This window comes from Phascolarctos cinereus, unplaced genomic scaffold (genome assembly GCF_003287225.1).
Source record: "Phascolarctos cinereus isolate Bilbo 61053 unplaced genomic scaffold, phaCin_HiC Scaffold_2;HRSCAF=192, whole genome shotgun sequence".
In the NCBI taxonomy this organism is placed as follows: domain Eukaryota; kingdom Metazoa; phylum Chordata; class Mammalia; order Diprotodontia; family Phascolarctidae; genus Phascolarctos; species Phascolarctos cinereus.
In genome coordinates this window covers 151,048,159-151,336,516 of record NW_027555625.1, presented here as the reverse complement: position 1 = coordinate 151,336,516, position 288,358 = coordinate 151,048,159, and the positions used below count along the sequence as shown (strand labels likewise).

Genomic DNA, 288,358 nt, shown 5'->3' with positions numbered 1-288,358 from the left:
CTCTTTGAAAAAAACTGCTGGGAAAACTGGAAAAGAGTATGGCAGAAACTAGGCATAGACCCAAATCTCACACCATATACCAAAATAAAGTCAAAATGGGTTCAGGACTTAGATATAAAGGCTGATACCATAAGTAAACTGGGAGAACAAGGAATAGTTTACCTATCAGATCTATGGAGAACAGAAGAATTCATGACCAAACAGGAGATAGAGAACATTATGAAAAGCAAAATGGATAATTTTGATAAAATTGAAAAGTTTTTGCACAAACAAAGCCAATGCAACTAAGATTAGAAGGAAGGTAGAAAATTGGGAAAGAATTTTTACAACCAGTCTTTCTGATAAAGGCCTCATTTCTAAAATATATAGAGAATTAAGACAAATTTATAAGAACACAAGCCATTCCCCAATTGATAAATGGTCAAAGGATATGAACAGACAGTTCTCAGATGAAGAAATTAAAGCCATCTATAGTCATATGAAAAAATGCTCTAAATCGTTATTGATTAGAGAAATGCAAATCAAAACAACTCTGAGGTACCACATCACACCTATCAGATTGGCCAACATGACAAAACAGGAAAATGATAAATGTTGGAGAAGATGTGGGAAAATTGGAACACTAATACATTGTTGGTGGAGTTGTGAAATGATCCAACCATTTTGGAGAACAATTTGGAACTATGCCCAAAGGGCTACAAAAATGTGCATACCCTTTGATCCAGCAATAGCACTTCTAGGGCTATATCCCAAAGAGATCAAACAAATGGGAAAAGGACCCATGTACAAAAATATACATAGCAGCTCTTTTTGTGGTGGCAAAGAATTGGAAATTGAGAGGATGCCCATCAATTGGGGAATGGCTGAGCAAGTTGTGGTATATGAATGTAATGGAATACTATTGTGCTATAAGAAATGATGAACAGGCTGACTTCAGAAAAACCTGGAAAGACTTATATGGTCTGATGCTGAGTGAAGTGAGCAGAACCAAGGGGGACTTTGTACACAACAACAGCCATGTTATGCAATGACTAAGATTGTTAAACTGAACCTTTCTCAGCATTATGAGGATCTAAGACATTTCCAGAGGTCTCGGGTTGGATAATGCTGTCCACATCCAAAGAAAGAACTATGGAAATAGAATCGCTATCACTTATTTTTACCTTCTGTTGAGTTTTGTTTCATCTTTCTGACAGTTCCTCCTATTGGTTTTAATTTTTACTTACAACTTCACTAATGTGAAAATATGTTTAATGGGTATGTAAATGTAAAGCCTATATCGGATTGTGAGCAGTCTTGGTGAGGATGGGGGGGAGGAAAAGGGAGAAAAATTTTCAACTCAAAAGCATATGGAAAAAATTTAAAAATTTAAATTAAAAAAAAAAAGACAGAGGCACATAAAGAGATTTTGTAAGCTCCAAGCATGTTGGGGGACTCAGTTTCTCAACATGTTGCTGATTTCCACTTATCCCTCTAGAGACTTTGGAAACATTTCCCTTCGGTGAAATACAGGCCTCTCTCTTGGTTTGACCTAACATCCCATCAATAAGCTCATTCATTCACCCCATGGATATTTTCAGTTATATTCTAATCCATAAAACTTCTCTAATTTCTGATTTTTTGTTGTTGTTGTTGTTGTTTTGGGTTTTTTTTTTTTTTGCTAGGCAATGGGGTTAAGTGACTTGCCCAGGATCACATAGCTAGTAAGTGTTATGTGTCTGAGGCCGGATTTGAACTCAGGTCCTCCTGAATCCAGGGCCAGTGCTCTATCCACTATGCCACCTGGGTGCCCCTAATTTCTGATTGTTTTAAAGGGCTTTACTGAGTTATTTGTGATCTTTCAGGTAAACAGCATTTGGTGGGAAGAAGCTAAGCTGGTGAGTGTAAGCCAAGGTAGAGCAACCAGGGGGTAACTTTTCTTTAGGACCAGACTCATCCTTAGACCAGCAATATTTAAGGAAAGTAGACATATATAATTCTAGTCCAATATCCCTGGGAAGGAGTAAGTACCTAGCTATAATCCCTCTCCAATTTCCCTCAAGAAGGAAACTTCTATCTCCTTTGTTTGGCAAGAAGAGTGGGACAGATTCCAAAGATAATAATAATAGTTAGCATTTATATAGGTTATAAGGTTTGCAAAGTACTTATCATTTGATCCTTACAACAATCCTATGTGAAAAGTGCTATTGTTACCTCCATTTTACAAATGAAGAAACTAAGACTAAGATTATGTGACTTGCCCAGGATCACCCAGCTAAGTGTCTGAGGCAGGATTTGTACTCAGATTTTCCTGTCTAATATTCAAGTCCATTCAATTTTCAAGTTCAATATTCTGTCAACTGCACCAACTAGGTGCCTCACAGGTACCATCCAAGCTTCCTACAAGCTTAATGCTCATACATTTAAACAATCTGTTTGGAAACAAAAATCTTACGTTCTTATACATCCTGGTGTAGTGGGAAAATTATTGGATTTGGAATCAGAGCGCTTGAGTCCTGGCTCTTCCTGGCCCAGTATGACCTTAGGCCAGTCTCTTATCTGAAACTTATGTGTTATCCAAAGCCTTGTCAGTTAAACAGAGATAACTCTCATTCTACCTACCTCACAGGGCTGTTGTAAGGAAAGCTCTCTGCAAATATTAAGTTATTATAGAAAGGTGAGTCAGTATTGAAGTCAAGCTTATAACCCCAATCTGCTAGTGCTAACAAGCTGGGTAACTTTGGGATGATTTCTTTAACCTCTCTGGGCTTTAGTTTCTCATCTATAAAACTAAACAAGTGGACTAACGGATTACAAATGGTAACTGCTCCTCTGACTTTCTATAATTCCAAATGATTGTCCCCATTAAGGAATAGCCTATAGAAGCCATTCATTTCTCTATTAAAAGTCTCTATTCTTAGCCTATAGCAGTCATTTGTGTCTGTGTTAATATCTGGTAGTCTCCAGTGATGAGCCTGAGACACATTTGTTGATGTTGTTGTTGATTCATTTTTTAATTATGTCTTTATGATCCCGTTTGGGGTTTTCTTGGCAAAGATATTGGAGTGGTTTGCCAATTCCTTCTCCAGCTCATTTTACAGATGGAGAAACTGAGGAGAACAGAGTTAAGTGACTTGCCTGGGGTCATACAGCTAACAAGTGTCTGAGGCCAGATTTGAACTCATTAAGGTGAGTCTTCCTGACTCCAGGTCCTGCACTCTATCCACTGCTCTACCTACCTGCCCCCAAGATACACTTATCTATCATTTTCCATAAAATATCAAGAAGGCCAAAGAAAGATTCACACCATAATGAGTAGATCCTGTTTGAATAACTGAGCTTGTCCAGGACATATTAAGGAATCACTTAGAGAGCTAAGAAAGAATGTGTAATTTGTGATATGCACAACTCGGCGGTACTTGAGAATGTTCAGATCCAGAGATCTCAGCTGAGAGTTGGTATACCTGCCATACTCCACCACTAATTACACATTTTGATCCTAGGAATATTATTTTATCTCTCTAGGTTTAAATTTCTTCATCTGCAAAAAAAAAAAATGGTTTGGAACAAATGACCTCCTGTCCCTTCCAGCTCTCAGAATCTATAAGGGACATGAAGTCAATATAAAGGAGTAGAAAGAAGTAATACAATGACCTCCCCTCACCCCATCCTACCCCAAAAACCCTCCAGATAGACATAGAAAATGTACCAGACCAAATCTCAATGGGAAAATCCAAGAAAAATCCACAGTGAGTTGTATGTCTAGCCAAGGTTGACCCAGGTAGACAAACAAAGAGGTCTGGGGACACTAGGGAAAGGGTCTGCGTACCAGCAACAGCAAAGAGCACTCCAGCCCCCAGAGAGAGCCTGTGCACTAGGTCAAAAGGATGTCTGAGTCCCATACCACGGTACTATGAAGAGAATGGGTGCCATCCCTTTGTCATCCACTACCAGTCTTGTATCATAGATCCAGGGTGGACCAAGAAGGGGGATCTGTACCCAGAGGAGGCATTCGTAAGGAGAGGTCACAGGCTTGGCTATGTACCAGAAGAGGATCAAATTCAGATGTAAGCAACATCAGTGTGTCTCAGACCCCAGGAATAAATCAGGGTCTTAATTCTAGCTTCTAGCCCAGTGTGAAGCCTGCAGAGAAATAGCCAAGTCAGGAATACCAGACCAAAGGGGATCATGCTGTTCTGTCATTCTGAAGAAGCAATGCTTTCCAGCTGGCTGAGAGGTTAAATGCAGCAATCTACTGTTGCTTGGACCCAAATCCATGTCAGGAATTTGTGTAGCTCAGAACAAGAGACAGCTATCAGACTTTGCCCTGGATCAGACCCCTTTGGGAGCTTGTCTCTTATCTGAGCGGTCCCTGTGATCCTGGAATAACTCTCAATACCCCAAGAAAGCAACAACAGGATGAGCCCAGACCTTCCTTACAAAAGAGTATAGAGTCTGGCCCTAACATCAAGTCAGGAAGTAGGCTGGAAGAAAGACCAAATGAAAAAAGAATTCTGTTATAGAAAGCTATTATGGTGACAGGAATATTCTAGACACAAGACCAGAAGAAGCAAACAGCTCCAAAACATCTACAAGCAAAGTCTCAAAGCAAAATATAATTTGGGCATAAATTTAACTAGAATTTCTGGAAGAGATGAAGCAAGAGATTTTTTTAAAAAGTTTTCATATATATGTATATATACATATACATATATATGTATACATACATATACGCATATATGTGTATATATACATATATGTATGTATGTATATGAAATCAGAGTGCTAGAGGAGAAAATTTTTAAAAAGAAATGAGATTCATCAAAGTCTCTGGCTATCTTCAGTCAAGAAGGATGTGTCATTTCCTTCCATAAGGCTTCTTAATCACATATACTAGTAAATCATAGATAAGAATAACAATGACACTAACATTCTGTACCATATCCTACATAAATATAAGCTACTCCTTATAAGCCCCCCCCCCGAGAATATCTCCATTAGATTATCTTATAGGGGTTAAGAGAATCAACTTGGAAATGTATTCTGATGTAGTTAGAGATGGGACGAAAGAAAATTCTTGGTTCATTTTTATATATAGATAGGTCCATTCTGAAAACCAAATATAGCCCCTTAAAATGTAAAAGAAAAGATTTATGCAGGAATTGCAGAAACTAATGATAGGAAGAATTCTTCCAAAATATCTCTCTGTTGTTGACAATGTTCTGTGGAAAAATTAGACAAAAAACAGTCTACCAAGAGTTACAGATGCCTGGATTACTCTGTAGGGAAGAAACATTTGGGGCACTTAATTAACACAGTAATAAACAGGTCATTAAATGAAACCAGGATGCGTTTGGATAGGAAAGTTATCATCATAAATTTAAATCAGTGATATTCATATAAAAATGAGAGGAAAAAAATATGCAAAAAAAAAGATATATCAAGTCTTCAAAGATAGGCTGTGTCAGGTAAGGAATTCTCTGGAAAACCTGTTATTAAGAAGAAGTTAAACAGGCTGACTGCTTATTTTCTAAGAATTTATGAGGGATGATGAAGTTTAAGTGATAAATATATCATTTTCGTCAAATTACTAAAGTTGGCCTATTGATTCAAAAAGCATCAGACTTCCCATTCCCTTTCTGCAAAATCATAGAGATGATACAGCTAATGTCTGGGAGCAAAGGATAATTATAGGTGAAGTTAGATAATTGGAGTATCCTTAGCAGAGAACTGTGAGTCCTGAATGAAGGGACCCAGAATAAGTCATTTTTAATGGGGGGAAAAGGAAAGGTCCAGAGTCTGGATGCGGTGGTATGTCAGGTTCAAAATGTATATATAGTTGAGTAACTTTTGAGATATAATTCCAAATTGTTTTCTAGAATGTCTACACTACTGGTATCAAACTCAAATAGAAACAGACCTAAGCCATACATAAAGTTCCCTGCTGGCAAGATATTTAGAAAACCACATATTAACATCACCTATGTTCTATTGTGTTGTTATTTTGTTAACTTTCCCGATTATATTTTAATCTGGTTCTGGACCCACTTAGGAGTTGGGGAGGCAGGTTGTGAGTTTGACACCTCCAGCCTAGATCAATGCAAAATTGCACAGGAATCAGCCTAGACCTTGGCTCCTAAATCCATGGCTTCCTCTCACTCCCCTACCTAGTTTTTTGATTTACAAGATAAATGAATCAAATTAAATGTGTTTGAAGACCAGCAAGGGAGATTCTAGGTTAGTTCAATCTCTTTAGCTGTTTTCTAAGGACCTATTTCCCAAATCTTGAATGTTAGGACCTCTCTTCAAATTTTCTGTAATTTCTCATTTCAACTTCAAGGTCCCTAACTATAGCTGGAGTTCCAAAAAAGTTATGACTGGTACAAGAGTGTAATAAGAAAGTTTCTCCCCAACAGAGCCATAATTAGGGTCAAAAGAGTTTTGCACCAGGGCACCTACATCAGGAGATTATACTTCCTTCCTTCTGCAGTCTATGTCCACTATACGCATAGGCCACAGTCCTCCGTTGGTTTGTGCCAGGACCATGGCCCTGGTCCCTTGCCCAAATCCACCCTCAGACCATGAAACCCTTTTCCCAGTGCAACAATCACCTCAGGGTCTAGGGAGAGGATCTCCCTGGGGGATAGGCACCCTCCCCTCATGAACAATTATACCTATAGTTGGATTGTTCTCAGCCCTTCTTAGCACAAGTGAAAGAATTATACCTTCCACTCCTGTTGGTGCTTCCAGTATAGGGGAGGAGTAGACTGAATCTCCTATCTCCATCTCTTTTGATTCAAGAAGAGAATAAATTCTAGAGTTTCAAAGGCAAGCATGAATACAAATTTGCAGTAAAGTCAAGTTTATAATTCCCAGCCTCTAAATCTTTTATGTTTGAGGTATGGTATCTTCCTGTCCTTTCCCCAAACTCACATTCAAGTTGTTATTTGATACCAATGGTTTATGCCCTACTGTGAACTTCAGTTACTGTGTTATCCCTACCAAGGATATTTTGGCAAATTAACATTTATTAAATGCCCACGAGGCTCAGATACTAAGGATGGAAAATAACAAAGGAAGATAGTCAAAGTTTTAATAAGATTTATTCCCTACCCTCATGCAGCAAGGGGCTAAGATACCAGTACTACTAGTTATAAAAAATACAATATTATAGAATAATCACCGTAGAGGGCTACAGAAGAATTTGTTACATGAAATACTGTCACTGATGGACAATAAAAGAAATGGTTCTCCTATTTTCAGGAATTTCATGGTTCAGAAGTCAGAACAAGTAGAGGAGAAATTTGGACAGCAGAAGGGAACTTCCCAAAGCTCCTGCAATCATAGCACATGGACAACTGATTAGTCAGTTTGTCCACAAGCATTTATTAAGTGTTTATTATGAGCCAGGCATCAAGCTAAGCTCTAGAGATACGAAGAAAGGAAAAAATAGTCCTTGCCCTCCAGGAGCTTACATTCTGATGGGAGACAAGATGTCAATTACTAGATATATCAAACTATATAAAGAGTAAGTGGAAGGCACTCTGAGGGGGAAGGCATGAGCTATTGAGGAGATGGGGAAAGTCCTCCTGCAAAAGGTGGGATTTGACCTGAGTCTCCAAGGAAGCCAAGGAAGTCAGAGGTGAAAGTCAGGGACAGAGAGTTCCAGGCATGGGGGATAGCCAATGAAAATGGCATGAAGAGAGAAGATGGAATGGCAAACTCCAGGAACTCTAAGTGGGCCATTACTGCTATATTATCTAGTGTCTAGAGTACAGTAAAGTGTAAAAACACTTTAAAAGTAGAAAAGGGCCAGGTTATGAAGAGCTTTAAATATCAAAGACATTTATATTTGATCTTGGTGATAAGGAGCTGCCAGAGCTCTTGGGGTGGCGAGGGTGGAGGGGTGGGAGAGATGGAATATAGTCAAAACTACACTCTGGGAAAATCACTGTGGTAGCTGACTGAAGGATAAATCGAAGTGGGAAGAGACTTGAAGAGGTTGGAACAAAGAGAAGGCTAATAAATAGTCCAAAGACTATGAGAAAAGGGAGCCATATCCTTAGAAGACAGGCTACCCAGGACTGAACTCAGTATAGACTATCTGCGTGGGTCCAGAGCAGAGAGGCCCCTTAACGGAAAAGGGAATGGCTGTAATACTTCAGCTCCTATGGGTCCACTAGGTGTTCCTTGGTGTTAGATTTTAATCTGCATTTCTCTTATTAGTAATTGAAAACACAGCTTAATAGATTTGTGATCTAGTAGGTCTTAATAAGTGGTGCTCACTCATACTTCTCAAAGCAAAGATGATGCCCGCTAAGGATTTCCCATAATTTATCTGGGATTTTCAACTGGTTCCAGAAAGGTACAGGATAAGAAGCAGGTTGGAACAGTTAAGTGGCACAGTGGATAGAGCACCAGGCCTACAAACAGGAAGATCTGAGTTCAAATGTGGCCTCAGATTCTTTCTGGGCAAGTCACTTAATTCTCTTTGCCTCAGTTTCCTTATTTGTAAAATGAACTGGAAAAGGAAATGGCAAACCACAGCAGTGTTTTTGCCAAGAAAACCGCAAATGGGGCCACAAAGAGTTGGATACAACTGAAACAACTGAACAACAAGAAACATGTTGGTTTTAGCATCCAGGTGGAGAGCTGGCGTTTGTAGAAACGAACAAGAGAAACAAATACTATGATTAGGACAAAGGAAATGAAAAACTTAAGACACACTTGCTGAAGGAGGGAGCTCAGAAATGGAATTGAATGTCAAAAAGTTAGACTAATCAGTCTTGAACAGTAGCATGACCACTCCCATTTCTGAGATCACAGCGCCACCTCTGGATAGAGAAATAACTGTATCTTTTATTCTAATCTAATTTCTCTCTTGCCCGTTCCCTTTGAGAAGTGCCTTCTTTGTAGACTCACATTTGCTCTGTGTGCATCACAGGTTATGAACTCTCTTTGCACAGTCTTTATGGTCACTACCTTATAGCCACTTTTTCATTCAAAGGCAAGTAGTTGTGACAATACCACAGAAGAAGTCTAGAGACTTTGTTGCCTATCAACAAAGAATTTTTTTAAAGATTGAAAAAATAAAGATCAATTCCAATAATTTTCTATATAGTACTTTACTAAACTCTTTAAAACAGTGTGTAAACATGCCAATCAGCCTTCATTCAGGGAATCAGCCAAAAGGCTGAGCTAGACAATGTGGGAGCAACAAGGATGGATAAAAAACACAGTTTCTGCTCTCAAAGAGTTTGAAGTCTTGCAGGAAAATAAGACAGCTAGAAATATTTGTAAGCACAAACCAAATATATGACTTGGTGAAGAAATTCCTGTTACAGTGAACATCTTCCCACCCTCACTTCAAGGGATGATTATATAAATTAGGAGCAATTTATCCAAGTACTAAATTGTGTGTCTCAGAAAATAAACTCTAGAGGAATTCAGAGGAGAGTCCTAGGGCCTGATCATATGAGAAAACTTCATGGAGGAAATGGAGACTTACATTGCGCCTTACAAACTGGTTAAGATTTGAAGAGGAGAGAGGAAATATGAAGCAGTAGGCCTCACCCATTTAGAAACTTGTTAAACATTCATTGAGCACTCATGGTGTGCTTGACACCGTGCCAGAGATTCAGCAGAGGTGGTCCTAGCCTAGCTCCTCAAAGACCACAGTGGAAAGAAATAAAGACCAATAGAAGAGATAAAAGGATGGTGGTATCAGTAGTTCATTTTATATTCTTTTCTTTGATTCGGTGGTTTAAGTTTAAAGTCTAGACCCTGACACAAAAATGAGGGAACTCCTTATCTCTTATTTGCAACCAAAATAAGCATATCATCAGGAAAGAGACCTCTTTCCTTCTTTTATTTGCCTACTCAACTCCCCAGCCCTCCTGCATTGCAAGAATTGGTAGAATGACATTTCTACCTAGGGTTTTGTGATGGAGGACTGGTCAATGGAACTCCATTCTCAAAGCATGCACAGGATGACACCCCATCTGCCAGCTCTGTATGAAGAGGCTAAGGAGCCTATTTCTGGAAATATGTGATGAAATGAAATGAAAGGGGCCTATTCCCCCATTTGGAACATATACAGACATCCTGTAACTGGTTCTGTTATCTTACACAGTGAAGGAACAGGGCAAAGGGACTGAGTGTTGGCTGGGTATTGAGTTGGACATAGATTGTATTCAAAAGGCACTAGTCAATAAGAAATGACAAGCAGGAGGATTTCAGAAAAACCTGCAAAGACTTACATGAACTGATACACAGTGAGGTGAGAAGAACCAGGAGGACACTATAACATAGCAAAAGCAATATTATACAACAATCAACTATGATTGACTTAGCTATTCTCAGCAATACAGTGATCCAAGACAATTCCGAAGGACTCATAATGAAAAATACTATCCATCTCCAGAGAAAGAATCGATGGAGTCCGAATGGAAATTGAAGCATACTATTTTTCACTTTATTTTTTTTCATGGGTTTTTTGGGTCTGTGTTTTCTTTCACAATATGAGCAATGTGGAAATATATATTTGCATGATTGTATATGCATAACCTATATCAAGTTGCTTGCCATCTCAGGGAGAGAAGAGGGGATAGAGAAAATTTGGAACTCAAAATTTTTTTTAAACGTTAAAAATTGTTTTTACATGCAATTGGGAAATAGCTAAATAAAATGTGGTGCAGAATGGATCGCATTCATGTTACTATACTTATAAGAACGTTACTATACTTACAAGAAACAATGAATGCGATGAACAGAGAAATATGGGAAGACACATACACTGATGCAAAATGAAGTTAGCACAACCAAGAAAACAATATGCACAATGTTTACAAACGTATAAAGGAAAAAGACAATAAAACAATCAAAACTGAATGCTGTGAAAATATAATGACCAAGCTTGGCCTCAGAAAAGGGATAAGCAAATGCACCTCTCTCCATTCTTTGCAAAAGTGAAGGGGACTGTAAGTGTGATGCATTACATATAAAATTAGGTTTTAATGATGTGTCAGTTAATTTTGTGATTTTTATATGGCATATCTCTGAAAGGGAAGGGGAGAGGAATATATTGGAAAATATAGGTGGTATAAAACCAAATTATATCAATAAACGTTTTTAAAGGTTAATAGAGAGCCTACAAACTTTTATAGTGAATCCTGCCTCTTACCCACATTAACCTCCCTACACTGGTCTCTGTTCTTTAAAGATGTCAGCAGCATATTGATGGCTAGAATTTTTCAGAATTGTAGAATCTCTGAGTTGGAAGAAACCTCAGTCACAATCCAACTGGTCTAACCCATTCCTGACCAAGAATCCCCTCTACAATGTGCATATCCAAGTTATCCAGACTTCATTTGAACACCTCCTATGAAGGCAAAGCACCTTTCTCACGTAACCAGACCACTCATTGTTGGGAAGTTACACCTTTTATTAAACTTAAATTTGTCTCTTTGAAGCTTTTACTTGCTGCTCCTACTTCTAAACCCTGGAACCAAACAAAACAACTCTATTCCCTCTTCTACATTTCATTTTCCTCCAGGATCAATGAAGCAACATCTCATAAGGTTCAATGAGTGGAATGTACCTTACCTTCGTGGAAAGGATTGCTTTTCTCTTCTGCCTTTTAGCCCTCACATCTTGCGATGTACATAATAATAACTGATGAAAACTTGTTCAATTGAATTGAACCAGTGATGATTAAATAATCCACTGAACTGGTGCCTAAAAATCACTGAAGAGGTCTTCAGAGATGGTCATCTACCTGGATCACTTGAAAACTTGCCTTTGTGCTACATTGGCCTTCTCTCCTCCCCTATTCACCAGAAGCTATGAATCTGAGAGATCAGACAATGGGAAAATTCCAATAAACTTGTGTTTCAAGTGTTCTTGCCCTGGGGCTTTAAAATCCCATTTGCTGTAATCATAACATTTCCCACATTAAGTGGATTTTATTTGCCCAGTACTTTAGGACATGATTAACTGAGTAATAAATATTTGTTGAATAACATATTAAGAAAACTTTTGCTTAATTAGCATAATGCAACATATGATTATTGATAAAGTCCAAGATAAAATGTGCATCTTTTTAACATTTTGCCACAAGGTGAATTAAAAATAGCACAGCAAATGAAAAAAAAGAGAAATCACTAAAACCACTTCTCATTATTAAACAATTATGTAATAATTTGAGTAAGGTCTTTGCCACTTACTAGCCAAATGACTTTGTCCAAGTCACTTAACCAGCCACTCTGAATCTCAGTTTCCTTATCTCTAAGAATAGCAGAAATCACCTCAGATTTATCTTTATTCCATCTAAACTATGGCATAATTATCTATTACCTCAGTTTCACTGACTGTTTCATTCATTCAATGAATATTTATTTATTGTTTTAATAGCTAGAAAATAATGACAGCTAACATTTGTGGAGGACTTTAAAGTTTACAAAGTGCTTTACAAAAGTTATCTCATCTTATCCACACAACAACCCTGGGAGATAAGTGGTTTTATTATCCCCATTTTACAGATAAGGAAACAGAGGCCAATAGAGGTTAAATAACTTGCCTATGGTCATATAGCTAATTAGTATCTGATGGTGGATTTGATCTCAACTTTCTCTGACTGCAGGTCTATTGCTCTATCCACTGAGCCACCTAGCTCAGTGGTATCAAACACAAATGGAAATAAGGGCCATTGATCAATATGTAAGGATCCCTGATGGCCACCTCCTGACTTACTTTTTAAATAAAATGTTATTTATACCTTATTGTATTTTTACTTTATTAAACATTTTCCAATTACATTTTAATCTGAGTTAGGCTGAACTCAGGAGCGTCATTGTGCAAGCATTCTGACAATGGGCATATTTAACACCTCTTACTTAGATGTTTCAATACAGTACAAAATATAGTATTTTGATCTATACAGAGAAGTATAATATGTAGTCCCTACCCTTTAGAAAGGTTTCATTGATATGACCTCTGCTGTTATGGATACAATGTCAAAAAGACCAGTCCCAGGCTAGGAGACATTTCTTCATCAGAAATAACAGAGATGTAACTAAGAACCTTGTACCTGGGACAAATCCAGTTGGGGGAAAGTGACAGACAACAGTGTGTCTCAGGTGGAGTCACACCAGCCCATTCTCCAGAAATGGTTACCCATACTCCCATGACACAGTCAGTGGTTTCCAGTAACCCAACCCCCAACCCCAGGAGGACAACCAAGAAGTCATAGTAACAAGATTAATGAGGAGTGCACCCTAGGATATGAGCCAGAAGAAGATCACAAAATAGGGGCATCATGGGTCATAAGACCACCACAAGGAGGAAGTGCATATGTTTCCATGTTAGTGTTCAAGGGCAATACCTTGGTAAGGCCATTCTGATTTTGACTTTGTTCGATAATAACAATTCCTATTCCTAGATTTTTTAAAATTATGTCTTTCACTATAAGGTTTTGATGCTCCAGTCTTTGTTTTCTGTTCTTTCCATAGGTCTGGGTCAATAACATCAACCCTTAAGATCAGCATGTATGCATAACACAATGCCTACTACCAAAAATGTGATTGTGAACTAAAGAAGGACTTTCCCAGAGAAGAAGCCAGAGGTTTCCATGATAAAATGTAAATGCCAGGGCTTCAGTGTTTAAGTGTCTAAGGAAATATCACGGAGACTTCCCAAAGAAGAAATGTACTCTCTGAATGTATATAATCTAAAGGAAATTACATAAAGAGTTTGGGGTTTGGTTTTGTTTTGCTTTTTAAATTTTTTTTCAGAGGGAAAAACTGCCCTTGCCCAAGGTCAGGCTCTTTTTGCTGATTATGTGCTTAGATACATAGTCTCCTATTTGGTTATTCATCCATTTAAGGAACATTTATTGAGCACCTCCTAAGTGCCAGACAAGGCAGCTAGGTGGCCCAGTGGATAAAGTGCCAGGCCTGAAGCTAGATCTGAGTTTAAAACCAGCCTCAGACACTTGGCATAGCGCACAGAGTGTTGGACCTTGAGTTAGGAAGACTCATCTTTGTGATTTCAGTCTGGCCTCAGACACTTACTAGCTGTGTGACCTTGGGTAAGTCACTTAAGCCTGTTTGCCTCAGTTTCCTCATCTGTCAAATGAGCTGGAGAAGGAAATGGCAAACCACTCCAGTACCTTTGCCAAGAAAACCCTAAATAGGGTCATGAAGAGTCAGACACAATTGAAATGACTGAACAATAAAGTGCCAGGCACTAGGGATACTAAGACAAAAGCAAAACATTCCCTGACCTAGTACAATTAAATTTTGTCTGATGAAATGACATATGCTCAAATAAAGTTAGCCGCCTTTCTGGAATACCTTGGTCATTCCACTTTACAATTCAATAAGAACTAATGATTTCCTATTCACTCTAGGATAAAACACAAACTCCTGTTTGACATGGAAAGCACTTCACAATCTATCTCCAGACTCCTCCCTAACTATACACTGCAGCCCTTTATGCACTCTATGCATTTACAGACTGTTTCCTCCCAGGCTAGAATGAATGGGCCATACTTCTTCCCTTCTTAAAGCCACCTATTAGAATCCTTACCTTCCTTTAATGCTAACCTCAAGTCAATGAGTTAATAAACATTTATTAATGTCTATTATGTACTGGGCACTGTACTAAGTGCTATGGATACAAATTAAAAACGAGGCCCTGCCCTCAATGAATGTACAATCTAACTATGGAAGATAACATATAAAAGGAAGCTGAAAAGTGGAGTGAGGGGTGGGGAGAAGAAGGTACCTGGCATGATGATAGCATGGTGGAGTCCAGTCCAAGGAGGAGGAAATGAGGAGTTGCCTGGCCTGGGAGCCCTCTTTAAGGGGAAACTTTGGGAGGAACCATTTGCTCTGCCTCCAGCCCTCTAATCAGAGGGACACAATTACTGAGGGTGCTGGTGAGATATGAGTACCAAAGCTGATGAATCCCAAGGGATGATGAGTTTCCTGGTGATGAAGTTTCCTGGGGCCATGATCACGATAGAGTTCAGTCCAATGAGTAAAACTGGTGAGAAACGAAGTGCCGCATTATACATGAAGTTGCTCTTGATTCTCTCAGCTGCTAATCCACCTCTCTCCCCACCATTTATTTGAATTGTATACATTTGCATTGTACATATTTTATATTTATTTCTTTAGTGAAAGGAATTGATCAGGTCACCTCAATCAATTGATTTTCCCCAATCCAAGTTAATGAAATTGCAGAAAGTAAGGGGCAGAAAATATTAATGTCTTAAAGGAATGTCTGCTTTTTCTTACCTCTTCATGAGAAGTGAAGTGGTTCTTCAGTCTAGCTTGGTGGAATTAAAGGGCAGCTGGTTATTGGCTGGCTAGAGGCTTGGCCATGCCTTTCATGGCCTTTTAAAAAGCAAGTTTAACTCTTTCGGGAATGAATGGAAGCAGATTGAGCTGTGAGGAATGCAGTCTCTGGCAGTTGAGAAAGCATGGAGGAAGAGCCCAGCTCTTCAGAGGGGATCACTCCTCACCTCTTGGAGTTGAGGGGATTTCACTCTTTTCCCCTCCTCTCCCATGGGTCATGGAGTTTTGCTACTCATAAAATGGGAGACACTATGTCCAGAAATCAGTAGGCCCAGGTGGATCATGGGAGCAGAAGAGGAGGAGCAGCATGAGGGCACCACAAGGAGAGGAAGGACACTGGGGCCGTGAAGTATTGGAGTCATGAATTGCCTCGGTCACGTATGATCCCTAAGTTTGTGACTTTCTGCTTTCTTACAGAAGTTGGAATTTTAGCTGAGTCTTGAAGGAAGCCAGGAAAGTTAGGGAGTGCAGATGAGGAGAGAGAGTTTCAGGCATAGTGAAAAATTTAGAGTCAGGATATGGAGTGTGTAGTGCAAGGAACAGTAAAAAGGTCAATGTCACTGGATCATAGAGGATGTGGGGGTGGGGAGGTATAAAGATTAAGAAGATTGGAAAGGTAGAAAGGGATTGGATTATGAAGAGCTTGAAAGACCAAACAGAGGATTTTATATTTGATCCTGGAGGTAAAAGGGAGTCACTGAAGTTGACTAAATGGGACATAACATGGTCAAGCTTGCACTTTTGGAAAATCAATTTGAGAGCTGACAGCTTAATCAAAGACAGTCCCAAGAGCTGAGAGCTAAGTGGAAATGGCAAAGGAGACCAAGAAGGAGCAGCCAGACAAGTAGAAAGAAGAAAAATAGAAAGCAAAAATACACAGAGAGAAAAGAAAATTCTAGAAGGGAGTGGTCAATAGTGTCAAATACTTCAGAGTTCAAAAAAGAATGAGGAAAGAGAAAAGTCCATTGGAGTCAGCAATTAAGAAATCATTGGAAACTCTTTAGGGTACAATTTCATTTGTAATGAGTTGCAGATTGCAAGGAGTTGAGCAATGAGTGACAGAAAAGGAAGTGGTCTCTTTGCCTTCAGTTGTGTAGACTGTAATTTTAACTAGAAACCACAAAAGGAGTGAAACCAGGACCCCAAGAGAAAAGAATGTTGTGCCTCCAAGAAACAAAAGTGAACAAGAGTAATTGGTTAATCAATTTTGGATTAGGAGATGAAAGGATAGATTATTTTGAAAAGTCGTAATATATGGGCTAGAAAATATGGCTAGCAGAATTCAGAAGTGGATGAATGCCTGAACCCAAAAAAGTAGGATCATAGGATCTTTGTCTTACATTTAGAAAGAACACTAGAAGCTATCTAGCCCAAAACTTTCATTTCATAGATGAGAAAACTGAGGGCCAAAAAGGCAAAGCAACTGCATAATGTTATTTGGGTATTAAGTAATGGAGCTAGAAGTATAACCCAGATTCTTCCTTTATTTACATATTCATCTTTCTATTTGTCACTTGGAAGGAGTGGGACCCATGGCACTGTACTATTTGACATTTTTTTCAGAGACTTGGACAAATGTGTAAACATCAGTCGTTGAATTAGAAAATAACACAAAGCTAGGGTAACAAAGTCAGGATTCAATGAGATTTTGACAGGTTCCAACAATGAGGAGAATCTGAGAAGTTGAAATTTAATAGAGAGAAATGTTAACTCTTACTTTTTTTATTGCAAAAAATCAGCTTCACAAACACAAGACAGGGGAGGCACGGCTAGAGAAAATTTCATCAGAAAAGATTTGGAGGATGTAGACTACAATCTCAAGATGATTCAAAAGCATAGAGCAGTAAACAAAAAACCTAATGCAATCTCATGGAGAGTAGAAAGGATTGGGGGTGGGGTGGGGGTGTCACAGGGTGAGAGTCTCACTGAACTCTGCCCTGATCATACCACGTTTAGAGTATTGTGCCCCATTCTGATCACTACGCTTTAGGAAGAATGCTGATAAAAGAAAATGTCTAGGAGAGGACACCAGAGGTGGTAAAGGGTTTCAAGCTTATGCCATATAAGCATTGGTTATGTGAACAGGGGATGTTTACCTTGGAAAAGAGAAAAGGGAAGTGGGGTGTCAGGGGCAGTACACAGGAGTGAATCAGATTCTAGACTTGGAGTCAGAAAGGCATGGGTTCAAATCCTGCCTCACATACCTACTAGCTATGTGATACTGGGCAGGTCACTTAGATTCCTTCACCCCCCCATTTCCTCATTTGTAAAAATGGGAAAATAGTAGCACCTAGCTCACAGGGTTGTTGAGGATTAAATGAGTAATATATGTAAAATACTTTGCAAACCTTAAAAAGTGCTATAGAAATGTTATTGATGGTGGTGGTAGTGGTGGTGGTGTTCAGTTGTGTCCAACTCTTCATGACCCCTTTTGGGGTTTTCTTGCCAAAGATACTAGGGCAAAAGTTTGCCATTTCCTTCTCCACCTCATTTTACAGATGGGGAAATCATAGCAAACAGGGTTAAGGGATTTGCCAGGATCACACAGCTAGTAAGTGTCTGAGGCCAGATTTGAACTCAAAAGATCCACTATAGAAACACTAGCTATTATTATTACCGTTGTTCGCAAGGGTGGAAGATTTCTCTTCCAGTTGTCAGAGGGGAAAAGGGCATCAATCTACAAACATTTGTTAACCAACAAACATTTATTAGAACAATGGCTTCTATGGTTCCTTCCACCTCTTTTTAAAACTCTTTTAAAATTTATTTTATTTTCAATTCACAGAACAAAACAAGCATTTGCATAACACAGTACAATAAAAAAAAAAAGATGATTGCAGAATTTTTTTAAAAGCCACTCCTTTCATCCCTTAATCTAAATAGTATCCTATGATCACAAGCACTGTGCTAAGCCTTGGGGAGAAGACAAAAGGTAAAAAACCAGTCCCCGAACTCAAGGGTTTGCAACACTGAATCTGAATCTGCAGACAGTAACAGTTGAGAGTGAGAGAGAGCGTGGTCCCCAGACAAACTTTTGTGCGGCCTGAGGTCTGTAGGAGGGATGGTAAGAAGAATGTCCCTGCTGAAGAGAATTCCCTAGTCTGGTTCTGCATCACCAGAGCTGGCATACAGGGAGAACAGCATCTCCTGAACAGCAAACTTCTACTCATTTTTCTCTGTGGTCCAGGAAGTGAGAATAGCCTACTTTAGTAAAGAATTTTTCTTGAGATTTTTCTTGAAAATAGGATCAATTTAGAATACTTATCAACACTAGAATTTTTGTATCTTTGTCCCTTAGATTCATAATGGCTCCTAAAGCATATTTTTGTCTCTAACATAGTAGATACAGAGGTGGTCTCAGAGTCGGGAAGACCTGGATTCCAGCCCTGCTTGGCACATAGTAAGCACTTAATTAATTAATTCTAGTTGATTGGTTGATTTATACGTACGCTCAAAATACCAAAGAAATCATTAGTCTAGAGGAAGGGGGACTTGTGTAGAGGAAGAAGGAGCTGTGGGAGGTGGGGGAGGAAAGGGGAGGCAGAGAGAGAAGAAAGAGACATAATATTGCAATAAAAAAAAAATCTTGAGAAGTTAATCTCCAGTGTTTTTGGTTTTGGGTTTTTTTTTTCACTTTGCAATGGGGAAAAGATTAGCATACACAAAACTTCTGTGAAGTTTGGATTCAGTCAGAGGGCCACACTTGAGGACCTAGAGGGCCATCTGTGACCTCAGGGCCGGCCACAGGCTCCCCCACTCCTTCCCCCCCCACTTTACCAATTCTATGTTCTCCCTATATGTATGCCTAGAAATACAGAACAAGAAGACATTTTTTGTTTTATATATATAAACATATATATATATATATATATATATATGTATACATATATATATACACATATATATTTCTTTTTTATCAGATTTTTTAAAGCATGACAAAAATGTTTGTATAGGTCTTAAATACAGTGCCTACTGTGGCTATTAGGAAATATTGCTTTGCCTGGCCAAAAGATAAGGAAAAGAAAGTCACATGGGGAGAGACCCTGCTGGGAGGAAATGCAGCCAGGACTGCGCTAAAAAGTCTCATCTGGCTCCACCTGCTGGGAGCAGCCGGGGAACTACAGGGAGAGAGGATGGTCAGTGACTAGCAGGTCATATAAATCTTTGGAAGAGGTTGCTCGTTAAAATCTTTCTGCTTGTGTTCTGAGGGTGCTAAGTTGTTTTCTTCAATGTTTTAATAAAACTTCCTATGTTTAATCTTATGAACTGCATGAGTTTGCAAGAAGAGTTGGCATCGACATACTGGCTGGTGCCAGGTGGTGATTCTCCTAGATTTTCTATATGGGGTTTTGTCCTCAGATCCTCAGCACCTAGACCAGTGCCTGGCACTCTGTAGATATTTAATAAATGCTTAAGAAATGGACTGAATTTTTTTTGTAAATTCAATTAATTAATTAATTAATTTTGAATTAAATTAAATATGAATTGGGGCAGTTAGGTGGCACAGTAGATAGAGTGCCAGACCTGGAGTCAGGAAGACCTGAGTTCAAATTCAACCTCAGACACTTACTAGCTGTGTGACCCTGGGAAAGTCATTTAACCCTGTTTGCTTCAACTTCCAAATCCGTAAAATGAGCTGGAGAAGGAAATGAGAAACCACTCCAATATCTTTGCCAAGAAAACCCCAAATGGGGTCACAAAGGGTTGGACATGACTGAAACTGAACAACAAACATGAATTAAATTGAATATTTAACTTCTAGAAGAAGCCATCCATTCTTCTAATAGCAAACCATTATTATCAAAAGTGTTGGCTTAGGCTATGAGACAGACCCAGAGATACCTAACGCAGCCTGAGGTAATTCATTTCAAAAAACAACAGTTGTCTTCAAGGAAAAAAAGTCATCTCACCCACACAGAAAGCTATTGAGCCTTGGTTAAAGAAGGACACTGAAATCTTTCAAAAGGGATAAGCACTAGACAGGAAAAATAAAGACATCTACTAGGAAAATCCACAGAGCTTGCATTTCATATGATATGCATATAGAATGCTGGACCTGGAGTTAGGGAGACCCAAGATCAAATCAGTCCTCAGATGTGTACTAGCTGAGCAAGTCACAACCTCTGCTTGCCTCAATTTCCTCATCTGTAAAATGGTAATGTTAATAATTGCAATTACCTCCCAGGAATGTTGTGAGGATCAAATGAGATAATATTTGTAAAATGTTTTGCAAACCTTAAAAATATAAATGCTAAGTATTTTTTTAAAGTTCATCAGTTCAATTTAATGGTTCCTTGAAGCCACTGAATAATCATTACAGGGGTATGGAGAGTTCAAAGGGCATTCGTGTCAAGTTCCTAATTATAGAATGAAGAAGTGAAAAGGGTTGGGGTCAAGTCTAAAGAACAGAGACAGTCCTTTCAGATTGATTGCTAAAAGCACTTGGAAAAGCACAGACCATGTAAGACTGATTCAACTTAGATCAAAAAAAATACAACTGTTTTCTATTTTCAATTCAATTTTTTTAATTCTGAAAAAGAGCATTTTCAACCACAAAGTAGAACAGAAAAAGAGGATTATACATGAAACTATGAATCTCTATTACATATAGCTTGCTTTTTGAAGGCATTTAATAAATTCAATTCATTGCTTTCAAAACTGTCCAGTTTCTGCTATTTCCTTCTGAACTTCCTTGCATTCTCCTCTCTGAATTTTTAAAATACTTCAATGATCCTCTTTTTTTTTTCTTTTTTTTTATAACAACACTAGTTGTTATGGACTAGTTTCCTGTCACCTCCTAATCCCTTCCTCTAAAAAAGAGAGAGAAATAAAACCTTTTGTGAACAATTAATAGAGTCAAATAAAATCAGTCCTCACCTTGCCTTGTACAAAAATACATATTTCAAGAAGCAGAGCCAAGATGACAGAGACAGAAAGAAGTACACTGAGCTCCCCCATCTTCTGACAAATATATGTGTATATATATATATGTGTCTGTGTGTATTTTTTTTTCTCCAACCGCATCTAGAAAATGAACCAGACCAAATCCTAATGAAGAAATCTAAGAAAAAGTCACAGTGAGTCATTTCTCTAGCCCAGGTAGGCATAGAGAGAACAGTCTGGGGTTTCTGGGGAAAGAGTCTGGCCTGGAGTGAACCAGATGGGAAACATTCCAGAACTGGGAAAAGCAGTTCACCAGGGCAAGAGGAAATCCCAGACCCATACCAGTGCACTACCAACCCATGCTGGAGCACTGAGATGGGAACAGGCGCCAAGTGGTAGTTTTTTCACCCACTACCCAGTCGCAGATCCAGGAAGGTCTAAAAAGGGAACCAGCCCTTGGGAGGCATTCCAGAGTAAGAAGCAATCCCAGGATGTGGGCAGTGTATCAAAACAGGAGTAAGTTCAGAAGCAATCAACAGTGTGGCTCAGATCCCAGAAATAAATCAGGATTTCAGCTCTGGCTTTTAATCCATTGAAGCCCACAGAGAAATAACCAGGGCAGGAATGCCAGACAAAAGAGAAGCTTACAGTTCTGCCACTTTGAACCAGCAGAAGTTTCCAGCTAGATGAGAGGAGCTGAATCTAGCAGTAATCTCGCATTGCTCAGATCCAAAAACAGGTCAGGAATTTACTGGGCTCAGACCAGGGGAGAGAGGAAAAAGGAGGGAAACAACAATTGGATTTTGCCCTGGATCAGACCACTTTGAGAGCATGGAAAGCCTGGAGGTCCTCAGCCTGTCCCTGAGATCCTGGAATAGGAACTTTCAATATCTCAAGAAAGCAGAAAAAAAAAAAGACCAGTCCAGAAGTGCCTGAAGACTAGCCCTCATATCAAGTCTGAAGTTCAGAAGCAGGGTGGAAGAATGAACAAACAAAAAAACAAAAAATAATCCTACCACAAAAAGCTATTATGATGACAGGGACATTCAAGAAACAAACCCAAAAGAGAATGACTCCAGAACATAAACAAACAAAAACACAGAAAAACACAACTTGGTCACAAATTCACAAATTCAACTATGCCTAGAAGTGATGAAGCAAGAACTTTTAAAAAAAAAAGTTCAAAAATTTTTTTTCAGAAATAATGTGAGAGTAGTAGAAGAAAAAAATAGAAAAGAAATGAGAGCTATGAAAGAAAGAATTGGAAAGGGAATGAACAGCTTGGCAGAAGAGCTTAAAAAAAAACTTGCTCAAGCAACAAATTCTCTGCAAATTAGAAAAGACCAAATAAAAGTCAAAAACAATTCCATGATACAAAAAGAAACATTTAAACAAAATCAAAAGACTGGATAGAAGAAAATGTAAAGTATCTCATAGCAAAAAGAACTGACCTAGAAAAGAGATGGAGAAAATGTAAGAAGAATCATAGGACTACCTGAATGCTCAGAAGCAGAGAGACAGATTCAGAGAAAGAGCCCAAATATCATATTTCAAGGAATCTTAAAAGAAAACTGCCTGGATCCCTTAGAATTATAAGGCAATAAATAGAAAATAATCAACATTCATCTCCTGAAAGAAACTTCAAAATGAAAATTCTCAGAGACATTATAGCCAAAATTCAGAGCTTCCAGGTCAAAGAAAAATACTGCAAGTGGCCAGAAAGAAAGAACTCGAGTACTGAGGCACCACAGTCAGAATCACACATGATTTAGCAACCACCACTACAAGGAACAGAGAGGTTAGAATACAATAATCCAAAAGGCAAACAATTTAGGCATATAGCCCAAGAATAATTTTCCAGCAAAACTGTGCATAATCCTTCAGGGAGAGAAACTCACCTTTAATGAAATAGAGAGCTTCCAAACATTCCAGATGAAAAGACTGGAGCTGCATAAAAACTTTGAAGTTCAAGCACATGACAGGAGAAGCATAAAAAGGTAAAGGTGAATGAACAATCATAAAGAACTAGACAAGAATATACTGCTTATGGGAAGATAATATGTGTTCCCTCTGAACCTTATTATCAGGGATCATAGAGTATGATTAGAAGAAGCTGAGAGTGATTCTGTTATGTCTCAATGATCTTAAGAGAAGAATGGGAAGAGAAAAGAGGAATATACTATAAATGGAAGAAGGGAAAGGAAATCCAGGGAAAATTATCTCATAATCAGAGTATGGTGCACAGGTGGATATATATAGAAACTAGAAGGGCTGGGGAGGAGGTGAGCAACTAACACTTCAACTTCACTCTCATCTGAGTTGGTCAAAGGAGGGAAGAACATAGACATATGTATACACACACATAGTTGGATACAGAAACATTTTATTGATTTCATTCAAAAAAGAAATCAGAGGAGAATAGGAGAAGATAGAGGGTAAATTAGGGGACAGGATAGTGCCAAGCAAAACAAACTAAGGATGTACAAAAATATTTATAGTGTTTTTAAGATGGCAAACATGGGAATCTGAGGGGGGTGCTCATAAATTAAGAAATAGCCAAACAAGTTACAGTATATAAATGTGGTGCAATATTATTGCTCTGTTTTTAAAAAGCATGAAAAGGATGGTTTCAGAGAAGCGTGGGAAGACTTACATGAACTAATGAAGAATGAAGTAAAGAGACCCAGGAGAACAATTTAGACAATACCAAAATATGGTAAAGACAAACAATTTTGGAAAAAATAGGAGTTTTGATCAATGTAATAACCAACCACAATCCCAGAGATCTAAAGATGAAACATACTATCCACCTCCTGATAGAGATGTAAAGAACTCAGAGTACAGAATGAGGTAAATTTTGGGGGACATAACTAATTCAGAAATTTGTTTTGCCTGACAATACATGTTTATAACAGGGTTTTATTGGTGTTGTTGCCCTCAACTTGGGGTGTGGGGTGATAGGAGAAGTCAGATTTTTGCTGATTAAAAAAAAGAAAATATAATTGAGTATGCATGTATGTATATGTACATATATACATGTGTATGCATGCATATGTGTGTATATAGATATAGATATATAGATATGTAGAGAGATGTATATATATGTGTATACATACATACATTATATATATATACATATATATATATATATATATATATGTGTGTATACATACATACATTTTATATATATATATATACACATATATATATGTGTGTGTGTATATATATATATATATATATATATATATATATATATATATATATATATATATATATATATATATCTCTCATTCTATCCCTCAAGTCCATTACCTCTCTCTGTCAGGAGATGGGTAACATGCTGCATTGTGTAGTGAACCCTCAGTACCAAGACAGAGACAAAAGATGAAATGCTGTCAATGAGGTAAATAAGATGTCACAGTTCAGTTCTAAATAGATCTTGAAAGGCTAGAACAGTGGGCCAAATAGAATGAGATGAAATCTAAGAACACATGTAAAGTTCAGCACTTGGCTTCAAAATATCAATTTCACAATCACAGCAAAAGGGAAATATGATAGATGGATTTCTCTGGAAAAGATATGGAAGCAGTAATGTACTGTAAGTTTAATAAGAATCAATGGTAAATTTACAATGGCAGTAAGTCATTAGTGAAATAAAACTTAAGCTTGGAGGAGAAATCATGGAGAAGCATTTAAAAGGAAAGAAAGAAGGGGTAAGTACCTGTGATAATGAAGGGGTAAGGAACAAAAGCACCGGGGAAGTATAAGAGAATAGAAAGGAGGAAAATACAGAATTAATGATAATAATTATGAATGTAAGTGGGAAGGACTAAGCCATAAAAAGGAAGAGAACAGCAGAATAGATTAGAAATCAAAACTCAATAAGATGTTGTTTATAAGAAAGAAATTTGAAACATAAAGGCTCACACAAAGCTAAAATAAGGGGCTAGAGCAAAATTTACTATCCCTCAGCTGAACTCATAGAAAGCAAGGGTAGTAATTAAACATGACAAAAGACCCTCATGGTGGCTGTCTCACAGCTTATATGCCCTTGGGGGGGGGGGGTAATTCCTGAGGGTGGCAATCAACTCTGGTTAACAATTAATGAGAGTTGGACTTTACAAAGAGAAGTGAGCTCTCTTCAATGTCATTCTTGGCCAGAGAGACTATCCCTATATCCAAACCACCCCCAGCTTTGTGCAATCTAGACAAGATACTATATTCCACACCCAAGCCTGGGCTATATGGGTAGAGTAGCAATACCCAGAATGAGGAGAATGTTAATCCTATCTTCCATCAGCCCTGTCCCTGAGAAAGAAATGAGAGGGGGAAGAAAGCTGGGTCTCCTCAATTTTAATAATTGGCTATTAATATGAGAGAAACAATCATTTTTATCATTCCCCCATTTGATTCTATTGAGAGACACAGCCTCCTCAATGAATCACTAAGATGGCAAACACTTCATAAAGAGTTTCTTTATGAGGCTAATGGGAGGAAACAATGTGAGTGGAAAAGAGAAAGATAACAGGTGCTTTGATGAATCAAAGGGAACAATCCCCTACAATAACATTTTGATGAAATGAAAGGGGGCTATCCCCTTTGATAAATAGACCTTATAGAAAAAGGTACAAAGGGAAAAAGGAAAGAGTAACTAAATTGTGTTTTCCATAAGTCTCATAGCATACACCCTTCTATTCCTCTGGAAACATCTGATGCAGCCCTGTGGTTTGGGCTTGGTCTCAGAGCAGTTCTCTGGTTCAGGTCACTTGCAGAGATCCTCTTCTCTGCTAAAAAAAAAAAATCTCTTACAAAATTGGTCTTAACACAATTTTAAATTTACTTTGCCAATAACTCTGTTATTAGAAAATCAAATTTGGAAACTTTTAAACCAGGGACTATACAATTTTTAGGTTAGCCAAATGTCATCTTGATATATCTAAGAAACTCAGATACAAACAGAAAATTAGAACCTAATTTTTACACTTGGCATTATTCATTCCCCTATTAGAAGAATGAGATTCTGCTAAGGAACTAATAACAGAATACTCTTTATAAGAAGATGGATTGTAATACAAAAATGAATTCATTTAAAAGTTGCCAGATTAACTTCAGTTGTAACAAAAGGTTCTGGGATGGGATATATAAATACATTGAATAGTCAATTTCAAAACAGTACATAACAATAATAAAACATTTTCAAATTCTAGCCATGTTCAAATGACTAACCCCTAACAAAAGTCAATGTCTCTTTAAGGCATTTACAAGATAGACCACAAGCCATTCTTCTCTTGAGATAGCTAATTGTGCTGATAATCTTTTCATTAACACAGAATTAAGTCAGTTATGATATTAACCTCACTAAATAACAGAACCACTTCCTGGTTTCACAAGTCTTTGCATCATTTACCTAATTATCCCCATACCATCATGAGAAATTAAATGACCTTAACTTATACAGGGATATATAATACAAACAGGTGTCAACGCCAAATATTTAATCAGTCAGTTGTTTGGAATATAGAAAGGACTAAAATTCTAGATCAAATAGTTCAAATCTTATGCCTGCATTCTATTACAATAACTCAGATTTTGTTCAGCATTAACCTAAAAGAAAAGATCTCATATTGTGTTTGTGCTGGTCATATGACATGATTATAGAAATTTGCTATAAAAAAAGGATTAGGGACATAGCTCCACAGTAAGAGATTAATGTTTTCCTATCTTCATGTCAACTACAGGCAAAAGTTATATAGATAGCCAATTGCACTGAGCCAGGCTTAAAGCCAGCCAGGTGAGACAATTTCCATTCAATAGGAAATATTAATAATAACACTCAAAGGAAATAATAATGGAGAAATTGAGTCAAAAGAACCTCAGCCCATGCCAAGAGTCATTCTCCCAACCTCTCCCATGAGAACTTCACCTGCAGTTGGATGTAAACCCCATAGGGTTGTTGACATCATGGACATCGGTTTAACAGCATTCTTGGATGATCATACCTAGAGTGAGACTCAGAATATTATCACTTACAGTCCTATAAGGTCTTAAATAACAAGTTCCAATAATCAAAGCTTTGAGTGAATTCATTTCCTAGAGAATGTAAGTGAATTGCATTTAAGTGAATTACATTTCCTAAAAAGTGAATTACATTTCCTAAAGAGCAAACATTGACCATAATCTCACATTGGTAACAGTAAGAGATTCATCATGAAAAAAATCACAATTTATCTTAATACAACTAGTACTCATGGCTAAGTAAATGCTTTTTCATCCCTAAGTTCAACATTACACAAATGATTTTGCTTTGAGATGCTTAATAACAAGCAACAAAAGACTTGGAATAGGGATGTATAATTATAATAATCCCAAATTGTATATAGATAACAGCTTCTATAAAAAGTTGCCTATAGTAAAACATTCAGTTATTAATCATGTTCAAATGAACATAAACATAGATTACTACTCTCAGAATCCCTTTAAAACATCTTTAAGGTGACTCTTAAGTAGTTTATATGCATTTTAGTGTATGCTGTACACACAGGTTTTAATTCCAGATTAAATAACAAGCCTAAGTAAAATTAGGTAACACAAGATAGCTCGTAAGTTACTACTCTCCACTGGAATAACTGACTATACTAAAATCCTATTCCCTAAAACATAAACAAAAGAGGTTCCTGACTTTAACCTCACACCTTAATAGATTCATATCTTTATTTTACAAGCTTCTTTACTTCTAATTATATCCATATCTCTCTGAAAGAATGAGATAGTTCAGGAACTGAATCATATATATATATATATATATATATATGTGTGTGTGTGTGTGTGTGTGTGTGTGTGTGTAAATATATATATATATATATATATATATATATATATATATATATGACAAGTTCAAGCACTAATTTAATTCTTGCTTAGGCCATGGAATGACTACAAATTCAGATGAAAATAGTGAGATCTTTCCTACTTGCAGCTTATTAGAGTAATTCAGATGCCTTAGTATTAACCTAATAACCAATAGATTCGTTATTATAATAACAAGCTTCCACTGTTTGTCTATTCTGATAATAGAAATTTACTATGAGAGTTATAAGCGTGGACATGGTAATAACAGCATCAAAACTGGGTCCTCAAGGCCTACACCACTATAAGTAGCCTAGGATATGGAACTAGGTGGATAGGTATCTTATATGGGAAAATTAATTAAGAAGAGTCCAATCTTAGCCTTCCCAAGTTAACCTCCTTACCTCATTTCCAGGGACAGATACCCACTAGCCTTAGATCTCAGATGTTGCTTCCATTGAGCAGCTGACTGATGACATTTGTTTTTTGCTTAGGCAATCAGGGTTAAGTGACTTGCCCGGAGATACACAGGTAGTAAGTGTCAAATGTCTGAGGCCAGATTTGAACTCAGGTCCTCCTGACTCCAAGGCTGAAGACATTTCCTTAAAGAGTTCATTTAAAGGGGCAGCAGATAGAGAATCAAAAGGACCTGAGTTCAAATCCATTCTCAGGCCAGCCACTTGACAGGTACTAGCTGTGTGACTCTGGGCAAGTCACTTAACCCCAATTGCCTTGCCAAAAAAAAAGTTCTTTTAAGGTGGGTCTAAGAACACAACATATTTAAGAAAGAAACTCCAAAAAGAATATTCAGAGTCCCAAAAAGCTTTGTCCTTACACAATAAAATCAAACTATTGCAATAAATTAGCTTACAAATAAAATTTGGGAAGCCTTCTAAAAAGCACACAAAAGTTTTTTACAAAAGATTTTCTTTTACACAAACATTGCTTCCTAAAAGTATTTCCTTTTCTTAAAAACAGCTTAAAATTGATGCTGATGTTAAAAAGACAATCACTAAACTTTCATGAAGTAAATTAATTGGAAACCCCTAAACTGACAGATATCCCCTAATTGATAATGATCAAAGGATATGAATAGGCAGTTTTCAGATAAAGAAATCAAAGCTATCTATAGGTATATGAAGAAGTGCTCTAAACCATTTTTGATTAGAGTAATGCAAATTAAAACAACTCTGAGATACCACATCATTCCTATCAAATTTCCTAATATGACAAAAAAGGAAAATGATGAATGTTGGTGAGGATGTGGGAATGATGCACTGTTGGTAGAGTTGTGAACTGATCTAATCATTCTGGAGAGCAATTTGGAACTATGCCCGAAAGGCAACCAAACCATGCATACCTTTTGATCCAGCAATACCACTGTATTCCAAAGAGATCATAAAAAAGGAAAAAGGACTTACATATGCAAAAATATTTATAGCAGCCCTTTTCATGATGGCAAAATATTGGAAATTGAGGAGATGCCCATTAATTAAGGAATGGCTGAACAAGCTGTGATATGTGGATGTAATGGAATACTACTGTATAATAAGAAATGAAGAACAGACAGATTTCAAAAAATCCTGGGAAGACTTGTATGAACTGATGCAAAGTGAAATGAGCAGAACCAGTAAAACATTGTACACAGTATCAGCAACATTATGTGATGATAACTATGAATAACTCATCTCTTCTCATCAACACAATGATCCAAGACAAGTACAAAGACCTCAGGAAGGAAAAGGCTATCCATATCCAGATAGAGAATTGATGGACTCTGAATGCTCACTTGCTTTATCCTTTCGTGTGTGTGTGTGTGTGTGTGTGTGTGTGTGTGTGTGTGTTTCTTTCTGATCTGCTTCTTCTTTCACAACTGTGACTAACATGGAAATTTTTTTTACATGATAGCATATCTATAAACTATATCAAACTGCCTACCATTTTCAGAAGAAGGGAAAGGAGAAAGGGAGGAGAGAAAAATTTGGAACTCAAAATCTTGTAAAAATGAATGCTAAAAACGTCTTTGACATGTAACTGGGGAAAAAACTAAAATACATTAAACTTAAACTGACATATATCTCTTATTCAACCTTAAACCAAAATATAAATCCTTAAAATTGGAATTTATTAAAACTAAGACTGGTTTTGAACTAAGATACTTAAATGTCTTTAAGTATCATAAATAAATCCCAAAAGTAAAATAACAAAATAAATCGCTAATCATCACAAAATTCTAAGGACCAATCACTTGTAGTCAAAAGGTGTTTGCAATGGCGGGGGAGTGTTTCATGGTGGTTTGCCAAACAGTGGCATTTAAAAAGTTTAAGAGACATAATTTCTGGGTAATTTAATCATTTTATTAATAATGCCAGCATTTTTAATAAAAGGCCAATATGCACTTGGAAGAGGAGTGCTCCTGAAGGTGGCAATCAAGTTTGATTGGTTAACAAATAATGAGAGGTGTACTTTACAAAGAGAAGCGGGCTCACTCCAATGAGAGGCTTAGAGTGACATCATGTCATTCTTGGCCAGAGAGACTGTCCCTATACCCAGACCACTACCAGCCTTGAGCAATCTAGACAAAGAATCTGTATCCCCCACCCAAGCCAGAGCTAGTTGAGTGGAGTAGCAATACACAGAATGAGGAGAATGTTAATTCTATCTTCTATCAGCCCAGTCCTTGAGAAATTGGACAAGGAAATAGGAGAGGGGGAGAAAAGCTAGGGTCTCCCCAATTTTAATAATTGACTATTAATATGACAGAAAAATAACCATTTCTCTCAATTGTAACCACCATTATTTAGCATAATCCTAGAAATGCTAGCTAAAATAATGACAAGAAAAAGAAACTGATCAAATAAATGTAGGCAAAGAAAGAAGCCATAGCATGATGGTATACTTAGAAAACCCTAAGGAATCAACTTAAAAATAATTGAAGTAATAATTTCAACAAAGTTTCAGGATACAAAATAAATCTACAAAAAAATCAGTATTTCTATATATTACAAATAAATCCCAGCAAAAAGAGATAAAAAGAGAAATTCCATTTAAAATAACTATAGCATACATAAAACAGGTGACAGACCTATAGGAACTATATAGATATAACAGCAAAATAATTGGAGAGCTATTAATTGCTTCTGGATAGACCATGCCAATATAATAAAAGTTATACTAAAAGTAAAATTAATTTACTTATTCATTACCATACCAATCAAACTACTAAAGAATTACTTTATAGAACTGCGAAAATGAAATTCACCCATAAATCAAAAAGCTGATTTCAAAGTATACTACAAAAGAGTAATCATTGAAACAATTCTGGATTTTAAAAAAAAAGACAATCAGTGGGAACAGATTAGGTGCACAACATATAAAAGCAAGTAAACTAACTAGCCTAATGTTTGATAAAACTGGGATAAGGATTCAGTATTCCATAAAAATTGCTGGGAAAACCAGGTAGCAATCTGGCAGAAATCAGGATTAGACCAACACATTACCTAAGCACTGCAATGTCACCCAAACTACCTTGTCCTAGATGGGAAAAATGCCTTGGCATGGAGAACCTGGATGCAGTCACCTTCATATTTGCCAAAGATCCACGTTAAGAGACCACATGAAGTCATCCCACCAAAGGATGGCAGACAGTCAGTTAACAAGAATTTACTAAGCACCTACAACATGCCAGACACTGAGCTAAGTACTAAAGATACGAAGAAAGGCCAAGAAGCACTCCCTGCTCTCAAATAGCTCACATTCTAATGGGTAAGACAACATGCAAACAGCTGTGGACAAACAGAATATAGGCAGGATGGATTAGAGATTATAGCAGAGGAAACATGGTAAGATTAAGGAGGACTGGAAAAGGCTTCTTGCAAAAGATGAGACTTTAGCTGAGATTTCAAGGAAGCTGGGATACAGAGCTGAGGAGAGAAGGAGTGTGGGGGATGGCCAGTGACTTCCCTGGAGTTGTGTGTGAGGAGCAAAGAGGCCAGTGTCACTGGATCACAGGGAATATGAACTTGGGCTGCTAGCCAGTGTATTTCAAAACAATTTAATCCTCCATCTAGAAGTGACAGCAGAAGTCTCTGGATTATTTGGTCATAAATTTATGCTGCTAGTAAGGGTAAAGTGGGGAGAGGAGAGGGGGTGAATGAGGTTTTCATCCACCTAGCCTATGGACATCTAATGTCACTGGGTAGCACACTACATTCTGGGATGGATGGTAATTAATAAAATGTGTAAAATGTATGGTACATGAATTTACTGTGCGCGATTCACCTTATAATGTGTATTAACTGAATGTGTTTTATATGAACAGTACATGCAGTATCTGATATAATTTGCAGTGACCACAAGTTTTTGACTGGGGGTGGGGGAGGGGAAGGACAGGTGGAATATATCTGCCAGAACATTTATCCCTTCTCTCTCTTCTAAAATGAATGGTATTTCCTAAGGAAATTCATGTCCTAGAATTCAGAGAGGCATATCCTCTCTTCCCCACCCACCACGGCCAACTAAGTCAGGACTGTAAGCTAACAGAGACTGCTGGCAATCTTTGGTGAATTAAGAGTATGTCACCCAGTTAACTAAGATATTCTTCAATATTTGAGAGAGAAAATTAGAGGGAACAGGAACATTCCTGTAGATGGAAGACACCCTTCTTAGGTACCCAGTAAGGGTACACATCAAGATTTGCTATCACTGTATCTGAAGCTGGAGTAGGTGATGTGCTCTATTGAAGATGCAAAGCAAGACAGACCCTGTTGCCTGGATAAGCTTTTGGTGAGACAAAAGGAGAAAGACCTCAGGAAGCAAAGGTCTCTTGCCTGGCATTGCACCACTAGAGTGGTGACACAAAGATAATTGTCTCTTGTCATAGGAGAAAACTGAAAATTTCCCACTTTATGGTAGCAAAGAACTGTGCCAGAGAGCAAAAGTTTTGCCTTAAGTAGTTTCGGCGTTTCTTAGACAAAAGACAAAGAGATTTAAGCTGTGAAGAAAAAGAGTTCTGATGAAGAGCAAAGTCTAGCAACCCTCCTTGGAGTGTCAGGGAACTACAGAGGGAGAGGAAATGCTTTTCGATTGAATGAACATTTATTAGGCACCTACTATATGAAAACACTTACATTGTTCTAGGTGCTATAGTAACAAGGTAAAAAAAAAAGACACAGTCCCTCCTCTCTGTGAGAGTAGATACATGTATACATGTGTACAAGTATACAAGGTAGGGAGTAATGAAAACAGGGGGGAAATTCAAAAAGCTTTAAGAAATTTTGAGGATGAAGAGAACATTTCAGCTGGGGCTGATAGTGGGGAATTAGGGAATGCTACATAGAAGAGCTGGAACCTGAGATAATCCTTGATAAAAAGAGAAAGATTCTGAAAGGCAGAGGTGAGAAGGGAATACATTCCAAGATAGCTAGGTAATATAGTGGATAGAGCATTAGCCTGGAATCAGGAACACCAGAGTTCAAATCTAGCCTGAGACACTTACTACTGGGCAAGTCACTTTACCCATGTTTGCCTCAGTTTCCTCATCTGTAAAATGGGGATAATAACAGAATCTAAGTCCCAGGGTTATTGTGAGGATCAAATGAGATAAAATTAGTAAAGTGCTTAGCACAGTGCCTAGCACATGGTAGGTGATATATAAATACTTATTTCCTTCCAAGCATAGAAGATGGCCCTTGGGAACGTATGCAGGAAGGATATGGTATATTAAGTTCACAAGCCAGCTGGAGGCTCAGTTTGTAGGGAACATAGAATGTGTGAAAAGGAGCAATGTGAACTAGTTTTGAAAGGCAAATTGGAATCCAATTTTGGAAGTCTTAAATTGTCAGGCTGAGTAGCAGAAATGTACATAGACCTTTCGGTAAAAGTTGCTCTTTGGAGGGTTCCTTCTTTTCTTTGGGTTCTTTCTATTTGGGGTTCAGGTTCAGGTTTATTTTCTTTAATCTTTTAATAAAGCTTTCTTTCTTTGAGTTTTTGAATCTCTTGCTTATAAAAAAGAGTTCGTGTCAGCATGCCAGGTAGAGCCAAATAATGATTTTCCCAGATTTTCAACCAGGGCAGGAATGGGTGGGGGTGGGAGCTAGGAAGGAGAGGTGGGGAGAATAATAAGTCAGAGAAGTGAGAAATATCAAAAGTCGGGTTGGGTCCATGATATTTGTAAGAGCCTCTGACATAAACTTATTATATACTTCACCAGGCTATAGATTTAGGGCATAGATCATAAAGGTTCCAACTCTTTTATTTTACGGACATGGATCTGAGGCCCAGAGAGAACAAGTTAGTAGATCAATAAACATTTATATAGCACCTACTACATGACAACTGTACTAAGTGCTGGGTATAAGGTAAAAGACAGTCCCTGCTCTCAAGGAGCTTATAGCCCAGTGGAGAAGACAACATGCAAACACTTATGTACAAAAGATCTATACAGAGATACATGGGAAATAATCATCAGAGGAAAGGCACTAGAATTAAGAGGAATCAGGAAAAGCTTCTTGCAGAAAGTGGGATTTTAGCGGGCATACAAAGGAAGCCAGGAAGTAAAAATGCAAGAGAGAGCATTACAGGAATGGAGGAGCCAAGAAATAGAGTGTCTTATTCAAGGAACAGCAAGGAAACACTGAATCAAATATGGGAGGGCTATGTGGTTCAAAAAGTTGGGGAATGGGGAGGGCAGGGTAGAAATAGATTATGAAAGGCTTTGAACACTGTCAGGATCCAAGACCACTACTCTCTTTTTACTCCTATCTTTTTACCATTAGGAGACACCCTGTTTTCCAGAGCTAAGGCCTAGCAAGCAGGCTGTGCCCTGAGCTTGGCATAACAATCCTTCGTGCTCACCCTCTGGATGAACTCTGCTGCAACTAAGTCACAGAACTGATGGTCCCCGACCTCGGACAAGCACCAACAGGCCCAGACATGAAGCCCTGCTATGACTGGACTTTTCGTCACTTGCCTCAGTGTTACTGTTGTGCCTCACCACGGGGGCTACACTTCACTTTTTGATCCTTTTCTAGACACAGATATATAAATCAGGGTTTAGCCCCACTGCTCGGGTCTTGTACTAGAAGAGGCCCTGATACACGTGTCTAATTTCTCTGCCCCAATGGAATAAAAAAAGCTTTTTGTTTTTAACCTGTGTGAGCTCTTTGATATTTCTGGAGTTAACAATGGTGGTAAAACCTCTGTGACTCTTTGGTCATTTGTTACCACAGTTGACAGTTTGATGGCAATATTGGGATCAGAAAGTGAATACTTACCTTCTGCCCTGCCCCCAATGCAAGCCAAAGCATGGTACCTACAGGTGCCCTTTGAGCTCCACTTGATTCACACTTGGAGAATGGCCATGGATTTATATTTAATTCTGTAGGGAAAAGGGTGATGTCCAGGTAGTAAGTAGCAAAGTCAAGATTCAAACCCATCTTCTGACTTCTAATCTGATGCCTTCCACTACATCTTACTCCCTCCTTATGTGATAATCTAAGCTCCCTGAAGAAAAATACAAGCAGTCACCAGTTTATGAACCTTCAACTTATACCCATACATAGAAATACTCTGCTACCTTGCTCCTACCCCTATGATATTCATATTTTTAGGAATCCAAAAATATTCATTGTCTCTTGGAATATATCAGCAGGCACAGAGCTATTCAGTTACCTAACTGTAAAATGTTTCACAATCTGTAAAATTAAAAATTGATTTTACTTCCATTTTGCTAAGATTTAATCAAGGCAGATTTAATATTCCCATTTGAGATTCCTTCTCCTGGTCAACTTCATCCACCACCCACATCCCAGAGAAACTTACCTAAAAGATTAAGCTTTTGTTTTATGATTACCTCCACCTTTGTAACCCCACCCATCACCCACTTTCCAGAGAAACTTGGTCAAATCTCATCAATTTAAAATATGGTAGCAACTCCTATCAACTGCTTCTACTCCCATTTCCTGGAAACCTTTGTCTTGTGAGTCAAATCACATATCTTGGCTGTGATTAAGGGAGTTTCAGAAGGGAAAGTCCAAATGATATTATCTTAATCCTATGTCATTGATAGCCATTCAGAAGAAACATCTAGGTTTCTTGAGATTTTTTTGTCCTTTCATCTTTCTATTTGTTATAAAAGACCCTGTCAGCCCTCACTCAAGGTCTTTGGTCATTGAGAGAGGCCACTGACCAAATTTATTCGTTGTGGCTCAGTCATTCAGTCCCATCTGAGCAGTCGTGACCCTATGGACCGAAGCACATCAATACTGTCCGTGGAGTTTTCTTAGCAAAGAAACTGGAGTGGTTTGCCATTTCCTTCTCCAGTGGATTAAGGCAAACAGAAATTAAGTGATTTGCCCAAAGTCACATAGTGTTTAAGATCAGATTTGAACTCGTGTCTTCCTGACTCCAGGCCCAGTACTATATCCACTGAGTCACTTAGCTAGTAGCCTAACTAATAAACTGATCATGCTCAAAATCTTCTCTCAAAATCTCTAATTTGACAAATCCCCTAAGTTTTTCCCATCCTGTTTTTTCCTAATTCTTCTTTTCCAGTTAGTCTCATTTGCTCTTTAATGTGAAGCTCAGGCTCTGACCCCAATGTGGTCAATGTTCATTATTCTCCCTAAAAGAAGCAGTGGTTTCTCTCCCACCTAAAGTGATACTGAGAGAAGACTGGAATATCTCTAACATGTACTGAGAGCTGAGATGAGCCACACTAATAGGATGAATCGCCCCCAAAAACCTAAATTTCTCTACAGAACTACAACCATACCAATTCTCCCCTCAAAAGAAATATATTTAATTAATTCCAACTAAATTGACACAACTGAATTTATATATTTATCAAATGCATAACTTCTGGAATATCATTACATTCTCAGACCATAACTAATATTCCATTTAGTTTTAATTCCCACCTTGAGGTCATTGAGATAGATCAGGGACTTTTCTTCTATGGGCTGCTTGAAAACCACCCTCAAATATCAGTTCAACCACATCACATTTTTCTTGAAACCCCACCCAAGAAACTCAGTCTAGATTTTAAATTCGACAGTTTCTTTTTGGACTTTAAGATTCACAATCAGCTGGCCACATCCTATCTGTGTTCTTATACCCAACTATAGTCCATTTCATGTCATACATTTTAGACTTATAAACTGATTTCTGGTACCCTCACGACGTTTTCCCTCCCCACCCTCCACCTCTCTGCATCATCATTTTCCTTTAGTTATCTTTATACTCAAAGCTAAGAATAGGGGCCCCTTTTCTCATTTGCAAAATTATCTCTCCCACCCTTAAAGTTTCATTTCAAAAACAACCTGTGGTATGTTTATCAAATCTGTGCAGGACCCAAAACAATGAAAGATAGCTAATTTTTTGAATAATAGAAATAAGGTTCAAAACTGAAAGCATAAACACAAATGAGACTTGTATGTAATGTTAAAGTGACCCAGCAACCAGCCTGACCAGGGAATGAGTATAGAGAGAAAGGATCCTAGGAAGACAGTGGAAAAGGTCAGATAACTTTCATCTCTCCAAATTTCCTCCACAAAAAAAAGGCAGAACATCAGCTCAGAGTGAAAGTAGAGCAGCAGAAATAAACAGGAGTTAGGGTAAAGCAGTTGTCCTCTTAAGACAACTTGAGAAAACCCCAGGAAAAGGCTCTAGGGGTGGTGGTTCAGCCTGAGTGAAGTGCAAGGACCAACTCCACTGAATCAATAAACAGCAAACCCTGGGGGCAGCTGGGTTGGGAGGCAGCCTCAGACACAGGAACTTTCACCTCCTGGACAACGTGGGGGTCTAATGGTTGAGTAGAAGATGGAAGGACATTCCACTGTTGAGGGACACAAAGCACAGCTGTGCTGGCCTGGTGTGGTCTGAGCTGTGGTTGCAGAGAAAGAGCTAGCATACACCTGGTAAGTACAGTAGCAGAGATGCAAGGACCCTGCTGGCTGTGGGCACTTGCAGGAGAGCAGAGTCCCTGTTCCTAGGCAGAGAGGACAGCTGTAGTTTGCAGTCACCAGAGGGATCACAGGGAGCAAGAACATTTTTAGGACAGCATGGCTGGGAGCCCTAACTGTGGCTTAGAGGAGGAGAGGAATCCCTGAGGTTGAGCCCCTGGACATAAAGGGTGATACCATAAGCATAGTAAAAGAGTATGGAGTAGTTTATTTGTCAGATTTATGGATAAGGGAAGAACTTAGGACCAAAGAAGATATAGAGAGCATTACAAAATGTAAAATAGATAATTTTGATTATAAAATTAAAAGGTTTTTGCATAAACAAAACCAATGCAACCAAAATTATAAAGAAAGCAGATAATGGGGTGGGGGGATTTTGTAACAAGTATCTCTGATAAAGACCTCATTTCTCAAATATATAGAGAACTGGGTCAAATTCAGAAAAATACAAGTCATTCCCCAATTGATAAATGGTCAAAGGATATGAACAGGCAGTTTTCAGACAAAGAAGTCAAAGTTATCTACCATTATATAAAAATTATCTAAATCATTATTAATTAGAGAAATGCAAATTAAAACAGCTTTGAGGTACTACCTTCACACCTATCAGATTGGCTAATATGACAAAAAAGGAAAATGTTGGATGTCGGAGGGGATGTGGTAATACTGGGACATTAATGCATTGTTGGTGGAGTCACGGACTGATCCAGCCATTCTGGAGAGTGATTTGGAACTATGCCCAAAGCATTATAAAACTATGCATACCCTTTGATCCAGCAATACCACTGCTAGATCTATATCCCAAAGACATCAAAAGTGGGGAGGGTGGTCGAGAAAGGACCTATTTGTACAAAAATATTTATAGCAGCTCTTTTTGTGGTGGCTAAGAATTGGAAATCAAAGGAATGCCTATCAATTAGGGAATGGCTAAACAACCTGTGGTATATGATTGTAATGGAATATTATTGTGCTATAAGAAATGACAAGCAGGATGATTTCAGAAAACCTGGAAAGACTTCCATGAACTGATGCTTAGTGAAGTGAACAGAACCAGGAGAATGTTGTACATAGTAACAGCAATATCGTTTGATGAAGAACAGTAGTGTGAATTGCAAAATGAAAATTTTTGTTATATTAGAAAGGGTTTGTATAAATAAAACAAATGTAGCCAAGATCAGAAAGAAAGCAGAAAGTTGGAAGAAAATTTTACAGATTCTCAGATCAAGGTCTCATATCTCAAAAATATAAAGAACTTTGTTAACTATATAAGTCATTCCCCATTTGATAAATGGTCAAAGGATATGAACAGGCAGTTTTCTGATGAAGAAATCTAAACAATTTACAGTCATATTTTAAAATGCTCCAAATCATAATTGATTAGAAAAATGCACATTAAAACAACCTTGAGATATCATTTACACTGGCTAAAATGATTGAAGAAGAAAGTGACAAATGTTAGAGGGGATATAGAAATATTGGAACACTAATTCACCAATGGCAGAATTGTGAACTCATCCAACCATTTTCAAGAGCAATCTGGAATTATGCCCAAAAAGTTATTAAACCGCCTATACCTTTTGACCCAACAATATCACTACTAGATCTGTTTCCAAATATGATTAGGGAAAAGGGAAAAGAACTTATATTCTAAAATATTTGTAGCACCTCTTTTAGTGGTGGCAAAGAACTGGAAATTGCAGGGATGCCCATCAATTGGGGGATGATGGAACAAGTTGTGGTATATGGTTGTGATGGACAACTACTGTGCCATAAGAAATGATGAGTTTGATGATCTTAGAAAAACATGGATAAATTTGCACAAAATAATAAAGAGTGAAATTAGAGAAGCAAGAGAACATTGTATATAGTAACAATATTGTTTTAAGAACAACTTTGAGTAACTAAGTCATTTTGACTGCTATAAATACTCAAATTAAGGACATGTGAAGGAAGACACTATCTGCATCCAGAGAAAGAAATAATAAATAAATGTATGTATAAATGGTTTTACATATATATATATATATATATATATATATATACACACACATATATTATGTATGTATGTGTGTATGTGTGTGTACATATATATACATACATATATATTTGTGTCTAATGGTAGCCATCTTTAGGGCAGGGGGAGGGAAGGAAGAAAAATAGGAAAAAAAGAAAAAGAAAATTATAACTTTATTAAATATTAAAAAGGAATGACAAGTTGTACACAATAGATTTGCAGTTTCATGTATAATCATCTTTTTTCTCTTCTATTATGTTATGGAAATGATTGTTTTATTTCTTAAGTTCAGAATAAAATAAATAAAAATTTTTTTAAAATAAAATGTATTCTTTAAAACCACTATTTTTCTCTTAAACTGAAAGCTATTAGCATATATCCTTCTCTATGATGATTTTGTGGAATTTGTTTCTCTTCTATCTCCAAAAAGAAAGGGCACTAGATTCAGAATCTGAAGGTGTGGGTTCAGAAGTTACTTCCTAGCTAGCACTTCAACCTGGGACAAATCAATTTCCTTCTACCTTCACAATGAGGATAACATCTGCTCAGCCTACCTCATAAGGTTGTCATGAGGCTTCAATGAGTTAATTCACTGTAAAGAGCTTTGGCATCTTTAAAGTCTTGCAGAAAGAGGATCTAGTGTTCATTAGCTTTAATTCTTCGTTTAAGAAAAACGGGCAATTTGACTTTGGGGTGTTAACTCAAATGCAAAAGGGGAACATGTAATTCTGTTTAGAAAGAGTAACTGCTGAAAATGATTCAGCAAGTAAATCTCCCCTGGTTCCCTAAAGGAATCAGCTATAGACAACTGATGAGGTTAAAGACTAATTGCAGCAGCTGTGAAAAACTTCAGAGTTAGTGTTTTCCCAGTAGCCAATGAGAGCTCTTGAGCAGCTAGAAATATTTTCTCCACCTACCCTCTTTCCTCCTTCAACACACTCTAAGGTTGTCAGGAGTGAGCAACACATTCCAACTGTCAGACTTCTGAAGTGGAGCTATGAGAGCGGCTTGGAGTTGGCTCAGCTTTTGTCTTTTGACTCTGGCTGACTCAGCCAACATTTCCAGTGGTAAGATGAAAAGATACCCATTCTGAGGACCTCTTCTCTCATGTCTCTCATTTCTTCTCTGACCCACCTGGGCTTTCTTTGTGCAATGGCTACCATCTCGCCTTGTCTACCAGAGAGGCAGATAACTGTGTTTTTGTTTTTGTTTTTTCCCTCTGTGCTCTAATTTAACAAGTTTACTATGTGATGGCTTTTACTGACTGATAAACTTTCAAATTGTTCTCAACTGCATTCTCTCCCTTCTTCTCTATCACAAGAGTCCTAGATATTTCAATATGATACGTTTCCTTTGTGATCTTATATATTTTATTTTATGCATGTAAAGACATTCTGAGAAGGCATACCTAAGCTTCACCAATCAGAAAGAGAGTGTTTTACATGCAAAAAAAGGGTTAAGATCTCTGATCTAGCAAGTTGAGAGGTTTGTTACCATATATTTATAGAGACTGTGTGGTGCTGAGAAAAGAGCACCAAATGTGGAATTAGAAGACCTGGGTTGGAGTCCCAGATCTTCTATTAACTCCCTGTGCAACCTTTGGGGTAAGTCATTTCACTTTGCTATGCCTCAATTTCTTCATCTGTGAAATGGGAATAATGTGTGCATGGTTAAAGCTCAAATATGGCTCTTGAGAGGTAGTGGGTTACCTTTCAGTGGGGATCTTCAGGGAGAGACTAGATGACTACTTGTCAGGATGTGATAGAGGAGATTCTTATTCAAGCCACCTAAAGCTTGGACTAGGATCCTGGGATCATGCATTTAAAGCTGGAAGAAAGTTTAGAGACCCTTTAGTCATTTTACAGAAGTTAAGTGACTTGAACAAGGTCACACAGATAACAAATACTTAATACAGGATTCAAATTCAAGTCTCCAACTCCAAGTTCAATGCTGACCTCTGAAGTCCTAGGATTCTGGGACTATCTACTCCACAAGATCATTGTGAAAAAAAGAAATTTATAAACTGTGAACCTCTCTAGAACTGTGAGCTAGGCCATATTTACAGGAAACCTTTCTATATTAAATCAAGTTTGATTTGAAGATGGCTATGACCAGCTGATACCTACATAAAAGTCAGAACACTGAGTAACCAGTAGGCCAGAGCTCTTAACTTGGGGTTCATTTTATAAAAATATTGTTCAGTCAGTCAATAAATACTTAGTTAAGTATTTACTATGTGCCAAGCACTAGAGGCAAAAGACAGGCCCTGCCCTCAAGGAGCTCACAATGTAACCTGGGAGAGAAGCAAACAAATATGTACAAACAAGCTATATACAGGATATATGGGAAATAATTAAGAAAGGGAAGGCACTAAAATTAAGGAGGGGTTGGGAAAGGTTTCCTGTAGAAAATGAGATTTTAGTTAAAGGAAGCCAGGGAACCCTGTAGGCAAAGCTGATAATTTTATTTCAGCATACTTGGTTCCCTTGTTAATCCTATGCATGTTTTATGCATTTAAAAAATTGTTCTGAAAAGGGGCCCATTGGCTTTACCAGACTGCAGGCAGACCCAAGAGACAAAAAAAAAAAGTTAAGAATCTTCATCCTAAGGGAGATCTGAATAGTTTCTCTTCTTTCTAGAACTCATCAGTTGAGTAGCATCTTTCATCTGGACTGCCAACATTAGCCAATCCTACCAAAGAATCCACCTCTTCCTTCCTTCCCTACCCCACACTCCCCAGCCTTACTGGCTCTGCCAAAGAAAGCACTGAAGGCAAGCTTTCTAAGCTATATGTGCTAGTGAAACAAATGCAGGTTTGGATTACGTGTGCCTTTATGGCCATGCAACAGCTGTGGTTTCCTTTTGAGGTGAAGAGGCTTCAAAAATGCTGTTCTTCTTAACATGCTTGAAATTAGTGTTTCTGGAAACTTAAGGGGAAGCTTGAGAGCCTGTGTTCACAAAGTTTTTCTTCTGCATCATACAGACTGGGATGGCAAAGATCTTAACCTGGTAAAAGCAACCTAGGAGCCAAGAGATTCATGCTTCTTTAGAGATATATAGTTCTCTCTGAAATGTTGATTGTTCTTACCCTCATACTACCTGTTAAATTGTTGTTCAGACACTTTGAGCTATTTTTATATCTGATGGTTTCACCACCACCATCACCATGGCTCCAATACTTTAGCCAAAAGGAAGGGTATTAAAAAGGGTAGATAAGAGAGACTATATCCATCTGGGAAACTACAGTGAATGCAGATATCCAGAAGATTGGACGCATAAAACATATAGAAATCATGGTCCTTTGAGATCTCTCAATCAAATCCAATCATTTTTACAGATGAGAAAACTGAAACTAAGAAAGACAAAATCATTTGCCCAAGGTCACACAGGGCATTAGTTGCATTAGTTGCAGAGATGGGACCAGAATCGGTCACCTCATATACTCTCTGTGGGGTATTGTTACCTGAACAAATTTACCAACCTTTCTACCTCTCGCTGCTACTGGCTTATTTTCTTTTTGATTCTCTCTTCCAGATTCAAGACAAATCTAGGATATGGAAGTTTCAGACTTCATACATTATGAAAATTCTCTCTAATCAGCTCCATAATATCTCTCTCCTTTGGACTAACTTCCCTTCTTTCAATACCAAACTATATGGGCTTGGACACAAATCATTATAAATGACCATATCCTTTAAAGCAATTTAAAATAGCATAGGGAATCGATGTGGTAGCACACACCTCTTGTCTCTGCTGAGAAAGCTGAGGCTAGTGGGTCACTTGAGTTAGGGACTTTTGAACTGCAGGAGAGCTAAGAAATGCTTATCCCACATCTGAATTAAGTCTAGTACCAATACTCTGAACCCTCTAGAATCTGCAAACCACCAGACTTTTTAGAAAAGGATAAACCAGTCCAGGTCAGAAAAATAGAGTAGGTTAAAGCTTCCAATGAGTCAACCAGTGAGTTGTCACTACGTTATCTGCCTGATAGGGAGACCTAGCTTCTAAATAATAATACTAACAACAACAACACCACAAGAATGCAAAAAAGCATTTAAAGAAATAAGTTCAGGGGCAGCTAGGTGGCACAGTGGATAGAGCACCGGCCTTGAAGTCAGGAGGACCTGAGTTCAAATCTGACTTCAGACCAAACACTTGACACTTACTGGCTGTGTGACCCTGGGCAAGTCACTTAACCCCAATTGCCTAAAAAAAAGGAAAAAAAAAGAAAAAGAAATAAGTTCACATTTGTATGCTTAATGACTGAGGAGGTAGGGATCAACATCTTTTCTTCCTCTTCCTCCCTCCTGTCAGAGGGGAAATGGAAAGTGAAATAGTCAGATGTATAAAGATGTCCTGAGGGTTTTACCTGTTAGCTTTTCCCCTAGCCATGGTGGGGCAGCACCCCATAGAAACAGAGGAAAGACAGGCATTATAGACTGAATGCCAAACTTCGTTAACCCCTAGTCTGCCAGCCTATTCAACTGTACCTCTTCTCATTTCTCTCTCTCTCTCCTATATATTTGGAGATACATACTGTCCTATACCATAAGGTCCAAGTCTGCTGCTTTCCCAATTTTATGCCGCAGGGAAAGTGGTCAGTCCCCCAATTCCCTACTAGCACTGTCTTTCCTCACTTCCATCTTTCCATGTGACTTCTCCCCAACTCAGCCATATTCCTTCTCTCCCATTTCCTTTCCAAGGCCAAAAGATCTCAGACTTAGCACTCCAGGTAAAACGTATGCACACCCTTACACAGATATTCATCCCTCCCCAGCCTACCAACTATCTATGACATCTCTGGATGGGAAAAGAGCTATATGTGTGTATGACTGTATGTAGCCTACTCTGGGTGCTATACACATGACTAGTGTGATAAACGGGTCTTTTACCAGTGTCAGAATCATTTTGCCCTAGATCAGAAGGTTGTGTCTTAAGAGATACCAATGGAGATTGAGGCAGGGTGGGGGGAGGAGGTAGTCATCCTATCCTCCAGTTCCATGATTTTCAGCTATTGTTGTTGAGTCATTTTTCAGTCATGTCTGATTCTTCCTGACCCCATTTAGGATTTTCCTGGCAAAGATACTGGAGTGGTTTGCCATTTCCTTCTCTAGCCCGTTCCATGATCACCTCCCTGAAATTATGGCCTGCTGAGCCTGAACAAAATGATACAACTCTATTCTTACCTTTGATATGTTGATAAGCAGTGAAATCAAATCCCTAAGGAGCACATAACATTTAATTTCTAATTCATTGCAAAATAGACTTATTCTTGCTTAGTAGCTGGCACTATTAGTCCTTGTCCCAATTTAGCACTTAACATTCACCTGAGTATTCATCTTTCAAAAATAGACACAGTATGGATTAACTGTTCCACTTTAGCTGGATGAAAACATTTAGGTGAACAAGGAAGGTCAAGCTATCCCCAGTCATTCAAGGGCTTATTATACCAAGCCTTCAGGCTTCTCCTTCTGGTTCCTACTGACTTCCCTCTGTCCATTTTTGCATCTTGTTAGTGACTAGTGATGTATTCTATACAGTAGCTGATTAACAAATGTTTGTTGTACTATGCTGTACCTATTTACCAGAGATATTCTCAGGAGCTCACACTCAGGGCAGATGGAAAGACCTAGAGTTGTAAGGGTGCTGCATCAGGATGCATAACAAGGCAGAGGAGTCATTAGCTTACATCAGCAGGTTAGATGACAGTGCTAAGGGTCTGCACGCCACAAAAGCTGGGCAATAGGTAAGGCCCAGAGGACCTTAGGAGATAGTATCAATAGAGATATAAAGGCCCAGTGGTCTTCTGTCTCACCTGAAAGAAAAGAGTTGGTGACTCATATAGCATCCAATTCAAACAGCCCAGGTGGGTTCTGAGCAGCCTGGGACAGGGGAGAGGTTGTGAAGGGGGAAGGGAAGCAGAAGGGGCCATGGCTAGAAGGGTCTTAGAATCTGGAGCACTAAAAAGTTAAGTTATTTGCCCAGGGTTGCACAGCCGATATGTATGAGGGAGGGCTCCAACCCAGGTCTTCCTGGCTCTCAGACTAGCTCTCTAACAGATATCGTGCTGCTTCTCATGCCTATGTACTTTTGGATAAAAGTAAATAAGCATATACTAGGTAAATGGGGAATAAGGGAATTGGACACCAGAAGCTCAGAGGATCAGGAAAGTCAAGGTAAAAGGTATCTCTAGGGCACGGTTCTGAAGGGCACAAGAGGTTCTTAGAGGTAGAGGAAGGGCACTTTCTGGACATGGGATTCACCCAATACAAAGGCACGGAAAGAGTGTGTGGGAAGAACAAGTCAAGAAAAACAGTCGGACCAGACCGCAGATTGCAGGAGGGGAAGGAACATATAATAAGGACGGAAAGGTGAGTTGGGGCCAAGTTAAGAAGGGCTTTAAAAACTGAACAGAAGCTCTGATAGTTGATCTTAGAAGCAATAGAAGCCAGTGGAGCTTGAGTAAAGGAATGACTTGGTCAGATTCCCACGTAGGAAATTCCCTTTGGCAGCTGTGTGAAGAATAGACTAAAAAGAAGAGAGACTTGAGGTAAGGCTAGTTCTGGCCTCAGGAGGCTTACAGTGTAGTTGGTAGGTTCAGACATCAACACAGATGGCTATCAAAGAAGTGTAAAGTGCAATGTGAGATTTAAGGGGAGAGGTCTTTACTAATTGAGCATAAATCAGAAAGGACTTCAGGAGGAGGTACCACCTGAGATAGGCCATATTTTAAAAGATAGCAGGAGATGAGCAGATAAAGATGGGAAAGATGCCATTCTAGGAACAGGGTCTACCAGGGTGGGGAACCTGCAAGGCCCAGATTTGTCCAGTTTGGGTAAAGCATCAAGGTAGGGAGGGGAGTAATAAGTAAAGCTGGAAAAGTGGGGTGACCGGGTTGGGGGGGCCACAAGGGGAGTGTGAACTTCTTTTGGAGGTTGAGTGAGCCACTGATTATCTTTGAATGAAATGGCCTAACTAATTCTATTCATCAAACAGATTATAGAGAAGAGTGATCACTTAAAGAAGGCTATTTCAGTAGTACAGATAAATGGTCTGAGCTTCTACTAATGGGGTGGTAACAGGAAATGAGAGGAGAGGTCAGGTGTTAAAATCACTGGGACTTAGTAACTGAATGTGAAAGGTGAGGGAAAGAGGAAAGACCAAAAGAACACCAAACTTGTAAACATGGGAGACCCAATAGATGGTGGCATCAGATAAAGAGGGTTGATAAGGGAAAGTGCATGATGTGGAAAAGAGAGCATTTGATTTGGAATCAGAAATCCTGAATCTGAAAGTTACAACCTTAGACAAGTTAATTAATCTCTCTGTACCTCAGTTTCCGAATTTTTAAAATTAAGGGATTAGAGTTCTTTTCAAACTTTAAATCTATGATTCTAGGAGTTCTTTTCAAACTTTAAATCTATGATTTTAGGACTTTGTCCTGTATTTGTCCTATAGAGAGAGACAGAGAAAGATTGAGACAGACAGAAAGAGAGACAGAGATAGATTGACATACATATTTGTATAGACAGATAGAGATAGAGATACCCATCTCTGTCTCTCTATACATTTTTTATGCCTAGTTTGCATGTTGTCTCCCCCATTAGACTCTTAGCTTCTTGAGAATGACTGTTTTTTGCCTTTCCTTCTATTCCGAGTAGTTAGCATTGTCTGAACTACATAGTACGTGTTTAATTAAATGTTTGTTGACTGACTAAATGACCTGCCTTTTACAGGTCAGAGAACCAAGTTACAAAGAATTAAAGCTTCTTGCCTGAGGGCCCAGACCTCAGTGATGGGAAACCAGAGTCAACTAGAGCCCCAGTCTCTTGGTTTCTAGTTCTTTACCCTTTTTATTCCCTGGGCTACCTGCCATTTAGCATAAGTTATTGAGCTTCTACCCAGCCCAACAAGAACTGTACTAGTTCCTATTCATTATCTGAATTGAAAACAGAGGCACAGTTTGAAAAGCTTCTCTACTTAAACTAGAGCTATTGCAACAACCTTGCTTGTGACGCAGAGTCAATTATCATTAAAACCACATTGGGGGCTGGTATTTGTTATAGGAAGAAGGAAAAAAGTGTTCAAGCCCTTCCACAAATGAATCATAGACCTTTGAGATAATGGGGGAGATTGAGTGGCCATCAACCTCCCCACCACCACCACCACCACTACCACCTCCTGTCAGAATGGTTGGTTTATGACAGTTATCTAGTCAGATAATTCAGTCACAGGAATTCCATATTAAGCACACAGAAGTCCAGTGTAGATATACTCACTCTGTCTCCGGTGAACTTTTTTTTTCTCCTACTATTCATATTTATTCACTAGCTTCCTACAATTTGTGGTGTCATACTTTCATATGAAAGAAAGGCAAGGTAGATGGCATCTTCTAGATCATATTAGTCTAACCATAACACTGAGGCCCAAAGAAGTCAAATGATTCACCCAAAGCCACACAACCTAGGGTATAAGGGTGAGAATCCCATGTTTAGAGCCAAGAAACTTGGGTTCAAATCTTAATTTTGTTATTTGCTAGCTGTATGACTTTGCACAAATTGTTCAACCTCTCTAGGCAATAGCTTTTTTTTGTTTGTTTGCTTATATTTTCCATCTATAAAATGGGAGTGATAATCTGTACCTGATAGAGTTGTTGTGAAGATTAAATGAGATAATGGATATAAAGCCCCTAGTATAATGTAAGATACTATAATAAATAGGAGCACTACATGGTGCAGTAGATAGAGCAGTAGGCCTGGAGTCAGGTAGACTCATCTTCCTGAGTTCAAATCTAGACATTCACTAACTTGTGACCCTGGGCAAGACACTTAACCCTGTTTGCCTCAGTTTCCTCATCTATAAAATGAGCTGGAGAAAGAAATGGCAAACCACTCCAGTATCTTTGCCAAGAAAATCCCAAATGAGCTTATAAAGAATGAGACGTGACTGAATTAAACAGCTTTTACTCATGATAGAACTGGTATCCCTAATTCTAGTCCTATACATTTTAATTTGTTCAATCAGAAAATTGGGAATCCTTCAGGTTTCAACTGTTATAGAAGACAAGAACTACATTAGTCAATATCACCTAAGTATTCCTTAGTATACCAAAGCCATCCTTTGTGGCTTAAACTTTGAATCTATGAATTGCTCCTATTCTTTCCCTGAGTCTTTGAACAGGAAAGTATACAAATTAAACTTTGTTCATCTCCTATTACCATTGTTGCTGGGTTTTTTTTTTAAAGACAAACATTTGTTCTTTCCCGACTATTAGAGAATCTAATTTTTCCTGGGGCATCTGGTTAATAAGTTTAAACAATGACCCTTTTGCTGCCACAATGGCCCCCAAGGAAACCTTGAAAAGTGACCCACAACTTTGTGTATTTGTGTGTGTGTGTGTGTGTGTGTGTGTGTGTGTGTGTGTGTGTGTGTGATCACCCAGATCTTTCATAAGCATCTTGAGTAGCAACTCTGACACTGGGCTCAAAATCTTAGCGGGAAAGGTGGAAGGAATATATATTGTTTGTGTTCTTTCTCCCTGACCCTCTTACTAATAAGCAATTTGGTCTCTGATTCTCAAGGTTTAAAATCAAATTCTGGTTTGATTCGATTGATGTTGTCCTGATAGATCTTTAACCATGAGCTATTCCTTTATAGGTTTTCTCTGACATTTAATATCAGAACTGATCATAGCCTGGCTGGGTTCTTTAAACTATCTGGAATTCCTTAGAAGGCTGCGAATCTCAAACATTTTTTCTGGTAACTTCTCTTCTACCTCACTCTAATCCTATCATATTATCTGGTCTTCACAGGGACTTTTCACACTCTCCCACCATATATATATATATATATATGTATATACATACATCATATGTGTATATCCTGTGCGACATGCCTATATACGTGTGTGTGTGTGTGTGTGTGTGTATAATTTGTCTTTCACATCCACCATCAAATGCTTATTCTGGGTATTCAGGTCTAATTTCTGGAGCCCTCTAAACTACCCACTCCATGTTCTCTCTTTCCAATAGCCCTTCTTCCTCCTTCTACCTTTGTTCATCATGTATACATCACACATGCATGCATGCACACATGCACATGTGCGTGTGCTCATGTGTGTGCACGCGCGCACATGCACATATACACGTGTGCGCGCGCGCGCACACACACACACGCTAACATTAGGTTGGAGAGGAAGCCATAAGAGCCAGTGATCATGAAACAGAATTTTTCTCTCTCTCTCTCTCTCTCTCAGAAAAATAAGCAGTGCTACAGCTGGGCTCAAGATGTTTGTAGTGTTAAAGAATGAGAAGGTAAAAGGTAACATTTGGTAGCACTAAAGGCTGAGAATGTGTCGAGACCTTAGGATACTTGAAGACAAGTTGACTTAAGAAATGGAGATTTTGTTATTTAGGCAAGTCAAAGGTCCTCGTAAACCAAGACTAATGGGAAACTTCTATTTTTAATCAACAAGCATGTAATGAGTACAGTGGGAAGCATGGTTGGCCAAAGCAAATTCAACTTTATCTGCACTGCTTTCTTATTGACAATACCAAGGAGTTGAGACTTCATCAGTGGTGGCAGTCTGTCTGCTAGCATGGATTATGAAACTAACACGGATCATGGTTTGATCCATTGTGTTTAACAGTTCCTGTGAGAGAGAAAAAAAAAACCCTGTCTACAACCAAACTGGTAGTCAGTTTCTCTCAGCTTAAGTAGGCTGCTCCCTGGATAAGAGACACAGGCCCATACTGAAAGCCTTTCTAACTCAGTAGGAATTATCAGAACTTGTATATAACTAAAGCTTTCATCAGTCTAGGGTCACCTCCACGCCATGATAAGACACTGGATCATGAGATTAGTCCCATGTACTGACTACTGAAGCACAGTGATAATTCCCAGACAACAACTATATCATTAATTGGTCTATGGCTGAATGTGAGACAAACCGCCAACCTTTTTACGCCAGGCTTATCACAAATTATTTTTTGGGCAATGTATGATGCTAGAAGGCACTTTAGAAGTCATATTCTGCAACTCTCCCATTTTATAGACAAAAATACTGAGACAATGGGGGCAGCTAGATGGTGCAGTGGATAGAGCTCTGGCCTTGGAGTCAGAAGGACCTGAGTTCAAATCCAGTCTCAGACACTTGATACTTACTAGCTGTGTAACCCTGGGCTAGTCACTTAATCCCTATTGCCTCACAAAAACAAACAAACAAAAAAATACTGAGACAAAAAAGTCACCAATTGCATAGATAAATGACCATGAGTTTATCACCAGTGAAGTTTGAGAATCTGCTGTAAAAAAAAAAAATACAATGCTTGCTTTCCCACCGCTTTCCTGCCTCATTCAGGTAGATGTGATTATATGTATATAATCAATCAACCAACAGGCATTTTTTTGCCTATACACAACAACATCCATTGGTGAATTTATTAGATGTAACCTATTTCAATGTTGCAATATACATTGCTGCAGTAGAAAAGCAGGAATAGCATAACAGATAGAGAGGCAGAACTTGATTCAAATCCCATCTGTTACACACATTAGCCAGTTGTTCACCTAGAAGTCACTTAATTCCTTTTTTTTAGCCCATATGTTTTTTTAAGTTAGTTATTTTTAGTTTTCAACATTCACTTCTATAAGATTTTGAGTTTTAAATTTTCTTCCCCTCCCTCCTCTCCCCCCTTCCCAAGATGGTGTGCAATCTGATATAGGCTCTACATATTAAACACATTTCCATATTAGTCACGTTGTAAAGAAAAATTAGAACCAATGGGAGGAACCATGAAAAAGAAGACAAAGACAAAACAACAACAAAAAAAGAGAGCAAGTAATATGCTTTGATCTGCATTCAGACTCCAAAGTTCTTTCTCTGGATGTGGACAGCATTTTCCACCATGAGTCTTTTGGAATTGTCTTAGATCATTGTATTGCTAAGAACAGCTAAGTATCAAAGTTAGTCATTGCACAATGTTGCTATTACTGTGTCCAGTGTTCTCTTGGCTCTGTTCACTTCACTCAACACCAGTTCATGTAAGTCTTTCCAGGTTTTTCTGAAATCTGCCTACTCATCATTTCTTTCTGTGTGTGTGTGTGTGTGTGTGTGTGTGTGTGTGTGTGTGTGTGTGTGTTTTAAATGTTGGAGGCAATGGGGGTTAAGTGATTTACCCAGGGTTCCACAGCTAGCTAGTAAGCATCTGAGGTCACATTTGAACTCAGGTCCTCCTGACTCCAAGGCCAGTGTTCTATCTACTGTGCCACCTAGCTGCCCCTCTTATATTTCTTATAGAACAATAGTATTCTACTACATTCATATACCACAACTTATTCAGCCATTCCCCAATTGATGGGCATCCTCTCAATTTCCAATTCTTGGCCACCACAAAAAAAGCTACTATAAATATTTTTGTACATGTGGGTCCTTTTCCCATTTTTATGATCTCTTTGGGATACAGAGCTAGAAGTGGTATTGCTGGACCAAAGCGTATGCGGTTTTATAGCTCTTTGAGCGTAGTTCCAAATTGCTCTTCAGAATGCCAATGGGCATTTAAGGACCTTCTACATACCTGGCCTTGACTAGGTGGTGAGATACAAATACAAACAACAAGACAATCCTTACTTTCAAAGAACTTACTTTTTGTAAGAGTAACAATATGTATGTATGTAGAATAAATACAAGGTAGTTGGAGAAGGAGGATGCTAACTGTTTAAGGGATCAGGAAAGGCTTAATGTTGAAGGTAGTACTTGAGATGTATCTTGAAGGAAAAGAGGAATTCTCTTTGTCGTAATGGTGAGGAGGGAGTGAGTGCATTCCAGACATCAGGGACAACTAATGAAAAAGCAAGGAGATGAGAGACAGCACTGTGTGTGAAGAACAGAAAGGACAGATTGCACCAGAGTGATGAAAGAGGAGTATGAAGGATGAGGCCAAGCTGAAAAGGGGTTTACATTTTATTCTAGAGGCAACACAGAACCAGTGAAACTTATTGAGCAGGAAAGTAACATGGTCATGTCTGTGTTTATGGGAAATCACCTTGGTAGCTTTATGGAAGATGGATTGGACCAATTTGGAAGCCAATGCCATAGCCTAGGCAAGATGATATAAAGGCCTGAATGAAGGTGGTACCTGAGTGAGTAAATATAAGGATTCAGACTAAAAGATTTTGTAAAGGTAGAAACAGCAAGGTTTGGCCACTAATTTGATATGTGATGAAGGGCTGTGATAAGTAGAAAACAACACCAAGATTGTAAACTTGAGTAAGTAGAAAAAGAATGATGCCCTTAATAGTAATGAGGTAGCATTGAAAGAGAAATATGGTTGGAGGGAAAGATAGTGAGTTCTGTTTTAGACATACTGAGTTTGAAATGTCCAATAGATGTAGGACTGAGGGCAGAGACCAGTATCAGATGCATAAATCTGTAAGTCATCTGTATAGAGAAGATAAGTAAACCCATTGAAATTGATGAAGTTGTCAAGAAAGTGTGTAGAAAGAGAAGACACAAGGACTGAAGACAGAGCCTTGGGGTACTCCCATACTTAAGGTACAGGACCTCTGACTCCAGGGAAAAAAAAACTTCATAATATGGCTCTGTTCCTTCTGGTCTGACTTAGTTTATGTTATCCCCTTCCCATACTTTGTTCCAACCAAAGTGGACTCCTCAATTTGGCATTCCATTTCCTATCTCCATGTCTTTTCACAAGCCATCTTCAATGTTTATAATGTACTTCCTCTTCCCCTCTCTCCTGGCTTCCTTCAAGACTTAGATCAGTTACTTCTCCTATGCAAAAATATTTCTAATCCCCTAGATGTTAGTATTCTCTCTCTCCTAAACTATCTGGAACTGTATTGACTTATTTGTAAAAAAGTTGTGGCCCCTGCTACCACATTGAAGGGAAAGACTCTGCTTGGTTTTGTCCTGTTTCTCTGATGCCTAGGAAGTTCCTTCCGCATACTTTGGATCTGCAATTTCATCAATATTCCCTCTAACAGTGTAGATGAGAGAGGTGTCAAACATGCATGGCCCACAACACTCCAGAAATCCTGAACCAGTTTAAAAAATAATTGGGAAATATTTAACAAAGTAAATAAAAACACAAATAGTACATAGATAATGTTAACATGTGGTTTTCTAAGTCAATATGTGGCCAACAGGGCTCCTTACATACAGCTTAGTGGCCTATTTGAATTTGATAGCACTGCTATATTGACATGCATATATATACATATGCATATATATGTATTTATGTGTATGCATGTACGTGTGTGTGTTATAACACATCCACATCTTCTCATTTCCTTGACCCTTATTCATTTCTGTATAGAAACCCTTCATGGAGAGGTCTACCAGACATTCTGGGGGCCCTCCTCTAGGTCTTTATATATTTCATAGCTACCATTAGAACACCTAGGCCATTCATCATTTATTCCCCACTTTTCTATGGGACTAGCCCATCTTTTTATGGTCCTAAGTTTCCCAGACATCATTTATATCTCTCTCCTCTGCTTCTTTATCAGTAACATATTCTGGCCTACTCATGTCCACCATGCAGCTCTTCATGCATGTCCACCACAAAGTGAACTTCATTTTCAACTATTCAGAGACTCTAATACTCCATTATTTGCAACCACAAAGCATCACCAGAAGAAAAAAAATATTAACGATATGAGTCTTTTTGTTTCAGGGAAAAGCTTGGGAACATGAAAAGCACTGCATATTTTTCTAAAGGCAAACCATTCTACTTTTCCCCTTGGAATCAATTCTGGACCCATCCCATTATCCACTGGCAATGTCTGTCCAAGATATATGTACTAATGGATGAGCTCTATGGGGCTATCACTCCAACAGTATATAAGAATTAGGAATATAATAGGCATCCTTCATCCATTTGGTTTTTCCTCTAAGGATAGTTGGTCAAACTGTTTTGAATGACTTAAATGTTATTTAGGAGGTTCTGCAGTGTTCTTTTGCTCAATGACATCAGCAGAATGTCATCTGTAAACAGACACACCCAAAGGACCATACCAACCCTCTTTGATTTGGCCTCTGTGTGATGACGGTGGCAAACAACTTTTACAAGCATGCATCTCCTTGTTTTACGCCTCATTTGATATTAAGATCCAGAGGGTCATCAAACAAAGTAATCTCTCTTGTTGAATCTGTCAAGGAATCCTGTATGACTTTTACATATGTATGGAAATTGCATTGTTGAAGGGAAACTTTAAGATGATATTTTGCTCTACCTTCATCAAGGCTGGTCTCAATGCACCTGTAAATTATTTTCATAAAGAATTTTTAGAGATGAGAAAGTAGGCATATGAGTTATCAGCTAATGATATCAGCTAAGATTTTTTCCAAGCATTGGGCATCCTCCTTTTACTCTTCTATCTTAGGACTAGATCCCTCAACACTCTATAACTTAGAACTTCACTCAAGGTCTTTGCTCCAGTTCAGCTACTCTTCTTTTTTTTCTTTTATTTCTGCTTCCTTATTAAACACATCAGGGCTTATGACAAGAGTACAAAAGTGACTGTACTGTCAGAGATGGAGAGAAGCAATATTGACAATTATTTCTACATTTTTTTATCCATTTTTCTTCCAATTTCATCCCTTAATGACCCTCATGATGATTTGGCTTGGGTTGGGTCTCTTGCCAAGCTTTCTGAAAACTTGCTTTTTCTTTGACTGCTCATAGTGATGAAGTACTGCTCATAATAATCCAACTTCCTACATAAGATTTTACAAACAGTTTTGTATCTTAAACTAGTGTTGCCCTTGACTGCTATATCTCTCTGCTTGACAAAGATCAAGTGTTTGCTGACTGACTCTAGGGCCCAGGGGTGCATAAGCTACGGCCTGGAGGACACATGTGGCCCTCTAGGTCCTTCAAGTGCAGCCCTATGACTGAATCCAAACTTCACAGAATAAATCCCCTTAGTAAAAGCATTTGTTCTGTAAAACTTGGACTCAGTCAAAAGCCACAACCAAGGACCTAGAAGGCCACATGTAGCATCAAGGCTGAAGGTTCCCCACTCCTGCTCTAGGTTCTTTTTGGTGTCTTACTTCTCCTAAACTTGCTTAGGAAATGATGACTGTACATGTTACCCATTTCTTATTTTCTATTGTCATCAATACACACAATATGACAGATATTTTGCTTCAATTCAACAGAAATGTTGCTTCAATTGTTCTCCATATAACCTCGTTTTTATTTCTTCTGGCATGGTATTAGAAGCACCTCGCAAATAGTAAATGCTTAATAATAAATTGAAATTTAGAGAGGCACAAAGTCACCATGAAAACAGTGATAATCTCGCTATAGGAATGAGAGATCAAAGAGACAGAAGAAAACATCTAGTCCATCATCTTTTACAGATAAGGAGCCTGGGGCACAGAGAGAAGTCCAGGATCACACAGGTAGCAGAGATAGGGTTTGACTCCTTGAACTAGTCTTCTTTCCATTATATCATACTGCTTCTTCATCTTGGGGTATTCTACCAGCACCTCAAATATAAATATCTAAAACCTAACTTAACATCTTTCTTCCATATAGCTGTTTTTCCTTACAATTTTTCTAGTTCCATTAATGACACTGCTGTCTTCCTAAACCCCCACCCCCACTCCCACTCCCGCCAGATATGTTGCCCATATGGGAGGATATTCCTGATCAGGTATAGGTGGGACTAGATGATAATCTCTGGGGTCCCTTCTAATTCTGAGATATTGAACTGAGAAAGAACTTCCCTGACACAATACAAAATTACTTACTTTCTTCTTTTACCTCTACACATATGCGTGAGCAGCATAAAATATAAAAAAGGACAAAGATGCCTGAGTCTGCAAGGAAGTTACCAGTTGTCAAATATCTCTGGTGGGGAGAGGTGGTTAAGAAAGTGGCATAATAAGAGGAGATTCTGTCATCATTTCCTTTCATATGAATGGTTTCACAAGCTAGCGATCTAACTTCTAAGTGGGGGCTTTCCACCCACCCCATAGGCAATATTGAAAAGTCTCTAAAGAAGACCCTCTACTTCCCCCACCCTCAGAGCCGAGCACCTTCCTTTGTGAACTTAACACATATCTTGACTGACTGAAACCACACATTGGTACTCAAAGGCCTGCATTCAGGGTGGGTGTTAGGGAGTGCAGGGTTGAAACCAATATTTTTCCTTTCTATAGATGTTGATAAGGCTATGACAACCATAAAAACAACCAAAACAAATCCTTTTCTTGTGTTACGCCACCATTGAAAGAGCTTTATGTATCTAATGCTAAAAATTATAAAATCTACTTAGAGGGTACAGAGGGCTTGCTTAGGACCTCAGGATTGTCCAAATTTTCCCTTTTCAGCATGTTAGGCTTGATATCTAATTGAGGAAGGAGGATTAATAGTCTTGAATCCACATCACATCAAGACCACTTCAAGGTACTAAAAATGTTTAGCTTGGAGAAAAGATGAGAAGCAACACAGTGGGTGTTTTCAAGTACTCAAAGAGTCTTCACATGCAATCTTTGAATATTGTAACTGATCAAGGGTGTCGAGTTAAGAAGCATTTATTAAGCACCTACTATGTGCCAGATCCCATACTAAATGCTGAGGATACAAAGACAAAAAAAAAAAACCCTAGTCCTTGCTTTCAAGACCCTTATAGTCTAATGGAGGAGACAACAGGCAAGTAATAGATATAAACAAAATATATACAGAATAAACTGGAAATAATCTCAGAGGGAGGACATAAACATTAAGGAGAACTAAGAAAGACTTCCTGTAGAAGGTATAAAGGAAAGGAAAAAAGAAGAAAGTAAGTCCGATTCTTTCCATGGCTAATTCTGAATTTGTGAGCTTCTCAGAGAGACTAAGCCCACTACCACTGTTTTAGCTGGACATTGAAAAGCAGTCACCTGTAACTTCCCATAACCCAGAGGATCATCCCCCACAGATGGCGATTACCCATTAGGGATCATAGACTCAGATTCTGAGATAGAAGAGACCTTTAAAGGTCGTCAAATCCAACCCCCTCTTTTTACAAAGAAGGAAACTGAAAAGGTTCTGTGTCTTGCCAAGGTCTTCTAGATAAAAAGCAGTATAGTTGGAATTTGAAGTCAGGTCTTTTGACTACATATAGTGCTATTTCCACTAGGCCACACTGCCTCCCTGGAGTTGTCTTCCTGGCAAAACAAAGCATTTTGATTGTGGCATGACTTACTTACTGACTTAACTCTGAACTCTTCTGAATTAGTTTCTAGACTCTAAAGCAATAAGCAGGTGAACAGCATCCAGGTCCCTTTGTCCAATACTTCATATATTAAAGTGCCTTTTATTTCTCAAAGGCAAAACAGGGTCTCTAAATGAATTTCTCTCTGTAATGATATGAACATTGGCTTTAGAGTGATTGAATCACGCAATTTGAGAGTAGGAAAGGACTTCAGCAGCTCTTTTAGTCCAACCCCCACACCAAAAGAATCCCCCAATAATATACCCAATACATGAGTCAGATAACCTGAGACTGAACATTTTGTCACTGTCTGTATATGATTATGGGCTTCAGTTTCCTCATTTACAAAATGAGAGCATTAGGTTGAACCCTGTCTCTTTCCAACTTTAAATTCTGTAACCCTATTCCTTATTTTCTGACCACCCAGCTTCCCTGCTCCCAAAGCTCTCTATCCTTTCTGAAGCCAGTTTCTTTGTGTCTCTCCTGTTTATTCCAACCTGCCTAGAATGGTGAGGAGCCCAAATTTTCTGATCTCATTATCCTTTCTGATGAAATGTTTGAGTGTCATTATTCTCTCCTTTCACGCAAATCCCTGCCTCTTTATTCCTTTGGTTATTATTGTTGTTGTTAATAATAATAACAACTTATTGTTATTATAACAATATATTAAAACTAGCATTATGTAGCAAAGTGCTTTACATATATTATCTCATTTGATCCTCACCACAACCCTGTAAGGTAGCTGCTATTACAGATATCCACATCATGACTTTCCCCATTGCATTTTCAATACATTGCAGGTCGGCATAAGAAATTAAATGGGAATTTTGCGGGAGTTTTGCTGAAGCTGTAGATGACACATAGAATTTTGGGGAGTTTTGCTGAAGCTATGGATGACAGATGAAGACCAGCAGGTGACACAGAAATGCATAAAAAAAAAAAATATATATATATATATATATATATAGTATTGTATAATATCAACATATTTTATCTTTTAATACCATAATAATTCAGACTTCTTCTCTGGTATGGAGGGCCAGAAAAATTTACATGGATTTTCCAGACTGCAGGGGCACCATGCCCCTAACCCCCACAATATGAAAGAGATAACTGTATTATCTCTACTTTATAAATTAGGAAACTGAAGCAGATAGAGACAAAGAGATTTGCCCAGGGTCACACAGCTAGTAAGTTCTGAGGCAAGATTTGAACTCAGGTCATCCTGACTCCAACACTCTATCCAATGTGCCACCCAGATACCAAATAGTCTTCAATCATACCCATGGCCCCCAAAAAATGTCATTCTTGAACCAAACTGATGACGATCTTCTCTAACTTGTCTAGACTAGTTCTTGAACAATAGATATACCCTCTATTACAAGGTCCTTCCCAGTTTGTTAGGACCTGTCGAACTTACATTCCAGTGGTATAGCTTTCAAGAACTCAGGGTCACCTCCATGTTACAATGAGATATCAGGTCATAAGATCTGGAAGTATAGGAGCACTTAGAGATTTCCTTAGAGTCCAATGCCTTTATCTTCCTTAAATGAAAAAACTGAGACCCAGAGAATTTAAGTAACTTGTTCATAATCACACAGCTAGTGTCAGAGCTGATAGCGAAACCCAGTTTCAACCGTTGGTCCAGTGTTCTTTCCATAACAAAACACTGTCTCCCTGAGTAGACTATTACCAGGATGAGAGACCATGAGATGGTACCTACTGCTTTCTTACCCAGAGAATCAATAGGAAAATGAAGTTTCTATCTTAAAGTCTCTCATAACCTACATTTCTAAGCTTCTAATACATTACTGCACTTCTAATACTCTAAGGTCCAATCAAACTGGCCTCCTCACTGTTCCTCACAAGCAACCCTCCATCTCCTATCTCCTCACTTTTATACTTTCTGTCCCCCATTCCCAAAATGCACTTCATACCTCCAACTCTCAGAATTCCTTGTTTCCTTCAAAACTCTGATTAAGCAACATACGTATACATACATATATATACAATAGGTAGACTTTCCTGATCTCCTTGTATTAATTGTGTATGTACTCAAGTGTTTTTGTTGTCCTCCTAAAAGGACGCATGCTTTTTGATCAATTTGCTGAAACTCTAGAGGCTAAGAGCCTCTTCCACAATGGTGGTGCTTCTGGAGACCCCACCTTTGATATAACCTGAATTTATGACTGTAAAAGAAATGTGGGTAAATAACAGCCAAAAGTGAGTTCTCTAAATTCAGCTGCAGATGCAATCTGCTTCCATTGTTCCTTCAAACATGGCCCTGATGAGGAAAAAGATCATTGGCCATCTAACTCTTAAAACGATTCTCACCCTTCTTGCTCCCTCTTCCTTATTCTGTATCTCTTTGCCTCCTTTTCCTCCCACCCCCAAAAACAAATCAAACCTTACCTAGAAGAGGAAAAAAAGAGCCAAAGGAGTTGACTCATTCAACAAATATTTACTGAGCATCTTAATTGGGCATACTCTGTCCAGGGATGTCTATCAGCACATTCATGCCTCTCCACCCTATACAACTCTTATCACTATTCTTTCATGTTTATCCCCATCTGAAGAATTAGGGGAAAGTGAAGAAATCTATGAGCACATAGGATAGACACACTGCTTTCCCTTTGTAGTGCAGACACCTACTTTTTTGCAAAACAACATGGTAGACCCAGGGTGGGCTATAAATTTGTAGAAGTCTAATGAATAATGTTAAGAAGCTTGGTCATATAGGGGAGGTAACATGTGCCACATAAGTGGTACAAACTAAGTGCTAGAGAAGAAAGGAATTATTTTTGATTGGAAAAGAAATTGGTTGCGTTTCAACTGGATCTTGAAGGAGGGTTATTTCAAGAGGCAGTTAGTGCTAGCGAAGTTGTTGGGTGTTTGGGGAGGAGAGTATTGTTGAGGAAGGAAGAAAGGCCATCCTAGACAAAGAAAATAACAGGTAAAGCAAAGATGGCTTACTGCATTTGGGATGTGAGTATCAATCTACATTGAACGAAACCTTCAGCTTTTTGTGGGAAAGTAGTAGGAAACAAGACTTGGAAATATGGGTTAGAGTCAGATTGTGGAATACCTTAAATATGAACCATATTTAGCTGGTTTTAACAAAAGCTACACAATTAGTACAGTGCCTTTGCAATACTAATTACTGGTAATATTAATCTGGTAGAGGAGCAGATCTAGAAGTCATTAATACATCCTAGACTAAGTTTAAAAAGTGCATTTCCCTGGTCTTCCACCTGATAATCTGGCTTCAGACACCTAATAGCTGTGGAACTCTGGGTAAGTCACTTAACTTCTGTTTGCCTCAGTTTCCTCAACTGTAAAATGGGGATAATAATAGCACTTACCTCGCCAGGTTGCTATGAGGATCAAATAAGATAATATTTGTCATTAAAAAAAAGGGGGAAAAAGCCCTTAAAGTACCTACACAGAGTAGGCACTATATAAATGTTTATTCCCATTTTCCCTTCCCTGCCAAACAGTGAAAGTATGTTCACAATTTCAGTTCTTCAAAACAGGTAAAAAGTTACTAAGATGTCCAAATTCTTCAACCCAGAAACCTTACCACTAAGAACATATTCCAAGGAGATAAAAAAGAAAAAAAGAAAAGGTCCTACATAAGCCACATTTTTTTCATAGCAGCATTTTTTGGGGATTGGAAAGTAGATGCCCATTGATTAGCCACTCCCCAAATAAATTGTGGCACATAAACATATTGAAATATTATTGTGCTATAAGAAATGATATGAAGAACTTACATAAGACATCCATAAACTAATGAAGGATGAAGTAAGAACCAGGAAAATATACATAGTAACTACAATCTAAGCGAAAAACAGCAACAAAAAGAAGGCCCTACAGTCCTTTCTCTCCTCATAAAGTCCTCATGAAGCTTCTCCCCCACCCCACTTTCCAGGAACAGCATCTCTGCTTAGTTAGGCTCCCAAGGGCTGGTCCTCTTCACAATTTGACTCTCAATTACCAAAGAGAGTTCTCCTGAGTTAATTATCTCTTCCTTTCTTTGCTGCTTGAACACTATCCCTGAGTCCATGTCTGTCTAAAGGGTGTGTTTCTGTTCTGTGCTGAATGTGGTGTCCCCCATTAGTCAGATGTCTCCACTTCAAACTGTCATGGCCAATTGTGGGATGAGTAGGGGAGGAGAGAGTGGGGGAAGAGAAAAATGCCCTTCCAACTCTACTACCCTCTGCTGTTGACACAGGGATCTCCTCCACAAAACTGCTGCTGGCCTAGACTACTGAACTCTCAAACTGCCACTCCTAGAAACACCATCTCTCAGGATCACTGTTCAGACACCTATGCTCAGAGAAAGAAACACAGGGCAGAAAAGGCAGATAGAAGCTCAAGCTCACCTAACCAAGTCCCTCTGCTCTAGCAGCCACATTTTGGCAGAGGCCATTTCTGGTGAAGGGTGGGAGGTGGAGGTAGAGAAGGGAAGGAGGAAGGAGAGAGAAGAGGCTAACTCTCCTTTAAAATTGATCTAGTACCCTACTATCTACTACCCCTGCTGTGCAGGTGGGGATAGGGGAAGCCAAGAGACCATCTAGAGCATTCTTCATCATCCCAAAGTTCCAACTCCTTCAGAGCTGAACACAGTGTTCCAGGACAGATGCTTAGCACTCCATAGGGGTGCATTCAGAGGAGATGGAGTGAAGGGGAAAACCTTTTTACCCCTCTTACATGCAAACCAATATTAAAGTGGTTTTTTTTATGTCTTAGGTGATGAATGCCTACCTTGCCTACCCCTATACCTGGCTGTTCCAAAGCATACAGGATGGATTAGAAAGGAGAAATGCTGGAAGCCAAGAGGTCAATTATGTAATTACTGCAATAGTTCAGGTAAAAATTATTAATGATTTGAACAAGGAAAGTGGTTGTGGGAATGGAAAGAAACTACCGACTCCCCCTGGAGTTGAACCCAAGGAGTCAGTAGCTAAGGCCTTCCCTTATCCCAAGGGAAGCCTATGTATTTCGTCTCTATTTACAGGTTTTAGATAAGCTTTTGAATAGAGCAGAGGTTATTCCTATAACTAGCAGGTGCTTAGCAAGGAAAAGTAGTGTCAAAACTACAGTAGGTGACTGGGGAAAGAAAGGGTGTGTGTGTGTGTGTGTGTGTGTGTGTGTATACAAATTTGTAATTCTTGAGACAATAATTAAAACAGACAAGTTTGTCTGAGGTTCTTCAAGTGGTCAGGAAATGATTAACAGGTTTAGTTGCCTTTTTTTTCTCTAAGGCCCTATGTTGCCATGTGTGGTGAAAATTCAATTCATCCCAACTACCAGTTGTTGGAGATCTCCCTTAGGACTGACTCACCTGCTATTGCATAGTTGTGGGAGGAAAGAGGTGGAGTTCGGGGACAAGAGAGAGAAAATCACGTTGTGATATCAGTTATAGACAGAGGGGTCCTTTCCATTACAAATAATGTGGTTGGCTGGCTACGTGTTTTTTTCTCTTTTAGGCCTTGATGCTGGAGAGAAACCTGGATTTCCCAAATTTATAAAACCCAGTGACCCTGGCGTTCAAAAAGCAGCCAGGTTTGCAGTTGAAAGGTTTAACAACTGCACAAATGACCTCTTCTTATTCAAAGAACTTCACATAGATAAAGCAATGGTGCAGGTGAGTGCTTTGACTGAAGATCTGTCCTGGATTCTCCTCCTCAATCCCTTAGGAAAAACCTAAGGAAAAAGAAAATTCAGGATTTTTAGCTTTGTTTACCCAGAAACTGCAAATAGCCAGAATTTGGCCAACAATCTGATCCTCTCCCTCCAAAAAAGCCCCTAAGAAGCCAAAATGTATAGAATGTCATTTTCTAAAACTGTTAGTTTTTATTAAGAGAACCCAATGATCCTTGGGGCAGCTAGGTGGTGCAGTGGATAAATCACTGAGCTTAAAGTCCCAAGAACCTGAATTCAAATCTTGCCTCAGACACTTACTAGCTGTGTGACCCTGGACGAGTCACTTAACTCTGTTTGCCTCAATTTCCTCATCTGTAGGAAATGGCAAACCACTCTAGTATCTTTGCCACAAAAACCCCAAATGGGGTCACAAAGAATTGGAAACAGTTAAAAAACAATGAAACTGGAGCACTGACCCTCACTAACAGCCTATTTATTCGTAGTAGAGAGAATACTAGAATTAAAATCAGATGGACCTAGGTTCAAGTCCCAAATCTGCTAATTACTATCTGTGTGACTGTAGGCAAATCAATTAGCTTTCCTGGGCCTCAGTTAGCTTTCCTCTCCTATAAAATGAGGGAGTCAAGCTAGATGACCCTCAAAGTCCTTTCCAGCTTTTAATCTATGATTCTACTTTAGATACACTTCCAACAAACTTGGTTGGAGGGAATGTTGTATCCTAGGAAAGAATGTGCTCATGAAGTCAAGAACCCAGGATAACATTTGGCCTTTTGATACTTATTTGCCATGTGGTTATGTGCAAGTTCCATCATCTGTAAAACAGGGATAAAAGCTATAGGAGCTACCTCCCAGGAAGATGTGGCTAAAAGAAAACTTATAGCACATCCCAAAACTTACTATGTACTATCATTTGTGATCATATACAGGATGTCCCAAACCATGGCAAATTAGAAGCAGCAAAACAGGAGATCTAAGAAGGAATAATGATTTAGCTAAATGCTATTAAACTGGCTCCAAAGTATGGCTGGCATTAAGAAAGAAAAGCTATATAAAAAAAAAACCAACAGACAAAAGGGTTTAAGAACCTGGGTAATCTGGAGCTACTTCATATGGGAGAAAACAGCTTACCTCAGTATCTATATAGGTACATCCCTTTTTTTTTTTAACAATTTTATACAAGTGTAGATGTTCATAATGGCTCTAAATTGGGAAAAAGTTAAATTATGTCCAGCATACTACAAGAAGGGAGGGAAGTAACAGAATTCTTAGATTCTCATCCAAAATGGTTCAAATCAGTTATCTAGAAAATCCATCTTTATGGAACACCTCCTTTCCAAAAGATGCCAAATAAATTGTCTTCTATTATTTCTGGCACTACATTCATGGAATTTTGGTTGGTTTTTTAGGATAGTGTATATATGTGTGTGTATATATGTGTGTGTGTGTGTGTGTGTGTGTGTGTGTGTGTGTGTGTGTGTGTGTGTGTGTGTGTATACACACATATATATATATTTATAACCTTGTGTTTCTTTGTTTTGGAAGGAATTATTTCAAACATAGTATTCCAGGTCCTTAATTCTCAGATTAAGAAAACATAAATGCCATCCCACTACCTTTTTCAGTGGATGTCTAGTATTATTCCCCACCCACCCACTCACCCTGGAACAAGGTTTACAGAATTGCAAATTATCTTGCTCCACCCTCAAACCTCCAAAATCTTTTTTCTTTTCAAATCATGGCAAATGTACAAACTTCTTTTAGAATTTAACATCATTTAGAGAAGGAGTGAAAAGTCAGAAGAATTAAGGGAAGGCAACATAACCCAGGCTAAACTAATTTCTTTTATCTCTTCTTAAAGGCATTTGGCTGTAGCTAGGCAAGATCTATTGAGATGGCTCCCCGAAGTTATTTAATCCCTCAAAAATTCTTCACTTTAAGTACTATCTGAATCTTCTGCAAAAATGTCTCATGTTTTATAAGGGAAATTCAAAAGTAGAGGTGAGGATCACCACCACTTTTCCCGCATGTATATTAATGCCATGGGCTACCATCTCCACATATATTTAGGAGAATTAAAAGACCAGCTATGATTGATATAAAGATTAAAAGTGAAAAAACACAAATAAGGTATTCCAGGGCAGTGGCTGCTTTGGGTATCCAACAAACCGGTCTGATTCTTGGACAATTATATGTTTTCTATACCCTGAGGATTAAATGACCAGTTATAGTGAACTCCCAAGTGAAGCCTACATCACAAAAGTTGACTGTTTCACCACAGTAGAAAAGTAAGGGGAAATACTGAAGGCATAGTTCTGTGGCAGAAAAACAGCAACTAAACAGTATAAGTTTAGTTGGAATGAGGATTACACAGAGATGAAAGACTGTTTAAAGTAGAAACTCAACATGTCTAAAACAGACTTCCTTATATTTACTCCCTCCAAACCCACATCTTTTCTAAATTTTCCTAATTTTATCAAGGGTACCACACCCAAGGTTTGCAGCTGTAACACCCTTCAGCACTCATATATCCAAACAGTTGCTCACTCATCATTTTTACCTCTAAATTCCTTGCATTTGTCCCTTTCTCTCTCTTCACCCAGCTACAACATTATTTCAGGAAAAATAGTTGACTAATGGTGGCCCTGCCTCATCTCCCTATTCCAATCCATCCTCCACTTGGTTGTCAAAGTGATTTTTCTAAGGCAAAAGTCTAACCATGTCACCCCTTTACTTGATAAATTTATTGGTATCCCAAATCCATAGAATTAAATATAAACTCCTTTGTTTGGCATTTAAAACTCTTTGCAACCCATCTCCAATCTGCCTTTTTAACTGTATTACATATTACTCCCTTCCACTCATGCTGCAGTTTAGCCAAAGTGGCCTTTTTGCTGCTCCAGATATAGAACTCCCATGTCCTAATTCTATTCCCCACACCCATGTAATATACTCCCTCCTTACCTCCACTTCTTGGAATACTTTTTTTTTCTTCAAGATTCAGATCAAGTGCCTCCTTCTATATGAGGTCATTCCTGATTTCCCCATCTATTAGTACCTTCCCCACCCAATGTCACTTTGTACCTGTTCTGTGTATGTTATTCTTCAGTCACATCAGTCATGTCCAACTCTTCATGACTACATTTGGAGTTTTCTTGGCAAAGACAGTAGTTTGCCATTTCCTTCTCCAGTTCATTTTACAGATGAGGAAACTGAGGCAAGCAAGTTAAGTGACTGGTCCAGGGTCACACAACTAAAAAGTGTCTGCAGCGCTTCTCTCCCCATTCAAGTGTTAGATCCTTAAGAACAGTTTGTTTTGTCTGACATAGGCACTTAGTAAGTGCTTGCTTGATAGAGTTATGAGGGGTAGGGTATCTAAAATAGAAAGTATCCACAGAACCTAGGCAAGAATGGTTAAAGGCTGGAGAATTGGCAAGCTATGATACTTTTCATCTATCATGAGATGGGGTTAAACCTCTGATTTCATTGGTATAAGGAACTCCAGATGAGGAAACTCCCTCTATCAAAGCAGACCAGTTCTGAAAGTGATGGTTTCAGAGAATTGCCTGGGGCACTAAATTATTAAGTGACTTTCCCAGTCACATAGCCAGAATGTGTCAGAGGCAGGAGTTGAACTCAGGGCCTCTGATTCCAAACTCTCCACAGTTTTCCACTGTACCACACTGCCTCTCAACTGGATTTACCTGATGGTCTGGGTAACTGCATGTGAATTCACAGCCATTGATTGCGTGGCTAAAATACCACGGTGTAACACAAAGGTCAGAGCCCAGTGCATACACAGTTGCCTTCCTCAAGGTGTTCCCTCTGAATGTCATTTAGCTGCTCAAGCCCCTAACTCCCTTCACAATGCAAACCTTGGACAGGGCATCTAACCTCTCATCAGTGATTCTAAGTAACACCTAAAGGATAATCCTAAATCCGTTTTACCACAAATAATCCAAGAACCTATTCTTATTCAATTTAGCTCGTGAAAGGATTGAAATATATGATTGATATGCATATAAGCCGAACAATTTGCAAGAAGAATGAACATTACAACTTGGACAGCTGTGACTTTCAAACAGATAGAACTTTAAAGCAGGTAGGGCACTTGATCTTCCTAACTTTCTAACTTTTCCTCTTCACAGAGTCCCTTGCATGCAGTATACTCCTTGATCATTTTCAGGGTGTATCATAAAATTACCATGTCACATTGTCTTTGACTTGACATGGTTTCAGCAACCACCCTTAATGTGGGAAGGCACTTAAAATTAAAAGGAAACTCTCCATTGTTTTTGGTGAATTGCAAGCACTGCTACTTATTTCCTTTCAATCTAATAAATATCTTCTCCCTTCTACATAAAAAATTGAGCTGGGAAAAGAACAACTAGAAATCACTTCAAGTGATTTGGTATGGGGCTGTGCCTGAGGTATTTGTGTGCTAATTAAAATATATGCTGTTGGGCTTAGAAATACCATATGCCTCACACATTTTCTATCTGCTTACAGACATTCACTTGCTATACTGAAGTCTGGGTCATTTCCTGGCTCCAAAAGACTGAGATACTTGTTCTCCATTGTCAGTGATTTCTTGCTTCTCCTCAACCAAAGGGTAGATGGCGTTTTGGTTTTCAGCTCAACCTTCACTTTCTGCCTATCACAGACAGTTTGTATTCTTTGAATGTATTTGTGCCTTAAAGCCTACTAGAACTTTAATGAACTGATGCTGAGTGAAGTGAGCAGAACCAAGAGAACACCGTACACACTAAGAGCAACACTGTGATGATCAACTTAGCTCTTCTCAGCCATACAATGATCCAAGACAGTTCCAAAAGGCTCATGATGGAAAATGCCATCCACATCTAGAGAAAAAACTCTGGAGTCTGAATGCAGATTGAAACATAGTTTTCACTTTTTTTGGTTTTTTTGTTTTTACTTTCTGGTGGTTTTTCCATTTTGTTCTGATTCTTTTTTTCACATGACTAATGTGAAAATATGTTTAACATGATTGCACATGTATAACCCATATCAGATTGCTTGCTGTCTTGGGGAGGGAAGGAGGGAGGAAAATATGGAACTCAAAATCTTATAAAAATGAATGTTGATAACTAACTTTATACATAATTTGAAAAAATAAAATACTATTTCCAAAAACAACAAAAAAAGAGCCCATTAGAATTGATAGGCACCAAAGCTTATGTCCTAGTAATAGCTAAAATAGAAATAAAAAATAAATTGTACTACTACAGTGTACTTCAGGGCACTGCCTCAGCATGAGACAGTAAGAATACTAAACGGAAGTCTTCTCATACCAGAATGGCATATATGTGCTTTAACAAGTATGCTACAACTCTGATTCATTCAAAAGTTTCAACAGACTTGTAGGTAAAAGCCAAAGGACTTAGCATCAGATTAAAATGATTAGAGAAAAAAAACTATCTGCTGCTTGATAATTTTATGAGAATAAAATAAGCACTGACTTTAAAATGACTTGTCTTACATGGGCTAGTACAATAAACTTGTGAGATAGCATTCATAACATGGTTTGTTTCCTCAAGGAGTTTTGATTCAAAGGGGGAGATAAAATGTTTATTAATATCTGAACGCCAAGACAACATATACGCTGAAGGTTCTCAAAGAAAAATGGAAAAAAAAATGTGACCCAAAAGGTCTAGCTTTAAAGGAGTGAACCTTAAGTTGATAGTAAGAGCACAAGAAATTCCAGGTAGAAGAAAGCACACAGAATTTCACAAAGTACTGCGTTCCTTACCTTCTTTGCTCTGACATAAAACTGAGGTTGGATATGATGGTATAGTTCAGGGGTGGGGAACCTGCGGCCTCAAGGCCACATGTGGCCTTCTAGGTCCTCAGGTGTAGCCTTTTGATAGAGTCCAAGTTTTACAGAACAAATCCTTTTATTAAGGTGATTTATTCTGTGAAGATTAGATTCAGTCAAAGGGCTACACCTGAGGACCTAGAGGGCCACATGTGACCTCCAGGCTTAAGGTTCCCCACCCTAGAGTTAGTTTGAGCTCCTCCTGACTTCCCTAAGGTTCTTTTTCAGACCATCCACCAAGACAAGTTATAGCTACAAAGTCAAGATAAAACTCTTGCTGCTTTTCATTTTTAAAATATATACATATGTATGTATATGCATACATACATATGTATATATGTATGTATATGCATACATAATATGTATATATGTATGTATATGCATACATAGATATGTATATATGTATGTGCATATACATGTATATGTGTGTGTGTGCGTGTGTGTGTACACACACACACGCACACACACACACCCCTTATTCTTTATATAAGCCCCCATGAGAGCTTAGCAGCAATATGACAATCATTCAGCTGATTTCTGCAATGAGGCCAACAAAACTGGATGAGGCAACACTGAATAGAGGATTAAGGGATGGGTTAGGAGCCAAGAAGACCTCAGTTCACATCATCTATAAAATTAGGGGATTACACAAGATTGCTTCTAATGTCTACTTTTCAGCTCCTAGTCTATGATATAATTTAGCTATGGAGTTAGTATCAACACTGATTTTGACTAACTATAATTGATAAATTTCCATTTCTTTCTTCCATGTAGAAACATGGCTATATTTTAAGTTGGACAGGATGTGACCACGTGCCCTTAACCAAATGCTTTTTAAAATTGTTTCTAAGTCCCCTAGAAGCAACATTTATTTATAGGGTATAAATCATTTACTTACAATCACAAGTTTCTTTTATATGTTGATGAAATCAATATGTACACTTAAAAACTGGAAGAGACCTTGGAGATCATCTAATTCAATGTCTTCATTTCAGAGATGAGCAAAATTAGGCCAAGAAAGCAAACGATCAAGTAAGTAACTTGCCTAGAGTCATATAGCTAGTAAAAGTCTGAAGCAGCCTTATCCCCAAACGGGAGATTTGCAACAGAGTAATAGTGTAGGAAACAAAACACCTATAAGCAGATGGCGTCGATTATTGTAAATAGCAGCAAATAAAGTGAACCAGCCATTACCAGAAAATCATAATTTGCCAAACCAAACTTTATACTCATTTTATTTCCACTCATTTACTAGCTACTGTTATACAGTTATTTTAATACATAAGAGCCTATCTAATCCACTGAAGTTCCTAGAATCTAACTACCAGAACAATTAACCTGGAATATTGTCTTTCATTAAAGACCTCAAAGTGACTAATATCAAAGCAAAACATCTTATGCAACCCCCTACAATTCTCTCCTCCACTCCCAATGTCCCCATTAAACCAACATTTTATTAAAGTCCAAGTGATCAACACATGTCCCCAATATCCGCGTATGTACACACATACAAACACACACACACACACACACACACACACACACTTATAAAAGTTATATGTCTTTGGTGTTAGTATGTCACAAGCTGCTCTCAAGAGGACAAAATTGTTCTTCCCTATGTTCCATAAAACTCCTAGTAGCCCCTATTACAATATTGAGGTGGCCACAAATGATAAATAAATATTAATTTTAATTCTCTATCTACATGGCAAAATACAGCTAACACTTGGAAAATATAAAAATGCCATAATAAAATAAGACAAGAGATCATGTCTAAGTGATTATTCCAATGCCCTTTGACTTTATTGGATGACAGGATTTTAGGAGATGGTATAATACTAGAACACTACCAGAAGCTACCCAGTCTTAATATTTTAAATTATCTTACTATCAACAGGAGTGTATAACATTTCAAATAACTTCTAGAGGGCACAACAATTGGGTGGTATAACCATCACAACACAGAGTTGAAACACTCCAATCAAAATTGATTGATCATTTAGGACACAGATACTTAAGGACTGGCTTCCTCTACCCTGAGGGAACAGCTAAGATTAGCTTAGCTTAACTGTGAAGAATTGTGTAGAAAGCCAAGGACCAGTTTATTCACTTGGTTTGCCTCATCCAAAATGGCTGTTTAAAAAAAATTAGTAACGAGAATAAAATATACAGATAAAAATTTATAGCAGGCACAGAGAAGAAAACCCCCAGAAAGTGACTGTTCTTTTTCCCTACTCTCAGAAGCTAATCTGGTTCTAGCCCAGTCCAGGATGGGGGAAACTAGACTAAGGAGAACACTGCATCATTCTCAATTTCAAGATCCCTAAAATTGTCTGATGTCAATCCAAGGTTTGGAAATGTGCTCCCCCATTTGGTCCCAAATCAAACTAAAACTTAATATTAGCCAAATCTGCTCTTCTTTCTGTTGATGCCTAATAAGGTAGTGGTGACAGCATGTCCCTAAAAATTGAAATATAATTACGACATCTATCTAACCATGCCTCACAAAATCATAGAATATTAGAGATGGGAGAGACTTTAGAGACTTACGTAATCAAATCTCCTCATTTTTACATATAAGGGAACTGAGGTTCCGAGAAGAAAAGTGACTTGCAAAAAGTTATACAGCTAGTTAGTGGCAATGATGAGACTAGAACCCAGACCCCCTGACCTCTAATCCATTGCTCTTTTGACAATACTACACTGACTGGTCCTCATCAAGCATGTTTATAAAATACAAAGCCCAAATGTCTATCCTTTGGTACACTGCTGGAAGATGATATTGCCAGCTTTCCACCAGAGAAATGGTATTCTGACATTTAATTAAAATTAGAGATACCCACGGTCTTTTTCAATCATTCAACACATGATGATTACAATAAAAGCAAAGGCTCAATTTCAATTAATTCATTATGCCAGTTTTTCCACAAAGAGTTCATACTAAAGTAATAGGCACTTGTTCTAATATATGCCCATATCCTACATAATCCTTTCTAAAATGAAAGTACAAATATAAAGATAATATGGGAAACCCGAAAGGAATCCAAAGGAGATCAACCAGAAAGCAATTGAAGGTTTAGAAAAGAGACATTATGGGGAAATGCTAAAGGAAAAAAGGTTTATTTCTCCTAGAAACAAGAAAATATTTGGAGGCAGGGAAGGAAGAGAATTAATCACAATGTTAAAGTATGTATGAAGAGATTGTATGTGAATGATGGCAAGCAGCTGTTCTTGCAAAATGGAGATGCCAAAAAGCATTATGCTTAACCTGCAGTAGAAGGGATTTAAGTGTTTGGGAAAACTTATAAGTACCATAGTTGTGAAATGCTAGCATGCGTTACCAAGATATGAAGCCCTTTGTGGAGATTTTTCATGCAATAACAACAATTGACAATTATACAGAACATTTTAAAGTTGGTGAAACCCTTTGAATACATTCTCATTCTTCACAACAACCCTGTGAGATAGGTTCTATAGGTATTATCCTCATTTACAGATGAGGAAGCTGAGGCTCAGCATGACTAAGTAACTTGCCCATTGTCACACACTTCATAAGTGTGAGAATTGGGATTTGAACCCAAGGCTTTTTGACTCCAAGTCTAGCACTCCATCCACTATGCCCCCACTACCTCTTCTTTCGTTTTTTGTCCTCCATTCTCAAAGAGTACCATGACATCAGGAAGGTGATCAGGAACTTGCAAGTGAATTGGATTTAAGTGAGGGAGGGCTGTGCACAGCCACCAGCCTCACTCTCTTCTCCAGAGTCATCTGGGTCCAGTGACAAGATATAGATCAGGACGCCTGAAGATGGCCCTGGATGCAGTGGGAGACCTTGGCCTTTTTAAGCTAAGGTCTTTCCCAGGTCTCAGTTTGTCTGAGGCAATGCCCATTCCATGGTCAAGATTAGGCAAGAAATGAAGATAAGAATAGTCTCTTTTACCTAGTCAAAAAAAAAAATCAATATGGGAGGGGAAGACCTTCAGGGTTTAAATTAAAGGGACAGCTGTTTTCTAAGAAGGGGCAAAAAAGCTAATGGCCTTCATATTCCCCTACCTCTGTAAAAAGAAAAAAAAAATCAGGGAGGAGGCCTGAATTGCCAGAAAGAGAAGAAGCAATTTTCCCTGGTATAAACAAGGTAAATTGAAAATTGCTTGATAAGAGATTACAATGCATGTAGACATATACAAAATTCATGTGTATATAATAAAAACACTTGTGACTCTCCTAATTTATAAACTTGGATATGACTCTTGGGAAAATCCTACTGAAGATCATGAAACTAGATCACTTTTTAGAGTCCTTATAAAACTATAACACTGCTAGTACACATTTTGATGTTACTCAGTTTGATGGTTAATGGGGGGTAAAGGGCTTGAAATGAGCTTAACTAAATCTCATAGCTTTAATTCAGGAAGCAGGATCAATTGCTGACTTTTTCACCAGCAGCATTCGCTCAACTGTTTCTGCACTTGGTTGGTACATCTATTCTAAAACAGGTACTATCTCAAAACTGAAGTCTCTGACTCATAGAAAATTATCTGGCCACTACACCCAATTTCGTCTTCATAAGAGACTCAAGCACTGCATTACATTAGAGCATAAATAATTGTAAGGTTACAAGAAAAACAAATCTTTCTGGTACAATATATACATACAAATAGTCATATTCAAACCTACTAAAAAGTTTTTGGCTTTTTCCACTAATTCCAAATTTCTAAATAAAGCACAGGAACCAGCATCTTCAGCATGAAAGCCAGACTGCAAAGCCATATCTGCTGCAAAACTGAGACTCCTTTTCAAAAAATGGTGAATACCAGCATCCATAGGCTTATTAATATTCGAAAATTAAGGCCTGAAAAGCACAGCTCTTCATCATCTATCTAGGATGCTAGTAACTGACAAAGGTAAAAGTAATTTGCTACACTAAAAGATCAGCCCTCAAGCATAAATAAGATAGTGATTCAACATACCACTATTAAATGGTTGTTTCATGATTTTTTTTAAAAGGCTTGTGATTTCATGATGCACAAGAACTGTTAATTGTTTTATACAGAAACCGTCACAGAAGAAATGCTAAATAAGTGAAATAAACATTCCTCTATGCACTGAACACTCAAAAAAGTTCAATAGTCAATATTAATTATGTGCTACACTATAGAGCTTCATGGAGTAAAGATAGGATTTTACCTGCCTCAATTTCCCATCAGCTTTCCTTACATAAAGAAGAAGTACATGAGTAATTCAACACAATGGGTTAACATTATAACCCTACATTCTAGTCACCTAAGGGTATATTCGATATAAGAGCAGACCAGTTTAAAAAGAAAAAAAAACAGGCAATGATATAATTAGTACTTATAATTAGTACTTATTTATCGTTGTGCAGTCATTTTCAGCCGTGTCTCACTCTTCATAACCCCATCTGGGGTTTTTAGCAAGATACTTGAGTGGTTTACCATTTCCTTCTACAGCAGGGTTATGTGACTTGCCCAGGGTCACACAGCTAATAAGTGTCTAAGGCCAGATTTCAAAGCAGGAAGATGAGTCTTCCTGACTCCAGTTCTGGAACTCTTATCTACTGCACCACCTAGCTGCCCAATTAGCATAAATTGTTTGTTGTTTAGTTGTTTTTCTGTAGTATCCACTCAATTAGTACATATAGTCTAAGCTCAAAACACAGTTATTTAAGTTATCAAACCTGAACACCACATTCTATTTAAGATTTATCTATTTAAGATAGTATCTTTCCCCAAAGCACTTCAGCAATTTCCCTAATACGTATTTATAGATTGAAGGGGTTGGGGAAAAAAAAGAAAAGAAAAGCAACATAGTTAGCTATAGGGCCACAAAGGATTAAGTCCATGGCAAGGAAAGGCAAATTAATTCAAGTAAATTCTTCTAAACTGGGCTGCCTCTCAAAGATACCACAATTTGCCATAGAAGACAGTACTCTCTTCAAGTAGCACTGTAACTATTAATTCCATACTAAATCTAACATTTCCCTCCTAAATAAAAACATGTTAACTGAAAACTGGCCTCCCGATAATAACATGCAGAACTTAATTTTCAGACACTGTTATAATAATTATACTATATAATAAAATAATTTTCTGGGTGACACAGTCAAAAAAGTCAAATAGCAGAAAAGCAAATTTAATATATTCATTATTACATGGTTCTTATTCCTGTAGTTCGCCACTAACGTAAGAGACAACTATTTGTCAAGGTGGTAAGCAATGCAAACATGACATTGGAACATAGTGGTTTTAACCATGTCTGCAGTTCTAGATGGAAACAATGTGAAAGGCAAAAAAATCATGTTCTTCTAAAGAAATCACTGTTGGATTGAATCTATTAGGTAACATCATTCTACTATAATAGGTAGTTTTTAGAAAGACATTAGTATTGACTCTCAGTGTTATTGAAATAAGCTGAGTTTCACCAGAGAACTTTCTTGCAGCACCTAACCTTTAAATAGTTGAAAGGGACTGAGGTATGCTAAAAGCCTTTAGTGCCCCTCAAGAGGCAAAGCTTTGACTGCCTAAAAGCCTAGCCAGAAAAATCACTTCAATCGTGCAGGGGTGCCTCTTGGATTGTTGCAATCAGTGTTCAAGCATAAATCTTTATAATGTAACTCCTACTTCCCATAGCTTTTTTCTGCATATATCAAAGCATCCCTTCACAATGTAGTTATTAATCCTATTTCACAGGTAGCAAAGCTAAGGATGGAAGAACAGAACTAGTAGCAGAAATAAGTTCCTTAAACTGTTTAAGTATATAAAAGAATTCAAAGTTCTCTGGAGAACTGTTACAAAAGCAGATAATTCTTAGATGACAGAATTCTGTTACCTGAACTTCCAAAGCCATCATCTTATGCACTCACCTTTAAAAGAAGTAAACCAAGATGAAAAGATCCTACCATGGAAAGCTAACAGATGAGCAGAGTGCTGTGGTATCCCCCTGCTACACTGTAAAGGGATGACATTGAATATTCGAAGATGTATTTCCATGACTATGGGTAAAGGAACACCTCAGGTACTTAGACCACTAAAATATTTGAGCAGGACACTCCTAGAGCAGTAGCATTAGATTTCTTTGTGATTGGTTAAAGGAGATCAAGGTTAAGTTTGCAAAGAAAAGGAGATTTGAAGGAGCCCAAGTAAAGGTGTCCATCTTGTTCATGCACTTCACTAATGTAGGCAGCAACCAGTCCATTGGGATCATGTAAACTTCTTTGGTAGGCTCCATTGTCTCCAAGTTCCAAGACGAGGCTGTATCGAGGCACAAACTTCGACACTGTTTCTGGACTTAATAGCTAGAAAGGAAGCATATTGGAAGAAGACTTATTTTCTGATTGAGTGTGTGGCTTATCTGATTTCACACAATCAGTTCTTAACAGCTCAACTGTAATTATGGTGGACGTAACAGATCTTAAGATCAGTCAAAATGAAAAATACAAAATTATAAACTGGACAAAATGTAATAAAAAAACAATTCAATAATTTCTATGAGCTGGATCCATAAACAAATAAGATAGGATTAGTTTACAGTGATCTATGGCAACACATATGAATAAGAACAGTATAACTTAATAATAACATCCTAAACCTGAATTAATAACAAATATTAAAATATAAACAAGTATAAAAATAAACATTTTCATCTATTTCTGCTTTAAAGACAGAAGGCATATTAAGTTGGAAGAGATTCCACACCAGGCTTGTAATAAGGTAATGGCAAATCTCAAATATCATCACCAAATTATAGTGGAAGAAATTTGTCTCAGTGGAGGGAGTACTCAACCCTAACAAAATTACAGAACCTTGACATATTGACAAAGTTTCCAGAACCACTGCTGAGATAACTGAAAACCATAATATTATGTTGCGTGAGGAATTCACCCTCTGTAGTAAGTAAAACATTATAAATTGTTTCAATGGAAACTGCCACTTTTAGTGTATTGGTACCCTGCAACTTTGAAATAAAAGAAAAGGTTCCCTTTGGCCTACAACTCCTGTTCCTAAAGCAGCAGAAGTCTTAAGGACTCTGAAAAGGCCAGCATTCTAAAAACTGACAGGACTGATTGTTGGGAAAGTAGAAATGAAGACTGCAAGCAAAGTTTACTGATTATCTGTACTAGGTGCTGCTGCTAGAGCATATAAGATACAGTGCCTAGCATAGTGGGTAGGTTCTCAATAAATAATTGTTGGCAAATTGCCTCTCAGAAGCTTAAGTAACCAGAAATGTCTTTTTTTTTAAATAAAGTTAAAATTAAAAAGTAGATATTCTTCCAGTGGGTATCATTTTTTTTCTAATTAGTACTCTATAACAAATTATAATCCCCAAAAATGTGATTACTTAGTACAACGCTATAAGCAAAAATATGTTTCATTTTAATGTGCACATTACCATATATACATGTATAAAATTACTGGTTATTTTCCATTATGCTCTATTTTGCCAAGTAAACAGATATTTTAAATGCATTTTAAGAGTGGGAATGATACACTATTTAGGCCAGCACAAGGAAATATAATGAAGAGGAGCTGTCCTTTATAGAATCACAGATGCACATACTGAATGCAATATTTCACATTATTTCATAATACCACGTAATTACAATGAAAGCCTTATCATATACAAAGGGTGCAGAGAAAAGAGAACATTAAATTCTAAAATAGTACTTAACATCTGAATCAGAGCATTTGAGGTTTCCAAAGTGCTTTCGCACATTATCTTAACTGTGACCACAACCTTGGAAGGTAGGGAGGACAGATATCATCCCTATTTTATAGAAAAGGAAACAGAAACACAAAGATTACATACTTGACTTGCTCAAAATCACAGAACAAGGCAATGGCAAAGCTAAGACTAGAACACATATCTGCAGGATTCCTAATTTAAATGTTTTTTTTTCCTATTACAGTTTTTCATCCTGAGTTTCTCTAGTTGAAGAAAATATCAAACTTAAGTGCCAATATTGGGCCCACAAACAAAGCAGCAGTCTTCTTGGAATTAACCAAATGGTAAATAATTTTTAGAATATCCTTATTATAAATGTGATTCAAATTTAGCACAGCTAATAAAATCTGGCAGATTGCAAAAATTTTAGACTGATAATTGAATTCAATAAAAAACTGAAGTGTCACAGAATGAGTCACATACAGATATTTTGTGCATATCTTGTACTCTTGGAGGGCAGCTGGGTGGCACAGTGCATAGAGTGCCAGGCCTGGAGTCAGGAAAACTCATCCTTATGAGTTCAAATCTGGCCGTGTGTGACCCTGGGCAAATCACTTACCCCTGTTTGCCTCAGTTTCCTCATCTGTAAAATGATCTGGAGAAGGAAATGGTAAACCACTCCAGTATCTTTGCCAAGAACACCCCAAATGGGATCATGAAAAGCTGGACACAACTGAGCAACAAAATACTCTTGGAATTCACCATCTCATGAGACTAGATACTGCTTGGCACAACAGGTGACAGAACTGGAGCTACAAGCTGTCTTAGACTTCTATCTAGTTCAATCCCATAATCTTATAGAAGACAGAACTGAGGCCCCAAGAAATGAAGTGATTTGCGGGTAGTCATACAGGTGATAAATAGTGCAGCCGAGATTCAAATCCAAGCTCTCTAGCTCCAAATCGATCTTCTTTCCACTCGGTAGAAATTGTAGAAGTAGAACTAGACTAAGACTCAAATATCTATGGACACTTCCAGCCCTAAAACTAATGTGTTCAGTTCTAGGCAAATCACTTAACTTACATACGCTTCAGTTTTCTCATTTGTAAAATGGAAATGTCAATACCCTATCTATATCACATACATGTTGGGAGAATCAAAGCAAAAAAAAAAAGAACCAAGTACAATAATGAGCACATTAATGTTGTGCAAAGTATAAGGTATGATACAAATATGAGGTACTGCTACTATTTTGCACCACATGAGGGCTCTTGTAAGGTAACTATGCTCATCAGCTGATGAGGGGGAGGGTCTTTTGCCAAGTCTAACTTCAATACGTACCAATAAACCATCAGAGAGTGGGTATAGTTCCACAGGTCATGATGCTGCTACTTGTTAAAGGAGATTAGGAATCCCACCATAGTAAGAGTCAACATGTTAGAGGAGGCTAATGCTTCTACTATTTGCAGCACTAAGCAGTAAAAGAACGGAAGGATGGGGGGAACAGAAGAATCCAATCTAATCAACATTTATTAAGCACCTACTATGTGTAAGGCATTTTAGATCAAGTTTGAAGGCCCAGTCTTAGGTTTTGAAAACTAAAGTTCTAGGTATCCACCTCTTAGATTGTAAGGGTACCTAAACTAAATGAAAAATAATGGAGTTAGCAGAACTATCACAAGAATGGCTGCCTCATGTCAGAAGTAAGAAACTGGAGATTTCTATTATAATGCCAACAATTTTACCAAATTAAGCATAAAATAAAATCTCTGTCCAGAGCATGAGCATATGAATACACTCTATAATTATACAATGCTTTCCCCCTATGGATTTCAATTTTGTCATCAGTCTGAAAATAACTTAAATGAGGAAACTGAGGAAGGCTATCTCATGTTTTAAACTGTGCTACTTTATCGTTTCTGAAACCAAATTGCTGTATTTTTTACCAATTATTTTTTAATTTATTCCAATCTTACACATATTTTCCTATTTCTTTCACATGTTCACTTAAATTAATAAATTGACAAAGAATTATAGAACTATAAAAAAAATAGAACTTTTAGTGCTCAAATGGACCTTTAAGATCACGATTGCATATTTTTCCATTTGTTCACAGAACTAAAGATCTTAGTTACCTTAAAAATTAATCTTTTAATCCATGGTTTTTCTGATAAGAAATCCATCATAGAAAACCCAGAATTATGTCGAACAGTTGACATGGCGACCCAGTATCCTCCAGAGCTGCTTGGTCGAATATTATCTGGAAAACCAGGCATGTTCTCCACAAACATGTCTGCCCCACCTTTCATAAGCCCAGACACGTAGAATCTGAAAGAAAAAAGAAAAAAACCAATGATAGAAATCAAGAAGCTTTATCCCAACCTGACTCTCAGGATAGGAATCTAAGCTTATAGAAAACTGGAAGAACATTTAAATTGCATTTTTAAAAGCCTTGTAGATATAAGCTACATTGGTACAGTGAAAAGAGTGCTGGATTCAGAGTCAAAGAACCAGAGTTCAAATCCTGGGTTCATTGCTTTCTACTCGTATGACCTTGGACAAGTCACTTAACTTCTTGGACCATAGTTTCACACCTGTAAAATAAGGTGGTTGGACTAGATGGCTACTAAGGTCCCAATCAGTTCTATAGATATCTATGTTTCTTTGATTTAAAAAAAACACCTTTCCAACTATACATAACAACATATTAGAAGAAATGTAGTTACCATAAACCATGAAAGTAAAAGAGCACAAAGGAAGGAATCAGGGAAAGAACTGAAATGGCAGGCCAGAAAGAAGATCTGTAATGAAGTAACATTAACCTGAGTAGGATCTTACAGGAACAAATTTTCAACATATATATAAGAAATTTTTGTTGTTATTCAGTTGTTTCAGTCATGTCTGACTCCTTGTGACTTCACTTGGGGTTTTCTTGGCAAAGATAATGGAGTAGTTTGCCACTTCCTTTTCTAGCTTACTTTACAGATGAGGAAACTGAGTCAAACAGGGTTAAGTAACTTGTCCAAGGCCACACAGCTACGAAGTTTCTAAGGCTGGATTTGAACTCAGGTCTTTCTGACTTCAGGCCCAGCACTCTATCCACTGAGCCATCTAACTACCATATATATAAAAAATAGGGAATAGAAAATAAAAGTGGCCCTGGATAGTATGGGTAAAAAAAAAAGTGATCTCATTTTTTTTATTTAGTACTAAAATATTATCAGTAAGTATTTGATAGAAACATACTGACAGAAGAAAAATTATAATAAGTAATCCTCGTTGTCCCATCCCACAAGTATCACATACCTTCTTATTCTTGCCATGGTAGTTTCTGCCACCAAAACAAAATCTTCAGCAGGAGACAGCTGGACTCCATTAGGGAACCTTAATCCCTCCATTAAAACCTTTACTTCTCTGGTTACAGTATCATATTCTAGCAATCTGGAAAAATAGCAATAAATGAATCGGCAATAAATAAACATTCCATTCAATAACATAACAAGGATAAATGGTATTTGGTGATGTTTTTAAGTATCCTGCTCCCCCTACTGGGCACTTTAGGATGTTGCTTTGATATTGAAATTCATTCACATCTCAAGGTGAGCTGTATTCAAATGGCTCATTTATTTCCAGACTAGCATCAAAGATGTAAGTTTAGAGCTAAGAGACTGCTACCAAACCCAGTACCAAACCCAGAAGAGCTTCGATAGGTTCCCTAGCTACCTTGGGAGATTTTTTTTCCAAGCCAAGAGAGATCCAAGGTTTCCAGATCAAATCAGATACAAATTTAAGAAGATACTTAATAAATGCTTGTTGAACTTCTCTACCATCATTACAAAAGTGCCATCACAAAATAGTTCAGAGTGTTCAATTTCTTCAGTAAATCAGAAACATATCTTCTCCCCTCATCTAAATAGGATGTTGTCAGTATTTCCCAGTCCTCATTAGAGGTTTTTTTATACTATCCATTCTACATCTTGTCACTGTAGTCTACCAAACTCCACCCTCAAAATAGAAAGAGACAGACAGAGATTGTTGTTGAAATTTCTGTTGTTTCCCTGGAATAAACCCAAATCATCTGATTCTCAGGAGCTCTTGAGCGCAAGGAGCACCTGAAAATCAAGGTAGGCTTTTTGGGTCTACCCTACTCCAGAAGATTCCTGAACCTGGTCTGAATACAAATTAGCATCAATGCCATATAAAAAACCTTTAACTCTAGAACTTCACAGAAGCCCAGTTACAAGGTTAATGAGAAAGTCACTTTTGTTCTACTATGTCAGGGGGTGGTTGAGACTTCTGTAATTTGTAGCTTCGGTTCAGCAGTTAACTGCCACTATCATCTGATGAGATTTGCATTTCTATAATAAACCTTGGTTTCACTCACCAAAAGGGTATTTATTCATTATCTCACTTGTTGCATCAAAAGCCTGCTTAGAATATTCACAGGATTTTTAGAATCTTTTTGCACTACAAATGTCTTTTTGCACATTAAATGAAAAATAATCCCAATGTGTAAGGGAAAATACATAGAGGGAAGTCTCTAATGGGAACATTTCAGGATCACATGAATCTCAGCATGTTTCTGAGACTCCACAAAGCAAAGAGAGACAGGCTGCAGAGCAGAAATGAAACAAGTGGATCCTATGAGTAAAGATCCAATTGCTGTATAGGCCTATTCTCATATGGCTCTCTTCAATTTGACTCAAAGAGATTTTTTGCCATTCCCTTCTCACATCAGATATGATTCTTATTGAAGATTTTCTCCCTCATTTTCTCACTCATTGTTGCAAAATGAGATCCTAATTACTGGAATGTACATGTAGAACTTGCTTTTCTTATTCCTTTTTTAAGTGTTTTAGTTCCAATTACATGTTTTACTTAAAAAAAATTTTTTTAAGGTTCCTGTGTTTGATTTTGCAGAACAAGATGTGGTTTTAAAAGCTTTTCTTAAACAAGATGTCTCCCATTCAAATGTTTAGATTACATAAGATTCCTTGACAGATACAACGTTTGACAGATGCAATTGTACAATAATCCTCCAAATACCAAATAAGGAATAAAGGAGGGCAATATAGAGCCATCAAAAGTGTTCATCATATTCACAGAAGATGACCAATTTAAAATATGAATATTAAGGAAATTACTTATATATGATGATATTCTCCCAACTCTGCTTTTTGCAGACGGTGCTGCATTAATTACATTAAGTGCTCAATACTACACAAAGCTTTTTCAACAAAAAATCCCCTAAAACTCAAAAGAGATCTACTTAACAATCCAGGTGGGAAAACCAAATAAATGACAAATGCACATTACCCAGGCAACAAGATACAGCTGGCTAGGCAGCCCACTGATGTGGCCCATCCCTGCAAATATCTTGGCACTGCAGATGGACAATAAGCTAAGTCCAGAATTGAATAAGAATATGAGAAGTATATGGATCACATTTATGAAACTTTGCAGCACCTTTAATGATTCCAAGTTGCCCCCAAGCCCAAAAACCCACCTTTTTAAGATCGTCTGCCTTGCTTTATGAATGATTCACAGGATACCACATCTTTAAAAATCAGACTTGCAGGGGACCAAAAAGGCAATGGGAAGATGTATGGCGGAGAGTGGGAGGGCGGGGTATAAGAAGGCTGCAACACATGGACAACAGTGACTTCCAAGGAGTGGAATGATTAGAAAGTGAGGTAGACCAGGCATGTGACAAAGATGAGGGATAAGAAACAGATAGCTCAAATTAATCAATTAACACCAACAATAATTTCACAGGATGAAATGTGGATGGGTTGTAATCTGTACAGCTGGAAAAATAACCACTTTGAGAAAATCATGCATCCACTGAAGTATTGTGTTCATATGATTATGTTTCCACTCTATTTTTCTCCTATGTAAGGAACTTTGCTATATTCATGAATAAGTATTGATAAACCTGACCTCTTCTTCTTGGGAATCTATATACAACTGATCAAAGTTGCTAGTGAAGTAAATCTTGCATAACATCCCGAGATAACAAAACTAGGTAAAAACAAAAAAAAAGGAATGCATAAAAGAATCTACAACTTAAGCATATAAATGGCTCTGTAGGATTCTTGTATAATCTCACTTCCCAAGAGAATTCAAATCTCATGCTATTAACTAGCTCTGAAAATTAGTCATAATGGAACTGGTTCCCAATTCAGTGTCATTACAGAAGTATCTTTGCACTAGGATTAATTAAACAATTAAAGGCAACAATCTTGTGTGTCTGACTTTGTGTCCCCTCCCTCTTCAACAAACTTTTTTTTTAAACTAGCTGTCACACAGATATGAAATTTTAAGCAAAGAATTACAGTATAGCCCAACACTATGACTGTCCGTTTTCTTCATACCCAATAATTTCATACCTTCCCTATGTCTACCTTATAGGAGACAGGCTAAAACAGACAAACTTGACAGGGACAGCCAGTATGCTTGTGGTGGTCTTGGATGATTATGCCCATATTAGTGCTACAAAAAGGTCACATATTTGTTTTTAACTTATCACCACATAAGCCTTCATCAAGGCTAAGGATTCCAGATAGTGGACAATGAATACTTCCAACTGAACAAATTAAATAATTGTAAGTAAGACTATAAAACACAGTGTACATTGAGATCTGCTCCCCAAAAAGGAAACTAATATAGTGTTTCACCAACAACGATGTGAAAATTTTATTCAGAAACATCAATCACAGAAAAAAAATGCCTATTTTAATTTTATCCCTTCAAAGGAAAGGTAAGACTTTCTTATTTCATTGTCTTTTTTCCATAATTACTACCTATTAACAAAACTTTCTATTAGGGACCCGTCTCAAAAGCTGAAATGCATTCCTCACAAATGTTTCAAAGGAGTTATGAACGGGACCAACCTTCTGAAAAGTAATATGGAAATAAACCTATAATATAAAATTATTAAAATGTTCATACCCTTTAACCCAGAGATCTCACTAATAGGTGAACAATACAGACTCATCTTCCCCAGGGAAGTCAAATACAAAAAGAAAGTCTCATTTGTACAGGAAAATCTCCATAGAATCACTTTGTGTGGTAGAAAAGAACTGAAAACCAAGGAGATGCCCATCAACTAAAGAACAGCCAAATAAATTATGGTACATGAATATACTGGAATATTATTGGACTGTAAGAAAGGACATATGGGAATACACATAAATTAAAGTGAAACAAGCAGAATCAGGAAAACAACTTATGCAATGACTTCAACAGTGTAAATGGATTTATTTTTTAATGAAACTGAATGCTATTGATCATTATAATGACCAAGCTTGGCTCTAGAAAAGAGAAAATTCCTGAGAAGTGAGGGCCACAGGTACGATGCATTGTGTTTTAAACTGTCATCAGATTCAGTTGATGGATTGCTTTTTTTTTTCCTTCTTTCTTTTTTATTCTTTGTTACAAGGGAAAGTTTACCTGGTAGGGGAAGTACACATTTAGAAATGATGGTGATGCAGAAACAATAGATGTCATCAATGTTTTTAATGCTCCAGAGGTTCTTTTAAAAGTTATAAATTGCACTTGTTACCCTCCTTGACTTCGTCTATAATTGAGTAGAAATGCAGGAATAAACACTTACCGTCCATCATCTGTACCCTCCATAACCAAGAGCAGATAATCTCGTCTTTGCCATTTACTGCTAGAATCCGTAAAATAAATTTTCCTCCCATCCTGAGTAATTGTCAGATCATTCACAAATGACATTTTCTTTCCCTCAATGGGTATTTGGGAAGACAAAAGATGTTTCACTCTACCTGAATAGAAAAAAAAAACTGGTTTCATTTTAAACTTGATTTTTCCAAGAACCTAAATGTCAAAAAAGATAATTTTTAAAACATAAACCTAATTATCCTCAAAAAGAAAAACTAGAATAAAATTTTATGTCACGTAAATCAGAAGACTAGAAATTCCAAAGATTTTTAAAAGTTTTTCTTCCTTAGGTATATCAAAATATAATAATATTCTTAGGCCATAAATTCACCAAAAGCACATATCCTACTTCCTCTAAGGCAAGGGTTCTTAATCTTGCATCTATGGACACCCAAGGGATGTAAAAATAGATTTCAGGGAATCTGTACATCTTTATTTCAATATAACTTATTTCCTTTGTAACCCTATTTTATATATATTTAAAAGCATTATTATGAGGGTCAAATTGCCAAAGGAGTCCAAGATACACACAAAAAGGTGAGGTACTTTTTTCTATTTATGAAAAAAATATATAATATCAGTGATCATAGAAGTTTTAAAAAATCAACAGTTTAAATTTGAGAAAGAAAATATTAAAAAGCCTTCATGTCTGATTCTAAAATTCAGGGCAAGCCTAAAATTTTGATAAATACACTTTTTTTTAGCTTAAGGTCTATATTTTAGTTAATTAAGGGAGGAAAAATAAACACTGACATACACAAAGATATATGGAGAGAGATGTAGACACACCTGCAGAGTCACAGAGAGAGACATAATGACAAAGTGATACCAAGAAATAAAAACATTCATGAAATAAGGACCATCTTGTGAACTTTCAGATTATTGAAGCTAAAAACCTTTATTCAACAAGCTGTTTTCACAAATGTAGGCTCTTTTGGTACTTGCCCTTCCAGTTAGATAAAATTTTACTAATAACCACAGAATCTGGGGGCAGCTGAGTGGCACAGTGGATAGAGCACCGGCCCTGAAGTCAGGAGGACCTGAGTTCAAATCCGGCCTCAGACCAAACACTTCACACTTATTAGTTGTGTGACCCTGGGCAAGTCACTTAACCCCAATTGCCTAAAAATTTAAAAAATTTAAAAAAAAAAAGAACCACAGAATCTACCCTAATGTTGGTAGTACAGATGCCATGTGCAATGTCTTGCATACAAAAATAAATAATTTAAGCTCCTCAAAGGCAAACCTGTTTTAGTCTTTGTCACCCTCCCACTCTCATTCCACTACAGACACACATACACACCCTGAGAAAAAATGTGGCACAGTAGAGATGCACCCTTGAAGCCAAGAAGAACAGGGTTCATTCAAGTCCTAACTCTGAAATACATTGGTTTGATGACCATGGACAAGGCACCTAACTTCTCAGTGCTTTAGGCAACACTCTAAGTCTATAAATTGCAGAGAAAATGCCATCCTACACTAGCAGAGGGATTTGCCTCAGCTGGGAGGCTATACTAATGAAATCATATATCTAGTCCTCATCCCTATCCCTTTATTTCTTCAGCATCTAGTAAAGAACCTTGCACGTAGTGTGTACTTTGTTAGATAAGCTCACAAAAATCATTTATTTCTATATTCCATCACTAAGAACAAAAGAAACTGAAAAAGAAATTAATTTCATCAATATCTTAGGGGTACTAACTTAGAATCAGACTTAGAACTTGAAGGGACCTTAGAGATCACCTAGTCCAAACCCTTATTTTACAGATGAGCAAACTGAGGCCCAGAAATTTTAAGCAGCTTGCCCAAGATTACGTAATCTTGGGACAATTAATATGGAACAAATCTAGGGTGTGACCACTCTTCCAGTTCCAAATTGCAGCAAGCTTCCCACTACACCAAGTTGTCTCTTACTAACCAAGACATACAAAGAACCTATCCATTGAATAAGATGATTTTGATAGAATTCAAGGGCGAACTGAATTTATGACTAGATTGCCTAAAATAGTAAAATGGCAGTACTTCTCAAACTAACCTAGAGATTTAATACAATACAAAAATACAATATACAAAATAGTGACATGTTGGTCTACAGAATTAGACAAAGTCAAAATAAAATTAGTATTGAAAAACACAGACGAGAATGTTGAGAACTATGGGAAGAAAAATTGACAAAGGAGAAATAATAAAGCTGGATATTAAAATGTAAAATATAAAACAATTTTTAAAAAATTATCTGGCACTGGAAAAAGAATACAGAGAACCCATTAATTGAACCCAATTACTGCTAGATAAATTCCTTGATTAAACACTAGGGAATAAAATCACTATTCATTAAAGACTTCCAGAAAAAAGAGTCGACAAAAAATGGGTTAGTAAACTCTAACTGGATCCATAATCTAAGTATTTTTAAATCTTTTTTTAAAATTGAAAAAAATAGAAGCAATTGTCTCAATATAGGGAGGAGGGACTTTTTAATCAACAAGAAAAAATTACTGGAAAAAATTAATGGGCTTGATTATACAATGAAAAAGGATTTTGCACAGTTTAAAAAAAACCTTCTAAAATTAAAAGAAAAAAATTGATTGTTAAAACTAATAGCAGTAAAATCTGATATCTAGAATGTATAAAAAAATTAATACATAAAGACAAGAGTAATAATATTACCCTTCTAATTACTAATAGTAATACTACTAATAATAGTCAAATAGAATGAGTACACAACTTATGAAAAAAAGAAATATAAATTGGTAATAACTATGTGAAAAAGCGCTCAAAATTCCCAAAATAATCAGAGGAATGGAAAATTAAGACAACCTGAACATACAAACCCATAACTCACTAGAATGGTAATTTTTTTCAAATCCAATTTTGGTTAGCCTATGGAGAAACACTATTTGTAAAACTATATATTACTTCAAACATTGTGTAAAGCAACATGGCAATATGCAATTAGGACCTCAGAAGAGATCATACCTTTCAACCCAATGATCTTATTGCTAGAACTCTATCCCCAAAACACCATGAAAGGACCTAGATGTATAAAAACATTCACAGCTACTCTATTTAGAATAATTTTTTTACAAAACCACTGGAAACAACCTATATGACCAATATACCAATATTTAGAGAACAGCTGAAAAAATCATGGAAATTATGGAGCGATAAAAACCAATAAATATGAAGCACATAAAGAATAAATGTCTACATGAGATGCAGAGGAAAAAAAATCAACAAAACCAGAACCTTATATACAGTAACTAAACTATATTTTTTAAAAAGGAAAGAAGGAAAACAGAGCCAAAAGGGGTACAACTTCAGGGCACTCCATTAAAGGGACATAGAACAAAATTATGCTCTTTACTCTTCTGTTAATTCATTTGGTTCCGCCTTATTAAAGGCTAAGCATTTGGGATTTGTCATTTTTTACACGTTTGTTTTGTTGTTGACTATTAAGATTATTATTAAGTTTATAATTTTAAAAATAAAATACCAAAATTAATTCTTGTAGGTTAATGATTTATGTATATTCAAGTGAATGAGAAAATATTACAGAACTATTTGTTGTGATTACAAAGTTAGTTCAAAACAAAGTTTGAAGTTTCTAAAATAATTCTAATATAAAGGGTCACAGCATACCTGTACTAGGATCCACTTCAAATATTCCCTGGTAAGCATCTGCCACAAAAAGTGTACTATTAGGCCCAACTCGTATGCCAAGAGGTCTCCCACAAGTAGGCTCATCTTCTCTGGTTTCTATGAAGACAAATGGAAAGTAACACTAACTCCCGATCCAGAGTTCTACCCACAGCAGATTAATTATCTTCCATAGTATCTTCATGACTACTCTTTTTCTACACATAATACCAATAAAAGACTAATTATGGTATACAGTTAAGGTTGCACCTGTTTAATGTTGCCTTGCCAGCTCAGTCATGATCTCTGTATAGACTTTTTGAAAAGGTGAGAATGTGCTTAGCAATAACCACCACTATCTAGCTTCATCTTTGCCTTAGGATTTTCAGACTTTTCTCAGTTAATAAAATAAATCAGCAACAGCCTCCAAAAGCTACCATTTATCTTAATGACTCATATCATCACCTGAATCAAAAGAACTTTCTTTCTACTAATCAGAAAACACAAAACTAATCTTTCAAACGTCAGTCTATGAATCTATTTTTTTTCTTTTTGTAAAGCTATTTTATCAAACCTATGACAACCAGTATTTAAGTATTCAACTTCTATTTCCAAAAGCTGAATCATTTTGGGACATTTCCCATTTCAAACAGACTTTCAACTCTATACAGATTAACAGCTATAGTGTCATCCCAAAAAATGACAAAGGATTTAGGTGGCAACACTGAAGTCTACCAACTGATTGACAACGAGGTTCACAGAAGAATGCAAATGAACAATGCAGTAGAGGATAAATATTTTCATTTCTTAGGACTGTACTTTGGGAAAACCAAAGTAAAGAGAAGTTAGGCAGCATGGCTAAAATTATTCCAGTCATCATTAGGTCATATAGGTAGTCCCACGTAAGCTGTTAGTAGAACCCAACAGTCTCTCAACTTCCTGACCACTGCACTTTCCATTGGTAAACCATTCCTCCTTGAAAGTTTATCTGATTTCTAACTTCTAGTAGTTATATGGAAGAACTCGGTGTCTCTCCAGATTTCAAGAAATATATGAGAACTCTTCATTGACTTACTGCAAGGGCCTTTACCAAGTCTGGCAATTGTGATTACTTCTCCATTTTCAAGTTTTACAATGCGACCATCAGCAGTGCCAGTAAACAAAACATCTGGAAAAAGATAGGGAGGAGAGGTTATTTGAGTACCTTATCTATAGACTGGACTGGATATCCCATAGGCATCTCAAATTCAACATATCCAAAACATAATTCATTATCTTTCACCAAAAAATGTTCTCTTTCCAATTTTCCTAAAGGGTACCACCATCCTCCCAAGTCACCCAGGTTCACAATCTTCATGCTTTCCTCAAATCCTTATATACGCTTGCCCTACATATCCAATCTGTTGTCAGATCTTGTCATTTTTACCTTCACAACATCTCTCATATGTTCCCTTTTCTCCACTTACACAACCACTATTCGAACAGGCCCCCATCACCTCTTACCTGGACTATTGCAATAGTCTCTAACTGGACTCCTGGCTTTGAGTCTCACCCCACTTCATACTATCCTCTACTGCAATGTTAAACTGATATTCCTAAAGTACAAGTTTGACCATGTCATCTGCCCTACTTAATAAAGTCCAGTGGCTCCCTATTATCTCCAAGATCAAAAATAAAATGCTGTTTGGAACTGTATTTTTTACCTTTCTTTGTGTCCCCTGCGAATAGCCTGGAACACAATAAGCATTTAATAAATGTTTATAGACTGAGTGACCAATGAAATCACAAGTCTGAAACAGTTTATTAAGAATAACCTCTCCATTAATGGTAACATCTCCATCCATCCAAAAAAATAAGGTAGTGAAACCTTATGTGGCCTCTACTCATGGAATATTCCAGGATCAGTCATTAAATATTGTTCTTCTTCCTGCCATGGTCCTATTTGTTCCCTACTCTGCCCAGGCAGGGACTAGGAAGGTTATCAGTGAATCACCAAAACATCTACATTTCTAATATCAGAAAACACAGCTAATTTAACTGCCTATTTTTAATAGTACCTTGGTAATAATTAGGAAAATAACCATAATGGTAATAGTAGGGAGAAATATATTTTGGAACTGAGAGAAAAGATAAGAACTGAGGTTTCTGAAGCAGGAGCTAATGATAACAACAGCAATAATAATAATTTAAAGCTGGCCAATTTCCATCTGAGTTTTTATTTTTTATTTGCTTTTTACACAAAGAATGAAAACAAAATAAATTTTCTAAATTTTAAATGTAGTCATTTCTAAAAGAAAATTAAAAGTTCTATTTAATAAAATACTTTACAAGAATACCACAGTAACAAATAGTTTTATGCTTCCACAAAGAAAAATGTCCAACACCTATAATTGTTTTTCTCCAGCTAAAATGTCGCACAGCTCTGAACAAAATATGGCCAAGAATTTGGGGATGAAAACTACCCAAAGTGGTCAATCAGGAAAGGAAGAGCACAAAAACAGCCTAATAATTAAAACCTGTCTGTAACTATTTCAATGACAACAAAACTGAGATTTTTAGAGTGATAAACATTGTACATTAAGCAATGCAAAGTAATTTACCAAAATGAACTGCTCACTACTCTTCATATTGCTGTAGGGTGTACAGTCCTTTTTATTGGTCCATTATTTATTCCTATTCCTTACTCTCACTTTTTATACCGAATAGATATAAAGAATCTAAGCTACATCACGATCAACAACCGCTAGTTTATCATCACTGAGGTAAAACCAATCTTGCTCAGCTAAACTCTTGTGCAACTTGTCCATGTCCAACACAAGGCTACTTTCCAGTGAATCTTTCCAGATTGAGTGAAGAAGTCCTACCAAAGATAGTTAATGCACTAATTGGGAATTGTCTCCTCATTGTAACAAAATGAATTAAGAGGAAGGCAAACTGGAGCTAGACAACAGTTATCCTTCCAGTTTTACAAATAAATTAAACTTTCATAAGTAGACCACTAATGTTATTTTCCATTTTGTATTTCAATAAATATATTTCAACAAAAATATATGTGTACACATACCCACACACACACATTAAAAATATATCACAATACCCAGTGCAAGTGACCTTCAAATTAATTACTATTAAAAAGTGGCTTTTCATTTTAATTGGCTAGGCTTAAAACTAAAAACAAGTTGTCCAACTAATTGTATAAATATTCTAAGGCTAATAAGCAATATAGATTTTTACTTGGAAAGTTGGGAAGTCAACAACATTTGGAACTGCCACAGAACACACTCCTTCCGAGAAATAAAAGACAAGTAAAAATATTTCTCAGCAGAACAAGAAAATCAGAACAGTTTAAAGGTCATGGATGAGCTTAATGGTTTGACATGCTTACCACCAATATTTGCTATGGACTCCGGACCAATAAGCTGGTTTTCAAATAACTTTTCTGCCTGTTGCAACTTCACATTTGGTCGCAGAACTCCAAGTAGGAAAGGAGGCTCTTTGAAACTATAAAGAAATGAAATTTAATTTATTCAAGTAGACAATAAATACAGCAGCAAAATATTTACTGAGAGTGTACTATGGGCATAGGACTATATTATTTGATGTAGGAGATACAAAAACTACCATATTAGTATTGCCAATCATAGCTCTATTAATGGAGAGGATGTGTTCCTTAGACACATTTGGTTGTCATAAACTTAACAGAAGTAACCAGAAGCATTAGGAGTTGCTTCAGGAAGTAAAAAAACAAAGTTATAGATGAAAATATCATTTAAAACAAAAATATAAAGTATTAACATTCAGACCAAAACCATTTTATGAATGGTTCAGTAATCATCTGTTAATTCAACATGTCTCTTCAAACCCTCAATTCCTAAATAAAGGAACAAATACTTCCACCCTGCCTTCTTCTCCCCATTCACTCTAGCCACCTCAATTTTCTCTCTCTAGGCCCAATCTATCCCTGAGAACTTTTACTAATTCTTTCCACCATGTCTTCTAGAACACCTGCTTTACTGTACTACTCTCCATTCCCTATCACTTCTTCTTATACTTCTCTATATTCTCAAATAGACTTTCCCTAATGACATCTCAACTTTGCAATGGTGGCCACTTTTCCCATTCCTTCCAACCTATAAAGCAAGAGAGAAAGGCACACTTCTTACTCTCTACTTTCAATTCTAGTCTTTTGTTGTGCCACCACTATTTAATAGTCTCCTTTGAAGCCATGCCAACTATTTATACCATCCTGTCCCTATCTTATTTGATATCATCTGCTGACTCCAGAGTCAGCAGACTTCTACCTTCCTTAATAAAAAGCAGTTTGGCAAAAACTAGGCAGAGACCAGCATATATAAGATAAGATTAAAATGGATAAATGATTTCGACAATAAAGAATGACATCATAAATAAATTAGGGAAGCATGGAAAAACGTACCTGTCAGATCTATGGATAGTGAAAGAGTTTATGACCAAACAGGAAACAGAAGAAGTAAAATAGATTATTTTGATTATATGACATCAAAAAGTTTTCACACAAACAAAACTAATAGAGCCAAAATTAGAAGGAAAACAGGAATTTGGAGAAAAAATATTACAGCAAGTTTCTCTGATAAAAGTTTCATTTTTCAATTATCTTATTGTTTATATATCATGGGTATCATGATACATTTTAATATGTATGTGTACACATATGTTTTTATTGAAATATATTTACTGAAATACAAGATGAAAAATAATTTAAAATCATTTCTTAATTAGAGAAACGTAAATTAAAACAAATCTGAGGTACCGCATTATACCTCTCAGATTGGCTGACATGACAGAAAAAAGGAAATGAGAAAAACTGGAGGGGATGTAGAAGAATAGGTACACTGATACATTGTTGGTGGAGTTGTGAACTGGTCAAACCATTCTGGAGAATAATTTGAGACTATGCCCAAAGGGCTATAAAATTGTGCCTACCCTTTGACTAAGCAATACTGCTACTAAGTCCTGAATCCCAAAGAGATCAAAGAAAATTGAAACGGACCCATAGATACAAAAATATTTATAGCAGCTCTTTTTGTGATGGCAAAGAATTGGAAATTGAGGGGATGCCCATCAATTGGGGAATGGATGAATAAATTATGGTATAAGATTATAATGGAATACTAATGTGCTATAAGAAATGATAAGGGGGGAGAGGTAGCTAGGTGGTACAGTGGATAGAGCTCCAGCCTTGGAGTCAGAAGGACCTGAGTTCAAATGTGATCTCAGACACTTGACTCTTACTAGCTGTGTGACCCCGGGCATGTCACTTAACCCTGATTGCCTCACTAAAAAGCAAAAAATAAAAATAAAAAAGAAATGATAAAGGGAATAATTTCAGAAAAACCTGGAAGATTTATATGAACTCATGCAAAGTGAAATGAACAGAACCAGGATAACACTGTACATAGTAACAACAATATTTTAACAAGAATAAACTATGAAAGACTTAGCTACTTTGATCAATACAATAATCCACAAAACTTCCAAAGGACTCATGATGAAAAACACTATCTACCTCCAGAGAAAAAACTGATGAACTCTGAAAGCAGACTGAAGCTTATAGTTTTTCACTTTCTTTACTTGCTTTTTTTTAGCAACATGACTAATAATAATAATAATAATAAAAAACAGTACTCATCTTCCTTGACCATTCCACAATATCTGACACCGATAAATATCACCCCACAATACCTTTCTCTCCCCTGGCTTAAGGGACACTGCCCTCTCATAGTTTATTTCCAAAGTCTCTGACTAGTCATTCTCTAAGTTCTCATCCCCCAACCAAACTTCTTTTCCATCTCTACAGACTTGATGATTGCACTTACTCCCACAGTTTTAACCATTAATCTCTGAGCTAGAATTATCTAAGAAGATAATTCACAAATCTCTATCTATAGAACTAACCTTTCTCCCAAATCCTAGTCTGCTCTCTCCAACTATATGTAGAACATATCCACCCGGATGTCCTGACAACACTTTAAGCTCAACATTTCTAAAATCAAATTTATTATCCTCCCTCCACCCCAACTTCCCTACTTCTCTTAATGATTCTGCCATCCTCCCAGGCATCCAAGTTTGAAATTTTAGAATCACCTTTTACTTCTCCCTTTCATTCCTTATATCCAATCAAATGCCAAGTCCTATAGATTCCACCTTCACAAAATTTCTTATATCCATCTCCATCATTCCAATCCAATTGCTGTTCAGGCCTTCATTATTTTTTCCTGGAATGTTTTGGTAGACTTCTAAATGATATTCCTGCTTCCACTTTCTCCCCACTCTATTTACTCTACAACTTGATGATTGAATAAAGCTTCTAATGTGACCTCTGACCACATCACTATCCTAATCAAAAGCATTCAATAACTCCACTGACTATCAAAGTCTATACTCTTTAGTCTAGCAATTTATGGAGTCCTAGCTCCAACCTACCATCCCAACTTTATCTCATAAACCCCTCCTTGACATACTTTATAATGCTGCCAATATGAACTATTCATGGTTCAAATTTTTTTCTCATTTATTGCTCTCTTTCATCTGCTATAAACCCTATCTGCTAAAATTTTACCCATCCTCAAGTCCTAACTAAAATCCTACCCTTTTAAGAAGCTTTCGCTGATCTTCCACATATAGAAGTCATCTCTTCCTCCTTCAGATAACTGACATTCCTTTGTTTATAACTCTCCAAGGTACTTAGTCTATCACACTTATTTGTGTAAAAGTATTATCTATCTTACTAGACATCCTACTAGATTGTAAGGTCTCTGAAGGTGGGACCAAATGTTTTAATAAGATTTCTAACTAAGGAGACCTTTGAAATTATTTTATCCAACCTCTTCAATTTACTGATGAGGAAAGTTGAGGTTCACAGAGATTTAATGATTTGGCCAAAGTAGAAAATAGCACCTCCCATTAACTACCACACTGTCTTGCTCATATCAGGCAGTTATTGTGTGTTGAAATGAATTTAATTACTCTGCGACACATAAAAAGCTTCTCTGAACACCTATAAAGAAAATGTTCCAATGATACCCATTTAAATGAAGCTTAAAAGCAGGACTGCTGCACATAGGCAATACTGTTTCAAAGTTGATATAACATGAACTGTCCAATATATTATAATTACTATAAATGAAAATACAAATTTTTATTGACTCTCTACCAACTGCTTTAACTAATAATCTCATTCTCTCTTGTTCTTCCCCTAAATTTACCTTAATAAGTCCTTGTTATCCTTATTTTTCTGTTGACTCTTTAGCCCTAATTACATATACCTATAGCATAGAGAAAATATAAAATAGAAACTGCAACAAAATTTCAAACATTTTTCTAAGGTTAAATTAAAAATTATTTTAAAATCTGTCCTAAAACATCTCATTGTTTTATTACTATTAGTTCACATCTATTTAGCATATGAAGTAGGGATTATATGTAATAACAGTGTTTTGCTGATTAACAGAAAATTGTTATATATATTCTTTTACACACATTCATTTCTACTGCATAGGAATATGCTTAGAGATATCCCTTCAAAAATCAGCTATCTATAGAAAAGTTATGGTCAGAGGTAGCCTTATCAAATACCATAAGCAATACCAACCATTAATTTATCTGAAATACTTTTGCCATCTACATGAAGAAAAACCACCAGCCTAAGAGTATTATTTTAAATTTTCTAAAAGAGGCAAAAGAATCTTAAGAGTTGAAAAGGGTCTTCAAATTCATCTAATTCATCCTCCCACCTCATGCAACACTTTCCCCTATAACTGAAGAGATAGTCTTCTATAACATAGAACATAAAATAGAACTTACTACCTAAAAAAGAAAACTATTCTATTGTTGGGACAGCCTAAATCATCAGAAAGTTTTCCTTACACTCTACACAGAAATCTGCCTTTCTATGACTTTTCTACTTACTGGTCTTAGTTCTGACCTCTGGAATAACATACACAGAATCAACCTACTCCTTCCAGATGACAGCTCTTGAAATATATGATGACTGCCACCATGCTCCACCTCCACCCCCAATACTCCCAAATCTTCTCTTTTTCTGGTCAAACATCCCCAGTTTCTTTGATCGTTTCTCATATAACATAATCCCCACCACCACCACCACCACCACCACCACCACCACTCTATTCTGGACACATTTCAGTTTGTCGTACCCAAAACTGAAAATACTACTCAAGAAATAACCTGGCTATCAAAGGAATAGTTCAACTACAGTAAAGCACAGTTGAACTATTTGCTTTTGGCATTATACGTCTATTGGCTAAATCTAGGTTGTATTAGCATTTTTACCAAATGACTAAGAAAAAGTAGAACACTAATCACATGTAAAAATATTACATGGATGTGTAGTAGACTTTAAATAAGACAAGTTAATTTCTTTTGTGTATAACTTTATTCCTACTTAAGAACAAAGTCTGTTGTTCAAATTTAAGCTATTTAAGTTCTGCCATTATAGATTGATACATTCTATATAGTACCCTAAATCACTTTTGGCACTCAGGAATTTAAAAAGAAATCATCTAAACACCAAAAAATATGTTCTGTCTCATAATAACTTACCATTAATTATAGATTTGCTTCATCATTCCCTTTCACTCTAAAGGAATAATGGCTTCATTATATTATCCTTAGAAAATCATCATGGGGAATTATGAATACAACTCACCTGAGTGGCTGAGGATCAATGGGGCAATTCAGCAGAGTTATGGCCCCAAGCAAGGGAATGGTAAGGGACACTGCTAGCATCATAAAAGTCATCTGGAAAACTCTACTGCTATAAGTGCTGCAAAAAATAAAATACATAAACACAATCAACAGAACATAAAAACAGCATTACAGATCTCTTTAAACACTATTTCATTGCTACTGAGAGATCAGGAGCAGAAGAGCCTCTCACCTCATTTCATCACAAGTGGCTATTTGCTTTTGCTGCTTGTGTTAAAGTTTAATACTACTGCCCCTCCCCTTCCAGTATGCTTTGCCTTTTTCCAGAAAACATGTTGGTTTTTTGTTTCTTCCAAGTGCTGGAAGCACTAAATTGCCTGGTATATGCCAGACAGTTGTTGGCTTTAGCTTTATTGCTTTGGAAAAAAGAATGTGGGGAAAGGGTCAAATAAGAAAAAGAAAAGGGGAGAGAAGGGAACAAGCACTTATTAAGGACCTACCATGTGCCAGGCACTATGCTACATGCTTTAATCCTGGGAGGTAGGTGCTATTATGATCCTCATATTACAACTGAGAAAACTGAGACAGACAGCTACCAAGAAGCGAAAGTTGCATTTGAATTCATGTCTTCCTAACTCCAGGCCTACCACTTTATCCACCTCTCCACCTACTCACCATTAAAAACCTGAGTTCTAAATGCTCCAAGACAAAGGACCTGCTCAAGTTATTATGTCCATGCCTACAGTTTCAACTGCTCCAAATCATACTATTTTCATAGCCTTACCAATACACCCCACAGTAGTGAGAATAAAAACAAATAAAAAGAAATTAGGTGATTCTGCTCGACTACATGGGAAAAAAGGGAAAACTGATTAGTCTTATCATTCCAGATTCCTGGTCCCATTTGCACACCAAAGCAGATTTGAAAGTAAAGACTAACATACCTATTTTAAGGATGAAATTTGTTATCATAGTGGTAGACTATAAGTGTAGGACACTCCACATATTGTCAGCTTTTTTTCAATATGTTGATTTTGTTGGACTTTTTTTTCCTCTTTTTTATTGTATCATATAGGCAATAGCTCTCTAGGATGAGGAAATGAGAAGGATACATCGGGAAATACAGGTGAAAACAAAAACATTTGAAATACTCTAAAATTTCTCAAATCTGGCTCATAAGCACAACATTCTATATGCTAAATACCTGAGAGGCTATCTGTGTCTAAAGCAGCACTGGTGGTTTAGCTGTGTTCATGCTAACACATAACTTCCTAATTGGTCTCTCAAGGCTCTCTCCTTTCCAATCCATCTTCCACAAAGTTACCAAAATGATTTTCTTAAGGGTGAGTCTAACTTGCCCTTAAGTATGTCAATCATCCTGCTCAATAAACTCCAATGACTCCATTGCTTCTAGGATCAAATACAAGCTCCTCTGCTTAGCTTTCAGAGATCTTCATGACCTGTCAACATACCTCTTCAAACTTATTATATATTATTCCCCTTCCCAAAGTCTGTGGTCTACTCAGACTGGCCTCCTTGCTGTTCTTTACATGTATGGACTACATCTCCCCTTTCCATGCCTCTATCCCAGCTATCTGTCTTTCCCCCGTCCCTAGAAAGCACTCCCACCTCACCTCACCTCTTCCTCATAAAATCTTTTGTTTCCTTGAAGACTGTTGAAGAAACATTTTCTACACAAGAGAATCTTAACCTGGGGTGAATTTTTTTTTTTTGCTTTTTGGTGAGGCCATTGGGGTTAAGTGACTTGCCCACGGTCACACAGCTAATATGTGTCAAGAGACTGAGATCACATTTGAACTCAGGTCCTCCCAACTCCAAGGCCAGAGTTCTATCCACTTCACCACCTAGCTGCCCTCTGGGATGAATTTTTTAAAAAAATGTTTAGATAACTATTTCAATATAATTGATTTCTTTTGCAATCCTTTGTATTTCATTTGATACATTTAAAAACATTATTCTGAGAAAGTATCCATAGGTTTCACCAGACTGCCAAAGGGGTCCATGACTCTAAAATAGTTAAGAATCCTGTTCTATAAAAGGCCTTCCTCACTCCCTCCCAGTTGCTAGTGCTCTTCTCCCACTCACCTCCATCAAAAAAAAAAACTTGCCACGAGTACGGTTTGTGTATTTTTGTATACATATATGTTATATATATATTATATTATATGTATATACACATATATATATATTTATATGTGTGTATGTATATATTGTCTCTCCCATATAAGGGCCTTAGGGTAGAGACTTTCATTTTTGCCTCTATTCCTAGCCAGACAACATTTTATAATTCTATTCAGATGGGGGAGATGGGGGCAAATTGAGTTAATTCAAGAAATATATTTAAATAAAAGCTACTGGAATCCTTTTTACTAAATACAAATATCAAACACAATAAAGTAAAGCAAAGCAGAAATATAAAGTCCCAATTTTTTTATAGTGTGACCCTAACAAAAAGTAGTTAATATACTCTAAATTCAAGAGTGGAAGCATTAATTTGCTTATTTTGAAGACTGAACACAAGGATGTTTTCTAGAATATACTCATCATTATATGGTCCCACTGGAATTTTTCAGATGTTAAAACTAAAGCTGATGCAACAGACTGAACAATACCAAGTGTTGAAAGACATCCCCAGGCAATAATTGCGAAAATCTAATCCCTCACAAGGAAATCTTTCACCACCCTGTCTTAACCTTTAACAAATTCACAAACAGATCACTTCATGTTTCATTGGGAAGAAAAGGGAGATTCACTGTTTCTATGTGCAGTGGAAGCCCTATACATTCCCTATAGAATAAGAGAAGCCATGATATACAGCACATATGGAGATGGGCTTCAATACATATGTTAAGGTTTATTTTCCTCAGGCGAATTCCCAGATCACTAATAAAATTACCTCTATTAACCATATTGCACTTATCTTAGGAAAAATTTGGTTTTAACCAGAAGGTGCTGGAGCCAGCTGAAACTGGTACAAAAGCCAAATGTTAAAATTTTGTAAACCATTTACATCTCAGAAATTGGCAAACACTACAAATCAGAGTTTGATTTATTGTACCATTAATTGTTCAGATTTAAGAAAGTGACAAAGAAAATGTTAATAATGCAGATTATACTTAAAAGTGTGTCATGAATACATTTTTTTTGAGAGTCAATTGTTAAACATTCACCAACACCATTTGGTTCATTTAACCCTCAGAAGAATACATTAAAGCATTTTGCTTAATGTTATTTGGTTACCATCTCATACAACATGCTGATTACAATCAATACAAAAAATTGTTGTCAATAGTGTTAAGTTAGCCAATACCAACAATGGTTATCTTAACCAGTCAAAGCATTTTTTAATAATAGCCAGCCATTATGCTATCAAACACAGGATTTTAACCATAACCTATCCATAAAATCATGGACTCTATAAATGGAAAAGGTCTTGGAGATCATTTAGTCCAACCCCCTTCACTATATAGGAATTTCACTGTAATAACCCTCTCTAGATCACAAAAAAAAAAACCTCATTCCATTTTGTACATCTTCAGTTGTTGGAAATTTCTTTCCGATACTGAGCCAAAATCTGCCACCTTGTAACTGATACCTATTTCTGCCCTGCGAAAGAACACACAACAAATCCAACTCTTGTTCTGTATATTGCCTTCAAATATGGGAAGATAGTTATCACAGCTCCTTCTTCCTCCCTGCCAAAGTTTTCTCTTTTCCAAGCTAAATAACTCTACTTCCTTCAAACTTTCCTAATACCACATGGTTCCCAGATCTTTTAACATGTTAATTAACCACATCTGGATAGGTTCCAATTTGTCAATCAATTCCCCCTCTTAAAATGTAGCTTCCAGAATTGAATAACAGAGCTATTCCCTGACAAATACATAGAAGAGGATTGTTAACTTCCTGGGTTTATAAGTTATGCATTTATTAACAAAGCCTAAAATTGTATTAGCTTTTTTTGGCAGCTGAGTCACACCATTGGCTCATATTGGGCTTACAAATGTTCTCCATCTTGTAGTATGCAGTTGATTTGTTGAAACTAAAGACTATATAATTTTTACTAACAAAACGGTTGAATCATTTCATAACGTTTTTCCTTCCTAACTTGTGCAAACATGTCCAGGCCAGGAAAACTGTTACCTTGCCTTTTAGGTACCTCATGAGATTAGAGAAAACATGCTGTCTTCAATCTCTGGAGAAAATTTCAGCCTCAAGCAGTCCCTGTATCCCTTACTAAAAAAAAATATAAACTAAATAGTTCATATACTCACTAAGAGTAAGTAAACAATCATGATGATGTAATTGGATCTGCCAATTATTAAGTGCTCAGCCCTGATCTATAAGATTTTCTGTGGATTTATACAAAGAGTTCTTCAGGCCAAATTAAAAGGCTTTTCCAGGTCCTCTGACAGTGGCAGCATGGTCAGAAATGGTACCGTACTCAGAATTAAGAAGATCTAGGTTGGCTGGAGTCCCACTTCTGACCAGGGGCAATACACAACTGAGTTTCAATATCCACTTCTATAAATTGTAAATAATATCTATAGATATTTCATCACACAAAGTTGTTATAAGGATCAAATAAGAGTATGTATATAAAGCACTAAGTAAACTTTAAAGTACTATATAAATGTCAACTATTATCATTACTATCCCAACACTGAATTGAACAGAAACACTTTTTGCCATCCTCTTATGGACTAAGAAATATGGTTTTATTTGACTAGAGAAGACCTGTGTAGCATCACAGAAACTCTAGGGGGAAAACTGAATAAACCTGACAGTTTTCCTGGATCAGGACAATTAACTATAACAAAGATCAAGGTAATCACTGGAGTTAGAACTACCTGTAAATATCAAATAGCAAGAAAACCTAGAAATGATTTACAATTTAAATTTACCACCATGTTTCTTAAATTACATTAAACTTAGGACCAGACCAGAAAACATATTATTTTCATTTTATGGATAAGAAATTTTAGAGGAAAAAAATTAAGTGATTCAGTTTCACTCAACAAGTGGCCATGCTTGAAAGAAAACCCTGGTCTCTTGACTCATCTCAGTGTTCTGGACTATTCATTCCACACTGCTCATTTAGAAAGCTAATAAAAATAACAGTAACAAAAACAACAAAACCTATTTGAGATAGAGGGTGGGGTAGGAAGAAGATATTTAGGAAATTGACTTGAAGGGAAGGTAGAAAGCTATTGAATTTTTAACTTAATATTCAACAACTTGATTCATCCTTCACTTCTCTCCTCAATAATAATAAAAGGTTGCTGCATACTATTACATAGTTGCATTCTCTTCCTAGATTCAACTGTGTTTCAAATAAGAATGGTTTCACAGTGTACACAATTTTTATTGTCAATTAAGTTTGTAAAGCACTTGGGTATAAAAGATACAGGGTAATAACAAGCTATCATTTATATGCCAGCAAACTTCTCTTTCTGATTTTCCACATTGAATTAAAGACACATTCCACATTGAATTAAAGGGATTAAAAACCAGATCATTCTCCTTCACAGATATTTAAAGCTATAAGAGCAAACATAATAATTTAAAGCTACAACAGCAAATAAAATAGCTTCATATATGGGCTTACCTAACACTGTTCAACTTCTATGTCCATTAAAGAAAACCTTTACTAAATTGTTTCCTTGAATTTTCATTAAGATTTTTTTTTCATTCCACCACTTACTGAGTAAACCATGGGCAAATCGCTTAGCCTGTTAAACTTAGGATACACCTCATCTGTAAAACTGATATAATAATATTTCAGCAACAATCTGGGGTCTCACGCAGTTCTAAGATCTATAATTCTCCTACTGTGTTCTTTTGAATACATACTTTTATGGATTCATATAATTGATTCTGTTTAGCACATCTTACATCCCAACAAAAGCCTATTCTTAAGTGTCAATATGTTCCTATTGCTACTCTTTTCCTTGATTTTGGACATTGCTTTCCTTCTTTATCTCATTTTGTTATTTTATAGCACTTGACTTCCGAGATAACTAAAGAAAATAATCAGAAAAAAATGAAAAGCCCCCTAAAATTAACTATTTAGGATAAAAATCTCAGACAAAAGCATTAGTAATGTGAATGAGAGAATCTAAACAGTCATGATGTTATGTATATATTAAAAGAATCTCTCTAAAAAGGAAGATAAACAGACAATAAGTATGCAGCCCTTAACTGATTTTTTCCTGTGAACTCATGGCCCTCACTAATGTGTCCTCATCTAGGTGTTACATTAGAGAAGATCAAGACTGATGCATAAAAACTTATACAGTCTATGTATTTATGAATAAGGAAAGGAGAAAAATACAAGAACAGAGTGACAACAATGAGTGACAAAAAAAAAAGTTAGGAAATCTATCAAAGCAACTCAGTCACTACAAAGTACATTTATGATGAGGTTAAAGGATATGATTCCATTCATTCAGTTTAAACAAATATAAAGAATAAATCCCAAAAGAGAAATGTAAGAATAATTTAATTAACTCTACAATAAAAATGTAACCTTCCCCTCCCTCCATTCCCTTTCTGCCCCAGTGACAGGAGTATGAAGAGAGATCTCAGAATTAGGTTTAGCCCTGCCACTGCAGTTCTCCAAGCAATAAAAGATACCTGATAAAAAAAAAATTTAAATGTGTATTTCTTTCATCTTTCTATTTTAAATGTGTATGAGTGAATCTTTTTTACATTTGTTGCTATAGATTATTGAGTTCATTGGGATTTCCTATGGAGAAGCCACTGGTTTATGAGAAAGAGAACTGATTTAGCATTAAAAGATATAACTTACTAGCTATGTGAGTTTAGGCAAATCACACAATTTCATGGAGCCTGTTCCTCAGTTACAAAATGGGTATTGTGTTTGCCCTGATTATCTAACAGTTGGTGAGGATTAAATGAGACAATGGAAGTGAAAGCCTTGTTAAACTGTAAAGAGCTATGACAGTGTATTAGGGCAGCTAATGGATAAATGCCAGGCCTGGAGTCAAAAAGACCTGAGTTCAAATGTAGCCTCAGACACCTTCAGCAAGTCACTTAGCCCTGTTTGCCTCAGTTTCCTCATTTGTAAAACGAGCTAGAGAAGGAACTGGCAAACCACTCCAGTATCTTTGCCAAGAAAACCTCAAATGGGGTCACGACAGTTGGACACACATGAACAATAACAATTTATTATTATTGTCATTTTCTATAACTACACTAACAGGCTAGCAATAAATGCTAGTAAAGATGGTAAATGATAAGCAATATAGGTTAATGGTAAAAAATATCACTAGGATATACTGAATACATACTTTGAGGGTCTCAAACAAGCCCTATCACTGGATCTCTAGTCAAAGGACCCAGGTTCTAATACTAGTTTTTCCTTGAGCAATGTCACTTCATATCTCTGAACCTCAGTTTTCCTTATAAATGTGCAAATTGGACCAGATTATCTTTCCTTTCCAGTTCTAAATCATGTGATTATACATCACAAAGTACAGGATTCTTATAATATCACATACTTTAACATTTACAAAGCACTTTCCTTAAAAACCTCTAAGACACAGTGTGCAAGTATTATTATGCTCCTTTTACAAATGAAGGAACTGAGGCTCAGAGAGGTTGCATGATTTATCCAATAACTTATTACTAGTAACTGTATGATCTGGAATTCAATGCAGGTCTTCTGACTCTTGAGAAAAATTCTTATACCACTACACCATATTCACTGTTCTCTTCACAAGTCAAGGGTCATTACAAGGTATTCTCCCAAACCTTGATTTTCTAGAATCATAGCCATGAGGATATCACTCACTAACCTCTCCCATCTGCTAAAAAATGCCTATCCCTAAAATGCTTTCCTAAACAGTGTGTATAAGAGCCTACTCAGACAGTCCTTCTTGCATTTAGTTCATTGTGTGCTATATCACATCTATATACCTGGGTTGATATCTATATACCCACAAGGGCTTGTGGAGATTTCACTTCATTAAATTGTGATGCAGTTTTAGATAAAAGCTCTAAATTTAAAAAAACAACATTGGGATCAAGTGCCTACCTAAGTTCTCTTAAAGGTGGGATCAGAAGAGCCCTAGCCAAGGGCAGAGCTTGCCTTCATTCTTTTTTACCTTTCTCTGCAGCATTCTGATGCCATTCTCAATCTCCTTGACCTTTCTGCAGCACTTTGACATTTCTGATTGCTCCCTCCTCTGGATACACTCTCTTCTCTTGGCTTCCATAACAATTCACTCATAGTTTTTCCTCTTACCTCTCTGAACACTCCTTCCTTCTCCTTTGTTGGATCTTCATCTTTCTTCTGCCCTTTAACTCCTGAGTGTCTCCTGAAGGTTCTATTCTTGGCCTTTTCTTCTCTCTTTCTACAACATCTCTCTTGGCAATTTCTTCTCCACTACCACAGTATCAGTTATCACTCCTATGCAGATGATTCAAACCAATACCTCCACCCTTAAACCCTCCCTAGAGCTTTAATCCCATCTTATAACTGCCTAGTGGTTATACTGCCTGTGCCTAAAACGCCTGTCCAAAACTGAATTTATCTTGCACCCCCCAAAAAAAACTGCCCCTAACATTTCTATTTCTCCTGATGACACCATCATCCCCACTGTCACCCAGGCTTCTAATAGGATTCACATTGGCTAACCTTCCTTTCAGTTGTAAGGTCTTACAAACTTCACCTTCAATTCAATTCAGCAAGCACTATCAAAAGTCAAAATGAAGGGCCAGGTACTGTGCTAGACCCTACAGACGCAAAGACAAAGATGAAACAGCTCCTGCCCTCAAAGAGCTCATTTTCTACTGGGTGATATAATGGATATATAGATAAGCAAATATAAAATATATACAAAATAAATACACAAAGAAACTTCAGAATAGAGAGGATAAGTTCAGAAAAAACCTACTAAAAGGGGTGGTACTTGATCTAATCCTTGAAGGAGGTTAGGGATTCTAAAAGGCAGAACTGAGGAACATGTACTTTCCAGGCACAAGAGGTGGCCTCTGCAACATCCTTTGAATCCACTCCCTATTTTTTTCATTGTTCACCACAACATCTCAATTTTAGGCCTTCAACTCTTCTTAACTAAGCTGTTGTACAACCCTTCTAACTAGTCTTCCTGACTCTAAGATATCCACTCTTCAATCTGCCCTTCAAAATTACTGCAATTATTTTTATCAATACAGTGATATAATCACATCATTCTTCTCTTCAAAAACCTGAGTACCTTCCCAAAGCCTAGTAAAACAGTATAAACTGCTGATTTTGGCATTTATAGATATTCACAATCTGGTTGCAACCTACATTTCCAAACTTATTCATATTACTTCTATCTGCTTTGTTTCAGTCAAAACAGACTATTTCTCACTCCATTTTTACACTGTCCTTTTCTACCTCCATGCCCACAATTGTATGTGGCCCAAATCCAAACTTGGGATGGACTTCTACACACACATTATTATCTCTACCTGCTGAAATCAAGGCCCAATTGAGGTTGAAGCAACTCCAATCTGTGACTCACACCATCTTCCACCCAAATCCCCTCAAAAGGTGATCTCTCAAAATTCAGAAGAGGACACAGACAAGCAGGGCAGTGTTATCATTAAATATAATGTATACTTTTAAAAAAACTCAAATTATACATAACAAAGATTCAAGGTCTTATATAAAATCCTCTTTTTCTGTCCTTTGCATATGTAAATGTTCGTGTCTGGTTTATGTTTGTTAAGATCATAATAATTTTTTAAAAAGAAAAACTTTTTTTAAGTCATCTCTGCCTCCTCAAATTTCTCATAGCATTTTGCCAGGGCTCTCCTTTGCCCCCTCCTTCATTTATTGCTGTATGTGTACTTCCACACCTAATTAGATTCAACTCACCAAACACATATCAAGAACCTATGTGATAAAAAATAAAATGGAAAAAAAAGAACCTAAGTGCTTAATAAATTTTAAAACTGAATTCTCACTACCACGCCAGAAGTGACCTGTTTCTCCTCAAATTTTTGTAGCAATTTCCTCTTTCCATACTTATTTTTGTGCGTGTGTTCCTCACTCATCATTACCCCCATTAATTTGTAAAGTCATTTAACGCAAAGCCTAGGTCTTCTTTATATTTGATAATTAATGCTCATCGGATTGAATTGAAAATTAAGTGTTTAAAGGCACAAGAGAGAGAAAAGCCTGGGGACAGGTGTGTCTAGCCAGAGGCCCAGTGAGTGAGACCAGGTGATAGCAAGGCCAAAGGACCAAGAGGCGGATAAGAAGGAGGAGGAGTAACTGGGTGACAGAATCCACATTCAGGGGCTGCTAAATTCCTGGGAAGCTGGAGCTTCAGGAAAAGAAAGAGGGACGAACCGAGCAGGCGCATTCTGCGCTGACACACGCAAGCACATGCATGCATGCACATGCACACACATGCATGCACATGCACACACATACACATATACACATACATACTCATGCATGCAAACACAAGCCTCCAAGCCTGGACTTGGGACCACAGAGCCCACCCCATCCAACGTCCGGGCCAGGAAGGGGAGTCAGGGGAGCCGGAGGACACTGGGCCGAGGCGGCTCGACCTCTACCTGCCCTGCTTGGCCTCCTGCGCCTGGCTGTCCTCAGTGATGACCTGAGCCCGCACGGGCCGGCGCTGCCGCAGCCCTTCCGCCTCATTCATGGCGCTGATACCCCTGTCTCCCGACGCCCAGACTGAAGCGACCGGTTGCGGTTCCCTCCTCAAAGAAGAGCAGTCCGGAGCCCGGCGGCGGCCCCGCCCCGCTGGGACGGCCAGCTCCGCCCCGGCCCCGCCTCTTCACCTGGCCCTCCCTCGTCTCCCGGAGGGTCTGGGCTCCGCCCCGACATACCAACAGCCGTCACTGTTGGTTCGGCCCCTGGCGCGGAAAGATGACATAGAACGGCCGAGGGCCGTCGCGTGCCGACTGGCGCCGGGAGATGACGTCAAGGGCGGGACTACGGCCGCGACGCCGTGGGTGGGTGCAGTGTCTGCCTTCCAGTTCCGTCGTCTTCTTCCCGGTCTCCTCTCAGGGCGAGGACGGAGAGTAGAGGCAGAAGACCCGTAGGCGAGGCTGGCGGAGATGCGGGGCGAGGGGCGGGCCGAGGACCCTCGGCCGCCCCGGGGCTCCCTGCGCCTGAACGTGTCTAATCCGGTCCCGAAGCTGAAAGTGACAGACCAGGCCATCTCGCAGTTAACAGTAGAGTAGAAGGGAAACGAAAGATGATGAAACGTGCTTGGATCGAGCCTCTTGAGGCTCTTCTAGTATCGGGGATCTAGAGTTGGAAGGGATCGTGCAGGAATATAGTCCAGCCTCCTCGTTTTCCCGGGAGGAACTGAGGCCTGGGGAGATCGCTGCTGCCTCAAGTTCATCGTACCGGTAGAGGAAGGGAGTTTAGGCCCACGGAGCTTGTTAACTTGCCCTAAGCCAGTAGAAGGAGCTGGATTTGAACCTAAGCCCTCTGACATCAAATCCAATACGTTTTCTCTTGTAACATTGCTGGTTTGGAGATAAGGCAACGAAGTAGGTTTACTATGAGGAACGTCTTGTCAATCAGCAAGCATTTTAGTAAGCTCTTTCATATGGGGCCAGGCACTTTGCTAAACGCTGAAAATACAAAGAAAGGCAAAAAAAAAAAGGGGGGGTTCCTGCCCTCAAGTAGCTCAGATTCTAATGGAGGAGAAAAAGACTATATATGAGATAGATGCACAGTAGAAGGAGGGTAATCTCCACTGGAAGGCAGGAGCAGTTGGGGGGTGGGGAGGGAGAGGGGAGTGACCCGGAAAGGCCTCCTACAAAAGATGGAATTTGAACTGAGTCTGGAGGGAAGCCAGTAAAGACGCGGACTAGGAGGGTGAATTGTCTGGCTTGAGTGAGTGAAAAAAGGTGGAGTTGCCAGATTGTAGAATATGAGAGGGGAGTAAAGGAAAAAGACTGAAAGCTGGAAAAGACAAGGTTTTTTAAAAAGTCTTTAAATGCCCAGCAAAACACTGCAGTCGACAGGATTGAATGTGAAGGCAGAAGATGTTTTCAAATCCCAGCTCTGTCACCTACTACCTATGTGACTCTGGGCAAGTTCCTTAACTTCTCTGAGCCTCAGTTTTCTCATATGTAGAAGAAAGAAAAAAAAGAGGGAGGGTGAGAATTAGGGTGGGGAGTGAAGGGTTGCATTAGAAGATCTCTGGTCTCTTCTAGCCCCAGATTCTTTATTTTTAGAGTTTTCGTGTCTGTATTTTATAGTTTTGCAAAATGTTTTTTCATCAGCTTGTTCATTTAAATTAATTATCCCCATTTTACAGATGAAGAAACTGAGACTCTAACCCTGACTCCAAATGCACACTTGGGCACTTGAGCTCAAGTTTTGAAATTCCAAGTCCAGTGTTCCTTCTACTATATATGATGTTGCCTCTCCAGATAACAGAAACTGTGTTGGATGTCCAGAAGATTAATTATGCATCATGTTACTAAGCAAAAGGCTAAGCATATAACTACAAATTAAAGCTTTCCTTCCTGAAGTGAGAGAACTTTGTTCACATTCCTCACAACTCTCTGAGTTGAATGGTACAAGTTGTAGCCCCATTTTACAGATGAGAAAACTGAACCTCAGAGAGGCTAAATAACTCATATTTTTAGTCTGTTTTAGATGGATTCGTGATTTTAGGAATAATTGCACTAGATCTGTATCTGTGGACTAGATATGGTTCTAAATGTCGAGTACTTATACTTGGAACCCAAGTTTTCTATAACCAATGTGTTCTCTGCTATACTACACTGTGTCTGAATCTTTATAGCAGAGCTTTCATAAAAGATTTTCAAAATCCTTTAGAAGATAACTGTACAAGTACATACTATTACTGAGAATACTTTGGAGGTAAAATACAAAGAAATGTAATGATGTATGTCAAGTGTTATACTACTAGTCACATACTTTTGTTATTACTGTTTCCTCGAATACTCGTGTCCTTCATGATCCAATTTGGGGTTTTCTTCTTCTCCAGCTCATTTTACAGATGAGGAAGCTGAGGCAAACAGGGTTAAATGACTTGCCCAAGGTCACACAGCTAATGTTTGGGGCCAGATTTGAACACAGGAAGATGAGTCTTTCTGACTCCAGGCCCATCGCTCTATCCACTGTGTTACCTAGCTGCCCTAGCCACATAGTAGACAAACCCTAAGGATTTGTGTGAGTTACATAGAGGCTTAGTGATTTTCACAGTGCCTCACAGCTCTCAATATGAACCCAAGTCTTCTGACTGCAAGCCCAGCACTACCATTTGTTGACCCTGTTATTATTTATTACTACATCAATAGGTTTGGCCATGTAATAAGACAGGACTTAATGGAAAGACTAATATTGGGAAAGATTAAAGGCAAAAGGAGAATGGGACGGCATAGGTGGATAGTGTCATGGAAGCAATGAGTATAAGCTTGGACAGACTTCAGGAGATAGTAGAGAAAAGGACCTGGCATGGGGTCACAAAGAGTTGGACATGACTGATGTGAGGAAAATACAAATAGTAATCTAAACTGAACTAGATCCTAAAAATGAAATAATTGAATCTTTTAGCTTTCCTTGTATAATTACCTTTAAAACTACTAGGTGGTGCTAGTATTCCATATAAACAATGTCAAATGACAGCAACAGAACTGAAGAATTCATTTATCTACTTCGGCAAGGGTAGCCCATATATGATTCAGGCCTATAACTTTATTTCAGTGAATATATGTTTTGTGAAATGTAAGTCAGCCTTGCCAACATATTTGTAAAGAATTTGGTCTGTTCAGTACATCTGATACCCGTGATCCAAGGCAATAATAATAAAAGTAGCATAGGATGCTTTACTTTTAAGTATTCCTTTGGTAGATTGAGTCCCTTAGATTCTAACACAAGTACTTAAATCCTTTGGGGAAAATATAATGAATAAATGGAAAAGTGTTTATCAAGAGTGCACTTACAATGTGCCAAGCTATAATAGTAACTCATTTTTATGCAGTGCTTCATGTTTTATGAAGCACTTTTCTGGAACAGCCTATTGAGGTAGCAGTACAAGTATTATCATCCCCATCTTAGAAATTCCAGTTCAATTCAACAAGCGTTTACTAAGCAACTTACTTTGTGTTAAGCACTGTGCCAGGCCCGGAGCTTACTTTCTACTAGAAGGGAAAGCATATATACAAATAACAAAATACAAAATGCATACAAATTAAATGTGGGGGTGAGTAGTGTAATAACTGGGGGAATCAAGAAGGTCTCTTCTAGGAGATGGCACAGCCCAAGTGAGACTGGAAGGTAGCTAGAGACACCAAGAGGCAGAGGTGAAGGATAGCATCCAGGCATGGAGAGTGGGAATGAGGGGAGGGGAACCCGGCAGTGCAAAGACTCATGTAAGAGATAAAATGTTCTGTACGGGAATAGCAAACAGACCAGTTTGACTGGAAAATAGATTACATGAGAGATTATATTCAATGGAAGATAGATACTATTTTCCAGTGAACATCTCACTAAATTCCAGTGGCTCCTTATCATTTGCAGGATCACATATAAAATATTCTGGCATTTAAAGACCTTTCCAATCTATACTTTACTCCCTTTCTCCCACACTGCTCCAGCGACACTAGCCTCCTTGCTGTTCCTCACATAAGACATTCCATCTCCAGATTCTGAGCATTATTGCTAACTGTCCCCTATGCCTAGAATGCTCTCCTTCCTCATCTTCACTACCTTTCTTCTGCCTACCTTCAAATCCCAACTAAAATCTCACATTCTACAAGAAGCCTGGCAGAGCATGGGGGGAGAAAGGGACAATGGGTGGAGTAATAAATGACTTTGAATGCCAAACACAGGATATTATATTTGATCCTGGAGGTGATAGAGAGATACTGGAGTTTAATTGAGTACTTTACCGAGTGACATGGTCAGACTTAATGCTTTAGAAAGATAACTGACAATTTAGTGGAGGATGGGCTAGAGTAGGGAAAGATTTGTAGCAAAGAAACCAACCAGGAGGCTATTAAAATAGTCTGTCCAGGTGTGAGATGATAATGGCCTGCACCAGGGTGATGGCAGTGTCAGAAGAGAAGGGGCATATGTGAGTGTTGTTTCTAATATGAAATCAACAGGCCTTGGCAAGTTTGAATAGGGAGAGGGGGAACAGTATAAAAGAGAGTGAAACTCAAGGGTAATACCTGGGTCTCGAGCCTTGGTGACTGGAAGGATGGTGGGGTCACGAGCAGTTATAAGGAAGTTTAGAAGAAGGATCGGTTTTGGCGGAAAGACAGTGAGCTCAGTTTTGGACATGTTGAGCTTTAAATGTCTATGGAACATGCAGTTCTAGATGTCCATTAGTGAGTTGGAGATTTGAGACGAGGTCAGCAGAGAGGATAGTACTGGATAAATAAATTTTAGAATCATCCTCATGGAGATGATAATTGAATCCAGGGGAGCTGATCTCATCATTTCATCAGGTGAAATATAAAGAGAGAAGAAAAGAGGACCCAGGACAGAGCCCTATATGATACCTGTGGTTAGTAGGCATGACTTGGATAAAAGTCCAGCAAAGAACACTTAAGAATGAGTGGTCAGATAGGTAAGAGAAGAACCAGGAGAGAGTAAGATCCCAAAAACCTCGAGAGAAGAGAGTATCCAGGTGAAGGGGGTGTTCAGTAATGTCAAAGGCTACAGAGAGGATATGTTAGTAACTTCGGAGAGAAGAGTTTCTGTTGAGAGTTTGAAAATGGAGCCACCTATTGCAGTCAACCTCAAGGAGTTTAGCCACAAAAGGAAAGAGATAAGGGAGACATTGTCTTATTGGTAGGTGGTGCAGAAGCAGCTAATAGAGAAAGTGGAGATGCTAGAAGTAGCTATCTGCTGGAGATGAGATAAAATGGGATCACTTGTGCGTATGAAGAAGTTTGCCTTGGCAAGGAGAAGAGGGGTTGAAGAGGGAGCAAATGGAAGGATGCATCTGAATGATAGCAGATAAAATGGAAGAGAGAGGAGTGATTTCAGCCAAATGGCCTGTTTTGTTTTGTTTTTTTCAGGAAAATGTGAGGCAGGATTCTCATCTGAGGAGGTGGAAGAGGGGACCTCCGGGAGACTTGAGGAAAGATGAAAAGTTTTGGAAGAGCCATTTTGTTGAGTGGGATAGTGAGTTCATTAAGGAAGTAACAAAGGATTGTCAGGAGGCAGTAAGGACCTAGCTGAGGTTATATAATAGGAATTTATAGTGGACCCAGTCTTTTACAACACACTTTTCTCACAACCACCCTATCAGGAGAGTAGAATGAATGTTGTTATTCCCTCATTACACATAAAGAAACAGGTTCAGAGGTTGACTTGTCCATGGTCACATAGTTAATAGACTTTAGCTGGAAATACTCAGAAATCCCAACTTTTAAGTGCAGACTGAAACAACTGAAAACAACATAATGTTTTTTTCACCACACTATGCAGCCTTTTCACAATTAATTATCCTTCCTGGGGAATCTTCATCCCAAACTAGATTAAGCAGTTTGAAGTGCCTTTTACTATTCCAGGTGGTTACTCAATCTGAGTGTACAAAGGAGTAAAATATATCTATTGAGCACTGATAGGAAGTTGAATAGTGAGTAGAGATCTGGCCAGGGAGTCAGGAAGACTTGGGTTCAAGTGATATCTCTAGCATACTGGCTATGACCCCTGAGAAGTCACTTAGGTATTTAATCTCAGTGCCCAATGCAACTCTCCAAAAATTGCAGAATAGGCCAGTTAAGCTTTAGTAGAGGGAGTTTCATTTCCATGAGTTCCCTACAATAAAATCACAATCCAGGCCAAAAACAAAAACACACTGAAAACCAAACCCATTTAATATCATTAGACTTTTCATATGTCTTGATCTTTTTACATAACTTTGTTAGTCCTGGAGGAAAGATAATAGATTTGATGGCTTAAGCCTTAAGAATTGGAAGCTAGGTGTCACAGTGGAATGCTAAGTCTGGAGTCAGGAAGGTTACTCTTTGTGAATTCAAATCTGGCCTCAGACATTTACTAGCTCTTGTGACCCTGGGCAAATCACTTAACCCTGTTTGCCTCAGTTCCTCAATCTGGAAAATGAGCTGGAGAGGAAATGGCAAACCATTCCAGTATCTTTGCCAAGAATACCCTGATGGGATTGGATGTGACTAAAAAACTATTGAACAACAACAACAAAAAGCCTTAAGAATAGCAAATCCACAAATACCAGAGGTCTGCTTTGTTTGTAATACACAAAGTGAAACAGCATTCTAGCCCACTTTTTTGGAGAGCTTTAGTTTCATTCCACTCTTAAACAGAATAAAAATCTCAAGATTGCTCTTTAGGCAGGAAAATCACTTCGTTTATTTTTGTCTTCATTCCTCCCCAGCTCCAAGCCCTCTACCAGACATTTCTAGGAAATCAGTCACACCAAACAGAATGGAACAGCCTAACTTACTCAGGAGGACCGTTGCCATTCCCAAATGGTCCAATAGAACCACAATTCACATGTAATCTATTGACCTTGTGTTTAAAAAAATTAATTTGAAGATAAGCAGAAAGCTTGAAAATCCCTTTTGCCATTTTAAGTTCAAATAGGAAACAAATGTCAAAATATTCAAATAATTTCTGGTCAGAGTTCCCTAGAGTAAATAGATTTTATTCTTAAGGGTAGTGGATATAAGGGCCAAATACTTTTTATGCTGATTACTTAAGTTACCTGTACAGATAGGAAATAGAAAAGGGCAATCTTCAAATAAGTTTCAAATTGAAGTGTTAAGGAGAAAGTTTGAAACAGCCAGGAGAGCTGTGCAGAAAATAAGATCTCAATAAATCATTAGTCAATGGAATGAAATCCTTTGTAATATGAGTATCAAGGTCACATGTCAGAATCCTGCTTTTAGTACTCTGAATCTGAAATTTTAAAACTTTCATACTACCACTTTTTAAATACTTTTATTTCTTAAATGCAAATGCACCATGCTATTGAATCTCCAGGGTTGAATTAAGCAACAATCACAATTCTCCAAGTAATGGGGAGGGTGGTAACTATTAAAGAAATCACACGTCAGAAATAATTGAATTAAATTTAGTGAAATAGAGGGTAATTGTCCCCATAATTAATGACTGCTTTTATAATGAGCGTATTATGTATAATTACAGGCTTCAATTTAAAATTCTTGATTAAGAAGTAATCATCCGTTCGTCACTTTGTTCACATCTTAAGGAGGCTCTCTATGTATCCATGGTATACCTCTCACCCATAATAAATAAAAACTTCCTTAAGTAAAATCAATGGATTCTTGGACTCAGTACATGGAAAGTTGCAGGTGTGAAGCTCTAGGGGTATCAGCCCACAGGGTTTATACTAAGGAATGAAGAAGTAATGATGAAGGCTTAATCAGAGGGATAATATTTTAGAAGTCTCTGAAGCAAAGGAGGAGTTATTCAGGTATCCAAATAGAATTAGTGTCCTTTGAAATTCACTAACTAAACAAGGATATGTCCTAAGTGCACCATCTAAGATAAACATGAACTCGTGAATACTTGATGATTCTTTCCTAGCTGTGTCATCCTGTTGCATAATACAGTGTGGTGCTGTTTTATAAATATTGTGCCTCCTAGTGAACAAATGTATAATTGAGGTGAGACTAAATATAATAAAGTTGATTACTTCATCTTGTTTCTGATACCACATCCTCAAGTTTCCTTGGAAATTATAAAGGAATTTTATGTATTGTCAAAAAAAAATCAGGCCCACCCAGTCATGAACTATATATTTGTTGTCCAAGGACCAGCCTCACTAAATTTAGAGGTTTATCACCAGGTTAAATAGAAGAAGTTTTTGGTCATAGAAGCTTTTAAAAATCACCTGCAAAGCTATAGAGGGGTTGCAATCTGTTGGTGGAGGAGTACTCATTAATAAAATAACAAGTTCTTGAAGTATTTTAACTTCCTTGAAGTATTAAAATAATGTAAAAAAGATGCATTGCCAAATATACAAAAGGAATATTTGAATCTTGAAATTCTTTGTGCTCAACATACTCAGTTAAAAGTGCTAAGAAGCTCTCAAGCCAACGCTGTTTACTAAGTAATTCCGTAGTAACCAGCAGAGCATTAGAAAGTCGCCAGCTAAAATAATTTACAAATAAATACAAAATCATAGGCAAATAAATCTTAGAATTGGAAGGAAGCCTGAAGGTCACCAACTCTACCCTTTCCCATTCAAGAATTCCCTTTGCAATATATGAGCCATAAGATCCTATACTTGAATACTTTTAGATCCATAGAGCTCACTACCAAATGAGATAACCCATACTTTCTCCTGTAATTTCTGCATATTGATTCTAGTTTAACTCTGGAACCATACAGAATGAATAATCCCTTTTAGACATGAAAGTCCTTAGAAAACAGGTTTTATGTTCCCCAAGTTTCACCCATTTCTCATATGGCATGGGTTCGTAGCCTTCCCTACATCTTCATGACTTCATATTTTGCCATTATCCCTTTTAAAGTGTGGAGCCCGTCATGGAACATAGTTTTGCAAATGTGTTCTGACCAACCTAGAATACAACAGTAGACATTAACAGGTATACAATATCTGAAATGAGTGAAACAGTATGTCTTAATGACAAAGTGTAGGGTTTTTTTTACTCCCATGTTACAATATTAATCCACATTGTTAGAACTCAACTAAAACTCCTTGTCTTTTTCATATAAGCTGCTGTTAAGTCAGACTTGTCTCCATTCTATGTTCCATTCCATACACAGTTGAATTTTTTAACCAAAGGGCATTTGTATACTTATCATCTTTAATCTTATTAGATTTAGTCTGTGGTTCCAATAAGTCAATATCTTTTTGGATCTTGATTCAAAAATTCCAAATCAACAAATACTTAACTTTGGGATGTTTTTTGTAGGGAAGTAGCTGTTATCAAAATGAAATTGTGTCAAAAAATAAATAAAAAAATTTAAAAAACCAAATATTTAAGCAACCATTAATAATAGGTACTTAAATACCCTGTACTGGGTACTGGGGGTGCAAAGACCAAAAAAAATAGTCCTTTCCCTAAAAGAGTTTACATTCTACTGGAGAAATACAACATGTGCATAAGTCATATATACAGAGTACATTCAAAGGTAATTTCAAAAGGGAGAGGGCACTGAGGGGAATCAGGAAAGGCCTTGTGTAAGAGAAGGTACCTAAGATGTGCTTTGGAGGAAATTTAGGGATTCTATAAGGTAAGGTGAGAAGGAAATCCTTTCCAGGTATCAGAAAACAACACCTGTACTAAGGAAGATAGGAGATGGAGTATCATTAATAAGGATCAGCTAGCAGGTAAATGTTACTGAAATGGAGATTGCATGAAAAGGGATCATCTGAAATAAAACCAGAAAGGCAGGCCCAGGTCATAGTGTGGAGTGCTTTAAATGCCAGCTTAAGAGATCTAAGCAACAGGGAGTCACTGAACATTTTTGAATAGGAGAGTGAAGTGGTTGATGAGCGGGGTTGTTTGGGGTTTTTTTGGGGAATATTAATTTTACAGCTGTCAAAAGTCATTGAGCATTTATTAAGTGTTGCTTACTATATGTATCAGGTAGTATGGGGGGAACAGATTGGAGAGAAGAGAATGGAAGGAGCAGGGAACAAATTAGAAGGCTATTTAAGTAGTTCTGGGAAAGGTAATGAGATGTAAGAGATGTTGTGAGGGTAGAATATATCAGTTGACAACTCATATATGGGATGAGGAAATAGTCAAGGATGATGTCAAGTTTTTAAACACAAGTGACTGGAGGCATGGTGGTGCCTTCAGTGGAAATGGGCATCCTAGGAGGAGAAATATTGATTCTGATTTGGATGTGTTGAATTTGAGATGATATTGTGTGACATTTATATAGTACTTTAACGTTTACAAAACAACATATACATATTCATTTGATTTTCTCAACAACAATGAGAAGTAGGCCTTACAAGGAAGATTATACCCGTTTTATAGGCAAGAAGATAAGTGACTTGCGTTTGGTTACACAGCTAATAAGTGTCTGAGAAGAGATTTGAACTCATATCTTCCCAAATCTAAGTGCCACAAACTAACCATTATACCGTACTTACCTGTCAAAGATGCTACAAGTCATAAAGGTAAGCTATCTAGCAAGTAGCTGATAAAGTAGAATTAAAGTTCAGGAAAGAGATTAAAGCTATATATAGAGAAATGGGAGTTATCTTTATAGAAATAATCATTGAACCAATGGTAAAATCCCTAAGGAAGAAGAGTATAAAAAGAGGACATGTTAAATATCTTTTCCAGCATTGTGTCATCTGTAAATTTGTTAGGCATGCCACTGTGTTTTCATCCAAAATAAAAATATTGAAATAGTGAATGACTCATGAGACAAAAAGCTTTTCATCTTGAGTTTCAAGGTTTTAGCTCTCAGGATTCTTTTGAGTAATATAGGCTATTGCTAATACTCAAACACTTTTTATTACATTTTCTGTACAGTGAAAAATAAGAAATCTGTGTGTCTACCTACAATATTTTCTAGAAATAATTTCAAGTCCAACTAGTATTCCTAGAACAGGAAATTATAGGGTTAATTACTTGGCTTATTCCTCGTGCCTCTCCAGGCCTGTGATGTAGGAAGATTTCCCTCTGCCATTCAAGATTTAGCTGCTGCTTGGCACAATAAAATCGCCACCTATGAAGAATTACACCCCAACCGTGAAGCAGAGAGCTGACCTCGCCTGTCTTCTACCAAAGGTACTCCTTTACTTGAAAAGCTTTAAGCCTCTTCCCCCCAGGATTTAAGGGTCATTGACACAGATGCTGTGCCAACTTCTCTCTGAGTTTTCCAGTGCCCCCACACCATTTCTTTCTATTTCAGATTGATACTTTTTAAGGTTAAAAAATTTTAATATGCAAGTAAGCAAAATTAACAGGGCACAACTAAAATGTGTAATGTGATCATCCTGTAATATTTTACTTTATAGGTTTGCTAAAACTAATCCATATATTTCTCCCTTTTTTTCTGTTTCCCACTCTTTTTAAAAACTCACCGGCTTTCATTTCCATCTCCTCTCTATATCATCTTATTCTGTCTTGTCTTTTTTCTCTCCTGAAAGTTATAGTTGAAACTCTTATTGGCTCAAACTTGGTGCCACAGGTAAATAAACATTTATTAAGCATGTGCTTGGCACTGTACCCTGAAATACAGTGATTAGAAGAAAAAAACCCAACCATCCCTGCTAACCTGAAAACACTTATGATCTAATAAACAGACTACACGCAAATGAGTGTGATGCAAAATGCAGTGTAATAGGGCAAAGAAAACTTCTCTAAGAAAATGTGAGGGATTGATAACTTTAAGCTGGGGCAATCATGGGAAAATAGGATGCTAGCTCTAGAGCTGAAGGTTATATGACCCAACCTTTTTATTTTGCAGATAAGCAAACAGACACAGAGAAGTGACTTCCCATAGACCACATTGGTAGTGAGCATGCACGTAAGTCAAGAAGTAAATCACTGGTGAAAGCTTCATGGAAATGACATCTGAGGTGGGTCACAAAGGCAACAAATCAGTGCAAAGAAATGCACAGAGGAAGGAGATCACAGAAAGAGTGGAGAGATCACAGAAAGAGTGGAGAGATCACAGAAAGAGTTGAGGGAACACAGCTAGCAGCCTGGTTTGTCTGGAGCACAGAATGGAAGAAATGGAACAGTACGGGATAAAGCAGTAATTGTGAGTTGGAAGCAGGTTGTGGATAGCTGTAAATGCCAGCTTAAGGAGGTAAGGTACTATTGCTTGCCAAGACGAGATTTCAGAGGGTTCCCTTCAGCCTTCCTGGTCCACTAAGAAACCAACTCAGAGCAGCACCTGATTTAACTAATATTCTTTGAAAGCATTCCCTGACATTTTATCAACCTTTAGAGTTTCATGATATGTCTGGTACTATGCTTGGCCTTTGTGCCCGAAGAGGATGACATCTATGTCAAGGTACAGCATGTCCAACTGTGCCTGATGAGACCAACACAAGCTCAGAAGGCTCTACCATAGGTCCATATGAACGTTTGGAATGGAGATGTCTCTAAATTCACATGTCTCATATCTCTTTTGACCTCCTACAGTTCTGCTTTGCTGGTAGAGCACAACAGCCTCTTTAATGCTGAGCCTGCCTCTGACAGTGTCTCCCATGTCTCACAATCAGTTCCATTGTTCTTCAGAGAGACCTTGAGAATGTCCTTGTTATCACTTCTGGTAGTGTTTACTACTGTTGTACTTTTAAAATTCTTTTCTCTGCTTTTTATAGTTTCTCTCTTGCTGACAGCTATTACTTTTCTCTACTGTCAGTGTACCTGTAACTGTCTCCTCAAACCTCCTAATTTGTTGTTTTTTCTCCATCAGTTTGGAAAATAGATCACAGGATCAAAAATTTAGAGCTAGAGATGACCTTGAAGGTCATCTAACCCAACTTTTTTTTTTTCCCAGATGGGAAAGCTGAGGTCCAAAGAGTTTAAATGGCTTGCCCAAATTCATAGATGCAAGAAGGAGTAGGATTTGAACCCGGAATCTGACTCCAAGTGCAGCATGCTTTCCACTATGCCACACAAACCATTTTAAATTGTGAACAAAGGAAGAGTAAAAGGCTCTGAGTGAGGGCTTCTTGTATGAGTAAATGAACTTCATTACACAAATATAGTGAGATTCATTTTGTTGACTCGCAGCCCATTGTTTTCGCTCCACTTTAATGACCATTTATTATTTCTGGTTCTCAGTTGTGTTCCAGATAGATGAGGTTGCCAGAAAAATGTAGACTGCCTGTACATCTCTCCCCTATATGATAGCAATTTTGAAAAGATTTCCTTTCTTTTATTCTTAGTGAATTATGTCTATACTTCGATTTGTCCTTCGTATCACATTGAGCAGAACAGAATGACTTTCTTTTATCAGTGTCATTATCACAGTAAACTGGGAACAAAATAGTGTTTTATTTTAATTCATTTGCAGGTAAATTCTTCTAAGTCCATGGACCCTACAGATCTCATTTTGAAGTCTATATCATAGGGGTCAGGGGTCAGAAGCTATTTACAGGAAGCATGGGGAACCAAGCAAGATAATAAATAGAGCCTTGGCTAATATATAAAAGAAATTAAAATATTAAGTATATTGCTCTCTAAGTGATTGTGTTTTAAGTGCCATAATAATGTGACATAGCTAATATTTAATGTCTATATTAGCTGGCTAATGTCAGCTACATTAATAACATTCCAAAAGTTCACTATTAAGTCAACAATTGTTTAGCCCACTAATGTCAATACCAGCTGTTTGGTTAACATTAAAACACTTTTATAAAACAGACCTCTGTTGGGATTTTTTTTGTTTTGTTTTTAATTTCTGATCAGAGCTTTTGAACTGCCCCTGTTTTCCATACCTCCCCCTGAACAGTGATGTCGAGCCAAAAACATTTTTCAAAAACACAACAGCTTCTTCCAAGAACTTTAGTGCTTATTGTAATAGGTCATTTGAATTTTCGTTAGTTACTTTTGGCAGTGCCACAGTTTAGAGCATTGATGACCTATAGCCAAGAAGCATTCTGAGGAAAAGAAAAATTCATCCAGAACAATGCCCAAAAAATAAAATAAAAAGACTGGCCAGAACTTAAGGGCTAACAAATTTATATCCAGGCTTTTAGGAAATTAATTTTGTTCAGTGTGTATAGTGAGACATAGTCCTGATAGGCAAAATGAAATCATTCTATATGTTTGAAAGGCACAATACATAATTAATTTGATTGTATTGATTAATCAATCTATTTTCAAAAACTCTCTCTAAAATTCTTCAGAGGTTAGGAGTAAGTGTGCCCATTCTATTCATACTCTGCAAGAGCTGAAATGAATTTTTTTTATAACTAGCTATCTACTCTATAATGATGTTACAAAGACTGTATACAAATAAATCCATACATTAAACTTCTCTGTTTGTATGCTGTTCTCAAATAAGAAAGTACAAAAATAAAGACTCTACAGCTATTATACCTAGGACCACCTGGGAAAAAATATTATTGCTTCTAATTTTGAATCTTCTGAGAAGGCACGTTTTAACATTTCTCCTGTTGTGTCTCAAGGGACTACTGATATTTGAGGATGATAAATAAGTTCCTTTCACCATCAGCCCACTCCCCTAAAACTCAAACTAGGTTACATTTTCATGAAAATGGGTATATCTTAACTTTGGTCTTGCCTCTTGTTCATTGCATTTCTAGTTCCTCTTCCAGGAAAACAAAAGGGGGGAAAACACTACAACTGGCCTTATGTATGATCACTAGATTCTGTGATGATTAGAGAGAATTCTTTCCTGATTTGGAAATAACCAATTTCAGGAATATGTCCTGAGAAAAGACAATAAGGAACTGTTGTATTTGGTTTTGGCCAAACACGTTTTTTGGAACTTCGAGGCTGATGCACAGCTCTTCTCTATTAAGAGGCAGATAGCTTGGCTTTGTGTTTCTGATAGGCTTTCTGAATTTCAGAAATCACTGAAGGATCCTCCAGAGTGGTAATATCTCCCAGATCCTGAGTACTGTCAGTGACTATTTTCCTTAAGAGCCGCCTCATGACTTTTCCAGATCGAGTTTTTGGAAGACGTTTTACCACCTAATAAGAAAAAAAAGGGGGGGGGGACCATTATTAGAATTTGGAAATGATGCCCTGACCATTAATTAGAAGCTGAGAATGGATATATACCGAGGTCTGATTGAGTGATAAAACAAAAAGGTATTTGCTCTGGGTCACCCTACCACCTCAGATGAAAAAGCAATTTTTACAATAGGTTGATTTTTGTAATTCATCCAATAGAGAGATTCCTGAAGTAGTAGTTCGCTCACCTTATAGGATAATACTTTCTAGTCAGAGTTCTTCCAGGTTTCTGTATCAGCCTACAGTTTAAAACTAATCTTGGCTAGTAGAAAGTGAGCCCATTATTAAAAACAACTCAGAGATAAGAACTACCAAATCTTTGGAGGCAACTTAAGGACAATGTATTATTCCATGAAGCACTTCCTTAACTGGGCAGCACAAATTTCATTCAGATGATTTTTCCCCACACTCACATTCATAATCGACTATTATTTATAAATATTTCTTTTTTCCTTTAATTTCCCTTGCTGATATGGAAATAGTTGTCCACACCATATAAGCTCCATTCATGGTAAATAAAAACATCATGTTTAAATATGCTTCTCTTGGCATCCTACCTTCTTTCCCTAACATTCTCTTTATCTTATGTGTAAAGAGGTCACTTGGAATAATGGATATAACTAGACACCAATGCTTCCACTTAACTTTTTTATAAAGCAACATGGTGTTAACAGGGTAAGAGTGGTACTCAAGGCCAACAGATATTATATAACTCAAGAGGGTAAGCTTAACAGGGCTCTCCTATACCTTCTACATTCTTCCCTAATTAAAATTTTTCAACCTTTGCAAATTAAATCAGGGTGCCTGAGGCTCGCCAATCTGCATTCCCCAAATCTAAATATATCTCAAAAGACTTAAGGCTTCATGGTTCCAGGCAGGTCCAGCAGCAGAATTGTCTTTACAGAGTGCCTTACCCAGAATCTCTGATCTCATTGTGATGGGAAGCTTCCAATGGGAATCAGCAAGTCTTCCAAAATTTATGTTCTTAGAAAGTTGCCTGGGACACTGAGGACTTGAATGACTCGCCCACATGTCGTAGACAGTATGAGTCAGAAGTGGGATGCTTACTCAGTACCTTACATCTCCCCTTTCCCCCTTCCCAAAGTCTTGGGCAATATGTCAAGTATTTGCAATGTTGCCCTCTTCACATTCCCTAGAGATTCCCCAATTCAACATGCCTTTGTGTGGACCCAAATCTTCCATAACTGAATGTCCTTGGTGGTCCAACATAGGACAGTTATAATGTCCCTCAAGTCTTACATCTGCTTTAATACTTAGAAAATTCTAAAAAGCTGCTGTTCTGAACACCCAATGAAAATAAAAGAAGCTCCCATCCCCCAAAAGTAAGCCATCTTGTACAGAGCAGCTGCTGACCTATATGAGTAAAAGGGAATTTCCTCACCAGGACTTCCTATACCAATGAAATCAGAATCAAATCAAATCAAAATGCTGCCCTGTAACTGTGAGAACCTAGATAATGAATACTCTGATAAGAAGCACCTCTCGTATTAACATCAATGGAGAGCCATGGTGATCCTAAATGGCTGCATTATATTACCAATGATAACTTACTTACAAGTGGCATAAAACATCCATCGAAAGATACAATATTGAAAAAGAGAGGTGGGCCTGTCATAATGAGAGCAAAGTATAACAAATGGACATATCAAGTATTGTACTGGTACCTAAAGAATGTTTAAAAGCCTAGGAGGAGAGCCTCTGGAGGGCTTGTGGAAACAAGGATAAGAGAAACATAGGATGAAAAAATGAATATGGGTTGCAGCCTGTACCATTGGAGGAAGTGCCCATATCATTGAGATCATGAAGCCACTGGAATATAATATAATGTCATATATTATTGGAATTTACTGGAATATGACTATACACACACACACACACATATAATAAAAAGCAACGATTCTTTACTGAGCTAGGACAAAAAAAAATGTGCAGTTAGTAAACTGTTTATAACCTTGAGCCCCACTCACCAGAAATTGATCAGGCACTGCATATTTGGCTATCTTGGTGGCGATAATTGATTTGAGCTCATTCATTATGATGTCTGAATTATCTATATTATCTCTCAGTACGACAAAAGCACATGCAGCTAAAAGAGAAGGAAAAAATGGAATGTTAGAATACAAATCACCTTCTAAGAACCATTTCTTTTGTTATATATATGTAAGTTACTATTTAACCAATAATTTTCACCAAATTCATTGACAACGTAATTGAGTATTAATTGGTAATTTAATAATCCTAGCAAAAACACCACCACCATAATGCAAAGGTACCTACACTGCTACATTTCTCCCAAATTCAAAGATGTGCCCTGTACTGGAAACCTTTTATTACTTTGGAATACCAACTAAACAATTTATCACCTAGAATTACAGATTTTTCAAAGATGGAGTCCTCAGTGGCTATCTAATGCAACTCATACCCAAAAAAGGAATCCCCCCTGTAAAATGTCTGGCAGGTCATCATTCGGCCTCTACCTGAAGACCTCTGATGAGTGGAAACATCACCCAAGGCAAAATATTCCACTTTGGGACAGTTCCAATTTTTAGGGAGCTTTTCCTGAAATCAAGCCTAAATTTTACTTCTAGTTTTTCCCTGTAGGCCAAAGAGAACAAGACCAACCCTTCTTCCATATGACAACCCTTCACATACTTGGAAACAGGTATCCTTTAAAGTCTTATCTTCTCCACACCACCTAATATCAGTTCTTTCAAACACTTCTTCTACTACATGAATTCTATACCCTTCACATTCTTTGGACACTATCAGATGAATCTTCTTAAAGCCAAACCCCAATCATATTAGTCACCTGCTCAAAAATTTTCAGTGATTTCCTCATTGTCTACAAAATAGTCCTAATTCCTAGCCCACCATTCAGTGACTTCCATGAACTGGCTCCAACTTATCTTTCTAGTGTTATCCCTCACTATACTCCTTCATGCATCCTCTGCTCCAACCAAACTAGATTCATTGCCATTTGCCCCAAAATAGTTTGTGCTTCCTCATCTTTTTTGTGTTGGGTTTTTGTTTTTGTTTTTTGTTGGGTTTTTTTTTTTTGGCCAGGCAATGAGGTTAAGTGATTTGCCCAGTAAGTATTATGTGTCTGAGGCCAAATTTGAACTCAAGTCCTCCTGAATCCAGGGCCAGTGCTTTATCCACTGTGCCACCTAGCTGCCCCTTCCTTGTCTTTTTATAAACATTCCTTTATCTTTCTATCTCCATGTACAAAAATCCAATTATTCCCTCATGTCAAACTCAAATGCTACATTCTCCATGAAGTTCTCTCTTCTCCACCGTGGGAAGTAACCTTTCCTTTTTCTCTATGCCCACAGTACTTAGTTTATCCTTTTATGGTGCTATCTCTTTCCACCATGTATATGTGTTTCTATGCTTTATTTCCCATAACTGTACTAAAGTCCTACTCATATGCCTCATCATGGAATAAAGGTAAACCCAGCTTTTCAAAGCCTTTGCTGGCAAAGCCTAACTTCTAACCAGTCCTATCAAGCTGGGGAAGTCTCTAGGACAAACCTTTATTTGAGAATTAACCTAATGAAGATTAGAGAAGTTTGCCACCAAAATAGGCCACAAGCTAATGAATTTTTCAGCCAAAATAATTTTCAATGACAACCTTTGAAATTGTAGAGAACTTACAGCTTAGACAGATGAAGTATCTGCATCAGTGAAATAATGGATCCTATTATCCTAAATTATAAATTGAAAGCTGACACTATGATTGATCTTTGTAACTCCTCTTCCCTGAACACATATAATGCCTACAGCAGTACTTTGCAGGTAACAGTCACTCAATAAATGCTTATTGAATCGAATGAAGTAAAAATGAAACATCACAGGGAAGTTTCTTAAGATGCATTTTAGGGACTTGTTTTCTTCAGCATACTTTTTTTCCAATTGGCCAATTGCATTTTTTAAGGACTTGTTTTCTACAGTTAATTTTTGTCCTTCCTTTTCCAAGCTATTGACTCTTGCATTCCTCTCATTTCTTTTCACAATTTTTCTTCTACCTCTCTAATTTGACGTTTAAAATCCTTCTTGAGCTCTCCTAAGAAGGATTTTTGGGCTTCAGACCAGTTCATATTCCCTTTTGAGGTTCCAGATGTGGGTTTGTTGACAATGTTGTCCTCTTCAGAATTTCCGCCTTGATCTTCACTGTTCCCATAATAAGAATCTATCATACTTTTCTTTTTGCTCATGGCCTTTAAAGAGATTGCGCTCTCCTGCTAGGGAGCAGGGGGCACTGACCCAAGCTTCTTGTGTTGGGAGCCCAGGGCCTAGTCACTGGTTTTGTGTGCTGGGGCCTCCAATGCTGGCAGTTGGAGGCTTTAGGATTCTGTCAGCTATAGGGTTCTTGCAACACTGGAACTCGAGGGATAGGATTGGGTAGTGTGGCCCCTGGAGGTTGGCTGCCCACCCGGGCCTTTTTTTCCTTTTACTTTCTTCAGCTCCTTTCAGATGGATGTTGCAGGATATTTCTCCACCTGGGGCCCCTTGGAGTGCTTCCCAGAGTTTTGCTGAGGCACTGGGAGACTTGGTTGCTGTAGAATGCCAAGGCATCTGGTGGTTTTCTGAGCTGGTTTCTACCAGTTCACTGCCCTCACTGAGGCACTCAGGGGTCCTGGTCTTGGTCCTGCCTGTTCCACCACTTGGGTTTCAGGATCTCCTCCTGGTATGCTGAGGTGGGGCTTTCCACTAGCTTGCTGGGATGCCTCCCATTCTGTACTGCTCCCCTTCCCCCCGGGGAAGAGGGGCCTTTCCCGTTAATCCCTCAAGCTACCTGACTGCTGCACCCTGTCTTTCTTCTGGTTCAGATGTTCCAGGGTTTTTCCTGAGGTGATATTTTCTGGGCTATCAGAGGTTAGTAAGGGAGAGTAAGAGTGACTTACTTCTTACTCCTCCATCTTGGCTCCTGGAAGTCCAAACCCTTAAGATGCATTTTAGAAAACAATCTTACGTACTATGAATTATTCTCAAATACTATTGTGGCTTTCTGTAATATCGCTGCATATTCATATGACATTTTGATAACTATATATAAGAAGGTACCCATTTTAAAACTATCTCAAAAGCAGTTTGGCTTAGCATTCACTCCCAGAATGCTTTGGAAGCTATCTGTGTTTTGAAATATATGGTGAACAAATATTACCTGTGTAACAGTTGGAACTAATTTTAACAGGAAGGCCCTAATCACAGGTATTTGGAATGTTCGTCTATAGAATATTCAACATTTTTATTTTTCTCAAAAGAAATATGACAAAACTTTCTAGAATTTATTCTTCTAATCCTTCAACTCTGGTTGAATTGTATGGGCAAGTAGAGACATGAATGCTTATTTGTTGCAGTAGGCCAGAACCGAATTTTTCTCTCTGATGTTTAACAGCTTGGGTTGATTTAAAGGGAGAGAAGGGAAGGAGTTATTCTAAAAAATATGGATGAGGGTAGTCCAGAAGCTAGGCAGAGTACAGGGACCATCACAGAGGGTACAACCTGTAAAGATGATATTATACTAGATATCAGCAAGCAGTGATCCTGAGGGGAAAAGGATCTTTTGGGTCCTAGTTTGCAAAAGCATTAAGGATTGGAGAGAAATTGAGGAAAGAGTCATTAAGGGTCAATGACAGAAATGGAGAAAGCACTTTGCTCACATACCCAGGAATCCAGTAGATTCCTTGTCTTTCTTCCCAGTTACCTGTACTGAAAATATCTGTGGTTAGGTAGGGCCAGAACTAAATTTCTGGTAGATGAACCTGTCCTCAAACCCTTCTCCTTATTTCCTTCCCCTTTGGGCTTAGCTACTGACAAGTCACCAAAGCAAATGCTCAGGTCCTGAAAGGGGTATTCATTCATTCTAACAAACATTTATTCATCCTCTTCTCTCTTTAGAATAGTATGAAAGGTATTGGGAGATACAGCTTACAGTCTAATAGAGGGTAAAGATTCAAATAAAATACAAAATAAGTGCTATGTGAAGTCCAAAGGAGAAGGAAGATAATTTCTTTCTGTGAGAAGACAAGGGATAGGGGAGATTTATCCCAAAACAAAGCGGAACAGTCACAGAGAACCATGCTTTCTTTAGCTCAAAGAAAAATCATAAATAATATTGTAAATCAAGATAGTGATTTGGATCTAGATTCTAGAATCAACATAATGAAAGCCAGATAAGGAATTCTTTTTATTTTCAAGATCTCTTAGCTATTCGGCAGCCAAAATTTAATCTCTGTACACTGAGAAATCATATATAGATAAATCTCATATGTATGTAAATGTTTTCCTTGGCACAAGTACCACAATATTCTTACTTCAGGCTAGGCGCTGAGAAATCTTGCCAGTTTTTTAAGGTCCTTACAGGGGCTGCATTGCCTCATATGAATGTCAGCTTCCTGGAGCTTACATCATAATTGATGTAGTTATAGGGCAAAGGAGTTAAGAAACCACCAAGGCCTGTAATATCACAATTTTTAATCAGCTAATCTATAATCATTTATGAAGTGCCTACTATATTACCAGACATTGTGCTAGGTTCTAAGTTTTACAGACAAAAGAATGAAATGATTGCTACTGGCTTCTTTCAAAGGAGACAATATGTACATAGATAAGAACACACAAAATAAATACATAGTAGTTAGGGAGGGCACTAGCAGTTGGAATCAGGAAAGGCTTTGTAGAGAAGGGGAGCTTTGTTCTGAAGAAAATGAGAGATTCTATGAGGTGGACATGAGGGGGGAGCATATTCTATAACTGTGGATTGTGACCGCATAGGGGGTCACGACCAGGGTAAAAGTTTAAGAAGCCCTGTAAATCTACACATGTGAGGTAGCCAGTGCAATGGTGCAGAGAAGGGGGGTTGGGGGAAGATGGAGTGCCATGTATGAAGAACAGAAGAGAATGCCTGTTTGGCTGTGCTATAGAGTATGAGAAAAGAAGTAACATATAATGAAGGCAGAAAAACAGGTTGAGACCTAGTTGAAAAAGGCCTTTTTTAAAAAAGTACTCAGATTTTATCCTAAAGGCAATAATTTATTGCAGTTCGTTGAGTGAGGGAGTAATATACTAGTTATTGTCAGGTTTCCTGATAAGCATTGGGCAACAAGGGAGCAATGTGTAAGATTTCTTGAGTAAGGATGAAAAAAAGAGTCTCTACTGATCTCATCTCCCACAAGAAGTCGTGGCTGGTTACCCCACAAAAAAGTGATCTCTTAAACCTACAATAGCATTTGTTAGGTATAGCATTTATGTATGATACTTATTGTACACTATATTTTGGTTCTGGGCCTAGTAGGCATTCAATAAAAATTTTCTGAATGAAATAAAAAAGAATGCCAGCCTCATGTTCCAAAAGTTGACTGTCGAGGCAGGAATCTCTTGCTTTGTCCGTGTTTGGATCTGGGTCACAGTTCTGGGTAGCGGTGCTGGGGTGAGGAGGAACAGTGGCGTGGTGGAGCTTGGAGTGGCTGTGGAGAGGAACCCTTCCTCACAGTTACAGGACAGAAAGGAATACTTGTGGTCACAGGCCAGGAAAGCAGTAAACACCTCGCCCCTTATCATACCACCTTGGAAGAACTGAAAATTTACAGGTCCCTACAAGTAGCTCTGAAAACAGCTGTACAAATCCCTGAAGCTTGGTACAGTACGTTCTCCCCATTGAAAGTAGACTCTTACCTTAACAAAGAGGTTAAAACTCAAGTAATTGGCTGGGATCATGAGCAAGCAGCGCAAAAACAGTCAGACCATAAATCTTACTTTGGTGAAAAAGAAGATCAAAATATACAACCAGAAGAAGACAACAAAGTCAAAGTTCCTACATCCAAAGCCTCCAAGAAAAATATGAATCAGTCCCAGGCCTTGGAAGAGCTCAAAAGGGATTTTGAGAAGCAAGTAAGGGAAGTAGAGGAAAAACTGAGAGTGATGCAAGAAAATCATGAAAAACAAGTCAACAGCTTGCTAAAGGAGACCCAAAAAAATACTGAAGAAAATAACTTAAAAAATAGCCTAACCCAAATGGCAAAAGAGGTCCAAAAAGCCAATGAGGAGAAGAATGCCCTAAAAAGAAAATTGGCCAAATGGAAAAGGAAGTCCAAAAGCTTACTGAAGAAAATACTTCCTTAAAAATTAGAATAGAGCAATTGGAAGCTAGTGACTTTATGAGAAATCAAGACACAGTAAACAAATCCAAAAGAATGAAAAATTAGAAAACAATGTGAAATATCTCATTGGAAAAACAACTGACCTGGAAAATAGATCCAGGAGAGAAATTTAAAAATTATTGGACTATCTGAAAGCCATGATCAAAAAAGAGCCTAGACATCATCTTTCAAGAAATTATCAAGGAAAACTGCCCTGATATTTAGAACCAGAGGGCAAAATAGAAATTGAAAGAATCCACAGATCTCCTCCTGAAAGAGATCCCCAAAGGAAAACTCCTAGGAATATTATAGCCAAATTCCAGAGTTCCCAGGTCAAGGAGAAAATATTACAAGCTGCCAGAAGGAAACAATTCAAGTACTGTGGAAACACAATCAGGATAACACAAGATTTAGCAGCTTCTACATTAAAGGACCAGGGCATGGAATATAATATTCCAGAGGGCAAAGGAGATAGGATTACAACCAAGAATCACCTACCCAGCAAAACTGAGTATAATCCTTCAGGGGAAAAAATGGTCATTCAGTGAAATAGAGGACTTTCAAGCATTCTTGATGAAAAGACCAGAGCTGAATAGAAAATTTGACTTTCAAATACAGGACTCAAGTGGAACATGAAGAGGTAAACAGGAAAGAGAAATCATAAGAGACTTATTAAGATTGAACTGTTTACATTCCTGCATGGAAAGATGATATTTATAACTCATGAGACCTTTGTCAGTATTAGGGTAGTTGGAGGAAAAAAATTATATGTATGTATATGTAGATAGATAGATAGAGAGGCACAGGGTGAGTTGAAGATTAAGGGGTCATATCTGGAGAATAAAATTAAGGGATGAGAGAGGATTATACTCGAGAAGAAGAAAGGGAGAGGTAGAATGGGGTAAATTATCTCACAAAAAAAAACAGAAAAGAAATCTCTTACAGTGGAGGGGAAACAGGGGAAGGTGAGAGGGAATGAGTGAATCTTATTCTCATAGGATTTGGCTTAAGGAGGGAATAACATACACATTCAATTGGGTATGGAAATCTGTCTTACCCTACAGGAAAATAGGGGGAGAAGGGGACAAGAGAGCAGGGGGATGATAGAGAGGAGGGCAGATTGGGAAAGGGGGTAATCAGAAGTAAATACTTCTGAGGAGGGACAGGGTCAAAAGAAAGAATAGAATAAATGGGAGGGCAGGATAGGATTAAGGGAAATAGAGTTAGTTTTTCACAACATGTCTACTATGGACGTGTTTTGCATAACTGCACATGTACAACCTATATTGAGTTGCTTGCCTTTTCAATGAGGGTGGGTGGGGAGGGAGGAAGAGAGAAAATTTGCAACCTAAAGTTTTAAAAACATATGTTTAAAAAAATGTTTTCACATGCTACTGGGAAATAAGAAATACAGGAAATGGGGTACAGAAGTCTATCCTGCCCTACAGGAAAATAGAAGGGGAAGGGGATAAGAGAAGGGGAGAGAGACAGAGGAGAGGACAGACTAGGGGAAGGGATATTCAGAATGCATGCCATCTTGGGGTGGGGGGAAGGGGGAGATGGGGTGAAAATATGGAATTCAAAAACTTGTGTGAGTGAATGTTGAAAACTAAAAATAAATAAATTTATATTTTAAAAAAGTTGACTATCCTAACACATTGTAAGAGGAAACAAAGCTGGAGAACAATAGAAATTTTCTTGGCAGCCAAACCAGGCTCAAGAATAGAAAAGAGAGACACAAGATTATAAAGCAACAAGCAACTACTAACTACCTGGGCCAGATTAGAAAATTTCTTCTGTAAGTAAAATTTAAGCCCAAAACATATGAATAACCAAACATATCATTGGAAAAGATCTTTAACAGGTTTTTGCTTAAAGAAAATTCAGAGATACTATAAAATGATAGCTATTATGATTAGGGAACAGCAAGAGGAAGAAGAGAAAACCAGAGAGGAGATAAGGCAGGGGTGGGGAACCTGTGGCCTCGAGGCCACATGTGGCTTTCTAGGTCTTTAAGTGCAGCCTTTTGACTGAATCCAAATTTTACAGAACAATTTAGGATTTGTTCTGTAAAATTTGGATTCAGTCAAAAGGCCACAGTTAAAGACCTACAGGCCGCAGGTTCCCCACCCCTGACATAGGGCATACTGAGCAACTTGACATCCCTTGGTGGGCATTGTTTTTTATCTTCACTATTTTATCCGTGGTCAAATTAGCACATGTCAGCAAACTCACGGGAGATCATTGGGATATTTTAAATTCTTGAAGGAAACAGTAATACAGACTTTTGGGTATTTGGCCTTTCTTTTGGAACCATAAACCAAGAAATTTTTGGAACTTTACCATAGGACAGAATGGGAAATAGACTTTGGGAGGAGAAGTGTCATGGACTCCTTTCGTGAGCATTCAGAGGACATGAGAAGGGCATAACTTCCCCTCCAATGATCCTCAAAAGACATTCATTTCTCTAGTAATGCCATCCTCCAATAATACACATTTATACTCAGTCAGTTTCAGAAATGTCTTACTACATAGAAAGCCTGCCTTTTATTTCAAATGATAAGTTGCCTGTACATTTTTTTAGAGAGAAAAGAACTGTATTATACTCTTCTTGTGACACCTAGGGACCTCTATTTTCAATGTTCTTCCCTAATTTGTATATGAAATTAGAATCATTTGTAAATTATCTCTTTTTTAACACTCACCTTCTCCCTTTATGTCATGAGGATAGCCAATCACTGCTGTTTCAGGCACAGCAGGATGGTTAGCCTGATAATACAGAGAGATAAGAAAAACAGAACATATGAGACTAGGTAAGTAACCAAACTCAGTAGATTAATTACATCCCCAAATTTGATGTATACCAATACACCTACCTCCCACCCCCTATTACAAGGTATAAAGAAATGAGGTGCTATGCGGTGTTTGCAGAAGGGGCAGTTAGAGAAATGAGAACTTTTCTTTGTGAATTACCATTGCATCTTCAATCTCTGCAGTTCCGAGCCGATGACCACTGATGTTTATGACATCATCCATCCGTCCAGTTATCTGGTAATATCCATCCTCAGTTCTATAAGCACCATCTCCAGAGAAATAATAACCTGGTATGATAAAAAGAGTTTTGTATCAGTAAATGCAAACTTGACCTTGGCCCTGAGAAAGGTCCTACCAGAGTTAATATCCTTCCAGTGACCCAATCCAGTGACTTCTTTCTGTTTAAAAACAAAAATTCCAATGGTCAAACTGAATCATCTCTGGAATCGTTAGTCTAGAAAATATGGTAAATGACTTAGAAATTAAAGGCTAAGATCAAAACAGCCAAAAAAATGAAATGCATAGAAAAGTATAACAGAAGGGGACATGGAAGCAAGAGTTCACATTTGCTAGTATTTTGTTTTAAGTTAGTATACACATTTTAAAAACAAATTATAAATAACTGAGCTTGTTATTTAATGCGTGGTCATTTTTCTCATAAGAATTAAAACTGGAAAGGACCTTAGAGATTATCTGGTTTAACCTCCTTACTACAAGGATGAGGAAACTAAAGCTCAGACGATGGAAATAACTTGCCCTTGGTCAATGGCACAGCTGGAAGTGGAACTCAGGTCTCCTGACTCCCTAGTCCAGTGTTTTTTCTACTGCACTTCTTTGCCATCTTCTCCCCACTCTCCCAGTGAAAATCTTGAGACTTCTGTCTAGAATGCCATGTTCTTTCACAACCCAGTTTATGAAGGGTGGGGTTTTTAAAAGTCATTCTTATAGGATTTAGAGCTATTTATCCCAGAGAAAACAGAGGCCCAGAGATTTAAATGATTTGCTCAAAGTTACACAGTTAATAAAGTAGCAATCTTTTCCTTATTGGAAAAAAGGCCAAGAATTCCTCCAGCCCCTAGTTAGTATAAACAAGGAATTCATATGATTTCACCTTAACTCACCCACAATAGGTGGTGTAGTGGATAGAATGCTAGATCTGGAGTCAGGAAAACTCATCTTCCTGAGTTCAAATCCGGCCTCAGACGCTTACTAGCTTGTGTGACCCTAAGCAAACCGCTCCAGTATCTCTGCCAAGAAAACCCCAAAAAGGGTCACAGAGAGTTGGACGTTGACTGATAAAAATGGCCAAACAACACTTACAATGATGTATAATAGTATTTAGGTCAGGACTCTAATGTGTCTTATTTATTTGAATATTTTATTGAGTGCTCTCCACACTGAAGATACATTCTAATGCCTCACCATGATATGAAAAATGTCTTGCTTTTTGAAGGCTATGCTAGCAGACTATAAGGTCCAGCAGGTCCTAACAAGCAAGAAATGCTTCAAGTACAGTCCCAGAGATGAACCTGTCCAAAGACCAGCCTAAGTAGTAAGCCTGGAGAAGTTCTGTCCCTAGGTTGACTTCAAGAGGATGGATTTTTCAGCCACAGGAACTGTTTACTAAGTTACAGGATGTTGCAATCTACATTCCATTATTGGAGTGCCTCCAGTGATAAAATGACAGATCTTGGGAATATTGAAATGTTTCAATGTTTGTTTGTTTAAAGGTGACTAAGAAAATAAGGCTCAATTAATATTCCTGAAATATTCTAAGATCCTTGAATGAAAAACATAAAATAAACATTATTCCTTCTAAAAGAAATAGGAAGTAGTACGTATTGTCTTTTCAGTTTTAAGCCCCGTAACATAAGATGAAAATTTCCTGCCTTAATTTATATTTTCCATAATTATTTCCTGGCTCTTTCCTTTAGAAGCTTAGGTTTGGCTCATTGACACTTTCTGAAAAACAAGAAACCAATATTTTGCTGAGCTGAGATTTTGTCACATCCCTAAACTATACCAAGTTATTCACTTACACACTCTTACCTGGAAAAACTTTGAAGTATTCATCAACAAATCTCTGATGATCTCCATATATTGTCCTTGCCATGCCAGGCCAAGCCTGAGTAATACACAGAGCACCAGAGACATCGTCACCTTCTAGAACTTTTCCCTAAAAATCAAAAGATCCAAAAAAGAAAAAAACACACAAAAAGGCTCATCAGAAAACAGATCCTGGTAGAGATTTGAAGAGCTAAAGAAGAAGCTTGCCATCAGTATTATTTTCTTGGTTGTTTGATATGAGGCAGAGAATGAAAAGCACCTGCCCCCAAAAGAATTCCTTTTGACTCTTCATTTCTGGTAGGAACCTCTCCCCCAGACTGGAAATTATTATCAAGTGCACTATCAAATGCATTATGCCAGGCATTATGTGAAACAAGTTAAAGAAATATGGTCTTTACCCTTTAGAAGACTTAAATCTAAGGCAGATGACAATGTCATTTACCTAAAAGAACATTGAGGGGCATATCATTACTAAATACTATTATAACATACATTATATATTAACAGAAGGACAAGAGCTTGTTGTGGGTGTGAAATATTATGGTGAAATCACATGAATTCCATATTAATACTAACTAGGGGCTGGAGGAATTCTCAGCCTCTTTTCTAATACAGAAAGGATTGGACTTGGCTGGCTAGAGCAGGGGGAAATTGTAGAAGAGGATATTTCACTGAAGTACAATTTCTGATTGTTAGGTTATAGCAACATTTGCCTCGAAAGGCTATGCATGGAAGACAAAGGGGACTTGAAGCTGCCAATAATTGTCTATTATTTGTTGGACTTTTAAAAAAGCTACAAGACATTCTCTTGATGTTAGTGATCTCACGTTGGGTGAGCAGGGTGGTAAGAGATCTAGCAACTCAGTGTTTGAGTTGGAATGTGTAGTTCATCTAAAAAAATTATCTGGAAGTTATAGTAGAATACAAATTTAATATGAACCTTGGGTTATGAAGTGTGGGGAGAATAGGTGTTGGGAAGAAAAGGCTAGTGGGTCCCACTTGTTCTCACGCCCTGAGATTGTGTGCAGCTCTGGTGCCTGCCCTTTCTCCCGTGCCTCACCCCCCCCCCCGTGTACCATAATAAGTATTTAGGGATGAAAGAGATTGTACAGGTGCCAGAGATCTAAATATCAGAGTTCTAAGCCCCTAATTAGTATTTCACAATGAGAAAACAGGGCAGCTGGCAGAGCACAAGTAGATTCAGACCTTGAGGCTTGAGCAAGATCGGTATGAACATGAGGAGGTCTGTAACATGAATGAGATTTGAGTGGAACTTAAACTCACCTCTTCATCCACTAAAATTGGAGTAATTCCAAAAAAGGGTCTCATAGGCATACCAGGGACGATCTCAGCCCCCTCCTCAGAAGGCCGAGGAGCAATACAAATGCCTCCTGTTTCTATACAAAGAATATGCAAGTAAGGAAAATTGTACGTTTAGCATAGGGAACAAGTGATATTTTGTCCTTATCTAGAATTGATTCTAAGGGGCTCAAAGAATGTTATATACACTATCTCATTTATCCATTCTTCAGACTTCTGAGTATGTGGCATTATCCCTATTTTATAGATTCATGGTGATTACACAACTGCAAAGTCAGGTTTAGGATTTGAATTTTCTGGATTTATATGTTTAAGAAAGAAAACTAACCAGACTATATACTGGGAAAATTAAGAGATATCAGAAAGCAAATAAAATTTTGTGGTACGATGGCCCAGATGACTCCTAATTATATGAGTTTTTGTGAATTTTATGAGTTTTTCTGATGACTCTATGGTTCCTGCATTTGTCAGAGAAAAGTTAAATTCATTAAGGGGCAAGGCAGCATTTTAAAATTTGTATATGTCTTCCTGTGACATAATACAGAATTAAATGATGCCTTTTATTCAATAGCAAGTGCAATACACATAAGCATGTGACATACATACACACACGTGTGTATAAGCAAGAATATAATATACAATTTCTCACCCTGTCTCATTTTTGTATTGCTTTGCAGAATCTGTATGAAGTGTTTTGCAAAACTAAATTACTCTGATTACATAGAATTAGAATGCCCCTGCAATTCTGAACTTGATGAGATTATTGTCCATTCAAACCGTGTTTCTTCACCAGTCTGGCTTCATCTCTGCTCAGATGAACTTTATAGCACATTGGTGATTTCCACTAGCTGCATTCAGCAGGTTAGAATGGTCTTCTGCAATAGATGCCCTAACACTGATTCAAATACATAAAAGCGAAACTATGTTCGTTAAAGGTGAAAAAGTGAATAACAAAACTTTTCCCACTGGAGTTAAAGATTTAGTATCATAGATTTCTAAAAAAAAAAAAATAGGACCATCCTTATAAAATCCACCTGGGTACATAAAATAGCACCTAAAAAACCTTACTATTTGGAGAGACTAAAGTAAGGACGCTTCTTCTGTGAGCACTAAACTCACTGCTTTCTCTATCAAACTAATCTTAGCAATATCATGGCACACTGCTAGTCATAATGCTGTGTTACCTGTTTGCCACCAGGTGTCTACTACTGTGCACCTTCTGTCTCCCACCACCTTGTGAAGCCATTCCCAGGCCTCCTGGTTAATTGGTTCTCCCACTGAAACCAAAACAATAAAAAAGAATGATTTGAAAATTCCAAAATTTGGGTTTCAAGGAGATTAATTGGATTCTGTATCATTTTTTATTGATCCTATTTACAATTAACTGTTGTTGTCCTGTAACTGCCTAAGTTATGATTCTTTTCTCTAAACTTAGCTCAGAAATTCAGCTGCTCTGTTAGGAGTTAAGTTTAGAAACTCAATTCTGCTCATCACTGTTCTGTTCTTGCCTTAAGAAAATCTGTTACAGGGGATTTAGGTGGATACCAGGGAGTGTGGTCTTTTATCTTTACACCACCAAGCTATCCTTCAAGGATGTCTGGTTTACTTGTCCAAAGAAGTCTGGCCCAGTCACTATCTTTTAACTTCGCAGGTAGACTCAAACAATGAACACATCTTAGTCTCAGGAGGGAAGGAAGGGGTTGTTGCTAGCCTCTCGATTCCCAACTTCCAACCAATCGTATTTTTCCCCTTGCCTCAGGTATGTAACTAGTCATGTTGTCCTCAACCCCATGATGTCACCTACCCTGTTCTATTATTTGTTTGAACCTTGTGAAAACAAGTTAAGTCTTCAGTTCAGGGTCTTTGGCCTGAGTCAAAGACCCTTACTGTTGATAGAGATCTAAATGTCAGAGTTAGATTTGTGCCCCACTAATAAAATGTTATCTTGCTTGGAGAAAATTGCTTCAGTTTACCTTTGTTGAATTTTACTTGCAACAGTTTTGAGTTTGGGTCACTTGCCTTTCCCCACAGGCAAGATAAAATGAAGTTAATCTGCTAAATGTCAAAAATCTAAAAATATGGTCCTCATCTTTGGCCCTGCACTCAAGCCCCTGGCAGGACTATCTAGCTGGCCCAAAAGAAGGTGGGCTGAAGATACCCTGTCATGATCTACAGCTTAGTGACTAGAGGCTCAGGATTAATGACCAACTGCAGGGGACAGTCCAGAGGCAGAGGGAGATGGCAACAGAGGTTGGAAGATCAAGCCATGGGAAAATACAGGAACAGAGACTAAGGCGCAGGCCACATTAAAAAAAAAAAAAAGACAGGACTGTGGACGGGATGAAGTGGAGAATCAGAGTGGAAGCCAAAAGTTAGGGACCAGAAGCAATCGGGTCCTTGATTTTGGGCTTCCATTCTCATCCTGACACAGAAAAAGAAAATACGTTCCCCTGAGCCAAGGTGGTTGTGAGGAGGGGATGCTACAGTTGTGAAATATTACATGCACTTTCTAATGAGGTAACTACAAACATGTATAGATGATTCCTACTTCATAAGAGTTTTCATTAAAAAGCAGAATATTTAAGTAAAACTAATAATATAATGGTCAAAATAAAACGCATGTTGTTACAAAAAAGTCTTACAAATGGGTCACCCCTAAAGGAGCCATAATTCAAAGGCTTTAGTGTATTCTAATAATGCAGTTACCTTCTACATGAAGCCTTTGCTGATTCCCCAAACTGCTAGTGCCTGCCCTTCCTAACTACCTGTTATTTTACTGCTTTATGCTTATTTGTATTTATTCTTTTTATAGTATATGGCATCTAGGTGGCATTGTCAATAGAGCACTGAGCTTGGAATCAGGAAGGCTCTTCTTCCAGAGTTCAAATCCGGCCTCAGACACTTACTAACTGTATGATCCTGGGCAAGTCTCTTAACCCTGTTTACCTCAGTTTCTTCATCTATAAAACGAGCTGCAGAAAGAAATGACAAACCACTCCAGTATCCTTGCCAAGAAAACCCAAAAATGGGGTCACAGCATCAGATACAACTGAACAACAACATTCTTTTTATATTTATTCTACATTAATTATGCAGCAGAGATTAAATTATCCCATATGAGCCTTCACAAGGATTGTGTACCTGGAGTTCTGGGGATTCAAGTGACATGGTGGCTCAGCATTTGGATGCATTGGAGATGACAAATTCCCTAAGTGCTTCCAACCATGTGGTGGCTCAGCACTGAAGGACATGGTCACTTTGAAATGATGAAGCAACCCTCTCATCGGCTGCTGACCCAGATAAGCCAATACTGAATGGACCTCATAAAAGGAGAAACAGATTCCTACATGATCTCTTACTTTGACTCTCCCATGTAGAAAACAGTGTGTTTTTCTCTAGGCTCCCCATAAAGAAGGTGGGAGAGAGGATGGAACTCATTCCTTAACTTTGCTGTCATTCCCACATAAGAGCATAGACTCAGCTAGTCAAGCTTACATATGGAGCTCTGGCTAGTCTCCACTTTGTGTTTCCTTTCCTCAGCAAATGATGGAGCTTCTTCCTCCAGGTGGGTGTGTCCAGGCTTGTCCCACCAAGTGAGTTTGAGAGATTCAGAGGTCCTGTACCCAATGAGTGAAGCTAATTGCTGATGAGGTAAGCTTTTCCATCAGACAAGTCAGTCACCAATAAGAGGGAAAGTCCAAACCCTGACCTGGCTTGCCAAAAGACATGGACTTTCAGGGATACAGTGCAGATCTGAGGTAAAATGTAAAATGCAGCAGAAATATAAATAATCAGCATTCCTGCAAACTGCTTTAGGTTTAGATAGATTTAAGTATCAACCTCCTGACCAGGTATAACAATATTATCACTGCCTCTTGTTTAGTTTAAATATGATTGCCAATCCACACTTGTGAGAGTCATTTGTGCCTTAGTTTATCTTTTGTGTATAGGAAATAAACACATGTCTCATACTTGATTCATATTGTACATTTGAGTACCTTTCTACTCTCTCCTTTTGGAGAAGCTCTAAATGTAAGTCTAAGCTAAATCAATTTCAAAGGAGTAGAGATGGGGTTAACAAGCCAGAGTGTCAGAAAATGGAGCCTTCTCATTAAAGATCATATACCACCCTGGACTGAACCACATCCAGACCTCATTCCTGTGTGCACAGCAGAGGGGCCCTCGTAGGGAAAGGGGATGAGTACAATGTCTCAGCCCTATAGGCCCAGCAGTTTGTTCCTTAACATTAAACTTACATATGTATTTGTTGTCTCTCCCATTAGAATGTAAGCATTTTGAGAGTAAGGTTTGTAAAATTCCCTGAGGGAGAAACAAAAAAGCATATTGTGCCAAATGAATCAAACTACCAGCTGACTAGAGGCACAGGTGGCATGATGGCTGGATCACTGGCCTTGGAGTCAGGAGTCCCTGAGTTTAAAACCAGCCTCCAACACTTACTAGCTATGTGACCCTGGGAAGTCACTTAGTTTCCTCAGCTGTAAAACGGGGGTAACATCTGCCTCACAGGGTTGTGAGGATCAAATGAGATAATATTTGTAAAGTGATTAGCACAGTGCCTGGCACATAGTAGGTGCTATGTAAATACTTATTTTCCCTAGTCTCTCCTCTCTTTTTCCACCCCCTATCCAGTAATCTCAACCACCACTTTCCTATAAGTCAGAACCCTACCCCAAAGCCTTGGGAATAACAATGCCCCCAGACCACCATTCCTGCTTCTAGCCCAGCCCCCGCAGCCATCATCTGGGAAAGCAGGTCCTATGGAAAAGGGCCTAGCCATCTCCACCAGTCTATTAGGCAAGCAGGCCAACCTAGCTGAAACAGGAAGGCCTCTCAAGACAGAGATAAGAGGTGTATTAGCAAGGCAAGTCTAACTATCATCATCACCGCTATCTTCCTTCATACTCTATTCAAGATAGCCCAGGGCCCAAACCCAAGAGCCTTGGGAAGAGCAGTTCCCCCAAGACCCCCAGTCCTACCAATCCCCACAGCAATCTTTGGGGGAAGAAATCACTGCGGAGAAGGAGCCCATCTTCCTCACCACCATCAAAGCCAACTGCTTACCAACTAGCTACCAACTACCACCTACAGGCAGATAAACCCAAAAGCCCTGGTAGTGACAGCACCTTCCTTCCCAACCCCAACCCCAACCCCAGTTCATTGGTCCTGCTTCCAGTTCATCCTCCATAGCCTAGGAAGCAACTCGTGTGGAGATGTCTGAAAACTGCTGTGAGGATGACGCAGCAACAGCGACTCAAGATAGAGAGGAAAAAGTTTTTGTCACCAAAGTCCTTGGCTCTGTCCAAATGATGCAACATCAGAACCTTATAGGATTTTATTGGTGCAAATGATTTAAAGACAATGCCGATGCACCATAAGGATATTGGGTCTTGCAGCTGAAACGTTCCCTGTGTGTGGTCTTGTCTCCCTCATTGGAGAGTGAGCTCATTGAGAGCAAGGACTGTCTTTCTCCTCTATTTATCTACCTAGCATTTAGCATAGTTCTTAATTTTCTTCACTCATTCATTTATTCATTCTTTGTTTTGAATTCCTAGTGCCCAGCACATAGCATGTTGATTAATGATGATATCAACCACGAGGCAAGAACAATGTAACCCTATGTTCTCCAAAAACACATGATATTTTTTCTAAGCATAACATTTAAGCATACCTATTAAAATGTGTTCCCTCTTCATGAAATGATTGTAATCCAAATTACAAAATCTGCATTTTCTGATGCTTTTCCAATTATACTGTATTTTACAAATTTCCTAAGTGTATTAATAAGAAAAACCATACCCCAAATTTCTTCTAACATAAGGAAATATGTGTCTTACCTGATCCCAAGGTTCTTAAGGAAGATCTGTCATACTTCTTAACCCAAGCATCTCCATAATTCAGTAGTACCCGTATAGCAGTAGGAGCACCATAGAATTGATTAATTTTCAGTCTCTGTACTGTCTCCCAATATCGACCTGCAAAATGTTCCCAAATTCATTGTCATTCCCACAGGTCACAGAATGGTACTGATAATTCTAAACATGTCTAAACGACAAAACAGTAACTACCAACTATATGGTGTTTTCAGAAGTCTTTTTTTTGTTTGTTTAATGGTGATTTAACATATCCTCAGAGCAAAGCTACAAATCTTAGACTATATTGTTATTTTCCTGTTGTCCGAGAACACTAAGTCCCCTATGGATAACATTTTTAGGAAACAAACTTCTTTTGATACTAAATAACCATAACTAGTTGAAAAAACAGAGTTTGAATGAATGTTCCATTGAGAACAATGATAGCTATCTTATATTTTAATAAAACAGTTATAAATAAGAATAATCTCCCTCTAAGGATTTTGGTGATTCTCCCATAAAGTACACTATATTGCCTTAAATTATTTGTTGATATATGGGCAGAATTTTCCGTAAGATCTGAAGGAACAAATATGCACTTACAAGATAGGCTTTCTAGCTGCCCCTGAGACAGGAAAAAAATTATAATCATCACTATAGATATAATCCTGATTTAAGAAAACTCAGAATATGAATATCCAGATTTTCCACTCAACAAAAGGATCCACCACAGTGATTCTTTGAATAGCCACATTTCAAGTATGGTTTACAGATTTATGAAGTATAGTTTACAATTTACAAAAATGAAATGTATCCACAACTTTTCACAAACACAGTTATCAGGTAAAACTCTTGAATTATCTTTGTTACAAAAATACGAACAATTGGCTTTTGTATCATCTTTCTCCTGAAGTGGGGAAGTATATTAATGTTGTAGTTCACCAAATATAACGTTTTGTTCTAGCAGTGACTTGAGCAACCAGTTATGTAAGAAGATATTTAAATGGCTAGTTAGTATTTATTTGGTTCTTTATCAAGAGCAGTGTTAAGAGCGCTGAGCATCGAGTCATAAAATCCTATGTTCAGATCCAGACTCTGCAAATTGCTATTTGGTCCTAATCAACTCTGAGCCTCTAACAGTTTCTGAGCATCTAATGGTTTCCTTATCTGTAAAACGGAACTGATAATAATACCTATTCTGCAGACCTCACAAGGTGACTGAGAGGATCAAATGAGATGATGGACGTGACCTTTGTAACTATAAAATGCTGTCCACACCTAAGTTTCATTATTCTTATTATTTCCCTTCAGTCATGGTTCACTGAACTGCCCCCTTTATTTGTTGGCTGGAGAGGGATGGAAAGGAACAGGCTGTTTCTACTCTACTGCTCTTACAATTGAAATAGTAGTTTTCTTTCACAGTTTTCCCAACCCCCACGGTGCCTCCAAATGCTTCTGACCTCTCTTTGCAGTTCCTAAAACCTCACTGCTTTTCCTCATCCCTCAGCTGCTTCTCAGGAGACTGTTGATTCCCTCCCATTGAATGTCCTTGAGCAAATGCAAGCTATCCCCTTGTAAGACATGTACAGGGAATTATTTCTCAGGTATTTGTCGGACCACATATCCTCTGAGGTCTCTTCTGATAATGGAATTCTGTGGGCTTCTACAATCTGATTCCAGAAGGAGACATGGAGATCTCACCTGCATCGGGATAAACTGGAGTGCTCTCAAACAGGACGCTTGTGGCTCCATTGCAGAGTGGACCATACACAACATAACTATGACCTGTAATCCATCCAATGTCTGCCACACAGCCAAATACATCTCCTTGCCTGATATCAAACACGTGCTGGAAAAAGGACAGATGTCAGAAGATGAGCATTATCATTATAATGATGAGGAAATGGTCCTTTGGACGCAGGGAACAATCATTTCTCATATCCTGTGTTTGTAAAGTACAAATAGAAAGAAAAAGAAAAGAGGAAAGCCAGGTCAATAAAGCAATTCAAATTAGAATGATTACAGAGACATTGGATAAATGTGTGTGTTAGTAGTAAAAATGGTGGTGGTGGTGGTGGTGGTGGTGGTGGTAGTGGTGGTGATGGTAATAGTGTTAATGGGGGTGGCGCTAGGAGTAATCATGGTGGTAGAATGACATTTACTTGAGAGGCATCTGTCACGAGGGTTAGGGGTAGACCATCTGTGGCCAAGAAGGAGAAGCTAACAGGCCTAAAACAGACTAAAAATCTGAACTCCAATGTCATGCTCTAATGAACTGAAATATCTAATTCAGACTGTAAGACGTTCAAGTTATGCTGAAGTCTCAGAATTATAGACGTAACATAGAAGTCATTACATCCAACCCCTCATTTTTACATTAGAGGAAACTGAGGCCCATGAGGTTACATGACTTGCCCAAGGCCACATAACTACTGAGAATCTAAGGCAAGGTTTGAACCCAGATTTTTCTGACTCCAAATTCATTTACAGATGAGAAAACTGAGCCTCAGGGATATTAGATCACTTGTTTGTGGGCACACAGGATGAGTGTCAGGACTAGAACTCAGATCTTTCTGGCTCTTAGTCTAGTGTCTTTTCCAGCATACCACACTGCTTCACGTCAGCAGCACGTCCTCTCGTTTGAACACTATTTCCTGAAGAACTTTCTACCACTCGCAACATCCTCTGCATGGGCTGCAACCCTTCACCAGCTAGAGTGATAGTATTTTCATAGCGAAATTTAGGGAAAAGGAAGATCGAGAGATGTTAACAGCAGGGACAGAGGTAGGGGTAGGGCTTGAGGGGAACAAGAGGACAGAAAAAGCCTATTACAATCGTTCCCAAAAGCAAAGGAAAGGGAATGCTGATTTTTTTCCATCTTCCTCCCTTCTGCTAGGTTATATGTTATCATACAGAGAAGCAGTGTGGTATGCTGGAAAAGACACTAGACTAAGAGCCAGAAAGATCTGAGTTCTCGTCCTGACACTCATCCTGTGATCTAATCTCCCTGAGGCTCAGTTTTCTCATCTGTAAAAAGAAAATAAGGGTAGCTAGATGATGCAGTGGCTAGAGCTCCAGCCTTGGAGTCAGGAGGACCTGAGTTCAAATCTGGCCTCAGACACTTGACACTTACTAGCTGTGTGACCCTGGGCAAGTCACTTAACCCCAATTGCCTCACCAAAAAAAAAAAAAAGACAGAGAGAGAATAATAAGATTTAGACTACCTACCTTGTATACTTGTTGTTAAGTAGAACTCTTTTATGAAAATGAAACACATTATGTAGAATATGAGTTACAATTGCTGCAGAAAGGAACCATTTAATACTGAGAGACAGAGCCCACCTTGAAGCCAGGAAGACCTGGATTCAAATCCCTCTTCTGATCGTACTGGCTCTGGATGAATCACTTACCCTCTCAATACTCTCAACAACCCCCTAAAATTTAAAAGTGCCAACCTGTATTAGAAGAGGGAGTTTCTTCACTTGGAAGTTCTCTATACAAACGAAATCAAAGGCACAGTTTGTATGTTACCTTTATTATTATCTCAGCTTTACCCTTTGTGTAGAAGGTAGACATTAGAGTTTGGTTTATTCAGGCTACTTCCTAACAGTTAATGCTGTACATGAAAAGAAGGAATAGGGCACTACAACATCCCCTCCATCCCAACCCACTGACTCCTCTTTCCGAAGAGCTTTATTAAGCACTTACACTGTATTTTAGGAGGCGACGTGGAAGATGACAAGAAGAGATGAGATCTACTAGAAAAAAAAGAATGGAAGTTTAACTGAGAGGGAACCTGGGAAACCAACAGTTGCTCCAAGCAAAGCCCCTAAATGGAGTTACAGGGATGAAGTGTGGGATATAAAGGGAGCCCTCACAGTGCTCTGGCATAGTCTCTTGAGCCAAATGGAAAATCATAATGCTTTTGAGTGTTTTCATCTCACAGCATCATATGTATGTATGTGTATATGTGTCTGTGTGTGTGTGTGTGAACATCATTGACTGCTGATTATCTGTGGACAGGAAGTGATGGCCTCTCCTACTCTCAGCATCCCTCCAACTGGCACTTTCCTTATAATGAGACTGCCCTAGGAGCCAAAAAGAGCCCAGTGCACACTGTCTGAGGGACAGGCCTAAAGTTTTCATTCAGAAAATGCCCCATAAACTCCTTGCGCTTAAGTGATCCCCATCTCCTTTATCCCTCTTCCATTATAGAGGTAGCTAAGTGTCTCAGTAGACTGAGCATGGGACTTCGAGTCAGGAAGACCTGAGTTTGAATCCTACCTCGGACACTAGCTGTGGGACCCTGAGAAAACCACTTAACCTCTTTCGATCTCAATTTTGTCATCTGGAAGACAAGGATGATAATAATAGTGCTATCTTACAGGTTTGTTATGAGGCTCAAGTAAGTTAACATATGGAAAACACTTTGGAAACCTTATAATGCTAGCTATTATTATTATTTATTTGTCTTCTGCCCAGGTGACAAATCTAGCCCAGGTGTGATGGTAACATAAGAGAATTTGGGGCAAAAAAAGAACCAGTAGCCATTGGATTTAGCTCTTCCAAATGTTCCTTTCAAATGTAAAAAGAGCACCCCACCCCAAGTACAGTCTAAAAGAGAGGAAGACAATATGCTTCTCTTACTCTGGCCACCATTCTCCATGATTCTGTCCTTTGCAACTAAGTACACTCAGTATCAGGAACACTCAGAGTCAGCATGTCTTCATGGAACTCATAAAACACACCCCACTGGCTTTTATTTCATGATAATATTAGCTTCAAATAAAACAATTTGCAAACATGACTTGTGCTCTTCACATCCTTATTTGCCATGTAAACGTGAGCCAATGAGAAAGCAAGCGCATGAGCAAAGGGCCAGCCAATTTTCCAAGCACGTTATGTTCCATGATCATTTCCAGAAGGCAGTTAATGACCTCAGTAAAAGTATTAGCGATAAATGAAATCAAAGTAGAAGACAGAAACAGCTGGGGAGTTGTTAAACTAATACAAGCTTTGCTAGTGCAGTGGAGAATGGGATCATTTCAGAGCCTTGAGGATAATGACTAAGCAGTTCACTGGAGGTCTTTTCTGCCCGCGGCCCAAGGAATGCAGAGAAAGCAGGTGTTCTCGGTCAATGAAGTGATTACGGATGACAAGCGGCGCTGGTAAAGTCTGCGAACTCTTTCCTGACGTTGCTCTCACTGATTCTTCTCTCTAGCAGGTTAAGCTAGCGCCGCATCTTGCCAGATGGAAAACAAAAGCCCCAGAAGCTGGCAGAAACAATCGAAGAGTCAGCCTTGTATGTTATATGTATTTTTTTAGGTCTGTGTTAGTATCCCTGGAGTCTCCAGATACAAATACAAAATACCAAAACTCAATCCTGGCACCTAGGAGGAAACTCTCCAGACAGAAAGCACAATCAGATTTACTGTGGTCAAGATTTCTTTAATGCTTGTACTTGAAGGGATGGGAAGTGTTTTAAAACTTTATTATCTATGCAAAAGTAAAGTCTAGGGGGCTGACAAAATCGTGATACCTAATATGTTCCAGAGGTATATAGGGTTTTCAAAGGAAAAAGATTTTCATATCACTTCAGGGTATACATTCCCACACCTTTGTCACGGGACCTAGGATTGCTTACTGCGTCTGCAGATGATCCCAAGAAAAACCCTGTACTAGGCTCTCCTTTGGAGTACATGACCTTTTTCACAGAAGGAACTGATGACCTAATCCCTTCTCCCACACCCTAACCTTTGACACCAATTGTTGCACTAGTCGATTGGCCCAATGATTTTATCTGGAAAAGGTCAAGACCTGGACAGAGATCCAACAAAACCTCGACTGCTCTATCAACAGCACACAGACCATGTCGGACTTGGGGTCAACGCTCCTGAGTTTGGATCTGAATTCTGCCACTACCTGTGCAACCTTGGTTCACAAGTCTGGGTCTCCCTTCTCTGATCTACTAAGTGAAGAGGACAATAGCAGCGCTTTGAAAATATAAAACAGAGAAGAATGGCAAGCCACCCATGGCTGCTCTGGAAATGAATGAAGTATATGTGGTTGTGGGAACAAAGGAACCCTAGGAAAAAAAACATTCCGAGATGAAGGGAGAAAATAGTGACTCCAACAGAGATGGGAGACAGGGACAGAGAGGGGAAGTGGGTCCAGCAATGAAGAGAAAAACAAAGCCCGTGATAGGGGACTGGAGAGAAAACCTGAGCGTGAGAGATGGAGGTGAATGAGAATAATTGCCATGGCATAGGATTTCTTCCTTCATTTCCCTACCGTTAAAACTGTTTGGGGAGGGGAGAGGGAATCCTGCTGCTTAAATTGAGGAGGCCAAGATTCGTATCTTGCCCCTAATTATGTGACCACAGGCAAATCACTTAACCTCTTAGTGTCCAAGACAATTAAGTCTAAATCTGCATAGTAGAAGGAATTTCCACACAAGGAGTTCTCCACACCAAGATATCACAGATATGTACCAACCTCCTCCCTCCCCCCCAAAAAGATACCCTACGTGGGGAATATGGCTTCCCACTTAATAATGGTAAAGGATACTGTAATAACTCCCCCACATCAAAAGAAATATAGAATTTTAAGTTTTTAAAATAAACAGACTTTATTAAACTCTCTGTATTGTTTTGCAAAATGATACAAGTCCAACTCTAGTATGGAATGTAATTACTATATTACATGTAATTACAGTAGTTACTATGTGCTACATTTAAGTTTTTCAAAAGAGCTGATCAATTCGATTTTGTTTAAGAATCCTGCAATGCTAAATATAAAGGTGACCTGAGCAATCACCTAGTGTAAGCTCTTCCTCTTGCAAATGAGGGAGTTGAGGCTCAAGAGTGGTCATAGAACTAGTGACAAAGCTGGACTTAATGTCTGGATTCTAACCCCTTCTACATGGTGCACCACGTTGCCTTTACCAACGTGACTTTAGAAAAGCATTGTGGGATTTGTGGGATAATGGGAAAAGTCTTGGCCAAATACTTGAGTTTATGTCCTGGGCATAGACAAGTCTTTGAACCTCAGTCTCTTCACCTATAAAAATGGAGACAATACCTCTCCTGCCTATGTTACCGAGTTGTTAGGAGGACCAAATGAGAAGCATGCCTGAAAGCCCTTAGCAAACTACAAAGTGCTACATCCAAAGATGTCACCAGCATTATTATTGCAGTATCTTTAAAACAATCCATCACGCCACACTTTCCTATGCCCTTATCACATTCCTCAATCTCAAAGTGATGAAGCATCTGATTCGAGTATATACCACCATCACAATCTGGTTTCTAAGTATCAGGATCTTGGAGCCAGTCTTAATTCACACCACTGGTTTAGTACCATCGAAAGGACAAGCAACTAGGAATCAGAACATAAGAGTCCTACTTCCAGATCTCTTACTAACTAGATGTATGACCTTGGGCATGTCATTTTACTTCCTCAAAACTGCTTCCTCATCTGTCATACGGGGAGCGTAATGCCTTCTCTACCTCATAGGGAAGACTAGGTGGTACAGTAATTAGAATACTGGACCTGTACTCAAGAAAATTTGAGTTCAAATCCAACCTCAGACACTACCTATGTGATCCTGGCCAAGTCACTTCATCTCTGTTTGCCTCAGTTTCCTCAACTGTAAAATAGAGATAATAACATCACTTACCTCCCAGGGTTACTGGGGAGATAATACTTGTAAAGTGCCTAGCACATCACAGGTGTTTAATAAATGCTTGTTACCTTCCTTCCTTCTTGTTGTGAGGACAAGGTGAGAAAATATATGAAGGTGTTACATTTACTTTGAAACGCCTGAGAGATAATGAGGTATAGCAGACAGTCAGCTACTCTTATATTCAGGAATTCTGATTAGCAATGTGACCATGTAACCTGTCAGTGCCACAGTCAGGCACTAAGACGTTCATCAATTTCAGACAACTCAGATATGTGCATCGGTAGGTGGAATTTACACTCCAAGAAGGGTATGGAACATGGCTGGGGGGTAGGGGTAGGCAGAGATTATTTAACAGTTATATCAGTTCTTGATCTGCAGCTGAGTATTCACGAACTTAACTCAGTTCTATCCATCGTGTCAGGTTATAAAAGAATGAGCAGCAGCAAACAACATTTTAGCCACGAAAATCAGTGATTATTGCCTTCTTTTTCAATACATAATAGGACTGCAATCAATACCTTGTGTGTCACAGCAGCATAAAGCAAATAACCAGCCTGGGTGTGGACGATCCCTTTTGGCTTGCCTGTGCTCCCAGAAGTATACAGCATAAAAAGTGTGTCCTCACTGTCCATGATTTCAGGAGCACACACAGCATTCTCCTTGGCCATCTCCTGACAAGACAGAGAAAACAAAAGGAATTACACAAGTAAGTTACCAGCTTCTGCCCTAGACCTGGCATCTGCCATCTTGGCTTCTTTGCAATTGGCATGTCATTAGTGATCAAAGTTCTCAGCAGGGCTCAAGGAGTGGGAAGAGCCTTGGAGTCAGGAGAGATCTGGGTGGAATTCCTTCCTCTTCCCCATAGTAATTGTATGACCATAAGCAAGTTATTTAATTTACCTGAGGCTCAGTTTCCTCATCTGTAACATGGAGTTAATAATAACTGCAGTTGTTGTCAACAAACGTGATAGCATCTTGTACACCTTAAAGTGGTGTATAAACACCAGTGAGAGGCAATGTGCCATAGTGGAAAAATTTTTGGAGTTGGTGTCAGGAAAAGTGGGTTCAAATCCTGCTTTGGACACTTAATTATGTGACCTTAGGCAAGTCACTGCACCTCTCAGCACCTGTTTCTTCATCTATGAAATGAGAATAATAGTTTCACTGCCACCTCAAAGGATTGTTCTGAGGAAAGAGAGAGCATTGTGAATGTTAAAGCACTATATAAATGCAAGTTGTTGTTACCAAAAAAATTACAGAAGAAATCAATCCACTATTCCACGTGATGCCTTGATGCCTCTCATTCCCACTGTCTGAATGACTCTCCCCTTGCACCAATCCATGTCTTTCCTTGACCCTTTATAAATGAGCTTAGAACTCATCTCTACCAATAAGCATCTCAGTTACTTCTTTATCTCGTGCCTACTCAGCACTCATGCATTTAGCAAATGTTATCTATGTGTTTGTATAATGGCATTTAAAAAGGTTCAAGAGACGTAATTTATGGGTAATTTAATCATTTTATTAATAATGCCAGCATTTTAATAAAAGGATGTTATTTGGCTATCTCTCTTAGACCAAAGACCCCTAATCACAGTGGGGTTATAGTTAAATGCCCCTGAAAAGATAGGTGTTCCTGAGGATGGCAATCAACTCTGATTGGTTAACAATTAATGAGAAAATGAATATTACAATGAGGGGCTGGGCTATGTTATAATGAGGATCTTGGGATTATGTGACTTGGATCACCCAAATCTTGGTCAAAGAGACTTACTCGTTTCCATGACCTGTCTGACAAAAGGTTAGAGCCACATTGTCCCAAACCTGTCTGAGCAAACACAATGAGCAGAAATGCAGCCATTGGCCCAAACTTAGAATTTCTTTTACTGCCTGACTAGCTCTTAGCCTATGTCTTTTGGAAAAATTTTCCACATGAGTTGATTTCTGGATGAGGAAGTAGAAAAGGGAAAAAATCTTGGTCCTAATACAATAATTAGTTATTAATACCAGAGAGAAATAATCATTTCTCACAGTATGTTGTGTTGAAAGCATTGCTTCATATTTTTCATATGTTCAAGTTGTCTCTGCAGCCAGATTGTCAGCCCCTTGAGGGCAAGGCCTGGACCTTCTACATTTTGGGGGTTTTTTTAGCTCTCACCTCAGTGTTCTTCAAGTCTTTAGCCACTCAATACAATGTTGCTAACTGACTTACACCTTCCAAATATAACTCAAGATTAGAACAATGAATTCAGAAGCTCCCAAGATGTTTACTCTATCTGACATATTCCGTGAGTTTGAAGTACAATATAATACCCTCCAATAACTCTAAGTTTCTCCAGAGTTCAATTTTATCAAAATATGGTAGGATGTTGGGGGAAAAAATGCTGTGCTTAGTTTTTTCGTTGCCAAAGTGTCATAGAAATTCAGCAAAGTGGAACAAAGATGTCACAAATAAAATTTTTCCACTTGAATTTCTTAAGCTATCAAGTATGAACACATATTACTCCTACACCTTAATTTAGTGCCCTTGGGCAGCACTCAGTTGGCTGCCTATCCAGCTACATGCAATATGCATTTTCATACACTTTGATTTTCCAATGTGTCTGACCAGACAGGGCTATAACTTTTTAATAACTAGATGTCATTCAGGCAATCCAAAATTGTTGTAGGACTCATTGCAATCAGTGTAATGTTATCCAAAAACAGGAGTATGTAGAGGACCTGAATTAAATAGTCAGTAACATATACCTTCCAAAAACCATGTAGCCACAGAATTTCCACCAACAAAAAGACCATCAATCACCTCCTCCTTCCCAAATGTCCTTGGGAACACAGTGCCTTTCTTGATAACCTCTAGCCTTTTTCAAAATAAGTTATTAAAATGGCAACACATTCTGCTGACCAATCTTCTTCAGTTTTAAAACTGCTACTTTCACAGAGGCAGTGACAGTGCACAGAGCTGCAATGAGAGCCCTGGCCAGGACTGAGTTCTCATTGACCAGTCCTTCTATTACAGAGGTCTATTTGCAGGTAAATCAGCACTGATACATGGATTTAGGATCATAGACTTAGAGCCACAAATAACCTCAGAGGTCATCTGGTCCAACTCTTTTCTTACACAGATAAGGAAATGTAAACCCAGTGAGGTTAAGTAAATTGCCCTAAGTTATACAGAGAGGCCAGTGGAAAAACAAAGATTTGAATTCAAGTCTTCCAACTCCAAATCCAGTATTCTTTCCACTGTACCACAATTGCACAGGAGAGGTAAAGTTCTGCTTAGGGATTACAATTCTTATGAATTTCCCTGTAGCCAGATGCCTTCATCCAGATTCCCCAGTGAAAACACAAAACCCTCATGTTAGAGTAACATTAAGCTGTGATCAATTAATACTTTATTGGGAATCAATTGCTGGGAGAGAAGAAAAAAACAATAATCCAGAAAGCCTGACATTGCATGAACTTACTTCTTCAAGAGGAACATCCAGCTTCCCCATGTGGATTTTGTTGTCTGTTCTCTGAGCTACTAAGACATGTTTAACAGTTGGACAGTTCTTCACAGCTTCATCCACTATCTTCTTCAGCTCAATGATCCGTCCTCCTCGGACTCCCTGGTTGTAGGTGATGACCACTTTGCATTTGGCTAATTAAAAAGATAAATTTGAGGTGGATCTATTATATTTCCATTCTGCCACCCAGCTTGTGTTTCTAATTCATCACTGCAAATCACGATGCTATAAGCCTACTGTAGAGAATGTCTTTCAGTAATGAGTCTGTCTCATTTGCAAGCTTTCTACCCAAAGTAGGGGGTAGCTAGGTGATACAGTGGATAGAGTGCCAGGCTTGGTGTCAGGAAGAATCATTTTCCTGAGTTCAAATATGGTCTCAGATACTTATTAGCTGTGTAACTCTGAGCAAGTCACCCCAAACCTGTTTGCTTCAGTTTCCTCATCTATAAAATGAGCTGGAGAAGAAAATGGCAAGCCACTCCAATATCTTCACCTAGAAAATGTCATATGGGGTCACAAAGAGATGGACACAACTCAACAACAGCAACCCAATGTAAATATTCCAAAGGTATAGTGTATAGGGTAACCTTGTCAAACTTGAAAACATCAGAGAGGAGAGAAGTACTAGTTCTTATCTACATGTCTTTTAGACTAGAGGTTCTTAACCTTTTCTGTGTCTTAGACCCCTTTGGAAGTCTAGTGAAGACTCCTTTTCAGAACCATATTATTTATTTAAATTCATAACCAAAGGAAATGCTTAATTTTAGTTAGTGAAAATGGTGATCAAATTTTTCCCATCCAAGTTCACAGACTCCTTGAAATATATCCACAGATCTCTTGGGGGGTCTAAAGACCCCAGGTTAAGAACTTCTGCCTTAGACCAAATATTTCAATAGTTCATATCAACTCTCTAGATCAACCCTTGCTCAGCTTTGGGTGTTTTGTCTCTTTTCAAAGATTGGTAATAGCGCTGTCAATGCAAGATATTTAAAATGCCCTTCCATTTATTCTGAATTTAGAAGATATCATCCCAAGAGATGTGGGCTAAAGAGCCCAGCTCTGAGAAGAGTTCACCTTTGTAGATGCCTCCTATTCTTCTCATCCACAAAAGCCACTCTGGTTCTTGCAAAGATGACAAGAGTCTTCGACAGGGTCAGCAAACTAAAGCCTACCAGATTTAGCCTGCAGGCCCTTAGTCTAGGGGATTTCTGCTTGAATGAATCAACCTTAAGAGTTGTGGCCAGATCCACTGGGCCACTCCTAGTCCCAAGTCTCGAGGGAAATCAGAGAGCTTGATTCCAAGGCTAACTCTAGAGTTCAAGCTTACTGTACATTGGACTCAAGAGGATCTCAATCCAAAATGGACCTCTGGCCTACCTAAAAGCAAATAAGAACTCTCAACTATCTTCCTAACCTAGAGCCAATTTAGACCTCCCAGAGTTACTTTAGAAACCTACAACCTACTATCAAGGAACTAGAGAGGTCACCTGATCCAACCTTCTTCTTATATAGATAAGGAAATATAAACCCAATTAGATTAAGTGAATTGCCCAGTAATATAGGTAAGCCAGTGGATTTGAACCCAAGCCTTCTGAATGCTATCAATAAACAATAACTAGAAACATAACTCTTTAGAACTAAAAGAGGCTGTAGAGTTTATTTTACATACAGGGAAAGTGAGATCTATAATGGTTAAGTGACTTACCCAAGGATACACAGCAAGTTAGTGGCAGAGCTAACATTGAAACCTTAGTCTCCTAACCCACCATCCATTGCTTTTTGCCCTGTACTGTGTTGCCTTCCTAAGTCAGCCCTTTATGAGAAAGGGATAACATTTACCCAGAATTTACCGAAGCATATTTTTCTCGATGCAAGCTAAAAAGAAAATGACCATCATGCTGTAAATACATTAATGTGAAAAGCATCATTTATCATGCATTGCTCATTTATTTGTTCAATAAGTATTTATTAAATAGCCTAGAACACTGTGCTAGACTCTGGGGAAGGAATAGATAGATATAAAGATTAATTAAAACATGATCACAAAACCAAAAAGAATCTCAAATATTACCTAAACAGGAATCCTTTCTATAACTTCCCTGACAAATGTATTCCTATCCTCAAATCTAGTAAAGAGGATTTTTTTTCATAACCAGACCTGTAACTTCATCTGTAAACCCCGGTGAGGAACTTTCTCTACCTTTTCTCTGCAACTTAGACTCTTAAGAGAATTGCCTGAGCCACAGAGAAGGTAAATGATTTGCCCAGAATACCATAGCCAGTATGTGTCATAAGTGGGACTCCAAGGCCAGCTCTCTATCCACTATCCCAGAATGCTTCTCAGAACCTGGGGTGGGGGTGGGGATTAGAAGCAGAACATTAGACAATTAAGATCAGTACTCATCAAGCACTCTTAAAATATACAACATAGGCACTTAGTACATATTATACATATATTATTTTTATATACACATATATCATATTATTATTATATTATACACATGACTTTCAGTCTGCTGTCCATTGAGAATAAAAGTAGGTTCTTGGTACAAATCCCATGCTTCCCTTCACTCTTCAAAGCACTGCCCTTCATAGTAATTTGCAGTTACGTTTACTTTGATGCTGATGGGTTTCAGCCCGTTCTTTGATGAGACAGCCACTTAAGGTGACAGCACTGAGATCTCTTGACGTAAACCTGAAGCTGATGAACACTGTACAGACTTTTCTATCGTATCATTCCCTTAGATGTAATGTTAAGGTCAGCAGCAATCTAAACTCTATCAAGTCCTATAGAAATAGGAGCAAGAAATGGGCATATAATGAGGAGGTCTATTGAACAGGTGGCAATAGGCTTGTATGATGCAGTCTCTCACATGGGAAAGGCTGGGGAACTTGCTTCTAAAGAGCCCTGAGGACTTGAGGAATACAGAAACAGGGGCCAACAATAAAGGTGTTGTTTGGGGTTCTTACAAAAGAAAACTAACCCTGGTATGCCCAGGGCCAATGTGCGAAGAGATCAATTTGGCCAGCCAATAGGACAAAGGCAGAATCTTGGGAGCTTTTTGCATCCTAAATGCTTTTAATCTAGAGCCTTCTCAGGGACAGTCATCCTCTCACCAAATTTCAATGAGAATCTGTTTTGGTCTCCTGCACTACTATATCATCCCTGCCTGCTCCTCTATTTAGTGTGTGACTAGAATAACATTTTGGTGATGATCAGACTCTGAGGAAGCCACTGTAGAGACCCTGAACTGGGATAGAAAACTCAGGAAGAGGTGAGGAGTTGCTGCCTGAATGCTGCAAATCTTCAGTCTTTGTAAAAAGCAGAAGAAAAGCTACAATTCTCAACAATTGCTAGAAAGTAGGCCAGATGGAACTCACAGCCAGGCAGATCACATGAGGACTTTCAGAAAGATACATTATAAAATTTCTCCTTTTGTCCCATATGATCATCATCTCTCATATTCATTCAGCTTTCATATCCACTGCCTTATTTCATCCTTTAACAACCCTGTAAAGTGGAAGGGGAGGAATTATTGTCCCCATTTTATAGATGAGGTGTCTGAGACCTAGGAGAATTAAATGCCCAGGTCATCCAGCCATCTAATTAGTGGTAGAGCCAGAACTAAAACCCAGGTGCCTCACTGATTTTGAAAGGTACACTTTCAAACTATGAGGGAAGAGCTAGACAGGCTGAATCAGAGAAGAGTCAGAACTACGGGGACCGTTGAGTCTCCCCACCCCTCACATCCCCAGAGACATGCTTACCATCATTAATCCTTCCAGCTAAGGACTCAGCACTAAAACCAGCAAAGATCACTGTGTGAACTGCCCCAATTCGGGCACAGGCCAGCATGGCTGCCACAGCCACTGGAGTCACGGGCATGTAAATAGCCACCCTGTCTCCTCGACGTACTCCATGTTTCTTTAATGTGTTGGCCAGGCGGCATGTGGTCTCCAGAAGTTCCCTGCGGCACAGGGAAGAGGTTGACATTGGTAACTATGAAGAAGAGACATAAAATAAATTTGGCAGGCTAACTAGAATCCCCATGGGCCAACTTCACAAAGTGATTATCATTTATTTTGGATTTGAGAATGACCTATTCTTGGGATACTCAGGCAAAAGTTGCTTTGAATTGGTGTCCAGTACAAGAGTTAGAGTTAGTCTGGGCAACTGGATTCTCTCAAAGAGTATCTTCTTATTTGTGAACTTTGCAGATACACATCCCCTTCTAACAGAGAAGAGTTTAGGTTGTAATTTTTTAAAAAGGAAAGAGACAGCTTCTACTTTCTGTGTCATTCTGCAACATAGGTTACTGTCTAGTAGCTTGTGAAAAGAACAGACATGATCCTTACCCCAAATGCCAACCCCACTACAAACACTTTATTCTCAAGCCATATTAGGTATGTTCCTTGGTACAAAGGGGACAGGGAGGGAACAAAGGATCATAGCTTTCGAGCTGGAAGAAATGTAGAAGTCATCCAGTCCAGCTCCCTCATTTCACAGATGAGGCAACTGCAGCCTAGAGAGAATTAAGGAATTTGCTTACAGTCATACAGGTAGTCAGTGGCAGTGTTGGGATTTGAACCCACGTCCCCTGGCTCCAAATCCAGGGCTCTTTTACGTGACGCCATGCTGGAGACATTGTTTAATTCAGTGACTGAAGGGGGAAGGATTAGGAGTCATCTAATGAATTAGTAGTATAAGCATGCACAAAAGAGTGGGAGAATGTAGGGAGAACACACTCATCCCCCTTTTTCTCCCCTCCTCCATTAATAATGCCTCTTTGTGCTAGATACCAAACTGATTTCACTGAATTTCACAGGAGATAAGTGTTAAAGAGTGGAAGGGAAAGAATTTTTTAAAAGACAGTAAGCAGGAAGAAGCCCTGTGGGCTTACAAGTATACCCAAATACCCCATTGTTCGCAGCTCCTCACTGCTAAAGTATTTTGGGAGTGGTTCCTGGGGACATTGACCTCAGTGAGACATAAACATGTCATTCAGCCAAAGGTTAAGAGCTAGTTAGTGTACCATGTGTATTTACATAGTTCTTACTATGCATCTGCTATTTGAAAAAAAGAATATTGAAAAATACATAGCTGATTAAGTCTATGAGATGAGTATCGATGAAGATGCTGACACTTTTCAAAAGGAAATACTGTGTGCATAATAAAAAGAAGGGGAAACGTTTTCTCCTCTCTAGCAGCAACCACAAAGAAACGTTATTTCTTATAGGCCAATTGGAAAGGAAGCTAGATAAGATTTACATTTCACCCCACTGCTAAGGCTGGTTCTACATTATATAGAATGCTCACTGTGACTCTGCTATAGTTCTTTCCAATGGATTATTTTCAAAAATTGTTTCTCCCCAAAGCTTTCAGAATAAGGGCAAAAGCCTTGCTAGAAGCCCAACTTCTACTAGAAGAATTGTACCTTTTCCCCATACCAGCCACTGTAGTGCTCAATATGCCATAGTCACTCCATCTTAGCAGAGCTATAAGCAGGAGGCTGCCAAGAGGCTTACAGAGGGAAGTGGGTATACTTCTCCAAATGAGCTATGCCATGCAGGGACAGTGGAGGATCCTAGGAGAAACTCTGCAGGGAGGATGCCCATGCCATCACTCATTAGCCAGGACCTACTTTTTGTTGTGTCAGTGCAACTAAACCCAACCAGGGCAGAAAGCGTAAATACATCCTGGTCTGGAGACCTAAACCATGGAGTATGCCCAGGATGATCAGCAATGAGGATACGTGCCCGACCCAGGGAGCCCAGGGAGCTCTGTTTCTTCTTCTTTCCCTAATGACAATTGAATTCATCCCAAATGAAGGAATTCTCAGGTTTAGCTCTGCAGGTTAGAGTGAAATAGTATGATAGAGGAACAGAGATGAGGAATTTGAGAATTAATGAAAAGCTGGAAGGAGTTTGATTTAACTCCCTGTATCAGAGGGAATCTGGTTAAAATTCAGTTTGAACCTCACTTAACTCTTGTACATGCTACAACAAAAGTGATTGGGCTCTTTAGTGAGGCAGTCAGAGGAGCAGTAAGGGTCGATCAAGCAATTTGGAATAGATGAGTATATACCTACTCATAAGCAGCTACAAAATCAGTGTAGTGCCCATCAATTGGGGAATAGCTGAACAAGTTGTGGTCTATGAATGTAATGGAATACTATTGTGCTATAAGAAATGATGAGCAGGCGGACTTCAGAAAAACCTGGAAAGACTTGGATGGTCTGATGCTGAGTGAAGTGAGCAGAACCAGGAGAACGTGGTATACAATAACAGCCACATAGTGCAATGACTAATATTGATAGACTCAACCCTTCTCAGCAATACAAGGATCTAAGACATCTCCAAAGGCCTCATAATGGAAAATGCTATCCACATCCAAAGAAAGAACTGTGGAGTTTGAATGCATATCAAAGCATACTATTTGCTATTTTTTTCTTCTGTTGCATTTTGTTTCCTCTTTCTGGTGGTTCCTCCTATTGGTTCTAATTCTTCCTTACAACATCACTAATGTGAAAATATGTTTAATAGGAATGTATATGTATAGCCTATCTCAGATTGTGCACCATCTTGGGAAGGGAGGTGGGGAGGGAGGGGGAGAAAAATTTAAAACTCAAAAACTTATGGAAGTGATTGTTAATAAAGCAAAATAAATTCATTAATAAAAAATTAGTGTAGTGTATGACCATCTGCATAGTTTCATCACGATTTCGGTCCTTTTTGAGAATGAAGGACAACAACCAACCAACCAGTTCAGTGATTAGAAATACATTCGCCTTCATATCAATTCCCCCTCTTGGTGTGGAGGCATTTTATAAAATGAGTTAACAAATGGGGCACAATAGTTGTATTTAACTATCTGAAGGGCTGTCAAGGGGAAGAGAGGTTGCTCATTTTGTTTGGCCTCAGAAAGCATAATTAGGAGGAATGGGGTTGAATGCAGAGGCAGGTTTCAGTCAAACTCATCCGCCATCTGGGGATGGTCATTTGGTCAAATGAATGGTAGCATATCCTGGTGGTGGGCTGGGAAGTAACCATGGGAAAAGGAGACGCTTGAGGGCACACACCAGGAAAGAAGTACAGCTTTCCAGGGAGGAAATAACCTTAGGGCAAAGCCCCAGCTGTCCCATACTAGTTATGGCTCTGATGCCATATTTTTTGCATTCATTCACTCTTTACTTTTCGGTATCATGACAGATTCTGCAAGGCATATCTGTCTACCTTAGCCTTTTTGGAAGAAGAGCACTCTATCACTTAAACCCATTGCCTAAAATAACAACAACAACAAAAAAAAGTCCAAGGGGCAGCTAGGTGGCGCAGTGGATAGAGCACCAGCCCTGAAGTCAGGAGGACCTGAGTTCAAATCCGGCCTCAGACCAAACACTTGACACTTACTAGCTGTGTGACCCTGGGCAAATCACTTAACCCCAATTGCCTAAAAGCAGGGAAAAAAAAAAGAAGAGCACTCTATAATGGATAGTAACATTTCTGAAAGGCTAAGGCCACAGACCATAATCAAGCGTCCCCAGAATGGAAAGAGTTGGTTTGAACGTACACCAGCAACAGGAAGTGTCTTGTCACCTGAGGAGCAGTCTAGCTAAATACTTAGCTGGTACTTAGTACAACCTTCCCTGGTTGATAGTAAGTGCCAGAAGATCAGCTACTTCATGATGAATTTTCTGGCCAGGGCAGTTAGCCCACACACATATACACATATACACATGTACACATACACACACACACATATCTGCAGTAATTAAATGTACTTGAAATACACGGGATGCACATTTTTTTCTGTGTGTGTCTAAACGCAACATTTGTGGTTCTGAAGGAGAAGTTATGAAAACATGCCCTCAGATGCAAATTGGGTCCTTGTTCCCTAATCAGCTGCCTACCAGCCACAAATAGCTGTTTCATAATAACAGATGGCTACCAAATAGAAAAATCATACATGTATTCTCTCCCCAGTGGATTCATGATCTATATTAGATCAACAGACAAACAGGAAACAGAAGGCAGCTGTATTATAGGAAAGGACAGGCAGCAACTTGGTTTTCCAACTTACACAGGCCCAAGCTAATCCTAAGCGTTTCTATGTTTATTTAGTTGTTTAACTTATAGAGTTAAGTCAGACCTGATTTTTCAGGGTGATTTTGAAACAAATAAATTTGAATTAACCTTTTTCCTCTTCTTTCTCTGATGATAGGTTCAGTGAGTTATTTTAAATTCTTTTATGTATTTTCCCCTTTTAAAAAAATCTGAAACGTATATGTTTTGCTGTAGATATTATTTTTTAAAAAGACTTCTTTCAGGAAATTTGAGTCTAGTAGGCATGTGGCTTCTTCAGGGAATTTCATAAAGATTTGAAATGAGGAAAAAGGCAGGCTGTAATCCCAGTTTTTATCAGGTTGAGCTAAAGCCATCCCACTATCTTTCAGGAGACTTAACTAAGAGGACTTTGTCTATAAATAAATGATAGGGTGATTACTCCTTATGTGACCTCAGACAAGTGATTTTACCTCTGTGGACCCCGGTTTCTTCCTTCAAATAAAGGGGTTGGACTAGAAAGCCTCTGTGGGTTCTCCAACTGAGTTCTACAGTATGCTCCAATTCTTAGAGATAAAACAGGACTCAGTCCTGAGGGGGACAGCTAGGTGGCTCAGCAGATAGCCCACCTGGCCTAGAGTCAGGAAGACTAGCTGTATGACCTTGGGCAAGTCACTTGACCCTGTTGGCCTCAGGTTCCTCATCAGTAAAATGAGCCTGAGAAGGAAATGGCAAACTGCTCTACTATCTCTGCCAAAAAAAAAAAAAACCCAAACGGGGTCAGGGAGAGTTTGAAACAGCTGAACAACAGCAACAAATAGTCCTGGGGTGACTGGTCATGTGCTCCAAACCAACCAACACCACTTCCTTTTATGGACAGGCAATCCTGCCTCTCAGGATCTCCGATTGGTTTCCTTTTCTCCCTCATTTCAAACACTGACTCTCAGTGAGGCCTCAACAGTCTGTGAAGACCAGAGAAAGAACTGCTCACTTCTCAATGAAATGGGCTTAGCCTGGCTTCACAGCTGATCTCTTCTGAGTGGGTCATCACCTACAGGGTGTGATTTGAAAGGCCATAGAAAAGTTCCTAACCCTCCAGATCTCAAGATATCACTGAGAGGGACCTTGGAGACCTCTGGTCCACCCCCTTCACATTACAAATGAGGAAACTAAGGCCTGGGGAAATGAGGTGATTTAGAATCACAGGATTATCAGTCAGGAAGTAGTTGGGCCAGGGGCAGCTAGGTGGTGAAGTAGATAGAGCACTGACCCTGAAGTCAGGAGGACCTAAGTTCAAAGCTCACCTCAGACACTTGACACTCACTAGCTATGTCACCCTGGGCAAGTCACTTAATCCCAATTGCTTCAGACACACACAAAAAAAAGTAGTTGGACCATAAGAGGCCATTTAGTCCAATTCATTCATTTTTTTCATATGGGGAAACTGAGACCCAAAGAGGTTAGATGACTTGCCCAAGGACACACAAGTAGCAAGTGCCTGAGGCAGAGTTGGACTCCTGGTCCTCTGATTCCCAAAGCCAATGCTCTTTCTACCATTCCACTCTGCTTCTCATGCTGCCACAGAACTGCAATTCCACCATTAGATAGTTATTCTTTTAGGTTGCCTTTTTTTCTGGATCAGAAGTCAAAGAGGCTATGTCCTGGCTCTGTCACTTGCTGTGTAACCCAGATACATCCCTTCACATCTCTGGGCATCAGTTTCCTCATCTGTAAAATGAAGCGGTTAAATTAGATGACCTCCAAGGTCCCTTCTAGCTCTGATGAGGTATGATTCCCTCATTCTAAGCTGATAATACCTCAGGTTGATTAATTGCATCCCCTGAGGAGAAGAACCTAGGAACAGTAGGAATACTGGGCTTCTGTGGAAGGGGTGGTACAGAAAGGGGATCTGTGTCCACTAAAAACAAACTGAGTAACAGATGACATTTCTGTTCCTGCCCCTCTTCATCCCCCATGTCTCCAGGCATTTGTGTGAGCTATGGGTCCATATTATCAGTATACACATTGCATCCCCTTATCTCTAGGCACATACCCACTGACCCCCTCCCCCCAGTCACTCTAGCTATAACAGACGCCAGAGCAATGAGTTAGGAGGGAGAAGCAGAGAATTTTCAAACATCCCTAGTTTCATGAAACAAGTTGCTCTGTTCAATCAATTGTTCTAGTGACTAGTGGGTTGCTTTGTTCTGCCAACAGAGTCTAACTTGTATCTCTTAGATATTCTCAGCAATGACATGGCCCTAGCTAATGGAAAATCAGCTGCTGCTGACACCTACTCTCCATTCCTCACGGTCACCAGTTCTGTTGCTGTTCCTGAACTCTGTCAGCAAATAAATACCAAAGCCTAGCTTCAGGGAGGAGGAAGAAGGAAAGACCTTTGTCTCTTATTTCTCAAATTATGGTTTTTGGGGGGCTTTTTTAAAATAGTCAGAAAGATTTGCCCAAAGCCATGCTCACCCACTGGAAGCTCTAAGAAAACAAGGAACAACATTGTCTTCTAAGGTTTCATATGCCTTCCCCCATAGGGGAGATATCAATATTTGTCAAATAAATCCAATTCTGAGATTCCCATAAGATCCAGGTTTTTTCATCCTGGGATGAGGTCCTAACCAAGTTAATGGATACTTTCTCATATGATGCAAGCCCTTTTTCCCAATCATTCCATTAACTGGAATTTCTAGAAAAGGGATGCAAATTTGAAGGTAACCAAGTCTGGCATTTTGGATCCCAAGTTACTTCCAAGCCAGATCTTATTTCTCCTTTAACTCTTGTTAGCACTGGAAGGAGGAGGAAAACAATTATCCTCCTCCTCCTCAAGTCTTTCATGGTGATAAAAACAAACATCACTGCTCCTAATATCCTGCCAAAAATGAGGCATCAGAATTTTAAAAAGTAATAGGTGTGAGATTCTATACTTTATAAACCCTGACTAGTGTGACAATAAGACTTCTGAAGAACGCAAATCATGCTACCTAAGCAATCTTATTTCTCCTTCCTAGGACTTCATGAAGCTGGCAGCAGGAAAATATTAACCTTATTTTTTATGAATAAGTTAGGTAACACATTGGATACAGCACTGGACCAGAGTCTCTAAGACTTGAGTTCGAAACCAACCTCAGATACTTACTGGCTGTGTGACCCTGTGCAGGTCACTTAACTACTGTCTGCCTCAGTTTCCTTAACTGTAAAATGGGAGTCATAACAGAATCTACCCCACAGGGTGGTTGTAAAGATCAAATAAGATAAAATTTGTAAAGTCTTTAGCACAGTGTCTGGTATGTTTGTTGCTGTTCAGTCCTTCAGTTGTGTCTGACTCCTTGTGACCCCATGGACTGATACTGTCCACAGGGTTTTCTTGGCAAAGATACCAGAGTGGTTTGCCATTTTCTTTTCCAGTGCATTAAGGCAAACAGAGGTTAAGTGACTTGCCCAGAGAGCATCTGAGGCCAAACTTGAACTCATGTCTTCCTGACTCCAACACTCCACCACATCACCTAGCTCCATCTACTGGGCCACCTACCTAGCTGCCCCAACCTGGTCCATAGCAAGTACTTAGTAAATACATGTTCCTTTTCCTCCCTTATAAAATGGACAGAGGCAGTGTTTGGCTTTGTGACCCTTGGCAAATCACTTTCTGTTTAGGTGCTCTAAGGAATTCTTTCTAATATTATAAGTTGCAGAGAAGGTATTAGCTTACAATGGTAGAAGGAGTTACCTCATCTAGGGGTTCCCTATATCAATGAAATCTCAGGTTCCATCCCTATCCCTGTGGTCACTGGACTAGAAGTTTTCTTTAATAACCAAATTCTAAGAGCGTATGGAAGTGGAAAAAATAAGCAGATAATTTGGGCAAATGGAATAAACAGGTCCCTCGAAAAAATAGAGACCTAGATCCCCTGGGACTCAATGTCTGATGTACAGTTCTGGGGACCTAGTACTGGTTGTACCTCACCTTTCACAAGAGAAGATCTGCTGTCAGACTAGTTCATAGGATCTCCTTAGGTTTAGGCTACACTGACTTGGGCTGGTGTTATTCTAGTCACCAAATTTCCTGTTTATTTCAAAGGAAACAAAATGTGAGGTGTGGACTGAATGACTTCTAAGGTCCCTTCCATCCTTAATTATTATTATTATTCCATCCACTCTACCTTTTGCCATCACCGTCTGGAATGAGTTGGAATGGACCAGATTGGACTAATTGGATGAGATTGGAGTAGACTGAACCAAAATTGGATTGGACTTGATTGGATCAGCCTGGACTGGGTTGGATTGGAGTGGACTGGGCTAGATAGGACAGGACTAGATTGTTTTGGTCCTGACTAGATTAGACTAGATCCAACTAATTGGATTGGACTGAACTGAACTGAACTGGACTACGTTGAACCAGACTGAACTTTATTAAATTTGCCTGGACCAGATTAGATAGGACTAAACTGAACTGAATTGGACTACATTGGACCAGGATGAACTATATTAAACTTACCTGGACCAAACTGAACACAACTGGACTGAATTGGACCAGACTGGACTAGATTAGACCAAATTAGACTCAAGTGGACTGAATTACATTAAATTGTACTGTATTGGACTTCCACTTCTGGGAGCCAAGATGGAGAAGTAAAAAGGTAGTCACTCTCATTCTCCTCTACCAACCTCTGAAAACCCAGAAAATATCACCCCAGAAAAAAACCCTGGGACACCTGAACAAGAAGAAAGATGTGGAGCAGCAGCACAGCAGCCCAGCAAACGGGTCTCCCAGTGCCTCAGCAAAAATAAGCGAAGCAACACTACAAAAGGCCCCAGATGGATAAGTACCTTACAGCATTCATCTGAAAAGAGCTGAATTTTTTGCCCAAAAGTCTTCCTAAAGTCCCAGCCTTGCTGATTCCAGCCCAACACCAGGTAAGCTGTCAGAACCTCCAACTGTCAACCAGGAAGAGATCCTGAAGCCCAGGTGGTAGAGCAGGCAAACACCAACACCTGGACCTCTGAGTGCCTCAGTGGGGGGGGGGGGAAAACCAGCTCAGAAAACCACCAGGTGCCTCGGCACTCTACCACAAAGGAATCTTCCAGTGCATTAGCAGAAATGAGGGAGGCAGCATTGCAAGGGGCCCCAGGCAGATAAACACCCTGCAGCACACATTTAAAAGGAGCTGAAGAAAGCTAAAGGAAAGGAAAAGCAGGCAACCTAGAATTGCCTGAAAGTTCCAGCCTTGCTGATTCCAGCCCAACACGAGGTAAGCTGCCAGAACCCTACAGCCTCCAATTGCCAACATAAGAGGCCCCAGCATACAAAGCCAGTGAGCAAGACCTAGGCTTCCAACACAAAGCTTGGGTCAGAGCCCTCTGTTCCCCAGCAGGAGAGCTCAATCTCTTTAAAGGCCAGGGAATAAAGAAACCATGAGTAAAAAGAAACTTACCATAGATTCATATTATGAGAAGAGTGAAGATCAAGACAGAAATTCTGAAGAGGACAACATTGTCAACAAACCCACATCTGCAACATCAAAAGGGAATATGAACTGGTCTGAAGCCCAAAAAGCCTTCTTAGAAGAGCTCAAGAAGGATTTTAAAAGTCTAATGAGAGAGGTAGAAGAGTCCTTAAAAAATACAATTGGCCAATTGGAAAAAAAGTACACTGAAGAAAACAAATCCCTTAAAAATACAATTGGCCAATTGAAGAAGGAAGTACAAAAATAACAGAAGAAAACAATCTGTTAAAAACTAGAATTGGACAAATGGAAACTAATGACTCTATGAGAGAGCAAGAATCAGTCAAACAGAAACAAAAAAAATGAAAAAATGATGAAAACGTAAAATACCATCGGTAAAACAACCGACCTGGAAAATTGATCCAGGAGAGACAATTTAAAAATCATTGGACTACCTGAAAATCATGATGAAAAAAAGAGCCTGGACAGTATCTTTCAGGAAATCATAAAGGAAAACTGCCCTGAAGTCCTAGAACCAGAAGGTAAAATAACCATAGAAAGAATACACAGCTCACCACCTGAAAGAGATCCCAAATTGACAACACCAAGGAATATAATAGCAAAATTCCAAAATTACCAGATGAAAGAGAAGGTGCTGCAAGCAGCCAGAAAGAAACAATTTAAATATCATGGAACCACACTCAGGATTACACAGGACCTTGCAGCTTCTATGTTAAAAGACCACAGGGCATGGAACATGATATTCCACAAGGCAAAGGAGCTTGAATGGCAGCCAAGGATCAACTACTCTGCAAAAATGAGCATGATTTTTCAAGGGAGAAGATGGATATTCAATGAAATAGGGGACTTCCAAACCCTCCTCATAAAAAGACCAGTGCTCAACAAAAAATTTGATCTAAGTCCAAGCTTCAAGAAAGACATAAAAGGGAGGGGGGATGGAAGGGAGGGAAGAAGCAGTGGGGGTGAAGGGAAGGTGGGGAGGGGGAAAATAGAAGGGAGGAGAGACTGAAGGGGCGGTGGTCAAAAGCAAAGTACTGGTGGGGGGGAAGGGAGAGAGGAGAAAGAAAAGCATAAACGGGGGAAAAGGATGGAGAAAAAGACACAAATAGTAATCATAACTGTGAAAGTTGAATCGTTCTTTTTTTTCTCTTCTGTTGAGTTTTGTTTCCTCTTTCTGATGGTTCCTCCTATTGGTTTAATTTTTACTTACAACTTCACTAATGTGAAAATATGTTTAATAGGAATGTAAACATATAGCCTATATCAGATTGTGCACCGTTTTGGGGAGTGAGGTGGGGAGGAAGGGGGAGAAAAATTTTAAACTCAAAAGCATATGGAAGTTATTGCTGATAAATCAAAATAAATTAATAAAATATGCAAATATGTTTTTTTTAAATTATACTGGATTAAGATGGACTAGACTATACTGCATCGGAGTAGAGCAGTTAGATTGTACTAGACTGGACTGAACTGGACAGGACTGAATTAAACTGAATTGCACTGGACTAGATTAGACTGAACTGGACCAGATCGGAACAGATTAGACTGGATTGTACTGAAATGGAATGTACTGAACCAGAATGGAATAGGTTAGACTGGATTAGAGCAAACTACACTGAATCGGACCTAAATGGATTGGACTAGACTGAGCTGAATCAGATTGGACGTGATTGGGTTGGACTACTCTGCAGTAGACTGGCCTAGACTAGTCCGCAATGAAGTAGATTGGATGATTCTGTAGTATATTGGACTAAACTGGGCCAGGCTGGACCAGACTAGACTGGATTGTACTGGAATGGAACATAAAGGATCACATTAGACTGAACTGCACTAGAATAGGTTTAAATGGATTAGATTGGCCCAGAGAGGACTGAACTAGATTTGACTGATTGGACTAGATTGGATTGGATTGGACTAGACTGAGCTGGAATGAATTGAACCAGAATGAACCAGATTAGACTCGATTGAACTGGTCTGGACCATATTAGGCCAGACTAAACTGGACTGCGTTGACCTGAATTATACTGGCCTGGATCGGACTGAGTTGGACCAGATTGGACTGGATTGAACTGGATTGGATAGAAATTTAATTGAACTGAAACAGAACAGATTGGATTATATTATTCTGACCTGGACTGGATTGGGCCTAATTAGACTGAACTGGACTTCACTGAATTGGCATGTACTAGAACAGATTAAACCAGACTGGCCAAAATTAGACTAAATTGGACTAGATTACACTGTATTGGACAAGACTGGGCCAGTCTGGATTGGACTGCACTGGATTGGCCTAGATTAGACTAGTCTGATTAGAATGGAAAGTCTGCTCTATACCAGATTAAATTGGTCTAAACCAGATAGGTGGACCAAACTGGACTGAATTTCACTGTTCTAGACCAGATTAGACTAGATTGGACAAGTCTGGACTAGATTGGACCAGTCTTTACTGGACCAGATTATATCAGTCTGTACTGGATTGGACCTGTTGGTCCAACAGATTAGAGTAGTCTGGACCAGATTGTACTAGCCTGGATTGGTTTGGGCTAGACCCAGCTGATTTGGACTGAACTGGACTGAATTGGACTAGATTAGACCAGACCAAACTGGATTTGGTTTGCCAGTCCAGTCTGGACTGGACTAGATTGGATTAGTTTAGGCTAGACTGGATTAGACCAGACTTGAATGGACTAGATGAGATTGGATTGGATTCTATTAGACTGGACTGAACTAAATCAGACTGGACTGGATGCTGTTTATTTCAATTATGTGTTTTCTCTAAAACTGTGTTTCAAAAAAGTTGTTCTAGTTAGAAAGAGTATCTAAACTTCCAAATGCTAGGGTGGGGGGTGGGGTAGAAGGTGGAATTGTTTCTCCAATTTTAAGGACCTCTGTTTTGTGCTTTCATTCAAAAGTCCTTTAAAGACAGATTAAGTCTGGAGGAAATTTTATCTTCTTTTTCCTTTTAATATCTATTCCTTATTTCCATTCCTGATTTTTTTTCCCAAACTGGTTGAAGATAATTGAAAGATGTGATAATTCCTTGCTGGGAATGCAAGGAATATGCATTGATGTGAGATGAAGAGGAGGAGAGAAGAGGGAATCTCATGACAAGTGGCCTCAATTTTTTTAATAACATATAAGGCAAGGTCCTCAGATGAGAGGGTGAGGGGACAGGACATCATGGGAGGCTTGAAGAGAGGAAAAGGTTTGGAACAATTTCTAGGGAAAGTATAATAGAGACTCGATTAGGGAGAAGAAGGAGCATTATTCTTGTGCACTGAGAGCCCAGTTAAGATTAGAAAACATAAATTACCTCTCTTTCCCCTAGCAGTTTATGCACTTGTATTGACTTCTGGGTCCTAGTCATTTAATCCTATTCTAGGGTCTATTTTTCTATTTCCATTAAAAAATACCAGGTAGGAAAGAAAACTAAACCAATTCTTTGCTTTCCCTTCTGTATTTTGTCTATTTTTGAAGAAAAGTATTTTGGTGAACTTCTTTTGGTGAAATAACAATGATAATGATAACAACAACAGATGAAGGTATAGGAGAATGCTTCTTCCAAAGGGAACCTTTTAATCCCATATAAATTTTTCACCCCCTGGTGGATAAGTTTGGACAATTTGCTTCCTAGGGCTTCTTAGAAAGGATCTGGTTCTAAACATGGAATCAAAACAGAGGATCCACCCCTGAGTAACCCTATTTATATTCCTCCTTGGCCCTCAGTGTATTTCAAGGGCTGTACTTGTTGTGTAAGGACAACAGGGTTTCCTCTGGTGTAGAAGGAATTCTTGCAATTTTGAACAGACTAGCTGGGCCTGTAAGGTCTTTTCCAATTCTGTGATCCTGCAGTTTTCAGAAGGAAAAACATTCCCCACCTCCTCCCACTACTCTCCTTTAAAAACAGAAACATGAGCATGCAGCAGACCAAAGGCAGAGGAGTGACTGTGTGCGTCTCTCAGAGGCCACGTGTGCCAGTTAGATAGTACTGGGGCAGCTGCTGCAACCTCTCTGTAGGACAGTGATAGAAGCCTTCTAATCCTGTTGTTACCTCCTGGATGTCACTGATGTTCATGTTTCTTCAGCAGGGAGTCTATTTGAAATTGACTCTACAATGTACTTGAAGAACATTACACTTGGACCTAGTTCAAGTGGGCTGGCTTAGGGGATGTGTGAAACAAAACCATGCTCTTATTTCAGAAGTGATAATGCCTTATGTGACTGGGTATGGGTCAGAAAAAAGTTCAAGGCCCCTTGTCTTCAGGCCCTCTCCAATCTGGTTCTAGTCTACCTTTCCAATCTGATTTTATACTACTCTACTTTGTGACTTCCACATCCTAGCCAAATTGGGCTACTCACTTTTCCCTTATCTTTACCAGCCTACTACTAACTTCTTGCGTCTGCATGGACCATCACCTGTGCCTCAATGAGAATCCCCATGTTCCTTTACTTGTTGAAATGTTTCCCTTCCATTAAGACCATTAAGCTCAAATACCAACCTCTTCACCCTGACCCATTCAGCTGTATTTCCTCCTTTCTTGGGTATCTCGTGCCACTCAACAGAGTTGAGTTGTTCCCTGCAATGCACTAATCAAATTCCAATGTGTGAATATGTGTGTGTGTGTGTGTGTGTGTGTGTGTGTGTGTGTGTACATGTTATCCAAATTTCTCAAGGGCCTTTATTGTATATTTTATCTTTATTTTTGTAGCGGTAGCAGGAAGACTTGAGTTCAAATTGGATTCAATTCTCACACATACTGGTTTAGTCATTCCAGGCAAGAAACTTAATCTCTCAGTGCTCCAGGCAACTTTCCAAGAGTGTAAGTTGCAAGAGAAGGTCCCTACCTTCACTGGGAGAAGGAGATGCCTCATCCGTAGGGCCCTATACCAGTAAAATTACAGGTCCATTGCAGTCATTCATTCCCAGTAGAGAGCACAGTGCCTTGCATATAATATAGAGCTTATATATATATATGTATGTATATAAACATATATATATATATGTATGTATGTATGTATATGACATACATACATACATATATATGCATGTGTGTGTGTGTGTGTGTGTGTGTGTACAGAGAGAGAGAAAGACATAGATAAGGGAGGAGAGACAGAGATAGAGACAGATGAAACTGGTACTCAGTTCTTTCTGGCTTTGAGACTTGCTCTCAATCCCACTCTCTCTCTGAAATAGGAGAAGTTATTCCTAACATCTTAAAATAATACACTTAGTGGAAAATTACCCATAACTAATGGTTGCATTTTATAGATTGGTGGGTTGCTGTGGGGTTTTTTTTTTGGGGGGGGGTTGTCAGCACTTGTTAAAAGAGAAAAAAAATAATTGTAGAAGCAATTTGTCATATTTTGGGAACAGTATAAAAAGATTGTCCACTAATGGAAAAACCCTTAGCTATAAACCAATACATAAATTTTCACAGGAATTTGGTTCCAAATGTTGAAGTGGGGAAGATGGTAGGGCTTAAATCCACATGAGGCTTAAATCCATATTCCTTTTTGTGCATTCTTTTTTGGCAGGCTTGAGTTAAGATTTTTGTTTTGTATTTTTAAATTTCAGACTTTTAAAACAGCCAAAGAAAAGAGTTCCTATTCTCTGGGCAGCATCTCTAAAAAGTATCCATCAATGCATCCCAGGAAACACTAACTAAGGACCTGTTGCATACAGAGAACTGTGCTAGGAACCCACATGAGAGGAAAGGAAGGTGCCTGCTTTCACAGAATTTAAGGAAAAGCACCTCAGGTTTAGAAATGGAGCTGTGGCAGGTTGGCCAATTCTCTCCCAGAGTATCACTGGAGGGGAATGCACTTTCTCCCCTGGTTGACTATTCCTTGCTCAGATCTTGGCTACCACTCCTAGGGTTCCAATATTATGACTCTTTGGAGGACACACTTTTCCTCCTCAATCCAGTTCCTGTGTCTTTCTCATTCTTCTGTGGGGTTGAGGAATTTAAGAACTGTTGGCCATGCTCTGGAGGTTCAGTTTGGGCCCTCTGAGAGATGGGCCATTACCTCTTCCTGTGCAACTGTACCGGATAGTGCTTTGGGACACCCAGGCTCCTCCCTACCACACAACCAATTGAACCTAAGCACAATTCCCAAATAGGATTCTGTTCAGTTTCAACCCTCTTGCTCACACTTTTGGTGTAAACAGCAATACGGGTTTAAATTTAGAAGTCAGAAAGTTAGAAAAGAGCCTATTATACTTTATTACAAGATAAATTACCACTTGCTTTGGTAGTAACAATTTGTCTCAGTGTAGTGCCTCCTGAGACCAAAGCTTATGGCCGAAGCTGCAAACCCTGCTGAAAAAAAGAGTCTAGCAGAGGGAAGCCTCAGCTGACCTCTCTTAGCCTGAGCTTGGGCAGATATGAACCTGGGTCTGCGGGAATGTTAGGGGATTCTTTCTTCTGCTGCTTCAGGCTTAAAGGCAAGGCTGGGAATAACAAACTGTGACTCACTCATAACTCGGCTGCCAAGTGAATTACTGGCAAAGCATTTGGTTGCTGTGCTGTGTGTGTTTCTCCATCTAAAGCAGCCTGGAGGGGGTAAGGAAAGGGGAAGGGGGGAAACAACCACCCAAAAAATCATCTTTGGACTTGCATACATTCTTCTGCCTCTGCATTGGGCCTCTGATGATTTCTCAACACTCTTTCATGTCTCCAATCTCACTTTCCCCTGGCTCCCTAGAAGTGTTCCAGGGGAAGACAAAGCTGCAACTGACACGTGCAAAGGGAGATTCCCATGAAAACCTAGTGAAAGGGAGTCAAGAGTTCATCACTCCTCTCAAAGGCTGGTTGTCTGCTGCTGTCCTTGGAGGCCAGCTCCTAATTCCTTTGGCACATACTAATTTTCATAGCCAACTTGTTACTTTACATCAGAGGGGTAGGTGGAGTGGAGCTAAGATGAACAAACCAATGATTGACACCTAAATAAACTAAACAGGGATTAAGTGTGGGCCTGCTGGGCAAGGCCCTGTGCTACACAAGAGGAGCCCTAGGATATGTTCATAAAAATGACAGTCCTTGATCCCCCTCTGTGATTAGCAAGGTCTCAATTTCTTGAAATTACATGTCATTATATTAATACAGACAGAGAGGCAGGATGTCGTGGTGGCTAGAGAGATTCTCTGGGAGCCTAAGAGACCTGGATTCAAGTCTTGCCTCGGTCACATATTTCTGTTTGACCCTGGACAAGGGTCATTACTTAATTTCTAAGTGCTCTAGGCAGCCTTCAAAGACTATAAGCTGTAGAGAAGGTGCTGCTGACCACCACTGATAGAGAGATTTCTTCACCTGGGAGTTCCCTATGCCAATGAAATCAGGTCTAGTTCCTATCCCCTTACCTTGTACATACACTGTATTAACTTGTTTCCATACGTATCCCAAACCCTCAGTAGAATGTAAGCTCCTCAAGGAGGAGTCAAGATACCTTGGCATCTTAAGCCCCTAGAACAGTGACTCATAAACTTTGCTTAAACTGAATTGAATTTCCTTCAGTATGTTTACATTCTGATGGTGGCCATAAGGGGTCATCATTCATTTATTTAGCAACAGTAATGATAATAAATCATTTATAAAATACTTAAAGGTTTATAGTAGCATCCTCCTCATAGTAGTCATGGCCAGTGCAAATGTCCCCATTTTTACAACTGGAGAAACCAAGGCCCAGAAAGATGGAATTATTTGCCCATGGACACTTTACCAGTCAATCTCAGGGAAATGAGAGTACCTGCTGGAGAAGAACAGCTGCCTTGGCCACCACTGGTCAAAAGTCAGTGTGTTTGTGGTAGAAAGAACTCTGCCCTCTGAAGTCAGAGGATTTGAGTCCTCATTTTGACTCTGTCTTGGACAAAACACTTTACTTAGCTAGATCTCCATTTCCTTCTCAGTGAAATGAGGGGATTGATTGGCTGAGATAACTTCCCAGTCCAAACCTATGTTCCCAGGTTGGCCTAGATGAGAGGTCCTCAAAGTGTGGTTATCCTGGGGATCCCTAACACCCTTTCAAGGGGTCTTTGAGATCACAACTAATTTTATAACATACAAAAACATTTTAGTTTATGGCATAGTAAATATTAGTAAATCTAACCTACATAAACAAAACTTCTTTAGGTGGGGAGGGGGGGAGTGAATTGTCAATAATTTTTAAGAGTATAAAGCGGTGCTAAGACCAAAATGTTAAAGAACCTTCAGATGAAAAACGCTCTAAAGTCTCTCTGAACTCTAAATCCTATAATGCTGGCAACACAGGTGTGCTAAGTCCTTGAAATCTATGGAAGAGAAGGTCTAAGTGAATGAATAATATGCCCCCAGGGGTTCTGCCAGGACAGGAGAATTCCATTCTTCTTAAGTTCTCTGTGCAGTGACCCGTTCTCTCTAGATCACATCAAGCTCCCGGTCTGTTAAGTCTCCATACATACTATTATAAAGTGCAAAGAACACACCTCCCCACACATAGATTAGGTCTCCCATGGTATGGTACTTATTCCTAAGGTCCCTATTCCATAAGCCTAAAAACCATATGGTTCCTTGTCACACTCTACCAGTGAAGAAGAAATCACTTCCATCTATACCTCTATTAATTGTCTCCTACTTATCCTATATGTAGCTTACTTTGTATGTATTTGTTTTCACCTTGCCTTCCCCATTAGACTGTGAGCTCCTCCATGGCAAGAATGGTCATTTCCCTCTTTCTGTATCCCCAGCTTTTGGCACAGTGCCTGGCACACAGTCGGCATTTAATAAATGTTTATTAATTGAATGATTGAAGAAATTTGCTTTGGCTCTGTTTTGTATGCTCTTCGACTTCTCTGTTATTAGCTGATGTTAGCATCTTTTTTAAAAAAATCTACATAGCATGCTCTAGAAGGGAATATCAAAGAACTGGATTCCTCAAAGTTGACTTGAGAGCTACCACAATGGCTGGAGATCCTCCAAATCTTTCCAATGCGTAGGTCTGACCATATATCTCTACTTAAAAATCTTCAGTAACTCCCCATGGCCTCCAAATAAAGTCCAAATTCTGTAGCCTGTCATTCAAGGCACTTCATAATCTTGATCCAACCCACCTTCACTGGGAATGTCCTGCCCACTTGCCATCTTCTTCCTCCCCCATCACCCCCTGAACCCAGAACTCATCTAGGCTACCATATTGTATATATGGCACCAATGAGATAGGAGTCACCAACTCTATTCCTTCTAGTAAGATTGAAGATCACTAGGCCTTATCATTTGGCCTGCTACTGCCTCCCAAATTCCTGCTGACCTTACCACTTGCCTTGCCTTTATGTCCTGCAGAACCATGACACTGTTATCTGACCCACTACAGTAACCTGGACTTTGCCATCCATCCAGACATCACACTCTTAGGACTTCCAGGCTTCTTCATCAGCAGTGTAGCTGAATGCTCTTTTATGTGTTGTCTCCCCCAATTAGAGTAAGAGCTTGAAAGCAAGAGCTATCTCAATTTTTCTGTTTGTATCCTCAGCACTTAGCACAGTGCTTGGCCAAGAGAATAAATATTTAATAAGTGCTTTCTAATTCATTCATTCCTCCATTGTGTCACTCTACCTCCTTTCAGGGATCCAATATTTCTGATAAACTGAACTACTCATGATTCTCTAAGCACGTCCTATACTTTCTCATCTCCATGCCTGTGTACCAACTGCTTCCCATGCCGAGAATGCCCTCTCATCTCTGCTGATTGAAACTGCACCCATCCTTCAAGGTCCATTTCAAATTCTACCATTTCTTTAAAGCTTTCCTTAATCTTTCCTAGCAAAAAACTGTTCTCCTTTCTCTAAAACATCAGAGAACATTAAGAGAGATATGTGTGATGCAGAAATAACCACAGTCAACAAGCTTGCCCAAGGTTACAGACAGTTACTCTGTCAGCGTATATCTTTTCATTGTTGGAGCATCACTCCACAAAAATACAAGTGTTTTTAACTTGAGGTGGTTAAGGAAGCAGAGGCTCCCTATTCTCAAAAAACCTGGACAGTTTTGCTTCTCAAACATACTTTCTGTTGTCTCATGCATTTGTTTAAACTATTCCTTATGCCCAGAACATCCTTACTTATTCTTTTGGTCTGTTGAATTCTTGCCCATCCTTTAATACCCAATTCACTCAATACCATCTTCATGAAGCCTTCTCTCATTCCCTCACTTGGCAAAGACCTTCCTCAGGATCTCACAGTTTGTTAGAATCACTAGAATCCAACTGTTCTATAATATTGTGCTTCATAGAGGTCTGTGCATGCTGGCATCTTAACCCCTATTAGGGAATAAGCTTGTCAAGGGAAAAGGCCTGTGTCTTAATAACTTAATCTTATCTGGCATACCTCATTCAGTGCAGTGCTCTGTACCTATTCATTATACTTGTACTTTGCCTCTGTTGTATATTTATCATTTATACTTGTACTCATTTGAGTACATATATTCTCTCCCATACCACCAGATTACAAGAACCTTGAGGGCAGAGAGTTTTCATTTTCTTTTCTTTTTTTTTACTATTAATTTAGAGTGTATTTTATAGAGGTTATTTAGTTTTCAAATCTTTTGTTCGTACTTTTTGGCTATTTGTCTATTTCTTTTTTTATAGATAATTTGTGTGTGTGAGAGAGAGAGAGGCAATTGGGGGTTAAGTGATTTGCCCAGAGTCACACAGCTAATAAGTTTTACGTGTCTGAGGGCGGAGTTGAACTCAGGTCCTCCTGACTCCAGGGCCAGTGCTCTATCCACGGAGCCACCTAGCTGCCCCTGAGAGTTTTCTTTATATCTTCCACAGAGACTAACATAATGCCTTGCTCATTGTTGGTGATAAATGTTTGTCACATGAATGAATGAGTGAATGAATGAATAAACAAATGAATGCATTGTAAGGGTTGTATGTGGAAGAGGGAGAGGTGTTGCTACACAATATACGTTGGTGTAAGGGGAAGGTGGGAGGAGGAGGGTGTCAAGAGGTATTTGAAATGAAGCTCAGGTCATGTTCAGTTCCAGCTTCCACCCTTCCCACTCCCACTGCTGAGTCCTTTTCCTCCTATTTGGCCCATCCAAAATTTTCACTCCCTTAATAGTAAAGTTAATACTATTAAATATATATATATATATATATATATATATATATAGCTTTATAATAAAGAGTTCTGGTCTTTAGAGCCTGAAAACCTGAGAATGAGCCTCAGTTCTGCCATCTGCCAGCTGTGCAATTTAGTAGACCAAGGGTAGAGTCACCAATTCTCTGATCCTCAGTTTACTCATCTATAAAATAGGAATCATAATATTTGCATGTCTTAACTCAGTGTTATAAAAAGTGCCTTATAAACCTACATCACCACACAAATATCACATAGTATGATTTTCATGCCAATTGTGGAGGGTCAAAACACCGAAGAGAAATATTTTACTTACTTTCTTAGACTTAATAAAGCCCAAGGACGTCTTTCTCAATTTAGCAAAATATATAAATTCCCCAGATGGAAACTGGCTTTTTTTCAAAGTAACACCACAACTAAGTATGTTGATGGTCATGGGAAATCATTTTGATATGTTTTTTTCCCCCAGTGACGATGGTAGGTTTGTGCTGACATCCTCGTGACCAATGGTATGCTAACTAAATAGCCTTCCACATGGTTTCCATTCCCGTTGACATCATCTTAGCTTAGGACTTTTTTGGACTGCTGCAAGAGCTGGCTATTTATTTACTATGAAGTTCCTAGTGCCTCTCTGTTAGGGTGGATAAGATTATAAGTTTACTCCTATACTCTTTGAGGATTCCTAAGACAGAATCTATGGTATAAGAGTCTCACTGTTAAAACAAAAAAAAAAAAGCCAATAAAGGAACAGCACCTCAGTGGGTGATACAAGGCTTGAGGAGGAAGATATGTTTGAAAATATTATTTATATAGAGAATATTTAAATTGTGCAAAATTCTGCATGCCTTGCAGAGGTTACTACCATAAAAGTATGTAATAAATGCTCACATGCACATGTGTAAATAGAATACAGACAATGCAACAGCAAAGTCCATACTACATATGTATGCGTCTGTAATATCTACATTAATACCTTCTATTTAAATAATACCTCTACTTCTAAAGTATGATCTCACCTTTTCATCACTTGAATTTGACATATGGGGGATTATAAACTAAAAGAGGATGGCATGGTGAAACTTGGAATCAAGGGAGCTAGATTCCAGGCCAACTATGGCAGTTACCAGCTGCGTAGCCTCAGGTAAACTGCTTGGTGTTTCTGAGCCTTGGGATTTTCATCTTTAAAATGGCTATAACATATCACCTGCCTCGCATGGTTATGAGATTTAATGTCATTGTTATGAGATTAAAATGACATAAATGTATATAAGCATATTCTATGAATACTTGCACAAGGAAAGAAGGAAGGAAACAAGTATTTATTTGTTGGTCAGTTGTTTCACTCATGTCCGACTCTTTGTGACCCCATTTGGGGGTTTCTCAGCAGAGATACTGGAGTGGTTTGCCATTTCCTTCTCCAGCTCATTTTACAGATGAGGGAACTGAGGCAAACAGGGGTAAGTGACTTGCCCAGGGTCACACAACTAATATGTTGTCTGAGGTCAGATTTGAATTCAGGAAGACGAGTCTTCCTGACTCCAAACCCAGCGCTCTATCTACTGAGCCACCTAGAAGTATTTATTAAGTACCTAGAATATGCCAGACACTGTGCTAACCTTAGCACTTTACGAATTTTATCTCATTTGTACAAGAAAAGTGGAATAAAGGATGTCAATAGAAAAATGTGTGACATGAAAGGAAGGTGGGAATTATGGTTAGGGGGAGAATTCTTAACCAAACCAAGCATAGTCATGATCATAAAAGGAGAAATAGAAATGAATGATCTTTTGCACAAAAATAAGGTAATGCGAATAGGTTAGGAAGAAAAACCATCAAGTGAAGGGGGAAAGTCTTTGTACCAAACATCTCTGGTAAGATTCTGATATCCAAGATATAGAGATAGAGGTATAGATACAGATATAGATAAGGAACTAATATAAACATATAAGACCTAGAGCTATTTCCCAGTGGATAAATAATCAAAAGATATGAACAAATAGTTCTCAAAAGGAAAAAAGGGTGGGTTGGTCATATGATGAGAGTAGGGGATTTCCAGAGGACAGCCTTTGTGCTCCAATGGTATGCATACAATGTCAAGAATACGAAAGGAGGGTCCCCTGCACTTTTGAGTGTACAACAACCAGCATGGGTTGAAAGGGTATGGATGGGCTGTGATCTGAATCGTTGAAAGGAGTAGTCATGTGAGTGAGAGCACAGATCCATCTGAGTACCATCCTGTCCACACTCATACACCTTAACAAGCGGTAACCCTGGGTGTAGAACACAACTCTCTTCCCTCCTAGCTTGGGTGTTTTTTTTTTCATTCCAGTATGTGTGACCTCATGCGTACTAATACAGAAAGGATCTATGTGATAATTCCATTCAGGAAGAGAGCTATCATCTATGGTTTGCCTTCTAAGTCCTAGAGGGTTGTCTAAGGTACAGAAATATTGCAAGACCCGACCAGGGTGTTGTAGCTGACAGGTTATCAGTGTCAAGATTTAGACTCACGTTTTCTTGACTGAGCCCAATGCTCTTATCCATTATGTCATACAAGTGTGAACTGAGTCACAGGAAGGGCAAAGATCATACCATCCAAGGCTCCTAACTAAGGTGGCATGTCCTTCACTGTTCCTGAACATGAAAAGAGGCTTAGATGCCCATCCTGGGCATGTACTCCTTGTCACCTCTGTTTCCCTCTGTCAGTAACATTAGAAGCTATTAACATAGAGGGAATGAAAGCTAAGGTCAGTTTCTCAGGGTCAGTGGGGTAGCCAGGGTTTACTGACCCTGCCAATTCCTCTTAGGCCTCACCTCCATGGGGAAGTAGCTCCTGTTTGGGCAGCTGGATTGAACAGTCTTTCCCAGGAGCAGACTATACTGGCAGTTCATTTTTGGCAGGACAATCAGTACCAATACCTAGCTGGACTTCCTGAAATAGAAACCACGGCAAAAACCTGAAATGATCCGGGGCAATCATTAACCCAGATCCCATGCTGGACAATTGGTAATTTAGATGGCCTGTAAACATACTATTCAAACTTTCTTTTCCATCATCAAACAATGAGCAGAGATGGGTATTCACCTAGGATTGACACTACCTCACAGTCTACAATCAACTTGAAAAGATGCCAGTTAAAGGATATGTGTGTGTGTGTGTGTGTGTGTGTGTGTGTGTGTGTGTTTGTGCATGTGTAACAGTTTTGGACAGTGAAGAATTTGCTTCTGCTTAGGATTGTATGCCTCCAGAATAGAGCAGCCTAGTATGCCAAATAGTTTAAATTACTCTTAAGCTTATGCATATCACATGTCATTCTGAAGAGCCTTTCAGGTTTTCTGAGAGCCACATTACTCAATACCACCCAGACAAGCAAAATAAAATTAGTGAACATAGCTTAACATTAACTAGGTTTTTGTACAGCAGGGGACACCTCAAATGAGACAGTAAAGGTACAGAGTCATTCAACATATCAATCCCTGAGAAAGCAGACCAGAATCTGACCCTCAGAGTTTGGAAAGGCACCTCAGTGGTCAAGTACAACCTGTAACAGAACAAGAATCCTACAATACCCCCAGCAAGGGACCATTCAGCTCCACCTGAAGATCTGTCCCTCACTACCCATGTGACTTAGGGCACATAACTTTTCTGGGCTTCAGCTGCTCACCTGTATAATGAGGGACTTAGATGTTGGACCTTGGACTAGAAGACCTCTAAAGCCCCTTCCAGATCTAACAGCCCATGATTCTAAGAATTGCAGCAAAGGGCAATCTACTATATAGGAAGGCACCTACTATCCAACCACTAGAGAGCTCTAATTGTTAGGAAGGTAACATTGGTGTGAGTACTGTGATTCAAAATGAAATTACTTTTCAGGAGCATGGAATAAGAGAATACAACAGACATTGATCATATTCCAGAAATCAGTGACATTTATTTCTGGTTTGATTAAACCACGCTATTAAACACCTGCCTCCAAAGTTGTAGCTCAACTCTGAGCCACCTTGACCTGTGATACCCAGAGCTCATAAATTAGCATGGGTGTGGGACAGAAGCAGACAGTGTGGCAGCAGTGAGTAGAGTGCTGTAACAAGAGACAAAAAGACCTGGATTTAAAACCCCCCCCTTTCACTTTTACTAGCTTTGTATCCATGAGTAAATCACATAACTTCTCGGACCTTTATTTTCCTCATTTGTGAAATGAGGGTAGGGTAATATGTACCTCATAGGGATATTGTGAGGTACAAATGATATAATGTATATAATGTGCTCTGGGTGTTTTAAAGCACTATGCAAATGTCAGGCTGTGGATTGTTGATTTTTTTTTTGGTAGGGGGAGACCTGTGATTTCAATATACAGACTTCCCAGTGTGGAAACTCTCTCCACCAATATAAATTAGCTACTCATCTGTAATGTACAGTCATAGAGAGTTGCCCAGGAATTATCATCACCTTCCAGCCCTGAAAAAAAAAGCCTCAACAACACAACTTAACAAATTTACATACTATGTATATGGCATAAAGTAAAAAAAAAAAAAAGAAACTAGCCTGATCTAAAAGCAAAAGAGGCTTCAGGGAAATAAGAAATGTATAGACTACCAATTTAGATTATGACCCCTTTCACCAACCCTAGAAGAACACATCTAGTAGCAGATAGGAGGAACATCTATTTAAACAAATAGAGAGATAAGGCCATGGGCCAATACTAGTCTGTGTACCGATGGTCAGAAATGCTGTTACAGCAAAAATAATATCTGCTATCTGTATATTTTACATACTACTGAAGATTAATAAATCATAATCAATAATAGAAAGAAAATCAGTGGGAAATCACACAAATTTTGGATGGTTTGGTCTGTGATTAAAATCTGAACAAAAATCAGTCAATTAGCATCCATATATACTGGAGATTCCCAACTAAATGAATTTCCAAGGCTTATAACATTTAGAAAGGGAGCAGTGGCACCTGAAGTGAGAAGAGAACCTATAATGATGAAGATTAAGTCATTTGTATATTTTGTGCATCAGTAGAAATAAAATGTGAAAGAAAGAGTAGGAAGAAATTTTCTGTAGATAGCCTTAAATTCAGGCTAAGTAGTATGGTCCTACCCAACAGATAATGAAGAGTCATAAAGGTTTTAAATTAGAGGAGCAAACATAATCAAGACAGTGGTGGTAGGGGGAATGGGGAGGAAGGTGGGGAGAAGTTTTAAAAACCTGGGCATCTTTCCCTTACTTTCTCAGCCCGTATTCCATCCCCAATCCTCTTTAGGGTTTTTTTTTTGGGGGGGGGGTTGGAAGGGTTGTTAAACATGGATTTTCAGCCACAAGCTTTTGCCAAATTGGGAAGGGGAGGTGGGGAGGAACTTATTGGGCCTGGCTTTTTGTTTTTTTCAAAATTGGTTCACATTGAAAAATGACAAGAGAGAATGCATCGTACCTATATGTGATTTTCACTTCTGTACCAGGTTCATCCCTCTCCCAGATCAATGCAATTCTGTCCGGGAACTTCTGCACATGTTGATCCAAGCAGTTTACTGTGTGAAAATTTATAAAAGAGTTACATGCGTTACTTTTTTTGTTTTTGGTATTAATAAATCAGCAGAGTGGCTTGTTTGAGTCGGCATACTTAGCACTCTAGAGGAATGATGGCCAACTATTGTTACTAAAGTTTTTTACCCACCTGATGAAAGCAAAGGATTACGGAAAGGATGTGGTCAAAACTTGGAAAGGATGATGAGTTCAAGAAATTAAAAACCCATAAAGGACATTACCCACTTCTATTCTCAAATGGATAAGACGAATGCATGCCAGGAAACACTTGAAAGTGGATTGCTTTAGGTACTGAGTAAGAAAAAATCATGTCTGATACTCTAATGCAAACAGGACATGACTATTTTCATAACATTGTCTTCGAGGGGAAAGGAGGGAATCTAGAATAAAAACCCAAAACAAATCAAGGCTCTAATAAAATTAATAGGCCCCACACTAAGAAATGATACAGTCACTGGGAAAATCCATCCTTTTGGCTTCTGGGTACTTGTCGCCCAGCTGTCAGGTCCACATAACCTACCCTTACCAAACAAAGGAAGAGTCCTTTCATTTCTTTTACTGCAAGCCAAAAGGATTAGGAGGTTCCTGTTTTTTTGCACATTGTGTTAAACACCTGCTCCTCTCTTCCGTCATTTTCTAGATGAACTAGAATACTTAGTCTTGGTTAATGCCAGCAGCCCCTCCCTTCAAACAACTTAATCCTGTGATTCAATTAACTCCTTTCTGTTGAGATTGGTAACTGTATTTGAGATGACCATTGGAAAGCCACTGCTATCCATAATACCTGGGGAACCGCTGCTTCCTACAGTCCTGTTTGTATATACTCCCTGAAAGAAAGTTATTCCCAGTGCTTTAGAAACAGGTAAATGCAATTTAGGAATATGTCCATACAATGCAAGATCAATGGTCTATTCAAACCAGCTGCTTCTCTCTGACATTAGGGCAAGGAAAGTTTTTAGGGGAGATTATATTAACTATCCTTCTTAAAGATTAGGAGTATGCTATGAGTATTTCAAACATCACTTTAATTACCTATCATGAATATGTAATGCATTAACTTTTCTAACCCCTTCTTGAGCTTATTGGAGCTGAGGATCTAAGGGAGTTGAAGAAGGGATGCTTCTTCTAACCCATTTCCCATGGTAAAAAAGAGCACTACAATACCCAGACAAGTAAGAGGCTAGAGGTTGTGAAAAGATCAGCTGCTCATCGAAGAGCAAGGCCAGGGAATCCAGCAGATCAACTCAGTCACTCTTTGTCCGGAGAAGGGTTCAGTAGTTGAATGACATGCCAACCCGGCCCAGCTAAGCAATTTGCCTAGATCTGCTAGCTAAGCAGCAGATCAAGATACATCTATCATTGACAACTCATCAAGGCAAACCTTCTCAAGGATCCTCTGGAGAAACTGTTCTGGGGCAGTGAGATGGAAGTGTGTGTCCCCTATGCATTGCCTCACCACCACTTTACTATAAGTTTTACCCACTCTTCCCCAGCACAACTGTGTATTTGCAGAACAGTGCACTCCAAGTTGAGAAGGAAGAATGCTTTGTAATGCTTTGGCAGCTAGGTGGTACAGTAGATAGAGCATTGGCCCTGGAAGAAGGAAGACCTGAGTTCAAATATGACATTGGACATTTGCTAGTTGTGTGACCCTGGGCAAGTCACAACTGTTTGCCTCAGTTCCCTCATCTGTAAAATGGGGAGAATAATAGCACCTGCCTCCCAAGGTGGTTGTTGTGATGATATAATAATCATAAAGTGTTCACCACAGTGCCTGGCACATGGTAAGCACTATATAAATGTTAGCTACTATTGGTTTTGTTATTATTATTACTATTATTATTATTATTGAAACTACTATTCTTACTCTGCCATTTGATTTGGTTCCCCTCACCCATTGCAGTGGTTCGGTGGAAAAGAAAAAGGATGCCAACTACACCATTCCTTTCTTCTTATTTTTCATTATTTCCTCAAGATAGATCTAAAAGAAATTCAAGTGTGAAAGTTTCCAAGGTGGAAGAGATAGTGCATCAACCAGTAATCCATGGCCTACAGAATTCAACCCAAAGTCTTTAGACTTTAGAATATGAATTCAAGGTCTTCTAAAATCTCTCTGACTTCATTTTCCACTACTTTTAAACATTACTCTCTGTCCCCCAAATATGCCAGGTACATATAAAAGCATGAAGTTCTCAGACTTGGAAAAGACAGCAGGCATCATCTACTCCAACTCAAACCTGAAGAAGAAAATCCCCACTATAACATTTCTGACATGAGGTCATCAAGTCTTGGCTTAAGACTTCTACCAGTGGGGAACTCACTACCTCCCAAAGTAGCCCATTCTATTTCAGAGTAGTTTTGATTGTTAAGAATCGTGTTTCCCCTCCTATCAGTTCTGAATCTGCAGCTTCCACTAAGTTGCTTCTAGTTTTTCTCTTTTGGGACAAGCAAAATAATTCTAATATATCTTGTACAAGGCAACCCTTCAAGTACTCGAGACAGTTATCATATGCCTCCTAAGCTTTTTCTTCTCTAGGCTAATCATCTCCAGTTCTTTCAACTGATCGTCATCATTATAACATAAATATGTTTCTATAGTACTTCAATGTTTACAAAGTAGTTTCCTCACAGCAATCATCCAAGGTTATGGTACTTTCACTACTATGGCAGAAGTAACAATCCTGCTCTCTTTTGGACCCATGCCAGTAGTTCCTGTTGCACAAGTAGAAATTTGCTACATATTACCTTTAAGAAGCGAGTCAAGGGATGGCCTCTTTAATCTAAAAAAAAAATCTAACTGGGAGGGGAAGACTCTCAGGGTTGCTTGCCAAAAGAGAAACAGTTACTGTTTATATTCACTCTGAGCCCTAAAAGGACCCAGATTGCTCTGGAGGAGAAAGTGAGGGTGGTGACTTTGCCCAGCCCTCCCTCACTCAAATTCAATTCAACTGCAAATCCTGTCATCATCTCTCTGCTGTCATGGTCTTCTTCCAGAAGGACAAACCACACAACAATACAACATATTACCTAAGAAAACTGGAAGATTCCTACAACACAGACTAATTTTCTCCCTAAAAAACATTAGGCATAAGTCCCTAGCTCGAAACTCCTCAGGCTTAGTAGACTTTCCATTGCCAAGAGAAATCAACATGGAATCAACAAACCTTTCTGATTGTTCTGTTTTGGATAATGTGGAAACAAGAAGCTTTGCCCATACAAACCAATGCTCTGTCTTTGCTGAATATCCTTCCCAAGCTATCAGTGAATAAAATTCCTTTTATTAAGTGTCAAACAGTCTATGAATATCTCATTTCATTCTAATCCCAAGCCCAAACATACATAATTAAGTCAGGCCTAGCCTAGAACCAACCTCATATCTCAGAACATTGTTTCAAATCTTTGTATCCTGGTCACCCTCATCTAGACACTTCATCTCTTGTAAATACTTTGCCTAAAATCCAGCAACCACAATTGAATACAATATTCCAGATATGTTTTAATCAGAACAGAGGATAGCAAGACCATCATTTCCTCTGTTCTGGAAAATAATGATACCATACTAGCTGACACAGTCTATCTTTATAATGTCTAATACCTCATTAGGCCTTTTAGTTGTCATTTCACATTGTTGAACAACGTTGAATTTAAAAGTCACTAAAACCCCAGAGTCCTTTTCTCACCAAATCTTTGACCTACGCAATTGATATTTTAAACTCAGGTATATAACTCTACAAAATTTATCCCTATTAAATATCACTTTATTAGACAAATCTCAATGACCTAATTAAGGGTCATAGAAAAAAAATAAATATAAGAATCTGAGGGCTTGTGGTAGTTTGGTTCTGTTTTCAGGGTCTAAGAAGATAGAAACAGGAGAGATAAGGGCTATACTAGGAAAGAAAGGAGGAAAATAAGCAGAGAAATCACTTGTCATGTAATAGGAGTGCAAAAGATAAAGAGTATTTGAACATGGAGAAAGGAGTGGGGGAAATGGGTATCTCATGAACCTCTTTTTTATCTGAACTGGATAAAGCAAAATTGAACACAATTTTACTCACATACACACAGGCATAGAAATACTTTAAACTCAGAAGGGAAATAGGAGGGAACCAGGACTAGGAAGGAGGAGAAAGAAATTTAAGAATAAGAGTAGGATATAGCAAAACAAATTCCATTGTTAGAGAGAGCACAAGGTCAAAAGGCAATTAAAAGGAAAGAAAGAAAAAAATGAAAACCTGGGATCGGGGTAGGGTAAAGGGAAGAGAAGAGAAAAGGGAAGTGAAAGCAAAAACCAACTGCTCTCTCATGATTATGTGTTTAGCAAATTCCATTTCTTTTACTGCCTTTTTATTTGCAAAGATGGGGTGGGAGAGGAAAAAGTACAAGAGGAGAGGATGGAGGGAAATATTAATAATCATAACCATGAACATGAGTAGGATGAACTCACCCAAAAAGCAGAAGAGGATTGCAGAATAGACAACAATATTTACAAGAAACATACTTGAAACATAAAGTTAAAATGAAGGGCTAGAGGAAAATCTAGTATGTTTCAGCTCAGATTAAGCCACAGTAAATATACATAATAAAATAGATAAGCAGGGAAACTACATTATACTTAAAGGCATAATAGATACCAATATCAATACTTTATTAGACAAAGCCATAACTAGGGTGGGGTAGCCTGGGCTTTAGAGGCCCCCAGATGGCTCAATGGGTAGAGCACTGAGTCAGGAAGACCTGAGTTCAAATCTGGCCTCAGAAACTTACTAGCTGTGTGACCCTGGGCAAGTCACTTAACTTCTGTTTACCTCAGTTTCCTCATCTGTAAAAATAAGACAGAGAAGGAAATGGCAAATCATTTCAGTATCTTTGCCAAGAAAATCCCATGAGCAGTATTAGTATGCTATGGCCCACAAGGTTGTGAAGAGTCAGACAGGACAGAAGAACAACAACTTGGCCTTTGCCCCAGGCAAAGGTAGCCCCAGGCTACTTAAATTTAAAGAGTATTGACAGTACTTGTACTCCTTTAGCAACAGAAGTTACCAAATGGCCTCATTCTGTCTAGTAGATGATGGCCATTCTTGCAATGAGGTCTTCCTTGATCTAAACATTCTCTGCTCCTTCCTCCTCCAATAGCAGCCTCACATTGAACCACTCCAGAGGTCGGTGTTCCAGAGTCTCTATCTTTGCCATGCACTCAGTGGGTATATCCTAAAGCCTTCCTCTCAACAGGATCTTGTCTGCCCTGCTGTATTATGTCTAAAGTCCTTCCTTATCCCATCCCACAACTTCTTGGACCTTTTTCCCCCAGGCACAAGAATCACCATTGTGACTCTATTATTAGATTCAACCTATCATTCTAGCTTGTCAGGATCTCTCTGGATCTTGATTCTATAACTCAAAATCTCTGTTTTATTTACTTTCTCCTGCCTGGAATGGCTTCTCCCCTCATTTTTTGCTTATAAAAGTTTTAGGGGGTTTTTTAATCCTTCAGGGATGAACTCACATTGCACATCTTTCAGTAAGGCTTTCCCTGATAATTTTCAAGCCTTACTAAACTCTTCTTCCTCTGAATTCCTCTGGCATTTATGATCTATAAAACAAATTTGATATTTGTCATATGCTCCCTTGTGGGGTCAATTATCTTTTTACATCTCTAGCTTGTCTCCCCAACTGGACTACAAGATCCTCAAGGGCAGGTTCGTGTGTCTCAGAATTCTCTGCATCTCCACCCCAGTATAGCACAGGACTCTTAATATAGTAGGCCTTTAACAAACATTTGCTGTTAATCATGATGGTGAACAGCAAGCACCATGTGCTTTCAATCACATAGCTAGAGGTCAGGGAAAAGCCTGTACCCTCAACTCTACAAGGTTTCCCTCCTTCATCTGGGGGCTCTGATACCATCTATTCTCACTTATTCCGGGCCTCTATTCCCTGAGGAAACCAGGTCTCAGGCCTGCATTTGTTTAGTAGCCCAAACAATGGTAGGGGGCACAGAGTTCCTGATTTTAGCAGGACATTCTGTGGGGAGAAGGGACAAGCATAACTTTAATGTGTGGCAAAGGAGAGTAATAAGTGTAGGCTGCAGGTTAATTTGCTGAGTGATAACATTCCAGTCAGAAAGTCATGCGTCATATATACACACATAGGCTTACTGGTTTCAGACCCAAATTGGAAACAATTACACTTTCAGAGTCTAAAATAGGGCAAAGTAACAAAATGAGGGGCTGGTTCTATACTTCTACATATAGAGGTACCAGCCATGTCTCATCACCTAACAATGGATATATCAAAGGACTCTGCTCTGGATTGTCTTCTGTCTCCCTCTTCTCTTTCCTCCTATTTCTCCTTTGTCTCCCATTTCTTCCCCACTCCTCAATGTGAATATAAGTTCCTTGAGGCCTAGCATATTATATTATATGCCTGATGGTCAATTTGTTGATTGATTGATAATCTCAGCTCCCATGGGATCAATTATCACGCAGATAATTGCCAGACTTAACTATCCATCCCTGATCTCTTATCTAAGCTATGGTCCTATCACTACCTAATGGGCATTTCCCATCAGATGTCCCATAGACATCTAAAATCCAACATGTCCAAAACATAACCTATTATCTTTAAAAAAAAAAAACTTGCCCCTTTTCAGAACTTCCTTTTTATTATCCATAGCCCCATTATCCTCCTAGTCTTTCCAGGTGAGTCAGCCTTGTCTCTCAATTCTCACTCACCCTCAATATCTATTTGATTTGACTAAGTCTCATCAATTTTACTTCCATGTCTGTCACATCTCATCTTCTTTATTCATATGACTACCACCTCATCATCTCTTTCATAGCCTATTGTGGTAGTTTCCTAAGGAATTTCCCTGGATCAAACTTACCGACTTTCCAATTCATCCTACAAGTAGTTGCCAAAGTGAGCTTCCTAAAGCACATCTCAGATCATGTCACTGCCCTGCTCAGAAAAATCCAAGGGTTTCCTATCGCTTCTAGGACAATATAATACACTCAAAGCTTCTCAGTGGCAGCTAGGTGATAAAGGGCTAGGCCTAGAGTCAGGAAGACCTGATCTCAAATATGACCTCAGACACTTAGCTGTGTGATCCTGGGTAATTCACTTAACTTCTGTCTGACTCAGTTTCCTCAACTGTAAAATGGGGATAATAATAGCACCTACCTGACAGGGTTGGCAGGAACATGGTAGATGTTTAATAAATATGTATTGTCTTCCTTTATAATCTGACTCCAGACTATGTGTTACATCTTTTCATTCCCTCTACAATCCAGCCAAACTGTATTCTTCTCCAACATTAAATCTCCCACCTCCGTTCCTTTGCACCCACACCTCAGTCTCTTAGAATCCCCAGCTTCCTTCAAAGCCCAGAACAAGTACTACATCTTTTTCTGATCCTCCAAGTTTCTAGAACCTCCCCGCTACCCCCCCATAAAAAAAATTACTTATATTTAGTTTGTCTATATATTGCATTTACTTACATGTCTATACACTGTTTCCCCTTAGTTGAATTTAAGCACTTCGAGGGTGAAAACTAGTTAATTCTTCTCCTTGTATCTCCAGAACCTTGTACAGTTCCTGGTACATAGTATGTACTTAATGATTGACTAACTGATTGCCTGTCCCTGCTGTTAAGGAATAGCATGTCCTCCCTAAACTATAGCGTTTAGGGTTGATAAAGGAAAAAGAAATACAGTAAGTGAGTCACTCTCCCCTTGGCCAAGGAGAAGATTCTGCACATTTCTCAGTGGAGAGCATTTCACAGACATGGGCCCCAGGAAATATCAAGGAAAGCATTTTCTATCTCACAATCATCTACACAGTGCTGTGAACACATTGGCCTTCAAATAATTATTCAGTGCTGTTGATGAAGGAAAGAAACATGTTTCCAGCAGCAGCAGGGAGAATAGCTTTTGAGGCAACCAAATGAAAAGTATTTATAGCATTAACAAAGAAAGCACATTCTCCTCCCATCAGACTGGGCAGTAGGAAAGGAAAAGCCTGCTTCCAAGAATCGTTGGGCAGGAGAACAACTGCTATTATTAAAGATCCGGCTGAGTCCTCTCTCCCAAACCACAATGACCTCTTGCTGTGCCCCACATGATGTCCCACCTCCCTTCCTTACCTTAGCACTAGCACACATCCCCATGCCACTGTAATCTCTGTCCCAAAGCCCATCCATATGGGGCTCTCTCCTTATTGGTGGAGATGAAGGCCCTGCACTCCGTGACAGAAAGCACCCCCTCCTCACTTCTGCCAAAGCTCCCTCAGCTCAGATGCTACCTTCTGCCTGCAGCCTTTCTGATCCTTCCAGGCTTTATTAGTGTTCTCCCCACAAATTCCTTTGTATGTAATTTGTATATACTTTGTTTCTACCTATCTATGCGCACGTTCCATCAGTGCACACGTCCAGTAGCACCCTCCCCCATACGCCCAGCAGAATGTAAGCTACTTGCAGACTTGTCTTTATGTCCCCAGCGCTTATCAGGGGACCTTACATATAGTGGGCGCTTAATAAATGCTTATTGAATTGAACCCTTTTTATACTAACATACATGCACACCAACATACCAAGTGCTACTACCCTAAGTTCTCATCATCCCATGTCCCAATTCTCTCACTTATAATGGTGAATAGAGCACTGGACATGGAGTCAGACAGATGTGATTTCAGGTCTCAGGGGAGGTACGAACTAACTGTGTGATCCAAGGTAAGTCATTTAACTTTCCTGTGCTTCAGGTCCTCATCTGTAGAATGAGAAAGTAGAATGGATGACCTCTGAAGTCCCTTTAGCACCAAATCTATGGGCCTATTCTCTTTCCAGCTATACTTTCTTACCTCCCAGCACCCAGAACAGTGGCAGCCTAGTGTGTATGTTGAAATGTTATGGTTGATTATTAGTAATATTAAAGATTAATAATACCACCAACATAAAACTTCAGTAAATCAAATGAGCATTTAAATGCACAGGAGAGTTTATTTAGAAAAATTATTTTGCGATGTGAATAATTACTCCTTAATATCTTTTGCATAATTCTAGATCAACATATATAAGATTTAAAGTGGGGATGTATCATTACTATCAATAATAATAATAAAATATCCCCATTATAATAATAATAGCTTACCTATAGAAACATACAAGTTTACACAAAAGAAAACCTAGAGGTGATGATTTGCTTCACAAAAGAATGCCTTTAAATGCCCTTAAAGGCTAGCCCTCCCCCAGGCATTTAAAATAGTATTGGATTTAGTAGCATTTTATTTAAATGCAATATTTTGAGAATATTTTTTTACTTTATTTTTAATTTATGAAATAAAACAATCATTTCCATAACAAAGTATAATTTTAAAAAGATGATTTCACATGAAACTGAAAACCTGTTACGTATAACTTGCTATATATTTTAAATAAATAATCAAGTTATCATGTAAATTTCTTTTTTTTCCTTTTTTTCTTCCCTCTCCCCCAAATATATTTTTATATGAAGCAAGGCACCCCTGTAACCACTAGGAGAGAAATTCAGTGTTAGTGTCTAGTCATCTTCTAAGGCAGGGGTTCTTAATTTGTGGTCCATAGACCCCCTCAGCCTATGATAGGGGGTCCATGAGGAAAAAATTAAATTTTTATTTTCATTAACCTCTCACTGAAACTTAGCATTTCCTTTCATTATGAATTTTAAAAACAACATTATTCTGAGACAGTGTTCAAAGACTTCACCAGGCTGCCAAAGGAATCCAACACACACACACACACACACACACACACACACACACACACACACAATGAACCCCTGCTCTAAGGTCTGAGCCTGTACCCCTGATTCATTGAAATACTGTAGGCAGGCCCTGAACAAAACCTGGAGCCCAAGAATTAAATGACTTGCTGCCTTGCATGAATGGGCCTAACTGTATTACTGATGGATGCATCATGAAGATGAGATAAAAGCAGTTCAATAGTTTTTGTTCTGGCAAAGAAGGAGTCTCAGAGCATACATACCCTGACTCTGAGTTCAGCTGAAAACAAATTCTCAGCAACCTGGCTAAAAATAGTAAATATATACAAACTTGGTTTTTGAATATATAAAATGTACATATAAAATATAATCAGATGGAGAACTGGACCAGAGAGTTTAGAACATATGAAAGCCTAGTCAAGTATTTTTAAAATGATATTCATCTCCATGTTTTTGTTTTTGCCATTTCCTGATGTCTCTGGCATAGATTTATAGACCACACCACGAAGACATCTGTTGCAATATCTGTAGTACAACAAAAGCTAGATTTGAGAAACAGAAAAATTGACTTCCCAGCATGCCCCTGCAAGCAACTCAAAACACAGAAATAAGATCATAAATGTAAAAGATCATACAAACCTCTGCTTTCCAGAGACGAGGCATATGGTTTTCATTCACAGCTCTGATTCTCACTACCATCCACCCCATGTGATCTCATTTAAGGCTTCCAGTCTCCTTGGCTAGCCCTGACTGGTATAATCCCATCCTTAAATGCACCCTCTAGAGCAGTGAAATTGGCAAGAGGCCAGAGTGATTTCAGAGCCTTATTGGCACTGGACAAATACACATACTTCTCACACCACCCCCTGCTACTGATCTGTAACAGGCTAATCAGGCAAAGGCCAATTTGGGCTCATTCTATTAGAGATCAAGTGAAACATTGCTCTCTCCCACACTTTTACAAAGACACCCCTACTCCAGAGCTTTCCCAAAGGCCAAAAGCTAAGCTGTAACGTAGTCCCCAACTTTCCCAGCACTCCCCAGCTCTAGAACCATGTTTTACTTGCTTGTTTTCTTTTTTTCTTTCTTTCCTAGGCAAACCCAGGCTCTTGTTAACTGGTTCTGTGAGAACACAGAGCTAAAATAGTGTTTCAAGGTATGTTTATGTACAAGCTGTAAGCAAAAATATAAAATAAAATAAAATAAAATTTGGTCATAGCAAGCCGACTTAGTGAGTAAGTAAGCAGACATAGTAAGCAGGGGAGTTATCCCCACCAAGTTTCAAGTGTTAGCTCAACTCATCACTGATAATCTAATTTATGTCTTGGGTTATAGACTGAATGGGGTTTTACAACATTGTTATTACAAAACAGCGTTAATTGGAGGAATGATATTTGGGGTATGCCAGTAGCTACTTTCAAAAGAACTGCCCCTCCTTCTACCTTTTCATCCAAATAGATTTTTGGGGAAGATTGCAGAGCAAAAAGTGTCAAAGAAGCCAGGTTCCTCAAAATCTCTTTAAAATACAAATAGGAACACCAAAAAAAAGTTTATAAAAAATCTTTTTTAAAAAGTTTACATAAAAAAAAAAGTCTTTTAAAAAAGAGGAGAATTTTCCCAAAAGACAGTAAGAAGATGCAATATTTGGTAGAAAGAGCAAGAGAAACAAAGGAAAGGCACCAGAAAAATTCTAGGTCAGAGGCTTCATAGGGAATAGTACAGAAATCCTAAGAAATGTGCTCAAGTGGAGAAGACACAGTCAAAAAATTACAAGATTCAACCTTGCCTTGTTGTAGTTGTGATTATATCTATCTGTCTGTCTAGATGTAGATGTCTCACAAAGGGGATAATGGGAATTCCAGAACCAGTACTTGCTTTGGAAAAAGTAAAGATCAGGCTGAGTCAGCCTGAAAAGGACTCTAGATTCAAAGGAGGTTTGAAAAAAGAATCATCTGTCAGTCTCAGAACATTCTAAGTTGTTCCCAAAGAATAGTGTATGCAGCATTTTGATCTGGTGTATTTCTCCTTCATGATCCAGTTTATAACCCAGCCTGGTGGGCAGGAAGGGTCTTAGTCACAAGGAACAAATATGGCTAAAGAAAGCAGGGAACAGTCAGACCTCTGAGTTCATAATTGTGTTAAAAAGCTAGCTTCCTGAAAACAAAGACCAGCTCACCAAGTGGCTAGATCTGCTGTCATTTTCTGGGTGATTTGGGTTTTGCCCCTATATCTGATCATGAAGAACTGGAAATGGCACTGAAGCAGGAAAAATTATAAAGAGCTGATGGACCTAAGTACATATGAAAGAAATCTATCTATAGTTAACATAATTTTAAAGGCATGCAGAAATTGATCATCAGGTTCTCAAAGACAGAAAGATTCTAAACAAATGGGAAAAAATGTAGATGGTGCTTTTAACAACAACAAAAGAAAATCAGTAAATGCCAACCCAGGTGCCTGATTTTTCAACTCCAGAGTAGTATCTCATATTTTTATGATATCTTACATTTAATAATAATAATAGCTAGCATTTATATAGCACCTAGTATGTGCCAGGCACTTTACAAATATTATTTCATTTGATCTTCACAAAAGTTTTGGGAGGTGGGTGCTGTTATCCACATATTACAGTTGAAAACACTAAGGCAAACACGTTAAGTGACTTGCCTAAGATCATATAGCTAGTTAGTGTCTGAAGCCATATTTGAACTCAGGTCTATTCTGAGTCCAGGCCCAAGCCTCCATCCATTGTATCCCCTAGCTACCTAACTTTACAAAGCATTTTCCTCACAATAACTTTGGGAGTTAGATAATGCAAATAAGTGTATTTCATAAATGAGAAAACTGTAACTTGGAATGTTTTTTGTAGCTTTCCCACAGTCACATGAGTCAAAAATGTCAGAGCCAGGACTGAATCTCAAGTCTTCTGACTCCACAATCAACTGCATCTCCCATGCTTTGATCTGCATATCCCCAGCACTGAATCAAGTGCCTTTCACATTGTGGACATTTAATAAATGCTTGTTGAATGCAACCAATCCACTGATATGTTTACCTTGGATGGGTTGAAAACAACCATGTTGGCCCAGAATGAAGAATATTAAGAAGGGCATAGCTTCCAAGAATAGAGAGAAGATTGTCCCACTATACTCAATCCTCATTGGACTTCATATGAAGTATCATTTTGAGTTCTAGGAGCCATAGATTGGAGAGGAGAAGAGAAGACAGAGGAAAAGTTCAGTTAGGAGAAAACCACAACAGAGTAAGTGTGTGGGGTAGTAATGAGAGCTTGGACTAAGGTAATAAAAATAGGAATATCATTGAAGTGATGGATGTGAATGATATTGCAGAGGCAAAATAGGACTTGTCAACTGATTTGATGTTAGAGGTAAAAGAGTGGAAAGCGTTAAAGATTATACTGGGTTAAACAGAAGTTTGGGCAAATATTAGTGTCCCTCACTAACAGAAACTGTGAAATTAGAAGAAGGAGAAGATTTTGGGGGGGGAGGATAAAAAAAAGCACAGTTGTAGATGTGATAAGTTTATTCAATTCCACAAATGTTGAATGGGCAAGACACTACTCTAGAGGAAATAAGGATAAATATATCCTAGACTCTGATCTTAGGGAACTTACAGTCCAGTGAGGAGAGTCATGTACACAGGTCACCATGATATAAAGGATAAAGGAATAAATGTGAACCAAAGATGTAGGCAAAGTGTCATGAAAAATTTGAAAAGGATAAGATCACTTTCTGCTTGGACTTTGTAAGCTGAACCTTAAGGGAAGGAAAGCATTTAAACAAAAATTCCAAAAATGTAGGGGGGAAGGTGGTATGGGAAGTCCAGTTCAGGTATAGGTGGGTAGTATGAGCAAATACAGGAGGAGAGGAAAGAGAAAGATGACTGAGTTTAGAGACAGTAATCCTGTTTGAGTAAAACTGTAACTCAAACATGTGAACAGTTAAGCCTGAACATTTAAGTTAGAAACTAAATGTGGGCTAAACTAAAATAGGATCAGGAATTTATGCTTATTAGGAGGCAAAAGGGAGCTACTGAAATTTTTTGAGTAAATGATTTACATGATCAGAACAGTACATTAGGCAACATGATGAAGGCATGATCAGAGAGAGAATAAACTAGCAGCAAAAAGAGCGGTTAGAAGCCAAATAATCGAGGCAATGAGAGATGAGGTAAATCAGATGACCTAGGGATGGAGGAGAGGGAGCCAATGAAAGAGATTGATAATTGAGTCTACAGGACTTGTCAACTGATTGAATGTAGAGTGAGAGAGAAGAAAAAAATATTGAATGACTACAGGATAAGTCTGGGTGACTAGACAGAGGGACTAGTTATATGAACATAACAGAGAAATTGGGGGGAAAGCCAAATTTGAAAACAAGATGAGTTCAGTTTTGGAGATGTTGAGTTTGAAGTGCCAGATGGCCATCCTAGTGGAGATGTCCTTTAGAGTTAGGCAACTTGTGATTCAGATATGGAGCTGAGAAGACAGCTGACATAGGTTTAGACACAGATTTAGGAGTCGTCTGTGTAGAAATGATGGTAAGAGCTGTGGGAACAATGATAGAAGAAGAACTGGTAAAGAGTAAGGACAACAGAAGCAAGGAGAGATCATTGGGGAGCACAAATATTAATAGATGTGAAAGAGGAGCAAGGAAACAAAGAAGGGACCATTAGAAAGGTAACAGGAGAAACAAGCAACTGATCTAGCTCAGCTTCCAACCTCTATGCAAGAATATATCTAGAGATAAGCATCTGTCCTCTTACGTTGTTAGAAAGCAAGAGAGCAAGAATATCCAGAAGAACAGGATGGTCAAGGACATTACATGCTACAGAGACTAAGGATAGGGACAGGAAAAACAATCACTGGATTTGGCAATATCATTCATTTGGTATTTATGGGGAATCATAGGATCTGGACCTGGAAGGGCCCTTAGGGATCATCTTGTCCAAAGTTACTTAGTTAAGGCAGAGCCAAGATTCAAACTCAGATTCTCTTATTATAGATCCAATGCTTTTTCCAGTATACTGCACTTACTTGAATTTTGAGTTCTTTTTTCATGTGTGTATCTTCTCTCCCTGGCTGAATGATATGTTCCCTGATGGTTTGGAACATGTCTTCTATGATTTTCTATTCCCCTATAAAATGCCTAGTGCTATACCTGGTACATTCTAAGGGCTGAGCCAGTATTTGTGGATTGACTGATCCAACTGATTTCAGTGTTTGAAACCTGCAAGTAAAGGGTTTTGACTCTTTATTACTGAAGACCCAGCACCGGTGTCAAATCTTAGATGTTATTGGCCTTGAAAATGAAGTACATATACCTCTTAGGAGGGTGAAAAGCACAGACGACCTTACGCTGAGGATAAATAATCAGAGTTTCCTAGAAGGCTGAGGAACCTCGTCTCGGCAAATAAAGCACTGTCTGAGCAAGCAGATATTTTTTTTCTAAGTTTGCTGTGCTCATTGGCCAAGATTTTCTTCCTCATCTTCACCTCTTCTTTGGGCTCTACAAGGAAGCATGTATTATTTGTTTACGTGGGCAGAGTTAATACTTAGGCAACTTCGCCGGAGACCAATAGCTCCCTGGGGCCTGAGTGATGCGTCCCGGTGCTGTGGGAGAGCCTGTAAGGCAAGCCAGCTACGAGACTACAGGAGTTGTTTCGTTTTCACTAAGGAGTTTTATTCTGAGTTTATTTACTAACTCTCATCCCAGGGGCGAAATAAAAAAGAATGGGAGGAGAGGGAACTGTCTAGATCCTGAGGGAACAGAGTCAAGAGCTCTTCCTAGCTCGAATTTATAACACAGACACAATAGGGATACAATAGGCGTGGAGATGGGGGTGAGGGGTAGGGGAGAGGATGGAACCAGGGTGGAATGTAACACCCTATTCGAGTCCGCAGGTCCCAGCTAGCTGCCCAGTGCAAACTGATCGCCTACCAGCCAACCCAGCGTGTAAGGGTAAATACAAGGCTACCGCTCGAAGGAAGGGAAAAGCGTCCTCCGAAAGTCTTCCAGCCTAGGGCTTTAACCTGTCATCCTAAACAGCAGCTGGGAGGACTTGCTCTCTCAATCCGCCTCACGAAGCTGGCAGGAAAGCAGCATTCCGGGGTGAGGTGGGGGTGGGGAGGGGGCCCGCAAGTGCTCTGAAGAGGTGACAATAGTCAGGAGCTGTCAGAGTCCTGACTGGTCAAAGTATTGAAGACAAGTTTCTTGTGCCAGAGATTCTTAGGGTCTTTGTGGGAGGATCTATGGTTTGCAGTGGGAAGGGGATACTAGAAGGTGACGTGGCTCCTGACTTTGCTAGAGACTGCTAGGAATAAATGAGGTAAAAGTGGAGAGGAAGCCAGAGGAATTGGGGGTGGGTTGCATGGGGAGGTTGGCTAGGGGACCTGGGAGTCATGAATTTGTTGGGACAGGTTGCTGAGTGGCCAAATTACTGAGGGACTTGTGTCCGTGTTCTAAGGGTTGCTAGGAGGCAGGTGACCAAGGTTGCTAGGGCAAAGTGTAGGAATGGGCTGGTAATGGACTGGTCGTGGGTTCAAGGAAAAAGTAAACTGTGGGGGAAACGGGGAGAAGGAATAGTCCCCGTTACCTCACCCCATACCTCAAATGCCAACACCCCCCCATCCCAAGCCTTACCCGACACGTTTAACTGGCCTCCCAGGAACCAGCTGATCTTGCCCTGGTTGAAATCACAGTCCTCGACTGTGTGGTAAGGGGTGTCCCACACCAGCGTGTCCCGGGCAAGGCGCCCCCAAAATACTTGGGGCTCTCTGACAGCCTGCTCGCACAGCTTCGCGTAAGTGTTGAGGCTCCGTAACACCGCTGGGGCGGCGCTGCTGGCCCTTTTCCGGGCAGCCCAGAGGCCCGGGCTGCCGCCGCCCAAGAACCGGCGATGCAGCTGCAGGGGCAGCCCCTGCCCCCAGCTTCGCGACCCCCTGTTCCCCGGGAGCACCCAGAGGCTCCCGCACAGATTGCGGAGCAGTCTGCGGCCCCCGCCGCTGCCGCAGGCGCACAGGCTCAAAGCAGTCATAGCGCTTACCCACCCCCAGACCCGGCTTCCCTGGAGCCCCCTCGGATTCTGGCACAGCACCCCAAGACGGCTGCAAACTAGAAGAACTCAGCGAGGCGCGGACCAGAGCCAATAACGGGCTCCTCCCACTCTTCTCAGTCCCGCCCAACTGCCAGTTCTTCGGAGAAGGGCGGGGTAGGGGGAAGGGAGGGACGGAAGGGCCGGGGGTGGGGAAGGGGGAGGAGAGATAGAGTGTGAGAAAGAGAAAGAAGACGCTTAGCTCCCTATTCCTCCTGTGGTGGTGAGCTGGAGGGAGCCTTGTAGTGACTCTCTCCTTCCTTCCTCTTGGATCTCACCTCCTTGTCAGATCCCTTCCTCTTCTGGAGTCCGCCTCCCCGAGTTCAGTTATCTTTACACCCCCCCCACCCCTTTCCTGCTGTCATCTTGGGGGAAGGAGGGAATTAGGGGAGGCTATGATTACAGGAAAAGGAGGATTTGGGGCTTCGAGAGCATCGAGGTTCTAAGAGGCAGTCCTCGGTACCTGGTTTTTGGAGGAGATGAAGGCAGCTTTGTGGAATGTAAAGTTGAAGTTTTGCTTTGGTTTCATTTTGTAGGTTGTTCTTGAGCCTAGCAAAACAAGGCTGTCATCTGGATCTCATACAATCTTAGATGTGGGAGAGACCATAGGAATCCTTGAGTCCAAAATGGAAGTTTACAAAGATGATGACTTGTTTAAGGTCACAAAGCTATGGAGGTCCAGAGAACTTGTTGGTTATCATGTTTCAAGGTCACAAAACTGATAAAGTAAATGAGAGAGTCAGACTTTGAATCCACGTCTACCTAGCTCTTGATCCAGTGCTTTTTTCACTATATCTATCTTTAAGGGGAAGACGGTGGGGTTGGAGAGACAGAGACAGATAGATAGATAGAGAGAGAGAGAGAGAGAGAGAGAGAGAGAGAGAGAGAGAGACAGAGAGACAGAGACAGAGAGACAGAGAGAGACAGAGAGACAGAGAGGATGCTTATTGTCCTCACTCCCCTGGGGGGGGTGCCTACTTCCAGTTTCCCCTCTTCAATCCATCCTCTGCTCAGCTGCCACCTTAAGTCTCCAAATGCACAGGCATCACTTTTCTGTCCAAAAACTTTCAATGGCTTTCTAAGCCTCAAGCTTAACCCTTCACAACTTCTCACCAACCTACTCCTTCTGCCTTAGTTAATAGTATTCCCCCTGACATACTCAGTACTCCATCTCCTGTTTCTTTGTCCCTCCTACCTAGAATGCATTCCTTCTTCCCTCCCTAAAAGATTCCTTCTGTTACTTCAAGGCTCAACTCAGGTGCCATCTCCTCTTAGAAGCCTTCCCTGATGCCTCCCCATTTGTTAATGCTCTTTCTCTTTCTGAAATTCCCTTGTATTTACTTATCTGTGTTTCTTAAATCTCCCCAGTACAATGGTAAGCTCCTCAAGGACTTTGGTTTTTGTTTTTAAATCCTAGGGCCCAGCACCTCACATTGCATAACTAGGATGTGAAATAAATGTTTATGGAAATGTTGAACATTGATGATGTGGAGAAATGTACCTGGTCAAGCAAACAACCAAATGTAAATACTTTACATACAATTTTTTTTTCAGATTGAAAATTCTCTGAATATTTCCCCTACTGTTCTACCTTGCCACCAAAGTACTGCAAGCTAAATATAGCCACAAATGCATGTGGCCAGCATAAAGTGGTACAGACCAAATAATCAGAGTACTCACCAGGTAGTCAGCATTCTTGGAAGTAATCTTTCTAACAAAAAGAGTTGTTCAAACATGGACAAGGTGGGGAGTTCCATGAAGTGTACAAGCAAAGGCTGAGTGACCACCTATCAGGGATGTTGTGAAGGAGATTTTGGCAAGGGTGGAAGGCTGGACAAGATGCCCTTTCAAGCCCTTTCCAACTCTAAGCTTCTCTTATTCAAAGAAATGATTCCTGGCCTTCAATTCAAGAATAAACTGTCAAATGAATCAGAGTATGGAGGACACTGAGATTCTAACCCAGTTCCTTACAATGATTTGTTTGTCTTAGGTAAATCATTTCATCTTTCCTGGCTTCAGTTTTCCCATAAACTCTTTAAAAAGGAGAAAAGATAAGAGCAGAAAACCAATTTGTCATTCATTACCTTATAACATTTTAGGGAGACTGCCCTTAACTCAGTGGTTGTTGGTGCAAGGCCCAAAAATGAGAAATAGAAATTTGGCTGAGGACATATTACATAGTTCCCAATCCCCTCTATCTTGATTTCCTCTATAGACCTTACTCCCTTACTCTAATCTAGGAGGGCAGCGTTGGGGAAAGCAATAGGAAAGGAACCCTAACTACAAATGCTTCTACTCATATTATTAAGGATTCCATCTTGTCCCAGTTTCATAATAGTCTCTACTCTGTTTGATTCACCTATAAAAATATAAAATCTGAAAACTATAAGGAATCGTGAATTCTTCTAATCAAGGGGTCTAAACCTCTACCATGGAACCCATTGGCTGTCTGGTGAAGCCTATGGACTTCTTCTCAGAATAATGTTTTTAATTGTGTAAAATAAAGCATGTAATTTTACAAAGGAAAACAATTATATTGAAATACAGTTATCAAAAAAAAATTTAAGCTCAACGACCCCAGATTAAGAACCTCGGATCTATCTCACCCTCCTGCCTCCAGGCAGAAATATACCTCTAGATAAAGTCTGTTCCCATTCCAGATCAAGAGGGGACTAAAAGGAAAGAAAGAATAAGAACCTATAGGAACAGGTGCCAACTGAGGGGAATGTGCAGGGACACAATGCAATATTTGGAAAGATTAGGCAAGAATCTAATTATAGACACCAGGCTGAGCAGTATTATTTTATTCTAGGACCTTCTGAAAGTTTCTAAACAAAGGAGGGACATAGGCATACCTGTGCAGCAATGAGGTGAATTTGGCAGCTGTGAAGAAGATGAAGCAGAGAGGGGAGAAACTGGCAGCATGGACCTTGCTCTAATACCACCTGAATGACCTCAGGCCTCAGCTATAACCTCCCTGGGCCTCAGTTTCCTCATTTATAAAATAAAGGGGTTAGACTAGATAACCCTTAAGGTCCCTGTCAGCTCTGGATTTATGACCTTATGAGCCACTAAGTTGGGGCTTAAGTTATTACAGACAGATGTTTTAGGAGGCCATTGCAATTGTTCCAGGTGGAGGGAATGTATTGAGATAGTGGCTATGTGAGACAGAGAAGTGGACAAATGTGAGAGAAGATTTGACAGCTGATAAGTGTGATGGAGAGAAGACTAAAGGACGGCTTTACTCTTTGCAAACCTGGGTGCTAGAAAGATGAGAAATAAATGAATGGTGCCTAAATGTCAGAGGAGAAGAAAAAAGAACAGCTGAGCTTTCCCCCATACCTCCTCCACAAAGATCTAATAAATGCATCAGACTGAGTCCTAATTGGGAAATCCAAAGGAAAAAATCCACAATGAGTCGTTTTTCTAGCCTGAATCAGCATAGGGAGACAGATAAAGTTGTTGGTGGACCCTGGGGACAAGGCATCAGGACTGTGCCAAAGAGCAAGGAGAGGTCCTAAAGTCATAATGGGGCATTGTGCTCTTGTACAGGATGTGGGCACAGGTGCCAACTGACAGCTCTGTCACTCATTCCCCAGGTCCTGATCACAAATCCAGGATGGACTAAAAAAAGGACCTGTATCTATTGGTGGGATTCCAGGGTAAAGAGCAGCCTCGTGCCCTAGTCTATGTACTAAGCAAGGAAAAAGATCAGTAGCAATTAGTAACTGTGTGGCTATGACCCTGGAGAAGAGCACAGTCTCAGAGCCAGCCTCAAGGTCAGTCTGAAGCCTACAGGGGCATAACCAGGGCCAGAATCTCAGAGCCTCCCAATTTACTGATAGGGACTGAGTCCAGCAGCAATCTACTGGATCTACCAACCAGAGGAAAAACAAAAGGAGTGTTATGTAGATCCAAACCCAGGGCAAGAATTTGCAGAGGCCAAGCCAGAAAAGCGGTGATCAGCCTTTGCGCTGGAGTACAGCACTTTGGAAGCAGTGAAAGCCTACAGGTCCTCAGCCAGAGCTGTTCCTGAGATCCTGGATATATATAACACCCAATATCCCAAGAAAATAGAAGCAGGTCCCAAGAGGACAAAAGCTCAACCAAGACATTCCCCTCAGAAGGGTATATAGAACCTGGCCCTAACATCAATTCTAAAGGTAGGAAGGAGGCTAGAAGAACGAATAAACACAAAAAGAATGTCACCATAAAAATCTGCTATGATGACAGGGATGCTCAAGATACAAACCCAGGAAAAGATAATGACTCCCAAACATCTACAAGCAAAGCCCAAACAAAAACAAACCTTGGGCACAAGTCTGACTAGAATTACTAGAAGAAATATCAAGAGTTTGTTTGTTTTTTAATTAACTTAAAAACCAAATGAGAGTGCTAGATAAAAATATGGGGAAAGAAATGAGAGCTTTGAAAGAAAGATTTGGAAAAAAGAATTAAAAGTCTGGAACAAAAGGTACAAAACTTTACCCAAGGGGGAAAAAAACTCTGAAAATTAGAATGATCAAATAGAAGCTCATGACTCCATGAAACTTCAAGAAATAGTAAAGCAAAATCAAAAGACTGAAAAGGATAAGATAGAGAAATTCCAACTAAAATAACTATAGAAAGTATAAAATATTTGGGAATCTACCTGCCAGCACATACACAGGAGCCATATGAATACAACTACAAAACATTTTTTACATAAATAAAGACATCTAAATAACTGGAGAAATATTAATTGCTCATTGGTAGGCCAAGCCAATACAATAAAAATTATGCTACTAAGTAATCTAAATTAATTTCCTTATTCAATGCCAGATCAATCACATTACTAAAGGATTTACATATGTTATATAACTAGAAAAAATAAGAACAAAATTCATTTGGAGATACAAAAGGTCAAGAATCACAAGGAAATCAACGAAAAGAAGCAGGAAGGAAGGGGCCTAGCAGTCCCAGATCTCAAACTATACTACAAAGCATTAATCATAAAAACAATCTGGGACTAGTTAAAAAATAGAGAGGTTGATCAGTGAAAGAGATTAACTACATGACATTAAAAAAAATTAGCACAATAGCCTAGTGTTTGATAAATCCAAAGATCCCAACTATTAGGGCAAGAACTCACTATTCAACAAAAATTATTGGAAAAACTGGAAAGTGGTTTGGCAGTACCTAGATTTAGACCAACATTTCACTCATACCATGTACCAAGATAAGCTCCAACTAAGTTCATGACTTAAAGGAGGACATCATAAGCAAAATAGAAAAGATGAAATTGCATTATAGAAGAAGAGTTCGTAGCCAAATGAGATGAAGAAGATCACAGAAGGGAAAATATACAATTCTGATTACACAATGTTAGAAAGCTTTTGTACAAGCAAAACGCAGCTAAAATTTGAAGAGAACAGGCAATGGGGGTGGGGAATCTTTGTAGCAAGTTACTCTGATAAACATCTCATTTCTGAGATTTGTAGGAAACTGGTAGAAATTTATAAGAATGAGAACTATTTCCCAATTGATAAATGTTGAAAAGATATGAGCAGGCAGTTTTCAGAGGAAGAAATCCAAGCTATCAGTAGGCATATGAAAAAATACTCTAAATCACTGATAATTAAAAATTTTTAAATTAAAAGAATGCTACAGTTCTATCACATGCCCATCAGCTTGGCAAAATTAAAAACAAAAAGAAAATGACAAATGCTAGAGGGACTATGGGAAAGCAGGTACGTTATTGGTGGATCTATGAAATGGTTCAGCCATTCTGTAAAGCAATTTGGAACTGTGCCCCAAAAGCTATTAAACCATGTAGATCTTTTGATTCAGCAATATGACTTCTATGCCCCAAAAGAAATTAAAGAAGAAAAGGACACATATATAGAATATTATTTTTAGCTGCACTTTTTGTGGTGACAAAGAACTGGAAACTCAGGAGGTACCCATCAATTGGGTAATAGCTAAACAAGCTATGGTATATGAATATGATGGAATCCTATTGTGCTATAGTGAATGAAGAAGCAGACAACCTCAGAAAAACATGAGAAGATTTTTGAGTAAACTGATAAAGTGGAGTAAACAGAACTGGAAAAACAATTTATATAATAACAACAATATTATAAATACAACTTTGAAAGATTTGGGGACTCATGCCCGCAATGAGCAGTTACAATTCCATAGCACTCATGATGAAATATGCTGCTCATTTCCTGAAGAGAGGTACCAGACTCAGACTATAGATCAATACACTTTTTTTTTCAACATGGGGATTTGTTTTGCTTGACTACACATGTTTGTAACAAGGCATTTTGTTTTTCTTTCTTTCTCAGAGGGCTATGGGAAGGAGAGAAAGAAGAACATTTGAAAACTGTAAAAATTAATTTTTAAAAAGAAAAATAGGTTAAGTGTGAAAGCAGGATGGATTTGGAGGGAAATATAATGAATTCTGCTTCAAACATGTTAATTTTGATGCAAAATGAAGGGTATGAGGAAACGGGAGGGGGGATGGTTGGGGGGGGGCTTTTTCTTGCTAAAGTTGTTACATATTTCCCCACCTTAGTATTAAAACATAATCAACAAGAAAGATGTTAAAAAGTGGAAGTGTTTTGAAGTAGTTTGTTGGGCAATTTAATTTGGGGAAATATTAGTTCCCATATGCAATGAAAATCCACAGGAGGGGGGATGATTTCCCTCAGGGAGGGCCTCTTGTAAAAGAATCTTAGAACTCTGAAATTGGAAGAGAACTTAGACATTAATTCAACCCCTTTCTGGAGGGAGAGGTTTGGGGAAGATCCAGATCTGTGATTTCACCAACATAAGAAATTCTCCAAGTGGAAGCTCCCTCCACAGGCGCAGGTCATTGACTCATTTTCAGCTTCTGGTCTCAGAGGATTGTCCTAGGCACTGAGAAATTAAATGTCTCAACCATGGTCACAGCTACTGTGCCAGAAGCAATGCCCAAATTTCCCTAAAGTCACTGTGCCAGGAAAGACAAGGAAACTGACTCAGAGAGACAAAGAGATTTGTCTAAGCTCACCTAAAGGGTTAGTTTAAAGAAATAAAAAACCTAGGACAAGTTCCTAGATGTCCTGGCTCCTAGCCCAAAACTTCTCTCCACTCAATAAACTGCAAAATTTGACATGAGCAAAATTTGACATGAACTTGTGTTACCTCCAGATGAAGATAAGTGACTGAGTAGATATGGAAGATATTTTTAACCCTGGAGTAGGTCTATGCTTTCTACAACCTATGAATTAATTAACCATTACCTAACCATTTCTGTCCCAACTGAACCACACTCTGGGCACGAGAGGCCCAAACCTACTCCCTCCAAGCTGCTATACCTATTCTATATTTCACAGATTTTTTGTCAATGTCGCCTGGAACCATGATAACTGGAGCTATTGAAATTATAGATGGAACAGGACTAGACTGCTTCCACTTATCCCAATGAGGAAACTCCCCAAAGCCAAAGGAAGAAGAGTTTCTAAGACAGTGGCAAGCAGTTTGCAGATGTGACTGTCTACTTTTTCTCCCTACTGTACTGCTTGGAAAAGTTCACATTAGCTTCCAGAAAATGACCAGAACCTTTCAAGACACAAAACACATGTAACAACAGACCACTTACTGGTCTAAAGGACTAAGGGAACCATTTTTCACAAAAAGGCCCGAGGTCTGGACTGGCTCAGACTGATGGGAATGGGACCTGGACCCCTGAAAAGCCTTTGAACTTTCCCATACGTTTCAGCAGCCCAGATCTCTGGCATCCACCTGAGGCCCATCCCGGTGCAATCCTTTCAACTGTCCTTTCATTGTGGCCCTCAGACTCAGCCCAGCCTTTCTTTGTGTGGACCTGGCCCACACCAGGCCGCTTGCCACTCCTTAGTCTTATCCCGATCCTCCCACAGTCTTTCTGTGTAAAAATATCAATCTTATCCCCATTAAACTGCACAGATTCTCAAAATCTGGCCTGCTTATATTGGCAACACAATAAACCTTGTCCCTGACTGAAAAAAAAAAAGGCTTGAGTGGTTGAATTCTTTCAAGGTGGACCCACCCCCTACCCTTGCATTTTGGAGTTCCTAGCACCCCTAGGCTGCAACAAAACCATGCTCAGTCCCAGGGGAGATTAGTCTCTCAAGAGAAGGGTCAGACTTTTTCTTGTTGTCTTTGGCTCATACCAAAGACCCCGGGGAAAGCATTTAAAGCTTAAGTATGACCTAAATTTAGGATCTCCCTAAAGTGAATCAACAAGAGTCCCTTCTAGAAAAGTATTCAATGTAGTTTATAAAATATACATCAATGTATCAATATAGAATAATACAATATAGATCAGGTATGGGATAGCTATTGATTTCCTCTGTACATGAAAAATCCAGGAAACACAAACACAAGGTGACAAAGACTTAAAACATGAAACAATAACAGATAATTTCTATTATATTACTCTAGGAGGTTGACACTTGAAACATTAAACGTTTAGTGGGACTGTGAACAACCATTTCACCTTCACTTCAACTCTGTACTATCTGAACAATTCCCTCAAGGTCCATATCTTCTGGCAAGCTGGGACTCATTTGAGTCCAGTGTCCTGAAGGTGCTCATCTTCTCTGAGATGAGTATTAACTACACGAAACTCTTTCTGCCAGTCATCTGTAAACAGGAATTCCTAAAATACTCTCCCAAAAAGAATGTCTCTCATGATCACTGTGTTCAGTCATCTGTACTGAGAGAAAACACACATACACACACACACACACACACACACGCACACACGCACACACACGTAGGCAAGGAAGCCAAGTGCCAAAGATTCAGACTGAGTATAACCAAGGCAGGATATGTACTGACTACTGCGTAACATCAGCTCAGTAGTTGCTAAAGTTGGGAGAAGAGTTTTTTGAGAATGGGGGAAACACAGGCATATTTGTAGGCAGTAGGGAAGAAGCAAGTAGACAAGGAGAGATTGAAAATGAGTGAGAGAGTGGGTTTGACAGAAAGGGTCAATCTGTTGGAGGACATGGGGTGGTATAGTGAAATTGCAGTCCACTAAAACCCACAAATCTTCTCAGATAATCACGTCTAACTATGCTTTCTGCATCTTGCACTTGTTTAACTGATATTTTTAACCTAGGTATACAATTTTACTTTCTTACATATATTACATTCTACTTTATTAGGTTCAGCCCAATGACCTCTCAATATTTTGGGGGGGATCTTGACCCTATCATCCACTACATCCCTCTCAGCTTTGAGACATATGCAAATGTTATATGTATACTGTCCACACAAACTCACAGGGCCTTCTTCAGCTCTCCAGTGGCTGTCCCTAGGAACAAAAGCAGCCAGGCACCTCCAACCTCAAACGGAGGGACTCTTTCAGTGCACTTCACCCACCCTGCCACATTCCTAACAAGAATTCCCAGACCTTATCTCTGATGCTCCTATCTTTTGTAAGGTAGGCTTCGCAGGGAGGGAAAGTGAAGGGAACAATCATTTCTTAAGCACCTACTATATGCCAGGCATTATTTTAAGCCCTTTAACTCATTTTATGTTCTAGGCCATCATAGGATACAACATCACTACCTGCCATGAAGTTAGCCCTCAAGGGAGAAACTCAGTCAGTAATCACTTGCATTCCTCAGGGCTTCTCTATAAGTGCTGATACTCTGTTTGCACTCATTGCTGAATAGTTTGCATAGTCCTACCCCCTTAAACTTTTCTCATCTATGTGATTATGAACCTCTCGTTGCCATACTCAAGTCCCATTCCCCTTCACTACCTGCCTGCCTCTTTTCTCCCATCTACCTCAACTCCACCCTGCATCATCACTCCAGATCGTTGCACTTATACTCTCTCCTAATGTCCCCTCTGAATGGCATAGTCTATAATTGGCAAACTTCCTTCCATCCCAAACCTTTTTATTGCTCACTCTGTTCTTCTCCCAGTGCTCACTAAGATCTAGCTCTCCTTCTGACAAGGCATTCCTGGCCACCCTTTGTACTTTCATTGATATGCCCTGATTCACTCACTGGTCACTGGATGGGAGTTGGATTTGTTTTTACTTCCCATTGCCATATTCAAATATTATTTCTATAACCATCATTCAACATTTCCTCCTTTGAGGTTTATGTTATAGAAGAAATTTATCACCCAATCCAGACCCTTATGGCCATTATCTATTGACCCCAAAATCATGCTCCTTCCATTCTCAATGAATTCAATGCCTAACTTACAGTCCTTTTGTCCACCTCAAATCCTGCCCTACATTAAGGGGCTTCCAATAGCCTAACTTCCTAGTTCATTATACTCAATTTCCATAACCTATTCCTTCTTGTCACTTTAACTACACATCCTAGATCTTGTCACCACCCCCAATGGTTTTATATCAATGTTCATGAACTCCAAAATTTATTTATATGATCATAATATGTTGTCATACCATCTTTACCTTTCCCTATGCCTTACAACCCCTAACTCTGTTCTTTGTCCTCGCTGTGATCTCCACTCCCTCTATCCTTTGCCAGCCCCATTATCCCTTCACAGACTATGCTCTCCTCCTTTCCCTATCCTTTCTCTTGGTGAACCAGCTGACATCTACACCGGAAGTATCAAACACAAAACCTGCTGCTGCATGCAGCCTGAAGTACTCCCAAGTGTATCCCAAATCAAATTAAAATGTAATTGGTAAATATTTAGCAAAATAAATAAAAATGAAATAAAGCAGAGATAACATTACATTTTAAAACTGTCAATACATGACCTGTAGAATTCCTTATGTATGCTTTAGTGGCCCCCATTGCTATCTGAATTGGTCAGAACTGCTCTATGCTGTCCTCTATTCTTGAATCCTTTGACCCCATATCCTATCGTGACACACCAATCCTGGATTACTCCCACAGTCCACCTCCTTCACTCCTATTCTTGTGCTTCTAACGGAACTAGAGAAAAATCACAAAACTGCTCAATGGGTCCACTACAAACTTACGTAATCTCAACTGGGTCTTCACTGAAACAAGACAATCATTCTACTCCTCCCCAATTTATTCACTATCCCACTTACCACTATGGTTATTCTAAAACTTTTTTATCCCTCCTCCAACTTCCTACCACATCTCCTGCTCTCATCCTCTCTGCTGAGGACCTTGACTCTACTGGAAAAAAAAATTGAGGTCATTTCTCAAGAGCTTCCTCTTTTCCCCTCCTCATACCACATAACTTGGACATTTTCCCCTATTTCCTCCCTGTCTCTGATCAAGAAGTAGTGCCTTTTCAAGGCAAACCCTTTTACATAGCATCTTTGATGCCACCTCCCCCATCTTTTCCGGTAGATTTCCCCCACTAACATTCCTACTCCTTCTCAGTCTCCAGTGCTGGATCTTTACCCATGTCATGACTATTAACCATGGTTGTCCCCCAAGGCTCTCTTCTCCCTCTATAGCTATCTCCCTTGGTGATTTCATCAGTTCCTATGAGATCAATTATTATCTTTATGCACATGATTTCCAGATCTATATATCCATCCAAGTCTCTCTCCTGAGCTCTAGTCCTGTGTTTCCAACTGTCTTTTGGACATCTCAAACAAAATGTCTGGTAGACATGTCAAATTTAACATGTCTAAAACAAAACTCATTATCTTTTCCCCTAACACCTATCCTTCTTCTTAATTCCCTATTTCTGTCAAAAGGACTACCATCCTTTTAGTCAGGTATCCAAATTCAGCATCATCCTTGACTCTTCAGTATCTCACTTATATTGAATAATATGACAAACAAAATGACAAATCATGATGATTTTACCTCCTCATTTCTCACATCTATATCCACAAAGCTATCATCTCTTACCCCTAATCTTATATTGAATAATATGACAAATAAAATGACAAATCATGATGATTTTACCTCCTCATTTCTCACATCTATATCCACAAAGCTATCATCTCTTACCCCTAATCACCTCTATCTTGTGCTACTAACTGTTGCAGTAACCTCCTAATTGGTCTCCTAGCCTCCAGGCTCTTTCTTCTCCAGTCTTTTACCAACACAGCTGCTATATTGGTATTCCTAAACAAACAAACAAACAAACAAACAAAAACCCACTTCCATTGGCTTGCTGTTGCCTCTTGGATAAAATGCAAATGCTTCTCCTTGTGATATAAAACTCTTCCCACTCTGGCTCCAATATCTCAGATTTACTTCATATGGTGTCATCATTTTATTTCTCTTCATTTGTCTTCTCCCTTTTTCTTCTTTCTCCTTCTCTTTCCCTATGCCATTCTTTCTCCCTTCTCTCTCTATTACCTTCCTCAGATATCTATCTTTCAAAAACCAAGAATTGCCCCAGACTATGAAATAAAACTATGAAATAAAATTTGTCTTCCAAAATTCCTGCCTTCACTTTTAATGTTCCCCCACTTCTAATGTCCCACAATTCTTTTTCCAACAGTGCCCAGCATCCTATTACCTTAGACCTTCAATCCCTAACCTGTTCTACTCTTCTACTCATTCATCCCTAACTACCTACACTGCTATATTCCTTCTGCTACTCAGTAATATTTACCAGCACTTCACCCTCTCCAGTCTGCAACTAATCTAATCAATTAGTCCATGCTAATTTGCTGATAAGAGTCTCTGGGCAACAGATACATTTTTTACTATGACCTTTGAAGTGCCTACACCTTCACTGATTCAAAAACAACTCAAAGAGTGAGAATTTCAAATCAGATAGAATACGAAAACTGCACACATCAGGAAAGGACAGGTAGGGGAAAGTGTTCCCTTCAGTCATACACATTTGCCCACTCCTGTCTGAGCTTGATGAGCCAATGAGTAGGTAAAACTCATCTAACAAATTATATCTAACTAGGCCCAGCCCACAGTTCACTTCCATCTACCCAGACTTCTTAGAACATTTTCCATCTGCCATGGCATTATATGTACGCTATCTAACTCTTGTGCTGAGAACAGTAATCAAACCTAAATCAATACTATCATCACTTCTGGAAGGGTATGACTGTTGACCGTCCTATGGCTCTACTCCCATTCCTGTTACTCCTCAGATAAAAATTCCTTTTCTTGGTCACAGTTCCCATATATGGGTTATGTCCTCTGCATTTCACAAAGTCCTTGAAACCTTCTCACCCTGGAACTTTCGTTCCAAACCTCTGTGGTCTTCTTGCCCTGGAAGATCTCTCTGCCCCTGTGACCTCTGATTGGAAAGTACCCAGGCCAGCCATGTTCCCTCCCTTGTTCCTCTCCAAGCTCTGCTCTTACTCTGTGGACTTCTTTTTCCATTCTGCCTCTGAGCTAGTGCCTTCTGCCTCCTCCTCCTTTTTATGTGTTGCCTTCCTCTACTATAATGTAATCTCATTGAGGGCAGGGACTATCTTTTTGCTTATATTTGTATTCCCAGCACTTAGTATAATACCTAGCACACAGTAAGTTTTTAATAAATACTTGCTGACTTCACTTGACTCTAAGATCCCTTTCACCTCTAAATTTGTGATCCTATTAAAAATATTCTCTATTCCCCACTTCCTACAAAAAAAATATTGTTCTTTGAGTGAAACCCCTAGTCTGTCTTTTACTTATATATCTAAGCATGTATCCCAAAATGGAAAAGAACGAGAAACATTGTAGTCAGATAAAGTCACAATCTGAGAAATTATGATTTCATGCTCACCACATATGACATTCAAGATTAAAATACCAACAACAATGCCTTGGGCTTGCCTCGTGCTTTCTCCCAAAGGCCTAAACTTATTGTTCAGCAATTGGGAATGGCTAAACCACTGACATTTAAAATCAAATTTGCCCTCACCATTTCTATATGATGATGTATATGTATGTGTGTATGTATGTATACACACATATATATGTTGAATATTAATATATATTTTATATACTCACTTTTTATAGATGGAAAATAAAGAAGGCAGGTAAATTGACCCAAGCTCACATGACAGAGATGGAATCCAGATCTCCAGATTACCAATGCCGTCATTTCCACACTAATCTCCATGGCCTTGAGAGTCAAGGTCAGTACTCCATTAACTGTACACCATTCTGTTCCTCAAGATCAATTTCCTATCTAATCAATCAATCCACAAGCATTTATTTAGCACTTATTATGTTTAAGGCATAGTTCTAGGCACTGGGAATACAAGAACTAAGAAAGAAACTGTCCATCCCTTTTCTCAAGAAGCATACATTCTAATGAGAGAGACAAGTATGTAGGCACATATGTATATGTATGTATATATGTATATTTATATACATACATACATATATGTATGTATGTGTGTATACAGCACAAACAAGTGAATACATACAAATAAATCCAAAGTGATTACATGTAAGGTAATTCGGGAGCAAGGACACCAGCAACTGAGAGAATCAGGAAAGGCTTCATGCAGAAGATGATGATTTAGTTGCTTATCAAAGAGGGATTCTATAAAGTAGAGGTGAAGAGCAAGTATATTCTGGGCATGTAAGATGGCTAGAATAATAATAATAATATTATAATAATAAGCATTTATATAGCAATAAAAGGTTTCCAAAATATTTCATATACTTTTTCTCATTAGATTCTCACAACCCTGTGATATAGGTGATATTATTATCCTTATTTTCTAGATAGAGAAACTGAGACTCAGACAGGTTAGGTGACTTGCCCAGAGTCACACATCTAGTAAGTATCTAATGCAAGATTTGAACCAAAGTCTTCCTGATTCTTAGTCTGACAGCCCAGAGATGGCATATGGAGTGCTAGTATGAGGAACAGTGAGAAGTCCAGTTTGGTTTGCATTGCAGAGTTCAGGATGGTGAGTAAAGTCCAATGAGGCTGGAAAGAGAGTGTGAGACCCAGTTGTGTAGGACTTTGAAGGCTTAACAGAGGAGTAAACATTTTATCTCAGAACCAAGTCACTCAAGTTGATTGAGTGGAGGAGTGCTATGGTCAGATTTTCAATTAAGGAAAATTGCTTTTGCAGCCATTAGTAGAATTGACCAGAATAGTAAGAGACTTGAGTAGGTGAGACCAATCAGGAAGCTTTTGCAATGACCTAAGTGAAAGTGCCAGCCTGAAATAAGGTGTCAACTATGGGAGTAGAAAGAAGGAGTCACACACTAGAGATGTTGTAGAGTAGAAATGGTAAGATTTAGCAACTGATCACATATGTGATCAGAGGGAGTGAGAAGTGAAGGATAATGCCAAGATTATGAAAGTTAGAGGATTGGAAAGATGGTGGTGGCTTCAGAAAAAATAGGGAAGTTTGGAAGGGGGAACAGTTTGAGGGGAAAGATAGTTTAGTTCTGGGCATGCTGAGTTTGAGATGTCTCCAAGATACTCATTCTTTGTTTCTTTTGGCTAGGCAATGAGGTGAAGTGACTTGCCCAGGGTCACACAGTTAGTAAGTGTTATATGTCTGAGACCAGATTTGAACTCAGTCCTCCTGAATCCAGGGCCAGTTCTCTATCCACTGTGCCACCTAGCTGCCCCCCAGGATACCCATTCTTAAATATCCAATGGGCCACTGATGATACAGGAATGAAGATCAAGGGAGAGACTGGGGCTGGATATGAAGATTGGTGGGTTATATGCATAGAGATGACAGGGAGCTGATGAGGTTGCTGAGAGAAAATGTAGACAAAGAAGAGGAGCCAGTTCTAAAATGTTTATAGCAGCTCTCTTTTTGGTGGCAAAGAACTGGAAATTTCAAGGATGCCCATCAGTTGGAAAATGGCCTGAACTAGTTGTGGTATACGAGCATGATGGAATACTATTGTGCTATAAGAAATAATGAGCTCGATGATCTTAGAAAAATATGGATAGATTTGCATGAAATAACAAGGAGTGAAATGAGCAGAACCAAGAGAATATTGTATATAGTATCAGCAATACTGTTTTAAGAACAACTTTGAACAAATAAGTCATTTTGACTGTTATAAATACCCAAATTAACTACAAAGGACATATAAAAGAAGATACTATCTGCATGCAGAGAAAGAACTGATAAATAGTAGTATGTATAAAATGATTTTACATATATATGTATGTATACACTTATACATACATCATTTAAAAATAAGTACATACTATACATACTAAATATACTAAAAATACTTAAAAAGAATAGCAAGTTGTACATAATAGATTGCAGTTTCATGGGCATTTTTAATTATGTTATGAAAATGCTTGTTTTATTCCATAAATCAAAAATTTTTTTTTAATTTTAAAAGAAGGGCCAGGATAGAACTTGGGGGAATACTCACATTTTAGGGACATGATATAGATGATGAGGCAACAAAGTGAATAGAGAAGGAGCAGACAGGTAAAAGAAGTAGAATGTCATCAAAATCCAGAAAGGAGAGAGGGTCCAGGAGGAGAAATTGGTCAACAGAATCAAATGCAGCAGATAGGTTGAGAAGGATAAAGACTGAGAAAAGATCAGCAGATTTGTCAATTAAGACATTTTGGTGGCTTTAGAGAGAACAGTTTCAATTAAGTTATAAGAAAGCCAGACTACAAAGGGTTGAAGAGTGGGTGAAGAAAGAGACAGTGGAGGCAGCATAGATGGCTTTTTTAAAAATAGATTTTTATTAATATCTTTTGGTTTTCTTTGCCTAGATTTTTCCCTGTATCTCCCCCTCCCCACCCCAAGAGAGTTATCCCTTATAGTAAAAGATTTTTTAAATGAATATGAGGAAGAAGATAACATTCAACAAAGCCAAATAATACATCAAGGGGAAAACTGATATAATATACAGTGTTCTGCACCCAAGGAACACCCTTTTCCCCCACTTCTTCAAAGGAGCAAGAGAAAGTTAAGACAGCTTTTTCCAGCACCACTGGCAAGTGATTACTTCAGCAGTCATTGTAAGAAATACCAGTTACTCACTCATTCTAATAATCTGTTTAATGTCAAGACTATTCTCAATTCATATTAAGCTAATCAACTCTTCATTTCATTAAGCGATGAGTCATCATAAAAGAGTGAAAATAGGCTTGAATAAAGAACCAGAAGACCTGTTATCTAGTCCAGTCTTTGCTAGCCAGTATAGGACATTGGATAATGATCTACAAGGTCACAGAATTGAGAACCTGCAGAGAAGGGAAAGGAGCTCTGATATCACAGAGTCCATTTCCTCACCAAATCATAAAACTTCTCTGGGCCTTGGCTTCCTTATCTCTAAAGTGAGGCATCAGAACAGAATGACCTCTAAGGTCCTTTCCTGATCCAAACTTCTATACAATGTATTCTATTCATCAGAATCCAGCAAAAACAATAGCAATTTCTTTCTGGGTTCCCAAATTCAAATTCCTGCTTTTTTCCATCTTCCTTCTCTTTTCTGGAGCATCACATGATTACCGTTGAACTTCCCCTCTGCCGCAAAAAAAAAAAACTGTTTTCCTATTCTTTGTCTGTTCTTAGCTTCTGGTGAGGATAGGTCTAAATGTTTGACCATTTTTAATATCTAAAAACTTAAATTCCCAGTTTTGTCCCCATCTCTACTCCAGGCAAAGAGATAGGAATTCCTATTTGGAAAAAGGGGAAAGTGCTTCTGATGGTTGTAACATCCTTCTTCTCCAGGATTTTGCTTGGAGCATCAACCTCTGTCTTTGAAACCTAAACCCAAATAAACAGGAAGCAAAAGGGTTCTCTGCTCCAAGCCTAAGAAGCTTGTGTCTCTCAGAAGGCAGAGAGGAGGCTCAAGTGCTATGTGAAGCTCTCTATACTAGGCAGGAGAATTATACCGAGAATAAAATCATCTTACACTTAAGCTGAAATCATAGAGCTTGGCATTGGCTGTCATGTTTTGTGATTCATCATAGTAAAATTTTCTTTATTTGCAATGTGGCAGACAACCACATAGCATTTTACTCATAGCAACCTTAAGGGGTAGGTCTTATATTATTACTCTCTTGTATTACAGATAAGGAAACTCATAAAGGTTAAGTGACTTGCCCAAGGTCAGCCAGTTGGTAAGAGTTAAAGCTGGCAATTTTGCTTGCTGTCAGCAAGCAAATCTTCTAACTCCCAGTCCAGCATTCTTTCCACTACACCATACCTCTCAAGTAGTAGAGGAGGTAATTCTAAACCCAAAGGTCTGTTCCACTCCTAAATCCATTATTTTTGTTGTTGTTGAGGTAATCAGAGTTAAGTGACTTGCCCAAGGTCACACTGCTAGTAAGTGACTGAGGCTGGATTTAAACTCAGGTCCTCCTAAATCCAGGGTAGGTGCTCTATTCACTGTGCCACCTAGCTGCCCCTCCTTAACCCATTCTTAAAAGCAAGATAACTGTGTCCTGTGTCCTAAGGCTTGTTGTTCAGTCATTTCAGTCACTCTTTGTGACCCCATTTTGGGGGTTTTCTTGGTAAAGATACCAGAGTGGTTTTGCCAGTTCTTTCTCCAGTTCATTTTACAAATAAGGAGACTGAGGGAAACAGGGTTAAATGATTTCCCCGGGGTCACACAGCTAGCAAGTGTCTGAGGACAGATTTGAACTCAGGAAGATGAGTTTTCCTGACTCCAGGCCTGGCACTCTATTCACTGCACCACCTAGCTGCCCCTAAAGATATATTGTCTTAAGACAGCTAAGCAAGTTATTGGAAGTTTTGCCATATTACTAGGCATATTACCCATGCTGGGAAAATGGCAATTGTTGAAGTAAATCAGAAAGCACTTGACTTCTTAGATCCTTGCAGTTTCCCTTTTCTGACTGGTCTCTAACTCTTCCATCTTTCTCAAATGACGACTTTCTTCTTTAACAGGAGCAAGTAAGCAGATTTCTGACGACCTCCACTTCACAGTAGCTCCTGCCAAACTCTTCTGTCTGATAAATTCTCTCTCCCTCAGGGAGACTTAGGCTGTGGACCTCTGTTTTTGCTGTTTCCTCAATATATTGCACTTTAAAGTAGGGGCTTAGTTTGCTAATCTAGTGGTGGCCATCCTTGGTTTATTCAATTAGAGAAGATCTCCAGCTTTTCAAGGCTTACATTTCACAGCTCCAGTCATTCAAAGCTGTGTAATCAACACCTCAACTTCATTCAGCCCTGCCTTTCCCACTCGCTTGGCACTTCCTGCAGGCACCACACCGTGCTGCTGATAAATGACTCAGGGAAACGGCCAGAAGGGGAGAAAAGAAAGTGGCACCAGTTAGCTGGTGTTAAAAAATTTAATTTAATTTTAAAACCCTAGGGTTCATAGCTATTCAAAAAGCCCATAAACATTCCTAGATTGGAAATTCTGGCTTTCTAGTCATTTACAACTAGGACTTTTGGGATATCTTCAAATATCCCTGGACATCTAGTGGATGAACCACCCAAATTATCCCTGCCTCCCCCCCAAAAAAAAAACCTATTCTAAACTCTGACAGCAAGCAAAATTGCCAGTATAGTAAGAATCACAGGATCTGAGTTGGAAGGGTCCCTCAATGGCCATCTCATCCAGCCCATTCCCCAAAAGAATCCTCATTATAATGAACCCAAGCGGTTATTATATGGGCTCAGCCCATTCCACTTTGGGGTAGCTCTAATTGTTTGAATGCTTTTCCTTACATCAAGCCCAAATTTTCTTTTTTGTGACTTCTACCAATTGCCTTTCATATTATACATTTGTATTATCTATTCCTATCATAGGATCGTACATTTAGAGCTGCCAAGAACTTTAGAAGTCATCTAGTCCAACACCTTCATTTTACAGCTGAAAAAATGGATATTCCTCTAATTTAAATGGGCCAAAAACAACTAATGCCTCTAATATCTCTTCCACATAACAGCCCTTAACATTTTTGAAGAGAGCTATCAAGTAACCTGGACTCTCCTCTTTCCCAAGCTAAATACCCTCCATTCCTTCAAGTGAGTCTCATCAGGCATGACCTCCAGGCTCTTCACTGCCCTGGTCATCTTCCCTGGAATTCACTCCAGCTCATCAAAGTCCTTTCTAAAATTTGCTGGTCAGATCTGAACACAGTACTTTAGAATTTGTCTCATCAGGGAAGAGTATATCATGACTTTTTGTTGCTGTTGTTCAGTCATTTCTGAATCTTTGTGACCCCATTTTTGAGGTTTTCTTGGAAAAGATACTGAGTGTTTTTGCCATTTCTTTCTCCAGCTCATTTTACGGATGAGGCAGAGTTAAGTGACTTGCCCAGGGTCACACAGCTAGTAAGTGTCTGAAGCCAGATTTGAACTCAGGGAGATGAGTCTTCCTTCGTCTAGGCCTGGCACTCTATCCACTGCACCAACCTAGCTGCCACAAGGTGCTATTATTATCATTCACATTTTATAGATGAGGAAAATGGGGCTGAAAGAGGTTGCGCAGGGTCACGCAGCTAGTAAACATCTGAGACCAGATTTGAACTCGGGTCTTCCTGATTCCAGGGCCAGCATTCTATCCAGGGTGCCACCTAATTTAGGCATCAATAACATTTGTTCTAATTAGATTCATCCCAGTGTCCTGAACTGCCAAGATATGTTGGAATCTTGACTGTCATTCAATGTCTTAGAAATCCCATCCAGCTTTGTGTCATCTTAAAATTTAATAATCATGCTATGTCTTTAACCAAAAAAAAAAAAGGAAAAAAAATAAGTTAGCACAGATTGTTGAGGTACTCCAGTGGAGACCTCCTGCCAAGTTGCTATTGAACCATTAATGGCTACTCTTTGAATCAGGTCATTCAACCATTTCCAAATCCACTCATCTATCCCACATGTATGTATCTTTTCTCCAAGAATAACGTGAGATACTTCATCAAACATTTTTTAAAAATTAGAGAAACTGTATCTACAGCATTTCCCTGATCTACTAGTTTAGCAAACCTATCAAAAAGGGAAATAAGATTAAAACAGTGTGCCTTGTTCTTGCTGAAGCCCTTCTGGCTCATGATTACCATTTCTCTCCCTAACTGTTCACTAACCATCTTTTTTAATCAAACATTCTAGAATTTTGCCAGGGATCAAAGTCAAGCTCATTGGCCTATGGTTAGCAGATTCTGTTTTCTTCCCTTTAAAAAAAAATAATTTATACAGCATTTACCATTCTCTTGTCTCATTGTATTTCTCCCACTCTGACAGTCTTTCAAATCACTGATAGTGGTTCACCAATCACATCTGCATGTTTTTCTTGCTACCAAAGAAGATAGTTTATCTGGGCTAGGTGACTTGAATGCATTAAAGACAGCTGAGTAATCTCTTACTTTATTGTTATTATGTTTGGCACATAGTAAGTGCTTAATAAACATTTGTTGACTTGACTTGTTGACTTGACTCCCTCCATTGATTGTCACCCAATGTTCTCTACTGTGCTTCCCTCCTCTGGTTCTCAGATTTCCTCACATAAGTATATCTCCTTAACAGTAATGTTTTCTTTCCAGTCCCTTTCTTTTGAATAAGGCAAACCAACACAGAGCTCAGTCATGACTACAAACCTCATTGATATCTATGAGGCTCAATTTACTTCCTTGTGCTAGGAACTCTAGTTCTTTTTATCATAAGAGCATAGGTGCAGTGGTGAAGGGACCTCAGAGGTCATGTAAACAAACACCCTTATTTTACAGATAAGGAAACTGAAGTCCACAAGTGACTCGCCCAAGGTCACTCTGACAAAAAGCTAAGTTTTCCCCTAGCAGGGAGTCATAAATCACTACTTACTAGTCTCTTCTTCTGATCCTTTCTCAGTGGTCACTCTCACTAGTGAATCTATTGTATCATTCTTTGGAGAAAAAGCAGTTACTTCGTCCTCAAAACACACAGCTCCCTCCTCTAGAGGGACAGTCTCAAATTTGTTTGTTTGTTTGTTTGTTTTTAGCTTCAAATGCACTTATTCAAATGTTCGTTATTCCCTTCCCCTGGTCAAGTTTTCTCTCTGCCATTTCAAAATCTTTCTCAATCTTTTTTTCAAAATTCATGCCCTGTTTCTCTGTGTGTGTGTGTGGGGGGGGAGTGTGTGTGTGTGAGTGTGTGTGTGTGTGTGTGTGTGTGTGTGTGTGTGTGTGTGTGTTCCTAAAGAACATTTCATTGTCCTAATAACCTGGAGTATAGAGAGATAGTTCTCAAGCCTCTTCACTTTCTCTTCTTCGAGGAGAGATGAGACTGAATACGATCCAAGACAGCAGTGACCAGGCTGCAGCAGAAACATAACCATCACAGATTTAATGCAGTCACTGCAAAAATTTTCCAGGCTCTCTCTACAACTTGGAATACTCTGACTAGTCTTTCTTATTGTTTGTACGTGTTTACAACTCATTTCTTAGGGCCTCCTAATACCTTGTTGCCTTTTTCAATCACCTTTTTACACTCTCGCCCTTTTATCACCTCTTAACAACTTGAAAACCACACCCAAACTGCCTTTTCTTTCTTTTTATCTACATAGCTTGACAGCCACACCTAGCTTTTCTCACAAAGCAACTCTTTTGTTTTCTGGAAGCTGTAAAGTGCAGTAGAAAGAACCCTGGGTTTTGGAGTCAGAAGATTCCAAATTCCACTTCTGATACTTATTGCACATTGAACCAAGGTCAGGGCATTTTAACATCTCTGGATCTCCATTTCCTTATCTGTGAAGTGAAGGAGGAGATACTAGCTGGCCTCTGAGGTCCCATTTTAGATCTGTGCCAGGACTTTTTCTTGCTTTCCTTGCCTCATCAACTATCAACTACCTGAAATTGTTTTCTTTGGGAATTTGTGTCCAACTTTTCCTCCTCCAGATTAAGCCCTTTCCCCTCTTCTAGTTTGAATTGTGCTCCAACTTTTCCTCAAGATTTTTGAGCCTAGTAGATAAAGAGCTGGTCTCAGGGTCAGGAAAACCTCCATTCAAGCCCATCACTGACAACCTACTAGCCAGATATCCTGGAAAACATCTCAAACTCAACGTGCCCAAAACTAAACTACCAGCTCTGTGACATTGGACAGGCCTTTGACTAACACCCCAAGCAATTCTCTAAGACTATCTGCAAAGACGGTGGTGATCTGCATTTGGAAAAAGTAGTTTCCATATTTGGGAGTTCCCTATAGCAATGAAACCACAGGTCAGGAGAATAAACAGTAACAGTACTGTAATAAAACAACTTGGAAAAACTTTAAGAACTCTGATCAATACAATGACCATTCGTGATTCTACATTGTTGTTGTTTGTCCTTCATTCTTGAAGAGTACCAATGACATTAGGAGAGTGATATCTTGGCTTGCAAGGAAACTGGATTTAAGTGAGGCAGAGTTGTGCAAAGTCATCAGCATCATTATCTCCTCCGGAGTCAGGAGTCATAGTCTAGGAGTCCAGTGAAAAGACATAGGTCAGGAAAACTGGTGATGTCCCTGGATACCCATAATTCTAGAGGGTGTATGATGAAACATACTATCCATTATAGAGAAATGATGGATTTAGGGTCCAGAATGAGAGAGAGAGACAAACAGAGAAAGAGAATATTATGTATTTTTGTTGTTCAATCATTTCAATCACGTCCAATTCTCTATAACTCTATTTTGGGGTTTTCCTGGCCAAGATACTAAAGTTGTTTGTCATTTCCTTCTCCAGCTTGTTTTACAGATGAGGAACTGAGGCAAACAGAGTTAAGTGACTTGCCCAGGGTCATACAGCTAGTGTAATACAGGATATTATTACGTTATTTACTATCTTAGAAACAGGCCCCTTCAAGTATGAAAAACAGGAATTCTTGCTCCATTCTGCCCCAGGTCTCTCTGCCCCAACAATCTAGATAATGATGGAATGTACTCTTTCATGATACAGCACAGCATGTACATTCTACGCAGATGAACAGAAAAACTTGCACCATAATTACTATAGGCAAATCATAGTTTATACCAGAGATCAGGTGACCTGGTCTGGTTCGTGTGATCTCTGACCTGTAACATTCCTGCTTGTTCTGGCTTTTGTAACACTGCTTATGCAATCGTATCTTGCACCCTTTGAAGAAACCCCTTATAAGCCCTTGCTATACCCCTGATCAGGGCTGATTGATTTGGGACTTCCCCTTGCAGCCGTGCACTTCAATAAACCTCCACATTAAATTTTCTGATTGGGTCTCTGTCTCGCATCTGTTAGGGCACAACACTAGTAAGTATATGAGGCCAGATTTGAACTCATGAAGATGTGTCTTCCTGATTCTAAGCCCAGTGCTCTATCCACTGTACCTCCTAGCTGCCCTGGTGTATATATGTATATCTACCTATTTCTTATATATAGTATGTAATATCTGTAATTCATGTGTGTATGTATATACATGTGTGTCTATATGTGTGTGTGTGTGTGTGTGTGTGTATGTACACAGCCATTGAGGGGACTGGTTTTGTTTGACTACACATATTTGTTAAAGGAAATTTGTTTGTGTTTTCTTTTTTTCTAATGGGGTAGGAGGTGGGAGGGAAAGAAAATAGATCTCTGCTAATTTTTTTTAAGTAGAGGGAGGGCATTACAGATGTGAGACGTGTATACTTTCAGATGGAATCACTGTATTATTAATTTATTTAACAGCTTTATCTTGTTATGAGACCTTTCACAAAAGTGGAGAGGGATCTATAAATCTTTGTAATGTGAAAACAAAGCATGTGAATAAAACTTGTCACTCCATTAATATAAAGTTAATATAGGTTAGTTTCAGTTTCCCAAGTGAAGAGCTGAGCAGGACCTTAGAGGCCTTTAAATCTAATTCCTTTATCTTACAGATGAGAAAAGTGAGGCACAGAGAAGTCACACAGCTAGCAAGCATCTGGGGTAGACTTCGAACTTGAGTCTTCCTGACTGCAAGTCTGTCACTCAATCCACTACACCACTTAGTTGAAAATGTATCAAAGAAGGATATATATGGCCTAAAAAGAAGTTGAGCCAACTGTATCATGACAGTGACAGATTACAGGTAGTCAGCCAGAGTGCTTCACGTAAAAGACCCAGAGGCAGCCCTCCAGTGAAATGAATACTGAATTCAGTCCTCAGTGGGGGATTTATGGAAGAATTGTGCCTCTTACTTTGCTGAGAAAAATTGTGGACATTTTTTGTGAGCTACCTCTTCTCCCTTTCTTTTCATCTCAAAACTTCTTTTCTTCATCTCCCATTCTTTTCCCCTTTCCTCTATTCTCAAAGTAATAGTCTTCCTCCTTACCAAGACCAACCCCAATCCATGTGTACTTGATCCTATCACTATCTGTCTTCTCCAGAAGATTATATCCTCAATCACCCCCTCTCTGTATTGAGGCTTCAACCTTTCCCTATCAACTGGTTCCTTCCTTGCTGCCTTCAAAAATGCCCCTCTACCCTATCCTTTAAAAGTTTTAACTAGGTCCTACTTTTCCTTCAGGCTATTATCCTATTTATATCTCTCAGTTCTCAGTCAAACTCCTTGAAAAAGGTGTCAACAGTCACTGCCCCCACTTCTTCTCCTCCAACTCAGTCTCTTACCCTTGCAATCTGGCTTCTGACTGTATCATTCAACTACAGCTAGAAACTAGTCTGGCCAAAATTCCTAACCATCTCTTAACTGCCAAATTTGATGGTCATTTCTCAGTCCTCAAATCTGCATCTGGAATTTAACACTGTTGACCACCTTCTCCTGGATACTCTTTCCTCTTTATGTTTTTTTGACACTAGTCTTACCTTGTTCTCCTCTTACCTATCTGACAAACCCTTCTCCATGTTCTTTACTGGCTCATCATCTATATGAATCCTAAAAGTGGGGGTTGTGTAGGTATTCCTCCCTTCATACCACTGGTTCTTTTTTTTTAAGCAATTGGGGTTAAGCCCAAGGTCACACAACTAGTAAGTGTCTGAGGCCAGATTTGAACTCTGTCCTCCTGATAGGGTTGGCACTCTATCTGCAGTGCCACCTAGCTGCCCCTACACCACTGATTCTTAAGCTGGGATCAGTGAGGGTCCATGAGTTCAGATGGGATAAAATATATCTTTATTTCAATTTAATTAGTTTCTTTTGTAACCCTTTTAATTTTACTTTATGCATTTAAAAACATTATTAGAAGAATCTATAGGCTTGACCACACTACCAAAAGTGTTCATGATACACACAAAAAGTTAAGAACTCCATTTCTGCACTCTCTCAGTAACCTCATCAGAACCTGTTGGTTTAAACGTCATCTCTAATGCAAACAACTCAGAGATCTATATATCTATCCCTGATCTCTACTCTGACCTTCATTCACACATTACCAACTGCCTGTTAAACATTTCAAACTGGATGTCCTGGAAACATCTCAAATATCACATATCTAAAACTGAATTGATCTTTTCCCTCAAACCCAACCCACTTCCAAACTTCTCCATTTCTGTAGAAGGCATCACCATCCTTCTGGTCTTCCAAGTTCATAACCTCAGTCTTGTCTTCTGCTTATCATTCTCTCTTACTCCCACATATCCAGTCAACTGCCCAGTCTTATAATTTCTACCTCCACAACATCACTCATATCTGAACCCTTCTCTCTACTTAGAAAACTACCACCTTAGTTCAGCAGTCACATCTTGTCTAAATTATTGCAAAACCCTCTGATTGGTCTCCCTGCCTCAAGTCTCTCACCACCCTAAGACTATCCTACACCCTGATGCTAAAGTAATTTTCCTTAAGTACAAGTCTAACCATGTGACTGTTCTACTCAATCAACCCAGTGGCTTCCTGTTGCCTGAAGGGTAAAATATTGATGCCTCTGTTTAACTCTACCTGGTCCCAGCTTAACTTTCTAGATTCACTGGATATTATTCCCCCTCCCACACTTGGTGACCAAGACAAACTCTCCTTCATTCTGGTCTTCATAGACGACTTTCTGTCTCCCATATCTGTGCCTTTCCACTTGTCATGCCCCGGAATGTACTGCTTCCTCACTCTGTGCCTCATAAAGTCCTTTTCTTCCTTGAACACAGCTCAACCACCACCTTCTACATGAAGTCTTTTCTGATCTTCCCAAATGCTAGTGCCCTCCCTCCCAAAGTGCCTTGTATTTAACTACTTTGTATTTGTGCACTTTGTTCTTATTGTATATATTTTTATATATGTACTTGTTTTCTTCCCTGTTAGTAAGTTCCTTAAGGGTAGAGATTTTTTTGTTATATTTGTATTCTTAGCACATAGTGCCTAGCACAGAGTAGGTGCTTAATAAATGTTTGTTGATTGATCAATCAATGGATTGAAGGACCTAGGCAATAATCACACAGGATGAAAAGGCATGAATGAGTTACTATCAGAACAAGTGCAAAGAGTAGATCATTGATTAGATTAGATCATGGACCAATCAAAACAGTTAAGTAGATAGAGTCAAATGTATTGGAGGAATTATATCAGCTCTTTTCCAGTATCTGTAACTCCTCTTCAGTGGACTTAATTATTGGTTATTAGAGCTATCTTATTGAGGTTTTAATAGATTTAATTTATATCTTTTGTTTTTCTATCACCTAGATTTCTCTCTATACTCCTGCTACTCCTCAGTCCCAGAGAGCTATCACTTACAACAAATTTTTTAGAAAGAAAGAAAGAAAGAAAGAAAGAAAGAAAGAAAGAAAGAAAGAAAGGAAGGAAGGAAGGAAGGAAGAAGGAAGGAAGGAAGGAAGGAAGGAAGAAGGAAGGAAGGAAGGAAGGAAGGAAGGAAGGAAGGAAGAAAGAAAGAAAGAAGAAAGAAAGAAAGAAAAGAAAGAAAGAAAGAAAGAAAGAAAGAAAGAAAGAAAGAAAGAAAGAAAGAAAGAAAGAAAGAAAGAAAAAAGAGGAGGAATCAGCAAAACCAATCAGTACAGGGAAAAAACCTGACATGACAGGCAACGTTCCACATCAGTAGACCCACACCCCCTATCTCTACAAAGGAGCTATTGAAAGTGTCTTCTCATGCTTCTCCTTTGGAGACAAATTTATTCTTTATAATTTTGCAATATTCACTTTTGATTGTTTTGTGGCTGTCATTCTTTCCATTTACATTGTTGTAAACTTTCCTAACATATTGGTCTATATAGCAAGACTGCACTTTTATATGTTGAACATATACTTTACAGTATTTAATGAAGCCTTGCTACAAGTATGCTATGTGACATTATACAATTAAAGTGTATAATCCATTTTTGCTCACTTGAAAGGCCATACCGTAACATTACCAAAATAGGTTATTGTGGAGTTTTACAATTACAGTCTTTTTTTGGTCAAATGAACAACAGGTCATTTATCATACCTATGATTTATTTGAGGCCAAATTTGTAGGAATACAACCATAAATTGTAATAATTACATCTGAGAATTTACAATGATGGGCTTTACTGGAAAATCATTGTAACAAAAACTAGAGACTGGCTACCTAGAGCTCAGCTCAAGTGCCATATCCTCCATGAGGACTTCCTTACCTTTCCCTCTTCAAAATATATATGTTTTTTCTATGTACAAGTTGTATCACCCCATCCTAAAAAAAAAAAATGTAAGCTGCTTGAGGACAAGTATAATTTTGTGCTTGTCTCTGTGTCCCCAGAGCCTAAAAAAAAATCAAATAGTAAGCTTTTAATAAATGTTGCTAAATTGAATTATGACCTTTCATCTTTCTCCAGGTCAATCCTTTATAGTTCCATCTTCCATTCCCAAGGTCCAAGATTATTGCCAGGTCTATTGCTGACTATCTTGTGTTATGGCATCTTGGGGAAAACATTCATCTGCTTTGGAAAGAGACAGTTTTTTAATAGATAACAAAGTTCTCTCTATTGCCATCAGACAATAGGGTCCAGAATAGTCACTGTTAGGTTTAAAAGAAAATCAAACTGTACCTAATAAAGACTCACAGTTTAATGTGGAATCCTCTTTTTCTATCCAATTGTGTACATGTAAATGCCCATTTTTATGGGTGTTTCAATTCTGAATAAATAAAGTAAATTATTTTCCAAAAGATATCACCAAGAAAATAATTAATCAGGAGATAGGATGGACTGATCATGTAACAAGAAAGAGGGATGGCATATTGAGGGGCTGAATGCTATATTAATAGCCACATGATATCAAAAGATCTAAATGAAGTCTTGAAAAGATTTTAAAAATCTAAATGGAGGCACAGAAGAGAAACTACCATGCAAGATGGTTCTTTAATGGAAGATCTATGGAAAGATATGTACAAGAATCATACAGGCTGAGAAAGCATGGATGGAGTATGATCTACTTTGATGTAGGGAGGATCCCCACAGATCCATAATAATATTAAAAATATAACTGATATTTATATAGTGCTTCATGACTCTATAATCTTTTATTCTTGCCCAGGGTTTCATAACTGATAAAATTTTTAGATATAGCTTCCCCCACATCTCTTTGAGGTATTATAAGGATTATTATCCCTACTTTCCAGATGGAAAAACTGAGGTTGAGAGACAGTGACTTATCCATAACAATACAGATATTTAGTGGTAAAGCTAGGATTTGAGACCTGAGGTCTTTTGACTCCTGGTCCCATATTCTTTCCATTATGCCACACTGCCTAAATGATGTTGCATTTTTTTATCCTAGGTAGGACTATTTGAACCATTTATACCAATGATTATTGTATTACAATTCTTTGATGTATATATTTTCCTTCTGCCAATGTAAATCACAACCCATTTTATACGGTAAATTTTATATGAATCTTGTCAATGGCCTTCTGAACGTTCTTCATCTAGGGCATGATGGAGTCTTTCCTTTAGGTCTTTTCATATTTCGTGGATGCCAGGGAAGTACTTGGTCTATCTGTTTCTTATTTCTCCCACTTGATACATGGTCGACCTGTCTCCTTTCCAATCGTGCATATGTTTGTTAAATCTGGGAGTTGGGCTAGATGGATTATAAAGTGCTTTCCAACTCTAAATCTGGCATAAGATATTCTTGATGATATCTTTATCTTTCATAGAAGTTGTTGGTATTGATAGGTGCTTACCCCGACCATAGTCTTTTCATTGTCCTTGTAGAGTTGCTGATAATTTTGGCTTTTTGGAACTGCTGGTGATCCTAGACCAACAGCCATCCCCAGAAAACTATTGGAATGAATAGATGGAATTTTGTGTCAGAGAACAGCTTGGAATTGGCTGGATCATTCTGCATTTTCCCCAAAGCAATGTAGCCTGACCTCTTCCTATGATTCACCTCTGGGCCTAGTTCATTTTTCAGTGCTGTTTGTTGTTGTTGTTGTTGTTATTGTTGTCATTGTTTAGTTGCGCCCAACTCTGTGAATTCATTTAGGGTTTTCTTGGCAAACATACTGGAGTGGTTTGCCATTTTCTTCTTCAGTTCATTTTATAGATGAGGAAACTGAGACAACCAGGACTAAGTGACTTGCCAAGGGTCACACAGCTAGTAAGGCCAGATTTGAACTCAGGAAGATGAGTCTTCCTGACTCCAGGCCCTCTATCTACTGTGCTAACTAGCATTGCTCAGTGTAGCGCAGTAGAAAAGATGCTGGATGAAACAGTCAACTATTTTTTCAAGTTGGAATTATGCTTTTAAAATGTTACTAAACTGCATATCTTCTTTGGTCTACTACTAGTCATACAGCTCCAAGAGGTCAAAGATATACATACATACATGCAAATATATATACATATATATGTTTATGTGGAGAGAGAGAGATATCTCATATATAGTATAAGAAATATGTTATATATATATATAAACATTTTAAAAAAGCATTTTTAAAAATCATTGCAATATCAATGGACTGGAAAGAAATTGAGTGCTTATCAAATAGGGATGGATAAACAGATTATGATGTATGAATGTAATGGGCTATTTTTGCTCTGTAAGAAATGGGAAAACATGAAAAATTCAAAGAAATGGGAAGAATTCTAGGAGCTGAGGCAGACAGAACTAAGCAGAAACAGAACAATAATTTACATTATGACAACAATAAGGTAAAGGAAAATAACATTGAAAGATTTCAGAACTCTGATCAATGGAGTGACCCAAATCATGACCCAAAAGGACTTACAGAGGAGCCAGCGTCTCCCCTCTTGGTAGATAGTGCCTGACTTCAGGTGCAAGATGAGGATACATTTTCAGAATGATCATGTGCTAATTTGTTTTGATTCACTGTATTTATTTCTGTAGCAAATACCTCCTTCCCAAAGGCATTATCCTAACCTATACCCTCATTCAATATGTTGGTTCCTCAAATGGGTGATTGCTAATCTTCCTCAGAGTTCTATGAGGTAACCCTCAAAGGCTGTGTTTTTCCATACTGTTTCTCACAGGCTCCATGTGTACGTTTCCAATTGGTTATTAGTTAGTATCTTCTATCAGCTTTTGGATAAGGGATTACTAAGATAATACATAGTAAAAAAAAAAAAGTTCAAAACATCACTCCCCACAAAGATCTAGCGTGCACTCTTCCACAAATACGCACAAGAATCCAGAGGAAGAGTGGAAACAAACTTATAATATGTGGCAAAGGGGTTATTCCCAACTCTGAGTTATTGGAAGTCTTTATCTCTTTGTAGAATCTTCATGAAGTTGCACTTAGATTCTGAACTCCAAGGGTCAGTACTTTTTCAGAATCTAAAGTCCCTGGCACCTCTCTATTCGAGGAGCGTTACCCTGAACCTACTACTTCTCTCAGATGGCTGTCTTTCTGCATCTGTGTGTGTCTGTTTATCCTCATTTTTTATCTCTGCTTCTGGCTGGGTGTCTGGTCTGCTATTGCTGATCCCTTTTCCATGGCGATATGGTCAGTGGAGAGTTGTAAAACTCCCTTTGGACTCACTTCCCCACTCCCACTCCCAGCTTGACCTCTGATACAGATGCAAAACTATCTCCTAAGCCTGGGAGCTCTACCATTCAACTGGCCTAACTCTGAACCAAACAATTATTGAACATGCTCCTGCTATTTAAAGCCTTCTGGGGCATAGACAACTGTTTGGTTAGCAGGTCAAGCTGTCCTCTTCTCGATTCAATTTAAAAGAAGTTTACATCTGATAAAGGGATCACTGGGTGAAGACTATTATTTACACATTGTTTAAACCAAATCCTCTTCGTTGGTTGGTTGGTTGAGGTAAGTTGCTGAACCCCCTACCTTATTTTGTTACAAGGGAGCATTGTAAGCAACCAAATACATTGGAGTAGGGCAGGGGTAGGGGGAGGTGGGGATAGTTATTGGGAAATGACAGTGATGTGTAAATTTGCAGTATTTAAGTTACCTTTTGGCAGGGGAATGGTAGAGTCAGTTCTAATAGCTTTTAGATTGTTAAATTTTCAGTGTGAGCATTTATACCTCAGAAATCCACAGCTGCTACAAAATCAGGACTTGATTTATTGTTTTAATTGTCTAAATTTCTTTTAAAGTGTTAAGAATGCAGATTAAGCTTTAAAATGTGTCTGACTACATTTTTTTCCCACAGAGAATCTGGTTGTTAAACACTTACCAGCATACCCCTACCTATGTGTATTGTGAGCAAAATTGTCTGTGTCACAACAAACCAGAACCAGAACCAATACCCCAAAACCAAAACCATAACCCAAACCTGGTACCATAAATTTAAGAATCATCGAAGGTTTGGATGGTTCACCAGCCAGGGAGTCCCACCCGCAGGGGCAGGCACTCCCCAAAGGCACAAAAAGACAAAGCTTATCTAAGTTTCGATTTAGGCAGAGGTGAATTGGGAATGAGGTACTTTAGGATTTCACATAGCTGTTGCTAGGGTTAGAAGGGAAGGAAGAGGTATCTTGTGATTGAATAAATCCCTTCTTGGGGCTAGTAACAGGAAAGGCTCTTTTTCAGGTTAGCTATCTCTTACAAGAGATAGAATTGTTCTTGCTGTAAGGAAAGTTGAACACAGGATTGGGATTGCAGTACAAACAGGGTCAGGGGCAAGATAGAGGAAATATAGACAAAATGGAGTTGCTTTAGCTTTCTTGGCTACACAGTTCCTACTTTCAAAAGTCTTATAGTCTATCTAATAGACTATACCAACTTCACTTCTGTAAATATTCCTTGAACAAGGTTCTAATATTTTTCATTTACTCAGGTAAATGGTAGATACAATAATTAATTTAATGCTACAAACTATAAGTTCCATAACTGTAGAAGCCATATCCCTTCACAGTACCTAACACAGAGCTTTGCACATAATGCATAAATGTTTGTTGAATGAATGAATGAAGAGTAAGTGGGGAGACAGCACCCACACTGACAAAATCCTACACCCACTGAAATATCTCAAAGAAGAATTTAAACGAATTCAATTTCTTCAATCATCTTTCATTCTGTGCTGACAAATTTTTTAAGATTGAACAACACTGACACCTTGTGTAGGAATATTGAAATTCAAATAAAAGGCAATTTCTAGTTCATCTGAGGAATTACCTCTGTAACTTCTATAATATCTCCATCTGGCCAGTCTTCCATGGAAGTCACAATGGGCACCTTTGAAAACACAACCATCAAAGAACACACAATAACAAAAATTCTAGATGGCAAGGTAGATAGAGCGTTCGACCTAGAATCAGGAAGAGCTAAGTTCAAATCCAGTCTCAGACTTTTTGGCTTCATAACTCCAGATAAGCCACTAACATCTATTTGCCTCAATTCTTCTCATCTGTAAAATGAAGATAATAATAGCACCTACCTCCTAATGCTGTTATAAGGACAAAATAAGATATTAATTGCAAAGTGCTTTGTAAATTTTAAAGCACTAAATAAATGCTAGCTATTGTTATTATTCACAATGGAAGTATGTGGTGGCCCTTGGCCTCTTGAACTAATCAATGCATGTTTGATGAAGGTGTGGGCTAATATAAAGTATACAAAGCACTGTGCCTGCCCTCAAGAAGTTTGCCACCTAATTTTAGATAGAGTTTAGATAGCCATTAGATAGAGGCAACAACATATACAATGGTGTATATGACAAGAGTCAAATAAGCTGTATAAAAGATTGGTAGAAAATGAGGTCACCAGGTTCAGGAGAGCCAAGGAAGTCTTCATAGAAGAGGTAAGGTTTTTGTCTGGACTTTGAAGCACAGGTAGGATTTGAATAGGCAAAAAGGAATGAAGGGAGTATCCTGGGAAAAGCAAATGTTAATGTTTAATCCTAATAAGACAAGGGTCCTGCCCTTCCTTCAGTCCTCTTGATAATAAATTTGGGGAAGGTGTACTTAATTTATTTATTCTTTTTGGTGGGAAGGTAATTGGGGTTGCCTAGGGTCACACAGCTAGTAATTATCTGGGGTTGGGTTTCCACTCAGGTCCAGTGCTCTATCCACTGCACCACTAGCTGCCCCAGTGGAGGTGTGCTTTGTTTTGTTTTGTTTTTTTCCTGACTCCAGGAAGGAAACAATATATTATTATTATGTTGTATAAAATTAGATAACATGCTATATTATACATAATACATATATCATGGCATATTTATATGATGCTATTATAATATAATGCAACATGCCACAAACGATATAATCTTATATAATACACAGTATAATATAATACATTGTGTTATATTACATATATTATAATATATCATATGATATTTTTATATTACACATATTACAACAATATTATATGTGTAATATTAGATATAACACATGCAACATATAACCAAAGATATTTATAAGTAGATGAGACATTACATTGTGTGATGCAATGTCACAAAGACATATGTGTATATGTAATATCACATACACCTATAAACACATATTTGTGTGTTACATGTGTTATATGTCAGATTGGACTGTCTTATACATATAATATGCTATATGACATAACATATTGTGATATTTATAACACAAAATATTATTCTTTTCCCCAAAGGGCAGATTCAAAGCTATTATCTGGATACATGTTTTCCAAGTTGGAATCAAGATGGCTGGATTTTTTTCTGTGATCATACAGGGTACTGTGGTTCAAGGTGGAATCAACAATATCCTAAATGATTCCTATCATAGAGGAAGATTGAACTTCTGGAAGTAAGTTTCCATTTGTCCACTGGGAATGCATGTATGTTTCTGTGTATTTTCGGGATTAATCTTCAATAAAAATACAATAGAATTTGTAAACAGAATCAAGGCTGCGATGGTAGAATTTAAAAATAGAATCAAAGGTGGCATGCAATCCAACAGCAAGCCCTTATGAAGCATCTACTATGCTAGATCTTGTGCTTTGCATAGGAGAAACAAAAATATGAAAAGATTAAAAGAGGCTACCCTCAAGGAGCTTACATTCTAATGGGGGAAACATTCTACATAGAAGTAGAAAATGACAAATAAGCTTCTAGAGCTTAGATGACATGCTTTGGATCCCATATTTCAGTGTGGCTTAGTGTAGAGGAAAGAAAGTCACCCTTGGAATCAGGATGGATTTAAATTCAAAAACCACTTCTTATATTTGTTAGCTATGTGACCATGGGCTTGTCACTTGACTTCTTTTACCTTTAATTTTCCCAAATATGAGAATGATACAATACCATTAGTGTCTTGCAAGAGGCAGCATGATGTAGCAATTATAGGGTTGGCCATGGTGCTATGAACATCTGAGTTCAAATTCTGCCTTTAAGCCATTCTAGTTTGTGACCCTGGGGACATCATTTAACTTCTCCATGGCCCAGGCAATAGAAGGTGTGCTTTAGAAATGACAGAGCCCTTTGAATGTACAGTTTGAATCTTATTACACTGAATTCTATTTTAACCAAATTTTTACAACAATACTATAATTACTATAAAAAAAATACCTCCCAGACAATGGTTCCTAGTTGTTGTTGTTGTTCAGTCATTTCCAACTCTTTGTGACCTCTTTTTGGGGTTTTCTTGGCAAAAATACTGGAGTGGTTTGCCATTTCCTTCTCTAGCTCATTTTACAGATATGGAAAGAGACCAAAAAAAATTAAGTGACTTGCCCAGGGTCATGCAGCTAGTAAGTGTCTGAGGAAAGATTTGAACTCAGGAAGACAAGTCTATCCACTGAGCCATTTAGCTGCCTAATGATTCCTAGTAATATAGGTCAAATCCATTGTAAGGAACGTATGGAATAGAATTGCCAAAGCCAGTCATTGCCCATTTATTTCCATTAACATTTGATTTTTAACTCTTTTTCCAACAGAAGAAAGGGGGGAGCCCCTCAGATTTCATTGTGGTGACATTTAAGGCCATCAATAACTTGTAGATCTAATTATACATTGCTATGAACAAGTGAGTCAGTCAATAAGCATTTATTAAGTGTTTACTGGGCACTGAGGATTAAAAAAAAAAAAGACAAAATCATGGTCCCTGCTCTCAAGGAGCTTGAATTCTAATGGGGAAGGGTAGGAGGTGGACAGAGCTCTAGGACCTAAAGTCAAGAAGAGCTGAGTTCAAATATTGTATCAGATACTGACTAGCTGTGTGACTCTGTGCAAGTCACAACTTCTCTCATCCTCAGTTTCTTCATCTGTAAGATGGGGATAATAATAACATCTGCCTTACAGGTTTATTGTGAGCATCAAATGATGTAATGAGGAAAACATCTTGTAAACATTAAAGTATTATATAAATGCTTTGTTACTGTTGAGTCATTTCAGTCATATCTAACACTTCATGGCCCTTTGGGGGGTTTTCTTGGCAAAGATACTGGAGTGGTTTGCCATTTCCTTCTCCAGCTCATTTTTCAGATGAGGAAACTGAGGCAAACAGGGTTAAATGAGTTGCCCAGGGTCACATAGCTGTCTGAGCATTTGAGATTAGATTTGAACTCAGGTCTTCCTGACTCTGGGCCCAGTGCTCTATCCATGGTACCACCTAGCTGCCCCATATAAATGCTACCTATTATAAAATCACTGAGGGTCTAAAACTTTGGGTACAGGTTCCTTGACACATGGAGGAACACATTACTGTGCCCTCCTAACAGAATCATAAATACCAATGGGTACAAGGCACTAAATTCACACACACACACACACACACACACACACACACACACACACACACACACCTGATAGCTTCTAATTTTAACTAGTTCCTATTACCTATTAGGTACTAAGCTCTGTTGCTTGTTTTTTTTTAATAGCTGCTAAGGTACTGTAAGTGCCCTCTAAATGTGTCTCCCTAAGCTAATGCCCAGTCACCCCACCCTAATTATGGCTTTTTCTCCTAGATACCATGAGAAGAATTAGTCAAAGAACTGCTGAAACATTTTAAATTATATGAACAAAAGGCTATGTGCAGTACAGCATTATGTGAACTCCAATCCAATAAGAACTGGATGATTCAATTCCATTAAGCTGTATTAAGTATTAAATTAAATATAAAATATTAAATTAAAGTATAGTGTATTAAATCAATTCCATTAAAATGCCTTTGGAATGCGTGATACAGAAAACATTTCATGATAGGAAAAAAGCATCATGGAGTTTTTTACATCCTTGTTTCATGTAAACCAATTAGTGCTAAAAAGGGTGCCAATAAATTGGAGAATGGCCAAACAAATTACAGTACATAATGGAATGTTCTTGTTCCATAAGAAATAGTGAAAGACACAATTTCAGAGAAACTAGGAAAGAATTATATGAACTGATGCAGAATAAAGTAAGCAGGACCAGGAGAACAATTTATACCATAACAACAGCATTATAAAGAACAACTTTAAAAAACTTAAGAATTATGATCAATGTAGTGACCAACCAAAATTCCATAGGATCAATGATGAAACATACTACCCACCTCCTAAAAGAGAGATGATTAACTAAAATTGTTTTAATGTTGCATGGCCAATGTGGGAATTTGTTTTTGCTTAACTATTCACATTTGTTATGAAAGTTTTGTTTATCTTCTATTTTCAATGGGTGGGGGAGGTTGAGAGGGAAAAATAAATCCTTGCTAATTAAAGAAATCAAACTTCAGAAGAAAAAATCCATTAGTGTTTTAGATCTGGAAAGTGCTCTACAGATATTCAGTTAAATTTGGTGATGTAGTACAATCCCATCTGTGGCCCATCAGGCTCAGTATAAAGCCTTTGACACCAGAGGGCACCCTTGCCAAAATCTTATCATTTATTTCATTTAATCCGACCACCTTTCCATCAGCTCTAGAGCCTGGGGAAAATGCCATTTCAAAGGAGTATTTACTGAATAGCTCTGGAAATTCAAATCATAGACTCCATTATTCTAATGCATATTGATGTGCTCCATTTTGCTATGTGTGGTTCAGAAGCTGAGCATGAGGGACTAGCCAAAAGGGGAGGGGGGAAAAGCCTCCAGGTGTGGTGGACTTCCATCAACATTTCAAAACTATAAGATATAAAGTATTTGGATCCTCACGTCTGCAAATCAAATGCCCCTGAAAAGTATTTCCTGACATTTCTAGAATGTTTATCACATTCTAATATGCTACTAACTGAGAACATTGACTTGTGTTACTTAGAGGCAGGTAGGCAGGCTCCAGCTAGTTAACAACTTGTATATTGATAACTAGAATTCTCATTTATACAGTATGGCACTTTAGGATTTAGAAAGTATTTTCCTTGCACAACTCTGTGAAATATTACATGTGCACTTTGTTCAGTTCTTCAAGAATTCAATGCAATCCAATTAAACGAAATAAGGACCTACTATGTATGAGCGTCAAGTCCATTGGTGTCCTTATGATGGTAAGAGAATGCAAAGGAGCCACACATCTTCTGTCCCTATCCAGAAGGGAGGGAGAACTCCACCCCCCATGACAAACATGGTAATGTGTGGATAAAAGTAGAATAGGCAGATATGGATGAGCTGAGATCTGATTCATTGGAAGGAACACACATTAATCCAATCACAGACTCATTTGCATACCAATCAATAGTAATAATTAAGTACCTATTATGTTTAAGAACTAAATTAAGGATTGTTGTTCAGTCCTTTCAGTCATGTCTGACTCTTTGTGACCCCATTTGGGGTTTTCTTGGCAAAGATATTAGAGTAGTTTGTCATTTCCTTCTCCAGCTCACTTCACAGGTGAGGGAACTGAGACAAACAGGGTTAAGTGACTTGCCCAGGGTCACACAGCTAGTAAGTGTCTGAGGCTGGATTTAAACTCAACTCTTCCTTGACTCCAGGGCATGTGCTCTATCCACTTCATCACCTAGATATTGGGGAAACAAATCCAAAAACAATACAGCCTCTGTCCCCCTCCCCCCCATGGGGCTTGCTTATATCCAATTAAAGTATGGTTTTTGATTATGTGCAAGCCACTGTGCTCGGTGCCAGGGATAAAAGGAAAAGATCCCTTCAAGGACCTTATACTCCACTAGGAGATACAGCATGCACAAAGATAAATATATACAAGGAAGGGCAGAACAAATTAACAGAACACCAAATAAACATTATAAATTAGCCAATCTCAGAAAAGGGATTTGAATTATCAATAAAGGAACTATCAAAGTAAAAAATTCCTGGTCCAGATGGATTTGCAGGAGAATGACAGCAAACTTCTCAAAAAAAAAAAACAACTAATACCTATACTATGCAAATTATTCTCAAAAGTTGAAAAAGAAAGCACTCTCCCAAATTTCTTTTATGAAATGAATATATGCTCCCAGTCATAAATGATAACAGAAATGCACATCAACACAACCCTGAGGTTCTCCTTAAGTCCAGCAAATTGGAAAAGATTGAAAAAAATGAACAGAAATGTTGGGGGAGTTGTGGAAAGACAGCATAATAGCACATTATTTGCAGAGTTGTGAATTTGGTATAACCAATCTGGAAAGCAATCAGGAATTTTGCAAACAAAGTGACCTTTTAACCTAGAGATTCAAATGTTTAAGTATATGCTCCAAGAAGGCTAATGATAAAAAAAAAGTCACAAAATATTTATAGTAGCACTTTTTTTGTAGAGGTAAAGAACTGGGAACAAAGCAGATGATCATTTATTGGGAAATGATTAAACAAGTTGTGGTACATGAATGTAATGAAATATTACTATGCTGTTAGAAACAACAAACATGATGAATACAGAGAAGTATAGAAAGGTTTATATGAACTGATGCAAAGTAAAGTAAAGAGAGACAGGAAAATGAGACTCATAATTACTATCAAAAATTCGAAAGGAAAGAACAATAATGCAATCAAAATTGAATGATTCAGAGTTATAATGGTCAAGTTTGTCTCTAAAGAAGAGCCATGAAAATACACTTCTCCCTGCTTCTTTACTGAAATGGGGATGGAAGAAGTATGTGGGATACTGCATATCATAGCAGACTTTCTTGATATATTGTTTAGTTTTCCGGACCTTCTTTTTCTTCCCTTCTACAACCTTAATCATAAGGGAGGCTCTCTGAGTGGGGGTGAAGGGAGGAAAATCATGGGGAAATACAGGTAATATAAAAAAGATATCTATGCAAATGAATTTTTTAAAAAAACAACTGGGGGAATCTCAAAAAGACTTATCTTTAGGAAGTGAGACCTGAGCTGATTCTTGAAGGATGTCAAAGATTCTAAAAATGAGAGGCAAGGAAGATGTTCGTTTCAGGTAAAAAAAAAAACAGCCTATGTAAGGCACAGAGATAGAAGATGGCATGTCAAATTTTGGAAACTGCTGTGTGGCATTTTGACAGGAAAATAAGGGAGAGCGATACGAAATAACTAGAACACTAGACAGGAACCAGACTGTGGCTCACCTGAGGCATTTATATGTTATGCTATCTACAATAGAGAGCTAATGAAGATTTTTAAGCAAAAGAGTTATATGGTCAGACTAATGTTTTAGAAATATTATTTTGGCAACTGTGTGGTTGGTAGGTTAGAAGGGAGACATTGGACACAGGGAGACCAATGAGGCTATTATGGTAGTCTAAGCAAGTGACCAAACTGGGTGGTAGCTGTATGGGTATTGAGAAAACACTAGATGTAAGAAATTCTGAGGAGGTAGGATAAGATGACAACTGACTGGATGTAGATGGTTGAAGCAAAGAAGGAAGAGTCAAGAATGGTCCTAAGGGTTTGACCCTGGAAGACTATGAGGAGAGTGGTATCCTCAACTGAAATAAGAAGCTTTGGATGATTTCAGGGGAAAGATAATGAATTATGTTTTAGACACATTGCATTTAAGATGCCTAAGGAACATATGGGTAGAAATGTCCTAACAGACAACAGTAAATGAAGGACCAGAGTTCAAGAAAGATTAGGGCTGACAACTTTAATCAGTCTTGGGAGACTCCCATGAACCCATGGGAGATGGAACCACTGAGGGGGAGTACAGAGAGAAAATACGTGCATGCAGAACTTAGGAATTCCTATGATGAGAGTACAGGAGGTGGATGATAATCCAGTGAAGGAGACTGAGAATGAAATGTGAGATTTCAAGGAGTCTTCCCTCCACTGACTGAGATCCAACTCCTCTAAGACCTTCACAGATAGTTTTTATGAGTTTCTGCCACTGAAAATTTCCATCACCTTGTGGCCAATCTGGACAAGCCTCTCCAAGCTTAGGGAGACTGATCTTCAGACAGTCAATATATAGTTAATTATTTGGGCCTCCAATCAAACCCATTACAGCTTGGTAAGATAATAAGTATAACCTGGAGTTCAAACCTGGAGCACTTGAATAAGACTTTCCCTATTCTTGGAGAGAATGATGACTCGCTGTTGTGTACCTTTCTGAGAAATGGAGCTGGTATGAGAGCTTCAAAAAGGGAAAACCTTCTTTTCTACTTCAGGAAATGATACATGTGGTTCCAGACTCTCTTCAAGGACTCAAAGAGAAAGAGAACAGACTTTGGAAGGCAGACACCAAGGGAAATCCAGATCTTTAAAATATCCCTGATTTACAACTAGAGACTTCCAGGAATTTCTCCTTGGGTGACATCAGTGATTCTCTTTGGATTGAACAGAGATATCTTAGTAGAACAGCTCATTTATTCTAGGTATTGTCTGGTTCCAATCTGTATAATTTCTCTGATTTCTGGTTGCTATCTCCTTGGATAAATGGATTTACTTGCTACTCATTATTTTTTATGATCTTTTGTGTAACTAGCATTTAGTGGTAAGGGATCAAGACTTCAATGTAAAATTGCAGAAATCTTTCCTCTTTAAAGGATAGTGACCAGAAAAATGGCTCAAACCTGAGAAAAAAATTATTCCTCCAAATTAGCAATATGGGGGGAGGGGAGATAGATCTAATTATAGGTGTGTAAATGTGTTTTATATATGTGTGTATGTAGGTATGTATAATTTATATGTGTTTGTAAATATAAAATTCTAATCTGGTACTCTCTGAGGAAAGGAGAATAGTCAGGCTCATGGCCCCCTTCTCCTGCTCTCCTTTAGGTAAAAATCAATCTCCCTTGGAGAAGTGTGGGCAAGATTTCCAAGATATCTATCAAAACCTCTGAGTTGCATTTAGAGAAACCCATGTAGATATACATACAGCCTATATGGGCCACACACACATCCTACATGTGGATCATAGATTGAAAGCTGGAAGGCCCTCAGAGGCAGTCTAATCCAACCCCTTCATTTCACAGGTATGGAATCTGAGGGCCAAGGAAGTTAGATGACTTGCCTAAGGTCACATTAGTCAAAATATCAGAGAAAGTTAGGGTTTTTACTCAGGACCTCTGTTTCCAGAGCTAATGCATTCTGCCATACCAGCCTTGTGCATTTATGATAGAAAGAACCAGAAATCACCCTCATAAGACAATGAGGCATCAGAGTAGAACTTTAATGGAGGAGTTCAAGAATCATTATCCCTGCTTTATAAATGAGGAAACTGAGGTGCAGATAGGTTAAGCAATTTACCCAGTATCACATGATCAATAAATGTCAGAACTGGAGTTATAACAGGTTTTCTGACTCCAAGACCATCATATTTTCCATTATGTAACTCTATCTCTCTAATCTATATTAGGAATCCTTCCAAATTGGCCTTACTGGGATTTTAATTTTTTTAAATCATTCTAGATTTTTCCAGCTAAATTTTATCTGGCAAATAATTTATTTCAAAAATTGGAAATGATTCAGTGCTGCTGTTAATACATGGTCAAGTTCCAATTTCTACATCCCCATGGCCTGAATGACCTTGTGAATGGATTAAAGAGGGAAATGTGTGAAAAATCTGATTTGTTCCTCTTTATTAAGCAGGCATTTGATACTGAATCCAATAGTCTCTATGAAGGCAGACTTTTTCAGAGCACCAATGAGAACTATTTAGGACAGTTCAGTCTCTGCTACAAAACTTACAACTCAGATATTCTAAGGGAAAAAAATGAAACAGAAAACAAAGTAGACTTTTGGGACTTCTCGTTGCCCTTTCAAAGGGCTCTTGTCTTGTCTCGTCTTTGTTTCAGACTAAAAGATATAAGGAAAAGAAAGAAGCTTACAAACTGCCTCCTGGTCACTTCTCCAGACTTACAAAGACTTAGTCTGAGGCCATGTCAGACAATAAACCAAAACCAATCCAAGGAAGACAACAGTATGGTTGATCTAGCAATGTTAAGGATTGAATTATATCCCCAAATGTCTGAACAGGCAGGTTACCTCTACTCAGTCAGCAACCCATATATAAGCTATATCTGTACAAGGCTCAACTTCGCTAGAAAGAACAACCTAAGTATATACTGTATATATGTGTGTGTGTGTGTGTGTGTGTGTGTGTGTATACACATATATATATACATATATATAATATTGCTGATATGTAGATATACAGTGTATATGTATGTAAAAATCTACGTGTATGTATGTGCATATACACATTTTTACACATACACGTACATGCGCATACACACATATGTATATAAAGAGAGAAAGAAAGAAAGAGGAGAGAGAGAGAGAAAGAAAGAGAAAGATTGTTGGCCTTGGAGTCAAGAAGACCTGAGTTCAAACCCAGTTTCAGATATTTACTTATCTATGTGACTCTGGGCATGTCATTTTAACCTCTCAGCTTCATTTGCCTTATTTGTAAAATGGAGATAATAATATCACCACCCTCACAAGGCTGGCATGCGTATAAAATGATATAATATTGCATTTTTCAAACCTCAAAGTACTATATAAAAGCTAGTTATTATTGTTATTATTATTATGTAAACAAAGGAGGCACATTGATATGACCATCTCTATCTACAATGCAACATTTTAGCTGGAGAGTAATCAGGAGAAGTCATCCAGTAGGGTGATTAACCCGTAAATTATATTATATGAGAATCAGTTGGAAGAAATGGGCTTTGTAGCCTGGAGAGGAGAATACTTAATCAGAAACATGCTAACAACTATCCTCACATATTTGAAAGACTATCATAGAGAATCCAGATTACTGGTTCTGCTTTCATGGCCCCAGAGGACAGAATCAGGAGCAATGGATGGAAGTAGGAGAGAGGTTAAGTTGAAACTTATTGTAAAGAAAAACTTAATATCAATTTGCATTATCCAAAAGGCAAAATAGGCTGTAGGGGGAGGGCATGGATACTGAGGGGATTTCCCCCTCACTGGAGGTCTTGAAGAAGAGATGAGCCCCCATTAGACTATGCACTTCTTCAGAGCAGGACCCATCTTTTGCCTTTCCTTTTATCCTGTCTGCTTGGCACAGTGCCTGACACGTTGTTGTTGTTGTTGTTGTTGTTGTTGACCCCATTTGGGGTTTTCTTGGCAAAGATACTGAAGTGGTTTGCCATTGCCTTCTCCAGCTCAGGAAACTGAGGCAAACAGGGTAAAGTGACTTGCCCAGGGTCACACAACTAGTAAATGTCTGAGGCTGGATTTGAATGAATAAATACTTGTTGACTGATATATTTACTAGATGAACATCCATTGGGTTTCTTATAGATGGGGTTCTTGTTTAGATAGCAGTTGGACAGCTGACATCTAAGGTCCCTTCTAACTTTGTAGTTCCATCGTAGCTTAAATCTGCATAAAGTATCCCCATTGAAATCATGAACATTTTTTTGACTGCCTAGCCCTTATGAGACTGCACAACTGCTGAGGATGTTCACTATAGGCTTTGAAATCAGTCTGAAGTCATGGAACACTTTCAGTTCATGTAGGAAGAGAATATTGCTCAGGGTTGGTAAAATGCTTAGTGGTCTAAAACTGTCTACAATGCTATGGTAAAAAAAAAATATGTGGATGAAAGGGGGAAAAAACAAATGGAGACATTTGGCCCATGTGGTGATCATTAGAAAATGTCTTCCTGGTTTGACTGAATTATCATTTTTCATAGTATAACTCATTCTCACTTCTGAAAAAGAGTAGCTATGACCAAGACAGAGAAGGGTTTTTTTTGTTTTCATTAGGAGGCCAAGAGTTATGGCAAGGAACCTCCATCAAGCTGTAGAATATATAATTATCAGTGCACTGATTGATTCAACATTTTAAAAGCACTTATGGCATGGGAAGTACAAATAAAAATGATGGTCCCATCCCTTAAATAGCTTAAATTGTACAGGAGTGGAAAAGGCAATGATATGAAAGTGGGAGGTGATAAAGGCAAAGGGGAGGTTCAGACAAAGTACTCCAAGAATATTTGAAAAGAAAGAACACTTTCTACTTGAGGGATGAGGGAAAGTTTCACAGAGTAGGTGGCAGTAAAGATTTGCCTTGAAGGACAATATAATCCAAAAACAAAATCCTACTTGTGTTGTCTGGAAGAGTATGCAGAAAGTGAAGAAAGACTTTAGCTGATGGAAAGAGCTTTGAATTCAGATCAGAGCAGCCACATTTGATCTCAGCTTTACTAATTAATTATTGATGCTGTGAAATTTGTATATGAAATTGTTTCTTCCATTAGAACATAAACTCATTGTGAGGAGGGGTTGCTTCATTCTTTGTACTTGTATTCCCAGTGCCTTTCACATAGGTACTTAATACTCATTGGCTGATAAACTGTGTGAGTGACTTCTGCCAAGTTACGTAACTTCTCTGGGCTTCAGTTTTCTCAACTCTAAAATGAAAGAGCTGACTGACTCTAACTTCCAGCTCTCAATCCTATTAAGTTTCCCATGCCTTGTCTATGAGATCTTACTGATTTGGCAAGTGTCACATTAAATGTCACCCTGAGACACATTGCACTGTTTCAAAGGTGAAATTTTTATTAAAGTTAAAATGTTTGAAGTAAAACCAACTGTAGGATTCATCTATCCAATAGTAAGTTGGACCAGACAGGATGAGCCCCATTCTCCAACCACATGGGTGAATAAGTCCTCAGCCATGTATCTTAAGATTCTGCCCTAGGGATAAGGGAGACCCATACCCTGTAGAAAGACACGAGCTGCGATTCTTCCTTTCAAAAGGAATAAAGACAAGGAACATATTGGAAAGTAAGAGGACATCCCTCTTCCCCCTAGAAAATTCTCCACCCTCCCATGTAATACTACAGAGAGATTTCTCCTGAGATTCATTCAATCAATTCAATTAACAGATATTTATTAAGTATCTGCTGTGTACTAGGCACCATGCTGGGTATCATGATGGATGCAAGAATGTACAAGACACTATCTTTGACCTAAAAGAGCTTGCAATCTAATAAGGGAGATGGGGTATATACAGAAGAGGAGTCTGGTTCAAATGCTTCATTCAGTAGCTGCGTGACCATGAGCAATACTTTTCACTAATCCTTATATGTAAAATTGAAATGGGGCACCTAGGTGTCCAAGCAGATAAAGTGTCAGGCCTGGAATCAGGAACACTCAGCTTCCTGAGTTACATTGTACAGGAGTGGGAAAGGCAATGATATGAAAGAGGGAGGTGATAAAGGCAAAGGGGAGGTTCAGACAAAGTACTCCAAGAATATTTGAAAAGAAAGAACACTTTCTACTTGAGGGATGAGGGAAAGTTTCACAGAGTACGTGGCAGTAAAGATTTGCCTTGAAGGACAATATAATCAAAAAAAAATCCTACCTGTGTTGTCTGGAAGAGTATGCAGAAAGTGAAGAAAGACTTTAGCTGGTGGAAAGAGCTTTGAATTCAGATCAGAGCAGCCACTTACTTTAGACACTTACCAACTGTGTGTCCCTGGGCAAGTCACTTAATCCTGCTTGCCTGAGTTTCCTCATCTGTAAAATAAGCTGGAAAGGGGGGGGGGGGGTGGAGCCAAGATGATGGCATGAAAGCAGTGACTTGCTTGAGCTCTCCCCCAAACCCCTCCAAATACCCATAAAAAATGGCTCTAAACAAATTCTAAAGCAGCAGAACCCACAAAAAGACAGAGTAAAACAAATTTCCAGCACAAGACAGCTTGGATGGTTAATTGGAAAGACATATCGCACAGGGGAGAGGAGCACAGTTTGGCATGGGCGCGCAGGCCACAGTGAACCTGGAGCAGGCCTCAGAGGAATGAATCACAGGCAGCTGTGGTGGTTTCCAGACTCCTCAAACCACAAACACCAAAGACAACTTAGGAGGTCAGTGGGAAAAGTCTGTTTCTGCAGTGGTGAGAGAGGAGCTAGGTCAGAGCCAGCTCCAGAGCGCAGAGGGCAGAGCACAGAGCACTGGTGCCAGGGAGATGGCTGTGTTATGAGCTTCTGGCCCACAGACTGAGGGGGAATCAAGTGGCTGATCAGGAGGGGACTGCAGGGATCTCTTTGCTGGTGCTGAGGCAGGAATCTCTTGCTTTGCCCAGGCTTGGATCTGGGTCACGGTTCTGGGTGGCAGTCCTGGGGTGAGGAGGAGCTATGGCATGGTGGAGCTTGTAGTGGCGGTGCAGAGAAAACCCTCCTCACAAATTCCAAGAGACAAAAGACTGCTTGTGGCCAGTCACTCAAAGACCAGAGCACAGGCCAGGAAAAGAGTAAACACCTCGACCCTTATCATACCACCTTGGAAGAACTGAAAATTTACAGGTCCATACAAGTATCTCTGAAAACAGCTGTAGAAACCCCCAAGCTTGGGACAGTAAATTCTCCACATTGGAAGCAGACTCTTACCTTAACAGTTTAAAACTCATGTAGTTGGCTGGGATCATGAGCAAACCTCGCAAAAAGAGTCAGACTATATTATATTACTTTGGTGACAAAGAAGATCAAAACATACAACCAGAAGAAGACAACAAAGTCAAAGCTCCCACATCCAAAGCCTCCAAGAAAAATATGAATCCGTCCCAGGCCTTGGAAGAGCTCAAAAGGGATTTTGAGAAGCAAGTAAGAGAAGTAGAGGAAAAACTGGGAAGAGAAACGAAAGTGATGCAAAAAAATCATGAAAAACAAGTCAACAGCTTGCTAAAGGAGACACAAAAAAATACTGAAGAAAATAACACCTTAAAAAATAGCCTAACCCAAATGGGAAAAGAGGCCCAAAAAGCCAATGAGGAGAAGAATGCCCTAAAAAGCAAAATTGGCCAAATGGAAAAGGAAGTCCAAAAGATTACTGAAGAAAATACTTCCTTAAAAATTAGAATAGAGCAATTGGAAGATAGTGACTTTATGAGAAATCAAGACACAGTAGAACAAATCCAAAAGAATGAAAAATTAGAAAACAATGTGAAATATCTCATTGGAAAAACAACTGACCTGGAAAATAGATCCAGGAGAGAGAATTTAAAAATTATTGGACTATCTGAAAGCCATGATCAAAAAAAGAGCCTAGACATCATCTTTCAAGAAATTATCAAGGAAAACTGCCCTGATATTTTAGAACCAGAGGGCAAAATAGAAATTGAAAAAATCCATCGATTTCCCCCTGAAAGAGATCCCCAAAGAAAACTCCTAGGAATATTGTAGCCAAATTCCAGAGTTCCCAGGTCAAGGAAAAATATTACAAGCTGCCAGAAGAAACAATTCAAGTATGTGGAAACACAATCAGGATAACACAAGATTTAGCAGCTTCTACATTACGGGACCGGAGGGCATGGAATATAATATTCTGGAGGGCAAAGGAGATAGGATTACAACCAAGAATCACCTACCCAGCAAAACTGAGTATAATCCTTCAGGGGAAAAAATGGTCATTCAGTGAAATAAAGGACTTTCAAGCATTCTTGATGAAAAGACCAGAGCTGAATAGAATATTTGACTTTCAAATACAAGACTCAAGTGGAACATGAAGAGGTAAACAGGAAAGAGAAATCATAAGAGACTTATTAAGGCTGAACTGTTTACATTCCTGCATGGAAAGATGATATTTATAACTCATGAGACCTTTGTCAGTATTAGGGTAGTGGGAGGGGAAAAAATTATATAGATAGATAGATGATAGATAGATAGATAGATAGATAGATAGATAGATAGATAGATAGATAGATAGATAGATAGATAGATGAGGGCACAGGGTGAGTTGAAGATGAAGGGGTCATATCTGGAGAATAAAATTAAGGGGTTAGAGAGGATTATACTAGGAGAAGGAGAAAGGGAGAGGTAGAATGGGGTAAATTATCTCGCACAAAACAGACAAGAAAAGGTTCTTACAGTGGACGGGAAACAGGGGAAGGTGAGAGGAAATGAGGGAATCTTATTCTCATAGGATTTGGCTTAAGGAGGGAATAACACACACACTCAATTGGGTATGGAAATCTGTCTTACCCTACAGGAAAATAGGGGAGGAAGGGGACAAGAGAGCAGGGGGATGATAGAGAGAAGGGCAGATTGGGAAAGGGGTAATCAGAAGGAAGTACTTCTGAGGAGGGACAGGGTCAAAAGAAAGAATAGAATAGATGGGGGGCAGGATAGGATTAGGGGAAATAGAGTTCGTTTTTCACAACATGTCTACTATGGAAGTGTTTTGCATAACTGCACAAGTATGGCCTGTGTTGAGTTGCTTGCCTTTTCAATGAGAGTGGGTGGGGTGGGAGGAAGGGAGAAAATTTGGAACCTGGAGTTTTAGAAACAAATGTTTAAAAAATGTTTCCACATGCAGCTGGGAAATAAGAAATACAGGAAATGAGGTACAGAAATCTATCCTGCCCTTCAGGAAAGTGGAAGGGGAAGGGGGGGGGAGATAGAAGGGAGGGCTGACTCGGGGAAGGGGTATTCAGAATGCATGCCATCTTAGGATGGGGGAGGGCAAGATGGGGTGAAAATTTGGAATTCAAAATCTTGTGCAAGTAAATGTTGAAAACTAAAAATAAATAAATTTTTACAGAAAAAAAAATGCTTTTGGGGGGAAAAAAATAAAATAAAATAAGCTGTAAAAGGAAATGGCAAATCATTCCAGTACCTTTGCCAAGATAACCCCAAATGAGATCACAAAGAGTCAGACATGACTGAAAATTGACCGAACAACAAAAATTAAAATAATATGTTACTTAAATCCAATGGCTAAGTGCTCAGCCTGGAGTCAGAAAGACCTAAGTTCAAAGCCAGCCTCAGACACTTAGTAGCTGTATGACCCTGGGCAAGTCACTTAACCCTGTTTGCCTCATACTTACCTTACAAAGTTCTTGTGAGGAACAAAGGAGATATTAGGGAAAAAAAACTTAGCACAATCCCAGGCACATAGTAGGAACTATATAAATGCTTGTTCTACCTCCACCCCACCTCACAGGGAAGCACTTTATACATCCAAAAGCTTTATAGAAATACTAGTTATTACCATTTTACAGGAATAACTCCAGTGAAAGATGCTGAGTGGTATATAAACTACCATAAGGAATTCAGAGATGGGGAGGCTCACTCTAGATAATTCTGCTGTTGTTCAGTTGTTTCAGTCTTGTTCAGACTGTCTGTGACCCCATTTGGGGTTTTCTTGGCAAAGATACTGTAGTGGTTTGCCATTCCCTTCTCCAGCTCATTCTACAGATGAGGAAATTGTCACTTGCCCAAGGTCACACAGCTAGTAAGTGTCAGAGGTCACATTTGAACTCGGGAAGACGAGTCTTCCAAACTCCAGGCCAAGGGCTCTGTGCACCTTGGCGCCACCTAGTGCCCAGTTTAGATAATCAAGGGAAGCTTTATAGAAGTGGCAATTCAGCTTGGCCTTGAAGAATATGTAGGATTTCAACGGCAGAGACCATGGGATAATAGATTTTTAAGTTGGAAGGGAATATAAAAGCTGTCTAGTTCAATACTTTCATTTTACAGATTAGGAAATCATCTCAGAGAGAGTTAAGATCTGCCCAGTGTCACACAGAGGACAGAGCCAGAATTGAAACCCAGGTCCCCTCACTCCAGGTTCAATGTCCTTTCCCCTACCACATGATAAGGCAGCATGAAAACACAGATAATATATTCAATCTACTGAAATATATGCATTGAAAAGCAAAATCACACAAAATGTTTATTTATGTGTACATAATAAATAAATGATAAAGAAAATACAGGAAAAGGAAACATTCAGAAATTCCAAATAACTAAAGTGCTTTTAAACATAAATATAAAAAGACCAAGAATAGATCTGATCTTATAATAACTGCTTTACAGATATTGAAGAATTTTAAAATATTTCCTATGCCATTTCACAAAATATTCTACTTTCAGGAGAAAAGGGAGATGGAGAATATGGCTGTATTTATACAACTTGGAATTGTCTAAATTCTGTTATGTCAAATCCCATTCAAAAGTTTACAAAATTATTGCATATCAGCCAGGAAATAAAAATGTGGTCCAAAGCCACATTCATAGTGAAATGAGGAGAATATCCTGTAGTCTATAAGGCTATGTTGATTTTGTCTCCGTTTAAAGACCTATACTCCTTTAAAGATTCAGAATGGCTATTTTGGACCAAATCTCCTGGCATACAATGTGTTCGACTGAGTTAAGTGCCCGCTATCAATAAGATGCCTGAGAAACTCTATACCATTTCCTGTTACCAGTTCTCTGAAGATCAAGCAAAATCTTCCTCCATTTTAATCAACTCAAGTGCTTTTACTGAATGAACTCTTTCTATTCTAAAAGTAATTGGAAGTTTTTCTAAATTACTAATTTGTCCTTAGCAGCTTTGAAGCTTAGAAAGAAAGTTTTATTGACCTATCTGATCCTGACTCCATAAATAGAAACAAGTCAATATACTTCATCTTGGGTGATTTTTAACATGTGAAAAATTCTAATGCTAGATATGTAATGTCCACAAGTGCCTTGGGAAGGCCCACTGGAAGTTATTTTCCTTCTGAGACGCCCTCATTCCTCATTCCCATTGTTCATTGCCTTTCTTGTTAGTGCGATGGTCTTTACTAACATGATCCCAGGATCCAAGGCCTTCAGTGTGCTTTCTTTTTCTCCTGCTTTGCTGTCCTGGAGAGATCAATAGCAATGTCTTCTGAGCTGTCCATGAGGTTGACTTTTTCAGAGCTCAGCTGGGGCTCTCCGCACTTTGATTTCATATCTTCCTCTGGGTGTTCATAACTCCAGTTTTCTGATAACTTTTCTTCACCTCCTGATTTCCTTGTCACATCCATGGATTTTTTGTGCATCCCTTAGAAAAAGAGTAGAGTCTTACAGCTAGAAGGAAACTTAGAAATTTTCCAGTCTAAACAGATCGTTTTAGAGGAAGAAACTGGGGCCCAAATATTTTTAAAAGTCATCAGTGTTATCATTTACATCAACATCTTCATAAAATGAACTAAAATGATCCTACTCAATAAGGTAGGGACAGGCCTTATCAGGGCTGGCTTAGAAGTAGATGATCACCCATCCAGCATAATTTAAGGGGCTTTAGGATGGCTTTTCTGACCCTAAAAACTACTTACTTCAAAATCTGAAATTCTACCACTAGAGATTCATTCCCATGTACTCTTTAATTTCCCAGTTTCTTGATTCAACACCTTTATTTAATTTCCCTGTCCCCAGGCCTTTCATCTTTGGTAAGATGTTAGCTGAAAAATGTTTGATAAAGCAAAAAAGGTTAGCCTTCCCAGGGGGTCCTTTGCATTTCAATGAGGGATTTCTAAGGTTCAAAAAACTATGAAAATTCAGAATCATGAGATATTTAAAGACTGAAACAAATCTGAGAGATCATATAATCCAACCCCCTCTTTTTTTTTTAGATGAAGAAACCTAGATCAGAAAGGTGACTTTTTCTAAAGTCACAAAGGTAGATGGCTGTTGATACGGGGCTAGACAGTGAGCCTCCTGACCATATAATAGGCTATTTTAAGTCATTCATAAAACATATTAATTTATAATTTTATTTGAGTTTTATATACTTATTAAATTTCCTATTACATAGATGTATTTTACCAAACATACATAATGAGAAAATCTGGATTTTCCCAAAAGAGATGATTATTCACTTTATACAAAGTGCTTTACCACAGAACTCCTTTAAATAGTAAGCTTCTTTAGTGCACTTAAAATGATAAGGTTTTATAAATTCAATTTACCTACATCTGTCATATAAAGTACATAGCTCTTTTAAGTCTGAAAAAATAAATTATTAAGTTTACCACACAAATTAACATCAAGAATGTGTCTATATAATTAAAGAAATTAAAATGATTCAAGGCCAAGAAATCCTTACAATTAAACAATTTTAAATGCAGAAGAGCCATATTGCATTACCTTAGGTAAATTACTCTACTTCTTTGGGCTGTTTCTTTATCTATAAAATGAGTGGGTTGGACTAAGTATTCTCTAAACTGGCTTCTTTTTTTAAGCTAGGTCTTTTCCAGGTGCCAGTTTGTCAGAGGCAACACCCATTCAATAATTAAAGGCTAGGTAAGAATGGAGGCCAAAGATGGCCTCATTTACCTTCACAAAAGAATCAGTCTGGGAAAGAAGACCCTCAGCTGGACTCTAATGACTCCGGAGGAGAGAATGAGGCTGATGACTTTGCATAGCCCTGCCTCACTCAAATCCAGTTCACTTGCAAGTCAAGACATCACCCTCCTGATGTCATTGGTCCTCTTTGAGAAGGACAAACAACAACAATGACAAAAATGACTCCTAGTTCTAAAATTTTAGGATTATTTCACAAGATACTTTGATTAAATTCAGTGGATTGTTCCTTAACGCTTCACTATCAATCCAGCTATCATGTTATAAATGCATACAATTTGCAGGGCAATTGTTAAACATACACATTATTTTTCTTTTATAAATCCTACCTAACATTCTTTTAGCAATATCAGCTATTCAATATGTACCAAATTCTTTCTTACCGAGTAACCATGGAGCACAGGAGCCCACCAACCCACTCTTGGCAGAGTTGATGATTGATTCAGGGAGTGGTATGGAATGTCTCACCATGGCACCATAGAGACCATACTCTGCCATGACACTGCTCCTGCCCCAACATTTTTCTCTCTTCCTCCACTTGGCTCTTCTATTTTGAAACCAAACCTAGTTTGGTATTAGAAAGGAACAAATAAAGAATTCCAGGAAGGAGACAAAGGAGGGGAAAAACACATGAAGATGAATGAAAAGCTATTTTATCTGGAGATGGAGTGCTTCTTGAAATGAAGTAAAATAACCCCAGCTTACTTAAAGTGGATTAAATAACTAAGGAATTTTTCAGAACAGATATCCAAAATAACAATTCTGTCGGAGAAGTAATTGCCAATTAAAGTGGTGGACAGTTTCACTGGAATTTGTGTATATCCTCAGCAAAAAAAAAAAGGGGGGGTTGGAAAAGGGTTGATAATATAAAATATATTTTTCCAATATGTTAACATTTTTAAAGAATAATTCATGATTTTCCAGTTTTATTTAACTTTGGTTTTGTTGTTCTTATTGGTTTGGAAGACTTTCTTGGGAAAAGGAACATAAAAATCTCACATATAATTTGACTGCTGCTAATGCTGCACATTGAAAATTTTTCTTCTTTTTTTTTTAAAAATCTAATTGAGGATTCCAAAGGAGCATCTCACTGGTCTGGGCATTCTGTCAATCAGATAAAGGCACCCTTAACTGGGTTCAAACTTGAAGAACTACAATAGTAAAGACTCCAGGATGTCATTTATAAAGGAAAAAGAGATCAGTATCTGACATTAAACTATACCTGTGTGGTTGTATCTATCTTTAGAACATATTAAAAAGTGGAAATGAGTTATATTTGTGTGGGTATTTAAGGACACATCTCTGTATTTTAATCTGAGAAAGGGGAACATAAACTCAAATACCTGTATTCTATCTTCTGGAAGCTCAGTTTTTAGAGCTAACATTTCCCTGGCATACACATCTGGATAATGTGCCTCATTGAAAGCCTTTTCCAATTCTTCCAGTTGGTGAGCAGTGAAAACTGTCCTGCAGGAAACATGCATATGGGAATGTAGGTGTGGGAGAAAACTTAGCTTTTCTACCTATGTAGTGTTCTTTCCTCCTTCACCCCTTCCATATTCCCCTCCATTAAAAAGCAAGTAAATCATCTACCAGTCCTTCTCTACTCCCACTGAAGTCTTTTCTTGCACTAGACAAGATTTCTTGAAAATTCTAGAGATTTAATTCTTAGGTTCTCTTCAATGAGTTTCATTCTATTATTCCAGAGATCTTGAGTAAGATAATGGAGAAAAAAGAACCATCCCCTCAAAACTTGGTCTCAAAATACTGTAAAAAGATTGTCCATGTCTTCTGAAGTAGATCATTATCATTCCTATCATCCTCCCAAGAACTGTTTTGATTCTTTTCAAAATAATGTCTTTGTCTTCTCCACTGTAAACTGTTGAAATATTTACTCCCATCCCAGGCCCTGGCTATGTCTATGAGGAATTACAATAGTGAGAACTCCAAAACGCCATTTATAAAGGAAAGAGAACATTAAACAATACCTATGCCGCCGCTTTTTCCTCTTAATATGTGATGTGGGTGTCTTCAGTTCATTTTTGTCTTCAGACAGACTGTCTTCATCTATTAACATTTGGAGAAAATAAAAATATATGCTTTAAATTTGAAATTATTGTTCAGATTGTTCTGTATACATTTTGATTGTGTATATTGAGGTTATTAGCTAGGCAAAAGAACTGGGCAACTGTAATACATCACTTACATGCAACTATCCACATGCTTATATAGCTTTATGTAGTATAGAGACATAGAGATCTATTTCTAGATATCTCAAAGGAGGCCCCAGTTTCCAGGTATTCCTCCCAAAGAAAGTAGAGTCTTGGGCTAATTTGGTTGTCCTGGATAATTCTAAAGCAAAGAAAATTGAGCCTGTTCTATCAGAAACCATAACTAGGGTTGGTCCTGACTGAGCTCAGGGCAAGAATATGGAGGGAATCATTTCCTCCTGAAACCTCAGTTCCCCACACCTCACACCTGGTATTGATCCACCAACCAGTAATGAATGGCAGCACCCTGATCCATTTAGTGGCCCCACCCCCAGAGTCCCCATCAGTGGCTCTGCTCTTCTTGCCCTTGACTTTCTCTTTCCAGCTCTCATCTGTGTGCAAGTATGTCTCTCTGGGTATGGATTGCCCACAATCCTGGAATAACAGTACTGCTTGTTGGAAAAAAAAATTTTTGTAGTATTACACCCAAGGGCATGATTTAATAATAACAATAATAACTAGTGTTTATATAATTTTTTAAGGTTTGCAAAGGACTTTATAAATATTATCTCATTTGAGATAACCTTATTATCACATTTGAAAACCCAAATGAGTAGGTGCTATTATTGTTCCCATTTTGCAGATTTAAAGAAAAAAATTAGTCAGACAACAGTTAGGTGACTTGCCCAGAGTCACACAGCAAGTGTTTGAGGCTAAATTTGAACTTAAATCTTCAGCATTATCCACTGTGTCATCTAGCCACCTGACCATCTTTTTGTCTGGCTATCATCTTGAAGATAAGCAAGAGAAGAAAGCAAAGGCAGCCAGACAGTATGACATAGTGGAAAGAACATTAGATTTGGATTCAGAAGACCTAGTATATAGTATAGTGGAAAGAACATGAGATTCAGTCACAGAATTTCAGTATCTCAGAGGTGGAAGGGACCTCAGAGGCTATTGAGACCAATGTGTACTTGAGGAAGAACCCTTCTACATTACACCCAAGTGGCTTTGCTTCATCAAGACAATCAGAGAACCTGGGCTCAAATCCTTATTTGGCTCCTTACTACCTGTGTGCAAGTGATTTTCCCTCTCTAGCATTTAATTTCCTCAACTATAAAGTGAAAGATCTAGGCTAGATATTCCCTTCTAGCCCTAGATCCAATAAAGAAACAGCTTCCTCATTCCCACCCTTACCCATCAAGGCAGGAACAGGCCTCTACTCTTTTCTAAGTGAGAAAACAGTTAAGGTTACTGAAATATCTGACATCTTATCAGACCTTGCTTATAGAAAGATCTACTAAGGCAGCATTCCGCTGTGTATCTTTCCTGGGAAGATTATGAAGCCCTGTAAATGGAACTTTTTAGACTCTCCTAAAAGCACTAGTAGAATAGTGAATGTTAAGGATTGACAGGAGGCCAAGCACAGCAAGGGACGAAACAGATGTATGAGCAAAAGGCACCAAAGGAAAAAAGGTAAGCCAGAGTAAATAAAGACAAAATCCTATCGTGCTTATTGTTGTTATTTTTTTTTAATATCCCTTAGAATGCAGGAATTCATCAATGTAAAAACTCCCTCCACTAATACAAATCAGCAACTGTCTATGTACAGAGAGCTGCCTTAGGCATGGAGAGGTTACATGATTGACTTGTAACCCACATTCAAGTAGCTAATAATATGTGCCTGGGGTAGAATTTGAACTTGGGTCTTCATGATTACAAAGCTTTCCTAGAACAGAAGAATTAACTCAAAAGATGAAGAAATTAGGTATGGAAGAACTGTCACATGTAAGGGAAAGAAGCAACCCTGAATGAAACCAGGGATTTGTCAGGAATGCCAGTGTAATTGAACAAGTTACTGTATTACTAGCTTGTATTAATAGCAATAGTACAAGGAATACCAGAGCTGCTTCCTTTTCCTGGCTCTGAAATGTCAGGACTTTCAGAGGAGAAAGTGGTTGTGAACAGAGGACTGCCAAAGAGGGGAGAGGGAGATCTCCTGACCCTAATAGTCCCAAGGAGCCCAGCCCACAAGCCCACTCACTTCCTTAACCCTGACTAACATCAATTTCTCCAGGTCTCATGACCGTACTTGGGGTACACCCAGCCTTGCTTAGAAAAAAGCATCAAAGCTCCGTGCTGGCCTAGCTTGAGAATTTCTGGATGGGGAGACTGAAGCTAAAATGAGAAACAGCTAAAATGTGCATTTCTCTGCTGGATCTTGACCTCAGACTCCTAGGGGAGCAGAGAAGGGAAGTTCAAAAATACATTTTCGCCTAGGGAAGGGGCTCCAGCCCCAGAAGGGGAAACAAGTTAGACTCTAGGCAGGGGTTAGAGAAAAGAATGTATGAGGCAAGATCATGGGCACAACTTGAGGGAGAACAGCAGAGCCTAAGGAGGGAGAGAGATGAGGTTGCAGAATTTAAATAGCCCTAAAGCGGGTCTCTTTGGTTCAGATTTTCGAGAGATATTAAATGATCCAAGCTTCTGTTTCAAATGAAAAAAACGAGGTTAAGTGACATGCCCAAGGTCACACAAAGAGTAGAGTCAAGATTTGCACTCAGGTCCTGTGAATACAAATCCAGAGTTCCTGCCACTGCAACAACACAGCTCCTGAATAGAACTGGTCATTTTCCTTCTCCTCCTACCCTTTCCTTGGATCTGGAGAGAGAAGAGAAACAGAAATTTGCCAAAAACTGAAACTAGGGAAGATGCATCTTTCCTCTCAAAGGGAAAAAAGTGAAGTGGGTGAGGGGTAATAGTAAAAGCTGTTGTGGGAAAGGGTTGGTTTTTTTTTTAACCCGTTAGGCCCTAGGCTGGGAGGAGAAGTCTAGAGAGAATGAATGGTCTAGGGGAAGGCATGCACAAGTTACCCGAAACGCTTTCCTTGGGCTTCTCAGAGCCCAGCAGGTATCGCTGGTGATGCTCGTGATGCTGGTGATGGGGGTCCGGTCCCCGGGGCTGCAGGAAGGGGATGTCAGTGAGCAGCAGACAGGGGGTCCCACCAGCCGGGGGCTGCTGCGCTGCGAAGCCACAGAAGAAGCCCAACCCTAAGGGCAAGGAGCCCCCGGGAAGAGAGGTCCCCCCGACTCCAGCTCCAGCCCCAGGACCTGGCCCCAGCCCAGCCCCAGAGGGGACCTGGCATCCCGAGCCAGCCCCGGGGCCACTGGGAGGCTGCAACTCTGCCTCCAAGCCCAGCAAGTCATTGATGGCAAAGCCTTTGGATCGTAAACTGAGAGAAGCCTTCTCATGTCCTGGGCCAATGGGCACCAACGCCTTGCCCTTGGTTTTCCCATCTGAGCTCGCATCTCTGCCGGTCATGGCTTCTCCCTTCCCTCTGGAGCTTGTCTGTTTGGGGTAGCTTCTGCAGGATCCCGAATACAGATGGAAGAAAAGCGAAGTCTGTCCAGAGCTTTTTATCTGGGTCCTGGGGCCAGAGAAGCAGGGCAGTGGGTGGGGAAGGCGCTTGGCCTCCAATCAGCTCGGGGAAGGGTCCTGTCGCCTTACGGGCGTCCCGTGCTTTCAATTCCAGAAGATTAATTACTCCCAATTTCCCTACAATCTGATAATGCACCTTCCTTCCCTAGCTCAACTCCCAGCTGCTTCCCCTCAGCTCCCAGCTACTACCTCCCCTTCGGAAGTCCCATCCCCCTTTCCCAGGGTCACTTTTTCCTTACTTTCCTCCTCCTTTCCTTTAGTCGTCTCCCAGCCCAGCTGTCATCTCCTTTCTGGTCACTTCAGTCCGTCCTGACCAAGTCCGCCCCACCTCCTACAAACACTTCAGGCATAGGGGTGGGGGTGGAGTTTCAGTTAATTTTACCTCTTGGAAAGAGTAAACCTCCTTAGCTCTACAAGCAGTTTAATATCCACCCCCTCCTCTCCCTGGGACCCACACACCTTCCTGTCTCTTCTAAGCCCTCACTCTCAATCCCCTCAGGTTTAGAGGGCCTCAGTGCCAAGACTTTGGTCAGGCTATTCTGATCAGTAACTGTTAAAGTCAGATTTACGAGGCTCACTAGCTCTCTCTCCACCCCCCCCAAAAATCCCCCCAAAATATCCCTAGCTGTTTCCGCCAAGATGTTCATCTCTCTGTCTCCCCAAGGGGAAGGAGGTGTGCGTGGGTTTCTCTCAGCTTTCTCGCTCCCGAAGCGAAGCTGAGGCTTGCTGGTTTGCACAACTCTCCCCCTGTCCCCAAGGCTGAGATTGTCTTACTTCAATTATTTGGGTCCTTCGCAGTCAATCCTTCTCCAGACCCTAGAAGTTAACGAAAGGGGAAGCAGGGTACGGTGGAGTTAAAATGACGGATGGGGAGCTTGTGAAATCCCCACATCCTAGCTCCTACATCCTCAGGCTGTCTGGGGTGAAGCCCAACATCTTTCTCGTCTTGTTTCTTTTTCGAGAGGGGTGCACGCCATTAGTGCCTTTCGAAAAGCCCCATGGATAGAGGATTTTGGAGAGAGAAAAATTCGAAAACCTCAAATTTCTTTTAAAATTGCTACACGTTGTTATCTACCCACGTGCCAGTTCATAGCAAAACATGATTTTCAAATAAGCCTAATCATTCTGTCTTCCAGTATTTGCAATAGCCTAACTGGTCTTGGCAAATCTCTCCCCACTCTAATACAACCTCTGCACACAACTGCCAAAATGTTGTCCTAAAGCTTAGTTCTGACCATGTCATCACCCCTTTACTCAATGAACTTTAGTGGCTCCTTATTACCTTTTGACTGGAATAAAAACAAACTCCTATTGAGAATTTAGACCTCTTTACAACGTGTCTTCAAACCTTCCCAGTCTTAACATTCCTCTTCTCCTCTCCTCAACCATAAAGCGCTCTCGCTCTCGCTCTTTCGCGCTCTCTCTCTCTCTCTCTCTCTCTCTCTCTCTCTCTCTCTCTCTCTCTCTCTCTCTCTCTTCCCCCCTTTGCCTCCCTCCCATAGCTCTATTTTGTATCTCTTTTCCAAAGCCTAGAAGCCTGCCCTCCAAAGAACTGAACAGAATACAATGAAATGGAATTGTATCTAAGAAAATGTGGACAAGTTCATTTCTTCTGCTGACTTCTTAGCTTTCATTTCACCGACACCTTACCTACTCTCCCTCCACCCCATCCCATCTCACTAATAGGAGGCACCTAGTAGTTGCCCCCACCCTCAGCTCTGCAACCAAAGAAGAGAGGAGTGTGTTGTGTAACCTTATCCTTGCCCAAAAGAGACTCCAGTCGGATTCAGTCCATCAGATCCCAGCTCTTGCACCTGGATTGAAATTTCCTGCTTCATCTGTTTATGCAAACGATTTACAAACAGCTTACATAGACTACTTTAAAGTAGATCTCTCTTTCCGCCCACCTCCTCCCCCCCTTTTTTGGTACTTTTCTGCTAAACATGCAGATTAAACAAGGGCCTTCTGATAAAGATAATTACAAGAGAACTACGTATTAACTTTACATTATTAAAGAAAGACCCAAATCTCCCTTTGCAAGCTGTTCCTGGGATTAGAAAAACAATAACTTTCATTTGGGATAATTGTAATTTGAATTGCTTGGGTTTAGGGTTGGCTTTTGACGATTACGTTTGGCCTAAAAGGGAGGCAGGAATTTCTTTTGAGAAGCTTTACTTTGCAGTGTTCAGGTGCAGAGATGCAGTCAGATCCCTGCCATCAGCTCTTGGAGGAATGTCAGGAACCTAATTATTTGATTTTTCCCACTCAAATTTTGGGTCACTTTCGGCAGCGGATAAACTATGACCAAATTATTATTTAAAACCACGACTCTTCAGATGAGCGATGTGACAGAGCGCTTCAGTTTAAGCAGGCGGGCGTGCATGCTCCCGCGGCAGTTCTGGGTGAATGGTAAACCTTATCAGGTTTAGGAACTATCAGATATGGACTTCGAGAAATGTCCCAGAAATACTACCTGCGGAAACAGAACCCACTGCCCGGGGAACGTAGGCTGGGGTATCTCAAGACTCGTAGGTGGAGACACAAATGATTGGTTTTCCCTCCTTCAGGGCATCTAAATCATAAAAGAAAAGTCAGAGGCTGCAGATGTCCGGAGGTGTAGGTCCCTTTCCTGGGACCTGGAGTCGAGTCACTAACCAATTCGTTGGTGACTTTAAGCTAGCCACGTCCCTTCCCTGAGCTTAGGTTTCCCCAGCCCAAAATGAGGACGATGGATTAGGTGCTTTCTGTGGTCCCTTCGAGTTCTCATTGTCTATGCTTTTGTTTTACGTCGGTTATCGCAGATGCAGCTCATCCCGGCAGCACTCCCTGAGGGAAGGAGGAGGGAAGGAGGGAGACAGACTCAGAGAAAGGGACCCAGACACCGAGAGAGAATGAATGAGAATTTTGTATTCATACTATTTTTTCCTATCTTTTCCCACCCACGTCCCCCACCCCTAAAGAGGCTTCTCCCAGTGGGCGCCCTGATAGCCAGGCAGAGAAAGCAGACCACATTCACTTTTCAAGTTGCGCAGGAGTCCAGTCCAAGTGAGAGGACCGCCCGATGAGACTTTCACTGTTAAACTAAGAGCAAATCTCTCACAGAAATTGGAAGTGCTAATCCGGCCACCAACTCCCAACAAATTTCCCGTCCGGCCCGATGTTAGTGGCTAAAACCCTAATTTTTTGACATCGCCCAGAATCAGCTTAATTTTAGCAGTTTACGCGGAGGCTCAGCTGCCGCCAGGGATGATGAAGCTTTTAACTATGCATATGGTGGAATCATTTGGGAAGTTTGGGATAAAGCGTTTATAATTGCTCGTAATCAGTTTAGGGAAACATAAAAGCCGAAAACGGGGAGAAAGCCTGCTACAGGGGAATAGGAATAAGAGTTTAAATCCCCACGTATTCTAAATAGTTGCCTGGGCTACTTCCTGGCCACGTGCGCGGATTGGGAGTCCACGCTAGGCACCCGGAGCAGAGGTAGACTGAGGGTGGGGGTTAGGCGACGTTTTTATTTTTGGTCCCAGTTCCACACATACCCGTCGCCTTCCCCAGAAACTAGGATCACTCCTTCGACCAAAGCACAACACTCATCTCCACACCCCAAGAGTGCCTGTGCACTTTTTATTTGATTTTGTTTAATTTTATTTTGGAATAAATCTGTTAAGGGATATCTTGATCTATGCTCATCAGATAGGATTATCTGGGATTAAACTAATCAGTAAATGTTTCTCTGCTCATTATTTTCCAGGGAAGATTTTCAACCCCATTCTCCAACGCCAACGATTATTAATCCCCTAAAGAATATGGCATTTTAAAAATCACTTTTCGCTCTAATTTCTTAGTCCAGCCCCCCACCACCACCACCACCAGCACCACCACACCTTCTGGGCCCATCGGGGGCTAAATGTACTGCACTATCTAGGCCTCCAATCATATACAGAATCACAGTCTACTTAACCCATGGGGGAACAAAATTCTATTCATCAGTAGATGATCATCGGGCTTTCAGGGCCTGAAGACTTGCCAGTGAAGGAGTGAGTATCTACTACTTTCCAAGGCACCTCAGTCTACTTGAGGAGAGTTTTAATGGTTAAGAATTTTTCCTTCCATCAAACCGGAATTTTCCTCTCTACAAATTCTACTCACTGCTCCTGCTTCTGCCCAAGGGGCCAAATAGAACAAATCTAATGTCTTTCAAGTGACAGTGGGTCAGATAAACTTAACTATTGTCCCTCCAAATCTTTCTGTTTCTGAGGCAATGATTTTTTTTAATAAAGGTATAACTAAGGAATCCCAAAGACAGAAACTTTCATGGGCATGTGGGTGAAGATACATGTGGGTATGTGGGGGAGGGGGAAATGGATGGGGAGAAGTCAGTGGGAGGACTAGGAGAAGGAGAAGAGAAATTCTAGTACCTACCAACAAGGCCCTGAAATTTCCCAGCATTATGTTACATTGGTTACATCATTAGGTTCAATTTCCAGGCACCACCACCAGGATTGTCCAGTAGAAATTCTCTCAATTTCTTTCTAGGAATCCTAGAAGGCTGCTGAAAGAGTGACAAATCAGTATGTAGCCTTTCTCCCACACTTCTGGTTGCTGGTTACAATGGGGGTTGTGTTCACTCTTGAAAGAGTAAAGACACAAACGGCTAACATCCTGAAGAAATGTAGCTTTAGAAGGGGAGGAGGGTTGGGAACCTTAGAAATCATCTAGCACAACACTTTCCCCTTACAAAAGAGAAAACTGAAGTCAATAAAAAAGCAAAGTGACTTGCTTAGGGTCAAATACTGATTGGTACAGCTGAGATTGGAAATAAGGTATTCTAACTCCAAATTCAGCTCTATTCCCATGGACCAACTGCCTTGGGTATGGACAGGATAGCAAGAGTTTCTGCAAAGTAGTAAGCCTCAGTTTCTTCCCTCCTCAGTAAAGGGTGGTTGTTCTCACATTATATCCAGGGCATCCCAAAAGTCTTAGTGTGTTTTAAGTCATTAAAGCTTTTTTTTTAAGCTATTTGAGCTTTAATGGCTTAAAACTGTCCAAAAGCTTCTAGAACACCCTGAATCTTCACAGAAATCACCCCTCTCCCCAAAAAAAAGTCTCTGTTGCTCATTGAAGGAAATTCGATTTTGTTTAATTCAACCAACATTTATTAAGTGACTGCTGTGTTGAGGGCATTTTATCAGGTACTAGAGATACTGAGAAATAAAGTCACTGCCCTTTACAATCTAAGGTGTGGGAATGACGAAAATAAGTATGATACCAGGTAGAATGTGATGTGAGTCAAAGGAGAAATCCAGATAAACTATTCAAGGAAGTGTGAGAAAAGAAAAACTATTTTCAGCTAGGAGGATTTAAAAATTCCTTCATGGAGGAGGTGGCACCTGAACTGGGCAAAGAAAAGGATTTTATCAGGTAAAGATATAGCCTATAGGCTGAGTTGGAGGACAGCTTGTAGTATTCTAGTTGACTGGGACATAGACTGAGGAGGAGGAGAGTAATGTGAAAATAAAAATATGTTGTTTAATTGGATGGCATTGAATATATAAATTGGCTTGGGTAAAATTGTTATTTTTATTATATTAGCCTTGCCCGCTGTCGAACAATTAATATTTCTCCAATCATTTAAATCTGATTTTATTTGTATAAAAAGGTTTTTTTTTATAATAGAGCCTGGGTTTGTTTTGGTAGGTGAACTCCCAAGCATTTTATACCGAATAAAGTTATTTTAAATGGGGTATCTTTTACTATCTTTTCTTGCAGAATTTTGTTTGTGATATATAGGAATGCTAATGATTTATGTGGATTTACTTTATATCCTGCTATTTTGCTAAAATTATTGTTTCAACTAACTTTTTAGTTGAATCTTAGGGATTTTCCAATAGATTTGCAGTTTCACATGCAATCATCTTTTTAAAAATTATATTATCTTATGGAAATACTAATTTTATTCCATAAATTAAAAATAAAATAATTTTTAAAAATAGGTTGGAAAGAGATTGTGGGAGATCTTCAGTGCCAGGTCAACAAGTTTATATTTTATCCTAGAGAACAAAGGAAATGATGAATGTTTTTGCGCAGGGAAGTGATATGGTGATGTTGCAAGCTAGAGTGCTAGGTACAGGGCCTTGAAAGTCTGCCTTGAAAGAATTTGACCACTCAAGCCTTCTTTCAGTCCAAGTAGTGAGTTTACTGTAACACCAATGAAGTGGGCCAGACTCTTAGTGAGTCGGCAGCATTTGTGACACCAAGTGTCACAAGTGGGCCAGATTTTAAGAATATGCTCAATTTAATGGGGGCAAGATTGATATTTTATACAGAAAGACTGTGGAAAGATCTGGATGGGATCTAGGAGTGGCAGCAGCCAGAGGTAGCAGAGAAAGGGGCCTGGATAGGATTAAGGAGTGTCAAGTAAACCAATTAAGTAATCAAGGTGGGTTGGGGTGGGCCAGATGCCTCAGGTGAATGCCAGGGACTGGGCAGTGTGTAAAAGCCCAGGGCCTTTTAGGAGTCCAACATTAGTGCCCCATCGGTGACTCCTAGGCATTAAGCAGGTTATTGTGGCAGCTGGTTGAAGGATGGATAGGAAGCAGCAGAGAACGGAGGGGCACAGAAGCCAATTAAGAAGCTGTTGTAATAGTTCAAATGACAGGAGATAAGGACCTTGAACTAGGGGAATAGTAGTGTGAGTGGCCAGGAAGGGAAGACAGAGAGATAATTGTGAATCCAGAATCAATAAGATTTAATGATTGATTGAATGAATGTAATGGGTGAAAAAGGTGAAAGAAACAAAGAAGACTTAGCCAGTCAGACCATCAACAGCCATAGAGAAATAGCATAGAGAGGAAGGTTTAGAGAAGTTTCTGAGTTCAATTTGGGACATGTTGAGTTTAAGATGCTTAGCAGGATATCCAGAAAGAGATCTTCAGCAAGCAGTTAGAAATGTGGAATTGTAGTTCAGAAAGAGACTAGATAGTACTAGATATATAAATTTGAGGGTCATCTGTAAAGAGATGATAATTGAATGCATGGAAATGGTTGAGATTATTAAGGGATAGAATATAGACAATATGAAAAAGAGAGTCTAGGACAGATCTTAGGAGATACTGCCCTGATAAAGGGAGGGAAGAGTATGGACAAGTGGTGAAAGGAACTGAATAGGAGATGGGTGAAAAGACAAGAAAGGTATATGGCATGAAAGGCAAAGGCATTGAGTGTAACAGGAATAATAGCAAGCATTATTTAGTGATTTATAGTTTGTAAAGCTCTCCATATAATCTCCTCTGAGCCTCACAAAGATTCTGGGCAAAAAGTATTGCAAGTATTTGGTATTATCCCCATTCTGCAGTTGAGGAGACAGAGAATAACATATTAAATAACCTACTCATGTTCCTGCAGCTAATATATATTGGAGGCAAGTTTCAAACCCAGGTCTCTCTGACCACTAAACTTCAAAGAAACAACACACAGGCATAGAATTCAATTTCAACAAAGAATCTTTGCCTGCTCAGTCTCTAATTGCTACAAAGAATGGGGAGGGGGAAACAGAGAGAAAATCTGAGAAAGACATCGTCTAATAAAGTCAAGAGAAGTGGAATTTGTGTCAGAATTTGTTTAGATACACTTTGAGCTCGTTAATTATTTTAACTTCAAGATTGAAATATATAATGTATCTGGATGGGCAACTACTGACATTTCCTAACATTCTTCATTTAATATGGATCAATTGTTTGTTGATGTGCATAACTATTCGCATGTCAATGCCAGCTAAAAAATAGAGTCCACTGTTTCTGACTCTTACAGCCCACACTGCTGTGTATCCTAGAGGAGAACTGCCTTCTAGCTTTCCAAATCCTTTTGATATGCTATCTTCCCCCATGAAAATGGGGGGGGGGGAGACTTAGAATGTAAGCTCCTAGAGAACAGGAACTATTTTTTTGCTTGTTTGTATTCCAGTGCTTAGCACAGTACCTGCCACATATAAGTGTTTAGTAAATGCTTATTGAATTGTTGACAGATTTTATGAATCTTGCTACCCCATTAAACTACTGTCCTAGATCCTTCTTCATTTTACTATTAAACTCCTAGAAAGGGAGGCAAAGTAAAATGGCAGAGTGGAAGCCAGCATTTTTGCCCAGCTCACCCAACACATCAACTCTGCAATAACCTGGAAAATATTTCAGACTAAATTCTGATCAGGAAAGCCAAGAAAAAGTCACAGTGAGTCATTATTCCAGACCAGGGCATCTCAGGAGGATAGACAGAGAAGTCTAAAAAAAAATGGGTTTGGAGCTGGGTGGGGAGTATTCTAGTACCCAGGGATGGTAACAAGCTGAAACTGAATGAAGTCCAGGGCTGGAAGCATTGGGGCAGAACAAGATCTCAGGGGTTCCATGAATAAGTGCTAGGAACAGGAACAGGTTCGAACTGGCAGTTCTGTTACCCATTACCCAGTTCCTAGCTACCCTTCCATGGCAAAGAGGAGCTGTCAGAGCAAGAGAGACCTTTGTTGAGTATGGAGCAAGGAACAAGTTACAAAAACTTAGCTGTGTTTCTGAGCAAGAGCTGGGGAGCTCAGTTCTAACCTTCAGCCCTGCATATAAGCTTGCTGTGGAATAACTAGGGCAAGAAACCAGATCCAAGAGGAAGTCCAGAAGTTCAACCACTCTGAACTTCCCAATGGGCTAACAGAACAGTAAATAAGTCTAGCAGCAGTCTCCTGAAACTCAACCACACACAATCCAACAAAGCCAAACCTGGGTCATGAACTTGCCACGCTCATACCAGGCAAGTAATAAACAAACTGCTCTCCAAATCACATCTTGGAAGCACTGAACATTTAAAGGCCTCCCAAACAGAGCTGTGAAAACAACAAAAGGACATAAAAAGATAGAAGCTCAGTCCAGACATTTCCCTTCCCCACCCCCAGAAATGAGCAGAGCCCAAGACTAAATAAAGTCCAAAGTCAAGAAGTAGGCTGGAAGAATGAACAAACCTAAAAGAACCCCACTATAAGGAGCTACTATGGTGAAGGAAAGCTCAAGATACAAACACAGAAGAAGAGAATGGTTTGAAAACATCTACAAGCAAAACCTCAAATAAAAATGCAGATTGGATACACACCCAATAAGAATTCTTAGAAGAGTTAAAGAAATAAGAGTAAAAAGAGATTTAGAAGAACAATTAAGACAATAAAAGAAAAAGATATGAGAGCTATGTGAGCAAGTTATTAAAAAAAGAATTAACAGCTTTGTAAAAGAGGTCCAGAACATTACTAAAGAAAATAACTCCTTAAAAATTAGAATTGGGGGCAGCTAGGTGGTGCAGTGGATAGAGCACCAGCCCTGAAGTCAAGAGGACCTGAGTTCAAATCTGGCCTCAGACCAAACACTTGACACTTACTAGCTGTGTGACCCTGGGCAAGTCACTTAACCCTGATTGCCTCAATAAAAAAAAAAGAAAAAGAAAGAAAGAAAGAATAAGACAAAGTCAAAAGATTGGAGAAAACAATTGAAGAAAATGTGAAACAACTGACCTGGAAAATGGATTAAAGAGAGATAATTTAAGAATCATTGAACTACCTAAAAGCCATGAACGTAAAAAGAGCCTAGACATCATATAAGAAATCATAAAGCAAAACTGCCCATAAATTAGCACTTAGAATCAGTTAGAAAAATAGAAATAGAAAGAATCCACCAGCCACCTCTTGAAGGAAACTGCCAAATGAAAATTCCCAGGAATCATTATAGCAAAATTCGAAGCTTCCAAGTCAAGGAGAAAATTCTGCAAGTAGCAAGAAGAAAAGAATACAGGTATGGAACCAAGGTCAGGTTCACAAAAGATTTAGCAGTCACCATAAAGGAAAAGAGGGTAGGCAACAGAACAAGAACCACAGCTAAGAATAATGTACAGCAAAATTGATTATAACCCTACTTAGGGAAAATAGAATTTAATTAAATAGAGGGCTTTCAAATATTACTGAAGAAAAGACCAGAGCTGAATAAAAAAATTTACATTCAAACATAAAAAGGTAAATATGAGTGAGGGGACTAAACAAAGTTAATCTGTTTATACTCATATAGAAAGAGGATATATGTAACCCTTAAGGAATCTTAAAGTCTGATTAGACAGAGAGCTTAGATGTGATCCTATTATGTAGGGATGATCTCAAAAGAAGAATGGAAGTATGAGAAAGAGATGGACTGGGATCAGAGGAAAGGAAGAGGAAGAATGGAGAAAATTATCATATAAACAGGGCATGCAAAGAAGAATTTGTACAATGGAAGAGAAAGTGAGGATGGAGAAGTGGGCAACACTTGAATCTCACTCTTACCTGACATGGTTCAGTGAAGGGAGAATAAACATACACAATCAGTTGGGTACAAAAATTCATCTCCACCAACAAGGCATTAGGAGGGAAATGGGTTAAGAGAAAGAAGAGGGAAATAAGTGAAAGGGTATAGTAAGGTAGTCAGTGGTCAGAAGCAAAATAGTCTCTTGAGAAGAAGACAAGGTAAAAAAGAGGATAAGTATAAGAAAATAAGATGAAGGAAAATACATAATTAGAAATCATAACTGTAAACATGAATGGGGGTGAACTCAGTCATAAAACAGAACAGGATAGCAGAATGGATTAGAAAACAGAATCCAACAATATGCTATTGACAAGAAACATGCCTGAAACAGAGAGATAACATGTAGAGTTACAATAAGGGGCTGGATCAGACTTCAGCTAAACTAAACAAGTCAATGGTGGTAATCATGATCTCAGACAAAGCAAAAGCTAATTAGACCTAATTAAAAGAGATAAACAAGGAAGCTACATTTTGCTAAAAAAGTACCACAGACAATGAAACAATATCAATACTGAATATAAATGTACCAAATGGCATAGCATCCAAATTCTTAAAGGAAATGTTAAATGAGTTACAGGAGGAAATAGATTTCAAAGCTAAGTATATTAATGGGATCCTCAATTTATCCCTCTCAGATCTAGATAAACCTAACCATAAAACAAAGAAGAAAGAAGTTAAGGAAATTAGTAGAAGTTTAGAAAAGTTAGATATGATAGACATCTGGAGAATATTGAATAGGAAAAGAAAGGGAGTATACATGTCCTCAGCTGCACATGGCACCTTCACAAATATTGACCATGTCTTAGGGCATAAAAATCTTGCAAATGAAGAAAACCAGAAATATTAAGTATGCCCTTTTCTGACCATAATGCAATAAAAAATGTATTCAATAAAGGGCCTTTGAAACATAGATTAAAATTATTTGCAAACTAAATAATCTGATCCCAAAGAATGAGAGTGACAAAAAAATAAATCCTAAAAACAATCAATAATTTCATTAGAGATAATGACAACAATGAGACAACATACCATATTTGTAGGATGCAGCCAAAGCAGTATTTGGGGAATTTTTTATATTTCTAACCACACACATCAGCAGCAGCAGCAGTAGCAGCAGCAGCACAAGATTATATAGTGCTTACCTAAAGCTAGGCACTGTGCTAAGCACTTTCTAATTCTTATCCCATTTGAGCTTTACAACAACCCTAGGAGGTAGGTGATATTATAATCCCCATTTTACAGCTGAGGAAACTAAGGTAAACAGAGATAAAGTGACTTCCCTAAGGTCACACAGCTAGTAAGTGGCTGAGGACAGATACATCAATGACAGAGAAAGAGTAGATCAATCAACTGAGCATTCAACTGAAAAACTGTTTTAAAAACTCCAATTAAACATCAAAATAGAAATATGAAAATCAAAGGAGATTAACAAAATTTAAAGAAATAAAACATGGAACTAATCTTTTTTTTTAACAACCAATAAAATACATAAACCATTCACTAATTTGATTTAAATAGAGAAAGAAGTAAAACAAATTACCAGCATAAAAAAGAAAAAAGTGAATTCACAATCATTAAAGAGGAAATAAAAACAATTACTAGGAGCTATTTTGTATGACAATGAAACTGACAATCTAAATGAAATAGATGAATATTCACACAAATATAAATTGCCCAGATTAACAGAACAAGAAATAGAATAACTCTGTCTTAGAAATAACCTTAGTTAATTTTATCCTAGAGAAAGAAATTGAACAAGCCATAAATGAGTTCTCTAAGAAAAAAGATCCTAGGATTGGGTGGATTTACAAAAGAATTCTATCTAACATTTAAAGAACAATTGATTCAAATAGTACATAAACTGTTTTTTTTGGGGGGGTGGAGTAGTTAAAGAAAGAGTCCTTTCTAAATTCCTTTGGTGACACAAATTGGTCTTGATATTTAAAGCAGGGAGAGTCAAAACAGAATAAAAACTATAGACCAATTTACCTAATTAATATCAATACAAAATAATTTAAATAAAATCCTAGAAAGAAGATTACAGCAATACACCAAAAAGATTATACACTATGACCTGGCTGGTTCTAGAACAGGAATGGTTGGTTTAATATCAACAAAACTATAAAGCATAATTGACAACATCAGTAACAAAAACAATAAAAATTAGGTGATTTTTTCAATAGATGCAGAAAAAGCTTTTGACAAAATGTAACATCCATTCCTGTTAGAAACACCAAAATGCACAGGAATAAATGGGACCATCCTTAAAAAACCAAAAGCAAGCATTATCTATAGTGGAGATAAGGTGGAAGCCTTTCCAAAAACAGTAGAGGTGAAGCAAAGATGTCCATTATTACCATTATTATTCAATGCTGTATTAAAAATTCTAGATATAAGAATAAGAGAAGAAAAAGACATTGAAAGAATAAGCATAGGTATTAAGGAAACAAAATTATGACTTTTGCAGATGACATGATGGTCTAGACAGCCCTTGAGGGTCAACTAAAAGAATTAATCAAATAATATTAGCAAAGTTTCAGGATATAAAATAAACCCATACAAATCATCAGCATTTCTGTATATTACTAATAAAATCCAGCAGGAAGAAATAGAAAGAGAAATTCCATTTAAAATAACTATCAACAGTATAAAACACTCAGAAGTTTACCTCCAAACCCACACAGAAACTATATGGACACAATTTAAAAATACTCCATACAAATAAAGAGACATCTAAATAATTGGAGAAATATTAATTACTCATGGGTAGGCTGAGCTAATATGATAAAAATGACAGCCCTACTTAAAATTAATTTACTTATTCAATGCCATACCAAACTACTAAACTACTACTTCATTGAGATAGAAAAAAAATAACAAAATTTGTATGTAGGAACAAAAGGTTAAGAATATCAAGGGAATCAATGGGGGGAGCCTAGTAGTATCAGATTTCAAACAATACTGCAAAGCTATAATCATCAAAACAATTTGGTATTAGTAATACATTAAGAGGTTGATCAGTGGAGATTAGGTACACAATATGCAGAAGCAAAAGAACATAGTAAACCAGCATTTGACAAACCCAAAGATACCAGCTATTGAGGAGAGAACTAATTATTTGACAAAAACTATTGCAAAAACTCAAAAAATAATCTAGAAGAAACTAGGCACAGACCAACATCTCATATCATATGCCAAGATAAGTTCAAAATAGGTACATGACTTAGACATAAAGAGCGATATAAGCAAATTAGTGAAGCAGAGATGAAATTACCTGTCAGATCTATGGTAGGGGAGGAATTCATGACCAAATAAGAGGTAGAGCAGTTCACAGGAGGTAAAATGGATAATTTTGGTTATCTAAAACTTAAAAGATTTTACACAAATAAAGCCAATGCAGTTAAAAGTAAAAGAAAAGCAAGGAAACGGGGAAACCTTTATGGCAAGTTTCTCTGATAAAGGTCTCACTTCTAAAAAAAAAAGAAAGTGGAGAGCAGAATAAAATCTACAAGGATAAAAGGCATTTCCCCACTAATAAATGGCCAAAGGATATGAAAAGGCAATTTTCAGAGGAAGAAATCCAAGCTATCAATAGCCATATGAAAAAAATGCTCTAAATTACTACTAGAGAAATGCTAATTAAAACAACTCTGAAGTGCCACCTCATACCCATCAGATTGGCTAAGATGACAAAAAAGGAAAATGTCAAATGTTGGTAGGAATGTGAGAAAATAGGCACTCTAATGTACTATTGATGGAGCTGTGAACTAGTCCAACCATTCCAGAAAGTAGTTTGTAACTATACGCAAAAAGCAATTAAATTGTACATGCCCTTTTACCCAAAAATACCCCTACTAGGGCTATACCCCAAAGAGAGCAAAACAAAATAGGAAAAGAACCCATATGTATGAAAAATATAGCAACTCTTTGTGGTGGCAAAGAATTGGAAACTGAGGGAATGCCTGTCAACTGGGGAGTGGATGAACAAGTTATGGTATATGAATATGCTGCAATACCATTGTGCTATAATAAATAGTGAAAGCAATGATTCAGAAAAACCTGGGAAGACCTCAGTGAACTGATTCAAAGTGAAATGAACAAAACTAGGAGAACAATCTACATAGTAACAACAATATTGTAAAGGTAGTCAACTTTGAAAGACTTGGTAATTTTGATCAACCCACAACGACCCACCACAATTCTAAAGGACTAATGATGAAACATGCTATCCACTCTATGTAAAGAAATGATAGACACGGTTAAATATTTCAATGTTATAAGCATAGCAACAGAAGGGCACGTGTAATAACTGTATCATGGTGAGAACCAATATAGTTTACCCAATATAACAAGTTTGAACATGATACTACCCTGGGCAAAGACCATCAATAGCTTCCTATTGTCTTTAGAATACAATAAAAACTCCTCATCCTGTCATTGAAGGCCCTCTGCAATCTGGAACTAATCTACTTTTCTAGCCTCATTTCACATCATAGAATCATAGCTCTAGAGCTTGAACAGACCTCAAAGTGCATCTAGACCAATACCAATTTTTTAAAGATGTAGAATCTTAGGACTAAGCTATTTAAAGTGTCTTGCTCAAGGTCACATAGATGACAAAGACTGGACTGCAACCCAGCTGCTTGGACTCCAGACTATAGGTTCTTTCCATTGTATCATGCTGCCTGATTCCTAAACTTGATACACCCAGTATCTAGTTCCATGGATTTGTACAGGCCATCAGCCATGCCTGGCATATAATCTCCCTTCATCTCCAGCTTTCAGAATCTTTTCCTTTCTTAATGGCATAACTAAAAGGTTAGCTCCCACATGTAGTCTTCTCTGATCCTCCCCCCTCAAATAGACACTAAGTATTTTGTCTGGATCTCTCCTTTGTCCCCATCACTCTCAACCTTTTCTAAAGTGTGTTCCTTAAGTGTTTTCTTAAGTCTGTATCCCTTTCCTACTCTTTTTTTTTTGTTTGGTGAAGCAATCAGGGTTAAGTGACTTGCCCAGCGTCACACAGCTAGTAAGTGTCAAATGTCTGAGGTCAAATTTGAACTCAGGTCCTCCTGACTCCAAGGCCAGAGTTCTATTCACTATGCCACCTAGCTGCTCCCTTATCCTACTCTTTAAGTAGATTATTAAGTTCCTTGAATGTTGAGGACCTTTCGTTTAGTTTTTCTATCTCTGGCACAGTGCCTTGAACACAGTAAGTACTTAAAAAATGAATGACCGGTAGGAAGTTAGACTTTGTACCCATAAAAGAGATGAAATATGTGCAGAGACAAAAGCCCTGCAGTGCAAGACCAGAGAGTCTACAAGGGTGGGGAACCTGCAGCCTTGAGACTACATGTGGCCCTTTAGGTCCTTAAGTGTGGCTGTAACCAGCCTGGTGATACACATTAAATGCTGCTGTAATTAGGAGCATATTATACACACATATGCATAGACTTTTAAAATGCTCCACTTGCATTTCATTAAGCATCTGGAAGAGCCTTCCTCCCCCTTTACATTGAGTACTTAGTTTTGCTAATTCCTCAAAATACTTTTTCTTCCTTAATATGTTTCCCTTTAATTAAAACAGAAGAGCAGTTGTGACTTAACCTTTAAAGTCAAACCATGTGTTGATACACAGGCTCTTACAACCACAGTGTCACCAATTAATCAAACTGCTGGAAAGTGTGGGGAAAAGCCAGCTGTCAGGAAGGTTTGGAGTCAATCTCCTAATTAATTACTAGTGAGGGTCCAGATCAGCAAATGAGCATTCAGCAGAGCACACATCTATTGACTCAAGGAAGGCCAGAATTTCAATTCAACAAATATTTGTTAAGCGCCTGCTAAGAGCAAGATTCTGGCCTTAGCACATGGATAGACAAAATCTGAGCCCTTAAATAGATGATGCTTCAAATTTTGGGTATAGGTTGTTTCTACTAAATTTCTGTACTTCGGAGGGATTATTCTGGTAGAGCTGTGCTTCTTATAACCTTGTGAAAAATTATCTTTTTTTAATGAGAACTCAGGAAAAAGATCTTTAGGACCACCTATTAAGCCATAAGGAGTTCAGGATAATCAAATTTTGCTCTTGGACACAGACGAGGTGGAGGGGGTAATTCCTTCCCACTATAGTCTGAATACTGCTATCTTCATGCCTTGTCCTTGGAGGTCTTAACATCTGTGTTGCAATGCAGTTTCCTAGATCACCTTGGCCCTTCATTATCTGCTCCCCAACCCCCCACCCACCCACCAGCCTTTAAAGATATATGTGTATATGTTTTAGAGCTGTATGAGGGATGCACTTTCAAGGGGAAGCTGCAGCCCTTCCCATTGGTACTCCATCCAGTTATGCTGCCCTCTGCAATACTCCCCCATAATCTTATCCTTAACTGTTTTTAACCCAGGTGAAACAATTCCTTTGAATCAAGGATTCTCAACTTGAGGTCCAGAAATGTTTTGTTTTGTTTTGTTTTGTTTTTTAATTATGGTAACTGTGTTGTTTTTATTCAGTTGTTTTAGTCTCATCCAACTCTTCATGACCTCTTTTGGGGTTTTCTTGGCAAAGATATTGGAGTAGTGTGCTATTTTCTTCCCCAGATCATTTTACAGATGAAGAACTGAGGCAAATAGGGTTAAGTGACTTATTTAAGGTCACACAAATTCCAGATTTGAACTCATGAAGATGAGTCTTCCTGACATCAGACTCAGTACTCTATCTTCTGTACCACCTAGCTGCCCCATCATAACTGTATTTCAGTATAATTGGCTTCTTTTGAAGTACAATGTATTTTGATTTAAGTATCTAAAAACATCATTCTAAGAAGGGGTCTATGACCCCTTAACTTTAACAAAAAAGTTAAGAAGTTAACTATATACCTATGTACAGTAGCTGCTAAGTAGTATATCTACTGAAAGCTGGATCTGGAGTCAGGAAGAGCTGATTCAAACTCTGCCTCAGGCACTACTAGGTGTGTGACCCCTGAGTAAGTCATTTAACCTCTGTCTGTCTGAAGGTTGTTGTAAGAATAGAAATGACAAAATATTTGTAAAGCCCCAAGCAAACCATAAGGCCATACACTCTAGCTTTTATTACTTGTTGCTTCCTCTCAGTAGAATGTAATTTCTTATCTACAGGGATAATTTCATTGTCTTTGTACCCCTACCACAGTACCAGTCACATGGCAGGCCATTAATAAATACTTGTTCAACAAATACAATTTGATTTGTTGACATAGCTGTTCTGAGCCTAGTGGTTTCTTTATTTAACTGAGCCCTATTATCTTCTTTAAATGCTCTTAGTAAGTCAGAATTATATGTACAGAGTCTGATAAAGTGATCCACTGTGTTTGTATTTACTCTTGTCCCCCAAGGATAATTATCTGGGCAGTGGGGAGGGATGGAGGGACAGCAGGATTGATTTTAAATACCCTTTTGATGTATCAAGAATCCATGAGGTAAACAGCTAAGTAGAATTTGGTTAAGAAAATAACTCCATATGGGCAATCTGCTATCCTTAATTTAATTCTAGAAACATTCATTAGTGTCTGTCATATCAATGCAGTGGAGATGCATGGACAAAAATCTAATGGTCCCTGCCCTCTAGAAGTTTACAGCTTACTGGGGAATACAACATGTACATAGCTAAGCATTGGCACAATAATTTGAAGGAACAGAGAGCCATCTAGCAGGAACCAGGGGAGGCTTCATGGAAAAGATGGTACCTGAGCTGACAAAAGAAAGATAAAGATTTTGAAAGGCAGGGATGACATGTTTTAGACTTTGAGGATGATCTGTGTGGATTCTACCGATTTGAGGTGGACATTAGCCAGTGGGAAGACTTTTAACTGTAGTGTGTACATCACTTTTTCTTTTGAATATTTCATAGACACCAAGGCTGGCCCCAGAGAATATTTGAGAAAATGTACTTTCCTCCATATGGGCAGCTAGGTGGCACGGTGGGTAAAGTGTTGGGCCTAGAGTCAGGAAGACCTGAGTTCAGTTCTGGCCTCAAACAATTGCTAGCTTTGTGACCCTCAGCAAGTCACTTAACCCTGTTTGCCTCAATTTCCTCATCTGTAAAAAGAGCTAGAGAAGGAAATGGCAAACCACTCCAGTATCTTTGCCAAGAAAACCCCAAATGAAGTCACAAAGAGTAGGACACAACTGAACAACCTCCCTCCACTGCAAAGGTAGTCAACTAAGGGCATAAGATATTGCTTATACTTCCAGACAGGGTCAACGTGTCACTTAGTTTTTACTGAAATTGCTTTCCTTCCTCTTCTTAAACCTCTGCTAAAAGGGATCGCTTCCTGGTTAAGAGATTTTTGAAAATGAATAACGTTAAAACAAAAGTCATCAATAAAAATAAGATAAATCTATTTTAGAAAAGAAATTTAATAATTATAGCAACTATTTTTGTGGTGGCGAAGAATTGGAAATTAAGGGGATGCCCATCAATTGGGGAATGGCTGAACAAGATGTAGTATATGAATGTAATGGAATAGTATTGTGCTGTAAGAAATGATGAGCAAGCGGACTTCAGAAAAACCTGGAAAGACTTGTATGGACTGATGCTGAGTGAAGTGAGCAGAACCAGGAGAACGTTGTACACAATAACAGCCACATTGTACAATGACTAACTTTGATAGACTTAGCCCTTCTCAGTAATGCAAGGATCTAAGACATCTCCAAAGGTCTCATGATAGAAAAAATGCTATGCACATCCAGAGAAAGAACTATGGAGTTTGAATGTAGATCGAAGCATAGTATTGGCTATTTTTTTTCTTCTGTTTTGTTTTGTTTCCTCTTTCTGGTGGTTTTTCTTATTGGTTCTAATCCTTCCTTACAACATCACTAATGTGAAAATATGTTTAATAAGAAAGTATATGTATAGCCTATATCAGATTTCATGCCATCTTGGGGAAGGAGGGGAGAGGGAGGGGGAGAAATATTTAAAATTCAAAAGCTTATGGAAGTGATTGTTGATAAATCAAAATAAATTCATAAAAAAAATTTAAAAAAAAGAAATTTAACTAAAAGTAATGTTTTTGAAATTTTCAGATTTTTTTCAGCTCTAGAAATTCAATCCAATCTAAGAAAGCTTTACTAAATACTTGCTATGCAAGACTTTATGCTAGGAATACAAAGAAAAAAAATGAAACAATCCCTGATCTTAAGGTGTTTACATTTTATTTGCCCCTAAAAATAATCTAGTCTATCCACCTTCACTTTACAAGTGATGAGATCAATTCCAAGGTCATACTATACTGTCATCTTTTCATATACACATGCACAATGTCATGTACGCAGATTGAATTTATTTCTGTGTATCTCTTTTTTTAAGTTGTCATCCCCTCTGCCCCCCCATACTTCATTAAAGTTTTACCAATATATGCAGTTGGAAAAACTATATTCAGACCTAGTTTTTATCTAATTAAAGTTAATAGAAATGACAGCCAGAGTTATGCATCTTTATGGGTGCCTGGAAGTTCCAGGCATGTAGCAGAGTTGAGTTGGAGATGGCCAACTGTGCCTGGTCACAGACTTACTACAAGACTGTCCACTTTGATTAGCTTGACAAAAGCACTATTATTTTACTGCAACATGCTTGTCTGATTACTTTATCTTACTTGTTCTTGATCACTCTTCCAAAATGTGCTAATTAAACAGAAATCATTAAGTCAATTAGAGAAACTCTCATTAAAGGGGGAAGGGGGAGGAAAAAGAAATAGGAAAGACCTGGAAGGGTGTGTTCAGTTTAATGGACCCCATACAATTGGTGCCTGATGAATTAAATCAATAACTCTGAAAGAAACAAGGTGACCTATATTTAATCATCTAAATTCCCAGAGAAAATGTTGGCAAATGTCAAAGGCCTTTTTTTCCTCAAAGTTAAATTCAGAACTAATTGATTTATGCCTACAAAGGAAGTAAGATGCAGGAGACTAATAATAATCGACATGTAGATAGCACCTCAAAGTTTGCAAATTGCTTTATGTCAGTTATTATATTTGAGCCTCATGAAAACCTACAAGATAAATATTGAAGATAAAATATTCTCATATTTTATCTGTTCATACAGACTCAGAGAGTTTAAATGACTTGCTGGAATCACATAATACACCTTCTAATTGTCAGGGGCAGACTTTGAACCAGAATCTTATTGATTGAAGTCCAGCACACCACCATCCCCATTCCCTTACCTGGCAAGCCACCAGCCTTTCAACACACCAACCTTCAGAGCCACCCATCTTCCAATTCAATTCTCTTTCCCACTAATCTTTCAACCCACCAATCTTCTGATCTCATCTCACCCACCTTCGTACCTACCTCACAGAGTTGTTGTAAGGATGAAATCTGATCATGTTTGTGACAATGTTTTATACCTATAAAATGTTCTGCACAAGTAGAGGCAACTTGGTGCAGTAGTTAGAGGATTGGGCTTGGAGAGAGGAAGACCTAGGTTCAACTCCCCCCTTAGACATTTACTAGCTTCTTCTCTGTGCCTCAGTTTTCTCATTTGTAAAATGATGAGCTTGGACTTGTTGATCTGTAACGTCTTTTCCAGTTCTTAATCTATGATCCTATTTAAGCTACTCTAATCAGATTATAAATTTTGTTGCTAGAATGTAATATTCTTGAGGATTACTCAAATGGCTTGAGGTGATGGTGTATCTCTAGAACTGTTCTATTTTTTTGTTTTTTTAATAATATTCTATTTTTCCCCCAATTGCATGAAAAGACAATTTTTAACATTCAATTTTTTTTTAATTTTGAGTTCCAAATTTTCTTCTTCCATCCCTCACCTCTTCCCTCCCTGAGACAATTTGATATAGGTATTCATGTGTTCTAGGACTGTTCTACATGATGCAATGGATAGCCTGCTGGACCTGGAATCAGGAAGAGTTGAATTCAAATCCAGCCCCAGACACTAATTGGACAAATCATTTAATCTCTACCTCACTTTTCTCATCTGTAAATTTGAGAAAATAATAGCAGCTGCCTCCCAGAGTTTCTGTGAAGGTCAAATGATACATGTAAAATGCTTTGAAAACTGTAAAGTGATATATAATATAACTATTATAATAAAAAACCTGACAATTATATAGCATATATGCGTGTATACATATGCATATTAAATTTTGCAAAGCACATTGCATTTGTGATCATATTTGAATTTTACAATAGTCCTGTGAGATAGAAGTTAAAGGTATCCCCATTTTAGAGAAGAGAAAAATTGAACTCAGAGAAGCCAGAAGTCCAGCTTCTGGTCATGTCACTGAACCTCTGTCTCAGTTTTCTCATTTGTAAAATATGAATAATAATACCACCTACTCCCAAGATTCCTATGAGTATCAAATGAAATAATATTTGTAAAGCACTTTGCATACCATATAAATACTAGCTATTATTATTGACTGCAATGCTCACTTACCTAATAAAAATATCATCAGAAATATTTAAACCAAAGTATTCCATATTCCAGGGCAGCTAGGTGGCACAATGGATACAGCATCAGGCTTGGGGTCAGGAAGACTTATCTTCCTGAGTTCAAATCTGGCCTGTGGCAATGAATTGGAAATTGAGGGCATGCCCGTCAATTGAGGAATGGCTGAACAAGTCGTGGTGTATGAATGTGGTAGAATACTGTTGTGCTATAAGAAATGATGAGCAGGATGGTTTCAGAAAAACCTGGAAAGACTTACATGAACTGATGAAAAGTGAGGTGAGCAGAACCAGGAGAACATCATACACAATAATAGCAATATTATATAATGGTCAACTGTGAATAACTTAATTACTCCCAGCAATACAAAGATCTAAGACAAATCTAAAGGACCTATGATAGAAAATGCTATCTACCTCCAAAGAAAGAACATCTGAATATACATTAATTATATTGGTTTTTTAAATTTTTTTTCTTTTTCTTGAGGTTTTTTTGTCCGTATTTTCTTTCACAACACGACTAATATGGAAATGTTTGGCATAACTACATATGTATACCTTTATCAGATTGCTTGCCTTCTCAATGAGGGGGAAAGGGAGTAAGAGTGGGAGAGAATTTGGGACTCAAAATTATAAAAAATGAAGGTTAAAAATTGTTTTTACATGTAATTGGGAAAAAATAAAAATATTTAAAATTTCAAATCTGACCTCAGACACTTACTAGCTACATGACCTTTGCCTCAGTTTCCTCATTTGTAAAATTGGGATGATCGTAATTGCACCTACCTCTCAGGGTTTTCATGAGGATAAAATAAGTTGACATTTGTAAAATGCTTTGCAAACTTTAAAGTGCTTTATAAATGAGTTATTATTCTTATTTTAAAAAGCAAAATAATTCAAATTATGCATTAAGGATTTCATTTCACCTTATTTAATTTCCCAGGAGTATTTGCATTTTAAAAGAGGAACTTGCAATGCTTTAACCAAAAGACTAAATCTCTAATAGTGGAATTTCATGGACAGAGGTAGGCAAGAAAAAGAGACATCTTCAATGCAGGAGGTTTTGTTTTTGTTTTTGTTTTGTTTTATATTACAATATGTAGATGACTGACCTTATGTAGATAACTCAGCCCAGACATAAGGTTGGACATGTCTGGGATTTCCAGAGACAGCTTGGTGAAATGGATAGAGTACCTGACTTTGAGTAAGGAAGACCTGAGTTCAAATCATGCCTTAGTCATTTACCAGCTATGATCCTCTGTAAATTATTTAGCCTCTCTCAGGCTCAGTTTCCTTCATCAGTAAAGTGGAAATGATAACAGCCACCACCCCAAAAGGTTGTTGTAAGGATCAAATAAGGTAGCGTGTGTAAAACATTTTGCAAACCTAAAAACACTACATAATTACTAGCTATTATTCATAATAACGAAGAGTATCTCCATTTACCCAGGAGAAAGCTATTGGTATTTATTTCACATTCCTCAAACACTCATTAGGTAGCTACTGCAGGTAACTTCCAGGGCCTCTTGTTGGGGGAAACATACATAAAGAAGATAGAACCCAGTGGAGCTTAATCCCTAGTAGATAATAAGTTCTCTATTACCTTTTCTTGGACATGGCCACTGCTTGAATGAAGCCCAGTGCAGCCTGTCTCCATTTTCATATAGAGAAGTTTGTCCTCTGGTTGGAATTACTCTCATGAAGGATTAACCACACTGACCAGGGCTAATCATGGGCAAAGTCGATAGCTGCCCACTCTGTAATGGGATTTGAGGGGCTCCCTATAGAAGCCCCTCCTGTACAAAAGTAATTTCCCCACCAGCCTTGTGGCGTTCTTGACATTCTCACGATGCTCAATCATTTGTTTGAATAAAGGCATCTGGGAGATGTGGCTATTACCTTAGCTTAAAGTAGAGTTTATGGATGTTCAAAGAGACTAGGACCTCACTGAGCCCTTTTCAGGGCTGCTCATTCACCTTTGGTATCCACCTGTCACCCAACTCTTACCTGTGGCTCCAAGAAGCTGTAGCATATGAATGGCTACATCTCAGTAAACCATGTAGGCACATGGACTAAGCCAGGTTGAGGGCCACAAACTTGTTGGTGAGTTAGGGGGGGTGTCTACCCCAAGCATGTGAAGACTTTCTCCAATGGAATGAGTGGATGACAATAATTTGTTCCAAAGGCCGTGAAGACAGCTGAAACAGATGCTATGCAGTGCTTAGAGCTTGGTTAGACATCAAAGAGGCAAGGTCAATCACTACATCCCAGGCCATCACCAGTCGTCATGACTTTTGTCTTGCCATTGGGCTTCTATGACTCTGGAAGAGAAAACGAGGCTGACAATTTTGTGCAATTTGCCTCACCAGTCAAGACATCACTCTGTGATGTCATTGGTCCTCTTCAAAAGCGAAGGACAAACAATAACAGTTTAAAGTACTTTATCATAGATTTTTACAGACTTAACAAGAAGAAATATGAAAATAATTATCAAAAAAAAATGCATGACTAGAAATGGTAGTGGTGGAACAGAGGAAGAGATGATATGTGAATAGTCACTGATTGCACTGGTTGCCGCCTGAAGTTCAAAGCACCGTACCCAGCACTGAATAAAATCCTGATTGATTGATTGATTGACTCAGAGAGGAAGGCCCTTAACATATTGAGTGGGCCCTGGGAAGGGCCACACAAAATCGCAGAACCATAGAATTTCTGAGTTGGAATGGACCTTATTGGCTCTCTAGTCCAATCTATACCTGGAAAGACTGACTGCCCAGCCTTTACTTGAAAGCCTTCCATGAAGGGGAATCCCTGAACCTCCAAGGAAGCCCACTCCACTCTTGGATTGCTCTCATTTTTTGAAAGCTTGTTCCTTACATCAAGTTTAAAGTTGCTTATTTGTGATTTCCACCCACTACCCTTAATTCTGCCTTCTGGGATCAAGCAAGACAAATTTTTTCCCTTTTCCAAAACAACTCTTAAAATACCTAAAGATAGCAATTATGTCTTCCACCATATCCATTACACCCATTACATACAACTCTTTTAGCAGAGTTTTTCTAACCAATCCTCACATGCCATGAATTGGATACCCTTCACTATCCTAATTGCCATCTTCTTGCTTTCCAGCTTATCCGTAGCCTTCTGAAAATGTGGGCCTAAGTACTTTACAAATATTATCTCATTTGATCCTCAAAATAATTCTGCAAAGTAGATGCTGTTATCTCCTTCTTTTGCAGTTGAGGAAACCGAGACAGGTAGCCATTAAATGACTTGGCCGGAGTCATACAAGCTGCTAACTAGCTAAGACTGGATATGAACCTACATCTCCCTGATTCCAGTCCCAGCACTATATCTATTGTGCCACCTAATAGGCCAGAGGATGGGCTCTATGAATTGAACCGGGAAGAGAGATACCTTTCCCCCTTCCCTCTTTTATTCTGGTTTTGAGAAATGGGTCTGGAGTCTCTGTTCTACTTTGTTTGCCCTTCTTAGTTTCAGGTGCTGGTGGTAATCCCTACCAGACCCAGAAGTTCCAACCATAGTGACCTTGGAGCCAGGATTGCAAGTGAGGTGGTACAGCCAGCCAGCTTAGCAGAGAAGCCCTGAAAAACTAGGGTGCTTGGGAATAGAGCCCAGTGTCAGTTTTGAACTTGAAAACTAGGACCATATTCTATGGAAATAGCGCTAAGCCAGACAACTAATCTCTTCCTTCTTCCCAGAATCTGAAGTAATGCAAAAGGGGAGGGGAGGAATTATGATTCAAATGTTGGGGAATGTATGTCGGTGTATTTGTTATTATACCTTTGAAGTAAATATTCCTTTGTAAAACTAATCTGACTGTTAAGTGGCTAAATAGAAGTACATGGCCAGGTTAACTCATACCTCTGGGTATCTTCCACAGCTGGTATAGGACAGTGCTTCTTAAACTGTGTGACTCCATACGGGGTCACAAAAAATTTGGCAACAGTAAAATGTTTCTGAACACGCAATGACAAAAAATTAATTTAAAATCAAACACATAATTAGTCTGAGGTGTTTCTGGCAGTGCTTGCCTATGCTGTATTGTGCAACTTCACTGCAGTCTTGGTTTTGAAAACAAAGCATGGGCATGTTGCGCTGTGCATGCCTTTAGGCCATGAAATGCCAACAAAAGCTGACAAAGAAAAAGGCTCTCCAGTGGAAAAAGTGTAAGAAGCCCTGGTTTAGGAGACCAGGGCATATTCCCAGAATTTCATCTAAGGTCTATAGGGAGTAATTCATGCAGATATAAGCTTGAGCGATGATTCAAGGCCCTTTCTTCTCATAGATTGCTTCTCAGCCAGGGGCTCCCATGGCAGTAAACTGTGGCCTAGCTGAGATGGTCTGACAGGAGTAGCTGCAAAACTAGGATATGGTGCATTGGGGAAGGATATCCTGATGGTTCAAGAGAAAGAACATTGGACTCTGAGTCAGGAGATCAGGTTCTACACCCTAGCTAGGTGTTCAGCCTGAAGGCACTTCATTCCCTGGTCCTGTTTGCCCACGGTAAAATGAGGGAGGGTCAGATGATTTCTAATGTGCCTTCTAGCTGTAACAATCTATAAATCTATGAACCTGCCTCTTGCATGAGTGGGAAGGACAAATGGGCTGGGATGAGATAAAGGAAGGAGTGTGCTGGTAAATGTTTAAAACCAGTTCTCTGAGGAAGACGTGCGCAGGA

The 288,358-nt window shown here is 38.7% G+C and overlaps 4 protein-coding genes and 1 long non-coding RNA gene across 11 annotated transcripts; 2 read left to right on the top strand and 3 right to left on the bottom strand.

Annotated features, from left to right (window-relative positions):
• The first annotated feature begins 40,856 nt into the window (after nucleotides 1-40,856).
• CST7 (cystatin F) lies at nucleotides 40,857-69,476 on the top strand. Its single transcript, XM_020987270.2, has 5 exons — nucleotides 40,857-41,110; nucleotides 63,021-63,140; nucleotides 63,761-63,918; nucleotides 67,921-68,037; nucleotides 68,445-69,476. Exons 1-5 carry the CDS (start codon nucleotides 41,041-41,043, stop codon nucleotides 68,520-68,522), a joined length of 543 nt encoding a protein of 180 aa, XP_020842929.1. The 5' UTR covers nucleotides 40,857-41,040; the 3' UTR covers nucleotides 68,523-69,476.
• A 6,427-nt stretch (nucleotides 69,477-75,903) lies between these two features.
• On the bottom strand, nucleotides 75,904-120,966 carry APMAP (adipocyte plasma membrane associated protein). Of its 6 annotated transcripts, none has more exons than XM_020987237.2 (9): nucleotides 120,576-120,966; nucleotides 98,483-98,599; nucleotides 93,161-93,276; nucleotides 90,851-90,943; nucleotides 89,779-89,895; nucleotides 86,069-86,243; nucleotides 81,760-81,894; nucleotides 80,589-80,781; nucleotides 75,904-77,086 (listed from the first exon to the last, which is right to left on the bottom strand). In XM_020987237.2, the coding sequence occupies exons 2-9, from the start codon at nucleotides 98,572-98,574 to the stop codon at nucleotides 76,877-76,879; spliced, it is 1,131 nt and encodes a 376-aa protein (XP_020842896.1). In that variant the 5' UTR covers nucleotides 98,575-98,599; nucleotides 120,576-120,966; the 3' UTR covers nucleotides 75,904-76,876. The 6 variants fall into 6 exon arrangements, with proteins under 6 accessions (XP_020842896.1, XP_020842867.1, XP_020842905.1 ...); XM_020987208.2 differs by lacking the exon at nucleotides 120,576-120,966 and adding an exon at nucleotides 109,381-110,091; XM_020987246.2 differs by lacking the exon at nucleotides 120,576-120,966 and adding an exon at nucleotides 109,102-109,308.
• Nucleotides 119,669-122,873, top strand: LOC110209082 (uncharacterized). The gene is made up of 2 exons (XR_002324732.2): nucleotides 119,669-120,279; nucleotides 120,962-122,873. It is a non-coding gene; the product is annotated as an uncharacterized LOC110209082 (long non-coding RNA).
• Nucleotides 122,487-202,745, bottom strand: ACSS1 (acyl-CoA synthetase short chain family member 1). Of its 2 annotated transcripts, XM_020987197.2 has the most exons (14): nucleotides 202,249-202,745; nucleotides 185,719-185,815; nucleotides 159,404-159,603; nucleotides 155,594-155,769; nucleotides 152,648-152,800; nucleotides 146,147-146,294; nucleotides 144,431-144,568; nucleotides 139,760-139,852; nucleotides 138,540-138,652; nucleotides 137,238-137,364; nucleotides 135,348-135,475; nucleotides 135,080-135,143; nucleotides 126,201-126,319; nucleotides 122,487-124,170 (listed from the first exon to the last, which is right to left on the bottom strand). In XM_020987197.2, exons 1-14 carry the CDS (start codon nucleotides 202,640-202,642, stop codon nucleotides 123,994-123,996), a joined length of 2,127 nt encoding a protein of 708 aa, XP_020842856.1. In that variant the 5' UTR covers nucleotides 202,643-202,745; the 3' UTR covers nucleotides 122,487-123,993. The 2 variants fall into 2 exon arrangements, with proteins under 2 accessions (XP_020842856.1, XP_078005813.1); XM_078149687.1 differs by lacking the exon at nucleotides 202,249-202,745 and having other exon boundaries at nucleotides 159,404-159,635.
• A 51,195-nt stretch (nucleotides 202,746-253,940) lies between these two features.
• VSX1 (visual system homeobox 1) lies at nucleotides 253,941-262,176 on the bottom strand. The gene is made up of 5 exons (XM_020987258.2): nucleotides 261,289-262,176; nucleotides 258,194-258,272; nucleotides 257,549-257,672; nucleotides 256,589-256,769; nucleotides 253,941-254,904 (listed from the first exon to the last, which is right to left on the bottom strand). The coding sequence occupies exons 1-5, from the start codon at nucleotides 261,734-261,736 to the stop codon at nucleotides 254,690-254,692; spliced, it is 1,047 nt and encodes a 348-aa protein (XP_020842917.1). The 5' UTR covers nucleotides 261,737-262,176; the 3' UTR covers nucleotides 253,941-254,689.
• Between the last annotated feature and the right edge of the window lie 26,182 nt (nucleotides 262,177-288,358).

Excerpts from the sequence above, each read along its gene's own strand:
- APMAP (XM_020987208.2), bottom strand. The coding sequence starts at position 109,715 with ATGGCCTGGTCTGTCACTTTCAGCTTCGGGACCGGATTAGACACGTTC. Across the intron at positions 93,277-98,482 it reads ATTGATCCTCAGCCACTCAG|TTTCAAAGAGCCTCCTTTCC; the intron begins GTGAGTTGTATT and ends ATTTCTTTATAG. Across the intron at positions 81,895-86,068 it reads GAGGGTACAGATGATGGACG|ATTGCTAGAATATGATACTG; the intron begins GTAAGTGTTTAT and ends CTATTTTTCCAG.
- ACSS1 (XM_020987197.2), bottom strand. The coding sequence starts at position 202,642 with ATGACTGCTTTGAGCCTGTGCGCCTGCGGCAGCGGCGGGGGCCGCAGA. Across the intron at positions 155,770-159,403 it reads AGCTGGAAGGATTAATGATG|CCAAATGCAAAGTGGTCATC; the intron begins GTAAGCATGTCT and ends CTTTTTAATTAG. Across the intron at positions 146,295-152,647 it reads ATGCTGCTGTGACACACAAG|CACGTGTTTGATATCAGGCA; the intron begins GTATTGATTGCA and ends TCCTTTTTCCAG.
- CST7 (XM_020987270.2), top strand. The coding sequence starts at position 41,041 with ATGAGAGCGGCTTGGAGTTGGCTCAGCTTTTGTCTTTTGACTCTGGCT. Across the intron at positions 63,141-63,760 it reads TAATTACTGCAATAGTTCAG|GCCTTGATGCTGGAGAGAAA; the intron begins GTAAAAATTATT and ends TTTCTCTTTTAG. Across the intron at positions 68,038-68,444 it reads CAGATAGAACTTTAAAGCAG|ACATTCACTTGCTATACTGA; the intron begins GTAGGGCACTTG and ends ATCTGCTTACAG.
- VSX1 (XM_020987258.2), bottom strand. The coding sequence starts at position 261,736 with ATGACCGGCAGAGATGCGAGCTCAGATGGGAAAACCAAGGGCAAGGCG. Across the intron at positions 258,273-261,288 it reads GCCCAAGGAAAGCGTTTCGG|ATGAAGACAGTCTGTCTGAA; the intron begins GTAACTTGTGCA and ends AAATGTTAATAG. Across the intron at positions 257,673-258,193 it reads AGGAAAAAGCGGCGGCATAG|GACAGTTTTCACTGCTCACC; the intron begins GTATTGTTTAAT and ends TGTTTCCTGCAG.